This window comes from Parasteatoda tepidariorum, chromosome 3, assembly GCF_982258835.1.
Source record: "Parasteatoda tepidariorum strain Cologne lab strain chromosome 3, Ptep-v5.0, whole genome shotgun sequence".
NCBI classification, from domain to species: Eukaryota; Metazoa; Arthropoda; class Arachnida; order Araneae; family Theridiidae; genus Parasteatoda; species Parasteatoda tepidariorum.
This window is the reverse complement of record NC_141757.1, coordinates 16,975,746-17,183,689: the sequence shown is the minus strand read 5'-3', so window position 1 is coordinate 17,183,689 and position 207,944 is coordinate 16,975,746. Positions and strand designations below refer to the sequence as shown.

Genomic DNA, 207,944 nt, shown 5'->3' with positions numbered 1-207,944 from the left:
ATTTGTGTAAACCTAATTTATGAAGGATTTAGCTAAAATGAATGGCAATTGCACCGAAAATTCATAATTATTTTTTTTAGAAAAAATATATTCCAGGCGGTATCGAATATTGAACTTTATTAATATTTGATGGTAAGTTTTGTTTAAAAAAGTAGACATTCAAATAATAATGGGTATTCTGTAATTACTACTCTTTATATACATTTTTAGAATCCTGCCAAAACTGAAGGCAACAATGTGCATACATAAGGGGGTCGAAAATTAATATTAAAGCGAGGAAAAAACAAAAACGTCATCGAAATCTAACGAATCACTAATGAGAAGGATGGAGCTTGAAACATCAAAACCTATTTGCTTTCTGTAGGAAAGAGATGGGTTGAAAAGCGATTTTGAAACACGTCCAAGATTCATTCGGCAGTCAAACTGATTTTGAGAGTATACTGACACTCATACCCCAGATTTCTAAAGCAGTTTTGTTTTTATCATGCTCAAAACATCATTTTGAAATCCACTAATATTTGTTCTTTTCAGATTTCATTTTTTGAATTCTAAAAGTAAGGCCGGGGATCGCAGAATACCTTAAACATAATATATATATATATATATAATCCTTCCTCAGAAAGCGTGCAAGTTGGAAAGCATTCGTTGTGTTTTCAGCAAGACAAACTTCGTTTAGTCTTTGAAAAAAAATTAAAAAATTTAATTTCATTAATTTTGCACCTCTTTCGTTTTATAACTTTACACTTGAATCCATCTTGACGCTTAGAATTGAGAGGCTAAAAAATTTTTTTAGAATTTAAATATTTAAAACTTAAAATGTATTTAAATACTTAAATCTTTTTACTGGATGGTGGTGAAAAAAAAAGCGAAAGTACTGTGCTTAACTTAACTTTGAGAGGGTAAAAAAGAAAATTTTTCACACCTTATGCCTTTTTTTTGGTGGTCGGAGATAATAAAAAAAAGAAGAAAAAAATATAGGGTTCCCACTTTATTTCGGAAATAAAATTCACTGACTTCTCTTGGAAAATTTCAACAAAATTCAAAATTAAATTTTTGTTATATACGGCAATATTTTATAAGAAATTCATTCATTTTTTTAAACAGAAATATGCCAAAAAGCATAGAAGCTTCATTAGCATGGAAAATATGCCAAATATTTAATTTTGAGCCGAGGTGGCTCAGGCGATTCGTTCGCCTTCCAGGTGAACAGGCTTCGAATCCTAGCGATGGCTGGTCGATACGACTTCCGCACCTGGTTCACACCGACCACAGTGCTCAAGTAAAATATCCTCAGTGGTAGATGGATCTGGCCGTGGGAGGTTTTCCTCTCCAAGTAACGCAAATGTGGGTTAGTTCCATCAATCCAGATCATCTACTGAGGACATCTCATTATTCCTTCTGATAGTAAATGAAATCGCTCTTCACCCCAGGTCGTTCAACTCTTCTTTGATGAAATAATTTATCATGATTTTTTTTAATTCTCTTCATTCTACTTAGGTAAAGAAAAATTATAAATGTAGCAACATTTAAACTTGCTATAGCTCAGATATATCTCATGCTAAATAGCCTGAAAAGAATTGGGACTATACAGTGACAAATATATAAATTTTTTTCTCTTCAGTATTTCAAAAGTTGTAAGAAAAATTATTGGTCACGGTGTGTGCGTTACAGTGAATAACCGGAATTGTTGACAATCAGAGAGTCGCTTTGGTATATGTTCGAAATATACACCAGGTCTAGTTAAGTGCCACTGCCCGGTATGTCCTACATCAATGTTTTTTTTTTTTTTTTTTTAAGGCTCAGTTAAAAATAGAGAAAAAATATTTTTTAAAAAAGAAGAAAAAAGTTATTAAAAAAGTGTTTTGCAAAAATATTCGCAAACGAAATTTTTTTTTTAATTAAAAAAAAAAATAAGGAAAATATATAATCCTGTCATCAGCTCACACGATTACATCCGAAAAAAAACAGTGCTTCCTAATATTTTATTAATGTAACTAAAGAAAAACATGTTAATACAATGGTGTGAGGAGCACCAAAAAATAAATAAAACAGAACTTAATAAGGATAAAATGTAGTTATCGTAAATAGCTTTTCTTTTTGACTTTATATATACACAGTCCAGTCACATTAATGTGACCACCACCTACTTTCGACGTCAACGTGAAATAACCAATCACAGAGTGTAGGTGGCAGCACATTACAGTATAGTGTATATATTGGATGTCCTAGGGCATCGAAAAGCCTTTCAGTCGTTGGCGCAATGCAGAAATGTAGCGATTTATCCGACTTCCAAAAGGGCATGATTATTGGCTTTCGGGCCAAGGGTGGAGGCATTTCGGAAACGACTGATTTTGTGAACTGTTCGCGTGCCGCCGTGATAAAAGTATACCGTGCATGGCAAAATGGCACTATACAAAACAAGCGGCGTGGCACATGTGGTGCACCGCGGGCCAAAGATGGCAGAGGCGAACGAAGGCTACGGAAATGCGTTCAGACGAATAGACGTGCAACTGTTGAGCAACTGACCGTCCAGATGAACCAAGGGGCTACCAAGAGTGTATCCTCAACAACTGTTCAGCGAACGTTGCTGCACATGGGTCTCCGCAGCAGACGCCTGGTTAATGCACCTATGCTGACTGCTGTTCATCGGTGACGAAGGCTGGAATTTGCACGCCAGTACCGCAACTAGACGTCCACAGAGTTGCAACAGATGGCTTTTTCCGATGAATCACATTTTATGCTCCATGGGACAGATGGACGTTGGCGTATAAGGCGTAAAACGTCTGAAAGCAGACACCCTGCAATAATTGCGGGAAGACTGCAGGCTGGAAGAAGGAGCGTTATGGTTTTGGGAATGCTTTCCTGGCATTCACTGGGTGCACTCATCATTGTGGAAGGCACAATGTATCAATACAAGTACGTATCTGTCCTTGCGGACCATGTCCACCACTACATGCAAATGATTTTTCCTCAGAATGATGGCATCTACCAGCAGGACAATGCGAGGTGTCATACAGCTCGCAGTGCATATGCGTGGTTCGAAGAGCACCAGGATGAACTTACCGTACTCCCCTGGCCAGCAAACTCACTGGATTTAAACCCTATCGAGAATCTGTGGGACCACCTCGATCGGGTTGTTCGGGCCATGGATCCTCAACGGCGCAATCTAGCGCCGCTGGCCACGGCACTGGAGTTGGCATGGCTCAGCATCCCAGTGAACTTTTTCAGAAACCTAATTGATTTTCTTCCTGCACGTTTCGAAGCGGTCCGCTCTGCCAAAGGTGGTTATTCTGGCTTTTGACAGGTGGTCACATTAATGTGACTGGACTGTGTATATAAATAAAGTACAGAAATAATTTATATATTTAAATTATGACAATCAACTATCAATTTTTTATAGGTTTTTAATAGGATAATTGAAAGCCAAGTTTCAAAGCTGTTCAATCCAGGGCCAGACTACCCATTAGGCCATGGCCTGGGGCCCCCAATAATTAAGGGCCCCCTTTAAAAAAATTTTTGAAAATAAATTTTAAAAAATTAAGAAAAACAATTATTTAAAAAAAAATCTATTTCAAATATACGTTAATAAAATACGATAATATTTTTAGTTCTAATTTAACAAAATAAAGTAAAATTTAATTTATTTAAAATTTGCTTTCTTATATGAATACTTTTATATTTGAATAAGTAAAAAATATCCGAGAAAAAAATTTAATCTAAGGGCCCCAAAAATTTGAATGGCCTAGGGCCCCGCGTGCACTTAATGCGGCCCTGGTTCAATCATTTCGACGTAACATAGAGAGCGTGAACAATTGAATTGAATTATAAGAATTTATTTCTAAAAATGATAAGGCATTGAATGATTTCAAGTCAAATTTTATTGAGCAGTGAAAAGATATAACAATTGAATTGATTTAACAGCTAATGACATATTTTTTTTACAATAATTCAGTTCAAAAAATTAAACCATAACAATAGTAATAAAATGTACAATTTACAGGCAATAAATAACATATTTACATGAACTAAATTGGACATTCATTAAAATAAAAGAACATTTACTTTCACTTGGTTAGCATTACTTTGTTTTGGTCTCCATAGTTTTTCTGTACGCCTAGCTTCGATGCAAAGCGTTTTCCAAGGCACATATATCTTTGCTTTTGCCATAACCATTCAAAACCACTAGTTAAGCAGGCCATGAAAAATTACAATCACAAATAAATAATTAAATATTTTCACTTAATAACAAATTTCAAAAAGTTACACCAATTGCGAATACAAACTACGTAATAGGTTGTTGTTATTCAGACTCCCTTTAACTAAAGTCTGTAGTCCAGAAGGAAAAAAAAAATTACTTTTTCCCTGATTAAATAGATTTGGTGAGAGCCCTGACTGATAAAATTAAAAACACATATAACAAAATTTAAAAAAAAAAAAAAAGAATTTGTTGGGAATGAGAAACATTCAAATTTAACCCATTCATGCCGGAAAACAAAAGGAAGTAGCTTGATCTAGTTCGATTTTACTACAGATAAGAAAAAAAATTCTACTTTGATTGGCACTTTGCCAAGTTTTTATTTAGAGAGTTTTAGCGTCAAATGGTGAGAGTGGATACACATTTTGCAGATTTCAGTAAAATTCTACCTCTTTTAAAATTTTAGTCAAACAACACGTAGTGCATTCTAATTTCAAAAAAAAAAAAAAAAAAAAAAAAAAATACTTCAGCTCTCTAATGCTGAAAGAATAGTAGTGTATTGAGATTAAAATGGTTTTAAGTTTCTGGTGTTTAGTAATAGTTTTGAAGTAAGTGGTCCCAGATTAAGCATATGGTGTCAGAAAAGATTAAAACCTATATAATATGCTTTATTTTAGTTTATTTTTAATAATAAAATTCTTTAAAAAAAATTCATTTTTTTTTTTAACAAAAAAAAAATTCGTAAGAGAAGCAATTAGGAGGTTAAGCACAAATGGGCTAACATGAACACTTTCCCATAACGCCAGGTATTAAAAATTAACAAACTAATTCCATTTATCAAATTACAATTAGTGAAATTTAAGAAAAAGTCAAAGAAGTTTCTTTCCTTCACATCATAATCGCTCTTAAAATTTGGAAATAAAAGAAATTCACCTTAAAAAGTTAAAAGTAAATTTGGTGATTCAAGTGAATACATTACAGTAACTGTAAGAAAAAGTTAACCAGTATAAATTGCATAAACTGTAGTTATAACTTAAACAGCAGAATTGAAAAAAATAAGCTATGGTAAAATTTACAATAAAAAGCATATTTTTTATTAATTTGCCCAAGACTGTCTTAAAAAGTTCAGAACTCTTATACTCATAACTAGATTGTAATTTTACTTTAAACCATATTAAATGCTTGGGAAATTGACAAATAAATTATCACACAAAATTAATAACTTATTAGGTATTTAAACTATAAATGTGACACAATGTTTTTAAAGTAAATTTAATAAATAAAAAACAGCTGTTTTTCACCTCTTTACTTTTAACTGTTCTAAACTAGATATTGCAGTGTAGTTGCCCGTAAAAAAATTGCTAAATAGTTAATAAAATAGGAAAAAATTTTAAACATAGAAAGTCAAAAATTTAATAACTAAACAAAAATAAATAAATGAAATTATGACAGTGTTAACTCAAAACTTAAGCCTAAGTTCCTTTATGTCCTTATCACAGTAGAGTCCCTTATTAACAAATTAATTTATAAGGAGCTCTAGTGTGATTAGAGCAAAAAAGACTTAGTTGCAGCAGAAAAATATTTTTGGAAGCTAGTTAAAAATTTTAACAAAGGGTCTGCAAATTCTGAGGGTCCGGTGGCCACAGTGCCTAAATACCACATATTGCGAACAATATTCTTCTTCGATGTCGTTTTGGGCCGAAGATCTTCAGGTGGCCTGTCCATTTTAGTCTTTGATCTGATATTAATTTAATTACGTCTGTTTGAAGATCCTATAAGGTTCTGAATTTGTTCTTTTTCTCCAACCATCATTACACTTTACACCTCTCAAAATATTTCGCAGTATTTTTCTTTCAAAAACCGCTAAAACTTCCTTACCACATTCAATCATTGCCCACGTTTCAGCAGCGCGTGTAACTATGGGCCTGATCAAAACTTTGCAGAACAGTAATTCTGTTTTCCTGCTGATGAGACTAGATTTTTAAATATTTTTGTATTCTATAAAACCACCTGTTGTTCTGTTACGTCATTGATAGCGTTCAATTCAGAGACCAAATAGGTGAAAAGATTAACTACGTCAAAACTGTAGTCACCTATTTTGAGATGGGTGTTCATTAAAATTGTCATGTATTTGGCTTTGGTTGATTGAAAGATACATTTTCTATGCCTCTTTTTGGAAGGGAAGAAATTCCTGTTTGAGAGCCTCCGTTGTCATGGCAACCATAGCAACATTTGCACAGTTTCGTGGAAAATACTTTTAATTTGCGACCAATACTTTAATGAATTTTAGGTTGCTTTTTTTTTAATTTTAAAAATTCTGAAAACTTACAAACTTCTTTTTTCGAAAATTGGATCCTGCCTGCAAGAAACTGTAGACCCTTAGTTAAAGCCATGGTAGCAGAATTTATTGAGCCGATCTGCAGCACAATTTTCATAGATTCAAATTTGTCTGCGACTCTTAACTCAGCCAGAGAGAATAATTGGTTATCGGAGATGAAAAATAAACTGCAGTGCCTGATGCAAGGTACATACTGCCATGGCTGCAAAATGATAGGTTTTATTAGCTTTAATACAGTTTTGGACAGTGAATCCATAATATTTTAATCCAAAACTCCAACCTTGTTATGAAGATATGTTAGATAGATAGTTTTAAACAATACCCTTGTGAAACACAAATGTTGAAAAATTTATCAGTAAAGAAGTTAAAAATACATATTTGTAATAATTTTCATAGTTTGCTCTTAAGCTTGTCCTTATTTCTGGAGATTAAAAATGTTGTGCGTTTTAATGAAGTCTTTACAAAGTACAGTAATTCTTAATCATACCAAATAAAAGTAGATGGGAAAGAACAAAATTAAAAAGTATAATTTTCATCCAAACTTAATAAAGTACTAATTTATTTATTATTTTTTTTTTAAATTTTTAAAAACGCTATTACCTGATAGTTTTTATTATTATCTGCGTAGGTGACACAAAATACAAATGTATAGTGCATATTGCACTATTAATGTATATTTACGTGCATGTGTTTTGGAATTTTTAATCCACAAATTAAATTAGCAAAAAATTAATACTGCACTTTAATGTTTATTCTACAATAGCCTATCATTTCAGATCTAACTAAAAACTTATCATAATGCAATTGGTGCTCATTTAAAAAATAAAATTATGTATACTAGATACATACATATTTAAATTTATTAATAAATTTAACAACTACAATTTTTTAGTTATTCTTTTTAAAAATAATGATACTTTAAAATAGCTCATTAAATAAAATTACGATTTTTCATGTCGTAGAACATGATGAAACGTCATTAGTGTGTTTTTCCCTTAACATATTAAAGATGATTATTTAAATAATTCCATTCATTATATGTATTGCAAAAAAAAGTATTTTAATTGAAAATTGCATTTAAAATTATAGACTTTGTTCATAATGAATAATTTTAAAATCTGCATTGGTAAAGATAACCTTTAAGTTATTGCAATTGCATAATATTACATAGTTCTAACTATTTTATTAGAATTGTGCAAAATATCTAATCAGCAATATATTCTGAAATTTGTTCTGAGACCTACATACTTTTTTTTTAATGAAATTTAATCTAACTTTTTAAGAGAATTAAAAAGCTAAATCTACTTTATATCGTAAAGACTATATTTTTAGAAAAAATTTCTAAAATTAAATCTAATTTTTTTTTCTCAATTCAATTGGAAAAAAGTAGAAAAATTTCTCTACACTATTGTATGCATTAGAGTTTCAAAGTAATTGTTAAATTTTACAGCTAAGAGACTCAATTATTGTTCATTTGTTTGTAAGGTAAGCTATATAATTTACAAATGACATCTTTGTAAAAGTTGTATGGTACAATTTGTGAACAGAAACACACTTTTAAGACAAATGTCAAGCTTAAAATCGCTATGGCACCTTAAGCAGTAGTTGAATATTGAAAATAAATTTTAAAATATAACAGCTTGCAGTGATTTTGGACAATGATGAAAGAGGTAATATTTGCAAGACCAATACAGATGTGGATAAATGGACGATGCATTGTGGAAACAATGTTAAGTGCATTGGAGAAAAAGATGATAGTAATAAAAAACAACTACAACAGTGGTTCCCAAATTTAACATGATCCCTGACACATTATTTAATTGTCGGTTCACCCTATGTGCTGTATGATGATTTTTATTTAAAATGTTTTTTAAAATAGGCACAATTAACCGCTTCCCTTAACAATTTTTTTGAAACAAAAAGGCAAAAAATCAACATATTTTTTTTATTTTGTTAATAAATACAAGGAACTAAAACAAAACATAATACACAAGTTCTAAGTTAAAAATTTGATTTTTTTTTATGTGCAAAAAATATATAATTACCCAAATTATCTCGGGCAAATGAAAAAAGTTAAACATTAGTTTTCCAGGGTGCGTAGCCAAATAATTGAACGAAAAATAAGCACTTTTTAAGCACTTAAAAAAAATATCATAATTAGGCAGGGATGGAAAGTTTTGATAATTGACGCTTTTATCTTGTTTTAACCGTCATGTCAATAATTTTGAATCATGTAAAACGAATGGCGTTTTCATACGCTACGGTCTGACAACACGCCGAAATAGATTAGGGTTGAATTAATTACGAAAACGTTGAATAAAACAACGTGAACTGTGTCGTTTTGTCTACTTTGAAGTGAAATCAACAGTAAAAAAAATCTCATTTTGAAAAAGGGAAAATTAAGCACGTTTTAAAAACACCCAATGAAAGAAGCACCTTTAAGCACTTTTCAAAAGCACCCTGTTTTTGTATATGTTCTAAACTAAACTCAGTGGCACTACAGCCCATAGAGGGCCAAGGCCTACTGTGCCCATCAGTTTTCTTGACCTTGGGCTCTGGGGTGCAGGAGCAGACGTTCCAGTCAGGTGGTCAACCGAACGTGGAGCCCCCAGTGTTAAGTTCCCAGGCATGCTTGGTACTCATTTATCGACCCACTGAAGAGATGAAAGGGTGAGTCAACCTTGCCCGGCCCAAGGATCGCACCCAGGGTGGCACAGGAGCGCAAAGCGCTACCACTCATCCACCGGGCGTCTTGTATATGATCACATCTTCATAATCTGAAAAATCATCTTCATTACCTTCGCTCGCCATTTTTTTACTCTTTTTTTTTCTCTGTAAATTCATCAACCATCGTTTGTACAATTGTACAAAACACGTCTGCAGTCCCACAAATAGCAAAACTCCCAAACAAAAATTAGCCAACTTCCAATCACAGCAGATTATTATTTTTTGTTTTAGTTCCGGCCGAATAAAAATGTGATCAAACAAAACGTATTGACGAATTATGCTATGCCCTAGTTTACTTGGGATAATAAATATTTGCAATATATACATACCCGAGTTAACCCGGGATAAACAGGGAAGCGGTTAAAAGTGGAAATTTTAACCTGGTTAAAGTGGAAATTTGTAATACATATTTTAAAGCACTTTTGGAGTAAACCTTGAATTACAAGTATGCCATTTTGTACAATTTGGGAGCCACTCAACTAAATACTATTTCATACAAAATGCTTCTCTTATCTAATATGGGAAAACAAACATTTCATACTTAACATTCTGAAAATGATGACAGTTTTCTAGTTTAGAATGCTCAAATTTACCAGAAGAATATTTTTTCTGATCAATTAGTGAATTAAGTTGATGAAAGAATATTTATTATAGAGAAGTTTGTCCACTTTGTAAAGCAATGTAAAAATAATTAATATTTTTGTCAGCGCAAATCACTCAATTTTATACGTACAAACAACAAGTAAATATAGGAAGAAAAAAAAATACTTTTTTAAGTGCACTGTGCTTAACTATCATTGCATGAATTATTTTTGAAATAAATTTAAAAACCTGATATTATTTCAAATTTTAACTGTACATATACATTCAAAAAATATTTATAAAAAAATTAAGATTCACTTTAATAACAAAAGAATATTTTAAATAATGAACTAATTTTACATGCTTAAAAAAATAAATTCTGAAAAACAGCTAAACAGCTCAGTTTAATAACAAAAGAATATTTTAAATAATGAACTAATTTTACATGCTTAAAAAAATAAATTCTGAAAAACAGCTAAACATAAATTGGAGAAATAATATTAATATGTATGAATTCACTTTAAAGAAGAAAAAAAAAACATAAATCATACAACTAAAAAAGTTTTTTTTTCAATGAAAATTAAATTCAATATATAGATCATATCATATTAAGAAATTTAAACTCATTGCATAAAAACACAAGGAGTTTGATACATAACTAACGTCTTAATAATGATAATTAAATGTAATATTTCAAATTCTTCTCTTTTTTCTTATTTTTAAAACTTAATTGTGTCAGAAATCGGAAAAAATATTAGTGATCAAACTTCTTTCTATATTTAAGGCACACAAATATATTTCATCTTTTTTTCCTGTTTTTGCTCATTGCAAAGATATATTTATCAGGAACACTTATTTTAAGACCAATATGTCTGAAAACAGCATCAATATCGTTCACTTTCTAATGAAATTAACACATTAAAACATTTATCAGTAAAAATGCAATAAATGAAATTATCACAAAAAATATAAAACTTCAATAAATTTTTCTTTTTAGTTATCAGATATTACCAATTAAGAGTGTAGAGAAAGATCATTTTATGAATTTGAGAAAACCAGCTTTAGAAAATAAAGATGGTTATTAGGCTTACAAAATATTCTTTTCAATAGTCTACACAGGGATGCACAACCATTTTTTGGATAGCAGAATGCAAAAACTAAAATGAAAGTTACCACATTGGGAGACGTAATATTGCAATGTGAGTTTAGATTCAATTTGAAAGTAATATTACACATGTACAGCGAAACCTCTCCTTTACTACGGAACTCTCAGTTCCATAGTAAAATGGTCGTTAATGGAGGTAGGTCATTCTTAGGGGTCACCTCCATTGACTTCAAAATGTTATCAAAAGTGCATCATTTTTGCAAACGAATTTAAATTTAGTTCAGACCTGTTTAGACGATCCAATTTCTTGGACAGAGATTGATTGATATTGATGGAAACTTGTTTTGCTTTGAGCTTTGATCGTGTAAACAAACATCCAAGAACTTGGTCCAACTTCTTGGACGATAGTAGAGCATGTTCTACTTTCCATCCAAGATTTTTCTAAATCAACCAATCAGCGTCATAAATTTTGTGACGTCAACAATCAGGCAGCAAATTATGTCATCTTCTTGTCTGTTTTCATATATTTTAGTCCAAATAAATTGATCTGTTGCGGTTTATTTGTGTTATTATGATTTTAATTGAATTTATTTAGTAATTTTAAACTTATGTAAGTATTATTTTAAAATGTTGAATATGAACAATGCGCATGCGCAAGCTTTTCCTTCAACGAATCAGCGACATTCAAGAACTTGGATAGTGTCACCGAATCATCAAATTTCTTGGACAGAGAAATCCGTCCAATTTCTCGGATTCAAGAAATTGGACCGTGTAAACAGGCCTTTAGTGTCATCTTCTTGGTGCGGAAATGCCACATGTTAGCGTCGCGAAAACCGGATCAATGAATAAAACTTGGCGTCAATAAAATAATTAATTATTTATTTATTTTTTTAGAGATTTTGGATATTTTTGTTACACAAAAAAAAATTGCTTGACTAAGTTCTTTTACTAAGAACAAAACAGAGATTTTTTCAGAGCGTTAGCCTCCCAACGAGGTAACTCAAGTTTGAAATATGCATGGTTTACAATCCTCATGTCGCCAGGCTAATCATGGGAGAATTAAGTGGTTTTCCTCGCCATGTAATGCAAATGCAGGTTACATCCATCAAAAAGTCCTCCAAGATCCAGGAATAGCCCTTGTCTTTTGAGTTGGGTTAAAAATTACAAGACTAGGAAGTGGAACACTGACAAACGTAAACTCAGAATAGGGTCCGATATTCAACGGCAGGTATAAAATACAATATTATAAACAAAATTATTCTTACAATTATTATGAGAAAAATCAAAAAACTATTTATCATTAACTGTCAATAACACTACAGATTGAAATGATGATTTATGTCTTGAACAGTAAAATACAAAAACACTCATTATTTAATAATTAAAAAATAACTTAATTACTATTAGTTATAGCATTAATAGCTAGTTATTAGCAGATTAATAACTTAAATGGAGTAAAGAAGAAAAAAAAGGATATTTATAATAAAAAAAGATATTTGATCATATTTATACTCAAGGACGGAATGATGGACATTTTAACTATTGCACAACACATAAAATGTACAGAAAATTTCATAATTGATTTATATCTATAAATGAACTTAAATATTGAAACTTTAATTTCCATTAATTATTTTATTTTTTATAATAAAAAAAAATTATGCATGAAATATTTTTAATTTCATTTTTTAAACAGTTATTTTCAACTCAAACAAATAAAAAATAGATTGTTACTTGGGGGTAAAATTAAATAGTCTTTAAAGCAGTAACATAAAATAGGTCTTCAAAGCAGTTACATAAAATAGAAATCACAAAGAAAGTAAATACAATGAAAGCAAATGAGTTCAATACAATGCCTTTAGATATAAGTCAAAATGTATAACGATTTATTCATCATGCAGCTTTCAAATTACCATCATCAAATAAAAAATTTTGTACTAATAAAGCTTGTACTAATAAGCTGCAAAATAATAAAATAAATAAATAATTTACAATTTAGAAAATATTTTATCAACAAAACTTTGGTGCTTCAAAGTCATTTTTTCAATTATTCAAAACATTTATTCAAGCAAATATTAATTTAAGACATTTATTCTTTTGAAATATCAATTATATTGAAAAGATATGTCAATAACATATTCCATTAATTTAATAAATATCTCAAGTAGAAATCTAAGATAAAAAAGCAATGTTTTATGACATAAATTTACGGCAAAATTTGCATTAATTATTTTGCAAAACATCTGCAATAGATAAATAATAAACTAATTTGAATATATATTTAAAGATAGAAAATAAATAAAATTAAAAGATAGATAAATATATGATTCATAAAACATTAGAAGTAATTTTTTGGTGTAAAAAGTCATCAAATTAATAGGATATTATAAATAACTGCCGAGTGGCATCATTTATCTCTCATTATATACTGTAATATTAAGATCAAATTTAAAACCTTTCAATTATAGTTCCAATAATTTTTTTCCCTAAATCAGCACAAGGATTTAATTAAGCTAAAATACATTATTCGTAATATTTATTTGCACTCACACTTCAATTCAACTCTTTCAATTAATTTTGTTATTTTCAAAGATAATATGTAATTATAATTGAAAATAAAAGTAACACATTACCTTTATTATTTTTCTAAGATAATACGCTATTATCTTTGAAAACAATGGTAACGCATTATCACTGTTAATTTTAAAGATAATAAATATTAACTGCTTATAATTCATCACAAAGGATAATAGCTGTTTAACATAAACATTTATTTTAAAACAATCATAACTTCATTTAAATATTTTATATACATGCTTTTAACTCAAAAGTTTGCAAAACACTTCTAATACAGGCAACAATTATTCTTAACAAGATAATTGAAATGTTCCTGAAAAATATGAAACAATTTAATAAATTTATTAATATTTTTTCCCCTGTGGTCTCCCTTGAATTTATAAATATTAATGAAATTCATAGGTTCTACAAACTTCCCAAGAGAAAAAAAAAACATGGATACATTCAAGACAAACAGTTAAGATTGTCTGAAACAGCAAGACTGAAAAAACAACACATTCACATTTAAACACATATTTGAAAGACATGTAATCGGAAATGAATGCTTATCCACTACAAAGAATGTCATTCATTTATGGGAATTCACAATTAGTGATTGCACTTCTAGAGAAAAACACAAAAAATTAGACAATATTGACAATTTTCCAATAAAATTAATTCGAAAAGTGCAAATAATTTCTAACAGAATGTTTTCTTTTTTTCAAACTACACACATGAGATTCAAGAAAAAAATAAACAATTATTTTTAAATAAAAAATTATAAAAAAATTCAAAGTTTTAACTTTTAATTAATTTAATTTTATGTGATTATATTTTCTGATTTGTAAGACGATAGACATCATTCAATAACAAAATGAAACATGTAAGAAAAATTAACTGAAATACAAATAAAAATCTTGAATTTATTTTAAAAGAAAGTTTAATAATAATTTTTTAACATAATTTACTTGAAAAAATTGGTGCTCTGGGAAGATACTATAAGTAAATTGAGCAGGAAACTATTGCAAAATGGAATTAAAACATTCATAACATTTAATAAATCACAAATATAACAATTTACTGCACTTATTGCTAGAATACAAGACCTTACTGGAAACCATTCATAACATTTAGTGCAAATTTGCTGCACTTTTTGCTAGAACACAAGACCTTACTGGAAACCATTCATAACATTTAGTGCATATTTGCTGCACTTTTTGCTAGAACATAAGACCTTACTAGAAAATATAATTTTTAACCAAGTAAATCAGAGCAAAAACCATCACTTATTCCTAGTATCCCAAGCCAAAAAGTATTTCAGAAAGATATTAATTATTCTTGTATTGAAGCATAAAAAGCTCAAGCCCTATTAAATTTCATTAAATTTGGGTGAGAAATTTTCTTTTCTTTTTTTATTTAATGCCTTGCCCTACGCTGAAATTCGGAATAAGCCGTGCCTAACATATGCACCCGAATGTTCACGAAAAGAGCCTAAGACAAGAGAGATAGACAGAAGATAAGAGATTAGGAGACAAGATATAAAATGCCTATTCTTAAAAAGAGCTCGTTCAAACGTTCTTGTCCAGCCTGAGATTAAGACCACGATAAGTATTGAGATAAGACATTCTCGTGATGTTTATGTTTGGCTAAAAATGTCAATTACGAGCCAGACTAGTGATATTCATGTTTTGACATGAAATTAAGCAACAAGCCTAAATTTTCATCACGATTTAGACTCGTAAGAATAGTGCAAGGGGTTAATGTAAAGTTAAACTACTACAGAGTGTGTAGCCAAATCTTTCAACAAAAAAATAAGCACCTTTCAAGCACTAAAAATGTTTTTAAGCACTATATACATTAACAAAGTGAAACATAATTTTCAAAGACTTTACATGATCATGATAAAATAACAATTTCTGACAAACAGCCTTTTTCTTGATTATATTAGCTACCATAAAAAGATCAAGAGATTTTTCGGTTCAAAGAATGAGGGTGGAAAATGAAGCCTGAAATTGAGAATATCTAGCAAAATGCAGCAGACTTACACATGAGAGTGCTAGAATCTCAAAGAACTCAGCTCAGTAGACGCACATGCGGACTTGCAAGTAAACAAAATATGCAAATAATATGTAAATATGTAACATAAAATATGAAAAATAATTGCTGCTTTCATAGGTTATGGAACGACGATAGGCCGAAATGGATTGTGGTTGAATGAATTGTGAAAATGTTGAATGTGAAAAGCATGCTTTTGCATAATATGTGCAAAAAATCGACATGGTAAAGAAAAAATCTCTTTTTTGAGAAGGGAATATCAAGCACTTCTCAAAAACACCCAATGTAAAAAGCCCCTTTAAGGGCTTTAAAACCTTTAAGCACCTTTAAGCACTTTTTAAAAATGCTACGAACCATGTACTATATTCTTTTCAAAATTTTATATTTGATAGTTTAATTTATATAGGTAATTTAGGTCTCCAAGTTCAAACATTAAAAATCTTTAATTGTCGACTCTGAATTCAGTCTGAGGATAACAGTTTGCTTACCTGGCAAAAAAAACTTTTTTCCCACATGTCAAAAATAAAACTTTTTTACATATTGCAAATTATTTATAAGGTTAAGCACAAAAAGTAGAGAGCAGAATCCGGCATAACCAGTAAGTTGGTCTGGAATTGATTTGCAAGTCAAACAAAAACTTTCTCACACACGGACTCAAATCTTAAACAGCTTCACACAATATATACAACACTTTGAATTGATATGCACTATCATTTGCTTTGCTTTCTTTTTGGAAGTTGCAGATTAAGTTTATGAGCACCACTTTGAAGAAAAAAAACATGAATTCTATGCAGTAAATGAGCATTCATTTCAATCACAAAACATATCACAAAGTTTGTAATATTTAGAGTACAAAAATATACAAATGTGTTCGAGATGGAATGTAAAATAGTTTTGTTTCACAACTGCTAATCTGAAATATGAACAGCATAACAAACTTTATACCAGTGTTTAAATATATGAAGCTCAGCCTAGATGTTAAAAGAATTTTGTATACCAATGGGCAGCTCAGTCAAATGTAGTACACTCAAAATTAAATAATTTTACAATTTATTAAATAAGTTTATTTATCAATATTGTACACATAATAAAAAAAAACTAGAGAGCATATATACTACATAAATGATTTTGATACTTTTCTGCATAAAATCCATGATACGGAACAACTTTTTTTAAAAAACATGTAAACTTATTCTCATTATACCATATGTGTTTGATATAACTTAATAAAGATAGAAAAAAAGCAAAAGTTAATTAGAAGTTACTAAAAGCAGATTTGGTTACTTTTTTTTTAGTGTTTTAACCTATAATCAAGAAGAATAACACATCATTTGATTTACGTAAGCCTAAAAATAGAAAAGGATGGTTTTTGAAAATCATAATTGATTTTAAAACAAAACATTCTTTGACATCATAGGCATGCATTATTATCAATTAAACTATACTGAAGTTTCATCGATTTTGACAAATTAGTTATTTTTGTAACAAACTATAAGGCATCAATACTTTTAACAGCCAAACTGATTTTAGTCATGTGAATTTCATTCAAAATTTGCATTAAAATGTGTGAATCTAATTAATTTTTTTTTCTTCATAAAGCAGAATTAGGATTTTTTTTTTTAATTTTTAAAATTTTTTAAAATTTTATTCAAGGTTTCATCCCTTCCCTCTATTAGAAACAATTTTCTAAGAAATAAAAATTTCATTAAGGGAAAAACATGAACACACAAGCTTATGTAAAAAATAAGACTTGCATTAAGTGAAAATAATTAGATTATAAAGCAAATATTATTCAGAAAGTTATTGTGACATATTTATTGTACGTCTTATTCATTAGTCATAGTCTAATGCGAGAAAAAAATAGAAGGTGAAAGCACAGTGCATAAGATGACAAGAAAGACAACATCTATGGAGTTAGGAAAAGGACAGCTATGTAACAAGATCGCCAAATAGTTGATCAGCATTAGCAATTTGATGAATAGAATAAATTTCCTCAAACAAATTAAGAAATATTTATTTTTTTAAATAATTAATAAGGTCATGCCTAAAAGTCGTAACATCTTAAAATCGCGACATGTAAAATCTATGAACTGTCATACAGGTAAAAAGGTTTAAACGAAACTTTATTTTCCCACCCAAATGAAGTGAGAATGAATCACTACCGATAAAAATGTTAATCCAATATCTCGTCTATTAGCCATTTTTTTTTTTTTTTGTAATAAATGCCAAAATTCCTATTAACACCATGACTTAGCTTCGTACAATATAAACAAATAATGAACATAAAATTTTCTTTGGCCAAATGAGTCTTGTATTGCGCTTATCAAGACTTACTGAAGCAGAAAGCTGCAGCATCAGGATTTCAAGCGAGACGCTGTAGTAAAGAGTTCGAAAGGGAAAAAATGGCATCAGAGAACATGACTAATGGACTGAGAACATTTCGAGTTGCTTTTGCTTGGCTTTCAGCTCCTGAAGGCCTTCGTGGTATGGACCATAATGGATGGAAAAGATGAGATGGGATTTCTCCAGCACTTCTCTTGTCTCTTCCACTAGAATCCTGAAAATTAAAATGTGTAAACGGCCAAATAATTTTAACGAAACCATAACAAAGAATTTGTATTTAGATATAACAAGGTGTGTAGCCAAATCTTTCAACAAGCAACTTTTAAGTACTTTTTAAGCATTCAAAAATATTTTTAAGCACTATGGATGGGTGGCCTAATGTAAACAATAACAAGCGTCCTTAAACCGGAAGAAATTTAGAAAATTTCCGGTGTATCCCTCCACTTATGTTATGACTACGAGGCGATGTGTGAACAAGCCTAATATTCTATGCAGTTTTGTTATTGTAATTTGGGTTCAAATCTAAACATAATTGTACCATTCATAAGAGCTTTCAGAAATGTATTGATTCTCAGAGGTCGTAAGGCCAAAAAAAATTTTGGAAAGTTAATATCTCATTGTGAATAATTCTTAAGGTTTGCCATGTTTTGTATTTTATCCCTTATTTGGCTACATTTGAATAAAATGTAGCCAAAAATATCTTTTTAAGTTAGCCTAATTAGAAAATATTCTAATGATTATAATATTAATATGATAATGCTGAAGTTTAAAGGCTGAAAGAAAGAACTCGGTACATGTGAAATACTGCAAAAGATGTGATGCAATAATATGATGGCGCGTTTTTTCAATCTGCGGCGTAAAAATATATCGGAAGCAGTAACCCGGAAGTCTTGAAAGAGCAATTTTACCACTAGCGCCACTACCCTTAGCTTTACACGATCACCCATCCATATACATAACAAAATGCAAACTAATTTTCAAAGACTTTACACGTTAATGATAAAAATAACCAGTTTCTGACAAAGAACTCCTTTCTTAATTATATTAGCCATCATAAAAAGACAGAGAGATTTTTTGGTTCGATTTCAGAGGGTGGAAAATAAAAGTCTGAAATTGAGAATATCTTGCAAAATGCAGTAGAGTTACACATGAGAGTGCAATAATCCCACCGAACGCAGCTCAGTAGAGGCACATGCGGACTCACAAGTATTTCATCGAACATGTAACATGATTGGTGCTATCATACATTATGAACTGAAGGTATGCCGAAATGGATTGTGGTTGAATGAATAGTGAAATTGTTCAATAAACCAATGTGAAAATCACATTTTTGCATAATATGAAACAAAAATCGACATGGTAAAGAAAAAAAAATCTCATTTTCCAAAAGGGAAAATTAAGCACTTTTTAAAAACACCCAATGAAAAAAGCACGTTTAAGGGCTTTTAAAAAACAAAAAGCGAAAATAAGCATCTTTAAGCACTTTTTAAAAAAGCTGCGCACCATGTATTAAAAATCATCCAATCCACGAAGGCGTTGATTATGCCATTACCGGGTCATCAGTAAACAAATTTAAATTATACAATCCTCAGTCATTATATGTTCTTTACTCCGATTACAGTAAAACTATTAACTATTTTTGCTCAGATTAAAAATAGAAGGGAATTTAATTTTTTACAGTAAGAGACTCAAGTAGATGGTTTAAATGAAGCTCAACTCACCTGAAGTCTTGGTCACTGGCAGATCGCTCGTGATAGGATTGAGCAAGAGCATTAATAAGTAGATCAGAGTATTTCTGTAATTCATTACCATACTCTATACTGTATACCCCAAAGATGTGCTCAGTTATTGTGAGAGTTGGCCGCAAATACTCCACAGCAAGCATCATCTTGTCTATTGAAAATAAATAAATGCGAAGAAATTTTTTTTAATTAGTACAAAAATATTTAAAAAGTAAAATAAATTATTTTAAACATACTTTTTTTAAAAAATCCTCATAACACAAACTGCAATGACTTTACCAGCAATATGAAAGACAATTTAAGGGTTTTTCAAAATTTTACATTAAAGCTTGGTTTAAATTCTTCAAATTAAAGGAGGAGGGGAACCTGTATATACCTTTGCAATAAGAGTTTCAAAATTGGATGTGATTAATTTTATTTGCAAAATTGAGGGTTGGTAAGAAATAAATTTGTTTAAAAAAAAATGTGATAGAAAGTGAGATTGTTTTGTCTTTATAATATTACAAAATTTATGATTTTGAAGTTCATTTAAACAAGGGTAAATTGAGTTTTTTAAAAAAGGCAAACAACACGCTTCATACTTTTAAATTGGGATTAGGACAGTTATTAAGCAAAGCAAATAAAGCTATCTTTAAAATGGAGGAAATATTCTGATTATAAATCACTTAAAATTTTCTCCATAATACATTTTAAGGAAAAACAAATTATAAAGGACTATTATAAGAAAGAGGGAAAATAGATTTCATAATGAGGATAAAAATGAACCAAAAAAAAAATAAATGAAATTAAAAAAAATCCTAAGTAGGTAAAACAATAAAATAGTATATATTTTAGTAAAAAGAAGCATAAACACATATGAATATATAAATATCGGTATTTCCATAGTTTAAATTTATTTTTGGTTGATTTTTACATTATCTCCAGTTTGAAGAAAATAAACAAGTTTAAATTTCAATTTGTGAATAAAAACAAACTTTTAATGATATATATAAAAGAATAAATAAACATCTACCTAATGAAGCATAACAACATGCCAACTGATCTTGGACTTCAGAGAGCTGTCTGTTATACTTGTACATGACTTTTTCACGAATTTTGTAGCATTTCTTTAGTCTTTCAAGTGCATCTTCAGAAAAAAAGATAAGAATATTATAATCATCTTATTGAATTTCAAAGTTTCATAATGTCTTAAAATAAATAATTTTTGTTAAAAAAAATATAGCCTTTTAATCATAAAGCAAATTATGTAGCTTCATTGAATTTTTGCAAATTATTTAAAAACTTACCCTTTTTTCATTTATATGAATAAATTTATTAATACAAATTTCAAATTTTGTCTCTCAAAACTTTGCAAATTATAAGTAGGAAGATACAAAATACATTAAAATGAATTAGTTTTAAAATTTTAAGAGTAAAACAAAATATTGATTTGGCCAATTATTTAAAAATTGTGATAAATTTCTTTCATTAATTTTATAAATTGTACTAGCCAATTAAACACTTCCCAATTTCGACCAAACATCGTTTGGGTACTTTAAAGGGGGCCTTCCTTGTTTTGCCCGTGCGTTGCTTGTGCGACTGATTTTTTTACTCGATTGCAACGATTTGCCAGAATTTTTTCTTTCTTTATTTTACAATGCTTCTAACAGATGGCTCTGGTAGTCCAGTAGAGGTTTTGGCTTTTTTGGCTTTTTGCAAAAGGCTTTGGCGCTTTTCTTTTACTTGGGAAAAGGCGTGAATTTTGTTTTCACTAGCTTAGTAGAAAAGCCAACTTTAAATAAAAATGCAATTGTTTTTGAATTAAAAATTAAAATTATTTCATAAAATCAATAACTGTAATAGTTTTGACTCTTGATTTGAGTTTATATATTCGATTTTAACAGAAATTTGTTTATCAAAAATATGATTTTTTGACCCAATTTGCCAGAAAAAAGACGCTGTTAAGCGGTTCACAATGTTAATCCATTCGACCACTTCTTTCAACAATGTACAAAAACCCGAAATTAATTTTAAGAGAAAAAAAAGCTAAAGAGAAAATACACAAGTAAATATCTACACAAGTCAGTAATTCTGGAGATTTTCCTCACTAAAGCAGTGAAATTGAAAATGTAAAACTTTTTCTCTTTAGGAATATTTTTTTCCAAGATAGATTTTTCTTAAAATTTCCTAGATTAAAAAAATAAAACTTTTAATACATGGACCACAGCACACTATTCTTCTCCATTTTCAGTACAGATGACATGACTATTTCGGAAAATAAATGAAAAACAGAACTTAAATGTCACACCTTTGAAGCTACCCTTAGCAGCAAGTTGCAGGCCTTGCACATAAAGGTCATGAGCAGTGAAGACTTTCTAGAAAGAAAAAAAAACATCAAACTGAATTAAACATTGTCCACAGTTCAGGTTTTTTTTTTATCGCAATAAATGAAAATAAACTCACTCTTAATGAAGTGGTGCAGTCATTGGGTTTGTCACAATCTAAGCACGAAGCTTTATTTGTAGAATCTGGTGCTCGAAGTGGACCACTACATGACGGACATTTTAATGCCTAAAATCAATTAAAAAACATAGATAACTAAAACAAAATCAAAACTAGAATGACAAATTAAGGTTCATTTATTGGCATTAAACCAGGGTTGGCAAAAAACCAAAAAACTCGTTTTTTTGTGTGGCTTAAACCAGGTTTTTTCCGACATTCTTTTTCCAACTAATATACATACTAAAAAAATGAAAATTACTTCCAAGAACAATTAAAATAAATAACAAGCAATTATATCAAACAGCACTAAACCAAATGGTTTTTTTAAGGAAAAATCCATTTGGTTTAAACCATGCAATAAACAATAAAAACAATTAATAAAAAAATGCACTCTGTTAGATTCTTGACCATACAAAAAAATAGACAGTTGGAGCTAGGATGTGGAAGATTTGACAGGAGAGCTGAAACTACTTGCAGTTAACAAACTTTTTGCTGCTGGAACTGTCTTTGTCTAAAATCATAACTGTGCTAGATATTGTTTTAAAATTATTTCACAGGGTGCGTAGCCAAATTTTATAACAAAAAATAAGCACATTTTAAGTGCTTTTTAAGCACTATATACATCAACAAAATGCAAAATAATTTTTAAAGACTTTTCGTGATCATGATAAAATAACTAGTTTCTGCTGCACATGAGAGTGCAATACTCTCATCGAACTCAGCTCAGTAGACGCACATGCGAAATAAGTATTTCATCAAACATGTAATATGATTGGTGCTTTCATACGCAACGGACCAAAGGTAAGCTGAAAGGCATTGTGGTTGAATGAATGGTGAAAACTTTGAATAGAACAATGTGAAAATCACAAACGCTTTTGCATAGCACGAGGCAAAAATCGACATGGTAAAGAAAAAAAACTCAGTTTTGAAAAGGGAAAATTAAGTACTTTTTAAAAACACCCAATGAAAAAAGCACCTTTAAGGGCTTTTAAATTACGAAAGTTGAAAATAAGCACCTTTAAGCACTTTTTAAAATGCTACACACCCTGATTTCACCCATTTTTTTATGCTAAGCTCTTCCAATTGTGACTTGAGATTTCGTTGTTGTACCGAAATAATCTCTTGTACCTTCAGATAGTTTTTCTTTTTCAATGTGACAGGTCACAAATGTTGCATATGGACAGCTTTATATAGAAATTTCTTCTCATTACACAGAAAAACCAGGGAAGAAAACGACAAATGAATAACATTTGGACTTAAAAAATTCAACTAATAAGATGCCAGTTCACAGATATAAAATATTAAAAAAATATCTTTATTAACTAAGTGGCTTTCCAATATTTGTTAAACTGTGCTTCTAAAAATATTTACTTGAAATCTTTGCTCCCGTTCATCTTCATTTTCACAAGAATCGCATTCACATGTAAAAAAGTATTGTTCCAATAAGACCCTTTGCCTGTCTTCTCTGGGCATACGACGAAAGTGAGGACCTAAAAACATTATACATTGTCACAAAATTGACATAAATTTGTAAAATTTGACTTGAATAGTGAAATAGTAGATTTGCAAAAACATACCATAACAGTTAAAAATTTCTTGTCCTTGTTTTACATCATTGATTACACGAACTATAAGTACATTCCGAGAAAAACTAAAAAAAGAAATCAACAAACAAATATTAAAACAATTAGTATGATAATTTTAAGAAATGAATGAAAGGCTTTATCAAATATTTTAATGATGCTTAATATATTACATAGTGAGTATAGTGCAATGATAGTGAGCATTTATCAATTTAACTTAACATTGAATAATCTTAGCTTCATGTAAAATGGAGATATTTATCACTTATTTCCTTAGAGCATCTTGCAGTGACCAGCTGGTCTGCCTACACTAACTCACTGCTTGGTAGCCACACACATTCAGTGTGGGTAGAAAAATCTTTTAACAAAAAATAAGCATCTTTAAAGCACTTTTTAAGCACTCAAAAAATATTTTTAAGCACTATTTACATTAACAGAATGCAAAATAATTTTCAAAGAATTTATTTAATCATGATAAAATAACTAGTTTCTGACAAAGAACTCTTTTCCTGATTATATCAGCCACCATAAAAAGATAGAGAGATTTTTCTGTGCGATTTCAGAGTGTGGGAAATGAAGCCTGAAATTGAGAACATCTAGCAAAATGCAGCAGAGTTGCACACGAGAGTGCAAGAATCTCATCAAACCCATCTCAGTAGATGCAGATGTGGCCTCCCAAGTATTTCATCAAACGTGTAAAATGATTGGCGCTTTCATGCGATGTGGATTGACGGGATGCCAAAATAGGTTGTGGTTGAATAAATTGTGAAAACGTTGAATAGAACAATGTGAAAATCATGCTTTTGCGTAATACGTGGCAAATATCGACATAGTAAAGAAAACAAATCTCATTTTCGAAAAGAGATAATTATGCACTTTTTAAAAACTCCCGATGAAAAAACACCTTAAAGGGCTTTTAAAAAACGAAAATCGAAAATAAGCACCTTTAAGTACTTTTTTAAAAACGCTATGCACCATGGTTATTTAGCATTAATGTCTATAAGGATAATTATTACGATAATTACAAAATATCACAATAAAATTTTTTAGTTTCTTCAATTTAGCACAAAAAGATTACAAGTTCCATGTTTTGACAGCATGTATAAATTTAGCTTGAGATATCAGTAAAATATTTTAATTCATTATGAATGTGAGCAGTATCAGAATTAGTATCAGCAGACTTAGATAAAATGAAAAACTTTCTGTGAACACAAAATCTCAGTTAAAAAACTCTCTGCACACATTAATTAACTCTTGTAACTAGTTTAAACTTTTTTCTCGCAACCTCATTCTGACAAGATTTGTTTGAAAACCATGATTTTTTTAAAAATATTTAATTTTTAAAGAATTTTATATTGATTTATACTACAGAAAGGAGTTTGGTAAAAAAAAAAAAAAAAAAAAACACTGAAAATAGAAAGCCAAAAATGTTATGTGCAGAACCTTTTTTTTAAATAATTGAAAAAAATGCCTGAAATTTGAGCAAGAAAAAAGTATATGTAGTAAATATTAATCCACAGAATGTTATCATCCTTTAAATAAAAATGTCGAAGCGAAATTTTATTTACTTATTTAAATTGCGTAAATATGAATAATTTATTTTAAAATTGTATTAGTATGAATATCAACGTTTCATTTTAAAATCCTGTGAGCATGGATTCCAAAATATAATTTTTAAGTCACTTGAACACGAATCATAATAGTGGCTTTTGAATAGCATGAATATAAGATGCAATATTCGATACATTATAGTGAAAATACGAAACATGATCTGAAATTGCAATGTGATTTTAAATCATGTGAATGTATCAGCATCAATTACAAAAATAATCACCTGGATATAACAGAGGGATTGCACGAATGGTTCATGAGACTGACAGTGGGAAAAAGTCCAGTGGCGATTTTCACTTGTTTCTGGTTAAGAACAGAAGTACCACTTTGAGATGATGTTTGCAATTCTGTTATAGCATTGGCATTGCAGATCAATTGCAGGATATGACGCAGTATCAGTCCACTAATAAACATTTCCATAGCGGGTGGACCAGTCGGCATGTCGTTCTCTTCGATTGAATTTACAGAGAGACGAGAATGGACGGGGCTTCTAGATTTATGAGTTGGCGTGGATGGAGCAGACCCTACACGGCTGTTAAGATTGCAGCTGATGAGCCTTTCGCGTAATGTTTGGCTTTCTAAGGTGGCGAAATAGTTCATTCGATCCAATAGCATCAGCAAAAGGAGGGCTGTCTGAAAAGTAAAAAGACAACAACAAAATAATTTCTCATGTGCATAACAAGCAGGGGTGATTGTGGCAAATTGAAAAACCCTGCAAATTTTATGCGCGAAAAATCGATATCAATTTATATACCATACATCTTTCATACTTAACACAATTTCTTGAACTAACATTTATAATTAAATTACCTTCTAATGCAAAATATAACACACCTTTAGCAACTAATTCAAGAAAAAGCTTACTCTAACAATAATCTCGATATTAGATTTCATAATCGTGTGAATATTAATCGTGATATTGGATTTTAAAAACGAGAAAATACAACTTGCGATATTGAATTTTTGAATCCAATCAGAAAAAAATTAAGAATAAGAAAAATTAAGATAATTTACTCAAGAATATTTCAAAAAATACAACGAAATGAAAATTTTCATAACATACCATAAAGCTACTAATTTAAACTGCTGAGTCGCACAAAATTTTTAATTCATCTTTCCATCCAAAGAATTTAAAATTCTACACTTTTTAAAAGATTTTAAACATTTTAAATGACATTTGAAAGAAAATGTATCATATTGAAAGAGAGCAATGTGAAATATTTATAACTTGAGAAAACTTAGTAGACTTAATATTTTTCATGCTTTTTTAATTTTAGAAATTTTCATCTTTGGACAAACCAAAAATTTACAAATGGGCAATCAAAAACAGATGGTCGAATTATATTTTGGAATATACAGTATTTTCTTTGATAACTTTTCTCCAGTAAAAACAATGAAGTATTACCAATGCATATTGAAAAGTGTCGTCTGTAGGCATGTCATCATGGGCCACCAGATGATAAACTGCAAAGTAATCATTTCTGTATTTACCATCAGGGAAATCAAAGGGATATAATGAGGTTGAAGACTTCACTAGCTCTTCACGATTTTCTAAGATTGAGAATAAAAAATACATTAAATTATTCAACCGCTCCTTGTATCCAATAAAACATTTCAAAATTTCTATTAGCATTTACCTTGGAGAAAATCTAATCCAGTGACTAGAATTGTCCTGAAGCTTAAATGAGCGATACCCACCTAGAAAGAGAATAATAGAAAAACTTTAAGCGAAAGTAAGTTGTTTAAAACAATGTCTTTAAACTCTTATTAGGAATTGAAATAACCTTAAACAATGAGACACTTTTTTCTAATTGCTTTAATAAACTCATTTATTAGAAAATTAAGAAAAGTTTCCCCAAAATTACAAGTTATGCTAGCAGGAACAGGTTTACATAGGTGAAACCAAATATTTATTTAAGAATTTCTTTCTTATATTCAGGATTATTTTATAATTAACAATTATGACTGCAAAAAAATTTTAACCTTTTTTTGTAGTGGATACTGTTAAGTAGATTAATTTAAACAAATAGAAGTAGAGCTCGAAATTAACGGTGATTTTTTAGTGCAGGACCACTAAATTTTGACTCGGTCTAACAAAAAATAATTATTAAAGGTTTCCGGGAGAAGCAATCGATATTTAAAAAAAAAATTTCTATGCTATTTTGGTTTTATCAGTTTCATGTTTTGGTCTGTGTTATTGTTATTAAATAATTTATTACCTCTTCATAATTGTGGACATTTCACATTGTTTGTATTATAATTTTTTTATTATTTACATTTCCTTCATTAACTTTTTTAAAAAAAAGGTTAATTGACGTGCATAAATGAAGCAGCGAAAATGTGTACAGACAAGTTACTGGTGCTCTGTACTAAAGAAACTATAGTTAGAATAAGTCTGTACCAAAGAAACTATAGTTAGTATACATGTACTATAGTTAGAATAACATACTCACCGAATGCAATAGGTCTAAATTACCACATTCCCATTTGTGGTATTTCTCCCATGATAAATCAGCACATTTTTGGGAGCAGTAACGAACTTGTGAACACTGATGACACCTAAGGAAATTTAAATAATAAAGTCATATTGATGACAATTACATAAACAGAAATTATAGTTTTGTTAAAAATCATGATTTACAAGTGAATTATTAATAATTCAATTTTTGTTGCACATAAAATGAAAAAAATGAGATCCATCACATCCTGAAAAAAAAAGAGCAATTGGGAATTAAAGGAATTTTATCAGTGAAGTTACCTCTGACTTTTTCATTTTCAGATAGTAAAGTAATAATTTACTCTTGTAATTTTATCCAGCACAGAGTTTCAGTTGAAGCTTGAACACTTTAGATACTTTGTAATTTATCAAAATTATGATTGTGAGATTTGTTATTTACAAGCTAAGTAAATCACACAAGATTTTCAAAGACAAACAAATTGTTAGCAGAGTTAGAGGACGTCCAAAACTTTGATGGTTGGACTCCATCAGCACGGATCTTAAAACAATCAAAGTAATAAACTGGCAAAAATTTTCACAAAAGAGAACAAAATGGAGATATGTTTTAGAGAAGGCCAGGGCCCACCCTGGGATGTTATACTGATGATATTGGTCACAGACGATATATATACTTACCAATTCTAAAAAATTTATTATGAGAATGCGTAATAAAATTTTGTTTCGAAATTTATTTTAAATTATTCATCAAATATCACGTATATGCAGATAATAGATTCCCGATAACACGAGATGGACAGGATAAGTCTTACCTCATACTAATTGAAACTCGAATTATCAAAACCATTAAATAAAATGTAATGAGTAAAGCAGTTTTTAAATACTGGTATAGACGAAAATAAACAATGAACCAGACAATCAATACATAACGTCAGTAATTTTTCTCCTGACTCCCACACTTACCTTGCCTTGTAGAAGAGAATCTATGACAGTTTTTCAAAGCACCTTTTGATCCATAGGTTGAACAAAACTGCTTTTCTTCCTTTTCCAAAGTCAATGCTTAGTGACAAAAATATTGCACAGAACCCATCAATTTACCCTCATTTAAATGTGAACTCACATTGTCATTAAGATGGCTTTGAAAGTGTGAAATTTCTTTCACATGTTGCTCACTATTTGGGAGTTCTTGATATATAGGGGTTTTCATGAGTTATTTTTAACATATGCCATACACTAATGAAACTTTTTAGGCACCAATATTTAGCTAGTCACAAAAATATTCAATGGATAATATATCAAATAATATATACTAAAGTTATTAGTTGAGCATTAAGGAGGCTATTTTGATATTAAATAAAGTATTTTACACTCTAAACTTATTTAAAAGCCAATATAGGTCAAAATGTAAAATTTAATTGCTTTAGTGACGTGGTGATTTTCTTAGTGGATAGCAGTATTTTGAAGAGCTATGAAAATGACTGTAAAATTACATAAATAGAAAGCGGATGTGAGGAAATAAAAGTAACTTACGGAACTACAGCTAACGATTTGACATAACAGTGATGGCAGTGAGATGGATAATGAACAGGCAGCAATACAGATGAATAGGCTTCCTCCACAAACAGAGTATCACCAGGTGATAACTCTCTGTTAGCCTAAAACATTGAATATCACAATGATATATATATATATTTCTAATTTAAATAGTGAGTGAATAAACAATTTAAAAAATAATAAATAAAACTTAGATCATTTTAATTAGATCTTATAATTGTTAGATAATTGATTTCGTCTATAAATTAATCGTTTGAGAACATATGTAAGCATTAGAACTAAATGCAAGTCTGGTAAAAATTAATGAATAGTTTTTATGATTCCTGGTTGCTAAAAATTAAGCTACTAAATGGTGTGTAGCCAAATCTTTCAACAAAAAATAAGCACCTTTTAAATACTTTTTAAGCACTTAAAAATATACATAAGCACTAGATATATTAAAAAAATGCAAAATAATTTTCAGTGACTTTACATGATCATGATAAAATAAATAGTTTCTGACTAAGAACTCTTTTCTTAATTATATTAGCCAAAATAAAAAGATCGAGAGTTTTTCGGTTTAATTCTAGAGGATGGAAAATGAAGCCTGAAATTGAGAATATCTAGCAAAATGCAGCAGAGTTGCAGATGAGAGTGCAAGAATCTCACAGTACCCAGCTCAGTATACGCACATGCGGATCCGCAAGTATTTCATCAAACATGTAAAATGATTGGTGCTTTCCTACAGGCTAGGGACTGATAGTATGCCAAAATGCATTTTGTTTGAATGAATTGTGAAAATCACGTTTTAATATAATGCATGTCGAAAAGCAACATGGTAAAAAAAAAAAATTTTTTTTTGAAAAGGGAAAATTAAGCACTTTTTAAAAACACCCGTTAAAAAGCATGTTTAAGAGCATTTATAAAACGTAAATAAGTACCTTTCAGCACTTCTTAAAAGCGCTACTCACCATGTACTAAAGCTGGGGGGGGGGAGAAATTGCATTATAAAGCAACAAACATAAATATATTTCATGATCTTTATGGAAAAGGTATCAACAGTAAAAAACAAGGAGTAAAAAAAAAAACAATTTTTATTTTTTACCCAAAATTCCTTTATCCACCTTTCTAATTATTGCATGGATATTGAGCTTGAATGTTGTAAGGTTATGAAACTAATACTTAGATTATTTCCCCAACATAAGATTGTAAAAGAGAAAAAAGAAAAAAACATGAGAAATTGAAAAAAAAATTAAATATATGTTTGAAAAAAGTTAACAAGACTATTTTATATGAAACATATTTTTATTGCTTAATATTTTCAAGTACACTCGAACATGAACTTACCACAACAAACCGACCCTTTGTTTTATCATTCTTAATGTCTACTGCACATGAAGCATTGTCAATAGAATGATTGGAGCCATAGCTTAATGGAAGAATATGAGAACGTACTGCCTCTTTTTCCTCATCTGGCCTGAAAAGAAATCAACATTTATTATTTAGAATTTTATAACAGACTAGAATAGCAACACACTCATAACTCAAGAATAGAAAAAGGAAATGTTTTCATACAATAAATAAAAATAAATAAAATACAAATAAATAAAAACTTTATTTGCAATGATATAACATTATAGATAGATATTATACTGACAACAATACACAACTTAATCAGAATTTTTTTAATCTTAATGTAATGATCAATAAAATGCTTTTAAAAAAAAACACTCTTTTCGGGTTAAAAATTATTGTAGATTTGTCATAAAATTATGTAAAATTTAAAAGTGAATTGGAATGATCAATATGATAAATATGAAATTTGACAAAAAAATTTATGTTTAGTTCAGTTTTATTTTAATATCAGTTAAAAAATTAGGTGCATCACGAAAAAAATTTCTTCTAAATTTAAAGTCAATAAAAAGTTGTCACATAATTACCAAATCTTTTTTGAGACAAATTGAAAGATTTTTAAATCTCCCAGTCTATGCTAAAAGTTTATTTTTTTGGAAGGGGGATTAAAACATAAAATTTTAAACTAAAAATATAAAATAAAATTTAGTTTTCAACTTCAAAAATGTAACATGACAATAAAAAACTTAATATAATCATACACATCAAATTAAACAATTAAATCTCCTGCAATCTATATAAAAGCGTCAATTTAAGCCATAATCTACATAATAACCAAACCTAAAGATTGGGTTGAAAATTAAAAACATGCATATTTCGTAATGAACAATGAGATTTACCAAATATCAAATGCTAAAATAGGAGAATACTCACGGCTTCATTTCCTCAACAGCTTTTATTAAGGTTTCTACATCATTTTCTTGGCGAGCTGAAAAATGACTATACATTAATTAACGTGTTGAAATAAAATGTATTGTTAAATAAATTAATCATTTTGAAAAAAAAAATTTATATTTTAAATTTTCTAAATAAATATTTTAAAAAATTACAATACTTAATGATATGACAGCTTTAATTTTAGAAAATAATTAACTTCTATAACCATTTTTAAACAATGTTTATTTGGAACTAAAATAAAACCATTCATTAATGAAACAAATTATGTCAAAACACTTAAAAACAATTTTTTACTATAAAAAGAAATATTTCAAATGTTCTGTTAAATTTTTGTACATTAAGGGAAAATAAAAATAGCAAAAAAAATTTTTTTTTTTTTCACAAAGCCTCATTTTGCCAATTTATTTAAAAATTGGGAGGAAATGATTTAATATAACAATGATGATAATACTCCAATGGTCTTTTTTATTTATTTAATTACTGCTAATTAACAAATTTTAAAAATAAATTAATTCTAATTGTTTGAGTAAAAATTCATTTAACAATAGGCACTGAAAATGTATTTTATAGCAAAATTGCTGTTTTAACAGAACGAAGACAGAAGTGTCATCTTTCTAAACTAGCTATCAGGAACCACACAGTACAAGTACAGTAACATAGAAATATACAGTTAACATTTACAAAATATATTTATTGCATACTTTGTTATGCAATACATATATTAACACAATTTCAAGAAAACCCCGGTTTAAAACACTGGAATACTTTATTAGGATTATTAGGTTATGTTCAAATTACTCAAGATTATTTCCTAAAATTGTCAAATATTGAGGAATTAAATATTAATTGTTACTGTGACTCAGATTTCGCTGCAAACTAGGATGACAGAATATCAGTAGGTGGTACAATAATGTTTTTGGATATAACTCTGATATTCTGGAAAACTTTTAAACAAGAATGTGTGAGTCTATCTACAATGGAATCAGAGTGTGTGACTTAAACTGACGCTGCCAAAGAGGTAATGTGGATTAAGCGTATAATAAATGAGTGTGGAGAATTAAGTTTAAAAGACATAAATTTAAGTGATTGTATTATATTTAATGACAATCAATCGGCTATTGATTTTTCCCAGTCACCTTTTGAAAATAGTCGAACCAAGTACATCGACGTAAGAAAAAACAACACTGTTACAGAGATCATCTTAAAAAAGACGCAAAAAACATGAACATTAAAATAGTTAAATAATCATATATATTATTACCTAAGCGCTTTGGATCCAATGACGCTTCTTTTAAAAGTTCCACCGACATATTGAAAGCTGAAAGATAAGACAATCTTTAAATTCTCGGCATTCTGCACACAAATTACTAATAAATCTTTTTTTAAAAAGCAATATCAAAATATTGTACTGATATTAAAAAACAGTAAAAGGACACTTATTGAATATAGAAAATTTATTACCTTCCATAGCTGCATCGGGCTGATTTAGTTTCATGTAGCATTGCCCTTTTCGTTGAAATAGCTTAAATCTGAGATTGATGGGATAATTGTAATGAATCGCTCGATCAATATCTAATAGACATTCCTGCAAAAATTAAAAAGCATTGGTAGGAACTGACAATGAAAGCATCCAAAGTAACAATCTCCAAATAATTTGAATTTCCCTCAAATGGATTTTGAGAATAGAAATTAAGATGCGAAAAAAAATTGCATATCTCTTAGAAATACAGTCTAAGTTCCTTAATATACTAAGATCCACCTGCCATTCCAAACACACGTTATTTTAACGTCCATGTTATTCAAGCTATTATAATATAACAACCAAAATTTTTATTCATTTTCATTTAATTCCAAGGAAACCTCTTCAAAAATGTTTCCATTGAGAATGAATCACTGGAATGGATAGTAAAAAGTATGGAGAAAATGATTTAAACTCTAAACTCAGTGGTGCGACAGCCCATAGAGGGCCAAAGCCTACTGTGCCCATTTCAGTTTTCTTGACCTTGGGCTCTAAAGTGCAGGAGCAGATGTTCCGGTTTGGTGGTCAGCCAAACGCGAAACCCCCACTGTTTAGTTTTCAAGCATGCTTGGTACACATTTATCAACCCATTGAAGGGATTCAGCCACCGGGCGCAGAAAATGATTTAAATAACTATTTTTCTTTATGTTACTTTTCAATAAAATTATTTCTCTAGAAAAGAGAGAGATGGACCACCGATTCTTAACCTAGGTAATCATAACTATATTTTATGGTTAAAAAGATGGCAAAATACTGTTTAAATTCATTATTGAGAATTGAAAGAATACATTGTATTCTTATTCATGACCCTGGTTTTTTTTTTTTTTTTTTATTCATATTTTTCTTGTTTGAAAACTGTATTCACTTTTTTTGTGAAGTGTTGTGATAAATGGTTTAATTATAAAAAAGGTTAAAGGTTGCATTTAATTATAAAAAAATTAAATTATTTTTTATTATTCTCTAATTTGACAATAAAAAGTTTTAAATATTAGGACACGAAGATTTGTATTTCTATTGTCTGCAATGTAGGTGTAAATGATAAAATTTAAATTTAAAAAATATATATATTAAAGTGGCTCTAAGAAAAAAAATTAAAAATATGTCTTTTTAAAATATTTCACAGAAACTTTATGTGGTTTTTATTTTGATGAATTGATCATTATTTTTATCTCTTTAATATTTATTTATTCATATTTTAATATTTTTCTGTATATTTGATTGTATTTATAAATAATACTTTGCATAAAGTAAGCTTAAAAGTACTATAAAAGGTTACAAAAGCAGTACACTAATCAAGAAATGTAAATCTCTCTTAACCAAGTACCTCATTTTTGTGCAAGTGAAATAAAGCAGCCGATCGATTACCATATCCCAAAGCAAGTTCTTCAATGCGGTTGTCAGCAGAATCTTCAGATTTTGGAAACGGTGCAGCAAGAATGCTCTGAAATTAATTTCATAATTTACTCAACCAATTTTTTGACAGTTTTCCTAAATTTAAAACAAATAATAAAGACACAAGTGATTATAAAAAAAAGTTTTGGGTGTTGAAATCTTAAGACTCTAGCTGCACTTAGTCAAATATAACCTTATTTGGATAAATAAACGTCAGTGGCCTAGTTTTGGGGACAAAACCCCCTTTGAAATTACATATTAGTTGATTAATGAACTATTGTATGGTAAATAGGATGTAAATATAAGAAAGTTTTCAAGATTCTTTTTTTGTAATTTAAACGTTTAGAGTACATAGATAAATATTATAAGGAAATAACAGATAATCCCCTCGAACATTACATTAAAACTACACCACTGGAAAGCATGCATGATGATTGAAAAAATCTTGAGAAACTTTAAATGTCCAAATTCCTAACAATGATGTCATCATAAAAATAAAAAAAACATCGAAATGTTTACTCTGGCAAAATGTTAGCATTCATGCAAAGCAAGGCTTTATTTTTTCTAAAATCTGATTAGGTAAAACTTTCATTTTCCTTTTTAAAAATATGTTTAATCCTAGAATGAAGTTGTTTATTCAAAGATTATCGAAGCATATTTTTAACATTTTTGAGCATAGTTCGAATTTGAATTAGTTTGAACTTTGGTTCCCAGTTTAAAAACATTAAACTGAATATTTCTAATATTTCTGAATATTTCTATAGCTATCCTAAAACATGTATTTCATTAAAAAAAGTAAATAAAAAACCATCAATATGTAAACCATCATTGCTCATAATAAAATACAAAATATTTAATTTCATTCGGAAAAAAAAAACAACTTCATCTGGCTATGTAAAAAATAAAGATTTCATTTAGGAAGCATTAAAAAGGAGCTTTTAGAAATAAAGACTGGCTAGAGGGCAGCCATAATTCTGGGTAAGTTTTACTGAAATATAAAACTAAAATACTTTAATAATTAAAGAAGAATTTAAATACCTGTGTGTAAAATTCTACAGCCTTTGAGTATGATTTCTCTTGAAAACACTGATTTCCTTCGACTCTTAGTTCATTCGCTTTTTCCCAATATTTTTTATGTCGAGATGAACACATGATATTGAGCCACTGCTGAGCCTTATTTCTATAAAATAAAAGTTTATTACTGTTTGCTACTTGAACCAAAAAAGATATTTGCAGTGCACTGCCAACATGAAAATCTAGTAGATTTTATAAAACAATGCAACCTGTCAAGATGACCATTATCACCAAAAACTGAATTTATTTCAAAGAACAAAACATTCTTGTAAGAATTCATTAAACATGGAGAAAGGTTGAAAAAAACCTGGGTTATTATTTTAAAAAGGCCCAACCCAAGTGAGTTTTGTTGGGCTTAATTGGTCTTTTTTGAGTTTTAATTTTTCTTATATATAGTAATATACTATTACTAGTATACAAACAGTGTTAATAATAGTGGTAGATTAGATAAACTTCATGGAGATTAAGGCACAATGATGAACGACATGGTGGTGGCAATAGGGTTACCTACTGCCTTTGCTTTCCAGACAAGCTGGTACTTAATGATATGAAACTGTGAGATTTTCAATGAAAAACTTTAAACTGATTATATTACATAAGACTTACTTTAAACATTATTTAGTAGAAATACTTATTTAATGCTCGAGCAATCAACTAAGGAAGAAAAATATGTTTTTATAAGGATTTTGTTTAGGATTTTGTTCAGAATTTTGCAACATTTTTTTAAAAATACATGAAGGTTTCTCCTTACTTTCTTTACTCACCAACCACCACAATAGCTTACCTTTCATTATTTTCTGCAGTTGTATTTTTTAAATTTATTGCAATTTTATGCAAGCACATTTTGCTCATATGTTAAACGCAATGAAATGAATGATTACCTGGATTTCTTTCTAATATAATTAACTGTACCTGAAAAAAATTTAACTTAGGAAAATAAAATGTGTGGCAAAATAAGAAGAAATAAAATAGAAGAAATAAAATCATCTTTTAACAATGTATAATGATAATCTTATATCATTACAATAATTCAAATAGGTAATTGTTTTTATCTCTCTGAAACTCAAGAATTAGGTTCATTTTTAAAAATTTAAATATAAATGAAGCTACTTGGTATCAAATAATCCTCATTTTTACAGTATATTTTTTTTCTTCTCTTCTATATTATGAACAGTTTTGGATGTTTTTAATGGCATTTTTTGATTTTTGTTTTAATTGGTATTTTTTGAGATTTCCCTTTAAAATCTGGTCTCTAGTTAAATGTCTAAAAGCTACAATATCGTAAATGATTACTTTAGCAAGTTTTTCTAAGGGAAAACTAAATTTTTCCTAACGATTGAAATTGTTTCTTGGGTGTCACTGCCCGGAAATTGCTGAAGCTTGTTTATTGTTTTTGGTGCAGATTACAAATCTTTTTCCCAGAAGTAAGTCCTACAATTCTTTCCTTAACTGATAGGGGAATATTTCTGCATCATAAATAATAGCCAAGCAGCCTGTGAGAAACTATAAATAAACATTACAGAAGGGGACCAACTTAGAGGGCTTCATGAAATTATTCCTAGATGTTTAAAACAGTACCAAGTAACCAGTAAAGTTGGTCTGAACTGATATATCATAAACAGGAGAAATTGATATACATTTAATCAATATACCTTTTTTTTTTGTTCTTTGCATTAGGAAAAGTAAAAAATGAACAGTTTCATGCAAATTCCCTTATTATCTGAAAAACCTTCCAATTTTACAATAGTGAAAAATACAATATAAAACTTAATAACATAATTTAGCAGAAAAACTTTTGCTAATTTATAACTTACATACAGAACATGAAATACAAACATGAAAAACTCGTAATTTAATATTGAAATCAGGGAGGGGATTCTAATAAAGGGGAAAAAATTGTTATTCAAACTTGAAAGGAATAAAAAAAATTATAAATAAATTTGGAATAAGGGAAAACAATATTTATTTCAAATAAAACTGAATGATTCGACACAGGGTTTAAGCTGAGTCTAAAAATTCATTAGCAAAAAAGCTAAAATCTGAAAAAAAGTCTTAGCAAAATGCTAAAATGCCATTAGGCTTATAAAATTACTTTATATCAAACAAGTACTGTAAGTTATCTGACAAAGAATAGCTTAATGTACAAGAATATCAAAAAGAATACTTATAACAAAAAAAAACACATTTATTATTTATCAAAACATTTTGGTTTATAATTAACAATCTTCCTTTCTTTCATGTTTGCCCATTTTACAAATGCTTCTTGAAAGTTAAATGCACTTTCAGGGCCCTCAATATTAATCATTAACGAATTGTTTACATGGTTGATTAACAACCTGTTTCGAATATTAGTTTTAATCAAATTAAGGCAGCTAAAGCCCCTTTCACAGTCAACAGTGTGCATTGGTATTATTGCACAATACTCTATAACAGAAGTTATTAATGGGTACTGTTCAGACACATCATTGGTATATAAAAATAAAAGTAATTCATTAAATGACATGTTTTTACATCGTTGCATTAAGGTGTGTTTAAATAATCCCCATTCACAAAGTAATTCAGTTTCTGTAAACTGAAAATCTTTTCTGGGAGATTCCGAAAACAAATTAAAAATGCAACGGATTTCCTTTACACCATAATGCTGTAATTCTTCCGAACTATGGGGCATCCTGCTAGGTATAAATATATTGAACATTTCGATTTTATCCAAATTTCCCAATCTATCAGTAATATTTTCAATGATACAGTTTAATCCTTTAGCAAAAATGCGAAAATGCTTTGTTGAATTTTAGCATTTTTGAGGGGTCTTTTCGCATTTTGCGAAAAAAGCTACCGTAGCGGAAACCCTGATTCGACACCGAATGATTAACTAAACAGAAGATTGTTACCTAATGAAATCATCTCTAAGACAGAATTCCACTCTGTCTTCATTGTTCTTTAATTTAGCAAATCGTACTAAAGTCTTTGATTTCTTGCACCGTACAGTAATATCATCAAGTACATCTTGCCAGCATGTGTAAGCCGCCATTCGTGTTACCAAGAAACGTTCTGTTTATATTTTGAAAAGGAACATTTTCCATACTGCGAATTTCTAGATCAGACTTTTAAATGCTCTGAACGTTATTGATTGAAGTTTAGTTTCTTGTTCAGAGAGGGCACTATGTAAACTTCGCGTTTGTCACGTTTCGTTTATTTTTTAATCAATAATTTGAATTATTGCAAACGGCAAGTTTTTACACGCTTTATTTTTGAATAAAATTGAACTTCTTGTTTTTCTTTTAACATTTAGCGGTAGTAGGTCAGTAGGTGCTTTATTTATACCGCCATAAGCTGCACTATGGGTTATTGGCGACGGTATAGGAAACATCCCTGAGGATGATTGAAAGACATGCCATCGCAATTTTGATCCTCTGCTGACGGGATGGTTGTCCCTCCTGCTTTGTAGACCGGCGACCTGAGCTTGAAGTTGAGCACTTCAAGGTAGAATGGTTTAAAGAGGTTCAATACCGCGCACCCTTGGTCCCCACCCGCCTACTGACTGCACTCAGTGTCAGTAATGCTTGACTGCGGTGTTCTACAGGGAATCGTTTTTTTGCAATCAATCCATATTGGGACAACATTTGGTGGAAGGGTCATTAATTAACATTTATGAAGAAGTCATACATGCATGCGTCCGGAACTTGGTCATCTAGATTTCCTTTTACTTTAGGTCAGGGACTATTTAGGTCGTCTAAGGTTCATTGTTGAAAACACTTGTTCACATATATAAGATGAAGCAAACATAGCTCTGACTTTCTAGACATGAAATATTAAATTTGGGAAACTAGCTTTCTGTAATGATTTGCAAAACTCATGCGTTGGCATACTTAGAAACAACTGCTTCAGATGGCGCCAATCTACGGCTACTCTATAAAGAACTTCTGCTTACAACATTTTACCAATTTAAGCTGTTTGAGCTAACTATTTTCATCAATTTATGTTTTGTAGAACAAAAATAGAGGAAATAACAGGTCATCAGTACTTGGCTAAAAAAGAAATAACAAAAATAGCTTTAAACAAAGTAGACAAGAAAATGAATGCATATTGTTTATATTCGCCACGAATTGGCAAGTTAAAATTCTATCCGCGGGCCGAATAAAACCTTCTGGCAGGCCGTAGTTTTCCCATCCGTGATTTAGGTGCTCCAGATCTGTAATTTTGCTTGATAAACTACATTATAGTATTCTGTTTTAATTACATTACGGTACATTATCTCTCCACTGCTATGGTCTTATTTATCACATAGGTCACGCAAAAATATAGACTATTTGGATCAACGCATAAGTAATTTTTTTGTGAATCTTATTTATCAAATAAGTTTTGAAATAGTGTTTAAACATTTTTCAATGTTTGACTGGAGTTGTAAATATCCTCACTGATTAAAGAAGATAAAAAAAAAAGTACACAGTTATTAAAGAAGATAAAAATTTTCTTCTTTATTACGTAGAAGCCGAGCTTTCGAAAATTGTTGGAAATATTGTCGAAAATATCGCATGCATGAGTTCGGAGATGCTTTTTTCGTATCGAATCGAAAATTATTGTTAAGAAAATATATTCAAAGATGTTTTGAATGTACTTTACTTCTTATCGTAAAAATTTTAATTGATAGTTAAAAATTTAATGAAAAGTTTAGTTCCTGACCAAATAATAAGTAAAGGGTACCAACATTTTCACCAACTATAAGATTCGTATTACTTTCATTTTAATAAGAATTTCACAAGTTTTTATTAGTCTGCACAGAGCTGTTTGTTTTATACGCCCCACACATCTAGACTAAACAGTTTCTTGAATGCGTTGTAGCTACTGAAGCAAAAGTAATTATTGATTCATATGCAGAGTGTCATTGATTTTATTGGGCCATATGTGTAAAAATCGAACTACTATATAAGCTTCATGAATTAGCATGGCACAACCTTAAATAAAGTGCAAAATTAAAATTTTTTATTTATTGATTTATAGGGTCCATAAAATTTTGAGGGCCAATTGAATGACAGAAGATAATTAAGGCTGTGAGCCGTTTTTTCTCTATTCTGAACACATTAAAAAGTAAATTGGAACAATAAAAGACTCTCAAGTAATTTCTCCAATGTCCAATAGAAAAGTTTATTTTAGAGATTGATTTATTTGATTTCAGAAAATATACTTTTGGGAAAGGAAACCTTTTAAAAGTGACAACCATTTCAAGACCAACTGCAAGGTGGTGGTTGGTCACTATGTATCCAGCATTGCTTACTGGCAGCCTCTACTTCTAAGACAACCTGAAACTCATCAATTAGAAGCTGGGTAGGCTTCAAGCCACTTAGTAGCACCACAACTCTTTTTTCCCCCTTGGTATATCATAGAATTTTGATCGACTTCGGCAAGAATGGGTCAAATATTAAGGTTGATCGATTTTGTAAACTGAAAGTTTATTACATCAATAATTAAAACAAAACACAGCATTTTTAAAAATTTATATTTAACAGATTTAAAAAATACAACAATTTCTAATAAACACTGATAACTTTACAATAAAGTAAAATGAGATTATAATACTGGTAGGATATTATCCATCATAACTATTAAAACATAAATAGTTAGGACATGATCAGATATTAAAACCCTACAAATTACAGGTACTAATATAGTCTTAAAATATAAAACAGCAACACCAGAAGTTCTTTAGAATGCTTGTCCCTTTAAATTGCACAAGAAAATATAGGTAAAGTTACAAAACACTTTAAAAAATATAATAAAAGAAATTTACTACTCTTTCACAAAGAAACTACATACAATAACTGTACATAATAAAAAATATGGGATATTAAAGATAAGATAAAGATTGGTTTTGAGTCACAGTTACCCGGAGTAAAAAATAACGGGTACATATTTCAATATAGAAGTGGAATGTTCAATTAAACTTACAACAATGGCTCAACATTAGCAAAACTATTACCTTTCAGATAACATTATATAGAATAACATTATAAACTATTCCTTTTCAAACAACAGATATTTTGAAGGCCACCTAACAATCACTGTTTTCTTTACATTAATATCAGGCACTGTGAAATACGAGTGGCTGGAATCTTTGAAACACACAAGTCTGAGGTTTGAAAATGTTTTAGTTAAATAAAATTATTATAAATAGTGACATGCATAAGCTTATATTTATGTCTTTAATCCAGAATTTTATAACAGGAAACATATTTATAACAATAGAATTTATTATTATAAATTAATTTTATAGCTGTAAATACTGGATAATAGCTGGCTCAGTTTAGGGAAGTCAATGGAAAAAATGACAAGATTGATGCATCCAAAATGCTATAATTTTTTAAGGTATCTACCACATACTTTTTGAGACGAAAAAAAAAAATTCACAAAAAATTTGCAGACAAATTTTTAGTTGTACACATATATATCAATTAAAAATATAGAGAAAACATGGAAAATAATATAATGAAAATCAATGAAAAGATAAGAAAAAATATTAAAATAAAATATTTAAATTTCTTTTCCATTTAAAAAAATATTAAACAGCCGGAAAACAAAATAATGAAAAGATATAATCTAGTCATCAGCTCACACAATCATAACTGCAAAAAGGAGTGCTTCTAATATTGTATTAATATAGCCAAAGCAAAATATATCAATACAATAGTATGAGGCCATATTAATACAATATTAGAAAGCACTCCTTTTTGCGGATATAATCGTGTGAGCTGATGATAAGATTATAAATTTTCATTATTTTATTTTCTGGCTACTTAATATTTTTTTAATGTTTTTAAAAATATTTTCATTTTTCTTCTTCTCTTTTCATTAATCTTTATTATATTATTTTTCATTTTTTTCTCGATATTTTTAACTTATTTCATGAGTTCTATATACCTGCAGCTTATACACAGTTAATAAAACTTATTATTTTTCTTCATTTTTCCTTTTGTCCTTTTTGTCTTTATTGAGCTATATAAAACAACATAAAATCAATAACTTAAAAATACATAAAAGTATTTTTCTAAAACTTTAACAATGGAACAATTGGTATAATGCAATAGCTACCAAATTTCTGACACATAGAAAACATAATTTTATTTTCGATTTAAATTAAAATGTATAAAAATTAATTGCTCTTTTTTTTAAAAGTAACTCACATTAGCTACACTAAATATTTTTAAGTATATCATTATTTTAAATTATAGTCAAATTTAACTTGTAACATTTATTACATTTGCAGGAATATAAACTCATTTTAGATGCATCAGACAAATACATACTGACATACCACTAGGTATTAAACTCTTTGATTTAACAACAATCTAAAAAATTTTATAGGAACTTTTTTAAATTTGGTTCTATAATTATATATATTAATATAAGGAAGACTATAATTTTCTAATTCAATCTCAATGAACGGAAATAATTTAAATGCCATGAGAAAGAATTCAGGAATTATAAAATTTGAAAATTTTAATTAGCATTTTCTTTAGAATTTTTTATAACTTTTTTAGAAATTTTCTACACACACTAGCTTAATATTACTGTAGTCATTACAAAAATGAAACTATTAGAAAAAATGAGAGTTTTAGTTTGTAATTAGTTATTTTTTTATTATAATGAATATATTTAGAATTAATTTTGGAATTCTAAATGTGAAAAATTGCTAAAAATCCTCCTGAAAAATTCAATTTTTACAAGTTAGTTGTTAGAAAGAAATTCACAAATTGGCAGTAAGAAACTTAAAATATAATTTTTGTGAGTGGAAATTGATTGCGCAAAGAAAAAAAAAAATTAACACTTCCGAAATCATAAAATTTGAAGTTTTTGATTACTAATTCTTTCTACACTGGATGTAAATTTTACATACATTAAAGTAAACAATCACACGAGACACATTTTACATGATATAAAATTGTAAAATAGCAAAATTTTATCAATTTTCTACAAATATTAAATAAATAAATAAAACAAAAGATGTAAAAATGGCAAAAAAGCATTTTTGTTTCAAAAAATAAATATGAAAAAAGTTTTTTAACATCAAGCCTTTTCATATAATTTTTTCTTTGAAAACAATAAAGGACATTACCATACAACTGTACCAGTAAAGAAAAAAAATTTTTTTTCCTGTCCACCATTACGGACATATTTTGAGTTTCATCTTTTAATTATTAAGAAGAATTTCACTCATTTATCAAAAGTTCTTACAATAAAATATTTCAATTATGTAGAAGCCAAACTAAGCCATAAGGCACAAATAAGTTTTTGACAACACTTCAATAGATTAAAATTATTATATTCTCAAAAATAGTTATCCATTCACAACACTTTATAGAGCTCTTATAGTCAGCATTTAAAATAATATTTTTCTCCTTTGGTAAGCTTTACATACATACGTAAGCACTGAAAATGTTTCGCAAACTTTTTAAAAATATCTTAATTCAATGCAATTTTACAGACAAATAGGAAAATATTGTTTGGAGAAACGAAAATTAATCAAGGTAAATAGTTGTCTTTTATTCACATATTAAATAAATATTAAGTTTTAGAGTCAAATCTAAAAACAGAGAGTAGATATACGACTGCAAAAGGTTAAGAGTCAATACAATAATCTAACAGTGAAAAGAAATACATTTGCTATAAAAAGTTAAGTGTCTAAAAAGGATTGTCTAGACAGTACACAGCAGTTTTTAATGAATTATGCCATGTTTAAATCATACATTTACTAAAGTTATTTACTTAAAAGCAAATTTAAACAATTGAGTGTAGAAATCAAAAGCAAAGAAAGAAAACGAAAAAGAGAATACTAAAATTTCCTCTATCTCATTATCTAGTTTTACATTATTAACAGAACTTTTTTTTAATCTCGTTTAATTATGACAAATAGATGTCATAAAATGCCAAGTTTAAAAATCTGTTGCACAGTTAGAAGCCACTGTGATTACAGCTTTGATTACATAAGATAAATAGAAGATGGCTTTTGCCATCGAATAAGAATGCTCTGTGCAACTGACAAAGTTCATATAACTGCATTAATAGTCAAAATAATTACAGAATATTATGTCATGTTATCAATAGGTATAATATCTAACTTTTTTAACATAATTTATAACTGAATTTTATATTTAGTCCTTTAATTTTTTTGCTCATATATATATTCAATATATCTTTATCTCTGAAATAGACATAAAACAAAAATTGTTAATCATTAATAGTGAAATAGATTTTATTTATCTAATAGAATAATTAATATTTAATTACTTTCACTAGGAAATATGCAATGGTTATTATTTGCAATACCAATATGCAATACCAATAATCTATTATTTCATGCATACTGGATTCAATTTTATAAGATTTGAGATACATAGACATTACAGCAATAAGAGTTTCAATATAGTAAAGAAAAAGTGGTATCAAAATAGTACATGAAAGTTTAAATGTTCATTTTTCATCAGCTTTTTAGCACACATGTAAATTGATTTTATATAGTTAATCATAGGTATTTGACATATAGATGATCTGCCTTTCACTATTTTGCAGGAGATATTAGTGTAGCCTGCCCTTAATCTTTAACATCCGTCTAGATTGCAAACATTTTTCATCACTGTTCCATTAATATTTATTAACATTTTAATATTTTAACAATTATTAAAATATAACAATACTTCCCTAAAGTGACTTTTATATGTTCAAAATAACGAATAGTATAAAAATATACATATTTTAAAATTATTAATCGCAGAGAAGCATTGATTATCTAGCATTAAAATATAAAAAAATATTTAGATATTTTAAAAATAAAATACTTATTTCATTTGTCAAAGTATTATTATGCATTTCCTAACAAATTCTGAATATGAAACTTATAGGTTAGAGTTTTATTTAGACATAAGAGGGAAATTTAAATCTGCCAAAATAAATAGCCGGTCAGTTGCGGCTTGACTCTGTTTCCAAGCCTCAGAGTTATTATTTAAAAATGCTGTCAACTGATCATAATATCTGAACACATGCAGAAACCCATAACATGCCTCTGGGGGCTGGAGGATTGTTTTAAACAGTAAGTGAAAATGTTAAGTTTAATTAAAATTTCTAGTTTATATTTTTTTAACCTCTATTAAGAGTTTATTGTCACATTTTGATTATTTATAACCTCAATGATGCAGGTTCAAGCTCAACTTTTGAGACAAAAAATGAATTATATCTTAGAATTGTAGACATATTTAACATTATGGTGAGAGTAATACACAGCAATACAGAAGATTTTGCTACTAAGCTTGTATGAGGCCATTTTTATGGCAAAATACCGCATAAATATTAGAATTTATATTTTAAAAACAGAAATTGGTGAATTTGCCTATAATCGAGATTTTTTTTTTATTAGACTTGTAAGTTCAACTAACAAAAGAGAGATTAAATTATTTTTTAAATTACATTGCAGTTTTTTAGTTACTAATAAATAAAATGGAACTTTTCTGAAATTTTTTCATAGCTATGCTAGTAATACCATTAATGAAAAATATTTGTGAGCATATATATCATCCACACAAAACTGTCTTGTCGTGAGATAAATTTATAAACAATCAACAGCCCTATTCATCATTTTTATAAGCATTAACAATGCAAAACAAAACTTATGTATTTTTTTCATGCAATAAATATTTAATAACAACAATATGTTTAAACAAATAGTGAAAAAGAAATTAAGTTAACAATGGAGAAATTATATAGAGGATTGGAAGATTTTTCATTATTACAAATTTATGAATAAACTAAAAGATCATCTTCTAGTTCAAAAAGGAATTTAAGTTACCTTAACTAATTGATTAATTCGCTACTGAAATTGAGCATCTAAATATTTTTATTGTATGCCAAAAAATATAGGCATATCATAGACCACCATTTATATGGATGCTGATTAATTGTATAGTCTAATAGATCAGGTCGATCAAAAACCACACGTGTCAAAGTATCAGCTATTTAATAATCAGCAATAAAATAAAATAATTTCAAAGCTAGTTTTTTTATAAGCTCCAATATATTATTACACAATCAAGAATAAAAGCCTGGGTGCCAAGGGTATTACGAAATTCAACATGTAAAGCTGATTTTATTACTGCATTATGTAATAGCTCCTAAAAAATGGGTTTTTCATTTTAGAAATAGAAATTTTTCCAACCTGTGAATAAACATAACATTTTTCTTCCATTGTTACAAATGGAATTTTCTTTTGTATCATTAACAGAATTTAAAGAAAAAACACGTAGCAAAATTGAAAACTTGTTCTTAAAATAAGAAAAAATACATATAATACAAGTAAACAACTAACATGTGATAAGCACAAAAGTATAACAAGTAACAAGCTTTGTGTAATAACAATGTATAATATTTCTGTTAGCAATAAATTTTTACTGTACATCATATTTTATTGCCTTGTGAAAAATATAGGATGATTTGTTTTGATTTTAAAGTTCTTTACAAGAAAAAAAAATCAAACCTCAATGAAAATTATTTATAGAATCAAAATTTGGCATAGTACCAAACATATCTGATAAAGCTGCCAACATAAATACAACAAAATAGCACTGATATAAAAGTATATAAACAAAAGTAGTACAACTTACAATAATCAAAATAATAAAATTTATGTACTAAAAATTGTGATACAAAAAAAAAAGTATATTGCAATGCAATAGGCAGCCAATATTGCTGCAACAGAGAAAAATGTACATTTTAAATAACAATTTATTGCAGTAACAACATTTTTAGAGAAAAGGCTCTAAAATTACAAGAGAAATAAAATCACTGGGATTGATGGAGTATAAATGGCAAGACTAGGGGTGTCTGCCTCAGGCAGATGATGAACTGAGTATTTCAGGCGTAGAAGTTGTACCGTTGCTGGGTGATGGGCAATGGTGCCATAGGACTTATGTCTTCTTCAACTGGAGTGAGAGGCTTCTTCATCATGCGCTCCAAAGTGGCAAGCACTAAAATAAATAAATTAGAGCTACTTAAGAATCAAAGAAAAGCAAACATTCCAGCAGCTGATATTTTGTTTGCATTAGCCAATATGAAAAATGGAACAGCAGTGCAACCATTTTGGAACAGAAAAAATGTGTTCTGGAGCAATAATTTGATTTTAACAGCAGATTTGTGCAAATAATTTTTATATTTGGAGTCTCATATTGCGTGTAAAATTACATTTCTGAACAGATATGAGCATATAAATTTACAGTTTATATAACATTTAGTAAAGCTTGAAAGAAAAAATGCGTTACTAAATAAAAAGAATGTTAGAAACACAACAAAGAATTACAATGAAAAAATTTACTCTACAAGTTTCTTGCACAAAGAAAGTCTAAAAACTGATTAAACCACATTTAAATCGAAACACATTTTTAATAATTAAATAAAAGGAACATGCATAGGTTTGAAAAAATAAAAAATTTTGAGACTTAATTTGATTTCCTTGCTAAACCGCAAGATTTCAGGGTGCGTAGCCAAATCTTTGAATCAAAAATAAGCACTTTTTAAAAACTTTTCAAGCACTTAACAAAAATTTTCAAGCACTCAAAAAATTCATATTCAATCAATGATATTATTGAAAAACAAAAACTTTTTATAAACAGTTTTAGCGTTAAAAAAAAGAAAAAAAAGAAAGGGGCGTAAATCGAAACAATCAGTACTTTCCCACATCACAGAGTGAATTCAACTTGACCCTGAACTCAGAACTAAAGTACCCTTACCTCTTACGTCAAAAAAAGTGTTAAAAAGTAAAATAAAATAAACAAGAACAAAATTAAAATAAATTAAAAAGAAAAACATTTCATAAGGATCTGATATTCTCTATCCGAATTGGAGCACTCGGGTTTCGGTTTCAAAAGTGCGTGCATGCGCAAGTCATAACGTGGGTATGAAAAGAAGTCCGCGTGAATGATTACGTACCAAACTCCCCATTTTTCGTGAAATGCATGGGATCCATCAGATATCACTGAAGGGAAGAAAAAAAATTATTCGGAAAAAAAGCACCTTTAAAAGCTTTTAAAAACGAAATCCCCAAAAAAGCACCTTTAAGTACTTTTTACAAACGCTACGCACCCTGGATTTACCGAAAAAAATTTCCACTTTATTTATTGCTTTTTGGACATTTCCACATGGTTTTTCAACTTCTGATGTTTTTAATATGTCATTACGACACGCAAATTTAAAATTTGAGTAATTACTTCTGGAATCACTCTATTCCATCATAAATCAATATCATTTGATGATCGTTTTAAACAACAGTAAGTGATTTTTCTGTCCATTTCCATGCTGTTTTTCAAATTCCTTGTGTATTTTGTGTTTTTAATGTGACAGGAAGAAACACTCATTGCAATTTTTCGCCCTGAAAACAGCTGCACTTAAGAATTACTGCCTAGTTTACACTTTGCTATTCTTTTTTTGTAGCTCAACCATGATATAAAATCAATCCACAATTGCTAAAACTTATGCTTCGCAATTAGCTCACACAACATCACTGTTTTGAATTAACATTTCTTGAATGGGTATTATGAATTCAAAACAAAGAGATTAAAAGACAAAACTCAATGCACATAAATATTCGAGGTAAGACATTTCACTACTTTTTTTTACGAAAATATTCAAGTTTTGGGTTAAAGTATATTAAAACATTGGATGCTAGTTACTATTTTTTAGGTGCCGTACCAAGATGCAACAATAATTATAACAGAATCACCAGACATTCAAGTTTTGAGAATGGGTGCATATTTTTGAATGCTTGAAATCAGTAAGCTTTGTTCATCTTCATATTGTTTAAAAGAAATTAAGTTTTTTTTAATATTAAGTAGAATACCTCTCTGGTTTTTATATCAATAATATTAAGTGAAAAATTAACAATTCTATTAAGTTACCAAAATTATGAATTTCATGATGAATTTCCATTAGAATATTCAATTTTTTGTTATATGTTTTTTCATTTATACATCAATTTATATCCATCTCATGAAAGACAAATAAAAGGTGTTTCACTGTAGTTAAGTTTTAATTACAAGTCTGTTAGATCACATTTTATAAACTTTCTATAGTCAAAATTAAAAGACAGACAAACTTAGACTAAATTTACTGAATACAAATAAAGTCCTCAAAAGGTTTTATCACTTGATGAAGAATATGTTTTTCTTCCTTTATATAAAAAAAAAACACAGTTTATAAAAAAACTGCTTTAATTTATTTATTAAATTAACACTGAGTTTTAAATTTTGGAATTATAAAAAGGAAATAATTCCAATCAATAGTTATAACACGATTACAAAATTCATCAAAACAAGATCATGTAAGTAGACAATTATTTTTAAAACTTAAAATTACAGTTAGAGAAACTAAAATTCAGTAAAAAAATGTACATAACAAACCTTAAGATGTTATCTAATTTCCAGGGCTACATACATTTGCTGAAAAATAATTAAATAAAATTTTTAAATCATGCAAAAATAATAGAAACAAATTCTTTTCAGTCAGGAACAAAAACAAAAAGTAAATAATAAACAAATGATTACAAAAGGGTAAATTATTAAAAGCATAACTCTTAAATTTCAATAAAAAAATATAATATGCCATAATCAACAAATATATAAATTAGAATACAAGAAAACTTGTTTATATTTCAAATAAAATAGAATTAAATTAAAAACTTGGCAAACACAGTCCAAAATAACATGCAAAAACAGTTCTTCAGTATAATCCAAAGTATTTGGGACAGAACCTACTCCTGCTAATCAAAATATTCATATTTCTCAAGGAAACATATCTTTAATTTATTTCATTCAAAAAACTTTGAAATTTGATTTTTTTTTTAAAAAATACATTGCCATACAGCGTTTAAATTTAATTTTAATATGATCATTTAATAAATGTCTTTTCGTAAGAAAAACATTAATTTTTTCTTCTTCTTTTGTACTACTACATAGAGTACTAATAGGTAATAGTACTCCTTCACTTCCTTTTGGAAATAAACCAATGGAACAAAGCATCATTTAATTTAGAATTGTTAGCTGATTTAATTTAATTAATTTTTTTTGAAAATTTTAAAAGAATTTCTCCTAATTGCATTCACATAAAACTACAATGCTATATAATTTTTTGCATAGGTAACATAATATGCTATCTTTTAGAAGAAGTGCTGAAGAAGACAGTGTCTAAGACAGTCTAAACTTAATTATAGTATATTATTCATTATGAAAAGTCAGATAAAAAAGCAAATAGAAAAAAAGATTTCCTTAAAAAAATAAATAAATAAACAAAAAGCAACCCACTAACAAATTATCTATTTGTTACTTACATAAAATGATTAATTATAGGATGAAAAGCAGAAAAAAAGAGTTATTTTAAATACCTCATGTACATTTGAGAAAAGAAAATTAAGTGTTTGTGCTTAAAAAAAAAAAAAAAAAAAAAAAAAACTGGGTTAACTGAGACATTTAGATGATCAAGATTCTAAAGCATGTAAATAATTTCTAAATTTTCTAGAAGAAAATCCATCAAAATTCTACATAATTTCTTTAAAATCAAGAATTCAATTTAAGCTAAAAGAATTATACAGTAAAGGTACCCCAAATTGCCTATCAAATGTATCTATTTTTATGGGTCTTACTGCCTTTAGAAACATTGCTATGAGTACTTCGCACTCATATACTGAAAATTACTTTTCAAACATTATATCAGCTACCCTTTCTTAAACAATTTTCCGTTCATAAATTCGTAAAGTATAATTTAGAATGAATAAAAAAATGTTTTGAAGGAAATAGCAGTTTTAAATCCATGTTAATCAGGCCAAGACTTTCAAAGGGTCTCTTATGAAAAATCACGTCAGTTATGTACACTGTATTTTTAACTACAACAACTGCCAAATGTTAAACCAGTATAAATATTGGAAAATAAAAATAAATCTACATAAAAATTTTAATAAAAAATTAAGGTTTAAAGTGTATAGATTTGGGCCATCCTCTATCAATACTTATAACTGCTTGTTCCTAATATTCAAAAACTAATAAATCTCTATAAAAAATTTTAATAGAAAAACAGGCATGTAGGTGCATAAATTTGGATTGACATTTACAGGCTACCATTTGCATAAAAATTGGTGGCTAAAACAGAATTATCAGGGTTCTTCCTTTTTACTACTCAAATATATGATTGACTAAGAGTGACTAAGATTTTAATGGTTATAGGACAGGATAATTGGATGAAAAAAATTCATTAAATAGCTATGATTTGTATGTTAATTTTAATTTATTAATATGTTTGCTAATTATTTATTTTTGTACCATTTGCATTAAAATAATAGCTAATGCATTATAATTTTACAAGAAAAACTTTAATAAAAATTCAAACAGAACAGAAATTATGTAAATTTTATGAATGCATAACATCATTAATTTATAAAGATCAACCAACATTTTATCAGCAATTTTTGCTAACTTTTTAATGAAAGTAAATAGTGTTAAATATCAGCATACAGTTTTACACTCTTTTTTAGTCTATGCTTAAAGATAAGAGATTAATAGTTTAATAGATGAGAAAACAATGGAAATCAGATGTTCAATTCTGCAAAAAAAGAAAAGAAGAAAAAAAAAAGACATACCTGCAACAGCTTTACTTTTTTCAACTACCTCTCTTGCTATAGCTCGATTCAAGTTAAGTAAATGAGCTCTGTTCCTCTTTTCTTCACTCAGTTTTTTGTGAATAGCTTCAGGTGACTTACTTCTCTCTTCAACTACATTCTCATAAGTTGCTCTGTAAGTAAATATACAGGATGAAATCTATTTGTAAGTAAAGCAACAAGTTCATCTATTAAAGTAGCGAGCTAGAAGTAGTTTGTCACCGAGGGTTTTGCAAGGGACATTTTTGGTAGTTTGCATTAACACTCCAGTTCAGTAACTTCGATTCCTCTACTGAGCTGATAAACCAATTGTAAAATTTCTGGTTAAAAAAGTTGGCAGTTTTTTTTGTTAGATAACTCACAGTAAGATTTTAATTTTTTTTTCAATCACCTAAAAAACAGAAGCTTTGTAAGATTGTCCACCACTATATTAGAGTTATAAGTTATTTCAGAACATTTCATATGTCTTGATTGGTCTGAATTTCAGATTGTAAGGTACTTTTGAAATAAATATATATTAAATTAGTAGTCTAACAGTTCATGGAGGGCCAAGGCTTACTGTGCTCATGCCAGTTTTTTGACCATGGGTACTCGGGTGCAGGAGCAGATGCTCCCCTTGGGTGATCTCTGCCGAATGCAGAACATCCAGTGTTTAGTACTGACTCATAGAAAAATAAATATAGATGCAGAAATTCCCCCCCCCCCCACATTTGATTTAATGAGGATACTATACTTAGCATGGAAGTTATTCTTTTACAAAGTTTTCAAACTGCAAATCAATTGAAAAATTAAAGTCCTACTTATATTTATTTTTATTACGAGATTTTTTGTTTATTCTTAAAAAAATCTGCTAATTTAAAAGCATCTTTCCTTTGGTAGCATCCAGTTAAATACTTTTGAAATAAAGAAAGAAATTGATTGGAATTAGTTTAAACAATTTAAATAAAAATTACATATAAAATTACAACATAAGTTGTTTAAGTTTAATAAGTTTAAAATTTATAGAAAAAGAGCTATCATTTTTTTAAAATAAAAATTTGATATGTCTCAAATTAATATATTTCAGCAATGGGAACTTTTAAGAAATTTAGTTTCACTTTTTATTAATGGAGTTTTTACAGATACATTTTGAAAATTTTGTTAAAGAAAATTTTGGAAATGTAGCATGATATTTGAACTAAAAATGTCAATAATTTAGGGCATTCCAAAACATTTAACAGAGAAAAAAAAACATATCAATTGATCAAAAACCATATGAAGACAAAGAAAATAATTTTTAAAATTTAAATTCATATTTTTTCCTTAAAACAAGGTAGAAAGAAGAGAAAGTATTCAAGCAGCCAAAATGACGAATCCCAGATACACTTAAAATTCTACATTATTATAATTACAAATTAAAAGATGGAGACAATTACAAATTTTTTTATTATAAAAAAACAACCTTTTTCTTAATTAAAAATAAACTTACGTTGTGGTTTCTGATAGCATTTTGCAAATATTCTCTGCCTTTTGACTTCTGCGTAACTTTTCCATCGCTGATAGCTGCTCTGGTTCTACTTCAACATATCTTTCAGGGATTTCAATTTTCTGAGGCAACATCAACTAAAACGAGAATAAATTAAAAATGCTCAAAACAAACATGGAGCAATTTTAAATATATTTTAATGTATAAGACAAGGCACTTATTTTTGAAAAACTTTTAGGCCAAGACATACCTCACGCTCAATAATATTATCATCAAATACATCACTTTTCTTTATTGTACTTCGCACAATGTCTGGAGTGTTTGCAGTTCGAAGACATCTTTCCATATCAACATCATCTCTAGATCTAGGTCTATCCTAGTTTTTTTGGAAGAAAGAAAAACATATCAGCATGTGAATAATAGTGATTTTTAATTTAAACTCATGAGACAGTAATTAAAGGGCAGGAGTTTAAATATTTCTTCCCTAAACTTTTAACATATATATTATAATTCTTGAGAAATAGAATTTTAAAATTTAAGAAATTACTTAGTTGGTCAAGAATGTAGGAAATTTAAAGTTAAATTAGAGACAATTTTAATGCTCATTAATAATAAGCTTTGTATTTATGAGCTTACATTTGTTATTTAAAAGTTTGTGATACGTTTATTTTCAGCAGATTTCAACAAATTTAAGCATTTATTTATTTTTAAGCTCAGGAAGATATTCCTCCTCCATTTACATGAGATGAAAATTTATGAAAAGGGAAACAGAATGAATAATTTTGGAATATAACCACATTCGAAGCATGTTTAAGAAAACATTTGATTTTATTTTTAAGTTTGCAAACTTATAAAATATAAAATGCCTGATAATGGGCAAAAAATGCAATCTGCAAGGAAATGAGAAGTAATTACCCATTGCTTCATTAGGAAAGAAGGGTAAACAACTGATTAAATTCCTTAAATTCTTCTTTTTTTAAAAAAAGGGGACAAAAAAGGAGAGATATTTAAGAGTCAGCACTGGTTATATTGCACTAATCATATAAATATGAAATTGTATTACAAAATAATCTGGAAAAAAAAATACCAGCTGAGTTACGAGAATTCTGTTAATTTAAAAAAAATACTTATTTTAAAGAATTATTTTAAAAAGAATGAGTAATAATAGCATGGATTAATATAATCATAGCCTGCATAATCTTTTAGAACCTGTGCCTATGGTTTAAAAATTGTAGATGTTAATGCTCGATCTAAAAATACCCAGTAATTATTCTTTATTGATTTTTTTTCAAAAAAGTACTTAAACATATTTATTAAATGTATGTACTTTTTTAAAGTATTAAAACCAGGAATCATGTAATCAGGAATTAAAACCAGGAATTAACAGGAATCATGACCTAAAACTGCTTCCAACAAAAATGAGTGAACAAGTTATGGTTTGGGGGGAAAAAAGTCGGAAACTTACTTTGAAATATTGTGAAAACTGAGGATCAAGCATATACTGGTATCCGCTGACAGTGTAATGCCTTCTTTTGGAGCGCTTCACAGGATATGCACGATCCTGACTATTATTTGAGGTAGATCTATCTTTCACAGTTTTGGCTGAAGTTCCAAATAACCGCTCATGAGCTGACTGGGTACTCTGAAATTACAATATATTTTACATTAGTAACTCCGACAAAGAATAATTAGGATCAGTGCAGTAAGAAAAATTTATTTTTTCCTGTCATAAAGTTCTTAATTTAAAATATAAAATCAATAAAATATAGAAACATTTCAAAAACTCAACAATATCATGATAAAATAACTAGTTTCTGATAAATAATGCAAAGAAAATTGTGAAAATCACGCATTTTTTGTAATTTAGAGCAACAATCGATATGGCAAAGAAAAAAATCTCTCTTTAAAAGAATTAGGCACTTTTTACAATTCCTGAATAAAAAAAGCACCTTTAAAATAAAAGCACTTTTATAAATAAAAAATAAGCACCTTTAAGCACTTTCTTAAAATGCTATGCACCCTGTGTAACTAAACAAAATATTGTAATTATAGTAATCCAAATATTTTAAAATTTTTGCTGCCGATCCTGCGACAGAGCGTGATGAAATTCTTCTTAGTAGTTTGTATGAATAAAACAGATCAAGTAGTCACAAGATGTATATTATCATCTAACTACTTGGGCAGAAAATGTGATATTTTTGCCCAACAATAATGTACTGTTTATTGAAATAAACTTATTGCGAATTTTAAAAGCTAAAAGGGTTGCTAATCAAAGAAAAGTTAATTTTGAAATTATTTTTACTGATTACAACTTTTCAAAGATAGATACTGCATAACCACCTTTTCTCAGCTGGCAGTGAATGTGTTAATCTAAGCGTTAAAAAGTTATGTTTTTTCAGAGCAAGTATGTTTCTGCTCTTTTAAAAAATATTTAAAATACTGTCTTCTCAACAATAATTGAAATTAAAAATAAATAAGTTAAGTACTAAAGGGTGAATTCTTAAGAAAATTGCTTCATTGCCGTAATTTTAAGTGTTGATCATTTCAAGGCCAAATGATACTTGAATATAGTTAATCATTATTTCGCAAGTTGAACTTATATTCGAACTGCATTTCTGAACTTTTTAACAAGAAGTGCCCAAAAAGGGCTATAAATAAAAAGACAAATTTGAAATTAAAATGGGTATTCAGTCAATTATACATAGTTTGTTGTACTTTGAATATTAGTTCTTAAAACAATATGGTATTAATCTTTTTACAGTGCAGAATATTTAAGTTTATTATGAGTTAACATAAAATTCATTGTGGCCCCCAAATTTAAAAGCAGACTTACATTTTCCCATTATTCTACTCAGAAAAGTTCGTGCATTCCGAAATTTTAAGAACGAATATGCTGAAAGAGAGGAAAGTCAAACATATTGAAATAAGAGAAAGTTAAAACCTACCGACTGGCGACTGTTATTGGAGGTTAATAACTGGATAGATGAGGGCCTTACAGCAGATGGTATGGTGACTTTGACTATAAAAGTTAACTTTGGTTACTAACTACATAAATTACTTTAATACAATAATAAACATGAAAGATATAATAATACATTTCACAAGAGTATATATTGTTATTTAGTATAGATTGTTAAAGATAAATTCTTTTTAAGAAATGGCACAAATTCCTCTAAAACAGTAAATTCTTTTTTAAGAAATAGTAAAAATAAGAGAATCACAATATAGTTAATTTTTTTAATACAACATCAGAAAAAAAGGCAAATGCAATTTTTATTTCAATGAATTTAAAATGACTGATTTCTATTTATATTTGAACATCACATGCAGTATGTCCTGTAATCATTGTCCTTAATGTAATTTTTTAAAATTCCCATATGTCATGGTAGCCCAGATGTTAGAGAATCAGAATCTGGTCTGGAAAAACCAGGGTTCAATCCTTGACTTGCACCTTCCCGACTTAGAACTCGTCAAAAATGAAGCAAAGAATGTTAACATTAAGTGTCACCAAATTATATTTAAGAGAGAATACCTAAAACAATAACCCTCTCAAAATGTGATTAATCACTTGTAGAGAGGCCAGGACTGAAAACATCAAAATAAGTTGGACTGCTGGAAGAAACACTAAAAGGTGATTATTAGAAACTTCTTTTTGTTTCAACAAACAATCTTAATGGTTTAATTGTTTTTCATTCACTTTTCTTACTAATGATTCAACAGATTTTTAGTCATTTTTATTTCTTTTTCGTTTAATTATTAACTTTTTCAACTCTTGATGTATTTTTAACTACTTCAATTTTGACCACAGATTCTAAAAATATACATTAAGGGCAGTCGTAACAGAACACCTTAAATAGTAATGGCATTTATTTTGAGAAAATTAAAATATACCAATTAATTAACATCTTTTTACATCAACTAATTTGTTAATTGACCATACACAACAATAAGATAAACATAATTTTAATTAGTTAATTAAAACATTTATTTTGAAGCAATCAATCAAAGGAATAAAATGTTATTACAAGTGGAAATTTTATTGAAAATTAAAGTAGCTACTTTTTCCAAAATAAAGGTTTTTAGAGAACAAAAAAGTTAAAAATGTATTGAAATATATACAAACCATCATCAATATCTAAATGATCATCAGAGGAGAGATCAGGCTCTTCAACCACCCACACAGATGACTGATCATCATAAGTAACACGTTTTTTATCTCTCTCACGGTTTCGTCTTTCAGACTGCCTTTTCACAATCCGAACAGTTTTTATTTCAGAGGGTTTTTCTTTTGGAATTATGCCTTCAAAAAAAAAAAGAAAAAAAAAAGTTAACACGTATAAATCTATATTTAAAAATGTTATTTGATAAATATCTGTGAATGTATAAGAATTATCAGGAATGCATGTTTTCCATGGCCCATAAAAAGGAACAAAATACAATAACTGGAAAGATCTTTTTTTGTAAATGATGAAAAAACAATATTCGAGTTATTTCTCTGCATTATGAACTATTAGAATGATAATGCTTGTTATACTGTGGGATAAGTTTTTGAAGTCTAGTATCAAGTCTGAGTCTGCCACCTGGGAATGAAGCCAGCATATCTCAGTTGTCTACATACTTGTGGGAAAGTTAAAAGTAAACTAAACTGGTTTTCTTAAAAAGAAATTCAGTTACAGAGCTGGATTTGCAATTCATTACTAGACTAAATAAAGTTACAGGACCATGATTTTAACTGTAGGACATGAAATCTAATTTAAGATAATTAATGATAAAGCAATTAAAAATAAACATTCCTCTAATTAATGTTTTTAAAATAAAATAGTATTGTATTGGTTTATGCGTTCTCAATTATCTTCACTTACTTAATTTATTGAGTCAGGGTTTTGCAAAAAGAAGTTTGATTATTTAATAATAATCAAACTTCTCAATAGCCAAAAGAAAAATCAGAACTGCTGCCTTAGAGAATATAATTTTGGATCCCAAACAAAATTTAGGTGTTTCCCAAAAAATGAAAAAAATTGAACGAATGAATAACTCTTACCATAAAATCGTTTCATTCTTTCATCAGCATCGTTTATGTCTTGCATTGAACACTGGTCGGAGGAAGACACTTCCAGAACACAGTTTTCATACAAGTTCAAACTTTCAGAGCTCAGAACTTTGCTGGTTTCCTCAGATGCCTAGAAATTAGAAATAGTTGTGTCACTAAAATATAACAACTGCATGAGAATTGAATTTTTTTAAATCAGTGTATGTAAAATTTAAAACTTAGTAAATTAGTATTTTTTTTAAAAATCTTATAACATAAATAAATAAAAAAGAAAAGGAAACCATACACTATTAAATTCTTCAGCATTTGCATACACAGGGATATCATCAAAATCCTTCTCATGAAGATTGGCTAAGTCTCTAATGTGCATCGTGTCCAAGTCAGTTTCCAAATATGTGCTGTGTTGTTTTTTACGAACAGGAAGAGGGGCGGAGCCTAATCACAACATAAAGAGAAAGATATATTTCACAGCACAGTTACGAAATGTATAAATGGAGCCAATATCTTACGTATTGAACTATAAAGAAAAAGCCTCCTGAGTATTTTCTCTCATTATATTCAAAGTTTATATGACATATTTGTAAGTTTTCAGAGATGTTATTTTTGGGTGATAAAATTAATTATAATTTGAAGAAATGAAGTCTTTGTCCAGTTATTACTAATAAACAGTTTTAGTAGTTTCAATTCACTATTAATAATGTTATATATAATTATCTAGTGCAAGTTTTACAGTGACAAAATTAGCAATATGTTCTAACAAAATGCTATAACAGCTTCACAAAAATCTTTAAGTTCTGTTTGAAGTTTTGTTCTCGTTGAAGTTTTTAAATTTCTATTTGGAATTAAGCTTTGCAGCAAAATTAACTTATTTCAAATACAGAAACTGCTTTCTGAAAATTATTTCTGAAAAAAAAGTCATAGAGAGTTACAAACTTTAGTTTCCAGAGTTTAAACCAATATTCTATACAAAATATCAAATCTTTTGCTATAAAAAAAAAAAAAAAAAATTTCCCGATAAATTTGAAAGATTTGGAATCTTTGGAAACAAATATTGTTAAGGTATTTATTTAAAATGCACTGACAAAGCATTTTTTAAAAAGGATAATAGAATAATTTTTGTGAATATAAAAAATAATGAGCTAATAATTCACTTTGCTTATAGAAAAAAGTTAAAATTCAAACCTGCAACTCCAGTAGGACTAGCTCTAACTTCTACACCTTTCCTGGCTTTCCTTAGGTGAGAATCTTCTTTGTCATCTGAAACAAAGAGGGGAAGAATATATTGACAAACCAAAAATCATACACATAATAAAAGTCTCAATTTAGTATTACATATGTATAAAGCTAAACAATGTGAAAAAATGCCTTGTTTGAAATTTTTTATTGTATTTCTATGTTTTTTTATTTCATTGTTGTTGTTTCCAATGACACTTGGACAAGCTAAGCCTATCCAGCCATTGGCCTTATGAATTAAGCCAGGAGTGACAAAAGAGCAACGTTAGGGTGAAAGGACAATTTAGTTCAGCTCTTTTCAAAGTGTGAAAAATATTTTTACTAATAATCTAATGAAAATGTGTTTAATATATTGATCATATAATTAATCATGTGTATTTTTTGGACGTAATTCTAAGGTTCTACAAAGGCTCATGTCAAAATTAAAAATTTCAAAATTAATTTTTTTCAAACACAATTTTTTTTTTTATAAACTTGGATAAAAAAGACAATTATTTTGGATTCTGGTAACAAAAGATCAAATCGAACTAGAAGAGATCAAACTTTAATCATGACCGTATAATAATAATAAAAAATATATATATATATATAATTATCCAATTCATAATTACTTTATTGATATTGTGTGGTAATAAAAAAATATGATTTTTTAAAACTAAAAAGAAATTGTTTTTTTTTTTCTAAGAAAAAGTTTATAGCTGATATAGCTGAAAAGTTTATAGCTGAGTTTCAGCTATTATTTATAATTAAAGTTCAGGTATGAAAATATCCAGCTGTTCTCTAAAAATGAATTCTGCATTTAAATTTTGATTAAGATATTTTTAGTTATTTTACCATTTAGAAAAGACAGCCTAAATGACTACTACAAATTTTTCTTTAAGTTATAATTAACAATAAAAAAGCTTGGACATTAAATTTTTCATAAATAAGAAGAATACATACCTAAAACTGCAGTGGGACTAGCTCTGATATCTGTGCAACTCGAAACAGTGGGATGTGATTCGCTTTTAAGTTTTTCAACTGTATTATTTATTTCTTGTCTGTGGTTTGCAAGTTCATCCAGAACATTCTGTACCCTGCAAAGCTCAGCTTCTAAATCAGCTCGATTACGCTGTGATTTCTGAGGCAGGAAATATAGCATTTTAATTTTTTTCAAACAAAGAATATTTAAAAAATACTAAAATGTTTTAATGAGTACACCTTTACACACTGGATAAAATTGTAAACAAATTTTAATGCTACACACTATTTTCTCATTCAATAACATAGAGAAACTAGCTTTTTTGATACAGGAAAGCCAGCTTCTGAGACTAACGCTCAGAGAGTCAACAAACATAAATTAAATATCTTAGAAACATTTTTAAAACTATAAATTAAATTATATTTATTAATGATATGGTAGTGAAATTTTTTGAGCTAGACGTTAATGCTTTAGTTGAATATTATTAAGTAGCTATTTAAAAAGCAACAATATTAGACATTTTCAAAACTTTTATTTAATTTTAGCACTTTCAACACGGCAATGACACACCTTTGAGCTCCCCTGCAGCACTAAAATTGAAACAAAAAGCAAATTCCTAAAAACTTGTTCATTTAACTTTAAAAAATAATAATCAATTGCAATTAATAACCATATTCACTAATAAAACAGTAGAACATATATTCCTGGAAAACGAGCAATGTTGTTTGTAGCAATGAAAGAGTTAAGCAATAACACTGAGAATATGATACTTTAACTTAAGTTATTCTTTCTTAAATACAATTTGCATAACTTTTTTTAAATCGATTTTAAAAGTTAATTTTTCAATTTCAAGAGGATAATACTAAGATAAAACAAAATTGTTCAGGTACCTACTAAATTTTATTAAGAATTTTTAATATGTTTGACATAATTATTGGATTTCTGCTTTCTACAAAAATTTATTTTAGCAAATGAAATTTACATTGTTCCCTTTAAACAAACATTTTTGCAAAGAAATTACAATACCAATTACAATGTTTAACAAGAAAATAAAATTTAAAACAAATAATAACATTATTTTTTAAACATAGTAATGTAAAAATATGGATTGTAATAATGATAGTATAATGGAATACCATTTCTGAAGAGCCAGTTTTTAAGGCTTCCGTTAGTATTTGTCGAAGATGCAAGATATCTTTTTCCATTTGATCATTTTTAGTAGCAGCATCTTCAATTTTCTATGACACAAGAAAAAACTTTTAAATTATAGAAATCAGCATTTTTAAATGAGAATAAATGAGAAAATAATTTTAATTCTTACCTTGGCACTGGTGCTCAGTAGACGTTTCACACGCACCAATTCTTTCTCAATCATTTTCTGTTGCTTCTTCAATTTCTGCAATTCAGATGGCCTGTCTTGATGATCTAATATTTTGTTACGCATTCCTGATAGAGTACACTCTAGCATTTCCTAGATAAATAGAGATATAAAAAGAAATTTAAAAAATTGTATGGCAGTGAAATACAATTCATGATTGATATTTCACTCAGAAAATTTGTGTAAAACTTACATAGTTTCAGATAAACATGATAGTCAACCATATTTAGAATATTAAATGAATATTAATAAAAAAAATTATTTAATAATTCCTATCATTTTATGCTTTGTAACTTAACACCTCCGTTTCTAGACCTAGATTATAACTGAAGTATCTTTTCACTAACTGTGTAATAATAAAAACAAAATTTTTGTTAACTTAAAAATATATCCATGTCTTTCCCTTCTATAAAAATGTTTTATTTAAATTATAAAATATAATAAAGCATTAATTTCAAGTTAAATACAGAAAAAAATAATACAAATAAAATTTTAAAACAATACACTGTAATATATCACCAACGAAATTCTAAAATGTTATATCTATCACGTATTTTGGAATTGATATGCACATCAGTAACTAATTAAAGTATAAATGAGTCTAACTAATTGCAAAACACATTATCGTATGAAGTGGAAACATCAAACTTAAGGATAATAAAATTTGCACTAAATTTATAGCAAAGAAAACATATAAATATCAAACAGAGTTAAAAGACATATCAAACTTTATGAAATTAAATTGTCCTTTAGATTAAATAATCTGGGGGAAGATATTATGCATAAAATTACATTTTATGTAAAGCTCTGAAAATATTTGGAATTCATTGTCTAGAAAATGTACAATATTATAGTACTCTCTATTATTTATTTTTTGGTTGCCTCGAATTAGAAATTAAATATGTTTTCAAAATAATTTAAAGTTTTAGCACTACATTACAATTTTAAGTAATGTAGCATTTGAAAAAAGTTTAAAAAAAGATATACATTAATATAATTTTGATCTAATGGTCAGATTTTCCTTCTTTTAGGTCAAGGATTGCAACAACAACAAAGGAAAAAAAAAAAGATACAGATAAAAATAAAAAGTTTTTTTTTTCATGGGTTAGAAAAAATTAGGAAGAATATTTTTATAAGCAAACTTTTTAGTTCATGATGTTTATGTTTATAGGTTGCTTAATGGAAACTGCACTTGATGCACTTAAACTTTTCAGAAGAGATTCAACTTATTACTAATAGATAAACAGGTCAGAAAATATATAGCATTTTAAAATGTTAAATTTATCCCGAAATAAAAAAGTAAATATTAATACAAATATTCGTATAGAAATATCAGTTCAATCAACAAGACTTATAACTTAACAAAAATTAAATAGTGAATGCCTCGATAATAAACAACAGTGAAAACGCCATCTAACCTCATCTTTACCAATCTATGCACTTAAAATTGCTTTTGATGCAGTTTTAAATATTTTGAAAAGGACCAGAAAGAAAATTTTTAGCATTGGAGCCATTTTTCGACATCCTTGAAAATATAATTAAATTGGAAAATGTTAAAAAAAATATAAAAAAATGGAGAATTTGAATAGCGCCATGACAGTCCTCTATCTACACTGTAATCTCATAACTCAAGTAAATTAATTACATTTTCGGAAACAAGAAAATTGCATACCAATAAAATATAACTTTAAAAAAATATTAGATTATAGCTCACCTTATCCTGATGTAAAGATGATATACTATTTGTTTCATACCGAAGCCCTTTATCAAGACTATATATTTCACTAATACGCTTCTGAAATTAGAATTAAAAAATTTCCATTAATATACACAAAGTTAGCATATTTACACTACAAACATAAATAAAATTTAAATTTTACAAAATTATTATGGTAGCAATAAAAACATTAACAAATTATCATAGTTATTTCCAGTTTTACTAACCATTTATTCAGTGTTTGGATTTTTGTAGTTATTTACATCTACAATTGTTTAATTGCAAATGTAGTTAACTATAGCTACTTTTTTTTAAAAATGCATTGACTACAAACTACTTTTGAAATTTTGTCACTACTTCACTATTTTCAGGAGACAAACCTAATTTGCACCCATGTTCAAAATGGTTCTGAATAAAAAATTGCCTTATATAAACATGAGGAATTATTAAGAAATATTTATTCATGTTCATATGAGCCAGCTTGTTATTCTGTATTATTTTAAATTTGTTTATGAATTTGTTCTATCAGCCTTCAACATTTTGTGTCTTTCTCTATAGTGAATATTTCATTTCAGGAATACTAGGAAATAAAAGTTTGCAATTTTGTAAAAACTATGACCTTTTTATAATTTAAGAAATAAAGTACATTGACAAGCACAGGGAAAATATGTTCCCATCCATTGAAATAACATCTATGTTTACAAGTGTACATTAGCGTTTGAAGGTATGACCCCAATGATAAGCTTTTAATTGTAATGTCATAAAGGCTGTCTCATCAGATCCACTAACAGGCCCATGAAGATTTTTTCCAATCAGAATCAAAAAATTAATTGCATTTGAACCTTGTTTCTTAACTCAACTAACAGTAACAGTTAGCCAGAAATCGCTATAAGATACCGTTCTTTTTACTACGCATTACTCAGCACGACCTTACCTTTTTTAGAAAGTAGCACAATACACTACAAACTACGAAAAAAAGTAGCAATTACAGTAGTTTTACTACTTGCAGTGAGCTATATCGCACTACTGCTTTTACTTTATTCTTTTCTGCAATGACTAGTTAATTCACCAATAACATCATTAAATTCTTTAAGATAAATCCCATGCTATAATTGATTTAATTTAAATCATCACAAATTAAAAATATAGATAGTATTGTACGGACTTTGATACAAATCATGAGTAGTGTTGGGGGAGAGGAACAGTGGGTGTATGTCGCCCTAGAAGTCTCAAAAAATCGCCCTCACTATTTTAGATCTATTAATCATTATCAATTTAAATTCACCACAGTTGAAAAATAAGAAAGTGATAAAAATAACTGTTTTTTGCAGATATTTAGCAAATATAAGAAACATTTTTTCACATGTGTGAAATTTAGAGAATTGTTATGACTGAGTATTTCAATTCAACCTTCCCTGAAAACTGGACACCAGCGATACAAATCTTTTGACATAAAACAGAATAAATATTGATATATATATTTATTTATTATCATTATTTTTTGTTTTACATCTTTTATAAATTAGAATTTTGGAAAGCCTGGCACATGAATAATGAGAATTGATTTTTTAAAATTTTATTTAATAAAACTGTTATAACATATTTACCTGCAAATTACTTTCTTCTGCAAGGAGTTGGCTCAAAATATTTGACTCTGGCACATGATATGAACTGTTAGTTGTTTGAGAAGGTGGTGCTGTTTCTTCTTCTTGAGAAGTATCCTAAAATACAGAAATGAACAAAATAATTAAATACAGTCAAAATTCTATTACTTCAATGATAAAAACTTGATTCTTCAATAATTTGAAGTTATTTTAAATCCTGGTAAAAGAAATCTAACTTTAGCTTTAATTTTTTGCATTGCTCAAAGTTAAAAAAAAAAAATTTTTTTTTTGATAATTCTGAAACCTTTTTGGTTCCCTGAACATTAAAACTCATCAAGTAGGTTCAATTTTACTTATTTATTTTTCTTTTAAAAAAGCTTTGTTGAAAAATAAATCTCAGCCAACTAAGGTTTAAAAAAAATCACTAACTTTGATAGGAAAATTCCTCTAAATTTTATTATATTTTTATAGAAAGAAAAATCAATTACCACCAAATTTGACATCTCTTATATCCCTCTTTCAAAAATTTTGAAAGAAAAAGATAAAGGCAGGGGTACCAATTTTTCTAACCAGATATCAATAATCAGAAATACAATAAGACAAAAACATATACAGTTAGAGTTTAAAAATCCAAATTAGAGCAATTTTAAGCAACATATATTACTTAATTTCATATAGGCATATAATATTTATATAATTATGCAATAAATTACTATTCAATTAAAAAAGTAATATTTAAAGATATAAGTACTAAATTAAAAATTATACAACACTGAAATGCATAACTTTGTTATAAAATGATAAAATTAAATTAATTGCTTGAAATCTATGTTCTGCTTTTGATTAAATTAGAACAAGCCTTTATTGATTTTTATCACCTGGTATTTGAAGCACCAAAAATTTTTGCTCACACCATTGCAGATTTGAGTTTATTTTCCTTTGCTCTTCTCTAAAGAGAGAAGATTAAGTTTCAAAATTTCATAACTCTTAGAAGTCAAGAGAAGATAAAAAACTTATTTTAAACAGATTATTACGGAAACTTTAAAAAAAACATAATTTAATATCACTCAACAATAAGACAGATATCCTGACCTTGGAAATAGTAATAATTACGGATAAATCGCAATAGTTAGCAACACAGCAAAGATAAAAACTAATAGAGTTATTTTTGCCTGTTTTCATGCTAAAAAAGCTCATTTTAGTCAGTTTTAAAATTAGCTCAGCTTTTGGTTATTGGCAACATTTTAGGTTTCTGATGACAATTCAATTTTTGAAGTTTTCCTGTACATAAATGTAAAATTAGTGTTTGTTTTACACCAAGAAAGAAAGTTATCATTTAATCAACAATTTTAATTTCTTCTCTTTCATTTCTTTTATTTTAGAGCTATTATTCAATCTTTTACTTGACCATAATATTTTTATGGTCAATTAATTCAATTCGTAAATGTTATGGTTTAATTTCAATTCAATTCCTAAAAATTCAAAACATATACACAGTAAATTCCTTTGTTTAAATTTCTTAAAAGTGCACAATTACAATATTTAAGCAAACTTTAAAACAATAATTAAATGACTGTAAATGAGTTAATAAAAAAGTGTTTCAACTTGCCAACAAAGGAAGAGAAAAACTTCTTCTGTTGCTGCTGCCATATAAACTTCCAAGTTTCACCATATTATCAACCAATGAGACTAAAGGCTGAGTGACATCATACTGATTTTCTAACATTTGAATCTGCTTTTGAAGATCTTTACTGTTATGAAAAGTAGGTTGATATGAGCTAGAATTTAAAAAAATAAATAAATTATTTCATAAAATACAAAAGCCAAGGCACAGAAAAGTATTTTTAAATTTTATCAAGAGAATGAATGAAATTTTCAACAGCATTCTAATAATGTATTGATTGTGTCACATGCAAAGTGATTATGAATAATGTATCTATTATGTCTTATTATTTGGATTTAAGTGTAGATAGTTGTTTGTTTATACTATTATCTTTACAAAATAAAAATAAATAATGAATACACAGGCATACTTATAAACACATGCAGAAACAAAATATCAAATATGGTAAGTAAGGTAAAGCATTCGTGCAACAGCCATCAGTCAATCAAGAGGGTCAAGAATTTTAGGCTACAATTCGGGACCAACGACTAGATGTAGTCAACAATGAGCAATGTAGTAATCATTGTGCAGTTACTTCTTTACTTCACAGACAAGCTGATAACTATCAGTTTGAATTTGAGTAAGCTAAGATATTGCAAGGGATAGTCCAACAAAGCAATAGCTCTAATTAGTGCCTAACTCTAATGCTCCATCAAAAGCAATATTGTCAAAAATATACACATAGAAAAAAACCAACAAGATTTAAAGGCCTTCTATGACAGATAACTTTAAGATTTCAAATAATATGTTCATATTTTTTTTAAAATACAAACTTTCTTCATTACACAACTTCTTAATTATTTTCCTACACATTTTAAACTAAAAAACGCATTTCAGTTCCTTGTGGTCAGCATATCAATTGTTAAATAACATGAACATTTCTTTTTGATATTTCAAGAGGCAAACAAAAAGTAATAATATGAAATAAATACTTAGGCATTTCTTGAAAATGTTTGATTTGCTTCTCCAATTTCTCCTTTGCCCTGAGTATCTTAGTTTGATTTCTTCTCAGTTGAATCAGCAATAAAACTAATTCTTCATGCTAAGAAATAAATATTATAAATATATATATAAACTTATATTTTTATGTAAGATAATTACATAGTTTGTCTAAAAAAATAATGTCACTCAGTCAAATGTTGCTGTCGTTTGACAAGTGCTGAAAAGTACAAGTTAAATGGGACCAAAGGCATGGAGCACAGCTCTGGCCACTCATAGAGGGGTTTGCCATTGCCTCAAGAGTATTCAGTCAAATAAAAAGCATGAATTGATCCAATAAGTAGAGCACTTAAAATAGTTTCTTCCTGGATTTATAATTTTTTTTAATGAGATTACATGGCACCATAGTAGGCCTTTTCTAAAATGTTCTTTAGAACCTTGGTGCAAGCTTTTTGACTATACCAACTGTCCTAAAATGATGGGAGTTTTTAGAGACTGGAATACAAATTCTGGGGCTATATCAGTACTTTAGGGGTGTTAGGGATATATCAGCATAATTTAATCAGTCCATATAGAAGGTGGATTGGCATGATTGTTTTCATCCTGAAGTTTCCTATCATCTGCAATTATGCGGAATGTCTGTTGGTTTTGCCATTAAATAAAAGTTCAAATAATAGTCTGAGTTTAAAAAAGCAGCTGCGCATCTCAAATTTTCATTGCAGGTTTCATACCTGACCTTTTTATAGCCTCTAAGAAATGCTTTGTGCCATCAGTAGACTAGGCTTTTTGATAAAGAACCATCACAAAATGCCATTTTTATCATGGAAAAAGTTTACAATACAAAAATTGCCAAGTTTCACACAGATTAAATGGCCATCCATCAGGACATGACCACTAATAGGGGAGTTATGAGTGTCACAAAAATGTCTTTTCATGGACAGTTGGAGATAACTGAGAGACCACAATCATAAAAGGTGACCGCCCCATTAACCAATTACAACCAGTTTAGGGGTACAGGAAAAAGCATAACTTTTACAGTGACATTACTTTGTGGATACACTATGTAAAACAAATATTCTTCATAATTAAATTTAATTTTATTAATTAAAAAGGATATAACATTTAAGTGAATAACTACCGTTTTTCCAAGGAGATCTCCGGCTGAAACACTCAAACGTTTTCCCTTGCACATCAAACCCTCAGATTGCTGCACGAGCTTACGAACATGAGCTGGCTGAAAAAGTCAAACTTATATCAAGAAAAAAATTTAAATCATAAAAGAACTATGCTACGTTTGAATGAATGAAAAATAATATTTTTTATAAACAGGATAAATATTAAAAAAATAATTGTATTACCTCTTTTTTGTAGATTTCAGATGACACACTCTTAGACAATTCAGCAATTTTAGCTCTAGTATTGAGATTATACATTGGGTTGTCAGAATCCAAAGAAGCTATAAGCACAATAAACATTTTTTAAAAAAACGATATAGACTGATTAAAAAAATTTATAAAAATGTTGGATCAAAGAAAGCTTTATAAAAACCAAAAATTTCACAAGATTTTCACTGAATAGAACCGAAATATCTTCAATTCAATTAAATAAAAAAACTTCAGATAAGTTTAATACAGATAATTAAAACAAAAAGTACATAAATAAATCTTTGCACATAAAAAAGCAATCTAAAAACTTAATTTATGATTATTACATATAGATATTTTTAGGTAAGAATTTAATAATAATTTCTTTGTAATTTGTAGTACATGTGATGCTAATTCTATAATTTTCTAACACGGGGATAAAACTTTCTGTCACTTTAATTAATTTAATCTATAACAATTCTCTATTACTTAAATTTTTTATACATTTATATATAACTTAGTACGAGTAGCATAATAAAAGCAACATTAAATTTTTTAAATATTAAAAATTTGAGTTGTTAAAATACTTGAAAAAAAATCAACAAAAATTAATTAGCTCTTGATGACACAACAATTTCAAGTAGGGGAGAAAGGGCTATTTTGGACATGGACATTTTTTACAAATTTGTCATAACCCATATTCTAAAACTACCGTAATTTTAAAACTCATTACGTATAATTTTGAACAATAAGATGGAGGATAATAAGTTGGAAAAAAGTGGATAAACTTTGTTGAATAGACTGATTTGACACTTTCTTGTGTAGGCTACGATTTTAGTATTAAAATATTACATTCTCCAAATATCAGTTAATATATCATGGTAAATCCGAATGTCTTTTGAAAATGTTTCTCAAAAATATATTTAAAGAATGAAATTATTTAGTCACAGTCTGCATATTTTTACTAATCCTTCAAAGAAACGTTGGTAATCCTTAATGGATTAGGAAAGTATTCGAATGTTCTTAAATTTTTGAAAAGTATCTACACTTTTGTATTAAATTTATTTGTGGTAGAATGATCTTGTTCAAGGATTCTTAAGGAAATATAAAGAACAATATAAAAAGCACTTTACTATTATCAGAAAACAACAAGCGTGACTTTTTCAACATATTTTTTTGGTTGAGATACGCTTTAGATAGCTTATTTCTACTGCACTGACAAGCACAGAACAAGTTTTAAATTGAATCAATTTTAATCAATGAAATGGACTAGGACAAGGAGTATAAGGCATAGCACTATTTCTCTCATTAGAGCAATATAAACAACTCACAAAATGAAAGATGGTACCATTTGCTAATGTCCTTTTTTAGTTTAATGTATACATATGAAAACTTAATTTTCTATTTTAATTTTTCTACATTGAATTACATTCTTTTAACAAACCTGATAAAATAGCTCGTTTTAATTTGAAAGAAAAAAAACTTTAAAACGTGAATTAATATGAAAGTCTGATGCTTAATTTTTAACTTGAGAGTGAAACCAATATTTGTAAAGGCATATCATTTTAAAAAAAGTCATTCAGATTTAAAAAATAAATAACTTTATGCCCATTTCAATGTGTTACTTTATGCCCAATTCTGGTTAATTGAAACTATACTGAGCAAAAGTCAAAATCCAACTAGGTAAAAACCATATAATTAATAACATATTATCGTTTTTTGTTGTTGTTGAAATTCTGAAAATATGTTATTGAAATATAAAAAAAGAAATTTAAAAGTTGTAATTGCACCTTAAAAACCTTTTTCTTTCTTTCAAATTTCTACTAAAGTATTCACAGCATAATTACGCAACTGCACTAAAGTGTACATCAGTGTTGCTAATCTACCATATCTTATATAAGAAATTTGATAAGTAAGTAAAAAAAGTTAATCAAGATGTCTACTTTTAAGTCACAGCCAAAAATAACTTCCTTCTTTATTGTTTTTCTTAAAGTCTCATTTTGTTTGATCTTGCCTAATTAAGTTTTGAATTTCTGTAGCTGATTACATAACAATTCAAACATTGACAAAGTTGTTCTTGCACTAAGCCATAATCAAAATTAAAAAAAAAGAGATTATATAGAACAATAAAGATAAAGTCAACAAAAAGATGAATAATTGATGATATTTTTTGTAAGTTTGCTTTAAAATTATAAAACAAAGTTAAAGGCTTAGTATACATTTATTTATGTGTATTACTTTAATAGTTCAAAATTTGCAACAAAAATTTAATTTATTTAAGTTTTATAATCTGGTTGAGACAAATTAAATAAGTTCAATTAAATGAATAAAAATACAAATATTATTGTCAAAATGCACAATAATGAGGATAACAGATTTGTTGTCTTTTATAACAAATCAGAATGCTACACAGACAAAATATCTTTGAATAAATTAAAGAAAATAATAATGAATATCAATTATTTAAATAATTAAATACTATTCCTGATTTTCTCAATGTATTTATCATTTGATTTAGTAATTATTTTGATTATTAATCCCTCAAAACTAGTACTAGTGTATTTAAACCAATCAAAAGATAATGTACTGCAGTTATTTTTTTACAAACCACCAAAAGTAAAAATTTTAAATTATACACCGGAAATGTTTCCTGTATTTTTAATAATGAAATTATTATTCTATAATATGTGAGGAAATAAGAAAGATTTAACATTCTTTTGATAAAAAGAAACTCCATATAATTTAGATAAATTGTTTTAAATTACATTTAATACTTTTCAAAATATAAAAAGAAATTAAAAATTAAACAAAAAAATTCACTTAATTTTTTTTTATTATTATTAATAAAATTATTTGGAAAATCATTTGCAACGAAAAGTGAAGATTAAGGTAAGATAAAATTTTACATCAATTATTGTATTCTTTTGGTAACTAAACATTTGTCTAATGGATTACCAACACCAGAAAGTTTTGTAAATTCGAGATTTATAAAGTGAGTAATATGGGTGATATGTACAGCTGTATGTGTGTTACTTTTTGAAATTTGCTGTAATAGTCATCTAACAGTTGAATGTTTAGTTCAACAAAAATTAATATATTTTGAATATTGAAATATCCAGAGAAGACACAACTAAAAGTGTGGTGAACAAATGCAAAATTAGTACTTTCTGTCCACCTAAGAAAGGTGGAATGACAAAATACGTATGCAAGTACTGCAACACTGTTATTTATGGAGAACACACTTTTAACATCTGCTAAGAATGCCAACAATAATTTTTACCGTATTTTAATTTTTTAATTGAAATATTATAATACTTTTTTGTAAGTTATGCTAATTTGTTTGAAATAAATGAAGGAAATATAAAAAATATACTTGTTTTTAATTCATTGTCTATTAGTCGAATGATTAGCTACAGATTAATAAATTTAGAATATTTCTTTGTAAACCAAACTCCATTTTCCATTAAGACTTATACGATAAAAATAATAAAAAATAGAATACAAATAATGACATGTATTTTAGTAAATCTAAAATTCACTTCTCTAATAGTAAATTATTATTTTGGAATAAGATCTACTAAATCACATTGCTTTTTGCTTAAAAAAAAGGGTATTAAAAAAAAAAAAACATTCAAATATACAAGTCTTTTGGTGATGATAAAATTAAAATTTAAAAAAAATTAAACTATAAGTTAATTTAAAAAAAAAAATAAAGCCTGAAAATGAAGAATAAAATTAAAAACACAGGAACTGAGTCAGATCTGTTAAATTTCTTCTATCACAAGAGGAATAAGCAACAAATTAAATAATTAAATTGCTTTTTGTTAAAAAAAAAGAGGGTTTATTTTTAAAAAAAATACAATAAAATATACAAGTCTTTTGGTGATGATAAAATTAAAATTAAAAAAAAAATATAAAACTATAAGTTAATTTTAAAAAAAAATAATAAAACCTGAAAATGAAGAATAAAATTAAAAACACAGTAACTGAGTCAGATCTATTGAATTACCTTCATCACATGAGGAAGAAGCACCCGATGAACTATCTGAATATTTATCAATGTGTTTTCCATAATTTTCAATATTTGAAGTTTCTTGGGGAACTTTAATATTACAACCTTGTGTTTCTTTAATATCTGTGTGTCCAGATTTGTTAGAAGTGCTAAAAGGGCATTGGGACAACACATCCTGATCAGTGATCAGAGGATTTTTAATAATAGCAGTTTGTAATTTCTTACTTTTAGGAAATACTTTTTGTTCATTTCCTCCGCCCATAGCACACTGTCCTAAAAAATTAGCCTCACAGCAATTGGTTTCATTTTGATTTTGCACCAATGGCACACTTATCTCAGACACAGAATTGGTCATTTTGGTCACCGGAGTGCAAAATTGCCGTTGGGGAAAGGAAGAAGTGTCCTGAGAGCTGACCTGTATAACACGAGAAGACTCGTCATCTTGTGCCAAAACTGAAGATGATTGAGGATTTTCCTGAGATCTACGTGAAGATAAATTAAAGTATTCAATGTTCTCATAAACATGTTCTTCATTTTCTTGAGCAATGTCATGTGTTAATTCAGGGGCACTCGGTAATCCCTCGAGCGAGTGGGACAACCGCTTCTGAAGTTTTAATTTTGGTTGAAAAACCAGGTTTTCATAGACTGGTTCACCTGACTGAGAGGTACCAGCATTCAACTCAGGCGTAGAAGCCCTATGTTTGAAATAAGACATCGGATTGCTAGATCTAGTTTTCTCTAAAGTATGACCTGCTTCGTATTTATTTTTTTCAGCATCCAAGTATTTAGATTTTGAGCTTTGTAGAATGTCTAATGAGCATCTTAAATTACTTTTGGCTCCATCGCCTTTCCAGTACTTTATCTGAGCCTTGTTATTGAAAGAATCTCTACAGTCAGGAGCCAGGTGTAAATCGATTTTGTTTACTTTTTTACCTATGTCTCCTTTGCATGATGAGACGTTTGTGGCATACACGTTGTTTAAAACTGCAGCGTTCTTTTTCGGAGGACTAGCTTTATCATTTTGTGGCATGTCATTTTTCTTCAAAAATTGTAAATGACTAGGAAGGAAACCAATCCCATTGGCGAAGTACAAGTCAGAATAATAATAAGGAGCTGAATTTGGCGATTTAGTTGGGGACTCTTTATCGTTTGGCACTTTTTCCTGAACTTGAATTTCAGGAACAACATCAGGTCTATAGGACGGAACGGTTTGAGCTAAATTTATAGAACCAGATGGATTGACATCAAATCTAGAGACATAGGCAACATTCTCAGACAACGAGTCCCCATCGACAGGATAAGATTCTACAGAAATAGTATCGGCAGGTATGCTTACATTGACATCAAGCAGCTTTGGTGACTTAGTTGAATCTTTCCTTTCTAGAATTTTGCAAATTTCTGACTCTTCAAGATTGAATGGCACGGGAAATATTTTAGGTGCTTCAGGTTTTTTACCTTTTGTGTAAACACGCAATTTTTGAGTTTGATAAGTTTTTTCTAGATCACTAGAAATAATTTTATTGTCATATTCAGATGAAGACAAAATGGAAGCGTTATCTGAAGTTGAACAAATGGCTGATAGTAATGGTTTCACCTCACTCACTTTAGATCTTGATTGGTGAAAATAATCAGGAATTTCATAATGATGAGAAGAATGAGAGTCAGTTAATCTAGGAAGATCTTCAAGATTGGCGGCAATTATTTCAGAATCAAATGATGAATTGCAATCTAGTTTTGCAGGTTTATGTTCACTGTTAGAAAAGTGATCTAATATAGAGGACTGATACCGAGCTCCACAAACAGAATCAAAATCTCTACTCGCTTCATCATCAGCATCAGAAGCATCACTATCTTTCATTTCTTGAAGCTGGAGAAGATCAGGTACAGAAACACTCAAAGTAGGTTGTTCATAATGGTGAGGTACTGACAAGGAATTAACATCTCTCTCCAGCAAATTGCTATCCATTTTAGACACATTACTTCGACCTACTGAGGTAACATTTGAGCAAGACAAACTGCTCATCAGAACAGAGTTTGTTTCTTGGACGGATCTGTGGGAAAATTCATTTCTCAAGCTTCGTACAGATCCAGAAGGAAAACGGTGGAAAGGTTTTTCATAAATGTTTTCTGTTAATGAATCCTCTGAACTGCTAGATTTCATTTGATACTGCATCTGCCTCATTTTTTGTTTCTCATAAACATCGTGAAGAAAGCTTGAAGGGGGTGCAAAAGGTTCATTATATAGATGCTCTTCTTCATGTAAGCTTTTTTTGAATTTTTCATTTGATAATGATGGTGGATATTTAAAACCACTCATTGTTACATATTCAGGCTCATCATTAGCAACATTTTTGTTGAAAGATTTTAGACCATCCATGGGCAAATATTCAACCTCATCTGAGTTTCTGACATTTGAGTCGGTAGAAGACTTAAAGATAGGTAATTCAATGGATTCATAAGAATGTTTTCTTTTAGAATTATTTAATTCTTTGGGAGTTTTAGAATTATTTTTGTTCTGACATTCTGATTCATTCAAGGAATGAAAATATTCTTTCATTGCACTAGATATAGGAGCTGTCTCTTTTGATGGAGCTTTAAAATGTTCCTTACCGGCTTCAGCAGTTTTTCTTAAGTCAGCAAGTACAGACGATAGTGGGGAAAGAAGAATAGGTGCTGACTTCATAGTCAAGTCATCAGAACTTTCATCAGTGTCACCGCGTACCATAGCTTCTGAATCACTATAAAGGATACGCCGATTGGTTTTTTGGCGGCTCGTTTTGTGCCGATTTCTCTTACCGACGCTTCTACAAGAAATCTTCTCTTTACGAGAATCAGAAATGGGCAACGAATTCGTTTTCTGCCCAAGTATGACATTTTTTTTAGAATAGTCCACAGTTTCAAACTTTTTTATGCGATCTTGAACAATGTTTGGAGGTGGAGCTTCTCTTTTTCGTAAAAGTTGTCCTCTCATTTCTTCATAGCTCATTTTTTTATCTGCTTCTTTTTTCAGGCTGTTATTCTGTGCATCATCAGCACCCAAAATACTTGTCTCAGACATTTCATGAGGTTGTCTTCCTATATTAAAAGATTCACCCTCCATTGTTGCACTTATATGATTCATTTCTTTTTTAAAAGAATTGTCATATGAGATATATTTGTTGCTTTCAAGAATGTCTGGCTTTTTCTTTTGGGGAGATTTATTTGGAGTAACTTGAATAGGAATGCCGATATCTTTATCCAAATTCACAAAATTTGGCCCACTTTTATCCTCAATCGATACATTTGCATAAGCAGATTCTTTTTTAGATCTCTCAACACTAATTTTATTTGCCCTTGCTTTAAGTTTTGCACGTGTTGATGCATAAAATATTTGAGAAGCCCTATAATAATCTTCTCGCTTAATATCACACTCTAAATCACTGTCATATGTATCTTTGCTAGTTATGCTGGTTAAGGTTTGATTGTGAGCGCTGTCATCATCTATCCATTGCTCTTCAGAGGGATATCCTTTATAAAGATTTTCTGCAGCTTTAACTTTCCCAGATTCAATTTGATTTCCTTTAGATACATGTGGTGCATTTTTGCTAATTTTTGATGCTTGTTCTAATGGCTTTAATACGGCCCGATTGATTTCAAAAGATTCATTAAGAGGGACAGCTTCATGAACAAAGCTGGTATTTTGTTCATTATAAAACGGGCCAATATTAACATAATCTGGCGATGATGTTTGATATCTGTCAGTCAGGTTGTTTTCAGCAAAATTGTGAGATTCATTTTCAATAGTTTCAGTCCTCTCATCAGGATTCAAATGTCGTCCAACATCTTGGGATAAAATGAAAAAGGTATTTTAGATCGCAGAATTCAATTTAAAAGTTTTGTTTATATGTTTCATCCAACACCATATTTAATAAAATGACATGCCTTGGATAGAAATGTTGGAAAGAGCTTGAATTAATGAAGCTTTTTGTTAGTGAAACACAGTTAGTCAGCTGTTAAATCGACATGTTGCCTTTTATTTTTTAAATGACATTTTGTTTGCCATTTTAACATTTTGGCACAATATACCAGAGCTTGTACCAGCAGTTAGTAGGCATCACAACAATGGATTAAATAAAGTTTTATGATGAGGTTCTTTTAATATTATTTCAATTTCATGCACAGGGTATTAAATAATAAACTTTGAACTGTTAGAAATTATAGATTAAAAAATACACAGTTTTACAAAAAATTTATTGTTACTTGAAATAAAAATATCCATCACCAAAAAAAAAGGAAAGGTTGAAAAGGGAACAAAAAGCACACACATTATTTGAAATACACATCAAAACTATATATTAGGCTACTTAAATATATTTAAAATAATAAATCAGGAATGCCAGAGCATTAAATGCAATGGATCTCCATATGACTTTCAGAAAAGTCAATTATATACTATATATTTAAAAAAAATTTTTTTTTTAATCGTACAGCTTTTGGTATTCTAATATTATTTAATCATAAATTAGAAAAATAAACAAAAATATTGACATTTAACATAAAGTAACTAAGACAAGAAACAATTTTCTCCTAAAATCTAATACAATATTAATTTATTTTTATGTTAAAAACCTGTATATTACATGGTTTTTTTTTACAGTTGAATTTCGTTTTAACTCATAATTTCTACATGCCATTGTCATTTATTTTTGCTGTTGTTTTAATGGCATATAATAAGTAACATTGCTTTAAATTTTTAAAAAAAATATCATAAAAAATTATAACTGTAACATTATAAAACATTGGACAAATTAAGAAACTTGCAAATGTAATTTAGTAGTAATTTAAAAAGGAAATATTATTAAAAATTAGAGCAATAACTTTTGATGGATTTCTACTCTAGCAAACTAAATAAATTTAAGAGAACAAGTTGCATAATCTTTGCATGTTGTATCAAAACATCTTTTAAACAGATAAGTGCACAAAAGCATTCTTTTTTAATTAAATATAACTAATTTTAAAGAAAATGAAATAATGACTTAAAATTATAAAATTTTATTTTGGGAATAAAGAATGGGAATGTAATTTATTTACCTTCATCATCAGATGAATAAGTGGTTACTTTCTTTTTACAAATGGAAGGCTTAGATTCTAAAATAGATAAAATTAAATTTATTTACACAATGAATAAACATAAAGTTTTAAATCTGTCATTGTAAATTGTAAAGCTAAAACAAAGAAATATTGCTGACATCAGGGAAATTTTGAACACAGATTACTCTTAATTAAAAATCTTTTAAAGTCCTATATTTTTACAGAGATTAAAATAAGATTTATAAAATAATAAGAACAACTGAAACAGAAAATATTTAATTTGAAAATGCTATAAGAGTAAAAGAAATTTCATTTTCTGCAGGTATACCAGGGGTGATTGTGAGTCCAACTCCAAAATCTGGAAAATTGGAGTAAAATCTTTAAAGACGCATAATGTCTTTATAAATTTAATATTTTCAAAACATTGATATATAAATAAATTACATACAGCATAATTTAAATGAATAATTACGTATAAGTTTATTTTTATCTTTAATCATGTTTATTACTCTACCAGAAAAGATTATTTACAAATGAAAGATGCCAAGAGTTTTAATACATAAGTTTAGAAACAAGAAAAATTTAACAAGAATTTTTATACATAAATGTGATCGATGATTTCTTGAAACTTCTGGACATAAGATTTCTGGAAACTTCTGGAGAGCAGTAAGGGAAATATCCGGAATTTTTCCAGAGCATAATCACCTCTGGTATACTCAATAATGTCAAATATTTTTCCACCCTCATACTTAAAATTTGTGAAAGGGTGTTAATGTTCACCACATTAATTTAATATATTGATTATATTTTACTAATAAAATACCTAATAAACAATGAGCCATTATCTCTCTTACCCAAATGTCATATGCATGTCATTCTGAGTAAATATTTCAGCCAAAAATAGTTTTTTTTCTTTCCAAAAACTACCTCGTTTTTTTTTTTAAACAATGAAATAGTAACTCAAGAATTTTAATGAACATTAAAATTTTATACATGCTACAGCAATTCTATAAAAAAATGAACTTTTACAATTTAATGAACTATTACATTAGATTAAAAATAGCTTTTTTAAAAACACATTTAATAATTTCACCTTAACATTGTAACTCGTTTGTTGTTTCAAAATGTAATTCCTTATTAAATTCCCAAACGAAATCAAGAGCAAATCTAAAAATTTAAGATTCTCGTAAAATTTTAAACAGTTTAATTTTTCTTAATAAGAAGTCAATACAGTCAAATCGTGTTACATCGTTTTTGCATCTTTTGTTTTTCTGAATGTATTATCTTATTTTAACACCTCTGCCACAAAAACTATTATAAAGTTAATATAGTAATTTCACAGAAAAACGCTGCCCTGAAAGTTTGTCAAAAAAGGGAAAGTTTTTCATCGGAAAGGCCACACCAAAATTTTACTGTGAGATCGATGGCGGAGTAAATGCATCTGTTTCAAATAACAAGTTATATAGAAAATAAATTATTAAACATTAAAATAATTACTGAATATACAATAAATAAATGTATACAAACTTACTTAAAACCAGAAATTATGTATTTCAATAATTTTCTTCATAACTTTTCAAAATTGTATGGTGTACAATTGTGGGCAATTTAAATGCAACACAATGGTCAACACACTACATTATAAAAATATAAATTTAAAATACTCAACCTAAACCTAACCTAAACATAATAAAAATATCAAAATACATTAAAAATAATCTTACTAGAAGCATAATTGTACCATACAGAACAATTCCGATCGCATCTAGTCTTTTTTATCGTAATTTGATTTGAAATAATTGAATATAATAAAATCAAAAAAATAAACAGTTAAAAATTACTTTTCATATATTTTCAACTTGTTATTTAATATTTTGATTCCCAGATTCATTGTTTTCATATCTATTGTTCTCAACAGAGTACTATGAGAAAAAAATTACGTAGATTTAAGATTTTTTTCTTCAAAATAATAATAATTTGTGAACAACCTGTCAGTTTACAGTTAAAAAAATTTTGCAATCATTGAATCATTAATTGGATTTTAATCAATTTAAATAAACTGTACAAATCAAACGATTAAAATTTATCGATCCAATATACAAGATTTAATTTCATCTTCTAAAAATTTTAAAGAAGCATAAGAATCCACATCCACCCTTATAAATCATTATTTGGTTTAGAATCAATTAAAATAAACCATAGAAATAAATAAATTCACCATTCTCTCTTATAAAATTTTAACCAGATAAGAGAATTTAATTAAACTTTTCTTCTTTATAACATTATTCAAGAATTCTAAAAATTTTGAAATGGCAAATTTGATTTAATAAATAAGATATTTCAATCACTTTTGCACACTTTGTGGATGGTCAACCAATCCAACATATCATATTTTGCAATTCTTAATTAAGTCTTATAATGGTATTTAAGAAGAAAAAATTGCAATAAAGTAGCATGTTTGAATTAAAAACAATAGCTGTTAACAAACATCAATGAATTTAAAATATACATCAGGGATGCACAAGCTATAGCTCGCGGGCGAAACTTGATCCCCTTTGGTTTATAAGTAGCCCCCCCCCCCCGATCAGTTTTAAATATTAATAAAAATTTATAAAATCTTAATAATATAAAAAAAATATACAGATGTAAAAATAAAGAGAGAGGTCTTTTCCCAGATACCACTGTATTAAAAAGACTCATTGTTTTAATGCAAGCCTAAACTTGATTGTAAGTCTTTTGAATTTGAAATTTTATTTATGATCATGACTTCAGTGCTTGAAGGGAATTGCAATTTCTTAAAAATTTTGCACACATGTTCGTATATACATGTTATTTTCAATGAGAATGCAAATACTCCTGCAATTTTTATGATTAATACCTTGTGTTGACCCCTAACATGGCATTTTTTAGTTTTTGTGACCTTCTAAAAAAAAGTTTATGCATCCCTAATACACGTAAATAAAAAATAAACTAACCTTTTGATTCTGTTTTATATGATGCTTCAGAATATTTAATTTTTGAGGAATATTCATTGGAACATTGGAAATTGGACTCCTGACTTTCATTACCAATGCTGCTAACATTCGGAAGAGTACTAAAAGAATGCATTTGAGGTGGATAATGACAGGTTTGAAGGTTCTTAGAAATCTCATCATCATTAGGGGAATTATCATTGTAAGAAAACAGAATTTCATTGTTCTCAGAATCGACACAATAAAGAAGGTTTTCATTTCGCAGTTTCTGGGAAGACTCGGGGACACTTTGGGTCGGGGCCTGCTCGAAATGTTCAGAAAGTCTGGTATTGTTTTTGGCTGGATAGACGTCATTGTCATTATAGGGCTGCTGATATGAGTCGCCGTACTGTAACATATTCTGAGAATTGTATGAAGAATCAGGATTATGACTATAACTGTAATTAGGGGAATGGTGAACATGGGTTTCAGATTCAAGAACTACGGGATTTTGTAAGGGCTTTTTGACACTAGTTTCAACCTTGTATGTTTTCATGGGAGAAGACATCGGAGAGCTTGTTTCGGAAGAATTTGAATGCAAATAATTTCTTTTAGAGAGAGGAGATTGCAACATTCTCTGTTTCCATTCCATTAATCGTTGCATGGATTCTTGAGAATTTTTTGGCTTCTGTTCCTTTTCCATTGAATCAAAGTTTCCTTTTTGTGACATTGGTGCACTTTGATATTTGTCATATGAATTATTCTTTGACGTTGATGCATAACAAGGAGAAACAGAATCATTTGTTAAAAACCCAGAATTACTCACATAATGGATATTCAATTTTTGGTCATTGCCTTTTCTTTGCTTTGAGCCATAATGCTTGTTACTTTTGCTAAGATTTTTGTTCAGGTACAAATTATCAGCTTGCATTCTGACGGCCTCACGATAATCGTCGAAATTGCCCTCATCCGAATCCACATAATGATTATAGTACTCCAAGCTTGACTTAGGTCTTCGAGGTTGCGCATTCCCAGTGTATTGGGCAACATCTGGCATCATTTGGCATTCAGCCTCCCTCTCTAAGAAATCGGCCGATCGTGGCCTCGGTGGTTGGCTGTGATGAAGGTCTGATGTTTCAAGATGCATATTTTGGGGATGATTTTCAATGTATTGCATAGATTTCGGATCCTGCCTAGATGGATCATTTTCAATGTCGTGAAAGCTATTTTGGCTCGGAAAGTAGCCCATAGCCTGATGGTAATCGGAATGCACGCCACCAGGATAATACATTGTACTTGCAGGCATATAATTTTCATGGTCTCTTGAATCCGAATAATCATGAGGGTAAGGAGCAAAACTATCAGAATTAAGACGTCTAGGTTTAGGTGGAGCATTCGCGTACAGAGGTTGCCGCCTGGGAGGTTCGTCTTGTACGGAAGGTGTTTTGTATTGAACATTTTTATAAGTATCAGGATATTTATCATCGCTACTGAGATAAACTTCTCCCATTCGATCACCATAACTGTTGGATCTTTGTTTTAGTGGTTCAGAGTTAAAGTGTGAATCATGAGCTGTGGTTAATTTTTGGCTTGTGTATCTTCTAGAACGATGAGATTTGAAACCACAATCTTCATCATCATTACTTGCTGAACTAAATGTTGCATCATAATTTTCAGACCTGTAAATTTAAATTCAGAAACATTATTATTAAATAGAAGAATAGTTATAAGCAAATTAATAAAGTATAAGAATTTTATGAAATAAACATGAACGAACAAAAATTTTATCAGTAAAACTTAATTTAAACAAAAAATGAAAGATCTCTACTCTTCTAAATTGATGTAGAGCAGTGAAGTAGTTCATGTAGAGTTCATGTAGGAAGATAAACTATCACAGCATGCAGTAAAATATAATACAGTCAAACACCGCTATAGTGAACATGGTTTATAGTGAACTTCCGGTTATAATGAACGAAATGTTCGGTCCTGTGCCTTGCTATACACGGATAATGTTATTTTTAGTGGATATAGTGAACCAAAAAAGTGAGGAAGTTGGATATAATGAACTTTTTTCTGTCTTCGACTGATTTCTTTCAATTTTTTTAAAAATAATTTTGAAATGTCTACTTCAAAATAAATACATATACCGATTTTCAAAACCATCTAAAGGGGAATGTAGCGATAAGCATTTTTTCTTGTTTGCTTCTTTTCTCTCACTTTCCCATTCCTAAACAAACCAATAGATGTTTTCAACCCAGGCAGACGATGCACCTGTAAGGTGTCAGTGGGATCAATATGCATTTTCTGTCAGAGGGAATAAGTAATTATTCATTATTGGTCAAAGGGTTGGACACAAATATGTGTTGATAAGGCCCTCATCTCAACTCCTTTTTGCTCTCAGTTTAGTTTAAAAAAAATCCAGCAAACAAGTGTCTAAAATTTAACTATGGCGAGCAGCATACGTAAAACCTTCTTTATTGAAGATAAAATGGGCATAATCAGAAAAATTTGAAATGGATGCAATCAAGTTAATATTTGTAAGGAAATATAAACTATTCAAATCTGCACTTTGTAGCCTATGGAAAGATTACTATTTTTTTTTTTTGCACGTAAGATGTAGAGTCATGAAAAATAACAAATTTTTTGCTACGGCATAATATTTTCCAGTCATTTATTTGAATAATCTGTAATAAAAGGGAGGAGTTTGGGGACCATTAGTTAAATTGCCTGTGTAACGGATATAGTGAACCCCCGGTTATAGTGAACCGAAATTTTGGTCCCTTGAAGGTTCACTATAGCGGAGTTTGACTGTATATCTCTTTGAAATCCTAAAAGTAAGATATCAAAGAAGATAAAATACTAATAAGATGAATGACTCCTATGGAAGCTTAATTAACATCCGGGGTCTGTCCAGACATTTTCTGGAAGGTCCTGTTTTTGTAAAATAGTGAATAAACTACTCATAAGTTGTGAATCTAAAATTAGTGTTAAGTCATGTTCTTTCAACCAAGGTCCTACTTAGGTGAATTTGTACAAATAGGTCCTGTGATTGCGAAAATCGTAAAAATCACTTTCAAGGAGTTATTTGAATTGTAAATAGGTTCATGATTATACTTAACACTGCGAAATTATTATAATAATAATAAAATTAAAAAAACTAAAAAATAAATGCCAATTGCTGCTCTTAAATTAGAGATGCAATATACAAATATTCGGCATTCAGCCAATACTGCTGAAATGCCGAATATTCATTTTGGACGAATATTGAAAACAAAATCACTTACATTTTTAATAATTTAAATTTATACATTTTAAAAAACACAACTTAGAGACGGCTTTAAATGTGTTACATATTAAGTAAATTTGTAATAACATTTCATTTTAAAAACATTGATATAAAATAATATTCCATTAATTAATTTTATGAATAAATATAAATTATTAAATTATTTATCGAAAAGAAAACAAAAATGATTACTTATTTAATATTAAAAAGAATGCACAGAGTGAAAAAGAGAACCACTCTGAATATCTCTTGATGTAATGATCGGATATTTATATTCTATGACTCAATCTTAATGGCTCGAGGGGATGAATTCTAACATGCTAATTAATAAGAGCAGACAATATTTTAATTCAAGAAATCAGACAGAAAAATGTAAAATTAACATTAAGGGTTTTAATCTCCCCTGACCAAACTATTATTACCATATTTCAAGATTGTGGCTACCCCCTATTTTTTGGGGATCAGAAATCCAAATCCATCAAAAAGAAAAAAAAGAAAAAATGTTCATTAAGAGAAGGTATGATTTTGTGTCTGACTTGGTAACTTAAAATATCATCTGCACTTATTGATTAGTATATTTGAGGTTACCCCCCTTGAACCACTACGATTGAGTCCTAGAATGTAAAGATTCGATCACTAGATCAAAAGTTCTTCAGGGTGGTTCATTTTTTTTTTTTTTTTGTTGGCACACTGTCCACATATAATCTTGTAGAAATAGAAATAATTTCTAAGAATACTGCTTCTGGAATTTATAAATTTTATATTTGATTTTGAAAGGGTTAAGCTACAAAAAATAAATAAAATAATATCGAGATAGATAACTTTGCGAAATCAAGGGAATAAATAGAACACGACCAGTTTTTTCCTGTTTGCAGTGTATTCTATTTTCTTGCTACATGCAAAAGGAGGGCAAAGACTTCACAAAAACTTTTCAGTTCTTTTAGATTTGTTTTCCTTTTTTTTTTTCCTGGGAAAGGTTAATTGATTTACAAAACATTCATTATAAAGATAAACAAATTTTAGAACGGTCAAAATAAAAGATAAAATATTTTGTGAAAGCTCCGTTAATGGACCGGAATTTCCTCTAAACAGACCCATATCTAATCATATAATTCATTTATGTTGATGAAGAGTATTTTACTTTATGCTTTATGAAAATACATATTTAAATATAATATCACAACATCTCCTAATTAAGTTGTAAAGTACAGATAATTCTTATATTGCAATTAATAACAATCCTGATACTTTTTTTTAAAAAAAAATTGAGAGACAAAAATAAGCAAATCTAATACTCATTATGTAATTTTAAAAGTTCAAATATAATATTTTTTTAAATTATAAAATGCATAACTAATGTTAAAAAACAACATTAAAATAAAAGTTTTGTGTAATTTCAAGATACAAAAGACAACATAAAAAAACAAACATTAACATGTGTTCATTAACAAATTTCTTAGTTTTTATTAACTATATCAGATATAAAATCAAGAATTGTAGTTCTTAAGAATTTTGTAAAAATAACATAAAAAAATTATTAACATTTTATAATAGTTTATATTTGTAATATCAGTCATGTAAAAATTATAATTTTCACCATTTCCCACATTCTATATATATCATTTAATGTGTACCCCGTTATAACGGGGGCCCTTTCAGTGGCCCCCGTTATTTTGAAGTTTTTTATTTTTTATAAATTTTTAAAAAAATAATCCCAATATTGCTTATAGATGAGGTAGAATTTCAAAATAAAAATATGATGATATGATGAAAAATATGATGATAATCTCTTTTCTATGTAATATCAGTATCTTTTTATAGTTTTATTCTAAATAAAATATATATAATTTTTATTTCTTTTTCCTATCTGCATAATATTATTAGTCTATTAAAAAAATACCACATAATTTATAAAAAGAAAATTAAATATATGTCAATGAAAAAAAGTTTAAAAATAAGTAAATCTATCAAAATGTAATATCATTCACCATGGAATCTCCCTTTTGGTCATTCTAGTGTTGAAAACATTTATGTCTCAACTCAGCTATGAAGTCAAAAGAAAAAAGAATGATTAAATTTCAATAGAGTAAAAATGATAAAATATCTTGCCTGACAAATTTTTGCATAATTGAAGCAAGCGATATAGCATTCATCCACCTTTTCATACTATCCATTTCCTCAGCAGCAAAATAATAGGTTTTCATATTTTGATGTTCTGCCTAGAAACAAGAAAATTATTGGCACGCATGCTAAAAAACTATTATTTTACGTGTTTCGACAATTGTTTTATGTGTTATCTAATTATTTCTTTTAAAAAAATTTAATATTTTTTTTATAATGTCAAATCTGAACAAGGTCTGCAAAATCAATTTTGGATAAGGGGAAAAAAATTAAAAATATGTTAGGGTCTAACATTAACATAAACCTGTAATTTTAAAAAGACAGGATATGTTAAGATTTTATCTGAGACTAAAATGAAGAGTCTGTAACTGAACTTTTTACTTGAATATGGATAATAAAAATTCAAATGCATAAAACATTCCTTTCTATACAGAAAATTCATAAGGGTTGCATCGCCGCCACTATTTTAAGTGTTCAACTTAATGTTACATTTTATTTTGCTACTTAAAAACTATAGCACTTGTATTATTAAGGTGTGTAGAAAAATGTACAAGAATAAGACCAAACATCTATAATCATTTAGTAGAATCATCAATAGTTAAACTTAAAACCTTATGTTAAACTAATTAGAAAAATTCAGTTTTCACATGTCCCTTCTGAACAATTTAATTTAAATTTTTTAACCATTTTTAGAATCGGGGGCGGAGCCAAAATTCCTCCTTTTAAATATTTCAAAATTCTGGCAAATTAATTTCTTATTAAATTAGAGCTTGTTATAAGTGAGTACAACTGTATTTGTATTTAAAAAAAACTTAGAACTAAATTATTAGAATTGGATTTATTAGTCTATTTCAGGCATTTAATAATAATTTACATACATTCCACTTTCATTAATTTAATAGAATGAAATCAGACTTTAAAAAATAAAAAAAAAGCATTCTTGGGAGTAAATTTATACCTAATAATGAAAATTATTTCACTTAAATAAATGACTTTAAAAAAAAAAAAAAAAACTATGTCATTTCTTCAACATTATCTCAAGATGTTTTAAATCATGCCAAACTCAACACAAATTCTTCCTTTCATAATTATTGATGTGATTAATAAAAGTGCATAGCAATACAAGACAAGTAATTTCATTAAAAACAGAAGTTTAAAAACAATTAAAATATTGCTTAAAATAAAAAAAAGAAAACAAGCGGCTTTATAAAATGTTACCTTAAAAGCAAATTTTTTTGACACTTTATCATCACTTGTACAAGGACTTATTTTATAGCTTGGTAACAATATTGAGGATGTCAGCTTGTCTTCACTTGGACCTAATTAAAAAATAAATAAAATAAGTAAATAGAAAATGACATAATTGAAATTATTAATTATTCGTGTGACAGATACTTTTTATCAATTATAATTCCACATATACTATTTTTTCTTCACAAACAAGAGGTTGCTAGCAGAACTAATTATGTAATAGAAATGTTGAACATTTCTCCTGATTGCCGACACTAAAGCAAATATAAACACTGAAACTTAAACAGTTAAGAAACTCTTCTCACCATGCATTATCTATTTTAATTTGGATTAAAATTTTACCGACATACATAGAACCAAGACAGGACTTGAAATTAATACATGGTGCATAGCTAAATTTTTCAACAAAAAATAAGCACCTTTTAAGTACTTTTTAAGCACTCAAAAAATATTTTTAAGCACTATATGCATTAACAAAATACAAAAAAAATTTCATCGATTTTACGTGATCATGATAAAATAACTATACTTCCAGTTATAATTTCTGACAAAGAACTCTTTTCTTGATTATATTAGCCTTTATAAAATGATCAAGAGATTTTTCAGTTCGATAACAGAGGGTGGAAAATGAAGCCTGAAATTGACAATATCTTGCAAATTGCAGCAGAGTTGCATATGAGAGTGCAATAATCTTACCGAGCCCAGCTCAGTAGACGCACATGCGGACTCACAAATATTTCCTTAAATATTTAAAGTTATTGGAACTTTCATATGCTATGAGCCGACGGTAAGCCGAAATGAATTGTGAAAACATTGAATAGAACAATGTGAAAACCATGCTTTTGCATAATAGGTGGCGAAAATCAACAAGGTAACAAAAAAATATTTTCGAAAAGGGAAAATTAAACACTTTTTAAAAACACCCAATTAAAAAAACATGGTTACGGGCTTTTTTTTTAAAAAAAAAAGCACCTTTAAGTACTTTTTAAAAACGTTGTGCACTATGTAATAGGGGTCCATTGTTCAAGAGTTATTAAAACTTGACGTGAACCACTATGAAATGAATTATCTAGTCTCAAGGGCTAGCAAATGATGAAAACAAAGGTTAAACTGTTTTGGTCACAAAAAAAAACATTTTTCATCATAATGATAAACAGGACACAGTCTCTGTATTGTTATTTAATTCACTTTATTGACTTTTTAAAAATTGCAATTAAGACTTGTACATGGACCAGTAAAAATGTATATGACTAATATCTTTAAGTGACTGATCCTGTAGAGCAGTGACTAAATTTTCTTAATTTCTACCCTTGAGGGAGGTAAATTTAGTTATAAGAAAGATAAGCATAAGTACCTTTATAAAAGAAAAGACAAAAATCTGCCAGCACACACCATCTCTGCTTAAATTGCTTCAAAGCCCCACCTTCAAGCTTATACAGCCACCCTTTCATTACAACTTGAGACTGAATATTACGTTTAACATGAGGAGACCTGTACAGAATTAAAATTATAACATTACATAAACTCAAATGTAAGCAACAGAACATCAAATAAACTATAAAATAACATACCTAATGCTCCCATGACTTTTCTTTCTCATTGGCTAAAAAAGATTAAGAGCAAAACATTACTTGAAGAATTCATTTCAGATACATTTTGAATTAGAGAAATCGCAATTTTCCTTCCTTTATACAAATAAGTTTATTTCTAAAATTAATATTTAATCCAAATCAAACTGTCTTCTGAAACTCAGAAAAAGAAAGTATTTTCAAAATAATGAATAACTTGTGAAGGAACAAATGGTTTTGAATTAATATATGACAAAAAAGATGATTTATATTAATGTTTCTATGGGTCAAGGATTATTCCAAAAAAAAGTTTTTTAAGACTTTCTAAAGTAAGACTTAAACTTTCTTATTGGCCAAAAAGATGTAAAAGTAAAGCATTAGTTGAAAAATAAATTACAAATGCATTTTAAATTTGAAGAATTGTAAATTTTCCTTAATAAATGCAAATAATTAAACTCTTAAAGTAAATATTTATTCTAAATTAAGTTGACCAAGAAAATAATGTATTTTCCAAATTATGAATAGGTTGTGAAGGGTTGTAAGGCTTTGATCAAGAATAGATAAAAAACTGAAATTAAAATATGTGAAAAAGTTCGTTAACACTAGTGTTTCTTTCGGTCAATGATTTTCTCAAAAATATTTAAAGTTAAGATTAAAACAACACATTTTCAAAATGCAGAAGATCCATATAATGCAATTCTATAAAAATCACAATAGTTTTGTGGTACAAACAATGTAATTTGCAGCTAAGAAATATTTATAACTAAGCAAGAACTTTTTATACTACTTGTTTAATTATTTGCTAAAAGGTTTTTTTTTATTTTTAATTCCCTATGGCTAAGTAAAATGGCAAACTCTTATATGATTAACAAAGAACACAATAAGAGAAAAAAATCAATGTCCCATCAGCAGTTGTCAGGCGCTCCAATATCGCTTCACCCCACACAGCTGTGCATCGTGACAATTGGCTCCTGTCCATGATTTGCTAAAAGGTTGAAACTTAAAAAGCTAAGCAAAATAAAATCAATCTATTCTTTGTTACGATTTTGAATGATTCTTTAAATAATAAATACTTAAAAACATAGTTTGTGTTAAGCAATCGTATCTAAAAATTATTATATAGTCTGTTAGGATTGATCTATTTCCACAAGTTTGCAGCTATATATATATACATTCCAATGTTTAAATTACAAGACAAATGAATAATGAGAATTTTTTATGTCTACATCTTACTTACTGAACCGAGCAGTTCATTAGTCACTTAATGTATAATTTCGGAGGGGGTTTTGTCCCCCAAACCCTCCCCAAAACTATGCCACTGGACATATTTATTCACTTGCAAAGGGTAACTACGATGTAATCTCCTTTGAACTTGTTCTCCTGTATGTCTATTTAGTTTCTCAAAAACTATTGACAGGTTGTCACCCAAAGTTAGCATCCTTTTAGGGGCAGGTCTGGGAAAGATTTTAGCATTGGTATTTGCACCAAAAAAATAATACAGTGGAGCATCGTTTATACGACGATCACTTATACGACATTTACATTTATACGACGTTTTTAGTGTGGTCCCAAATCATTCCTATTCATTTTAATGTAAAAAATATCGTTTATATGACGCACAGAATCGGTTATACGTTGGTTTTCAGATTTTGTTCACGTTTATTTAATTTTTTATTTTTTCTTGTATATTTCAAAAAAGGGTGGAATTTGCCAACATGAATGATACAGAAAAGGATGCCAACTAGAATGCTTGGATGACGACCGTAATTTTTACTAGATGACTGAAAAAACTAGACAATGTTATGAAGAGGCAAAAACGAAACATTTTGCTATTCATCGACCAATGTCCAGCGCACCCATCGATACTAATTATTTTGGAAAATGTAAAAGCTCTCTTTTTTCCTGCAAATTGCACAAGTGCGCTTCAGCCATTAGATTTGGCCGTGATTAGAAATCTAAAATTGCATCATAGAAAGCAGTTCAACTTGCTATTCAAAACATTCTGGAAACTAATAGCAAGAAAATATAATTAAAGGAAACATACATTCAAATTGCTCACTGCAATTTTTCTTCTTCGGTTATTTGTTTGTTTTGCTTTGTCTAATTTAGAAATTTATGTAAATCAGCACGTTAAGCATTAAAATTAACTGAAAACAGAGTTAGTTTCAGTTTTAGAAGTAAAAATCGTTTATACAACGTTATCGTTTATACGACGTTTTTCGGTGGTCCCTGGCACATGAAAAATTTAAAAATAATAATTATAATAAAGTCTTAGAAAGGGACTAGTAATTAATTACTTGTTTTTAAAATTTTTACGTTAAACTACTTTTTTGGAACTTTTGCTACATACCTTCAGATATCATTACTAAAATCATCCAGGGATAGTTATTGGTACCTATTTACGCCAACTACTACAGCCAAGGGGCAAAATATATTCCAAACTTGCAATTTAAAAAAAAAATTTAGGCACTTGTCCAGGGGTGGCTTTAAATTACATTCTCCGAATTGGTCCCCTTCTATTATTTTTTTTTTCTTAGTTTCTCAAGTTTCGCTGCCCGGAAGTTGCCAAGGCTTGGTGATTAGTCTGCCACAGATCACATACGTAAATCTTAAAAAGAAAATAGATGAAAAATCTCCAAATTGTCTAAAAATTAGATTAATACTCAATTTAATTACAACTGCATGTGGCATCATCAAAATGAATTTTCTTTACTGAGGAGTCAGTTCAATCATATATGTCCCTTCATAAAAAAAATTATTCAAAATATTTAAAAAAAGGGGACGAATGACAAATACGCTTTATGACATGCAATAAAATTTTTTGGTTTTTGTTACTATATAATCCATTTCTGGAACAAAGTTAATAATTAAGGAATACTTCTGTTCACATAATTCATAATTAACGAGTAACATTATATTTAGACCATTTTTTAACGCAGCTAAACTGTAAATGATTTTTTGCATACAATTTATAGGTGTGTACCTTGGCTAAATTATTTCATGGAAGATTTTCTTTAAATATACTTACAGCCATATTCTGCGATTTCAAAGTTTTGATAGTAAAATCTAATAATAGAGTAAGTGAATATTTTTGCGAGGCATTTCATGCAAATAAACATAACTTCTGAAATTTGGGAAATACATATTTAAATAGCGTCCGGATTGACAACACAAGTTTATTAACAAAAACAATAACAAACACAAATAACTCTTGTAATTGGCTATCTTGTATTGCCACACGATCACATTTTTTTAAAGTTGTTTTGTTAAGGTCAACATTCCTGAGCTGCTATCCAATCACAAATTTAGTGCATACCTCATATGCAGAAACTAATTCTAATTGCTTTAGTAGAAGTTAGTCGGAAAAGTTGAAAGTTTCAATAGCGTGATCTAGAATAAATATCATAGAAAATTTAAACTAAACTCAAATATTGAAATTTATTTTATTTAAGTAACTTCAAAACCACCAAAACAAATCCTTAATCTAAAATATTATTTTGACCACCCAAATAATGTTATAACTTTAAAATTATTATTTTAGTGCTGAATATTATACTGCTGTGTCTCAACTCTATCTAAATATCAAATACTACTGTCAATTAGCAAGCCGTTTCTTTGCTTAAAAAATATTAAAGTAAGTCTTTAGTACAAATTTTTTATTTATATTTCTGTTTCAATGCAAAATTTTTATTTGGTTATTCATTTTAATAGTCTAGAAACACTTTTACTTCCATGCAAACAAAATACATTTATAAATTAATGGTATAAAGGACGTGATGATATACTCCATGATTCGGCCATTGGATTAATAATAGTTTTGTTTGTTGAGAAAAATTTATAAGTAATTGCATTGTAATATCGCATCAATATCGTTTTTATATCATTCATTAAGTTATATATTGTATTTAAATGAATTATTTTGTGTTTACTCGAGAGGTATTTCGTAACCGGCTTTTTTTAATCTGTATACAACGTACATATATTGATGTATGCTGATTGTTATCAGTGCGTATTTATTAAATATTGTTTTTCCATATATAAATCAATAATAATACTTTGTTTTTTAATAGTTGTCAAAATTTATAATAAATGCACAAATTTTAATTGTGTTGTGTAATTTAAGTGTTAGTGCATTTGGTTGCAGTGTGTTACTATTGTTTTGAAATGTGTGTTTAGCATGTGAACAGTATGTATGTCTTTGAGCTATTGTCAAACTTAACAGTTCAGACAAAATTTGTCTCAATTCTAATTGTTTAAATAATTTCAGAATCAATTATGAAGCTTGAACCAGATGATCTTGATGAAACTGTAGTAGCTTTAGATCCTTGTAAGTATTTTTTGGGAATAATGTTAAACAGAGCATTGAAACTGTTTATTTTTAACAAGAATAAAAGCGCTGTTAATACCCAAGATTTATTATTTTTTAACTGAATGTAGTAAATTAACAAATAGCATGTAGCAAATGTTGATGTTTTAACTCAGTAAATTTCTTTTTGCGTTAATACTTTGTGTTAAATTATTAAAAAATTTCACAATAAATTTCAATTGGCCAGGTGCAAGTAATACATAGCCAAATGATGTAGATCTCCGTCGACTTTTATATAAACCTTAGGGGAATCTTTTACTGCCATTTTTTGCATTCTTTCAAAACAATTTTATCATTGAGGAAATTTGGTTTTTGAAACAGTGGGACTTATCACAAAATATAGAAGTCTCTCTCTTTTTTTTGGAAAAAAAAAAGTTTTGACAACAATTCAAAATTATGAAATGATATTTGATTTTAATGACTAAGCTTGATGGCTGTGTAATGTTCTGACCTGCTGATCAAAAAAAAAAAAAAAAAAAAAAAATCACATGATTTAAAGCATTCAAATAGTTTTCTAACTTTAAAAAAAAATTATCTACGCTTGGAATAAAGAGATGACATCGATCAAATCTAGATTAATCCACCGACGATTGTAGATTGTAACAATAACTTACAAAAAGTTTTTGTATTAGCAAAATATAAGAAAAGAAATTCATAGTAGGGTGACCCGGGGTAATTCACGATCACTCTGTTTCTGGGGTAAATAATGATCACCTAAGTTATATTTTAAAAAAAAATTTTTTTTTTAAATTTGAGACATGGACAAGAATGCTTGTACACTTTACTAAAGTATAACTACATTTACTTAATAATAGCTTTTTGTTTTATCTAACAAAATAAGTATCTTTTAAACTGCTTTCTGTATTTTCAATTTCAAAGATGGGTTTCAAAATGTGCACATTTCTGCAAAGATCCCCCTCCTTCTCTTAATAATAAATATTTTGAGTTACTTTATATTTCTTTTATATAAAAATAGTGTAAGCTTTTGTTTAATTGTTTCACATCTACTGTAAACATTATAATTGATTATAGAAAACTGTATCAAATGTTGCCCCCTACAGATGGGGTAATTATTGATCACTGGGGTAATTCCTGATCACTGTCATTTCTTCTTATAAATAGTATATAAAATAGCTAATAAATAGCTAATTGTCTTTTCTTAAATAACAGTTAATATTTATTAAGTGGAACAACTATAAAATATATTTTAACTATCATCACAAAATTTGTTTTTAACGGTATACAAGACTGTATTCTGGTTTGTCATACCTTGCTTCTATCTTAATTTTATGTGTATACATTGTTAGAATAATTTTTAAGTTTACAAATTAGCTTAGTATAAATATGGTGAGAAATTATTAGCCTAAAAAGGATACTTAGCTTCTAGAATGCAAAATTAGTTAATTTCTTTTAATGATTGAAAATGAAAATTTCAATGTGAGAGCTGCTGCCAGAGCTGTTGAGTTGACATACCTTACTTTGCTTTACACTTTCACTTAATGAAGTTAAGAAATCCAGCAAAAGTAATCCATGAGAGAACTCTCTTATATTTCAGCAGAACATGAGAATGAGTTGGCTGATTGCCTAAAATGTATGGCATGATGCAAAAATTTTTTGCAATTTAAAGTGTTAATCTTTCTTCTTGCTTTTTAATAAGTAGTTTTATTAGCTGCTTAAACATATCTTTTTGGTTTATTTGTTTGATCTTGATGTCTTATTTGTTAATTACCATTATCAGGGTTGAGATTTTTCCGCTTTTTAGCGGATTTCCGTTTTTTTTTTTCACTTTTGTCTCTCGAATTTCTGCCTTTTTATCAAAAACTCCGATTCTCTTAAAATTTCACTCTTTTTAAAATAAATATTCCGCTTTTTCAGAAAATTCAGCCACTGAAATATAATAATTATTTTTATTTCCGATTTTCAAAGGTAAACAGGAAATTCAAACTACAAAGCTACTAACCCTTTCTGCATTTTGACTCATTTTAGCTATTTTCACCGCTTTTACGCACAGAAGATAAGATTTTTCGCATTTTTACCCGCCAGCCAGATATCTTGTATTTTCGTAATTCAAACGACGCTGCTTCAGACAAGTCTTTTAGAAGTCGCAAGCCTGGAATCTGCTAATATCTCGATTCTTATTCAACGCGATTTTAATATCAAGCATAGCTTTTCGTATTTACGTGATTTAAAAGTTGCGTGTTCCGATTCTTACTTACGAGATTTAAAATCCGATATCGTGATTTGTATTTGCGCCTTTTTAAAAACCTATGTAGCGATTCGTATTCACGAGAGTTTAAAATCCAATGCCTTGATTCGCTCATGCGGTTATAATATCAAACATCGATTTTCGTCTTATACGTGCTTTAAAAATAAGGCATTGGGATTTGCATTCAAAATTATGCCTCATAATTCTTATTTATGCAATTTAAAATTTACGCATCATGATTCGTATTTACGTGATCTAAAAATTATGAATCGTGATTTGTATTTACGCGATTTAAAAATTTTATATCGCAGTTTGTATTTTGTCATTTTCAAAATCGTATATCTAGTTTCATACTCACGTGATTTCAAAATCCATAATCATGATTCATATTCACGCTATTTTAAAATATAGGATTGCAATTTGCATTCGCGCAATTTTAAGATCAACTATTGCGATTATTGTAAGAAGTAAATTTTTTCTTGATTTAGTTACTCTAAAGGTGACTGTTTTTCTATCGATGATTATTAGTATATGTAGGTGTTACAACATCAGCGAAACTGGAATAGAATATATTCAAAACTTTTACTCTGGGCTTGCAAGGAAGAAAAAGTAGGATTTGTCACAAGATGTTTGAAGATGGACTAACGACTAAATATAGCAAACATAAAAAATATAGCACTTAAAAAGTTTTTTTTTTTTTTTTTTTTTTGGAAAAAGAGTTAATTAACTCAGAAACCAAAATGCAAAATTTAAAAAATAATAAATTTAAAAAATGTTGCTGTTATTTATGCTATAAAATGCAAAGTTCTTATCAAATGAAAAATAATTATCTAAACAGTTGCTGATTATCATGTAATTTTTCGAACTAAAATAGCAATTTTTTTATGTTAAGGAGTTACTACATATTTTTACTTCACAGCTATTGACATGTTTCACAGGGCTCTAGTTAGATCAGATTATAATATAAACATAGTGATTCTCCAATTGTAAAAGTTGATTTTCTTTCCAAAATAATTTAAAAAGTCATGTTAAGGATATATTTGCCTTAAATCATGTAACAGTATTTATTAACAGAAATGGAATGTTAATGTATGTTCTCAGTCATTTTAATTTGCTAAACCAGACAGTTTCTCAAGTAATAATTGTCTCTTATGTGAACTGAAGAAAAATATAATTTCTAGCTTTATTTTTTCAATTGGTAATTTTTCTTTTTATTAAATGTTAAGTATCGATGTAATCATTTATATAATAATAAATTAATACACAATTTTATGTCAACACATTGTTATTTATTATCTTAAACTGTCTGGAATTTATTGTTAACCGACTGCACGTACGTAAAATTTACTTTCTTGGAAATTCAGCTTTTTTGCCTTTTGGCTAATCTCATCCCTGCATTATATAATTATTTTTAAACAGCCCCTTTACAATAAAAACTGGTGATCAGTAATTACCCCAGAAGTGATCAGGAATTACCCCAGAAATGATCAAGACCAGGGGTAATTCCTGATCACTAAAAATTTAAAATTTTTTAAATTCTAATTAGATTTTCAAACAAAAGAAGGAGGCATAGGACTCATCTCATATAGCCTCAAACTTCCAGTAAATATTAAAATTCTGTCTTGAATAGTTTTTTCACAAAATAGATGTTTGCATTTTTTGATCAAGAATTACCCCGGGTCACCCTACTAAATTGATAATTGAATTTCTCGAAAGTTTATCAAACCAAAGAGCACTCTGGTTTAATTTTTTATTTCGTCGTATTTCTCACAAAACCAGTGAATGCTTTCTGTTAACGGTTCCAAACCATTTTCTACAAGTTCTATTAGATGTGGTTGAAAACAATATTGAAGTATGTGTCATCTATTATTCCGATTCCTAAAAGATTTTCTGCTCCTCTAAAATAAAGAGGGTTTGAAGTCAACAAGTTCAACTTTGTTAATCTGGAAGTCCGGAATCTGGTACAAACCAGGGTTGGCAAGTTTTTGACACATGACGGTTTATACCATGGTTTTTACCGTCATGTCAAAAAGCCCTCTGTCAAAAACCCATAGTTTGGGTAAAACCGTATTTTTAGAATTGAACTGCTTATAAATTAAAATTAAATCATTTCTGGGCAATAAAATTAGAAAAAAAGTTAAAAGATATTTAAGAACAGATTTTTCCATTTTCCCAACATGATTATATCAAAACATACTACTATTTGAAGTAAAATATTAGGATACTAAACAAAATTTTCAACATTTCCAAGCATCATTTTGTTTGGCATATTACATTACTGAAGAATGTCAAGTCATTCTTGACTTAGAGTTTGTAGTAGTTACAAGTTTTGAAAGTTTTGTTTAGATTATTTCTAATATTTAAGAAATGCAAAATCTTAAATTCTTCTTTTTAGTTCTTGAATTTATTAATAGTTCCAAGCTTTTTTTGTTCGTTTGTTTATTTCTAACAATTAAGAAGTGCAAAATTTTGAATCCTTTGCAAATCAAGCAAATAATTTGCTGTTAAATATATTTTTATTTTATTGACCTATTACCTTACTCATTCTGGCTTATTCTTTATATTTATTTCTTTTTTTCCAATAGTTATTTATCACTTTTTTAAATAAATTTAATGTTGAGCTCCAATGCTATTTAAGACTGAAACTACAAATTTCGAACTAAATATTGCTAATTTAGCCAAGAATTATCAAACACATTGTTTTAATTGATTTATTTAAAAATTTAATTTTGTAAAAATGAAATAAATAATTATAAAAAACTTTTAAGTTTTTTTTTATATAGAGAGGTTTGATAAAAGAATATAAAATTTTTGGGGGCTGATCAAAACAGTTTTAAGGGGTATGTTAAGGTGAAAAGTATTGTAACATTAATTACTCTATTTAAAATACTCTATTTTGTTCACAGACAATGAATGTTGACAATCAGACTATTTAAAAAAAAAAATAATCTATCCTTGTTTTATCAATAAACTACAACTTTTAATCTGCCATCTCTCTTTTATAAAATGTGCCACTTCTAGTTTTTTTTTTTTTAATCATGATTTTTGTGAACCCTGGTTTGGGGTTCTGAATTCATTCTTTCTTGACTTTCCTTCTCTTTTAAAAAAAAAATAAGTATTGCTAGGCTAAATGAATTTACAATGACAATAAATTATTGCACAAGACAAACTTTCATTTATGATTTTGATGTACAGTCGGAGTCGTACCTCTATTTAACGTTTTTTTTTATTTTTTATTATTTCCTCACCATTTATTAAATGCAAATTAGTTCCATTGCAAAGAAAAGAAAAAAAAGTTCTCCACGAAGGCAAATTTCTCTCAATACTTGATCCATGAGTTCCTTTGTCTTCTGGATTGGGTTCAAAATTACGAGGCTACAGAGTTGAACTATTAGTCGGCAGTTCAACGATGGTTATAAAATATAAAATATTTTGGTATAATTAATTGTTGGTTACCAGGGCCAGTGTAGATATAAGTAATCTTGTTCTTATAGATTAATGCCATATGGAATTCTCTATCGTAATATAAGTTTAAAAACAGCATTTTTAGCTTTGAAAAATCAAAAGAAAGTAAAATTTAAACTTTAAAAATTATGGAAATAAGCATATATTCTTCTTTTTTGGCAGATAACTCTGACTTGAATCTAGTTTTGAATGCTTCGCGTTCTGGCGCTCAACCACTCACAAATGAAGGTTTTGCATTTATGTGGGCTGGAGTTCGTGCTACTCATGGATTCTCCAAAGGAAAAGTTTGCTACGAAGTGAAGGTTGGTTTTCTATCTTTTTGTTTTGTACTATTACTTTTTTTAGTTTAGCCTGAATAGTTGTTAAAAATCAAGTTAAATAATTTAGTATTTTTAAATGGGAAAACTGCTACCTTTAAAGTTTTAGAACTTGCCAATGAAGTAAATTCAGCTATTTAAAATAATTATTAAAATTTTTTTATTTAAAATAATTATTTAAATTTTTTTTTATTTAGATTTGTTGTTGATGAATGTAGCACTTGAATTTATTTGTTCATTTTGACTTTACATTGGCAACTTTGTTGTCTGCACTAGTGAAATGGAAAAGTAAATAGGTTTATGTTTAAGTAAATTATATATTCTTACACAACGTTAAACATAAACCTATTTACATTGGCAACTTAGTCGCCTGCACTAGTGAAATGGAAAAGTAAATCGGCAACTTTGACTATACATTGGCAACTGTTGTCTGCACTAGTGAAATGGAAAAGTAAATAGGTTTATGTTTAACTAAATTATATATTCTTACACAACGTTAAACATAAACCTATTTACTTTTCCATTTCACTAGTGCAGGCGACTAAGTTGCCAATGTAAAGTCAAAAGGAGCAAATAAATTCAACTGCTATATTCTTGCACAAGTATATTAGATTTACAAATACATTTTACGTTTTTAAGACAGTATTTTTTTTTTCAATTATTACCAACCTGCATATGATATTTAAAATAAAATTGAAGATAATGATGAAGTATTTTCTAGATCTGTTACCTTTTTAGTTATTTTTTTATTGAAAGTGAATTCATTTATTTTTCTGTATATATATATTAGGAGGCTCCGCCCCCTGCTCGCTAACACTCGCCAACCCCCGAGAAATGCTACGCAATCCTATGTGGTTCACGCCGTGAACCATGGCTCGCTGCGCTCGCTCGCCAATGAACACAATGTTCTAGCACAAAGACATAGTATATTATCATCAAAGACATAGTATTTTATCATCAAAGACATAGTATTGTACTTATGTAGAAGAATTCTATCAATGTTCTTATTGGCTTTTAAAAAAGTAAATTAGCTATTTAGATTGTACATGGTGAAAAAATCAAAACATTAGCTTTAGCAAAGTAACTTATCAAATATTGCAGTTACTCACCTAAATTCAACTAAATGTGTATAATAAATTAGTTAATGCTAGAAATTCTGAAAGTTTTAGAAAAAAAATTTATTATTTAAAAATATGAACTTTAAACCCTAACTTTTCCTTGTGAGATAATAACCCTCAAAAAGTCTTTCATTTTCAAGAACACAAAAAAAATTTTTATCGCCAAATGAAATATTTTTTGGTAATCAGCAATATTGAAATCAATTTCTATATTAATTAACATTTGTGATAAAGTACATAACATTTTAGAACAAAATAAGGATGTTTTACATACAATAAATCAGGGTTGGAGTTTTTGCCGGCAAAAAGGGGTTTTTTCCAGGACAGTGGCAAAAACCTGGTAAAAACCGGCAAAAACTGGTAAAAACCGGCAAAAACCAAATTATCTAAATTGCTGATTAAATATTATTACAAAATACTTGAAACAAATTTAAATCAATCATAAGGAATAATAATTTTGATACATAACATGAAAAAATTATTTTTAACATATTAACAATTAATATAAGGGTAATAATTTTTAAAAGATTGAAAGTTTTTGATCTCTTTTCATTTCAGAATCCTAAAATAAAAGTTTTTTTACAAATAAATAAATATTATTATTTGTATAATATTATTATTTATTATAAAAAATTATTATTTGTACAATAATTAACTACACATGTTGATAGATATTTTATGCTTTAAATTATAGTTATATTAATTTAAAATAAGTTCATTTCACTGGAAAAAAGAGAATAATCACAAATTTTCCAATCAATAATGTTTTAAACTACTAAAATGATATATTATTACATTATCATTTAATTATGGAATAATAATTTTGTTAATTTTTTTGTAATTATTTATATTCATAGTATATATTTCAATTTTAGGAATAATTTTGTATCAAAAATGTGTTTTTGTCCTCTCATCTTGGAAAATATAGGTTTTTGCCACTTTTTGCCAATTTGCTTGGCAAAAACCTGTTTTTGCCAGGACGGTTTTTACCGGTATTTACCATGGTTTTTTCCACCTGCGGCAAAATCTTGCCAACCCTGCAATAAATTAAAATGCGTGGCTGTTAGCATTACCCGAGATACCACGTGGAGGTCGCCATGCTGCATTTCTAATCGGGGAGTTTTGATTTTGGCAGTTCCCCTTGCCTACTGCCAATAGAAGTTTCAATTAAATTTTTTCCAAAAAACATTTTTTTCTGCAAAGCTCTAAGAAATTAACACTAAGCATTTAGAGTTTCTTTGAAAACACAATTATAGATTTGGCATCTTGGAGCAATTACTGAAAGGCTGTCAAATGACTTAACTCTTGACAGGCCAACATAAAGTTGTCCATGACTAAAAACTTATTTAGTCAATACTAAACTGATTTTCTCAAAAGTCTGACCTTGAGACTTATTTATAGTCATGGAGAAGGCCAGCCTAATTAATTTCTAATTGAGTTTAAAATAAATATTATCATGTTTTTAGGGCATGAATCTGAATTGAACAACCTGATAATGCTCACTCTGGTTATTGTTTCCGTTTTTAAAAGCGCTATATGTTGAGCCATCTCATGTGACATATACCATGTGACATTTTTAGCAACAATCATTGGTCGGTTTTCTAACGTTGCCATTCGGGGAGTTGTAATGAGGCTTTTTTTTGGTGCCGTGTAAGAGAAATATATATATATATATATATATATATATCATAATTTGTTTTCTAGTATTAATAACTTCTTTTCATTAGATTGTAGAACATATGAATGTTTCACATCTCCCAGAAGATGAGCCAAATCCTCATGTTGTCAGAGTTGGTTTTTCAGTTGAAAGCTCCACATTACAATTAGGTAAGAATATACTTATTTAATTAATTATTACTTTTTTTTTATCTTACAAAATTTTATTTCATATTATCTACTTATTCTGTTAGCATTTTTTTTAGATTTTTACTATTTTCTTGTTTCTTGTCTTCTGTTTTAATCAAAAATTCTTTAATTATTTGTTTCAAAATAGTTCTTATAAATAAAAGTTTTTTTTTTCCATTCATTTCGGTTGTAGCTTAAATATAACTAAATGTGAAAATGGTTTAAAATTGAAATTGAATTTCTAAAATGTCTACATGAAATTCAGTAAACGTTTGTCAGAAAAGAATATATTTGCCTGATTAAGTGATATCTTTTGTAGTTATATTTTTTATATATTGTGGGTATAACTAACTAATAATGTAGGTCTAATTAATAAGAGAAGCAAATTTTTAAAATAGTGCTAAATATAAATGAGAAATGTTCATAGTTAATGCCAAAATGTATTTATCGCATGCTGGGTGAGAAATTTATATGTACTTTTTTTAATTATGCTTCAGACAATTATTAACTATTTGTTATTAAATTTTTTTTATCGCTCTCTTAAATTATAAATTTACATTCCTTCATGTACAGTGCTCAAAAAAAGGACCACTCTGAATAATTTTTGATTTAATGATCGGATCTTCTTATTCTAAGACTCGTTCTTAATGTTTTGAGGGAGTGGCCTCAAACACAAAAGTCTCGGACACAAAAATCTGAATAAACAAATCTTTTTTACAACAGATTCAGGTTTCTAACACCCCCAAAATATGAGGGGATCTCTGGGAAATGTGGTTCCATTAGTTTGGTCAAAAGAGGAATCCCAAGTTTGAACCCCTTAATGATAATTTTATTATTTGCGTATTTCCTCATAACTTGAAAACTTCTTAACTGAATTGAAAATTCTTTACACACAGTTGTCCAAATTATGGATCGCTCTTCTGAGCAAACTATGGGGACCATATTTCCTAGATTACGGCAACCCCTGTACTATAGGGGTCGGAAACTGAAATCCGCTATAAGAAATTGTTTATTTAGAGAAAGTATTTTTGATCTAATTTTATAACTTAAAGTATCATCTGCACTAATTAAATAATATGTTTAAGGTCACCCCCTTGAACTATTAAGAACATGAAGATCTGATCATTAGATCGCAAGTTATTCAGGGTGGTTTGTTTTTTATTTTGCTCACTGTAACCTTAGCATTAGCCTTTAAAACCCAAAGTTTTTGAAGATCAGTTTTATGGTTTACATCATTAAGTATTTTCTGACATCAGATTTGTTTCTGCTCTGTACCAAATTTGATTTTAAAAAAAATAGACCAGCATGCAGGGCTTCAAGTGCTGCGCACATTGCGCATTTAGCGCCAAATCGGTATATTTGCGCTTTACTGCGCAGAAACGGCATTTTATGTTAAATTTGCACGGAATCTGCGCCAAAAATTTTTCGGGGACCAACTAAACATTGCCAAATTTTAATAGCGTAAGAATTTTTTTTTCTCTTGTTGATTTCATCGTTATTGAAATGCCATCATCTTCGTCAATGGCAAGCTAATAGCCTTCTTGCGCTATTCTATTTATAGATTAGTACCATGATCTTTAAATTAACTAGGGGACCATCCACTAAGTACATATTTTCATGTTGATCCTCAAAACAGTCAAGAATCACAAAGCTTCATAACCTCAAACTTTCCATCTCCCTCATTTCATTTAATAAAGTTAAGAATCAATTGAGTTTCATAAAGTAAATTTTTTTATCTGAGGGACCATCCACTAATTGCATATTCTTTTTAAACAATTATTTTACTTTATTACTTTTTTTTACTAATATTTTTTTTTACTTATTACATTTTATTGTATTATTACCTTCAAAATTTTCGGTGCTTTTATTTTGTAATAGGAAATAACTTAATAATATTTAGAGGCAAGATTTTAAATAAGTATGAAGAGAGGGGGTTTCAATATTTTAAATGCAGCAAAAAATTTTATGTTTTTAAGATTTTTCATTCAAAAGTACTTCAATTCATCTTTTAATGATTTGATTTAAAACAATTGATATAAAAAATTTTAATTGTCACAGATTTGTTAAATATTATGAGTGTAGAGACAATATAATAATTTACTTCTGACACACTTTTTTTAGCTTCAATACTCATTGTATTTGCATTTAAAAATTATAAAATTTTTTTTAATCATTTCATTAATGAAATACTTTATAAGTAACCAATTTGAATTAAAATTCAGTAAAAAATTATTAGGGACCATTCACTAATTTACATTTGTAATATAAATTTATTAAAGTTTTCTTAATTTGCTTATTTCTTTACATATTTTTATAAATTTGGTATGATCAATATTAATCTTGTTAATGTTTTGTTGAATGTACTATTACAAATAACATTTATTTAAACTTTAAGAAAATTACACTCGATAACCTTAAATAATAGTTAAATTAATTACAGTTTTGACTTACCTTTTACAGAATTAAATAAAGCAATTATTAATTTAAAAAATAGCATGAGCCATTCAGTATTGAATTTATTTAAATTTCTTTTGCCAAAGGCTCTTTTTTTTTAAAGCAATATTTCGGCAATATTAAAAAATTTTTTATGTTTTTTAAAAACTGAAACACCATTGATTCACTTGCTGTGTGATGAAATGGTGTTCCTAGTTAAAGCATTGTTTGGGCGTTTTTTGAAGAGTTCTGCTTTTCATGTTTGTCAGGAAAGGACTTAAAATCATTGGATGTAGAAAATGCAGAAATTTGGCAAAATTAAAATTTAATAGATGTTGGACTAGATACCACAAAGGCGATGACATCCTTATCTTCTTCAGAAAAAATATTATGTATTTAGGTGCCAGGTCTTTTTACTTGGCATGTGCAAAAAATTTATTAAAAGTATTGCCTCTTAAAAATAGATTACTGTACCATCTTAAAGTGTTGCATCCTGTAATGAGTAAACTTCTATTAAGTCAATAAGATATCTGGCAACAGTAACCCCATCCATTATATAGCCTGGAGAGGCATCTTTGTTGCTAGATTATCAATTTGTTACTAGATATATCAACAAAATAGGGGTTTAAATAACTTTAAAGTTGACAAAGATATGATTAAAGTGGTTCGTGTAGCATTTAAAAATTATTCTGCTCGATAAGAGGTTGAGAAAAAAGAAAGCAAAAAGCGAAAAACACTGAGACTGAGGAAAGCAGATTGAAAGCTGCTGAAATTGATTTGTAAAAAAAATTGAAGGCTTCTCAGGATCTCTTAGCCACAGCTGAACAAAATATTAAAGATGGGTAAAATAATAGACATATTGATTATAGAAAGCGGACAGATCCTCTTATCTGAGGCTAAGTCGAGGATAGCAGAATATTTAACAGCATTGGAAGGTACCAAAAAGAAACTTAATTTGTTAATGCAGGGACCTTCAAAAAAGTGTAAAAAATAAGATATTTTATTAATGAACAAAATTAAAAATTCTTGTAATTAAATTCTTATTTTAATTCTATTTGTTAACTATGCTCCAAATCTTTGTTTTGCTGCTCCAAAATTGCTTTTTTGTTGCTCCAAAGATGCTCCAAAACCATGTTTTGCCACTTGAAGCCCTGCAACATGCCAAAAACTACATTATTAAATAGAGATTAAAGAAATAAAAAAAATAGTGAAATTAAAATCTCCCGAGCTCTAAAAATGACTCACCTAAAAAACATTTTTATCTTGAACAATATAAAGTGCAGATTTAAATCAAAACAACCCCTGCTTTTTAAGGATCCAAATTTTATGAGTAATCCAATACCTTACATTCAATAACTTAAAATAAGACACAATCGAACTTATTGCAACATATTATTAAATTGTAATATTTTTTATTTCTTTTTAAAAAAAAGGTGAGGACCCATTGTCCTATGGCTATGGAGGAACAGGAAAAATATCTACAAATTGTCAATTTAGGGATTTTGGAGGTCCTTTCATGGCTGATGATGTTATCTTGGCTGCTTTGGTATGACTGATTTTGCTCATATTTTATATAATAAGGCTCATATTTTATTTATATCAATTTTACATGTTTATAAGAATTCTCTATTTTTAATCGATAAGTAACGTTTAAATATTTTACAAATTAAATTTCAGTAGACACCAGAAATTATTATTTTCAGCTGCTCAATTGTGTTTAATTAAAAGTAACATAAATATGAAATCCAATGCTATATTTAGCTAATTTGTTATTATGCATTTGTAGTTAAAAGTTTTTTTCCCCATTATAACTCTAATTTTTATTTAACCCGCCAAGTAAAAATCATTTTAGAGAAAATCATGAAATTTTATTTGACTGATAGTTGTGTAACTGTGCATATAAAGAAAGTGTATTTGCTAATCTTCCTGTGATGTATTGATAAATAGTGCAAAGAAGCAACAAAACATTAAAGTAATGTATTAAATATTACTTTAATGGTTCATTGTAAAAGTAATGTATAATAAAATAAAAAATACATTAAGGTAATACATAATAAAGTCGATATTTTTGATCACCATATATTACTGAAAGTTGATAGCAATTTGTAACTTTAACAAGGGTATTAACGTATGACTAATATTTGTGGAAATTTATCCTCCATGACCTTAACAGACAGTTGGGGGAGAGCTTTTTAAATAAACGTTTTATAGTTGCAGATTGATTCAAACTATCAATAATACGAGATTGAATTTTCAAATTTTTTTTTTGCTGTTGCTTAAATGCACTTTTGATACTTCATTGAAAAATAGATATAAATGCATGTACATTCTGCAATAGTTTGCTTAAAAAGTAGTTTAAATGCATGTACATTCTGCAATAGTTTGCTTAAAAAGTAGTTAATTTTTGCAAAAACCTGTTTTTTAATCTGTTTCATGTAATATTAGTGGTTTATATATTTTTATTTTACTAGAACATGGACACTGATCCAGTACAGATTGGATATGCAAAGAATGGAAGGTTTTTAGGCTGGGCCTATAAAGTAAAAAAACAAGAACTTGATGGACAAGCTCTTTTTCCTCATATTTTAACGAAAAATACTTCATTTGAAGTAAATTTTGGACAAAAGGTATCTATTTTAGGATCAATTTTGCTTTATTTCTATATAATGAAGCTAATTTTCTTTCTGTTTATGTAAAACCATAGTTATAGAAATTTTTCAGAACAGTGCATATAAATTTTGTAATCAAATATAGATCTCTTCAATATGTTCTGACTTGTCTTGTATAACAACTCCAAATGATTAAGAAATTATATATCTTTTTATCTCGATTTTTATTTATTTATTTTTTTAAAAAATAAATTTTTTTTTCCTCCATTATTCTGTAATTTTTTCTTTCCATGTTTTCTCTACATTTTGAACTTTTATATATATATATATAGACACACAAACACCAAGGGTTTGTTTAGAAGAAATTTGGGTCTGTTAATGGACCCTTCACAAAATATCTTTTTATAGAAACGTACACTTTACAAAATAATATATCTTTTAATCGGACCCTTCACAAATTTGTTTATCTTCATTATTGTCTTGTTGATTGAATAGACCTTTCCCGAGGGGGGGGGGAAGGGATGGTTCGAGGCAAACTAAGTTTCCCTGAGTTTAAATTCCAAATGTAATATTCTAAGAAAATATTTCTACTTTTGTGCGCATTCTTATTAATCATATTTTTTTTAAATAAATAATTGGTCAATTTGTATTTATTCATAAAATTAATCAATTGAATATTATGTAAATAAAAATTAATTTCTGGCAATTTTTTAAATAAAATATTATAAATTTAAGAATTGTTTAAATTTACTACATGCGTAACACATTAAGTGATACATTACTAAGTTGTGTTATTTAAAATAGGTCAATTGAAATTATTAAAAATGTAAGTGATTTTGTTTCCATTATTCGTCCGAAATGAATATTCTGTGTTGAGCAGTATAGGCTAAGTATCAAATATTTGTATGTTGCATTTCTAATTTAGTAGCAGCAATTGTTGAGAAGAATCTTGTATCTATTTGCAATTTAAAAACTTCTTGAAAATGTTTTTAGCAATTTTTGCAATAACAAGACCCTATTTGCACAAATTCACAAAAGCAGGACCCTGGTTGAAAGAATGTGACTTCGCTTATCTTATATTCACAAATTGTGAATAGTTTTTTCTCAATTTTACAAAAACAGGACCTTTTACAAAATGTCTGGACAGACCCTCCCTGCACACACAGTCTGTGCTCTTTTGTAAGACCCTCCCATTCTTATGGTTGATCCATAAAAGTCCCTTTTGCTATTCCTTAGACGCAATGTTACTTTATTATCCATTGAAATGTCTGCACTGAACCATCCAATTCTAATATAGCAACCCAGATTTAGTCATTTGATTTAGAAAGAGTTTAAAGCATATTATATAAACAAACCATAATGTTAAATAGTTTAAATAAATGAAAAACACCTTGTGTCCCTTGAAATGAAAAAATAAAGAGTAACCTGATCCCTAAAATATTTGTTCTAGGTCTTAGGTGATCGTAAATTATGTTTATTTATATTCTGTGTGTTACTTTCTTTTTAAAGGATGCAATAATTTACTTTTCTTGTATGAAAATTTTATTCACTTATTTTGTGAAATGCCATTCTATTTTTTGGTTTGTTTTTTATTTAAAAGGTGTGGTTTTCATAGTTTACATTATTGAAAGTAATGGCCCCCAACCAGCCTATTATGTTTAATGAATTTTTCACTTATGAAGTATTTTTCTGAAAGATACGTGTATATAAATTTTTTTAAACAAGTTGCTTTATTACCAATTTTTCTGTTAGTTACTAAATTTTAATGAATCATTGTTTTGTTAAAATTTGTCAAGTATTTTTTTTTTTTTTAACTATAAAATAATATTTATGTTATTTTTGTGCACCCATAATGTAGCAACCTCATAATCCACAAGTGTTGTTATATAGAGTGTCGGCTGTATATAGTTCTATTTAATCTTCAATTTCTCTCTGTTTTTTAGGATAAGCCTTATTTTCCATTACCTGATAGTGTGAAAGATTTTACTTTTGTAAACTGTACACCCATAGATCAAAGAATCAATGGAGCAAGGGCACCAAAGAAACAAGATTGTGAAGTAAGTGATTTTTTTTACTTATGTTATATAACTGGAAAAATACATTGGCTTCAGAAAATTTCTATCCTTTAATTTAATAAAATGTCATAACTTCGACTGATTACCCAAAATCTGAGAGTATTGCATAAATTTTGACTCATTCTTGAATTGGGTAGATTCAGGGTATCTGGCACATTGATTTCTATTTAAAAAAAAAAGGGGGGAAAGTCGTGGATTTTGGTCATCGAAAAATCTAGTTTTTAAATGGAAACCCCCCCCCCCATTTCATGGTGTTCCGAATATCTGAATTTCTAACAAAATCCCCACTTACAGTCATATTTTATTAAAATTTAAAATGTTTTCATCATGTTCTTTAAGAATTATGGTTACCGTTGATTGTTTGTATATGATTTTATCAATTTTTAATTATATTTAGAAAAATAAGTATGCACTTCAATTTTGACATGTATAAACATATTGTTTGGCGCAGCATGTCCACATTTGGATTTTGTGCCATTAAACTCTACATTCAATCAATCAATTTAAGAATTATGGGGTTCTTTCAAAAAATGAAAGAAAAAACATCATTTCTAGAGCAAATTAACTTCCTTTCCGATGAAAAAGAAAAAATTCTTTGCTTTCGTATTTTTTCCAGCTACTTTATTGCTTCAACTCTTTTTTTACTCTGTTTTCTAAATTTAAAATCTATAAATATGAAGGTACAGAGTATAACAGTTTTTGTTATACCTGTCACTTCAATTAATGTTATTTTTAATTTATTGTTGTTTTTGTCGGAGAAAATAGTAATTTCATTAAGTCATGAAAAATTCTTGGAATTAGTCATGAAAAGTCACTGATTTGAAAATCTAAAATGTAGCAGATACCCTGCAGATTCTTCCAATTTTTTCTAGGAGGTGACTGTTTCAGAATGGTTTTTAAAACTTGTTTTATTTTCAAAAAACATTTTTTTTGCACCATTTTAATCGTTATGAAAGTAAAGTGCAATAAAAAATTCTATAAATTTTTTTCTAGATTTGTAATACTTTGAGAAATTCAAGTCTAAAGTTGTTTTTATTTTAATTTTTAAATAAACCTAAATTGTCATCATTTTTAAATACTGTAATTTCTGGTGGTTAGGCTTATTTATATTCAAAATTCTTTTTTACTCCTTATTTTTTTCATTATTACTTTTTTATTGATAATTAATATCAGTTTCATTCCTTTTAGATGATAATGATGTGTGGACTTCCTGGATCCGGTAAATCTGTTTGGGCTGCTGATTATTCTTCCAAAAATCCAGAAAAGAAATATAATATTTTAGGAACAAATAACATTATTGATAAAATGAAAGTAAGTCTATTTTAGTGTTTAAAAAGATAGCTCTGTGTTTGGTTAGTTCATAATTTTGTAAATGCTTAGTCTACATAGAAAATATTAGTTAAAATGTTAACGCGTCTTGCACTTCATAATTTACTAAGTTCATATTTAATTACATATCGATTGAGCAAATGCAAATTGTATTTGTGTTAAATATACAATCAACATAGGGCTTTTAACTTAATTTTTTAATTTGGAAAATTTTGTGAGTTTTCTTGTAAAAATCTTGGTATTTTTAGAAAAAGGTATATCACTTTATCAGTTATGTTAGCACTACTTTTAACCAAGAATATGGAATGAAATATGCATTAAAATTATGCTAAGAGGAAGTTTTTAATTTTAACTTAGTTTTTAATTTACCTTCTTAAGGGAGCATTTACCATTTTTGATTTTAATATTTTTATTCAAAGAAATTTTTTACTAAATATGTACTAAATAGACATTTTTTTTGCAAAATTTGCTGTCGTTTTTTAATCAATTTATACGAACAACAATCTATATTTATTTGGCCATTAGTCAATTTAACTTTTATTTAAATATAAAATTTTAATTTATTAAAAGCAGTTTTTTTTTTTTTTCAAAATTATTTAATCATCAACTTCATTGTATTTTGTTGAAATCTTAATGTGTTTCTAATAGGTAAAAAAATTAAACAAAATTCACACTTGCTTTTTTTCTTTTATAATTTAGTTTTATGTCAATCCATTTTTTTTTGTTTAAATTTTAATTTAAAAAAATTTAGCAATGCTATTGTTATGAAAGCATAGTTTACGATTGAAAATTTTTTATCATAGATTTTTCTTTATATATCTATTTTATTTTTATTTTTTTAGATTGATTTGAAATTTCTGATTGTGTAGTTTTGATTTAAAAGAAACTATAAACATTAACATTAATTAATGCAAATATGATAAGTGCCATAATGAGAGTGTTTTGATGTCAATGTTTGAAGCCCTACTTTAAACTAATGCAATATTTTAACATGATTGCAGATTTTAATTAAATATTTTTATGAGGTAATATTAATTAGTTGATAGTAGTTACTTTTTTTAAAGCAATAGTAGTATAAAAAAATTTATAAGTTGACTATTATGAGTTCAGTTCTTTATCAATAAAATTATGCTAGAGACTTAAGACTTTCTGTCTTAAATAAATTAATTCTGAGATTATAAAAGTTTATAATTAGTAGTATAGTTATTTTGCAATAAAATTTGCCTCTATTATAGTTAAGTAAATCAAATTTTTTTTATTTTTAAAAGTTGTCTGGTATATTTCTTTTTTTTTTCCCCTTCAAGTTTTTTTTTCTCCACATTTTTACCTTTTAACAATTTTAAGTCTTTCAAAATAAAAAATTTTAATATTGTATGAAAATGTTTATGTAACCTATTTTCTTTAGGTAATGGGCCTTCCCCGTAAAAGAAATTATCATGGACGATGGGATGTTTTGATAAAAATGGCCACAAACTGTTTGAACAAAATGTTCGAAATAGGATCCAAATTGAGAAGAAATTATATTTTAGATCAGGTGAGATATTAATATGAAAATTGTTTGGTTTTATATTGTTAATTATTTGTTTAGTTTTATAATTCTTCCTTCAAATACCTAACATTTTTTGTTTCAAATTTAAGCTTCTTTACTGCAGTGGGAGATCCCTTTTCTGGACATCTGCGCTTTTTAATCTTCTTCTGGTTACTTTAATGAATCTCTTTACTGAAAAATGTCCTATGTTTATTTTTGCTTGGAATCTGTTACAAAATCTTGTATATAAGGCCCTTTTGCTACCAACTTTCAGTTCAAATAATTTAGGATACATAATACACAGAGTGACACATTTTTAACGCAAAATTTTAATGTTTGAAATTTTTCTATGTGGATTGCTATTTGTGTTGGTTTTAAGAGACTGGGAATAAAGTCTCCTTTGAGGGTAAATAATCTTCCTCATTAAAAGTTTCTGAAACATAACAGTTAAAAGGGGGCCTAACTTTAGGTCTAGAACAGACGTATGATGCATGTAATTATTTTCTGCAACATATTTCTTTGAAAAAGTCTGATTTAATTCAAAGTTGTTCATGCAGAAATATAGTAAGTCCTCTAAAACAACCAACCATAAAGGCAGATCTCAGTTTCATAGCCACTTCGGCTAAATTGTTCACAAAGACATTCTTTAGTGAAGATAAAACTGCAATGACAGAAAAATATTTTAATGCAGTTGACCGTAAAAGATGCTTTGAAAGACTACTTAACTCTCCTTATCTTGTATTGATGACTTATAAATTAATTAAATATGAATTACAAGCTTAAAAAATATATCGCTTAAAATCATTACTTAAAAACAAAAATCATCAGACAATTTTTTCTAAAAAAAAAAAAAGGGACGGAAAATTTAAAAAAATAAATATTATAAAATTTGTCGCAAAAATAATTGCCTTAGTCTATTTAGGGCTGTAATTGATCATAACTGGCTTATTTTAGTTGGAAATGCCTAACAAAACATTAGTTTTTATTTTCTTTCTACATAAATTTCTAGCATTATAATTTGATGTTTTAGTTGTAGGAAACCTGAAAAAGTAATAAAAAAAAAAAAAGAAAAACTACCTATTGACACTTTTTTATTTGAAAAGTGGGTCACCTTTTTGGAAATTTTCTTGTGTTTTATACCCTGAATTAATATCATTTTTACATAAATCTGTCGATTCTTTCCTTTTTTTTCACCTTTCGAACAGTTTTATCATTTTCCAAGCCCCCATTTTGTAGGATATGCTATGTCAAAAAGGAGCACCCACAACTGATTTGTGCTTACAGATTAAAACAAATCTCACACCTTATTGACACTGAAGAAAGTTTCTATTGTTCTGTCCAAAAAAAAAAAAAAAAATTATAACTCTTGCATTTTGACTGACTAAACATTTAGGCAGCTTCAATGAGCACAGAATTCAAGAGACAAAAGGGTAAAAAAAAACTTGGAGTAATTAGTATTTGAAATAAACACCAGCAAGCAGGCTTTGTCTTGGTTTAAATTATAAAGATTTTAATTTCTGAATCATGTACCGTATATTCCGGCGCATAACGCGCCCCGGAGTATAATGCGCACCCGTAATTTCTAATTACTTTTTTTTTAAATTTTAAGATATACTCTTCGTATAATGCGCACGAAAATTTAGATTTTTAAGAGAAAAGCTTTTCCCAAATGTAAATTTCCAAAAGGTATTTTTGTTCATGTCCACGAAAAAGGCTGGGTGGACGAAAATGGTGTCAAATTGTGGGTAAAAAATGTCTGGCAAATCCGTCCTGGTTGCGTAAGAAAACCAGAAAGCCTTTTAGCGTGGGACATGTTTAGGTCCCACATTACAGATAATACAAAAAAATTGTTAAAAGAATGTAACACCGATATGGCAGTTATTCCGGGCGGATTGACACCATTAGTTCAGCCTTTGGATGTCTGCTTAAACAAACCATTTAAAGCCAATTTAAAGAAACAGTGGAACACTTGGATGTTGGAGGGCGATAAAACCTTAACGAAGGGAGGACATCATGCAAGTTTGGAAACAGTGTGCGAATGGATATTAAAAGCATGTGATGAAATTAAGGCTGAGATGGTTAGAAAATCATTAAAAAAATGCAGCATTTCAAATAATTTGAAATTTGATAATTTTGGTTTAAAAATTTGGAAAAATAACATGTCTTCAAAATAATAAAGAAGAGTCTCCTGCTAGGAGGCCTCGTGGCGACATTGTTGCAGAATGTTATAGAGTTCTGGCAGAATGATTTTTCCTTTACGAAGTAAAAAATTTTGGTTTTCTTTTCTTTAGAAATTTTTGTTCTATTTTTTTTATTTGGTTATTACCATTGATTTCCACATACTTTTTAAAGTCTTATATTTTTAATTTGATATTTATTACAACAACTGAATCTCGAAATAAAAACATGCATTTAGTGAGTCGGATCCATACGATTTCTCCTGCAATCTTTTTTTCAGTAGTTACTGCTACAGATTTCACGATTTTTATTATTATTATTTTTAATGTGATGAAGATTTACAAAATGCGAATATCGTCCATTATATTAGAATTTAAAAAAAATTACATATTTGATTAAATATGTTATATTTTATTTTAACCAAGAAGTTTTTTTGAATTAAATTTACATTTTTGTTACTATAAATTAATTAGTAACATGTATATTTGTTATTTTTAAAAAGTATCTTGCAGAAAGATACTAGTATTAGAGGGACATGTCGCTGAAGGCTTGAAAAAGTTCTGCCACAGGGCTGGGAGGAGAGAAATACTTTTAAAGGTTTGACATGAGGTAGTGTAATTAACAGCTATATCAGCCATTTATATTGAATGAGTTGTATGGGAACGTTAGTTTAAGCATTGAGTTGACATTGAAAAGGTGGCAGCCTGAAGTACAGCTCTGAAATTATTTAATATTGTGAATTATTTTCGTTAAAATATTTTGATTGATTCTATTCTCTTTTTTTTTCTCCAGTATTATAATGTGTAGTTTCATTGCAATGAATTGGTAATGATTTCCTTATTTTTAATGAATGATCTCCTTGTGCAATTGCAGACAAATGTTTATCCCACTGCACAGCGTAGAAAGATGAGAAATTTTGAAGGTTTCAGACGTATTGCTTATGTTGTTGTACCCACTGATGCAGAATGGAAAAGGAGATGTGATAAGAGAGACAGAGAAGAGGGAAAAGAAATTCCAGATTCTGCAGTCAATGAGATGAAAGGTAATTCAAGTGTTGCCTTGACTGATTTGCTACATTAAGTTTAAAACCTACAAAGAGACAATAGTATAGGGAGAAGTCCGGGAATTTTATGAATCTATATAGTTAAAATACTCTGACAATTTAATTAAAAATTTATAATTTGAGTTAGAAGTACCTAGAAAATTTTATTTTTTTTCTTACTGAGTTTAAGTGGCTACTTCATTTTAAAGCTTGTGAAATTTGTTGATTTTATTTCTAATTTTTATAAATTTTATGTCTGTTGCAGTTAGCTCGAAAAAAAAAAACAGTTATGGTAAAATGTTATTTTGTGACAATTATACAGACTAAAATTCAAAACCTAAAATCAAAAGACTAAAAATCCAACCCATTTTCATATCACTTGCTATATATATTTCATTTGTATTATGTAGTGATTATAAATATCCAAAATTTCTGTCAAATCCTAAGTATTGCTTTCTGCAGAAAAAAACTAATTGGGTTTCAATCACTAAAAAAAAAGAAGGAAAGGCTTAGCTATTTGTCGTTAAATTTAGTGTTAACGAAATTTCATTTTTAAACATTCCATTTTTTTTTTTTTTTTTTTTAATCTAATGCTTTTATGTGGCATTTTAAAAAACTTTTTTTTCTTCCCTTTGTTCTACTAGCTAACTTCAAGCTTCCCGAGAAAAGTGACATATTCGATGAAATTAATTTTACTGAGTGCCAAAGGGAAGAAGCTGAAAAATTGGTTAAAATGTATAATGACGAAGGCAGAGCTGTTACTGGACCTCCTCGTAAACAGTTCCGTTCAAATGAGCCCTCAGGATTTGGTATGTCTGACAATAACTAAAATTATGTGCTCAAATGTGATAACATTGTACTCTAATGTTTTGCTTCTTCAACTGCTTAGCTTCAAAATTTGTATTACGTTTCTAATCCCTTTTAACTGATATTTCTTGGATGATTTTGTTCATATATATGTCTTTTATATGGTTTTCATTACATTAAAACCTATTTATTGTTTCTCTTGTATCAATAAAATAATATTGATAATTTGATGAAAAAAAAGCTTAAAAATTAAGCTTTAAGGCACAGAGACATTGTCCTTTATAAACATAGAATCTGCTACCTTACTCTCCCCCTCCCCCTTCCAATTTTTTTTTTACTAATTTACTCCCCTGAAATTTTGTAAGTGTCCTTAACAAATAGTTTTTTTGTAAAAATAGACCTTTCGAAAAGTAGACGACTTCTTTAAATCGTAGTTTTAAATCATTGAAAAACGGGGTTTGTGTGTTTTTTCACGAAAAGAAAATAATAATTTTGTTTCGTCATAGGAAAAAATCTATTTCACTTCAATTTTAGTTTTTTGGAAATGAGTCAATTTTTCACACTTTCATGAAAACATGGTAGTTCATAAAATATCTGGAGTGATCTAGGGGGAATTTATAAAATTATCTCAAGAAATTGTGAAAATCATTTCTACTTCATTTCATCTTATTAATCATTTGAAATATCAGTTCACTAATTTGAAACATGTCTCTAAAAGAGCAAACCTCCTGGAAGTGGGGAGTGGAAAGAAGTTTCAATCCTGACCCGAGATCTTTTGCGGTCTATTTTGCTGATGCTGCTGTAGAAAAACAGTAAAAAAATTAACAGTAATTTGTGTAGATAAAAAAATTTACTGAAATATAACATTCTTGTACTGTGCTAAGAGCGCTACTGTTTATTGAACTGCTTTTGAAGTTTTGTGTGAAGTTGGTAAATTTCTATTGCTGATGGGTCAAGATTTCCAGTAATTATTACAAATTAGTAAGGACCTGATGATACTATAATAGTGTACTTATGATAACTATAAATTTTTAGGATTTAAAGAGTTAAGAAAATTTTTTTATGACAAATTCAAATAACTCTGTTCTGCATGAAAATGCCTTTTAGAGGAAAATATTTCCTTGTGTACTTATTTGTTCTTGATTGAAAGTGACGAATCCGTAATTATTATTTTTGTGCCACAGACCATTTTTCACAAATTTCAGCTTTGCGACTTTTCTAACAGTGCATTTTAACATGTAAAGGACCAACTTGGCCACAAGGACATCAATCAACCTTCCTGTAGTTTTGAGACTCTAGGTGCATTAGGAATCTAGATGTTCGAGAATTCACTAGAAGCTTGTACACTTTCCTCCTACGAAAATGTTGCGTTATGGACTGTTTTAGTTTTAACATACGAATCATGTACCTTTTGTGTTTGGAAACAAAGCGCAATTTCGTCTAAGGGACGGTTGTTTAAATTTAGCGTACAATGCAAGTACAATCATTGTGTATTACACGCTTACAATGATTTATAATAGATAGAAGACTAGGTTAGCAGAATCTTCCGCAGATCTGCCTTTTCCACTTTTTGTATGTTTCTACGTTTGAAAACATGGCCAATAATCTGGAATGAAAAGAATTATTTGAATCTCTTTTAAGTGATGCCACGGGAATTGATTCACTCTCTTGAAATTGTTACTTACATTACCTTTCTCTTTTATGAGGTTTATCAATTGTTTTATTTTACAATACCTTTATCTGCTTTTGCTATGAATTAAATTATATGTTCATTGTTGTTTATCTCCCTTAAAAATTGTTGCTACTTGCTTAAAAATTGAGCTTACTCTTCTGAATTTTCCTCTTATTTGTATTTCTTCTGCTTTCACCCTCCGAATCAGTAGCCACTGTTGTTCAGTTGTGAAATGTTGCAAGTCCAGTGAAATGTGAGCTTAGTCAGGAATTTTTTTTCGCAATTTCTGTTGCCACCCTGTATTTAATAGGAGGACATACATAGTGTTCTTTTTAAGGATTCCCAGTTGCTGCTGCTCAGGCATGTAATTACCAGCAGAGTACTACTGCCACTTCCCAGTGGTCTGAGCCACAAGCTGTTTCAACCAGTACTGCTACTGATCAGTCAGAAAGGTCTCAATACTCTCAACAGCAAGCTTCTCAACCCACCCAGTACTATAGTCACCATTATTGACAACTATCTTGGATACTGAACTGCAGATTACAGCTGAAACCGGACATTCTTCAATTTCATGAACAAATATTATCATTGACCTCTGTTGAAGCCTACAGAAAGAAAGAAAGAAAAAAAAAAAAATTACGGGATTTCTTGGATCACATTAGACCTACTATTTTGTAAATCAAAAATATGTTTGGAAATTCCCTTACAAAGCATATTTTTTATTTAAAAAACAGAAAGAAATTATTCAAACAGCTAATTGAAATGTCATTCAACAGTTATGCTTGGAAAATGTATCTCTTAATCATGGTTATCTGCATGACTTTAATAAATCTTATGCAGTTCCATTTCTTCTTGAGAAACTGTGTGTTTTTTTTAATTATTACAGTGCTGTTAATTATTTTATTGGGTCAAAAAAACATAGCGTTGTCAGAAAATTCAATTAAATAATAATGCTTTTTTTAACCTAAAAGTTAGTCGAATTTTGCTACTAACCTTAAAAAACAACAAATCTTACAATTTGTAGAGCAAAAGGTTCAAAGTAAATTAAACCACAGCTGGGATATACCACAGCTGGGTAAAAAATTTAACCACAGCTGGGATATGATCTCTGAACTTCTTTGGTTGAAGGCAGACAGCCAAACTGTTACACCATGAATACAAATAAATTGGGAAGATTTTGTAAGTTTAAAAGTAAATGAACTGGGACTTGAATGGGGCAAATTAGGCACCCTACTTTATCCAAGGTTTGCAAGCATACAATTTAAGCATAATTTTGTTTTCATAGGTATTTTCAAGATGCATAGATTAGTTTAAATCAACAAAAAACATGCAAATATCATGAAACAAATATCAAAAAACATGCAAATATAAAAACAAAAGTTTGAAAGATTTCTTTAAATTTAGAGAGAGAAAAAATGTCTCAATTCTAAAGCCAAATATCGTCACGCTCAACAGCGACCCTCTTGGAAATAGGTAGAGGAACTAAACTTCAATAATAACCTGAATCATTGATTCGATTAGATTAATTTTTGTTGTTTGCTGATGTTGTAGTGAGAGAATGACAAAGAAGTAAAGCATATAATTGTTTTATACATAAAATAAAAATTACATTAGCATGATATTCTGCCATTGTGCATTAAACTGCTTCAAAGTTTTATATAAATTTATTGATTATCTGTCAATGATTTATTTAGATTTTCTGTATATTTTGTTTTTAAGAGATTTAACATGCAATTTTTAATTAAAATTTTTTTTTGGATTTAAAAATTATAAAAACATTTATTGTTTTTTCATATCAAATAATTATCATAAGCATTTTAATAATGTATATTATATATATTTACAGTAATTCTGAATAAATAGAAAACTTGAAAACTAATATGATTACATACTTGCCAACTCTTCCAGTTTTCCTGGAAGATTTTATTTTTATATTTAATGTGGTGGCGAAATTTATAAAATCACATTAAATAAATACGGTTTAAAATTATTTTGACTACATTACATTTGAATAATTTAAAGGTATAATTAAATAGGCTTGCTCACTCTGATTGGTGGCTAAATTTTTACGAAACACCAACATACAATCTCAATTTTATTGACTTTACTCTACCTTTAGTAATTCTATTTTGTGAAAAGGGTATAGGTTGGGAGATATGTAATTATTAACAAATTATAAATCAGAAGTATGTTGTAAGTTAAGAGAGGTAATGTTTTTCCCAATTTCTGTTGCTGCAGTGTATTTGATGTAACAAGAGAAATACCACTAGGTAAAATATCTAATTAAAATAATCAAATTCTAATCAAGTTCAAATTTTGTCTTATTTCTTACATTTGTGAAACTTATTTTTACTTTTCCAGTGTTTTTATTTAATTTATTCTTACAGGAAATCGAGGATTTGATTCAAACAGAGGTGACTTCAACCCGAATAGCCCTGGACGTGGTGGATATGGAGGTCGTGGTGGTTATGGAAATAATTCTCCTGGACCAGATAGTCCAGGAAGATTCGGAGGAGGTCGTGGTGGTTACGGTGGTAACCGAAATGAATTCGATGGAAATCGTGGAGGCAATGACAGTCCAGGTGGTTATGGCGGAAGTAGGGGTTTCGGTCGAGGTGGATCTGATGGTGGTCGAGGAAACCGTGGGGGGTTTGGTGGTAATCGTGGTGGCTATGATGGCAACCGAGGTGGATTTGGAGGAAATAGAGGTGGTTATGATGGTGGTCGTGGGGGATATGATCGAGGAGGCTATGGTGGTGATCGTGGAGGATATGATGGTGGACGTAGTGGCTATAACGGTGGCCGTGGCGGATACGATGGAGGTCGAGGTGGTTATGATAGAAATCGTGGTGACTATGATAGGTATGATGGGGGGCGTGGCTATGATGATAATTATGGTGACTATAATGGACAAAGAGGATTTGATAACAATCGTGGAGGATTTCAATCTGGACGTGGTGGATACGATGAAGGTCGTGGCAGGAAAAGAGGTTATGATGATGGAAGATTCGATCACTCTCCCAGTGGAAGTGGTAGTCCTGGTGGCTATGGCAGTAACTCACAAGGTAGTTATGGTAGCTTTGGCGGTGATTCTTCTGGTTATGGTAGCAATAGAGGATTTGGTTCTTCCAGGGGTGGCAGAGGAGGTGGAGATTTTGGATCTCGATCATTTGGTGGTCAGGGAGGTAACAATTATCAAAGTAATACTTCATCTGACCAATATTCTGGCAGATACAATCAAGATGACAATTCCAGCTCTTATGATAAAGGAAATTCATATGGAGGTGGGCAGCGTGGCAGAGGAGGACAAAATCGTGGTGCCCCAAGAGGTGGTGGTCCATCACGAGGTGGGAACTCCACAAGAGGTGGGTATGGTGGTGGTGGTCGAGGCGGGTATGGCAACAGTGATTATGCTCAAGAGTCATCGAGCAGTTATAGTGGTGGTTATGGAGACTATCAAAATGAATATTCCAGTCAGCCACAAAGTGGGTATAGGTCGAGTTCTGACACGTATCCTAAAAGGGATGCAGGATATGGCAGTGCACCCCAAAGTGGCTTCAAAAAAGAGCCTGGCACAGAAAGTGGAGGTTACGACAGTGGGTCTAGACTTAATCAAGGCACTACTCGAGCAAGTGGCAGGACTAGTAGATGGTCTGCTGCAGAACCAGCACAAACTCCGAGCTATCCAACTCCACCTGCTCAAGACAGTGTAAGCTTTTTTCGTCATTTTACCATAAAATAAAAAATGTCCATGCTATTTCGTTCATGTTACCCAATTATCCTATTTTTTCTTTCAGTGTTTCCCAATTTAAACTTGTAAAAATCAATATATATAAAAAGTTAAGAATACCAAATGCTACTCTTATTTGTTATGTTAAGAGATTTCGTAGTCAAAGATTACAGTCCAGTAATGTGATAAAAGTGATGTTTTTGAGAATTTCTGTTATAATCTGTTTTAAGATAATTTTTCTCCCTTTAACTACCAAGAGTTACGAAGTTTTCTTGTTTGTGATTAACCCATAATAATTTTTTTTCTGCTCTTATAACAGTCCTAAAAACAATAAATAAACAAAAACTATTTAATAAAATTAGATGCTGAAACTCAATCTTTTGTCTATAGAAAATCAAAAACACAAATACAAATCTGAAATGCTCTAAGAAAAAATGTTAGTAGCTGAAGCACAGGATGATTAAAAAAAAAAAAAGTAATGAAGGATGTTAAGTTATTAATTTTGTGATTTAAACAGGAGTGTCTTATCTAGGATGCAGAAAATTCTCAGAGCCTAACATTTCTTCAGAACGCAGTTTCTTTCCTTAGAAATTTCCCCCTAACTTGCAGTCTATCAACTGCATCTGTACCATTAAAAATATCTATTTGCTGAAAATATTTATTCATTACAAATTATAATTCAGTATTTTATTTAAAAAATTTTCAAACTTAGAAAAAAATCAGAATCTTGCGTCTAACTTTTCTAATTCGCACAAATCTTAAGAATTTTTTTTTTTTTAGAAATTTAAAATCTTAAGGATTGTTTCTATTGAACAATCCTTAAGATGAATCTATTAATGAAGAACAAAAAAATGGTCAATTTTGTGTTATTAGAAATTATGTTAGAAAGAAAATAACTTGAGTGCAAATGAAAATGAAGCACCTATAAACTTATATAATAGTGTACAAAGTAATATTTGCGGCATTTTGCTAAAAAGAACCTTAGCTTGAATTTTGATGTGATCTTGTATAGTGTTTAGTTAATCTATGATTTCATTAATAATTAATGCTCATTGTTAATTAATGATTTCAGACACCATCATACCCCAAGTATGGAGGATCACAAGTGAAAACTGAGCCCACAAGTACTGCTGGATATGATAGTTATTCTGGTCAAGCTTCCAGTTATACAAGTTATGGACAAACTCCAACAGCTGCTACATCAGGTATGTCTCTTCAAAAGTATCTAGAAAATGTTTTCTTGTTATGTATATGCTTGTCTTTTCATGATAAATAAGAGGGGTGGTTTTGTTCCAGTATTATACTGGGATTCCTGCATTTATTTCTTTTCCAATACCTAAAATCCGGTAATTTCTGCTAGAATAATCTTGTTTTTTTTTTTTCATTTTTAATGAAATTTAAATTAGCTTTATTTGACAGCCAAAATAGTCCCAAAAATGTCAGTGTAACTAAATATTAACTTTCCTTGAAAAGGGAAGTTTACATGGTAAACTATTTATTCAGAGACTTATTAAACTAACAGACTGGGCACTTGGGCAAACCGAGAAGCAAAACAACAACGAAAAGTAAAAATATAAAATTTTTCAACTGTAACTTAAGTACTCTCACAGATAAGGGATGACGTCATTAGTCAACTGACAGCGAATGAAAAAAGACTGTTCGAACACTCTTAGACCGTGATGTCACCGACGTAAGTTGGTGTTGCCAAAAATGGGTTTCATGAAACTGAAGAAGATCTTCACTTTATTACAATCAATCAAACAAAGAAAAAAATCTGTATTGTATTTATTTATCTCTGACATTACTGGGAAAAAAGTAGCGCTTTTTCTTATCTTCAGTAACTTAATTTATTGGCTGATTGGGGGAATAAATAAAAAAGAAAGGCTATTTTTTCCTCTTAGAGTTTGCAAAATACCGACGGTCTCCGATTGAAATGTTTTCGTTAGTTGCACTGCTGACCTTCGCTGGCACAATTACTCTCAAATTACCAATCACAGATTTCATTTTTGCTCGATGTGTAATCATTTTTTTTGCATTTTAAATTCTTCTGTTGTTGGAAATTTGTACCCTTATGACTTAATTATTCGTTATTTTAATCATATAGATGGTTACCATTTTTTATAGTTTCTGTTTAATCTTCTTCATGATTATATCACTAATAGGCGATTGTGACTTACGAGACAAGATCATGCAATGTAGATAACTAATAATTTAGCTATCTACATTTCTATTAAACAAGTATTTCTTCATTAAATTTAAATATTTTGCAAAAATAACAATGTATTTATTAAATTGACATTTATTTAATATTGCTAATTATTTATTAATTTATTTAATATTGCTAATTATTTATTAATTTATTTAATATTTGTAAGAAAATTTCTAAATTTATACGATTTTCTAAAATCTCAGGGAATTGGGATTTGTCTGGAAATTTGCCATCTTGGAATACTTCTTTGTAAAACTTAATAGATTTTTGTATTTATTAATAAGGTATGTTTATTCCATTCATAAAATTTATTAATATACATAATATTCTTTTTAAGCATACCCAGCTGCTGCTCAGACTTATAATTATCAGCAGAGCACTGTAACTCCCCAGTGGTCAGCACCCCAAGCTGTCACACCCAGCACTCCAGCAGCACAAACCACCACTACTGATCAGTCACAGTGGTCTCAATACTACCAACAGCAGGCTTCTCAACCTAACCAGTACTATAGTCAGTACTATGGACAACCAGCTGCAGGAACCAATCCTGGTTACTGAATTAGCTGAAACCACAACTTACTGACATCTTTATGGCGGACATTATTTCATTCCTTGAACAGACGTTTATCATTACTTTTCATTGACCTCTGTACATTAAAATTTTACAGAAAAAAAAACAAACCTTTTTTGTTGCATTGTTTCATGTCGATCACATTAGAGCAAACATTTTGTAAGCCATTAGAATATGTTTGGAAAACCCCATGTCCCAAAAGAGGTATATTTTTTATAAAATAAATTATTCAAACAGGACGGCTAGCAAATTGAAATGTGTCATTCAACAATTGTGCTCGAAAAATGTATCTTTTAATCATAGTTATTCATGTGACTTTAATAAATCTTATGTTGTTATTTTTCAAGTTTACTTCTTTTCGCAAAATCGTCTTGTTTAATTCTTATTCCAGTGCTGCTTGCTACAAAACAGGTAATTATTGTATTTCTGTTGTGTACAGAAATTTTAAAGATTGCTATTACACTGCTTAAAATTGTATTTTATTATTAGTAGTAGCTTGTGTATTACCGAGCATAATATGAATTTATGGTAAAAAATCTTTTGATTACTTAATGAATGGAATTTTTCGACTGTTTCAATATTAAGATAGCTCTCACCAGGGGTGATTGTATTCTAGGGGTACCCTGAAATTCGGGGTTTTTTTTTGTATCATTCATCTGGGACTAAAAAACAGGGTATGTGAATTTTCTGTGAATATCGCAGAATTCTGCATATCTCAAGGCATTGCAGACTTTCGCAAAGGGAAAACTTATAATCGGACGAAATTTTGAAGTTTTTGTTGAATCCCGTTTACGAGATGTTTATATACATTCTTCCGCCAATTACGTGAAGAATTGTCTTAAACTTGATTCATTTGGACTGGCTGAATTTCGTCTGTTGCAATTGCTCCCAAATCTATCGAGACCGTATTTACCTGATTTAAAAGCTACGTGTTGCAATTTGTGTTCTTGCAATTTAAAAAGCGTGCATCGCAACTCCTATTCACATGATTTAAAAATCCAATATCGCGATTTGTATTTACTCATTTTTAAAGCCTAACATCCCGATACATGTATTCATGCAAGCTTAAAATCTGATGCCACGGTTCGTATTCACGCATTAGTAATATCAAACAAAGATTTTCGCATTTATATGTATTTGAAAACTGCGCATTGTGATTCGTATTCATACTATCTAAAAAATTATGCACAGTGATTCATATTTACACAATTTAAAAATTCAATATCTCAATTTGTATTCTCAAGTTTTTAAAATCCAATGTCACGATTCATATTTACATGATTTTAAAATCCCCTAACGTGATTCTTATGAGATGTAAGTTTTTTATAAAGGTGTGATGTTCTGCATTAGTTGATTATTTAAGTATAAATGTTAGCTCAAATAATTATGTTAAATATGAAACATGTATGGTCTATAAATTGATTTTGATTGCGTACACATAAACTTTCAGGGTTTTTAACTTGGTGCCACAATCACCCCTGTATCACAAATTCGATGCAATATTAATTTCTAGAAAATTACAATAACTGTCTTCCTTCTCGAACTCTGCACTCTTTGTTTTTTCTTTTCCCTAAATACTATAAAAATTTTCAAATAAGCATTAAAAAAAATATTTAGATATTAATATTTATTTTTACCTAGCATTTAAAGAATAACAAGCTTTTTCAAATATTAGTTTATTTTCAACTGTGATCAATAAGCTGTTTTTTTTTTCTTTTCAAATTTCTGTTTAATATATAAACTAAAGAAATATTCATGTTAAAAATATTTGTCCACAGATGAAATTATTTTTCCTAGTAAAAAAAAAAAAAACGTTAACATCAATAACATTTTGTTATTTTCTTTACTAAAACACTCTTATAAGCAGTTTTTATTTCAAAACAAAAGTCAAATTTAAAAATTAAATAACTAAAAGAATTCAAGATAATAAAAAAAATTATATAATTGATTTTTAAAATTATATCCATTATTTTAGGAATCTCAAGATTGAAAGCTTTTTCTTTTTGCGGAAAAACTGTTGAATTTTGAAATGTGCAACTTCCTTTGGGATGTGACCTTTTTTCTTGTTTCAATAATTTAATTAATCAACCTGGTTTTCCAAGCACTCTTTATAAAGATTCTATATGTATTACTGTAGGATTTGTAGCTGTCCTGGTATTCCTAAAAAAAAGATTTTGTCTTGATATTCCTGATTTTTGTGTGTTCAGAGCATCCCATTTTCTTAGAACACAAATGTGGTTTTTTAATAAATAGATTTGAAGAAGTGAAAAGTTTGTATTTTTGATCCATCTTTTTTTTTTTAAATAATATTATTATTAAAATTCGGAGTTTACAGTTTTTGTAGGGACAGTCTACTAATTATATACAGAAGAACCCAGATTTAACGACTTTTGTTAGACTGGGCAAAAATGTAAGAAACGGAATATTGGGTAGTGAAAGTTCCCATGAAAAAAATTAAAATGCATTCAAATGTAATAACATTTTGTTAAGTACCTAAATACTATCAGAAACTGTAATCTATTTAGTAAAGAAAAAAACTAGTAGTATTTTAATGAAAAGAAAATTTAAGATATTTGTTTCCTCTTTTTCTTTTATTGTTTTCAAATACACAATGAATTTTCAAATAATTCTCAAGCATCCATTTCTCTCTTCGTTCTTGATTTTTTTAAAAAAATTGTTGATTTAGGAGATGCAACAAGACCTAACTGAAATTACTTTAAAAGCTAAAAAAATCATTATTCACGGTTGACGTTAAATCCGAATTCTACTGTACATGATTCAGGCTCAGGAATAGAATTTGAGATAAAAACAATTGTTCTATTTATCTCCAATATTTCTAACTCACTTGATTACTTTACAATAAGGTAAGGTATATTGATTTTAAAGCTATATGAATAATAATAAAGGGGTATTATTTAAAATAAGTATGAAAGTGAAGTGACTGAAAATTTCTATGAGAAATACTTTTTTAATTTTGTTAGCAGTTATAATTACTAAATTATAGTTGTGCGAGAACTAAATTATTGCATTAGGAAAACAATAAACGTTAAATTTAAAATACTGTAAAAAGAATATTTTTATGATGCTATTTCAAACGCCATGTATTTAAGTACTTTTGATCATGGTAGAGTTAACTTTTTTTAGGTAGATACGATCGAGTCCTACGAACCCGAGTAACATTAGCTACTTTTTTTTTTTTTTTTTTTGCTTGATTTTTCTATTTTAACACTGAACTTACTTTTTAACTCCGTCTAATTTCTTTTCTTTGAGTATGTAATGAAAGTTGCGTTTAGAACAGTACAGACACTTTCACCTCTAGTGATATTCATTGACATTTAGCCAAAGCATGATTTTCGTAATCTAGATATCAGGGTACGAAAATTTTAGAGAGAATGAGTATATTGTGGGTTTCAGATCTGCATATTTCTCTCCTTATTTTATAATTAAAGATTTAATTTGTCCCAAAAAACATTATTTTTCAGAAAGAGTAATACTGATGAATAATTGAATTGTATGATGAATAATAAAATTAAAAAAAAACTTTTTTTTTGTTTAAGTTATAAGTTTTTAATATAAATTAAAAATCGATGTTTTATAAAAGGTGTTTATTTCGAACAATGTTTCTCAATTTCTTTTATCTCTGTTTTTTTTTTTTTTCCTTTTCTCTATTTTTCTTAATATGACTATCTTAGGCGTAAAATGTTTCATACATTTTATGTAAAAGTATTTAACTCGGAGCAGATTTTCAGTTGTCAATCTGCAACTTTGTTAAATTGTTGTATGTTTATATCGATCGAAACAAATTTGTTTCATTTTCTTAATCATATGTTTAAAGTTACTGCTTTTGCAAAATTTAAGAAACTTTTTTAATAATAGTTATTTTGTAATAAATGTGTATATAACGATTATAAAAACCAAAAAGAGAACTAATTTAAGAAATAAATAGGCATTTGAAATCCGATCAAATTTTAACCTTTACATGCACCACTTAATAAGTTAACCTTCAAATTAATAAAATTCTTTGAGGGTGTTTTTAAAATGATTAAAAAAACTCCATTTAAAAGAAATGGATTAATCACTTTCACATCTTAAGTGTCACCATTCAAATGTAGGTGTGGAAATTATTAATAAAAATTCAATAAAATGTTAATGAAAGGTAAATGTGATAATGTATGAAAAAAAAAAAAAGAAATATTCAACTAAATTGAATTTTTAAAAAATATATTATAAGTTCTGAAGGCAGCCAGGCCAGTCAGATTGAACAAAACTTGAGAATTTTAAGATTGCCTTTTTTTACTTTAAACTTTTTTTTTAATAAAAACTAAATGAAGCAGAAATTTTTTTTGAAAATAATATATATATATTTTTTTTTTAAATTAGTAATTTGCGAAAATATTAAAAATTGCTATTTACAGTGGGGGGGGGGGGGTATTTGAACCCCCTTAACCCCTCCCTTTACTTACGTCCTTGTCCTCTAATGATAATGATAATCAAGTGCATGCCGAAATTGATATTTTTTGGAGGTTGAAATCATTCATGAATGGTATAAACGCGTGAGCTTGGTAAACTTATTTTATTGGTTTTTAGATTTAACTACACCACTTGAAGTGTAACAGAACACATAAGTTGGTATTATTTGAAATAATATTTATCTCCAAAAATAAAAAAATCACATTTTCCCCATTAATGTTTTTTTTTTTTTACTTTCCGCGTAAATTATATCTAAAAGTTATTTTGAAATAATTGTAGTAAGAAAAAAATATTTATAACTGAATGAAAAATTAATAAAGATGAAACAGTGAAAAATAGGAAATTTTTGTTTTACCAAAGCAATTAAAAATAAAAGAAGATTATGAAAATAGAACTAGCAATACAGAATAAATGATCACAGTCATTGATAACTTTATTCATTGAGAGAGAAAGTAATCATTATCTTTAGAGACATAAAAATGTGACGTAATAATTCGAAAGTAAAACTAATTTGAAGTATAGTAGTGCCACATTTGGCGACTTTCAGGTGAGTTGAAAGACGAAAATGATTAAAAACATGGAACATTTTTTCTTAAAACTTTTATAAGTTTGCCTCCTGTTTCACAGCTATTTTAATTTGTCAATACTTTTGACACGTCTTTACTTTTACTAGATACTCTTAACCTTTTTCTATTTAGAGTAATGAAAACAGAAGTTTAAGCTTGGCGAGTTTTCTATTGCGTAACACGATTGTATTATTATTTTTTTTTTTTTCAAAATGCTCCAGAGCCTTCCACGTCTTTCTAGAAAAATAACGTCACATGAAATAATTTATAATAAACCTAGAGTAAATATCTAGGTAGTTTTAAAATTGAATCAGTAGAAAAAGTATTTCTAAAATGTAGTTCGTAAAGTATATACTTTTACCCTAAACTCAACTGAAAAGTTGAGTTTAGGGTGCAAACAAGATTTTAGTTTTTTACGTTTATTTTCTTGCAACCCTTTTAGTTTGACACCGGGATCTAAACAAAACAAATCTCCTCAGAAGGATGCTGGATGCTCTTCGAAACGTAAGAACAACGGAGAGCGGTAAGACAAAATAATTAGTTATTAAATTATTAATAATTTTCTTCAAATCCTGTTTTTATATTATAATCAAACGTATTTTTTTGCAATTGCTGTGATTTCAATGTTATTTGATTATGCTTGCAAGTTAACTTATCTGCAAAAAAATATTTAAGATCTAATCTCTCAGGTAAAATAACTAACAACCCAAAGTAATTAATAAAAAAGGCACATTTTAAGTTTGTAATTTATGTATTGTGTATTAAAATCTGGTTATTTAATTATGATTAATTTTTTTGCATTGAAACGGCCGGGAATTCCCCGTTTTTCGTTCATATAAGATTTAACCTGCACATTAAAATAATAAATGAAATAATCTAAACAATATATAGTTGGCCCAGAAAAAGAATGAATTAGAGTGTAGAATTGAGATATCCTCTTGAATGGGCACCATACTCGGGAGATTATAAGGTATATAAAATCTTCCTATTTTGTCTAGATTACTTATTATTAGAAAATCTCACTTTTAAGTCATTTTATCTGTTTTCTGTAAGAATATAAAAAATCACCAAAGTAAGAGCTGCACCCGAATGTAAACTTTTATTTGCGGAAAATTGTTTTTTGATGCAAAACAGGTTATTGTTTAGAATCGTTATGCACTGTAATTGCATCAATTGTATTTGGACAATGTATTTAGTTAAATTTTTCCACTGAAATCTAAAATTTAAGTTGCTTTCATCTTCTCAGATAATTTTTTTTATTTTTTTCCAGATTCTATTAATGTGCTTATTTTTTACTTTTTTCTTTAACAACACCTTAAACCATAGTCGTTTTTAAAGAATTTATTTTCAATTTTTAATTCAACATTTATACAAAATGCACTTGTGTGAAGTCAATCACCCCATGCCTAAAACATTTTTAAATAAAATAAAATAAATATGCTAATGATGCTATAAAATTGAACCAAAAACTCAAAAGTTTTCTAAATAACCTTCCTTTTATTTTTTCGAAGAATTTGGAAATTATGGTCCTTCAAATAAAGCAGCTGTCACTATCTGAAGCAAAATTTTCCTAATAGTTAAATTAGAACAGTTAAAAGTTAAGGCTCCTTTTCGTTTATTTTGCTATATCTAATAAGACAATGGTGTTCAAGTGTGTGTGATCCACTACATATAGGGGATGCACAACCTGCATCTGAACCTGAAACACAAAAAAAGTAATATATTTCTTTTGCAAAAAAATAAAATCTGAAATTTCGAATTTGCGCATTTATGTTTTTGAACTCACTAAATCTAAATCAATGTAGGCTTTTGCTCGCTTTTTTTATGTAGTTATCACTACGAATTTCCAAGGTTTAAAAAACCTAACACTTTTGACCTCTTGACAATCCAGAATGTTTCTTCATAGTTTTGTTATCTCATATTATAATTTATAAAATTTGTGTTAAGTCTATGAGAGGATGCATTTATAATTTTTTTAGGGGGCACACCTAAGTCTATGTATGCTACTGTAAGATTTTTTAGTGAACCGAAAGATTTTAATTATCAGTTTGGAAAGATTTTTATTAGAAAGCCTGCAATTATAAATTTTGTTTATCTAAAGATTGAGCTTGCGCAAATTTATTTTTAATAATTTTTTATTCAATTACTAATGGTCAAGAATTCTATTGTATTCAGTTGTATTGCATTCAAATTTTTATATAATTTTAAAGTAAAGAAAAATAAATTTAGAAAAAAGAAATTTAGAACACGAAATTCGAATGTAAAAAGTCGAATAGGTAGAGTATATTTTTTTTATAATTTTTGTTTTACAAGAATTACTCAAGCAGTTCTCTACAAATTTTAAAGACTATTAATAATTTAAATAATTAAAAATTGTTATAAAAATAACTTATAACCTCAAATAACCTATTGATATAAGTTTTATCAAAAGGTCATTGCATATAAAAAATTTAGATTAAGTTCTAGGAATATGCAGGGTTTTCACTACAGCGCGAGAACGCGAGAATCTCGCATATTTTTTTCTTTTCTCGCATTAAAAAATGATTACCGCGAGAAATTCGCGCATTCTATAAACCAATTTCAAAATTCGCGAATTTCTCGCATTTTGAAAAAAATTTCTCATTGCGCCAATTAGAATGAAATCCGTTTCACTTTTCTTCCTGGATCTTTCATTATTTTCAACATCTGGCCCATTATCTAGCTTCCCTGTTTACCAGTATTGTTCGGAGTCTTTAAGAACTACAGAACACCATCCCTCCGAACCTCTTTCAGAACGCATTTCTCTTCAACCACGTGTTTACTGTAGGTAAGGTTTCTTCATGTAAGACGTTCAAATTTTTTGCTCATTAATGCAAGATGGACAAATACCTTGTAAAGGCAATATCTTCTACTCCGAAACGGACAAATGAAAATGAAACAAATGTGGGTAGAAACGATCAAAACGAAACAAATACGCATTTGAGTTACCTAATTAGAATAGCTGATGAAAAAGTAGATATAGAACATTTTCCATATGATGATGCAGCAAAAATATTCAATGCTTTAAAAATTAGAAGATATTAAAAATGTATTATAATTAAAGAAATGATTTTTTTCATGTCTCTTTACGTTTTTGTTTTTTAATTTTTAGAAATCTCACTTAACTTTTTGAAATCTCACCCTGTTTTTGAGAAAGGGTGAGAAATTCTCACCCAATTTTTCTCTGCCATGAAAACACTGAATATGCCAAAATTTGCAAAAGGTGAAATTGACAGTTAGGAGCTCAAATTTTAGATAGCTTTTCTGCATAAACTATTATGGGGGAAATTTCCGTATCTTGATCTATGGCAGAATGATCGCAAAATCTTGGCAGCACCCCGTGAAAAACTAAAAAAAAAAGAACATCTTAGAAAAGTACCAACTTGAAAGGTAATAACTATTAACCATCCCAAGCAAACATCTAAATGTTTTTTTTTTTTAAATTTCAAGTCTAAAATAATTTATTTGGCATCTTGGCGATTGTAGCTGGCGCGCCAGATCACAATAGGGAAATATCCCCCCATTAAAATCATACTTTACAGATTGTGGGTCACTAATAAAAGGAATGTCTGTTTTTTCATTGAAAGTACCTTTTGTGTAACTTAAATAATCTGCACTTATTAATTACCGCATTCTACTATGGGAAAAATTTGATTTTTAAAACTAGCAATGTGGAGAGTGTATTTTGGTATTCAGTGTGTAAGTATTCATTGTAGTTGGCGTGCCAGATCACAATAGGGAAATATCCCCCCATTAAAATCATACTTTACAGATTGTGGGTCACTAATAAAAGGAATGTCTGTTTTTTCATTGAAAGTACCTTTTGTGTAACTTAAATAATCTGCACTTATTAATTACCGCATTCTACTATGGGAAAAATTTGATTTTTAAAACTAGCAATGTGGAGAGTGTATTTTGGTATTCAGTGTGTAAGTATTCATTGTAGTTGGCGTGCCAGATCACAATAGGGAAATATCCCCCCATTAAAATCATACTTTACAGATTGTGGGTCACTAATAAAAGGAATGTCTGTTTTTTCATTGAAAGTACCTTTTGTGTAACTTAAATAATCTGCACTTATTAATTACCACATTCTACTATGGGAAAAATTTGATTTTTAAAACTAGCAATGTGGAGAGTGTATTTTGGTATTCAGTGTGTAAGTATTCAGCAAGTTTTTTTTTTTTTTTTTACTTTAAAGTGTGTATATAACTTGTATTAAAGCTACGTACTTGATCAACTTGACTGAGAAAATCAAAACTTTGTTCCTGAGCAAAAAGGCCCACTTTCATCTAAAAATTGGTTTTGAACATGTTGAAAGGTCAAAAACAAGATAAATCCTACTTCGGTTTCCAGTTATTTAAAGTGTAAATGAAAAATTACGCTGATGACAAAACAGATGAAGAACCAATTATGAGTATCGTTTTAATTTTACTGTTTTATGAATGTTTTTCTTAACGATTTTTTTTAGTTCTTGTTTTTAAATGAATAATATGTGTCTAACAGATGTTGGCAAGACAAAAATAATATTAAAAAAAAAAAAAAAAAATTATGGAAGGACTTTTTTTTATCTCATGACTCTAAACTAATTTAGTTATAGGTCGGTAGGTATTTTATTTACTTCGCACTAGAGCTGCACAATGGGCTATTGACGACTGGGAATTATTCCTGAGGATGATCCGAAAGATTTTGTTACAATTCTCTATAGTTATGATTTCAAAGGTCTAAGAAATCAGCTTATTTAATAACAGTAGCAAATAATAATTTAAAAATAGGGATGTAACGAATATTCGGCCACTATTCGGTATTCGGCCCTTTCGCCGAATATTCAGCCTAGCCGAATACTGAAGTTATTCGGCCGAATAATAAAGTATATGTTATTATTAATTATGCTGCTATTATTAATTATTTAGATTTGTGAAAGCCTTATTGTTGGCATCAAGATATTTAAAATATTACAAAAAATACATCAAGTTGTTAATTTTTTTTTTAAAATATAGAAAGTTTAAAAAAGAAAATTTGTTAATATTTATTTCATTTTTAATTTAAAATTTGAAAATTATTTAATTACAAAATTAAAATTTCAAAAGTAAAACTTTTTAAGAAGTTCTTAATTTTCTGAGCTTTAATAATTTTTCTGACAAAAAAGAAAGTTAAGTACACATTTAACAGTAATAAGTAATGAGTTCTTATCTTAAATAAAATAGCATATAAATTACAAGTATAACAATAACTAAAATATGCTATTATTAATTATTTAGATTTATAAAAGCCATATTGCCTTGTTATTGGCATCAAGATATTTAAATTATTACAAAAAATTAATCAAGTTTATAATTTTTTTAAATATACGAAGATTAAAAAAGCAATTTTGTTAATATTTATTTCATTTTTAATTTAAAATTTGAAAATTACTTTAATTACAATCAAAAGAGAAATTTTTAAAAAGTAAGTATTCGGCCTAAAATTTAGCCGAATATCCGGCTATTCGTTACATCACTATTTGAAAATCACTCAATTAAATTAAAAGATAAAAATAAAAAAAGTAGAAAAATTTTTAAAATTTTAAAACATTTAAAACCTTAAAATTTTCAAAATTTTAACAAAAATATTTTGAAGGTTGTTGTGAATTTTTATGCATAAATTAATATCGTAAAACTAGATTTGTCAATAAAAGCATTTTCACAAAATTATAAAACTGATTTACCACAAAGTAAGTTTTATATTATATATTAATGATTAAACCTTCGGTGAAATTATGAGGAAAACTGAAATTTTCATTTTAATATTGTCTGTACGAAATTAAAATTTATTTATTTATTATTATTATTCAGTTATATTTTTTATTTGTTTTCTGGGTATGTTGCATTTTTATAAGTTTTTGATTTTCAATTTTTAAAAGCCCTTAAAGGTGCTTTTTTGATTGGGTATTTGTAATTGGTGCTTAATTTTCTTTTGACTTCTCACGAACAAAATTGCTACTATGTGAAGAACCCTAGATCTAGTTGGATTTTTTTAAAATTATAATTATATTACCTATAATTGTTTTAAAACAATAAATTTAGAGACATATAATTTTATACTATGCCAGATATTCTCCACCCCTCATATAATTTTTTCTCTCCAAGTCCTGATATGTTTTTTTCCATTAAGTATGTTTTTCAAAACCTCCATTGTCATATGAAATGCTTTTTTGCAAATAATTTGCAATTTTCATAACTTCTGTAAGTTTGCAACAGTTATTCATGGCAGTTAAGACAAGTTTAGCCTATCTATAGCCAGCATTCTCTATACTTATTCTGAAAATGGTGCAAAATGTCACTATGAAGAAAAGCCAGAGTTTTGTGTAAATGAAGAACATTTGTGGTCCAAATTGTTAATATTTAAAAACTTACTCTAATGCCATATTATCTGGAAAATTAGCAAAAACTGAGAATAAGGCAGTGGTTTTGATAAGGGGAAAAGTGTTGCCAAATTGGCAATTTTTTAAAAAAGTTTTAAAACTTTCAAAATATTTAAGATATTTTTTTCATTCTAAAACACTGATAATTCTTCATGGCAAGATAGTATATGTAGTTTGAAATGATAGCTTTGCTTCAAGTTTAAAGCACTTAAACTATAACTCTTTATTTTATTTTCTTTGGCGAAAGAGCTCTGAAAAACTATGTTAAACTAGGAGTGCACAATCTTTTTGGAAGGTTTGGAAATAAAATAATTGGAGGAAATTGAATATGATTTTCCAATTCGTCAATGAATTCAGTTTTTATGATAATCGACTATCAATTAATTTAGTTAATAAAATAACCTGTCTTAATAAATTTAAAAATAAACCCCTATGAATTGTAAATTTTCAAAAAATATTGCATTGTCACAAGTTTTCTTCTTCAATGAAATTAATTGCAATTTAATTTTTTTCCTCAGAAAAATATTTTTATATGGTGCATTAATTATTTACCTACATCATTAATTTTAAAGCTAACCCTTTAGCTATATTTAGTATAATTCTACATGTTTTGACTATGTATATGTATATTTTGTTTGGTAAACGTGAAGTTTCTTTTGTAAATCTCAAATTGACAAAATATATGACACCTCTATGCTCATCAATTCACTTTTCTCATCAATTCACTATGCTCATCAATTCACTATGTTCACAAGTTCACTATGCTCATCAATTCAATTTTCAAATAAGAAAATCAATATTTTTTAATGTTTGTTTAGTAATTTTAATTTTGGTTATTTTTTTAAATCAAAAATATGTAATATATTGCATTAAAAAAATGAAGTTCTTTTTTTTTTTCAAAAATTTTCTACTAAACAAATTACAAATGTTGCAGTTTTCATTGTACATGCAAACCACCACAACATGGGCTGTCGTGTTTATTATTGCCCGTATAAAAATATGTATTCGCTTACAAAAATCTTCTTTCTTACAGGGTCAATTTCGTGCAGATCCGAGATATCTGCAGTAAATATAGAGAATGATCATAAAGTACCGTGAGATGTTTAAATCGCTCTACTTTGAATTACCGAGTCGAGTACAACCAAACTTTGCTATTACAATTAGATTTAAGATGTAACCTTAACGTATTCTGGTCGCGCCAATTGTTATCACCAAGGTTCAATAAATTAAAAATAAATTAATAGATAATCCAATAAATTGAAAAGTATTTATTAAGTGTTTTTCTTAGTGGCGGCTAAGAATTTTAACAGTCGAGTTTGTCACCTTCTTTATATTTTTGAAGCAACTATTTAGGAGCAGGATCCGCCATGGATAACTTTTCGAAACTAAGTTGTAAAAGACACATGTGATTTAAACAAAACACTAAAAAGCAGTACAATGAAATGTAGTTGTAAAACGGAACAATTATAAATGCAGAAATCGTGGCCCACGTATAAGTTGCCTTCAACATAAGTTTAAGTCTAAAGTAAGAAGAAATAGCTGGAGTAAAAAAGGAAAAAGTCCTGTGTAATTAGATAAAAAAAATTTTAATTTGATATTTGAAGTTTGGTTGCTTGACTTGGTTGTTTTATAGTATGGGGCACAGAACACCTTGCAATATTTTATAATCAAGTTTTAGACAGAAATAGGTAAGATGTTTTGCATAGTAATATTATATATATATATTTTTTTTTCACATCCTAAAGTCTATTAAAATAATTTTTTTTGTTTTTTTGCTAAACAAGTATTTTCCAAAACTTTTAAATTTCTTCATATGATACATTTTAAAGTTTTTCTAAACCTTTCATTAACTGATATTTAAAATTTTTCCCCAAATCCTAGTATTTGTTCTTCTGAAGTCATGCTAATTTTTAGTTAGTGTTAGTTAATAAGTAAAAACAATTATGTATTCCACAGGGGAAAAAATATAAGGAGTTTTTAGATATATTCATGTACAGAAAAAAAAATCAACTAATTTATTATAATGATTTGGTAAGAGCTATTTTAAGGTATTAATATATATTTATATAATCTTTTTTTCGTATAATGCTGATACTTCATCTGAGAAATAGATAATCTTTCTGACAATGATAGTAAAATGCAAGGTAACAGCTCTATTAACGTTCAAAATTATGTGAATCTGAACAATATTTTTGTGGACATACTTAAGGACATACTAAAACCTATTTGCAAATACTCTAATGAACACTCTCAGACACAGCTAAGTACCTATAAGCAATCTGATTGAAGAATGCCATTGTTCATACTGACATCCCTTCTCATTTAAGTTTCACACCATTAGACCCAGACTGAACATTAGAATTACTTTGAAGTGCTATCTTGCAACGAATACAAACTAGGCTACCTGTCAAACTTCGGATAAATTTCAGTCTCCAGATTTGCACCACTGTTTGTGAGCATGTTGATTTTGATATGAATTAACAAGAAGGAAAAATAACTGTTTGCCTGATGATCAAGGCTCTGCAAATAATTTTTCTTCCTGAAGGAGACATCTGTTGTGACTTTTTATCTTCTGCAATGTGATTAGCTGTCAATCTAAACAATATTAGGTACTTGCGTATTAACGCCACCACAACTACAGATTTGACGGTTTTTATGTGCTGCCAATCTAAACCTAAAATTTTTGCGACAAATCATAAAATAAAACACTTTATTTAAAATCACAGTAGTCAATCGGATTTCGGTAGAAAATGGCACAATATAGAGTTTAACATAGACTTCCCGAATCGTTTAACATAGATCCCCCAATCCTGAATATTGGCAAATCCCTAAGACGCATTTTTGTCGCTCTAAAAAATGGCATCAAAACTCAGCAAACAACAAGGAATCCAAAAGATAACTGTGTGCAAACAACAGGGTTGCTCTTTATTGGCGCATTAGTGCAACTTCTGCGATGGCGTTAGTACCTAATGTTATATAATGGGTACATATTAAGCGTAAATATCGATATAATTTAGCTATATTTTTATTTAAGGTAGAGGATGGGTAAGAAAGTGTCTGAATTAAGATCTTTTATTATGGAGGCACTGAGAGATGGAAAATATCTGCAACATCTGGAATGGATTGATCCTGAAAAGATGATTTTTAAACTTGATTTACCTCATGTATCAAAATACTCCGACTTGAATCAACTAAAAATGTATAAGGTATGTAGATATAACAGCTAACTATATACCTGTTCTTTGTTCAAGGTAAAAATTTAAACATTTAAAGCTGCAGTAATCAGAGGGAAGAAGATTGCAGTTTATTGTGATGTCCCAGTGGTGCAATAGGAGAGTGTATGTATTTCTCTTCCTAAAGGTCATTGGTCATCATTATTTATTTGTAAATTTTTTTTGTCTGTAATTTTAAAATTATTTTTGCTTTCTATGTTATTTGCAAAGTTTTCTTAAAAATGTTTTTAATTACGTTTATAAGTTTAATTTTATCACAGCGGAGAAAAGTTTAGCATTTATATAAAAGGTGGCAATAGATTTCGTACATAAATAGAACATTTTGCGTTAAAATATTTGTCTGTATATTATTGTCTTTTAAAATACTTTTTTTAAATTTCTTAATTATAATTAATTTGAACTAAATTCCTTGTTTTTCAACCTTATATGTTTAAATCAAAATATTTAAATTAAGGTTTAGCAATAAAATTATTATATTTTTTCATTATTTATTCTTTATTTTTCTTTGAAATAGTTAACGTTTTTATTAATGATTATGGGGAAAAAATCTACATATTGCATGATATGTATTGAGTAATTTGCGACATTTATAAATCGTTTGTTAGAACATTTGTGACATTTATCAAACTGAAAGGAAATGTCTGAATGACCCTCATCACTTCTATTTTTTTTTCTTTTCTTTTTGAAGCATATCTAGTCATTATGTCTGAATATTGCTGATGAGTAACTGCTTAAATACAAACAAAATACTTGATAATTTTTTTTCTTCCTATCTATTGTCGTTGAATGACAGAAAACGATTTCTACAGTGATACACTTGAACCTCAATCTAAGGTTCCTGTATCTTTAAGTTTCCTGTATTCATTGTCACGGTTGTCAGCTCCTTCCAAAATGCTATCCTTGCAATGTTAATAGATGGATTATCTATTAACATTACAAGATCACATTTAGATCTATACTAAAACTTGCAGATTTGTGTATCGTCCAAAAATTCTGCGACATTTAAGAAGAATATTGAAAGTTTCTTTCTGAGAAGAAAAAGAGCAATACCTGACGCTTGTGATGGAGAAGGAAATGACAATTTCTTACAGTTTGGTGAAAATATTTAAAATATCATGCTTGATGTTTATGAATCTAGTTGATGAAATGTTGTGCAGTTTTCAATTCAAGAAATAGTTGTAGATGCTGAAGATGCAAAGTGTTGACCACAAAGTAGTGAAATGTACCACAACCAGTGTCAACATTTATGGACAGCCTCAAAGCTTTCTAAACAAAGAAGCACTTTCCATATTCACACAAATGTACAGAAAATGAAAACATATATCTCATACTAATGTCGGAAGTTTGAATGAAATGAAAAGATGTCTCATATTTGCTCTGAGAAGTATAGCGTGTTTAAACCAAAATTTCATAATATTTTTGAATACATATTTATATTTTTGCAATAAGTACATAATTATTAAAATTAACACTTATTATAATTTTATTAATATTAAATTCCATTACTTCGAATCTTTATTTGACATTTTGTGATGACCCAAATTTGCTGTTTTCCTGTATCTGCCGTTGCTATTGAATGGTCCAATCAGAAACAAGCAATCAAAATTCTACTGCATCATTAATTTTAGTGGCAGTTGTATCAGATTTGTAGTTCAATCTCTAATAATTTCAGTTTTTAATTCTTTACTTGCAAAATCATAGAGAATATTCTCCTTCTTATTTTGCATTTCTATTTATGTTTCATAAATTAAATAAGGTCACCACCCAAAATTGGATAAAAAGAAAAAAATATAATAATGTAAATAAAATTCTGGCTGATGGCAAGTATGTTCATAATATCTCACAAGAGAAAGATGCAAGTGCTTTCATTTTGCACCACTGGAACATCATAGGTAGTGCATTCTTTTTTCTTTTCTCTCTTGTGCATCATAAAAGCACATCAACATAAATGGCACTTTCAGCGCTTCAAAATCTACAAAATTTATATACAATATCAAAATTTTTTCTTACACTTGGTATCTTTTCTTTTAAGAGAAATGAAAAACATTGATTAAAATGGTGCTTAAGAAAATAAAAGATTACTACTACGTCTTTTTTTAAAATAGTTTGATGTAAAAAAAATTTACCATTTATGGTTAACTTATTTAAAATTTAACCAAAATAATGATAATATTGCTGCTTGTAAAAAATTAATATCTTTTTTTTTTTCCTTCAAAAATTTAGCAGGCAAGTGTTACATCTTACAACTTGATGTTACATTTGGTATATTCTCTGATTTGAAGTGCAGTATAACATGTATATTTATTTTTAAATTATTAATAATCTCTTTAATGCTATTTTCAGGACTGGCACTTTAGGAACAGTAAGGATAACAATATAGATTTAAAGAACTTCGATGATTACTCTCAAGTAAGACACTCTCTTCAGGTGTCTTTTAAAAAGTCAATTTACTTCAAAAAACAGGAAGAAAAAATATTTAGATTTTCAACTGATGATGAAATTAAAGGTAAGAAATGTAACGTTCATTAAAAATGTAGTTTAAATGTTATAATATGTTAGTTTCTTCAAATATTTTTTTGTACCATAGCACTAATATTTTGTATTGTGACTCTTTTTAATATTTTCTACAATTAAGGTTTCTTGATAGAGGCCCAACTGCCCAGCTTTTATAAAAAAAGAAAGATTTTTTTTTCCTGTTGTGCTTATAACAGGTCTATAATTACTTATTAGTTGTTTCTTATTTTATTTTTCGCGTGTAACTCCTATGCATGTAAATTTATTATACTAGTTGTTTTAATGAAAATGTCTTTAGAAATAGTTAATAAATATTTTAAATGATATACTATAAAGCTTTAAAAGTTAAGCAGCCAATATGATTAAAATCATCTATGCTAGAGGTTAAATCATGGGTGACCTACTTCACATGCCCAACTAATATAAATATTCTTTAACATACCACTTCGCCTTTGTGTATTTATGAAATTTCATGTTGAGAGGCCCTTCTTCTCCCGAATGAAGAGAATGGAATGAAACAGAAAATTCTAAATATGTGAAAAAATTCTGATCTGAATTTCTGAAAAAATAAAAAACTATAATTTTTTTAGTTGAACATGTAATAATTTTTTATTCTAATATTATGGGTGATATTCTTGCATGTTGTTTGGGGGGAGGGGTTTTACGCACGAAATATTTCCTTCTTCGCATTTTGTAAATAATCATCACAATAAAAAAAAGGGGGTTACTCAAATGCATAATAAGTAATTGTAATATCGAATAAAAAATGTAATTTTCATAGAATCATTGTCTTAAAAAGAAAATACTCAAATGCACAATTTGAATTTTCCATATTGTTTGAAATGTATCAAGATATTTAAAAACCACGTGAATATCAATAACTGCCCATAAATTACAATCGAAACATTACATCGATTTACAATACTATCGTTGTAAATTAAGCTTGTCTAAAAGTTATTATCTAAGTGTATGATTAAAATATCACTTGTATATTTCTGTGGAAAAGAAAGCTAAAATTTTTTACTTTTCAAAAGAAAAATCTTTCTATAAGAACTCTAACGTTCTGTGACAATGTCGCTGCGATTCTGCGATTCACGGGGCTTAAAAGTATGTAAAATACATATCCCTCTTCTAATCACAATTTAAGATATAGGGTGTGTAGTATTTTAGATTCTTTATTCATTTTTTTCAGATAAAATTATTCTCTGATATATTTTTGCAATCAGCATTTTTTGAAAGGTACTTTAGTATTATTTATTTGTTTTTAAAGGTTTGATATTCTCATATTGTTATGCTAACAACTATCAAATGTGCTTATTTTAATGTTCTATAAGTATTTTTTATTATTGATTTTATAGCATGTGTGCTTGTAAACTTGCAATCTAAAATTGATCTTCAATTACCTCAACCAAAATGAATTAAATAAGGTATATCTTGAAAACTTTAACCATTTCCCTTACTAACTATTTTGAAGAGAAAAAAAATGCAAAAAATCAAAAAATTTTTATTTTATTACTAAATACAAGGAACTAAAACAAAACATAATGTACAAGTCTTAAGTTGAAATTTGAATTTTTTTTTTATGCATAAGAAACATTTAATTTAAAATCAGTTTACTATCTCAAGTTGTCTCAGGCAAATGAAATAAGTTAAATATTAGGCTTTGTATGATTGTTCTTAAAACATGGGACAACACAAAATGATACTTTTCAAACGTCAGTAAAGGAATACCTCATTTTTTTTTAAAACTCTTGTTGCTATGTAAATTCAACAACTATTATATATAGAATCACATAAAACACTTGTGCAGCAAAACTCCCAAATAAAACTTGGCAAATTTCCCATCAACAGCAGATTACGTTTTTTGCTTCCTACCAAGTAAAAATGTGATCCCCTTGTCTAACCCGAACTCAATAATGTGTATAGACATTGTTTGTACCCAAACTGAGTTGATATGCAAAGAAAAATGAATTAAATACATATTTAGTTTTCAATAATCAAGTAAAGATAGCATTAAAAAAATTTGCTTACTTAGAATATATTGATAAACAGATCTGGTTAATCAAATCAGATAATCACAAGTAAAAAGAATGTTTTTTAAAAAATATGTTTGATAGTTGTGAACTTATACTAATAAATGATCTTTTGGATTAGAATTTAACCTTTTTTTCTTTTTCTTTTTTACTTATTTTTCTTTCTTTTTGTATTAGATAAGAGGAAAAAACCAAATAATAAAAGCGGAACAAAAAATTTTGAGATAGCAGATGACAGAAACAATTCTCCGTGTTCTGTGGCATCATCAGGTTATGGAAGTCTTGATGAAAATATAAGTGATGAATTTGATCAGTGTTTTTGGAATGTAAATTTGCCTAATCCTTTAGAATGGGAAAGTGTTGAAAATTTTCTTTACTCTTCCAATGAGAATGGTAACTCCATTTCAAATTTCTTATACATATATATATATATTTTCTAAAAAATTTCAACATTTTATACATCATGTAATTTTGACAATTGTCATTAACTTGTAATGCTCTTTTATGTTTTTAAAACATTTTGCTTTTTCTTTGAATTAAAATAACTATTTATATTAAATACTGTTTTTCTTTTTTTAATTTTGTTTAAGAAAATTATAGTTAAAATTAAATTTTAGTGAATTTTAATATTTTGAAAAGTTTGGTCAAGTGATTTAGAGGGCTGCACTTGTAAATTTTAGTAATTGCTTTGTTATTTTTTCTAATTGTTTTGCTATTATGCTGTACGATTGGATCTAATTGTAATATTGTCCTTCAAAAAGTGTCCCCCTTGAATTTCGCTAAATCTATACAGGTAACTCCACTAATCTCATTTAATGATGGGTATTATTTCATATCAAAGCTTGAAATATAGTTTTTTTGACAAACTGTGTTTTAAATTATTTTGGGTTCTAAGAATATGAAATCAACAGATTCTACTACACAAGATTTTTTATTAAATGTGTTTAATCGCTTCCTTTAAATTTGATAGCATAAACATGATGTGTTACATTACAGCTAATACAATGTATAACATTGAGTTTGTTTTTGTTTATAAGTACTAGATCTCAACTTTGACTTAGTTTTTTGTTCTTTCTTGGGGTTGACTTTTTTTAGGACTCATATTGAATGATGACTTCATAAAATAGGGAAATGCTTGTTGAATCTGGTCAATCCTCGAATCTGACTTCATTAGTTCACTGTTCAAATAAAAACGATCAGATATGTTAACAGTGATTCCATCTTTTTGAAAAACTCCATGCCTTATTTCTGGTAGTGAATGATTTTCAAATCACCTTAACTAAAGAATATACTTATCTCTTGTAGATTATTGTTATCATAAACTTCTGTTTCCTTTAATTTTTTGCTTATATCATTTAATACATGAAATTTGTCATCGGTATATTTTATGCCTTCATTAAAATGTTTAAGATTTTATTATGACTCCATGATTTGAGTTTCCAAGTCGCTAGGCAATCACTTGATCTTGACTTTATTCATTTATTTAATTTTTAAAAAAAAAAAGTTTTTCGTTATTTTTCAAATTAGTCTTAAGATTTTATTTCCCTTGTTACATTCTAGAAAAAGTGAACAAATTTCTTGCAAAAAAAATACACTCTGATGCATTCATGACATTCTACCAAAACATACATTTAATTTTCTTTGTTGAATCCAGAATCTTGTTAAGCAGACTAAGTGAGCTCTATTTTAGAAGGTATGAATTAAATAACTGTAACAAATAGGTAACTCAGTTGAAATGTAACGAAGTAACAGATTCACTAAGTAGACACTTTTGTTGACTGTTACACTATTAACTCTGATTAAGTGTTTGATTTCCTTGTGAATTACATACTTGTCTGAATTGATATAGCTTAGTCATTTAAATTATTGTTTTTCTATAGGGGTGATGCTTTATAAGTTTAAGTGGGAGCAGAATGTTGCTGGAACCGGTTCTGCAATCTGTTGGGAGCCTTCAGTATGTCATAAAGCATTGTTTTATAAAAAGTATTCAATGTATAAATTAGAGTTTGAAAAATATAAGCTCTCTCGGATTTTTCATCCAAATGTTTGACATTTTGATGAAAATTCAAGTTTTTTTTTTTTTTCGTTTTAAAAAGTTGACTTTTGTATTATATGAAACATTTATATAACTTTTGCTCTGAAGATGCAGGGTTGCCACTGGCGACTAAAATGCAACTATTTTTGGCATGAGGCGACTATGGCTACTTTTTTTGCCTGAAAAGGCTGAAAAAGCAACTATTTTCACAGGAAAAGGAGACTTTTCTGTACTCCCTTTGTTGCCGTAGCGTTGTTTTTTTTTTTTTTTTGTTTTTTTTTTAGCATGACTTAGGTTGAAAATCTACAGCCCGTAATAGTTTCCGAACACACTGAGCTTTTTTTTTTCTTAAAAATAAATTTTGAAAATTTTGAATTGCAAATTTGAGTCTTCACTTTTTAATTCGTTCAATCTGCACAGATTCCATTGTAAGTCTATTTCATTTCTCTATCACCTTTTCGATGGTTCTATTTCAGTGGCTACGAAATTCCGCATGATTTTTAAAAAAAATTTAAAAATGTATTATGATGCATGAATTTCGAATTGACTAATCACTTTTCACTATATATATATATATATATATATATATATATATACATATTTCCTAGATCTATTATTAATAAAAAGGAAACTAATGCTAGAACATTAACGTTTATATAAAAGTTAAAATTAACATATTTGCCACCAACTTGACTAAATGGATCATGGTATATGACAATTAAGTCATTAACAAAATTTTAGTCATATTTTTGATGAATTTTTGTTTTTATTCAGGCAACTATTTTCATAGTTTTTGGCTACTATTTTCATACTTTAGGCTACTAAAATCAACTATTTTGTTCGTTTTTTTTCTGTGGCAATCCTGAAGATGGGATTTTCACGCGAAATTAAATATTGTAGTTGCGTTTTTTTAGGTCAATTTTCGTAAAAAATCTATATGGGTTTAAAATACTTTTCTTTTGTTTAAGAAAACCTAATTTCTTCGTTTCTCTGAAATTTAACATACCAACGGTACAAAAATTTTTTATTTCTCATGTTTTGCAAAATATTCAAATACAAAAATAATCATGTATGTTGGTCATATTTATTTATTTATTTTTTATTTTTTTTTTTTTGTATTTTGTGAATAAAATTTAGCATGTGCATATCAGAAATTTTCCCGAAGCAGTTCTCCCATTTAACTTTTTGAAACCATTCATTTTGGACGAAATTATTTACAGTTATAAATTTTAAAACGCATAAAAGAGGGAATGAGTATCATGGCTTTATTTAAATTCCTTGAATTGAATATCGCATGAGCGGAAAAGAAAGAAAAAATTCAGATGGTCGAGAATTTTTTTTTGTTGCTATAATTTCTAATAAATCAAAAATTTTTTTTTAATTTATCACAGAATTAAATTCAAAGGAAAAAAAAATCTTGTCACTAAGCTTCTGATTAAAAGAAGATTCAAAATGATACATAACAAACAATATCTGTAATGCTTGTTATTTTGCTTAACTTTGATAAAAATCTGACAGTAATATATAATGTTCCTTCAAACATAAAAGAGTCCTATATGAAATTTTGATAAAGCTGCGACCTGCCATTTGGCTGGTGTTTTTAATTGCGGCCCTCGACCACATGTAAGTTGGAAACCCCTGATCTAGATGATAAAAAATCAATGCCTTAATATACAAAAAATATTCATTTAAAATATCTGTTATTCATTTAAAATAATATTCTGAACTCATTCTGAATCTTTTTTAATGTGATGCTGTATGTTTCTTTTTCCTGCGCTTTCATTTGATAATAATAATTATTAGAAAGCTTACTTAATAAGCTTACTTACTTAATTTGCGCCTACTTACTCACTTAAGCTTATGAAAGGTTATGGGGAGAGTCATATTTTATTCTAAGACAAAAGCTCAAAACTTTGGCATTTAAAAAGTACATTTCTGAATTTCATTCATTATTTTAAATTTCAATTTATTTTTTATAAATTTTCTGTTTATATGTTTTAATGTCTGTTTTCAAAGTGTTGCTATAATAATTATCAATTTATTGAAATACGATTTTGAATACAAAGTAAACGCTTTGACTTAGAGTGATTGGTTGAAAACTTAACTGATGTTCTTTCCTGTTCTAGGATATAAAACTCTCAGGAGAATTAAATGCAGGTAAATTTTTTACTCAACCATTCTTTTTTTTTCTTCTTTGAACTTCAATGTACACAATATTCATGAATATTTGTTACATCAAATCAGAGTTAAAGGACTGCTTAAAAATAAAACTCATTAGATTTAATTCTTTTTTAAGAATCTTTTAAATTTAGTTTTAATGTTTGTGATAATTTCAAAACTAGAATATTGAGTTGTTTAATTTTAGTCTGTAAACTAGATAACTAGAATCTTGTCTTTTACTCTATAGTGCTTTAGATAGAGCCTTTGACTATCAGTGCCTAGTGGCCCAATGTATAAAAAAAGTTGTCTGTTATTAAACATAGGTGTTCAACTTTTCAAAGTAACTGTCAGTAATCAGAACAATAACACAGAAATCTATTCGGTTAGCGTTTACAAAAGTCGAATTTAAACGCAATTTTAAGGTGCATATATTACTTAATTCTTTATACAGTATTAATAAAATTATGCTTGAATTTACTATTAAATAAAAGAAGTAGCATTTAGGTAATGGTACTAAATTAAAAATTATACAATGCTGAAACTTCTGACTTAATTATAAAATGATAAATTTAAATTGATTACTTGGAATATTTTTGGTTAAATATCTGAACCGTTAGTTATCAGAGGTTCTCTTTAGATTTTGCTAGCATTAAGGAATCCATTAAAATAAGCAACTTGTATTTTTCTTACCTTATAAATATTTTAAGAAGTATTATTTCAAGTAGTTTCTTTTATTGAATTAGGGTATCTAAGTGAAAATTAAACTTTGTAAATTTATGTTAATTTGCTTTAATCTTCCAAGCAAAGCATTTAGTTATGAGGGCTATAGTAACTTATGGTTAAACCTGAATTTAGACTTAAAAAAAGTAGATAAAAATTAAAGTAGATACTTAAAAAAAGTAGATAAAAATTAATTAATGTTTAAAAAAAAAACTCAAATAGGAATTTTTTGGCCAATTCAAATCAACAGTTCATAGTAAGGAATTAAAAGCAATAATGAACTGGACCATTTAATTAATGATTAAAAGCATTCAATGCATTAAATTAAGACACTGGACATTTCTGGGCCATATAGAAAAAATGAATAGAAATATTAGGCTGAGAAAGATATGAGATTTCTTTGGAAACTAATCAACTTTAAACAGGATAAATTTAATCTAGTGTTAGATAGTGAAAAGTTTATCACGCTCATTTTTCATTTATAAAAAAAAAAAACTATTTCCTTATTATTTATTTTAGTGTTATGCAGAATTTTTAAATATATTTTCTAAAAGTTAAGTCTGAGTATTCATACTTAACAATATTTGATTATGAAGATTAGTACGTCTTTTGTAAATATGAATTTAATATGTAATTTATCTTAGTGTATGTTTATGCATATTATGTTATTATAAGTTATTTAAGTGGCATTAATAAAATTTGATCATCACACTTGTTAAATTTTTTTATATAATTGTGAAATGTTTTTCTATACTTGTGTATGTAAAATATTAGCGAACTCAATTTATCTTAATTTCATAATAAATCCCTTTTTTTAAAAAATTTCTAATTGTTACTTTTTAATTGGTATTTAAAAATTTTGTATTAAATAGCTTGGAAATTAAATTATTACTTAAACTGTTTAATAATTGTACTTATAATAAATATTTGTTTATTAAAAGAGTTTTTTCAATTTTTTATTTAACTGTGAAAGAAACTTGCCATTCCTATAAAGAATTGTTAAAATTAATTTTTTTTGTTAACTTTAATTTTTAAGTGATAAATTTAAATTCAACCACACTTTTGATGTGTATTGGGGCTCTGCACGTATTCTTTACTTAGTTCAGCCTTGAAAATCTTGATTCTTGCACCCTGTTAGTGTATTTTCTCAATGACTCGCTTCATAATTAAAGTAATTTGTATTCGTTACAATATTTCGAAGTAACTTTGTTTCAACTCACTTTCATGTGCTTCTTTAAATAGAGTCAAAATTTTAGTTGCATTATTTGTGTATATATTTTGATTTCTATTCTTTCAGAAATTCCGATTCCTGGTATATTTGTTGAGAATAAAGATTTATTTGAGAAGTTACTTTCTAATAATGTTTGCATTAATGAATTAAGTGGCTGCCTTATTTTCCTCTTGGAAAATAGAGCTGAAAATGATCAATATGATGTTTATAAGATTGAATCGACGGGAGGTGATATTTATGTATTGCCCGGATATTTTATTTTCTACAGTCATAATGACTGTAGAATTTAAAATATACAATGTTTTGCAGCCAAAAATCCATTTCTCATTAAGACTTAGTCCCAGAAACTAATGGAAATAGATTTTTGGTTTAAAATATTTAACCATGTATCACAATTCTCTTATCAAGTAAGAAAAAAAGGAAATTATATATAAAAGTTTTAAAAAAAACTGAGTAAGGTGATGAGACAATTTGTGGAATGCATTAAATCAAGACACATGTGACAACAACAGCTTCACGGATAACGTTCTCAAGGAAAAATTGTTACAGAGTAATGTTGTGAGACAATTATAGGGAGATGTTACAAATGGCAATTGTTTGCTCTTATCATAGATAATGATGTAAATTGCTGTTATAATATTGTTTGTTGATGCTTTATTTGGAAAGCATTTAAAAAAAAGGTATTGTGTTGTGCATATGTTAATGACAGAGTTGATAGAGAATTGTGTCCAAACACTTTCAGTCTTAACGATGATTAACACTATGATAGCACAGCCACAACATTAGCATTTTGCTTAAAATATTTGCTGATAAAGTGGTAAGTACTGAGGAATTCCAGTTATCCTAATTTAAAAAAAGAAGAGCCGTCATCAGACTTCTAAGAATTTACATATAAATTTCTTAATGAAGAGTCTTTTACGAAAAGGGTTGACAACAGATTCATTGATCATGTTTGTCTTTATCCCAATTTATTTAATGAAACAAATAGGCGGCTATTGCTAGCGAAAAAGATATGGGTTTGATCTGTTTTCGTTATCCCAAATTTCTTTGTATGGGATAGATCAGTTTTCATTAACCCTAACTGCTTGTGAAAAGAATTTGATAGAAAAAAAGGCCACTGTAAGACTCATAAGAATGTTTTCTTATTAATGAAGAGTCTTCAAACAAAAATGTAGACAACACAACATTTGCTGATTGTGTTAGTCCATATCTGGATTTAAAAGTAGACAACACAACATTTGCTGATTGTGTTTGTCCATATCTGGATTTAAAAGTAGACAACACAACATTTGCTGATTGTGTTTGTCCATATCTGGATTTAAAAGTAGACAACACAACATTTGCTGATTGTGTTAGTCCATATCTGGATTTAAAAGTAGACAACACAACATTTGCTGATTGTGTTAGTCCATATCTGGATTTAAAAGTAGACAACACAACATTTGCTGATTGTGTTAGTCCATATCTGGATTTAAAAGTAGACAACACAACATTTGCTGATTGTGTTAGTCCATATCTGGATTTAAAAGTAGACAACACAACATTTGCTGATTGTGTTAGTCCATATCTGGATTTAAAAGTAGACAACACAACATTTGCTGATTGTGTTAGTCCATATCTGGATTTAAAAGTAGACAACACAACATTTGCTGATTGTGTTTGTCGATATCCGGATGTAAATAAGTGGCCATTGCTAGCAAAATATTTAGGTTAGATCCATTTTCATTAACCCTAATTTTTCTGTTTGGAATATAATTGTATGGGTTGGATCAATTTTCATTAATCCAAATAAAATAAAAAATAATTATAGATGTATTTTTAAAGAAACATAATTTTTAAAGGATAACTGATGTAAATGTAGAAAGTGGTTACTTCTCAATGGCATCTATGACATATATGTGCTTGAGAAAATTTTGAAACTCCTTGTCAGTAATACCCTCTTTACTGACAAAAATACCAAACACTGACAAAGTCTTAACAAATATTGATTCAAATAGATTTGTCTTTGTGACAATTTCTTTGATAACCACTTCTCCTTAGGGAGTAACTACAACTCTTGCGGGAGTAACTTCTCTTCGGAGTATTCGCAATTTACATGCATTTTTCTTTCATTATGCGTCAATTCGTCTGAGTAACATCTCCTTCGCTAATTCAATCTCCCTCTGGAGTAACTTACAACTCCGAGAAATAATTGCAATATCGATGCAATTCTTATTTCATTGTGCGTAGTTTCATTTCGGTATAAACTCCTTCGGTAACTCAATCTCCTTCCAGAAACTTGCATCTTCGGAAATAACTTGCATCTTTTCTAGAAGTAGTCGCTATTTAAATATCTGTTTTTTTGTTTTGTTATGATCTTAAAATCAATAAGTCTAATTATTGCAATCAGCATTTCAATCAAGATCAATTTGTATTTTAGAATTTCAGTTAGAATTTTTAAATTGTTACAAGGTAAGATTTTCTTTTTTAGAACGAAAAGAGGAATAAATCTGTTAAACAAACTTTAGTGAATGTGACACTGGCCATCTTTAGATTTATTGCTAATGCTAAGTGTATGGAAAAATGGGATTTTTAAATATTATTATCTGAAAAAAGTCATAAGTTTTAATGTAGTTTTTGTGTTTGATGAAAACAGAACAATTGTATAGTGTTGATTTAATATTTATTATAATTTTGACTTTCCAAACTTAGTTTGAAATATAGAAAATTGTTTTTTTTTTTTTAATGTCATTCAATACCTGGAACACATTAAAGTATATCACAACTATAAGAGATAGTTTTACCACAAAATTTAACTTATATCAAAAACTGAATTTTTTTTTTTCTAAGACCTTTTTTTTTATATGTAAGATGGACAATACTATAACTCCTTAAAATTCATAAGTGTACTCGGATTCATATGTCTTGCTACTTGAAAAAATTCATCACATTTTGTAAAAGTGCTTAACGCACATGAAAAAAAGGTTATTCAGTATTCTAAAACTAAATTGTCTGATCATCTTACTCAGTACATGCTTTGCACTAATTTTTCTTTTCTTTTAATGTCTTTGCTCTGTTATGTTTTATTATAAAAATTGTGTATTTTTTTTTTTTGAAAAATCCATTAATTTGTTCAAAAGATTTTCCTTGCAATTATCTTTTTCATTTCCTCAAAAGTTAATAAGAAAGTCAAATAGATCTATTGTATTGTTTTTCTTTATGATATTATAACCCAGTATAATTGAATTTTAAAAGCTTTTTTCTTATGCAGGGCTCTCGAATAGGTACCCTTTGACATAACTTTAGTTTGTTTTTGCCTATCGCTTGTTTCATACATATTTTTTACTTTATGGTTATGATCTTAAATTTTTTCACCATTTTTTTTAGACGAAACGATATAACAGAATGTATTTTTTTAGAAGCATAAATTCCAAAATTATATTCCCTCTGCCATTTTGAAATACTTAAGTTCACCGCAAAAATGGGGTTATACTCTTCTTTTTCTGGTATGTGTTTTTAATATTTAGCCAACTGTGTTTTAAAATAAAAATTCAATATTTTCACTGTAATTTTGCATACCCTAAAAATACACAACAATTAGGACACACTCAATTTTCAGATCATGGTCAAAAATTTTTTAAAAAATGCCATTAATATTTAGAAATAATTGAACTCAGTGAAGTTGGTCAGTAATTTATCACGTGAGAGTTCAGTTATACACTGCGTATCTTCACTCTGAAATTTTCATCAGAAATTTAACTGCATATAATTAGTTATTAATTAACTAATCTAACTAAATGTTCATTCACAAACTATTTAAATTAGTAGCAATAAAAACTCGTCATTCAGAATCCTAATTTTGAACAGATTACTTACTCTTGTTTTAATCATACAATTCTTACAGTATTCACTGTAACAGAATTTTTTGGAACTCAGTTATTTTATGGAGAGAAAATTTAAATTTACTAATTTTTAATGTTAATTTTTAGCGTAACGAATTTTGCTTTTATTCACTTATTTACAATTTTTCGCATAGTCAATAGTTAATTTTGTGGGAATAAAATTCGCATTTACAAAATTTTAATTTTTTTTCTTTTGTATTAAAATAAATTATTATTAGGAAAGCATTTGATCCCCTTTTTCACATTTTTAACTGTTTTGTTTCCTTTTCATCCTTTTTTGTTTTGGCTTAAAAACTATTGGGAGCCTTGCTTAAGTGTAAGTTGTGAATTTAATATGCTATATATTGAAGCACATATATTAATCAGAAATTATTCTTAAGTTCAAACTTCAATTAAATTAAGGGTTGTGAAGTATTTTTTATTTTTAATATTATGGATTTTTGGTGTGAATAATTTTATTAACTCCTTTTTTACTAAGAATTTAAACGTAATCGGAAACATTGTTAGGGATTAAACAAATTATATAGATCTTGTAAAATCTTCCTTAGTATACTGTTTTTCATCTTTCTTTTTCTTTTTTTTTTTTTTAACTGTTACCAATGTAACTGGAATTTTATTTTTTTTGTTGCTAAAAATTTAAGTAATGGATGTCAAAATGTGCCAAGTCTATTTTAAAGAAGCGCATGTTTTTTGAAAAATCTTTGATAGATTCACATTTTACGATGGCGTTTTAAGTCTTGTTTCTGAAAAACTACTAAACTATCAATGATACTAAAATTCCAAACATTATAAAAAGTTTCAAAAAATTTCTGTAACTATAGAAAAAGCTGTCTCATTGTTAAAATGTGTAAAAATTTTTTAAATATTTTGAAACCATTAGTTTTGCATTTATTTATTTATTTTACTTTTGTAAAATCTGTCTCTATAAAGTTGCATATTTTTTAAAAATTAAAAATGCCTGAATTCTAAAACATTTTCCCTTTGTTTTTGTATATGTGCCTTTTCTATATTCAATAGTTATGAAAACAAGATTTCAATCATCCGGTATTTTTTAATCTCCTGGTTCTTAGACAAAGGTTAAGCTTCTATAATTAAAAAAACTTTCATATTGTGTTATAAAAACTAAAACATTTAAGTGAATATTCCTAAGCATCTTAGCAAAATAAATTTTCAAACAAATTAGGCTAAATTTATTCTGACAATGAGTATTGAGTATAGTTAAGTACGGCGAGCTCTCTGCTTATAGCTCTGCGTTTTTCTGACATTTTGCTTAAATTTGTTAACTTTAAGATGGATTTGGCAGATTTGGTACCCAATACAACAATCAAAATACACATTTAATAACACTGCTTTTGTGAGCTTCGTGTTTTACTGAAATATTGTGGCCTGATGAACATTTTTGCTGTAATTCTTAGATGTTAATAAAGATCTTGGTGTAATTTAAGTCTTATTTTCTTTCTCTTTGTGTACATGTATACAGTTTATCTAAAAATTTATGATACGATGCCTTTAGTAAATAATAATTATTTTCATACTTATACAAAAATGACTGAAAAAGGTGTAAAAAAATTATGTCTTGCTGAATATTAAGTGTTATCAAAGTTTTACTAAAATTGTTTCTGCTAGCATTTTTTAATATAGTTGAAGCTTTTATTCAGTGAATAAATGGATATAGTTAGGGGAATAATACGAAGTGAGGCGACTCAAATGCTTCATGTGCTACTTCAGATTTTAATTACATTTATAGGGATATCACATGAGAAAAAAATAAGAGCAACCATAAACATAACCTCAACTCTAAAGGGTTGCCATTTTTTGTTACTTATCTTAACTTTTGGCTAATATTATTTATTCATGAGATGCTAATATTGTTATATCTCATATTTTATCAGCGATGTTTGTAAATGAAGGAAAATTAAATCAAAGATGCTCAAGAATTGATATTCGTTTAATTTTATGTATTAACTCAAAATTTCATTCTATCATCCTCTCGTCGCCAATAGCCCATTGTGCAGCTCTAGTGCGACGTAAATGAACAACAACAATCTATAATCCTCTTCATCAACGTTGCCGCCATTTATATTTGTAACCGTCATCACATAGAATTGAAACATCATAAAAAAACAAACGATCTGATTGTTGCAAGTGTGAGTTGCTCTTATTCATAGGCAATTTTTTTCTCAGTGGAGAGAAACAGTTGTTGATATTTCGGACAACTGTAATTTCTGTAACATACAAGGATTTTCGAGAATTTTTGGGAGAAAGTGGAGGATACGATTGCGCTTAAGGTTAACTTGGCCGGTTTCGTTGCCGGTAATTTTCGTGCAATATACCCATTTAGTGTGCCACTCAACCTGTTGCTTTTAATTGAGGCTCTAGGAAACCTAAAAAATAACAGGTTATTAGAGTGTGGCACACTAAAGATCATTAAAATCGAAACTAGCATATGGGGTATATGAGTTGACTCACTTCACATTATTCCTCTAACTATATTCATTTATTAAGGGAATAAAAGCTTTAAATATAATAATAATTTTTTGCGTTGGCAACAAAGGACTGAAATATCAAGTGAGTGAGCTGCCATATTCAAATTTAATAATTACCCATTTTCCATTTAGAAATGTCTTGTGTTATAAACTAATCTTGTGTAATAAACTGCTGCTATACTAGGAAAATTAACAAACGGCGCGATATCTTACACAATTATAGACAAATAAGGGATCACTCTCAAAATATGGCAAACCTTACACTTAGAGCCGCGATGGCAAAGGGGATAGAGCTTTCGCCTTCCAATGAGGTGAACCGGGGTTTGATCCCGGCGATGGCTGGTCGATACGAATTCCGCATCCAGCTTGCACAGACCACAGTGGCAGGCGGATCATGGGTTAGAGTCCCTTTCCCGTCAGGCTAACCGTGGGAGGCTCTCGTGGTCTTTCTCTCCATGTAACGCAAATGTGTGTTAGCTCCATCAAAAAGTCCTCCACGAAGGTAAATATCTCCCAACACTTGATCCTGGAGCTCCCTTGTCTTCTGGATTGGGTTCAAAGCTACGAAGTTGAACTTTGGTAGTCGTAAACCCAAAAATTAGGTCAGCTGTTCAACGACTTTTATAAAATAAAATAAAATAGTTTAGTGTCTTACTCACTAATCAATCGTGGTTCGTTTACTGGAATAGCTATGTATAAAATCGTTGAATCAGTTACATATTGGAAGAACATAAGTTGTAGTTCATTTACGTCGCACTAGAGCTGCACAATGGGCTATTGGCGACGGTCTGGGAAACATCCCTGAGGATGATCCGAAGACATGCCATCACAATTTTGATTCTCTGCAGAGGGTCAAAATTGAGAAAATCACCCCCGCTTCGGTAGACCTGCACGCGAAGTCGAGCACTTTACGGTAGCACATTTTAACGAGGACCAATACCGCACACCCTCGGTTCCTACGCAGACTGATCCAAGTGGTCACCCACCCGCACAGGGCCCGATTAACCTCTGAAAGTAGGGGAAGCATAATAGAATTTTGGGGCCCCCCTAACTTGAGCAAAAGAAATTTTTGATATTTTTCACCCATAAACAATACATTTTAAAGAGACAAGAACCATGAGAAAACTATTAGAACCTTAGAAAGGAATACAGAGATCTTATGCAATCATGTTGAGCCCTTCTTTACGTGCTTTATAGTAACAAAAACATGTTAACAAAATTTAAATATTCCAATAAATTAAATTATAAAATTACTTGTTGTTATACGAAATGTTCTTTGCAAGATTAGTCTCTTATTTTACGCCAATTCGTTTACTAGCGGCAGAACAACACAAAATTCTAATTCAGCATAAATTATTGTTACTGCACCAGAAAAATTATACCAGATAATTTTCAAACATGAAACAAAAATATTTTTCGTACTGATAGATATTTAAAAGTCTTGTGTGTTTAGTTCAACAATAAAAAGCAGAGTAAAATTAATTTGAGCACACATGATAGAGAAAAAAGATTTTAAAAAGAAATAAGAAAATTCATAGGTTTATTACCATTACATATGTTTTTTTCTCGCTGTTAAATTCGCAACATCTTCAATAATATCTGCAAATTGTAACCTATTTGTAATATCGCTCTCTTTTGCCCAAAAGGGCTAAACTACTTAATTTATTATTTGAAAGAGTTGATCTCCACCGATTTTTTATTCTTTTCAATACAGAAAATGAACGTTCACTAGTGCAGTTATAAGTCACTAGTGCATTTTCAAAAATAAGAATTTGGGCCCTTAATTTCAGTCGTTTGGGGGCCCCTCCTAGAATTTTACAGGGGAAGCACTTGCTTCCTATGCCTTTTCGGTAATCAGGCCCTGCACCCGCACATTGACCGCAGCCAGTGATGCTTGACTTCGGTCATCTGCTGGGAACCGTGTCTTAACGATCAGTCAACTGCGGGACGGAAGAACATAAGGTAAAAATATTACCTACAAAAAATTTTTTTATTGAAACAAATTAATTATTTATAATTCGTTCAAATAAGGAATTTCATTCGGTTAAATGATTATTTCCCCCACTCAAAAAATAAAAGTTATATATAAAATAAAAAGCGGGGCCCCATATCCTCAGTAGTTGACGGATCATGGGTTGGAGTCCCCTAGCCGCACAGTGGGACAAAATCAGAAAAATGCTGCCAAAATTAGAAAATTAACTTCGATGCTCTAAAAATTGATCACCTATACGTTTTTTGGGTCGCTGATTTCAAATATGAAGTCAAAATTTCAAAAAAAAAACAAAATGGCGGATGATTATTGAAAGAATTGTAAATAAATAAATAAAAATTATTTACTAGTAGTTTTTGAGATCTTTGATTACAAATTTGTGGTTAATAATTTTAATAAATAAAGTAATGGATGTAAAATCGCAAATATTTATCAAAAGAAATTTAAACTAAATAAATTGAATCAAGATATTTAAGATTGTTAATTACAAATTCGATTATCGAATTTTAAAAAAAATAATGAATCTATTTTACTAGATATAAAAAATTTTGATTTAAAAATTTCAATTTAAAAAAATGACAAGATTGTTCAGCCTTGTAGATATAAGAAAATCATTATTATAAAAATGACACGAACTATAAAAATCTATATATCAGCCAAATTCGCAAATATTCGCAGCTAATTTTTTTTTAGTTCTTGAGTATATATACCTAACAAATGTACACGTCTTTTTTTTTTTTACCTCGGCAACGTAAGGCTTTTTTTATAGAGCACCGTAAAGTTACAATTTCATTGTAAAGGTCAGGAATAGGGAAATGGCTGTGGTTTTATAATAGTAGGGGAGAGTGGGGTCAATTGTAACAACAGGGTACGATTGCAACAGAGCAAAAACTTCGAGTGTCGGGTTCTAGATTGCGCACAAGGTGTATTTAATAAATCTACATGTACACCCCTGCTGACAACCATTTTTATGTACTTTTGAAAGAGTTACATCACAAAAGATATTTTCACGCTACGTAAGTACTTTTTTTGGTATTAGAATATTATATTGTAACAAAGTAATTTTGTTTAAACAAATAAAAATTATTAACCGAATATGTAAGTGGACACCTTAATTAACATTTAAAAAAAATAGGAACATAGAAAATAAGTAACTAGCATTGTTTTTAACTAATGAAGCTGAAATGGCGTCTTGGGAACGATTGTAACATTAAGTAAAGGGACGATTGTAACAGCTGAAAAGAAATAATCTTATGTTTACAAACCATTACTTAACTCTTTAAGAACCACCAATAGTTTCCTATATCATTTATATTATGTTGCATGTGCATTATTTTATTTGTCACCTTTCACAGCATAAATTAAAATTTTTAACCCTTTAAAGTTCTGCTCATTATTATTTTTACCCCTAAAATATCACTACTATTTTGATTAATAAAAAAATATATCACAACTATGATAATATGTATAATTAACTATGTTTTATTTGAATTTATGAACTGTTACAATTGACCCCGTAAGTGGGGACAATTGTAACAAGTGCACGACTGTCAAAAATTGTTAATAACTAATAGAATAACATTTAAAATAAGGTATTTTTTTTTCTAGTAGAGGATAGTTTACTTTACTTGTCTGTCAATTAATACTAATAATATATTGGATTTTTTGTTAGTTGAAAATAGTTAAGTAAAAAATTTTACAATTGACCCCACTCTCCTCTATTTATATAAAATAATGAATTCATATATATCTTAGAAATATATTAGCTATAATTCCCAGCTATTGCTGGTCGATACGAATCCGCATCCGGCTTGCACCGACCACAATGACGCGAAATATCCTCAATGGTAGAAGGATCATGGGTCCCTTTTGCGTCAGGCTAATCGTGGGAGGTTCTCGTGATCTTCGTCTTCATGTAACGCAAATGCGGGTTAGTTCCATTAAAAAGTCCTCTACGAAGGCAAGTTTCTCCCAATACTTGATCCAGGAGTTCCCTTGTCTTCTGGATTGGGCTTAAAATTACAAGGCTATGGATTTGAACATTGGGTCGGCTGTTCAACAACGGTTATAAAATAAAACAAAATAGTTTGATGTCTTACTCACTGTTCCATCGTGGCTCGTTGACTAGAATAATTATGCATAAAATCCTTGAATCTGTAATATATTGGTGGGACATATCGTAAAAATATTAGCTACAAAATTTTTTTTTATTGAAACAAATGAATTATTTATAATTCGGTCAAATTAGGAATTTCATTCGGTGAAATGATTATATCCCCCACCCAAAAAATTAAAGTTAGCGGCGCCCCTGATTGAAAACTAATCAAATTCCATTTAAAAGTTAACTATGTATACATATATGTATATTTGTAATAAATTATTACGTAAAATGTATATGGAACTAAGTTTTACATTTAACGACTCTTAAAAGAATTGTTATGAAATGCATTTTAAATCAAATCTACTGTTAAATTTATAAATTTCATACTTTCTTTATTTTAAGAAATAATTTATAATTGACATACATCATTAATTTAAATGTTTATTTATTTTTTGAAAGAAATCAGTTTAATATTTTATTTATGTTACAAATGCTAGTTGTAATGCATTTAAGGGGACAGTACTGCTTTAAAATGGTCAAAAAATCGATTTTTTAATTTTGATGTATTATTAAACTCCATTTTGTTCTGAATAAAATGAAACCAACCGTTTTACTCTGCGAACTACCGTTCGTGAGGTATCTAGTTTTTTCCGGAAGCCACCGAGCAGAATTAGCTCCAAAAATTAAAGTGGGCGAAGTATGACTCAACCGAAACCAGGAAGTGAAACCAAAACTAGTTTTTAATTTAAATTTTAAAGAATAATACAGATTTTATATATTTAATATTTTTCTACCTGGTTAGCCTCATAGTTTATGATGTTATATTTTTATTGTGAATTTACTTCCACTTTAACTTTCTTTTCAATTGCTTGTTTACAATCTACAACTATCGTTTGCATCTGTTTTTCGTCAATTTCTTTTTACATTATTTCTTAACGTTAAAAAAAAACAGTTCTTTTCAGAACTATTCTAATTGCTTGTAATTTTCTTGAGAATTATGAGTTCTTCAAGCAATAAACCAGTGTCTGGAGTTCGACCTAAAAAACGAAAGTTTTATGTTAATCGTTTTACGAAAGTGCAGTCGGATTCTGCTAATACTTCTGCGTCATTCAAAAAATTGAAGAGTTCCTGCTTTGATAATAAATCTGTAGCTTCAGATTTCAATGGATATAGAGTTATTGATATTGCTCATTTATTTTCTGAATTAGCAAAATATGTTATGTGCAAGGTATGTGGCGGTAATATTAGCATTAATGAAATTCTGACATATGGATTATCTTCAAAATTCAGCATTCATTGTGATAACTGCACTGAGTTAACAGCTGTTAGAAATTGCAACATGCTGGGAGCACGGTGCAATATCAGTGAAGTGAACCTGAGATTCGTGTATGCCATGCGGTGCATTGGACAAGGTTTAGCAGGAATTAAAACTTTTTTGGGGATTATGGACTTGCCACCACTGGCTAGCAGATGTGCGTATGGCACCAATATAAACAAAATACGCCTTTCTTCTTCCGACGTAGCCAAAACTTCTATGAAAGAAGCTGGCAAAGATGAAGTGCGCTTGACTGGGGATGCAAAAATCACCGTCAGCGGAGATGGATCTTGGAAGACCAGGGGGCATTCATCGCAAATTGGTGTTGCAACACTAATTGGAGCCGAGACGGGAAAAGTCGTGGATGCTGAGGTAATGGCATCTTTTTGCAAGGGATGTGATCAGTGGAAGGAGCCAAAGTCCGGAAATGAATTTAAAAAGTGGAAAGAAGAACACGAAAAGTCTTGCGTGAAAAACCATGAAGGATCAGCTACAAAAATGGAAGTAGTTGGAATGCTTCGAATGTTCGAACGCTCTGAAGCCCATCATAATTGCCAATATGTCAATTATATTGGTGATGGGGATACTAAAACCTTTTTGGAAATTGAAAAGGCTGAAATATATGGCCCTAATGTCAAAATTACCAAGATTGAATGTGTGGGCCATGTCCAAAAAAGAATGGGAAGGCGTTTACGCGATTTAAAAAAGAACTTTAGTGGCAAAAAGTTAAGTGATGGAAAGCCACTTAGTGGCAAAGGGCGCTTAACAGACAAAATTATTGATAAATGGTCAATATATTATGGGAATGCCATCCGCAATAATAAAAATTCTTGGGTGGACATGCGGAAAGCCATATGGGCTATTTACTGCCACACTCGCTCGACAGATGATGAGCCTCTTCACGACTTCTGTCCTCTAGGCAATAACTCGTGGTGCGAGTTTCAACGCTGCAAAGAAAACAATGTGAATTATAAACACTCAAATGTGACACCACCTGCAGTTATGGACTGTGTCAAAAGAATTTTCAAAGATCTGTCTGATCCAAAGCTACTTCGCCGGTGTGTTGGTGGAAGGACACAAAATCCTAATGAGTCATTAAATGCTCTAATTTGGAAAATATGTCCAAAGCAAAGTGGATCAGGAAGAAAAATAGCAGAAATAGCTGTGAATGAAGCCATCATTTCTTTCAATGAAGGACAGTTGGGAAGAATTGAAGTTATGAGACAATTAGGTTTAAAGATTGGTAAATATTGCGTGGATACTGCTGAAAGTCTGAATAGTGCACGTATAGAACAAGCACAAAGACAAACGTTGGAGATGACATTGGAAAGTAGACGTGCAAAGCGCTTGTCTAAAATTGTAAAACAGGAAAAGTTAAAAAAAAAAGAAGGCTGTTTGTATGAAGCAGGAAAATTTTAATAATGTATGTTCTCGTTAAATATTTTACTAAATTCTTAGATAAATGTCTAATAATTTCCAAAATGTCTAATAATTTACAAAAAGTCTAAAATTTACTAAATACATTACTTTGTGTTACATGCTAATTAAGTTTGATGAATTTAAAAGTTATAATATTGCATTTTGTTTGTTTGTTTTGATCAATTATGTTGACTAATGAAAATAACGTCATACAAAAATCAAAATATTTATGCTTTTTTTAAACAAATTATAAACAATTATAATAAAATGTTGTTCAAATAAGCTATAATAATACATAAAATAGCTTTGTTATACATGTTGAAGTTCGACAGTTGTGGAAATAATATTCTGCAGTTAAATTTTAACTTTAAATGCATTTTTCTCAAAACATGGTTTTTTCAACTTCCGCGCAGGATATCTCTTGTTCTAATCGAGCAATTCTCTTGAAATTTTCAGCAAATGTGCATAACATCAATCTATTCAAAATAGACTATTATTATGAATCCAATGCAAAAATTAAAAATTTTACAAAAAAAAAATTACTCAAAATTTTATGAAAAATTGATTTCCTCCATTTAAGACCACCTAGAAAATTTTGTAATTGTTTCAAAATATATTCCTTAGTCTAAAATGTTAATTTGAATATTATCTTTAAATTAAAAAAAAAATTTGGAATTTGAGTGAAATTTACGTGAAATATCCTGCGCGATACATGATTAAACACAAAAACAAAAATTTATTTTTTTCAAAATATTTGTTTTTATAATTTTTTTTCTATAAACATGTGGATTAAACTTTTTATATTTATCAAAATTATGATTCTCTGTTATTTATTTCTGAAAATTTCATATAGTTATCTACATTAGATATTTTCTTACAGATTTTTAAAGTACCATCATTTTTTGATCATTTCGCTACATTTTAAAGGAGTACTGTCCCCTTAAGCTTATAAATCTTATTTCTTAAGAAATTAGGAGTATTTACTTATCATAAAGCATATAAAAAAATGGCATTTTTCTATATTTACTTAATTCAGAAGATGTATTTTAAATTTCAGAATAACATGATATAAAAAATGATAAAAATACAATAAAACCAAAGCAAAGCATTATTTAAACTTTCGGTCTACTTAGATAATATTATCATTGCATTATTTAGACTTTCGGAGGGGGGGGGGGACCGAGGGAATGATGCAGGTATTCTAGAGAAGCATCTTCCGGTGGATGTTGTTTTCCTTATGTATATATCATAGATATAAGGGCAGTAAAAAATCTTTATTAATAGTATCAGATAATTGTATTATAATAGAAGAGTGTTATATATTATGTATGCTGGTAGATAAACAAATAAAAGTTTTAAATTCAGTTTTTATTGCTTTAAAAAAAAAACCGTTATACATTAGTTTTAGGAATGACAATGCAAGGAAAACACCGTAAATTTTTGATGGTGTAGGGACTCACTCTGATTGCCAGAACTTGAATTAAATTACGATATTTCATTGTATCTATTTGGTTGTAAATGCTAAATATAGAAGAATTTTCAAAATATTCTGAATTAAAATAAGATTTTAACAATTGGAAACTTGTGGACTTAAAGTTTTATACACCTTGCTCTCCGTTTTACTTAAGATCTTACTGCAGATAAAATCGTTACCATATGTAAGTTGTTCGTACTGCAGAGTAAAGCATCGAAAGATTAAAGTAGGCGTTACTCTCTAATGTATGTTAACTTTGTATGTTAAAGATTAATTTTCAAGGAATTGACCGCAAATGCATAAAGGAGATCAACTGTGTTTGATTCCCAGCTATGGCTGGCCGATACGAATCCGCATCCGGCTTGCACCGTGTAAAACTATGCACCGCGTTAACTCAATAAAACTATGTTTAAATCGGAATTTAGACTCAACGAATTTAGTTTTAATTAAATATTTAAAAAAAAACAATACAAAGTAACGCCCATTCTCTATTGCTTGAAGCTTTCCTCGCAAGAATTATAATGATCAGCAATAAAAATTCACAAAGAAAAAATTTGCCAATATCTGCAAGGTTGTTAACATTTTAATAACTTTAACAATGTATTTTTACCATAGTTAGTGACTAACAAACTGCACCCGGAGTAAATTTATGACGCTGAATCAAGGAGAAGCACTGACAGATTGACATTATTGCTATCATTATGTTTGATGGAGCTATAGTACTTAAAAATTTGGATTCTAATAAAGGTTTTAGTCCACTTTCAGAATATCTACTTCGTAAAAAAAAATGAGGTAGTATTTTCACGGTAATTGGAAGTTAAATATGCGATAGAATTCATTAATGGCAAACCTATGTAAATTTATAAAATTTAATTTTAAATTTTTTTAATAAATATAAACGTTGAAGACAATGAAGTCTACCAGAAATTTTCGTTTAGTCTTTCGGTATATTTTAGCTCTTTGCCGGTTACAGGTTGCTATATATGTAATATAACTTTTTTTGGATAAAATCTTTGAATCTTTTAGAGGAAAAAAATCCCCCGAAAACAATGTCTGGCTATTACTTTTCCTTCTACAAGAAAATACTTTATAACCAGCTTTTGCTCCTAATGAAAATAAAAAGTAGGCTATACTGTTTTTTTTTCACTTATAAAAAGCTAAGTTAAAACAAATTTTAAAAATAGGCAACAAATTTTAAATTGATTATTTTGAACTTTTAAATAATGAAGAGTTTTTCGATTGCGCGTCGAGTTATTATTATTACGTATGGTTCGCAATTATAAGTAAATTTTGTGTAAAAAGTAGGCGTTACTCTTTAAAAAGTGCACCAATCAAAAAAAAAAATAAAAGAAAGAAAGAAATTTTAATGATACGATATAATGGTGAGATTCTTCGAACTTGATAAAAGCCCTTAAAATCAATAAATAATTTTCATAATATGACTTCAAATTATGCAGAAGAAAATTGATTTTTCAAACCTAAAAAATCTCGATTGACCTAAAAAATCTCAATTAATGCCCTTAAAAAGTGCAAAAAATGCCCTCACAAACTGCAAAAAATGCCCTTAAAAGTGCAAAAAATGCCCTTAAAATGCGAAAACTGCGCTAAAAAGGCCTTATGACATGACTTAAATAGAACTAAAAATATTGAACTAAAACAATGTTTTACTCTTTAAAATTATTATGAGTCGTTTCAAAAAATATAAAGCAATGCAATACTTGTTCTACGCTCATTAAAGTTTGAAAAATATGTTTTATATCCTAAAATAACAAAAAAAAAGGAAAATATATTTACTCCAAAACATTTTCATTTTGTATAGAAACTTAAATGAATATAACAACTTCCATCTCATAATATTACTAAATATCAGAATTACTGTGGACTATTAAATTTTTGTAATATTTTGAAATGTAAACGAGCGTCTCTTGTCTGAAAGCAAATTTTTATACCAGGAGAAGCTTCTTTCGACGTCTACTGATGTTATTGGTGCGTACTTGAAAAGGACGGTCACACTTACTGACAATTCTTATTCAATTTGAAAAGATGTTGCTTCACCTTTTAATATCCTGGAGATTTTCTTCATTGTTTGGAAGCCAGTGTAATAATAAAAAATTATAAAAAATAATAAAAAATTATAAAAAATAATAAAAATTAGAAAAAAATTAACAAAAAATTTAAAAAATGCTTTAAAATGCAAAATACGCCCCAAAATTTAAAGAAAATGCCCTATAAATCTCAAAAAATGCTCTAAAGGACAAAAAATGTCCAAAAATGCAAAAAATGCAAATGTCATCAAAATCCGGGCCTTACTCATAAGTAAGGAGAACTCCGAAGCGGAAGCAATAGACTTATTTAAACCTTTTCCCTCAAGCATTGGCACGAATATAGTTGGTGGGAGCTATCAGAATCAGTTTGGATTCTCTCCAGCTCGTAAAAAGTTTGATTTATATTAGAACTAGCCGCCTAAGGCGGCCAACTGTCCGCCACGCTAAAGGTTTCCACAAATAAAGTTTTTTAAAACATAGCAGGAAAGCGATTATCAGTATTGAGTATAGTTAAGTGCGGCGAGCTCTCTGCTTATCGCTTATAGCTCTGCGTTTCAATAGGTAAGGCTTAATTCAGGTTGAGGCTGAGTAGATAGCACAAGGTTGGAGCGAACTGCTAGAATCTGTTAGTTGCTTGGAAGAATTTTAAGAGGGATTGGATTTTGGTCCGGGAGTTGAGAGACAAGTTAACCAGATCAGTGAAAGCTGGGCTCTACAGGGATAAGGATTGATAGAGGTCTTTACGAGCATTTTGATAATAGGAGCAGTCCAGGAGGTAGTGTTCGTTCGTGGACTTTATACTACACTTGGCACTTTATACTAACTTGCACTTATGCAGAATCGCTTTAGTTGGAAGCGTTTTCGTCCGGAGTCTGGCTATTATCATTGAGAAATAAAGTGTATAGTGGGTATAATTCCGCGCTTGTGAGTAGGGGGTCTCAGGTTCGATGCCACGCGAACGAATGTGTTAATTTTAAATATTTATTTGCAGATTTATACCTATCATAATTTTGCGGCAAATATTTTTTATTAAATTTATTCAAGCTACATAATACAAGTCGTTATCAGTTGTATATATAAAATTCAAATTTCAATATTTTTTTTATAAATAATTTTATGAATTTTTAAAAATAAATTATAAAATGTCAGGTTTAAGAAACTCTTTATTGGGAAAAAAAGTTTGTTTAAAATTAAATATAACTTCCAAAATTCTGCCAATAGATGTGAAAAGTTAGTAAATTTCTAGGTAATTTTGATCCTAACATATTTTGTTTTCATTTAAATTATTGTAATTCAACTGGGAGAGAAAGACTGATGACATTTTCTTTTTATCTTAATTTTTGTTTAATTTAAGAACTGTAAAAAAATCGTGAAGCTATCAATAAATCAATAAATGTCAAATCAAGAAATAAAACTAACCTCTTTGAATACAACTAAGTAAATTTAAGGGCATTCCTCTATAATACTCTAGAGTTCAAATATTACTCGTTGATTCTTAATCACACATCTATGCATGCCTGACGAAAATACTGATTAAGTGTAATTTACTGAAAGAAATATGAATAATAATTGCATAAAGCAGATAAATTTTTTATATCCATTAAAAAAATTAAAACAAAGTGTTTTTTTCCCTTTCCAAACAGCAAAATTTAAAAGAAAATGTTTAGTGGCGCCATCTGTTGGCTCTTATAACAGATCCTGGTGTACGAAATTAATGCTACCAGCCAAGGATAAAATAAACGCAGAATTATGGAAATATCTAAATTCCTCATCATAACTATAAAACTAAATAAATTTTTGTTTTCATACCATGCATTCTTTTCTTTTATAAAGGAGAAAAAAATTTCATAAAATTTTGAAAAGCTATGAAGAATTTCATTAATACGGTGATATTTTTTGTTTGACAACATTACTAAAAATTTACTTGCGATTAAGTTTGCATTTTACTGTACATTTAATGAAGAAATCAGTATTCTATAGTATAAAATATTGTCATCATTCATCGTTTTCAAATGCCAATAACTCAACTACAAAAATTTTGAGATTAGATTTTCACTGTAATATCATAATATTAGTAACGAGAAGAATTATGAGTTTTTATTTAATATCTTATCTGAGATAAAAACTTTGATTTTGTTATTTTAACATTTTACAAAAATTAAATAAGGTCCCATATTAGTTATTAAAAATCATACTACTATATTGCGTAATACGATATACATTGTTTATTCAAAATCATCTCTTTCCATAAAAATGACTACTCAGTATAAAGATTAATTATTTTAATAGACTACATTAAAAATTGATGATATAGACCAATTTTACTAAAAACTAATTATATCGATTAATTTTACAGTAAAAATATTATATCGATTAAATTCATTCAAAATTAAATATATCGATTATTTATTAAAACATGTAATCGATTAATTTATATTAAGTTTTGATAAATTAAAACGATTAATCGATATAAAATATCGATTAGTTCTATATAGAAATAATAACAGTCACTGCTATTTGTCACTGTTACTTTTGGATCCCAGTAGCAGAAGTAACAGTGACTGAAAAGTAGCAGTTTTGCCCATCTCTTTGCTTAGTGCTTACACGTTCAAACATTCAAAAATGTGATCGTGAAGCTCTGTATTAAATGCTCTTTAGAACTTTATAAAACACCGAAGAGCTAAATTTCAATTTTATAAATACTTATAAATTTAATAATATCTACGTAGTGGTAGTTACTTAAATACGGTACCTTAATATTTAACAAGTTTATCTGAATACCAACTATTGTTTGTGTAATTCACCAATAATGCTCACAACAGTGGGGAACAATTTATTTTTCCAAATCTATACAAGTACCTCCTTTAAAAGCTAATTCGGGTGCGAATGTTTCAAAGCTTAAATTCGTTTCGTTCGAAAAGCTGTTATTATTTTTTTTTCTTCTTCAAAATCATGTGTATTTAATTTAGTTTATATTTTTTCTGAATGTACAAGTTTATAAAGAACGTATATAGTTTCTTATGGATTCATATTCACTTATCGGTCCTTTGAATATCGCACTTATAACAAAAATAAAAATTTTATTTTATTAAAAATAAAATTAAAGAAAATTAAATTTCATGAAAAGAAATCTAAAATTCTCTAAATATCTGTGTTGTTTAAACTAATTTTATTGAATTCGTTACATTTTAGAAAATTTAAATTTTATTGATATCGTGTTCCGGTTTTCCTAAAATTATCATACGCTTTACGCACCTGCTAGGGACGCTTTTAAGTAGAAAGTGGGCGTTACTCTACGCGGTAAATATCTGGACCGTCTTCCTGCACTTCGTGGGAGAGAGTTCTGAGAATTTAAAGAAACACAACAAATTATTTGTGTTATAACGGACACTATAAACCGGCTGTGATGTATGTCTGGCTGAAGTCGTATTCTTGGCCGTAGATGGCGTGACTGAAAAAAAAGAAACGCACCCACAAAAGTGGCTAGTTTAAGCAGGCTTGCTGGTACTGTCAAGTGACATTAGAAACAACACAAATCCGTAATTCTGAACCGTTTCGCAAGAAATTTATAGTACTTGTTAGTAAAAAAAATAAAGACAAATCGCATCTGTCACTTTTTAGCAGTTAGGCGGATAATTTTGTGAATTTTGATCGAGGTTCAGAAAAATACTCATTTTTCCCTTTTTAAATCAACTTATTTACACTGTTATTCACAAAAAAATGTATTTTTGAAACAATTTATATGAGTGGGAAAAAAAGTTCCGTATCTGCATCGCGGTCCATCATTCGCGGGGTATTTCTTTAGACGGAAGCTAATAAGAAACTAACAATATTTAACATTCATCAACTCATGAAATTTCAACTCACAATATTAAATCTTTATAAAAAACTAACAATATTCAACATATTTAACATTCTAACATCATATAACAATATTATTTATGACAATCTATTGCCAAAAGTAACGGAAAATCTAAAATTATCCTCTGAACATCAGTGTTCGCTTTAATTAATCTAATATCTTATAGAATTCCTTAGATTTTAGAAAAATGAAATTTTATTAACACCGCGCTCCACGTTTCAAAAAGTTACTATGAGCATTTTGCTTCTGCGAGTGAAGTTTTGAGTAGGAAGTGAGTGTTACAGTTCATTGTCAATAATTCGTTGCTCTTCCATAATAACACTAACACTTCATGGTCGGTAGATGTGAGAATTCAATTAAACTTGCGTCATGAATGTTTGCAATTGCATTGTTTCCTCTTCGTTGTTATTGTTTAATTAAACCGAATTTCTTACTTTATGTAACCAACCCAGAAGACAAGAAAATTCCTAGATCAGTCATTGGATCTAACTAACCTTTGTGTAGGACTTTTTGATGAGGTTAACCCGCATTTGCATAAAAGAGAGCCTCCCAAGGTTAGCCCGAAGGTTAAGGGATTCTTACCCATGATCTGTCAACCATGGAGGATATGTAACGTCAGCGCTGTGATTGATGATATCCGGGAGCAGAATTCGTATTAATAAGCCACCGCTGGAATGCGAACTTAGATCAGTCAATTCTGAGGAGAATGCTCAATTTTATTGAGCCACCTCAGTTTCTATGAAAATAACAGTTAAGACAAAAAAAAAAAAAAAAAAAAAAAAAAAAAAACATAAATCCTTGATAAATCATAGCATAAAAAAATGAAATGCATTGTCACTTTCTTCCAAAGACGCCCTACATAGCAGAAAAGTGGAGGCACTTAATACACTCGAGTTAATTTTCAGAAATTTTACCACAACAAACTATGCTTCTGAATTGCAAGAAAAATTTGGCTTCCACAAAAACCCTAATTGGGTATACTATAGCCTACGTCACAGGTCGTGTTATTCCTACTAAGACTCCTATAATTGCTACTAAATTTAACTAGTTAACTCGGGAAAGCAAGTGTCAATTTTTACATTTTTATTTATAGATTTATACCTATCAAAATTTTGCGGCTAATATTTTCTATTAAATTTATTCAAGCAACTAAATACAAGTCGATATCAGTTGCATACATAAAATTTTAATTTAAATATTTTTTTAATAAATTATTTTATGATTTTTTAAAAAATAAATGGTAAAATGTCAGGTTTAAGAAATCTTTTAAAATGTCTACTTTAATGGATGAAAAGTTTGTTTGAATATTATAAAAGAAAAAATAGATATCATTTCCAAAATTCTGCCAATAATTGTGCGTAGTTAGTTAATTTCTGTGAAATTTTGATCATAATTTTTTTTCCCATTTAAATTATTGTAATTCTACCACAACTGGGTGAGAAAGACTGATGACATTTACTTTTTATCTTAATTTTTGTTTAATTTAAGAACTGTACAAATCGTGAAGAGAATAAAGACTGCTATCAATAAATGTCAAATTAAAAAATTAATCAACCTCTTTGAAAACAACTAAGTGAATTTAAGTAAATTAAATTAAATTTATTTATTTCTATAATATTCGTTAAAAAGTTATTGAAATTTTAAGTAATTTTTTTAAATAATAAGATTTAAAAAAAGAAATTCCGTTCTCGCCCATTTTGTAGAGAGAAAGTCTAAGATCGATATTTATAGCGATTAGAGCCATGGCAACGAAAAAAGCCAAAATATAAATTCAGTTAAGTTTTGGAGTTTTTAACGCTTTGGTGATAATTCACTTTTGAACTATTTTATTTGATTTTCTTATCCTTTTTTCTAGGGTATTCGTCTATAATACTCTAGTAGAGTTCAATTATTACTCATAGATTCTTAATCACACATCTATGCATGCCTAGAAACATATTGATAAATTGTAATTTACTGAAATAAATATAAATAACAATTGCATAAAGCAGTTGAATTTTTTATATCTATTAGAAAAATTAAAGCATAGTGTTTATTTCTCCTTTCCAAACAGCAAACTTAAAAAAAAAATGCTTAGTGGCACCATCTGTTGGCTTTTATAACAGATCCTGGTGTACGAAATTAATGCTACCAGCCAAGGATAAAATAAACGCAAAATTATGAAAATATCTAAATTCATAACAATAATCATAACAAAAAAATTAAATAAATTTTTGTTTTCATACTACGCATTCTTTTCTTTTATAAAGGAGAAAAAATCTTCATAAAAGTTTGAAAAGCTATGAAGAATTTCATTAATACGGTGATATTTTTTGTTTGACAACATTACTAAAAATTTACTTGCGATTAAGTTTTCATTTTACTGTACATTTAATGAAGAAATCAGTATTCTATAATATAAAATATTGAATTAATCTCATCATTCATCGTTTTTAAATGCCAATAACTCAACTACAAAAATTTTGAGATCAGATTTTCACTGTAATATCATTATGAAAATATTAGTAACGAGAAGAATTATGAGTTTTAATTTAATATCTTATCTGAGATAAAAGCTTTGATTTTGTTATTTTAACATTTTACAAGAATTAAATAAGGTCCCATATTAGTTATTAAAAACCATACTACTAAATTGCGTACTGCGATATACATTATTAAAAATTATCTCTTTCCATAAGAATGACTCAGTATAAAGATTAATTTTTTTCAATTGACTACATTAAAAATTGATGATATAGATTAATTTTACTAAAAACTAATTACAGCGATTAATTTTACAATAAAAATATTATATCGATTAAATTAACTAAAAACTAATCATATCGATTATTAACTAAAGCACTTAATCGATTAATTTATACCAAGTTTTTATAAATAAAAACGATTAATCGATATAAAATATCGATTAAATCTATATCGAAATAATAACAGTCACTGCTATTTGTCACTGTTACTTTTGGGTCCCAGTAGCAGAAGTAACAGTGACTGAAAAGTAGCAGTTTTGCCCATCTCTACTTCTTATGCTCGCTCTCACAATCAAACATTCAAAAATGTGACAGTGAAGCTGTATTATATACATTTTTGCAATTAAATGATAACTTATTACTTGATTTTATAAATATTTATAAATTTAACAATATTTAAGTAGTGGTAGGTATTTAAAATACAGTTGTACTTTTATATTTAACAAGATTTTCAGAACACCAACTATTATTTCCGTAGTACAGAGAGTACACAAAGCCAGCTCACAACAATGAGGAACAATTTTCTTCTTCTTTTTTTTTTTTTTTTGCATTTATTCAAGTACTTCCTTTAAAAATTTATTCGGGTGTGAATATTTCAAAACTAAAATTCGTTTCGTTCTGAAAGCTATAATTTTTTTTTTCAAAATCATATCTATTTAATTTACTTTATATTTTGTCTGAATGTACAATTTTATAAAGAGCATATATTGTTTTTTATGGATTCATATTCACTTGTCGGTGCTTTGAATATCGCACTTATAACAAAAATAAAATTTTACTTTATTTAAAAAAAAAAATAATAATTTTTAAAACAATCTAATATTCTCTGAATACCCGTGTTGCTTAACATAATCTTATTGAATTCCTTACATTCTAGAAAAATTAAATTTTATTGACATCAAAAAATTATCATACGCTTTCCGCACCTGCTAGCGAAGCTTTTAAGTTGAAAGTAGGCGTTACTCTACATTGTAAATATATTTAAAACCGTCTTCAACTTTAACACCTACACTTCATGAGAAAGAGTTCTGAGAATTTAAATAAGCACCTATTTTTAAGGATTCATATTCTCTCGTCGGTCCTCCCATTTAAGACATAAAACAACTGACCTCAACATCATAATCTAAAATGTATTATCGCCTTCCGCGTAAAGTGGGAACTCTTAGTATTCAGTGGAGGGAATTTAAATATTTCTTGCTAGAAATATTTGAATTGTATATAAACTGTAGCGTGTGGAGTGAAACCGATTAAGCCGAAATGAACCATACGAAAATATTTAAGATCCATTCAAAAATCTGTTGCAGTGTAAAAAAAATTTGTTTCTAAGTGCAGTCCGCAAAGGAAAAGGAATGTATATGAATTCCATACACAAATCCGAAAGACGGTATAGCTTAGTGGATAGGGCATTGGACCCATGTCTAAGAGATCGTGAATTCGATCTCCGTTGACCTCCTAGCTTATAATCTAAACTCCTAAAAATCTAAGAGTTATGTTAGGAGACGAAATAACCCTAATATATCTTGTTGGGCCCGTTCTGTTTCACATGTTCCCTCCCGCACCTGAAGTTGGCTTTTAAGTAAAAAATGGGCGTTACTCTATTTCGTAACTTAACAAATCATTTTTGTTATGAATGTCTAAAACATGCATTGTTCCGTCTTCGTTACAATTGCTTTAAATTATAATTAACCTATATAAGAAATGATAAAAATAAACCTTTTCTGTTTTAGTAACCAAAATTATTGAAAGTCTGATATCAAATGCTTATAAATACTATGGAACGCTGGTTCCCATACTGTTTACTGCAACACTTTGGAGAACACAGTCTGAGTTTTTCTGGGGCAAAAAACTTTTAATTCAAGTATTCAACCATGAAAATCAGGTTCAGGTCTCATATAGTCCTTGAAAATTTCAAATAGTGGTGCCACAAATATGATAAAAACTACAATTTCTTTAATTAGATTTTTTGATTAGACTTTTTTTTTATTAGATTTTGTTCCCTTAAAATCAAAATATCCTTATTTCACAGCTGGATAATTTTATTTGAAAATAAAGCATGGTAATGAATACAATAATTAATTATCAAACTTAAATTTCTTACCACTTAACAAATTTTTTTATGGACAGTCCAAATTTTTTAATTGCACTCATCTCAAGCATAGCCACTATAAAGCACTCAGCTATATTTATACAGAAATCAAATATAAGAGTAGTTGAGGCAAAATCACGTTGTTTAAGAGATTAAATCTATTATAGTGGCTTATAATATTGAAGACATGCCAACTGGCAAAATATTTGACATTCTAACATCATATAACAATACTAACAATATTATTTATGACATCTTATTGATAAAAGTAACGGAAAATATTAAATTCTTCTCCTAAGATCAGTGTTGCTTTAATTAATGTAATATCTTATAGAAAATTCTTAGATTTTAGAAAAATGAAATTTTATTGACATCGTGCTCCGCATTTCATAAAATTATAATGGGCTTTTGGCATCTGCGAGTAAAGTTTAGAGTAGGAAGTGAGTGTTACAGTTCATTGTCAATGATTCGTTGGTCCTTTATAATAACACTAACACTTCATTGCAGGTAGATGTGAGAATTCAAATAAACTTGTATTATGAATGTTTGCAATTGCATTGTTTCCTCTACGTTAGTATTGTTTTAATTAAACCGATTTTTTTACTTTATGTATCCAACCCAGAAGACAAAATAATTCCTGGATCAGGCATTGAATCAAACTACCCTTTGTGTTGGTCTTTTTGATGGAAATAACCCGCGTTTGCATTAAAGTTAAAAGAGAGCCTCCCAAGGTTAGCCCGATGGTAAGGGGATTCTAACCCATGATCTTCAACCATGGCAGATATTTTACGTCAGCGCTGTGATTGGTGAGATCCGGAAGCGGAATTCGTATTATTAGCCTCCCCTGGAAAGCGAACTTAGATCACCTAATTCTGAGGAGAATGCACTATTTTACAGAGTCACCTATCTCTCCTATGAAAATAACAGTTAGGAAAAAAAACTTATGACCTTAATAAATCATAAACTGAAATGCATTGTCACTTTCTTCCTAGCAAGCTCTACATACCAGAGAAGTGAGGACACTTAAATTCACACGATTTAATTTTAAGAAATTGCAACACGAACTATGCTATTGAAGTGGGAAAAAAGTGTAGCTTGATGAGAGAAACAGAATTGCAGATTGAGAAAATATTTCAGACTTGTTTTTAAAAAAAATAATTCATTTTTTCCCCTGTGTAATGCACAATGTGAACCAGGTGCAGCCTTTCTATTGTTTCGGTTTAAATGTTTACTAGGGGTTCGGTTTAAATGTTTACTACCAACATATTTAACATTCTAACATCATATAGCAATACTAACAATATCAACAATGTTATTTATGACCTCCGATTGCCAAAAGTAACAGTAAATCTAAAATTCTTCTCTTAATATCAGTGTTGCTTTAATTCATCTTATATCTTATAGAATTCCTCAGAGTTTAGAAAAACGAGACGTTATTAACATGGCGCTCCGCATTTCATAAAGTTATAATGGGCAATTTTCATCAGCGAGTGAAGTTTTGAGTTGGAAGTGATTGTTGCAGTTCATAGTAAATAATTCGTTGATCTTCAATAATAACACTAACACTTTATGGCAGATAGATGTGAGAATTCATATAAACTTATATTATGAATGTTTACAATTGCATTGCTTCCTCTACGTTATTATTGTTTTAAATAAAACGGATGTTTGACTTTATGTAACCAACCCAGAAGACAAGAGAATTCCTGGATCAGGCATTGGATCAAACTACCCTTTATGTAGGACTTTTTGATGGACATATCCCCCCCCCCCATTTTCATTAAATCAGGAAGAGAGCCTCCCAAGGTTAGCCTGATGGTAAGGAGATTCTAACACAAGATCTTCAGCCATGGCGGATATTTTGCGTCAGTGCTGTGATTGGTGGGAACCGGAAGCAGAATTCGTATTAATTAGCCACCGTTGGAATGCGAACTTAGATCACCTAATTCTGAGGAGAATCGCTATTTTACTGAGTCATCTATCTCTCCTATGAAAATAATAGTTAAGAAAAAAAAACGTATGACCTTAATAAATCATAAGCTGAAATACATTGTCGCTTTCTTCCTACCACGCTCTACATACCAGAGAAGTGAGGACATTTAATTTTAAGAAATTGTAACCAAAACTATGCAATTGAATTGCAAATATAAAAAAGCTTAGCTTGTTGAGAGAAACAGAATTGTAGATAGCGAAAATATTTCAGACTTGTTTAAAAATAAATCAATTGTTCCCCTGTGTAATGCACAAAGCGAACCGGGTACAGCATTTCAATTGTTTTGGTTTCAAATGTCACATCATAAGTAAGGTGAACTCCGAAGCGAAAGCAATATACGAATGAAGTTGGTGGAGCTACCACAAACCAAAATTGGTTTGACGATAAATCATGCTCTTATAGATCAGACTTTATAATTTTAACACACTCACACAATCAAACATTCGAAAATGTGATGGTGAAGCTACATTTAAAATCGTTTTTAAATATAATTTGGTACTTATGCTAATGTGAAATGCTTATCTAAGTATCGGCCCCGATGGGGCCCTCACTCATTCATCTCAGTGGGTATGAACTGAAAAGTGCCAAGACACATTTGAGGTGGAAGTTGAAACAAAGCATGGGAAGCATAAAAAGTTCATCTTGGAGGCTTGTAGAGGCATGATGGGGAGGATCAGATGGTTAGGTCTTGAGGGCTGGGAGGAGAGAGGTAAGTAGTGATACTACTGCCTCGTCCTTGAGAACTCCTGATTTTCAGGAATCTTGCAGCGTTGGAATGGGAGTCCTTTGGTCTGCTCGAGGAAGCTCGTTGGTTTCTCTTCGGCCGGGCACCGCAGCCTGTGAAACAGTTCGGGTGGTCGACTTTGCAGTTGGCACAGGTAGCTGTGAGGGAGAGAGGCTTCTCGCAGAGATAGATCGCACTCCCGTGCACTTCATGCAAGCAGATTCGTTGGAGCAAGATTTCTGCGTATGATCAAATTTCTGGCACTTGTAGCATTGAATAGCAAATCGCCCTCCATGAAATTTCTCTATCTTCACAGGAATGTTCAGGAGTATCTTCGTGTTGATGAATTCCCGATGTTCTGGGGTGTCTGGGAGTATCACTAGGAAAAGGTGGAGGAGCTTATACTCACTGCCCCGCTTCTTTCTAAGCTGCTCAATTCTGATTGGACGTCGTCCATTTTCCTCGATTTCTTTACGAATATCGTCCGTTCGATGATCCACGTCAAGTCTCCTCACGAGAAACTTAATATTTCTCGGCGGTTAACAGGCAGGAGTCGGTGGAGATATGTCTCCGTCGGTTCTGGTACTATCTGAGTGGTCACTGGTGGATTTTCTGGAATCGGCTCGGAGTTTAGAAGAGAAGGCTCTCGGGATCCGTTGTCGTTTTTGCTTTTCTTCTTTTTCTTTCTCAGTCTTTAGGTGAGGGGAGATTTGGGATCAGGACGCACTTCTTCTTTGGTCTAAGTTGAGGGCTCTACAAGCGTAGATTCAGCAGGTGATTCGGTGATAGGAATTGATTCACTGGGATCCGTTGGCTGCTCGGGATGGTCTGGCTTTTTGGTTTCCATAGGCGTGATCTGTTCATCAGGCTCCTCGGGGAACTATTCTTTTCTTCTTTTTATAAAGGCTCGCAGTTGATATTCACAGATGTAAGGTGGTTCATGTCGTTGAGAAATCTGCCATTTGATCGCGTATTTGGCGCTTTCAATTTGTTTGTCGATTTCATGTTTTTTGTAACTTCTCGCAAATTCAGAGACATATTCGATCCTTTCATCGTCAGTATTCATCAGGGCGAATTCCTCCCGGGGAGTGAGTCGCTGCACGAGCCGCTTCCCACCTCGGGCGTAACGTTGGAAAGATATAATCGTAGAGCTCGGTCACAACACAACCTTACTCTGACGAGATCAGTGAGCGAAGAAGTGTGAATATAAGTTGCTATTAATAATAGTTTAATAAATTTAACAATATCTACGAAGTGGTAGTTGTTCGAAATTCTAGCACAAAATATGCTATTGAATTGCAAAAAAAGTGTAGCTCGATGAGAGAAACAGAATTTCGAAAGTATTTCTGATTTGATTTTTAAAAAATCATTTGTTCCCCTGTGTAATGCGCAATGGGAACCGGGTGCAGCCTTTCTATTGTTTCGGTTTGAATGTTTATACATGCCTCATAAGAAAGGTGAAAGCGGAAGCAATAGGCTTATTTAAACTTTTTTCCTTAAGCATAAACTAGGTGGAGCTACAACAAAACATAATCGGTAGTGATTTTCGTTTTCTCGTAGACGGTAAATCAAGTTCATTTTCATTACTGATAAGTAGAGCCCGGATTTTGATGACCTAAAAAATCTCAACTAATGCCCTTAAAAAATGCCCTTAAAAAGGGCCAAAAGTGCCCTTAAAAATGCAAAAATTGCGCAAAAAATGCCTTAAATAAAGTAAAAATATTGTATCAAAAAATATTTTGGTCTTTAAAATTATTATGAGTCATTTAAAAAATATAAAGCAATGCCATACTTGTTCATTAAAGTTTGAAAAATATGTTTTATATCCTAAAATAACAAAAAAAGGAGAATATATTGACACCAAAGTATTTTTATTTTGTATAGAAACTTTAATGGATATAACAACTTCCATCTCATAATATTACTAAATATCAGAATTACATTGGATTATGAAATTTTTTTTGATAATTTGAAATGTAAACGAGCGTCTCTTGTCTGAAAGTAAATTTTCATTCCTGCAGAAGCTTCTTTCAACGTCTACCGATGTTATAGGTGCGTACTTGAAAAAGACGGTCTCACTTACTTACAATTCTTCTTCAATTTGAAAAGATTTTGCTTCACCTGTTAATATTCTATAGATTTTCTTCATTGTTTGGAAGTCAGTGTAATAATAAAAAATTATAACAAAATAATAAAAATTGAAAAAAATTAACAAAAAACTTTAAAAAATGCAAAATACGCCCCAAAATTTAAGGAAAAATGCCCTATAAATCTAAAAAAATGTCCAAAAATGCAAATGTCATCAAAATCCGGGCCTTACTGATAAGACTTTAAAATTTAAACATGCTTCTACGATCAATCATTCGAAAATGTGATCGTGAAGCTCTGTAATGTATCATCGAGATATGAGTAGATTTTCACATAACAATATAATTTTATAAATATTTATAGATTTAATAATATCTACGTAGTGGTAGTTGTTTAAAATACAGTACCCTTATATTTAACAAGATTTTCTGAATACCAACTATTCTTTGTGCAGTTCAGAGAGAACACAAATAATACTCACAACAATGGAGGGAAGAAAAAAATTTCCACTCTTTACAAGTATACTTCGTTTAATCGCTAATTCGGTTGTGAAAATTTCGAAACTAAAATTCGTTTCTTTCGAAAAGCATTTATTTTTTTTTTTTCAAGATCATGTGCATTTAATTTAGTTTATATTTTGTCTGAAGTTCATAACGAAGGTATATAGTTTTTTTATGGATTCATATTCACTTATCTGTCCTCTGAATATAGCACCTATTACAAAATGTAAATTTTATTAAAAAAAATATAGATAAAATTCTCTGAATGTTCATGTTGTTTAAGCTAATCTTATTGATTTCATTAAATTTTAGAAAAATTAAATTTATTGCCATCGCGTTCCAGTTACCATAAAATTATCTCACGCTTTTCCGTACTCTTGGGGAGGCTTTCAAGTAGAAAGTGGGCGTTACTCTATATTGTAAATATTTCATCTGTCTTCAACATTAACGCCTACACTCCATGGGAGAGAGTTCTGAAAGTTGAAAAAAAAAACACGACAAATTATTTGCGTTATAACGGGCACTATAAACGGGCTGTCATGGATGTCTGGCTGAAGTTGTATTCTAGCCCGTAGATGGCGTTACTGACAAAAAAAGAAACGCTCCCTTCAAAGTCGCTTGGTTTAGGCAAACTTGCTGGTACTGTCAAGTGGCATTAGAAACAACACAAATCCGTAATTCTGAATCGTTTCGCACCAAATTTATTGACTGTTAGCAAAAGAAATAAAGACAAATCGGCGTTTTGAATTTTTAGCAATTGGGCAAATACTTTTGAAAATTTTTTAAAAGGTTCCAGAAAAACACTCATTTTTTCCCTTTTTAAAATAAGTTATTTACTCTGTCATGGACAAAAAAAAAAGTTTTAAAATACGTTGGTACCTTTACATTTAATAAGCTTTTAAGAACACCAACTATTAATTGTGTAGTGTAGAGAGAACGCAGCATATGCTCATAACAATGGAGAATTACATTTATAAAAGTACTTGCCTTAGCTATTATTTTTTCATTTCAAAATCTTGTGTATTTAATTTATTTTATACTAGTGGGCTGCGCCCCCTGCCCGCTAACGCTCGCCAACTACCGAAAATTGCTACGCAATCTTATATGATTTGCTTCGCAAACCAAGCTCGCTTCGCTCGCTACTATCTTGGGTACATTGCAAATGCACAAAATTCTAAGAATTCAAAACAATCATTCAAATCCATGTAAAAACTTTTAAAAAAAAAATTACATCTTTTTAGTAAATACTACGTCATTAAAATAAATTTTAATTCAAATAAGTGACATGTAATTCGTTAAACCTATTAGAAATGTGCTATAGTATAATTCGTAATCTAAATCAAAAATCGTCAAATAAATTCGTAATATATAAATAAATTCGTGAAAAAAAGCGCTTTCGACAAAATACTAAAATAGAGATCTATCGACAAAGACTACTCACTTCTGCCTAGCTTAATAGTATGAGATTGCCGCAGCTGATGCTCTCGGGTTATTTCAGTTTCCGTTTTTAAAAGCGCTATATGTTGAGTCACCTCAGCTAGATTTGGCATGTGGCATTTTTAGCGGCAATCATTGGTCGATTCACCATGTAAGAGAAATAGTAACGTAAACAAAACAAAGCAAACGTTGCCACCGGCGGAAAAGAAATACAGCCAAAATTTGGGAGCCGCGTAAGAGAATTATGTATATTAGATTTTGCCTGAATGTTCAAGTTTATAAATTTCGTATACAGTTTTTATGGATTCATATTCGTTTGAGGGTCCTTTAAGAATCCCTCTTAAGACATAAAATAGCTGACCTGAACATCATAAACTAAAATTTATTATTGGCTTCTGCCCACCATAAGTGAGTGTTACAGTTCATTGTAAATAATTCGTTGGCCTTCCATAATAGCACTAACACTTCATGTCCGGTAGATGTGAGAATTCAATTAAACTTGTGTTATGAGTTATGTAAGTTTCCTCTACGTCATTATTGTTTTAATTAAACCAAATTTTTTACTTTATGTAAGCAACCCAGAAGATAAGAAAATTCCTGCATCAGTCATTGGATCAAACTAGCCCTTGTCTAGGACTTTTTGATGGAAATAATCCGCATTTGCGTTAAAGAAAAAATAGAGCCTCCCAAGGTTAGCCCGATGGTAAGGGTATTCTAACCCAAGATCTTCAACCATGGGGGATATTTTACGTCAGAGCTGTGATTAGTGAGAACCGGGAGCAGAATTTGTATTAATTAGCCACAGCTGGAATGCGAACTTAGATCACCTAATTCTGGTGAGAATGCCCTATTTCCTGAGCCACCTCTGCCCCGTTTGCTCCCATGAAAATGACAGTTTTAAAAAAAAAGAACAAATGACCTTCATAAATCATAAACTGAAATGCATTGTTACTTTCTTCCTAGCACGCCCTACGTACCCGAGAAGTGAGGACGCTTTATATTCCCTCGATTTAATTTTAAGAAATCGTAACTAAAACTATGCTATTGAATTGCAAAAAAAGTCTAGCTTGTTGAGAGAAACGATATTACAGATTGCAAAAATATTTCAGATTTGATTTTTAAAAAATTTTTTGTTCCTTCGTGCAATGCACAACGCGAACCGGGTACAGCCTTTCAATTGTTTCGGTTTGAATGTTCATGCAAGCCTCAAAAGTAAGAAGAACTCTGAAGCTATATTCTTATTTAAACTTTTTTTCTTAAACAAAGGCACCAATGAAATTGGTGGAGCTACCACAATCCATAATTAGTTTGGATTTTCACTAACTATAAATCATGTTGTTCATATTTGCCCACCTCTAATCTCCAGCCCAAAGCAATTTTCTGAAGAAAGAGAAAAAGCCAAGCAGCTGTTTTTGTTTAACCAACTTAACAATCAATCACGCCTTCCGCGCTCAGTTACTGCGCAGAAAGCTTTAATAGAGAGTTAGGAGTGAGTAGTTAGATCTTAATTATACTTACTTACTTTATTTATAAAAAATTGGGCACCTGGGCCGCGCAGCGGCCCCTATCCCATACATCTGGAAATTTACATAAGTTTAAAGTAATAACATTTTGAATTTAGCAGTCGATGTGGTAGCTAATACAAAATTACAAGCACTTTGCTTGAGTAAATAAACATTTGAACATCGAAACTAAATTTACACATATAAATAAAAACATAATTTGAAGTATATATACATAGGCTGACATAGATAAATATAGTAGATATAACATTTGAATATCAAATCTAAATTGACACATATAAATATAAACATAATTTGAAAGGAACATATTTACATTGTGGTAGCCATAAAAAAATCAAGCAGTTTGCTTGTGAAATAATAAAACAATGAAATTTTCAATATGACAAATTGGCGTTTTTACATAACATTCGAAATGTTGATTCTAGACTTAAATTAAAAATAAAGATAAAACATGATTTGATATGTACAATAATTGATTTTTGAAAAATGAAAGACATAATTGATGAATATAGACAAATCATACCTTGATACATGATAAAATAACATATTTGGAGAAAATGCAGTAAATATATCGTATCAGAGAAATATTGCTCATTAAATGCAATAATAGAATTCGCAAAGAATTTAACGTGCATAAGTTGATAAATATATATGCAAAAATTGGCTATATTACCAGAAAATAAATTTTAATGTAATTTAATTTAACTTAACTAAAAGTCTGCTGTGAGAAGTTCAGTGAATTTAACTTGAGAGTCTTAAAAATAAAAATAGAACTCACTGGGATTGAGAAGTTTCCCCGATGATTCCCCGCAGAAGGCGGAGCACTTCTTCATTTTTGAGCAATTCTTGTAATTCGTTGATTAATGACACCAATCGATGAGCAGGTTTAAGCTTCAAATTTGATGTTGCTCGAGGGCTCCTTCTGCTGGGTCGGGTCTCGCACCCAGTAAAGTTGGCTGTGTGGTTTTTGTAACAATTACAGCATTTTGGAGTAGTTGTTCTGTCTTTGTTGCATTCATGAGACCTGTGGTTTTCAGCGCATTTTACACACCTTGCAGGTGCATTGCAGTGGCTTTGCGTATGTCCATAATTTTGGCAGTTGTAACATTGTATTGGTCCTCGACCTCCTCGAAATCGCTCGATTTTTATCGGGATCTGCTGTATGTTGTTGACTTCGAAAACTCTATGGTGATTCGCCGTTGATGTTAGGATTATGAGAAAAAGCGGGAGGAGTCGATAGGCCTCTCCCATTCTCTTCTTAAACTGCACTATTTTAAAGGTTTCAATATTGTTTTTCTGTAATTCTGTATTAATGGCATCTGTATCAAAGTCCACAGGCAGGATCTTAATTATACGATTAGATAATATTATATTAGAAAAGTATTATATATTATATATACTGGTAGATAAACAAATAAAATTTTTAAATTTACTTTTTTTTGTTTTTTTTTTGTTTAAAAAAAAGACCATTATACATTAGTTTTATGAATGACAATGCAAGGAAAACACGATAAATTGTTGATGGTGTGGGACTCACTCTGATTGCCAGAACTTGAATAATAGTTACGATATTTCATTGTATCTATTTGGTTGTAAGTGTTAAATACAGCAGAATTCTCAAAACATTCTGGATTAAAATAAGAGTGTAACAATTTTTAGTTTGTAGACTTATAAGTTTTATACACTCTCCGTTTTACTTAAGATCTTACTGCAGATAAGATCGTTACCATTGCAGAGTGAAGCATGCAAGATCAAAGTAGGCGTTACTGTCTAATGTAAATTAACTTTGTATGTTAAAAATTAACTTTCAAGGAAATGACCGCAAGTGCATAAAAGCGCACATAAATATTCCTCATAACACCCAATGGAAGTACTGAAACAAAAGGAATGGAAGTTCAAAAAAGTACTTCAACGTACTTCCATTGGGTGTTAAGTACTAGTATAGGTCATCTATCATTACACTTCATCTTCATCATCAACTTTGACTCCAGGGCCGGATTTAAGCTTGGTGGGGCCCTAAGCTACTGAAAATAATGGGGCCCTTATAAGTTCAATTCCATTTCTATGCACCTAAAGTAAACTGTCACTATTTTTTATTGTTGAGTATTAACATTATATTATTAAAAAATTTGATAATATTACTTTATTGTTAAATATATTAATTTTGATGAGACTATTATGTAGAACCTTTCTTTTATTGCACATACATCATTTGAACGAGGGGAAAAAGTTACAAAAGAAACACATTTTAAGCACAGAGTAAAAATTTGGCGTGCTGTGCCACTATATATTTGACAGAGTTTTTTTTTTTTTGGATTCATTCTGAATATATTTTATTTGCAATTTTTAATGTTTTTTTTTTTTTTTGCGAATTTTTTTCTCAATTGTTTATCTCTTTACGGTACAAAATCTATAAGACTTAGAAACATGAAATTTTGAATGTGTGTAGAAAATATGTAAAGAGTTAGAAAGAAGACAAGAAAATACTATTTGATTATTAGTTTTATTTTTTTTACAACCGCCGTTGAACAACCGACTCAATTTTGGGTTTACACCCTATCAACCATGCTATACCGGCCAAATTTATTAGTTTATTTTATAACAGTCATTGCACAAACGACATAATTTCGAGTTTACGACTAGTAATATTCAACTCCGTAACCTTGTAATTTTGAACCCAATCCAGAAGACAAGGGAACTGCTAGATTTGTACCCAGAGGTATTTCTTTGTTATGAGAACTTGTAGGACTTTGTGACCCCGACAGATTTAACATGCACCAGTCACCATTTTATACATGGGTATTCTTCTGTCGGCTGGATTCAAACTCCCATTCTCACGAACACGAGTCCAACGCCCTATCAACCAAGCTATCCCGGCCAAATTTATCAGTTTATTTTATAACAGTCATTGCACAGCCGACCCAAAGTCGAGTTTACGACTAATAATATTCAACTCCGTAGCCTTGTCATTTTGAACACAATCCAGCAATCCCTGGGGCAGGTGAGGGCCGTTATATTAATACTATATTAATATATTAATAATATTATGTGAAAATAAAAAGAACATTTCGTAAGCTGATATTATTTAATTGATGTTTACATTAAAAAATTTTCTTCACTATTTCTGCTTTTTTTAAAATTATTTTAAGTACATTTGTTAAATTTTAGTGCAAGAAATTTTTTTTTTCATTATTTATGTAAATTTTCTGGCTTATATTTTTAAGGATTTATTAAAGGGTCTATTAAATATCAGAGAAAATAAATGTCATACGGGTTTAAAATATCAGCTCTGCTCTTGATCGTGTATAGTGGCTAGGTTGTGAAAGAGCAACTGTCCCGGGCATCCAGCCAAAACGAGCATTCAACATATTAATGGAACACACTAAAGTTTTATATCAATTAGCAATTAGTTTTAGATAATTACATTTGCAGAATAAGTATCTTATTATAGAATGAAATGTTTTAAAAGACAAATATCTGTTAATGTTTAACATTTAATCAACGAGAAAACAGAACCTATATTGAAATCTAACGAATTTATTATTTTTAATTACTGATAAAGTTTGTGACAGAAAAAAAAATTGAAGCCTGATAGATTTCAGAATTTTAGAAACACCTTCTAGTTATACTATTCAATCAAATAGGTTTCAATGTCTTTCATCCCGGTCTCATTAGTGATTCAGCATATTTCGATATCATTTTTGCTTCGTTCTTACTTAATATTAATTTGTTTGCGACAGTTAGTTTGTAAACCTCTTTTACTACATTTTCGAGGAGTTTAAAAACATAATATTAATGATTTTAAATTAAATGAAATTTTTTTTTTTTTTGTATGCCTCTTTTAATACGTTATCATCACGCCCACACGCAACTGTCTACTATAGAATGAGATAGCAAAACAAACATATGTAGTTATTTAAATTCTTATTCAAAAGTATTAGTTATTATTATTATTATTATTATTTTTTTTTTGAACTGACAATTTCTGTCCTTTTTTGGATATTTTAAAGTGCTATTTAAAACTGCTGCATATCACATGAAAGCATTAAATATATCATTTGTACAATTTTAAAGTAAAATAAAAGAGAATTCTGATCCTTAGAAACAGATATTAAATAGTCTAATGATCAAATGATGGGGCAAAAAAAAACTTTTTTACCTTATAAACTAAAAAAAAAATTTTTTTAAATAATTTATTAATACTCAAATTGCTTGAAAGATGATATGTTCCCTACTAAAGACAACGAAGTTTTTTGTTTTATTCAGTCATCTATATTATATAAAACGCTAATACGTACGTATGCATCAATAAAACCGATGATATTTCTTTTCTCGCGTTGGCAACAGTTTTCATTTTTAATTGATATGCTTCTGCGCGCAAGAGCACGTAGTGAGCATCATATGGCTAATCTATATTATATAAAACGCTAATACGTTTTAATTGATAGGCTCCTTCGGCACGCAAGAGCACGTAGTGAGCATGATATGGCTAATCGGGTGAATTCTCACCGAATTATCAAAATTCTCACAAAATTATCTTCATCGAAGCCGATGCTTTACATCCGGCTTTCAGTACTATTTCATATTGTTTTACAACACATGGTCTTAGCCCTCTGGTGGGAAAGACTTTAAAGCAAAACTTACAACAGTTACTTTTCTCAGCAACTGAAATTTAGAATAGTGTGATTAAGAAAAATATGTGAACTGTTTGCAATTTCAAATTAGTATTGAAATGCACAGGTTTAGAATTTTCTACAGCGAAAAGTTTTCGGAACTTCAGTGTTCAAAAAAGTATACGAAAGCTAGACGTTAAGAGCGTATCCAATGAGCGAGCAAAGCGAGCATCGGATTGCGAAGCAATCCGAAATGAACTGCGAAAGCAGTTCCGGGGGTTGGTGAGCGCCAGCGAGCAGGGGGCGAAGCCTCCTAGTTTATTTGTATTTATTATGTACAGCAATGTAAAAAATAAAAAATAAAAATGCATTTTGGGCTTCTGACGGCCCCAGTTCCGAATAAAACTGTAAAAAAAGAGGAGGGAAAGTAGGATCAGGGGCCCTTGTCATCTTGGGGTCTTAAGCTACAGCTTGGGCCTTGGTTGACTCTGACCTAACGCGAAACTCCCAGTTCGGGAACCCCGGTTTGGAAACTTCGACCACGATTCGAAGAGCGTATTCTTCATTATTCTTTGACCTGCTGTTTAGATTTATAGCCTTATTAACAGTGTTTGTTTTCCATTTTTGTTGCTATTTTTTAAAACAATTTTTCTATTGAAAGAAGAAAAAAAAAAGATTGCATTGAATAATTAAATTTGAATCCCGCTTTCACTGAACAAATGAAAAAGATGTTTAGTTTCGTTTTCCTAACTGACTTGTATTGATAAGCAAAAGTATCCGAGCTGTATTATTTATTATGCATTTAGGTATTTTATTATTATGAATATCATGAAGCCGCTAGCAACCATAGAAATGTAACTGAAATTCAATTTACTTTTATTTCACACAATTATTTAATACTTTTTTTTTACACAATGATCAAGGGGAGTATACTAACATCATTCTCATCCTTATTCACATATATTTTTTTATCTTTTTTTTTTTCCTTCATAACATATTATCAATAACTTAAACCAGTGAGAAGAATTTTCTTTTTTTTTTTAAATTTTAAATGAAATTTTATAAAATAAACTTCTCAGCTCAGATAAGCATAAATCAACACATTCATATTATTCAGAAGTTATAAAGGACTATTATTGTGCTGCCATCTGCCGATGACAGAGAGAATCGCCGTCGGGGATAGGGTGAATCAGATAAAAAAAGTTTTTAAAGGAAAATGTCATAATCGGAACAAATACTCCAAAACTTTTAAAATTAAAAAAAAAAAAAAAAAAAAAAAAAAAAATATTAATTATTTAGATAATTGTAAGTGGAAATATATCAGTTGTATATGTGCCCCATATGTCATAAAGAAGTCAGGCTATAGATTAAAAATGACAACTAAACACGGGCATTTTAACTTCAAGTAGTTTTAAGCAATTAATCTCTTCTAAACGATTTTTTCCAAATATTCAGCAGATTATTTTATGGTTATAAAATTCTAATTTTCCTGATTTGAAAAGTTATTTGATGCAGTTTATTGTGTATTGTAGTTTAAATGTTACCTCATCTCACATAAAATTTGTATTGATTACATAATATTTATTGCAGCATAATTTTTAATATATATTTAAAATAATGTACATGTTTTTAATTTTATTTTATGGATTAGAAAAATTTAAAATTCTTTTCGTTATCTTCCTATATGAATATTGCTCATTATTTTGCCAGTTGATCTCCAAACTATTTTTATTTCAGGGAAAGATCTATCATCTCGATAGATATTATCAAAATCTATAATCATTTAATGAATTATATTCTTTTTTAAATTTTATATTTCTTTCAAGTATCGATTGTTTTTTTTTCTTTTAAAAAATTAAAATTGAAGTTAGTTAAATTATTTAGAATCTTCTTACTTACACTATTCATTTGAATTATTGTAGCTGCAATCTGTATTATCCACTATTTTCTTTTTTTCGAGAGAGAAATTATTTAAGTGCTGTAACGACTGCTAATTATAATTTGAAAAATATATAGCGTATCTTCTATACAAGATATTAACTCAGGAAAATTTAATTTTCATTTTATTAATAAGAATTTATTTGATATAAATTAATTATAGTTACATGTAGTAAAAAAATTGACGTTATTGAACATAAAAAAAGCAACCGAACATCAAAAGTGTTGTGCACGATTGTACACAGTGCGCTGGTTCATTAAATACTATAATTTCAACAAACAATACTTTATTTTAACAATTGTAAATAACCAAAATCATTGCACTATTACAATGGAAGCCACGACTGGCTCAAACAAGAGTTCAAGAGAAACTGAGCAGTTCACAACAATTGCTACAGATGGCGCTTCGCTTAAGACCGAACATGCCGGCCCCTTGAAATATTTAACATATTTCAACAATAACTAATATGCATTGAAACTATAAGAATCACAATAAATTATTAGAAATATTTGATTTCAATTAATAGAATAAAATTATGGACTGTAGAAAAATATTTGTTCCAATATTAAATGAATGCACAATTCCAAATTTAAAGGAAATTATTAAAATATAATGATTCAATACAAATATAAACTAAAATTAATTCAATGAAGTTACAATTAATACCAAACTATTTATTGTCCTCAATAGGCAAAATACTCAATTTATAAATTGGTCTTTTAAATAAACCTTTAGAAGTTCGCACTAAAACAACCCTAACCTTTTTATCTTTGCCAGCTATAGTTTCTTCAACTCTACCAATTATCCAATGACATAGTGGAAGATTATCTTCCCTAACTAGAACCATTGTACCAGGGGTAACATTATCCTTCGAAAATTGCCACTTAGTTCGTTCGTGTAAATTAGACTAGTAATCTCTTTGCCACCTTCTCCAAATATTTTGAGTCAATTTTGTAACTCTTTCCCATCTAGACAATCTGTTATCTGGAATTTGAGTGATTTCGGGTTCTATGGGGGCAGTTATTGGACGCCCTATTAAAAAATGACCTGGCGTCAGAGCGTTCATATCATTTGCATTTGTAGATAATGGGGTAATTGGTCTAGAGTTTAAAATTCCCTCTGTGAGACCTTTTGTCTCTTGGTTCGTTTTTAAAGACTACTCACTAAGGATGACCACGGATTATTTCAATTTTAGCTTATTTATTACTAAATTCTTGATTATAGAATTATTTACAAAATGATACATGAATTGGAGAATATAATATTCCGGAGCGCTGCTGCTCCCTTCTCTCTCATGCTTTCTGTAGCATAGTTCAACTCGAAACTCAACTCTTCTGCGTTCAAAGCTAATCTCTCCTGCGTTCAAAACTGATCTGATCTCTAAAAAATCCTCTTTCCCATCAGAAACAGTCCTTTGCTCCACCCCCAATGTAGGGGACGCTTCCAGTGTCCTTCACCCTCTGACCCTCAGGTCAAGGGGTCAATCAAATGCGTGGGAGAGGAATCAGGATCCTGACACCCTCTATGTGCGTAACAAGGGTCAAAAATTCCTCAAGGGTTAGTTTTGAAATTCCAACAGTCTTTTTAAAGTGGGTTTTAAAGGATTTCACTGCTGCTTCCCAAATACCCCCGAAATGGGAGGCCCGTTGTGGTATAAATTTCCAAGTAACCTCTTCTGTTAACAGATAATCAATTAATTCTTGTTCCGGAGATTGAGCCAAACTAAATAACCGTTTTAACTCGTTCCGAGCTCCACAAAAATTACTCGCATTATCACTCATTAACATAGAACATTTCCCCCTTCTTGCAAAAAACCTTTTTAATGTGGCAATCAAGGCCTCAGTTGTTAAGTCCGAGACAATTTCCAAATGTACTGCCCGAGTGCAAAGGCACACAAAAACTGCTACATATATTTTTTGAAGACTTACTTTTCTTTGATTTTTCTGCTTGACAAGAAACGGTTCGCAGAAATCTAAGCCTGATTTATTAAAGGTGAACTCAGGATTTAATCGATAAGATGGAAGGTTACCCATTAATTGACCAATAGCTACCGGTCTAAATTTAAAACAAGTAACACACTCGTGCACTATTTATTTTTATGGCAAGATTTCTTCCGTGAATTGGCCAAAACCTTTGGCGAACAGAATTAAGTAATGCCTGGGGACCAAGATGCAAATCTTTTAAAAGGAAATACAACATAATTAAATATGTAAGCTTATGACCCGCAGGCAAAATAATGGGAAACTTAGCATCGAAACTTACCTGCGAGTGGGCCAAACGACCACCCACCCTCAATATACCATCTGCATCTAAAAAAGCGTTAAGTGATTTAATCTTACTCTTAGAAGAAATTGCACCTTTCTGAATATCTGCAATATCAGAAGAAAATTCATCCCTCTGTACTTCTCTAATCAAAAACAATTCGGATAATTTTAACTGTTCCCTCGAAATCGGTCCCGTAGTTTTCTTTGCTGAGATTTTTGCATTTCTTACAAGCCTGAAAGTAAAACTTAAGATTCTGATTAGTTTCATATAACTATTGCTTTTGTTCAAAAAATCAATTATAAAAGTGTTTTTCTCAAAGACAGTAAAATTAAGGTCAGAATTTTTCTTGAGTTCAACCATATATTCATCGCTGGAGGAAGGAGAATGTTCGAATTGCTTATAGTCCTCAGTCTTTAGAAAGGAAGGGCCATGCCACCAAAGTTCAGAGTTTGAGATTTTGTCTGCAGTAACACCACGCGAAATAAGGTCAGCAGGGTTGCTTTCGGAAGGCACATGTCCCCATTTAAATAATCTAGTGATTTCTTGAAACTTGGACACTCTAATCGATACGAAAGTTTTCAACAAACATGGATCAGTTCGTATCCACGCCAAAGTTATGGTTGAATCCGACCACAAGTAGACACTTTGTATATCCATTTGAAGAGCTTTTAACAGTTTCTGTAGAAGTTTGGACATTAGTTCAGCCACCAATAATTCTAAACGAGGAATCGTCAACTTTTTTATCGGCGCTATGCGTGACTTGCTGCACAGTAAATTAATAGTCACTTTATTCAATTCATTCTTACATCGTAAATAAATCGCTGCACCGTATGCATCTTGCGAAGCATCGCAGAAGCCATGGATTTCAAAGGAGGAAACAGTTCCATTCGCTACACAGCGGTCTATTTTAATGTCTTTCACACAGAGAAGAGAGGAAGCATATTTCTCCCACTCCTTAACTTTGCAGTCTGGCAGTGCCTGGTCCCAGTCCAGTTTTTGTAGCCAGAGCTTTTGCATAAAACTTTTGGCCTTCACTATCACCGGCCCTACGAGGCCTAATGGATCAAACAGTCTTGAAATGCACGATAAAACTGTTCTTTTAGTACAGTTCGTCAGATTAGTGCTATCTGAAATTGAAAATTCAAACAAATCTGCATTTGGGTTCCATATCACACCGAGAGTCTTAACGTTGTTATTAATATCGAAATGGTACTCCTGGTCTTCATACGGTAAGTTTTCTAACAAAGACTGTTCATTAGATGACCATTTGTGTAAATCCATGCCACCCCGATGAAGAAGGTTTATTAACTGATTTTTTAACTCTAAGGCAGAAGAAATATCATTAGCCCCCGAGACTACATCGTCCATATAACAATCATTTTGGACGACACGAGCTGCAATGGGAAAATCCTTCCCTTCATCAATCGAAATTTGTCTTAAGACACGCGTTGCCAAAAATGGAACAGAGGTAGTACCATAACTAACAGTACAGAGCTTGAAAATTTTATCTTCTTCATCTTTATTCAATTTCCATAATATTCTTTGTAAGTCTCGTTGATTTTCATCAATTAAGACAGTGCGAAACATACCTCTAATATCAGCCGTAAAGGCTACAGGATGTTTCCTAAATCTACACATAATTGAAAATAAATCATCCTGAAGCACGCCCCCCTTCATTTGTATAGAGTTAAGTGATTCACCACTCGATGTTTGCGCACTAGCATCAAAAACGACACGCAATTTTGTGGTAGTTTTGTCAGGGCGATGTACGCCAAGATGGGGAATATAATAACTAGCGTTTACATTAATATCGGTGTCAACTAGTTGCATGTGTCCTGAATTTTGATATTCAAGCATAAAATCTTTATATAAGTTACAAAGTTCAGGATTAGAGTCTAACTTTCTATATATATTATTCAATCTCTTTAAAGCTAGTTTCTTTGAATCACCTAAACATTGGGGATCCTTTTTGAGTGGCATTTGAACCACATATCTACCACATTCGTTGCGATAATGAGTTTTTAAAAAATGATTTTCACAATATTCCTCCTCACCAGTAAGCATATCTGACGAAACACTTTCGATTTCCCAAAATTTCTGAAGAGAATCTTCAATATTTTCAGAGGTATGTGTTAAACCGCAAAAGGAATTTAAATTGTTCTCATGAACCTTACCCGTTGCTATCAAACCAAAAGCAGAATTTTGGATTAACAAATTAGGAGAAACTCTGGTTTTTCCTTCCTTTAAAACAGGGATGGGCAAACTACGGCCCGCGGGCCAACTGTGGCCCGCCGGAAGATTTTATCCGGCCCGCGGATTGAATTTTTATTTGCCGATCAGTGGCAAATATAAACAATATACATCCACTTTCTTGTCGACTATGTTTAAAATTATTTTTGCTTTTCCTCTTTTAATAAAGTACTGATGACATTTTTACTTTCTCTATTTTTGTTCTACAAAACATAAATTAATGGAAATAGTTAGCACAGACAGCTTCAATTGGTAAAATGTTGAAGGCAGAAGTTCTTTATAGAATAGCCGTAGATTGGCTCCAACTAGCATTTGTCTTTCTCGAGGAGCTGACTTATGGAATCTAATAAAGGTAAATTGTACTTCACATTTGGCAGACTGCTCATTTTACGCTCCAAAGGTCGTACAATCTAACAATCATCTGAAGCAGTTGTTTCTAAATATGCCAAAGTTTTACAAATCATTACCAAAAGCTAGTTTCCAAAATTTAATATTTCATGCCCAGAAAATCAGTAGGGGAGAGTGGGGTCAATTGTAACATTTTTTACTTAATTATTTTTAACTAACAAAAAATCAAATATATTATTAGTATTAATTGACAGACGAGTAAAGTAGACTATCCTCTACTAGAAAAAAAAGTAAATACCTTATTTTAAATGTTATTATATTAGTTATTTACAATTTTTGACAGTCGTGCACTTGTTACAATTGTCCCCACTTACGGGGTCAATAGTAACAGTTCATAAATTCAACTAAAACATAGTTAATTATACATATTATCATAGTTGTGATATTTTTTTTTTGGATCAAAATAGTAGCGATATTTTAGGAGTAAAAATAATAATAAGCAGAGACCTAAAGGGTTAAACTTTTAACTTTAAAGGGTTAAAAATTTTAATTCATGCTGTGAAAGGTGACAAATAAAATAATGCACATGCAACATAATATAAATGATATAGGAAACTATTGGTGGTTCTTAAGGAGTTAAGTAATGGTTTGTAAACAAAAGATTATTTATTTTCAGCTGTTACAATTGTCCCTTTACTTATTGTTACAATCGTCCCCAAGACGCCATTTCAACTTCATTTGTTAAAAACAATGCTAGTTAATTAACAAAACTAATCTTTTTTTTTTGAAATGTTAATTAAGGTGTCCACTTACATATTTGGTTAATAATTTTTATTTGTCTAAACAAAATTACTTTGTTACAATATAATATTCTAATACCAAAAAAAGTACTTACGTAGCGTGAAAACATCTTTTGTGATGTAACTCTTTCAAAAGTACATAAAAATGGTTGCCAGCAGGGGTGTACATGTAGATTTATTAAATACACCTTGTGTGCCACCTAGGAACCAAATCTAGAGCCCGACACTCGAAATTTTTGCTCTGTTACAATCGTACCCTGTTACAATTGACCCCACTCTCCCCTACTATGTTTGCTTAATCTTATATATGTGAACAAGAGTTTTCAACTATGAACCTTAGAAAAAATCATTTCAGAAGTAGACTAACAGAAAAGCCTTGTTCCTTAAAATAAGCACATCTCACTTCGAACCTTAATATAAGGAACTTTAAAAAATGAAATCGCAATTTCCGTCATCTCACTAAATATTTAAATTAAAACTTGTATATCGCTTTTTTTTTTTAAATTTTGAAGCTTTTACTTGGCCCACCAAGCATTTTTTCCCTTGATTTTTGGCCCTCGACAAAAAAAGTTTGCCCATCCCTGCTTTAAAATATCATAAAAGAGCTCAGCTCCTATAATCATGTTTATTTTACTCGGTATCTCAAAATTTGGATCAGCTAATAACGCACGATCAGGAATTAAATGCTCACTAATTTTAATGGGAGTCGATGGAATCAAGCCCGTAATTCTAGGAACTATTAAGAATTCAACTTGCGAAGAAAAGGATAAATCCTTATTACAAATCAAAGAAGTCGCCTTCCACGTAACATTCATTTTATTCTCTCCCAATCCACTAACAGAAATGTTTATTTTTTTTCGCTTCAACCCCAAATCAAAACAAGTATCAGAAATAAAATAATTCGACTGACTGCCATTGTCCAACAATGCTCTTATTAAAACATATTTATTTTTAAGCGGACTCCAGATGTTAATTAAGGCAGTAGTAGATAGAAGAACTAATTTATTACTATTTAGACTACGAGTTGAGAATGCGTGGAAAACGCTACTCTCTTTCGATTTCTCTGAGTCAGCAATTTCACCGGCTTCAGAAATATTACTCAATAGATTTGGCGCCAGGATGGGGGATTGTTTTGGCATATCTGAACTTGATTTAATAGTTTCAAGAGGGCGAGAATTATCTCTATGAAGTAAATCGTGATGTTTACAGTTACTAATTTTACAACAAACTTTCGAAAAACAATTGGAAAGTTTATGATTATTACCAAAACAATTAATGCAAAGCCTTAATTTTTTAACTTCTTCAAACCTTTTTAAAGGGGAAAGATCTAAAAATAATGGACAATTATGCAGTTCATGCGGTTTTTTACACAACAAACATTTCAAACTAGATTTTGGAATAAAAGATTTACTTTTATTTACGGGATGAAGTTTCGATTTATTTGGCTGCACACCTTGTAAATTCTCTAATAACTGAGCTCTTTTATGAAGAAAGTCCAAAACTTATCCCATTCTGGTAAATCAGAAGTTGTTAGAGACATTTCGAATTCCTTACGTGTATTTTTATCTACTTTGTGTAGAATAATATTCATTAGCAATTGATAACATAAATCGTTACTTTCTAATTTCAAAAGTTTTAAATCTCTTAAATTACGGTTTAACACATCAATAAGATTTCTTATGTCTTTAAAAGAATCATACGGTAACTTTTCTAAGTTTAAAATATTAGAAATATAACTATTTACCACAATACGCTTATTCTCATATCTATCAATTAAAACTTTCATTAAAGATTCAAATAAATCCTCACTAGTTTCTATATATTTAGCATCGCCCTTAAGCGATGATCTCAAATAAATCAACTTCTGTAAATCAGACAATGAAGAATTATTAGATATTAAACTATCGAATTGTTGTTTAAAGCTTGACCAATGCTCAACTTATCCATTAAATGTAGGCAAATTAATATCTGGTAACTTCAAATTCATTTTAGTTACAATAGAATCATTGCCTCTAACTTCACTATGTTGAAACTTAAATATGAAGGTTTGCAAGCTTACCTTTATATGTTCTATAGACTCTTCTAAATTGTCCATTTCAGCTTCAAAATTGGGCAAACCTTTTTCATCGAGGATGGCATAGTAATCCAATTTTAATTTCTCTAGTTTATCACAAGTATCCAAAACGTTTTCTAATTTGCATTGAAGCAATAATAGTCCAGCTGTTTCGGCTTTCTCACGAACAAATGTCTCTAATTTGGTTATTCGATCTTTCAAATAACCCTTTCTGCGACTAAGCACAGTCTTTTCTGATTTTTTGTCTTCTTCACTACTACTGCTCATTCTGAAGAAAACGAAATGAAACTACGCATTCCACATTCCACAACAAGCCGAAAGTTCGAAAATACGATTTCTCCGGTTGCACTAGGATCACTTTTTTTTCATTTTTTTTTCAACAAACAATACTTTATTTTAACAATTGTAAATAACCAAAATCATTGCACTATTACAATGGAAGCCACGACTGGCTCAAACAAGAGTTCAAGAGAAACTGAGCAGTTCACAACAATTGCTACAGATGGCGCTTCGCTTAAGACCGAACAAGTGTTATTTAATTTCATTTTATTAATAAGCACTCATTTGATAAAAACTAATTATAGTTACATGTAGTAAAAAAATTTACCTCATTGAACATCAAAAAAAAGCAACCGAACATTAAAAGTGTTACTTAATTTTCATTTTATTTATAAACTCTTATAAGATATAAATTAATTATAGTTGCAACAAGTAAAAAAATTGACCTCATCGAGCATAAGCAGCCGAACATCAAAAGGGTTATTTTTGAAAACATAAATAAATAAAAAATCTCCGTCTTCGCATCCACCGTCGCTCAAACCGGGGAAATCTTCAGGTTAAAAATACAAAACAAGAATCGAAATTCAAAACAATTAAAAATTAGAAACATAAAAGAACAAAAATTGTATAAGAAAATACCGACGAAGAAAACGAAGTAAATAAACAAACACTAGTTTACTGCGCATGCGCGGTTACTCTAACAGGGAATATCTTCAGGTTAAAGTTAGTTAACTCTGGGTTAGAGTAACTCGCATTTTACGTGCACGGTGAAATGAAATTTTGGAATCTCACCCGTAGTTGCTCCCATAAAACCTTTTTGAACTGTGACTGAGGGTTAGAGTCAATGGTGAATACGGACGTTACCTGGAGTTGCTCCCATAAAACCTGTTTTGAACTGTGACTGAGGGTTAGGGTAAATGGTGAATACGGGCGTTACCTGAAGTTACTCCCATAAAACCTGTTTTGAACTGTGACTGAGGGTTAGGGTCAATGGTGAATACGGCCGTTCTGGAGTTACTCCCATAAAACCTGATTTGAACTGTGACTGAGGGTTAGGGTCAATGGTGAATACGGGTGTATGCACTGTGGGCTAGAAGACCATGATCTTTGGCCAAAAGTCAAAATTAAATTTTCAACTAAAATATGTGAAGGCAGCTTTAATATAGCCCAAATTAAGTATTCATAATCATTCCAAACATTATAACTTACTTTTTGAACCAACAAAGGTACAATGTAGTGAAAAACATGCTAAAAATTTTTTTTAAATTTAACTTTTAAATTTATATTTCAGAAATATATATGGGAATTTCACCTTACTGTTACATTTTTATCAGAGTAATTAGTCTGAAATTATAGTACAATTTTTCAATTTGTGGGATTGATTAATACTCTTGACAAACTTATAGTTTTTATCTTATCTTTTGACATTTTGCAATGCTTGAATGACTTTCAAAACTTAGTTTCAAAAAGTTCCACGAGGTAATTAGCTAAATTTTTTTTTGTTGCCTTCTTTGATGTTTCTTCTTTCGAAGAAACCTGCCCCATTTAGCCCATATTGCAAAGGTGGACTAAATATACCGAAAAACAAACATTATGTTTTTTTTTCTTCATGTTTTCGCGTTATTTTGTAATATTACACCGGAAATATAATTTGCTTTTCATTTTTAATATAAAATTGCGAAAATTATTGTATGTTCATTGCTATATTTAATTATTTAAACGTATTATATATATATATTTTTTTTTTGCTCACCTTATTTCAGCCGGCATTTTTTTTTCTTTGGTATTTTTAGCGTATTTCAAAATTTCAACTATGAATTCAATCTACCTGCACATAAAAACTCCTGAATAAAAAACATCAAATTTTGAAACAAATTTCATCGAAATACTAATTTTGGTCACGATACCTTGGATGCTGGCCCACTGTGGTATGTATTGTTGGCTCCTTCCATGGGCTTGCACGTTGATTTTAATTCATGTGTAACTGCCCTTCGATAAGTTAAAATAAAATTTTAAGATGAAGTTGAACAATTTTTCTATAGATTGTTAGGCCCCAAATTCGATTATATATTTAATTTTAAGACTACTTGAATTTTTTTTCACACGACACGATTGTTTCTTCAGGCCAATGCCTCCCCCCTTCCTTACGTACCTCTTTTTTTCTGGCATATGACTGAGGAGGAAAAGATCGAATACTTTAGTTAGTAACTGCTTTAATTTAATTAAAAGAAAGCTATACGTAGAAGAAATTTTTTTTTATTGAAAATTATTATAGATTTTCTATAATATAGAATTTATTATTTTTTAGAATTTTTCTGATTGTAAAGCCCCGAATTCGATTATGTATGTAATTTTAAGAATGTTTCTAAGCTAGTCACACAACCTCGCCACTCCCCCCCCCCAAAAAAAAATTTCTTGTTGGTCAGTGTGTAGAAAGTTTACAATTCTCCTTTAGTCAGTAATTGCTTTAATTTAATAAGAAAAAACAATTCGTAGAAATTGTAATTTGTTCGATTTAAAAAATATTTAGATAATTTAGGAGTTGTAAAGAGAGGATGCAATCAAGTTGATGCTATTTCTTGAATTATGTCTTTTCCTTGAAAATGTTTTTCATTATTAGCATTTAATAAACACACGTTTCGAGCTGCGTTCATTTCTGTAAACACATCTCGAGCTGTGTCCCATTTCTTAAACACATATTTTGAGCAGCGTAGATTTTTGTAAACTTACAATTCGAGTTCTGTCCAGATTTTTTTTTTATATAAATAATAAAAAAAATAATAAAAAAACTCCCCTACAGAATGTCTCCAAAGTTAAGATTTTTCTTAATTTGCAATGAATAGCAACCGAAATAATTTTGGAAAGCAATTTTAGAACATAATTTGTAAACACCTGAGTAAGGGTAGATACAAGGTTCAATTCTTTTTTAAGAATATGACTAACTATTTGCAAATGTAAAAAATTATTTTTGCATGGCTGGCAGCACACAGGTTTTAAAATCATTTTTAAAACCTGTGACCTGACTAGTAAAGTGGTAATCCTTGTTACCGTGAAAAAATAATACTTTTTGCTCATTATAACATTTATAATATGAATACCTAAGTCTTAATTACTATGTTTCTTTCAAAATCTTATAGAGAGTTGTAAACAATTAAAAAGAAACGCTTTCAGAATTTTGGGTAATTTTACAAACATTTTTCACCCATTTCCTCCCAAGCTAACTTTTAAAAAGACGATTACCGATCTCAAGAAAGAAAAAAGTGGTACCACGAGTTATTCATTGGTAGGATTAACTTTGAAGAAACAAGGTAGTTCTGTCTACAAGAATATATTGACAGTATAAACGTTTATAATTGGATCTGAAAAACGGTAGATTACTTTAATAATGTGACAAGTGGCAGAAAGAAGTGTCCTCTTGGTATTGATAATAACACATAACTACTTTTTTGATATAATAGTTTCTCATACATAGGTTGCTTTTTTGTGTCTTAGCATAAATGCTACAGCTTATCACAAATTTATTGGTTTCTCATTCTATGTCAATTAAATTAGATGAAATGATTGTCGCATCATATTGGCACTTCGTGTAGCATACCATACATGGGTTAACATTTATTACCATGGAAGGCTGTATTTTTTTAGTGCATCAACTTTGTTATTAGTATGTGCCATGACAGAGACCGTCACCTATTATTATGTATTATGTGCAGTTGTCGACAATTTACAGCTAAAACTTTTTTGAATTTTAGGTAGTTTTTGCAACATTTAAGGAGCATCGCCGTGAGAAAAATAGGGAGAGAAATGCATTTTATATGAATTTTGAAGAGCATACATATAGGGACTTGGAAAATAAATTTGAATCAAATTTTTCACAAGATAGAATTTTCCAAAAAAGAGCAAAAATTTGAGAGCTTTAGTCATAGCGCTATCAAAAGCCTCAAAAATCGCTTTATATGTCAAAATGCATATTTATAAAAAGGTGAAATTATATAATATGCATTTGGTCTATTTTTTGCTATTCCTTCCCTTTGCTTATTGAACTAAACCAAATTTCGAATGCTTCATACATATAAAGTACTCGGAAGCAAGGGCGCCGGCAGCGGGGTGCAAGGGGGTGCACTTGCACCCCTCTGACTTTTTTTTAAAAACAATTAAAGAGATACAGAAAAATTTTGTTATACATTTTTTTACTAAACATATTTTTTTGGAAAAACAAATAATTAAGTAATTATTGATACATAACAATTAAAAAATTGTTTAATCAAACAAGAATTGTAATCGTTTTGCTTGATGTCCAAATCTGTTTTTAACTTTTTCAATGAATTCTGAGTCATCTTTGATTCTTTTCTTATGAACACTGAGCATTCACACACTTGGCAGATATCTAAGCTATATTTTTAAATTTCATTTAAAAAAATGTAAATAATATATTTTCTATTAGTTATTCAGTTTAACAAAGGTGTATAACACAAGCTGACTTCTCGCAACTGTAAAACTTCATCAACACAATGAATACCAATGTTAAGCGTGCACAAACACGTTAGTATACGAAACTACTGTTTGTAGTTATTTGTGCTTCAAAGTCAGTAGCTATGCCAGCGCGATCGCTTCTGGGCAAAATTTGTAAGTACAAGAAATTCGTAATTTTTTTTAAATATCTTGCTAACAATGAAGAAACGTATCTTGAAAAAATGAACAGATGAAAATATATGTAATAACAAAACAAAATGCAATAGCAGAATATTTTAATTTTTTTTCGGGGGGAGGGGAGGGTAGTTTGTTAGAGGGTTGCACCCCCTTTTATATTATTCTGCCGGCGCCCTTGCTCGGCTGACTAGCCGGAGTCACCTAATTCCTACTAAATGATATTATATATATTGACCTAAAAATTGCCTACTCTTTTGTTTTGGCTATTCTAATGTTTACTTTTTGTTTTGTTGTTATTAAAGAATATGAATCCTCACCTCTTTGACGCCTTTTTTTATAAATACATACTACACGATGAATAGGATAAAGGTCACTTCGCGGCACAGGGGCTCTGATCCAAAAGCAAGACAAGACACGTTTAAAATAGAATCTGTTTTCATGCGCACAACAGGTTCACTTTTTAAATAGTCTGCGCAGAGGTGTGTCGTTGTTGTTGTTGTTCATTTACGTCGCACTAGAGCTACACAATGGGCTATTGGCAACGGTCTGTGAAACATCCCTGAGGATGATCCGAAGACATTCCATCACAATTTTGATCCTCTGCAGAGGGGATGGCACCCCTGCTTCGGTAGCCCGACGACCTGCACGCGAAGTCGAGCACTTTACGGTAGAACAGTTTAACGAGGACCAATACCGCACACCCTCGGTCCCCAAGCACACTGCTCCAAGTGGTCACCCACCCGCACACTGACCGGAGCCAGTGATGCTTGACGCAGAGGTGTGTCAAAGGTATTGTGAAGAGCAATATAGGCATAGAAATGTCGTGTCTGAAACGTTACTTTTGTACTTATTTTGTTTAATTAAATTTGTTGTTTAACCCTTCTAATTATTATTTACATTAAAATCCTTATTTACATCAAATCCTTAGTATGCTCCTCAATCCTAGAAAAAAAAATCGGAAAAAAGATCAAAAGGAATTTTTTAAATCACAAAATCCTTATATACATCAAATACTTAGAATGCCCCTCAATCCTAGAAAAAAAATCGGAAAAAAGATCAAAAGCAATTTTTTTAAACAAATCCTGTATTTTTTAGTAGATTGTAGTAATTTCCTTTAAATACTTCGCATACTCAATTAGAATTATAGTAAGTCCAGATAATATAAGCATAAGCAACAAGAGAGCTTATGTCATTATGAGACAAACTATAGTAAAAAACTATAATAAAAAACTATAATAAAATACAAATTAATACGTTCGTTACCGGATCGCGCAATATCACGTGACAAAACTTCTTTTTTTTTAACAGTATTTTTCTCACTGAAACAGATTAAGTGGTAGCAAGATGCATATTATCATTTAACTGTTTTTGCAGAAAATATCTTTTCTCGTGACAATAGCATATTTACGTGACAACAACAAAATATTACTTTAGGTTTATCCTTACATTACTACCCTTCCTCCCCCCCCTCTAATCTCAGAAATAATCAGAAAATAATTCAAATTTAATTTAAAAAACTAACTAAAAATAAAATTAAAAATAAATTTCAAAAATTAACTAAAATTAAAATTAAATTTGCATTTCATAATAAAAATGCAATTCAAAAAATAATTCAAATTTAATTTAAAAAACTAACTAAAAATAAAATTAAAAATAAATTTCAAAAATTAACTAAAATTAAAATTAAATTTGCATTTTATAAAATAATTCAATTTATAGTAAATTTGTATTTTGATTTGAAGTTTCTTATAGGGAAAAAATCAATCATTAAAAAAAGAGCGAAACAATGGGGATTCATATATCAAGGGATCCTAGTTTCTAACACAAAAAAATTTATTGGAAACAAATGCCTATTTTAATAACTAGATGGCGCACTAGTGCTGCTGCAATGCTGCCATGAACATTTAGAAGTGGAGTAGCTGACGGACATAATGTTTAAGCACAAGAAAATATAACAAGTTTAGAAACAAAAATATCTACAAAATATATCTAAAAATACTAATTGCATAATTTTAACTGCATTAAATAGTCAAACTAAAGTAAATATATTGAGAAGGGAAAATAAAAAAAATAATAAAAAGTATGAATCAAATCTCTAAAAAACACCGAGCATTATTTTTCCTGTTTTTTAGATTCGAAGACATTTTTCTCTACATTTTAAAGATATAAGGGTAGAAAAAAAAGTACAGTAGAGTAGAACTTTCGAAGGGAAATTCTAAATATAATTTTAATTCTTATAATACTGAAAATACTGCGCTGCTATCCGATCAAAACTTGGCCTTGCAATATTTTAGATTCATTATTACTTTTTTTTTCTGTTGAAATTATACCACTATAATTTTATCTTCAACATTTTTCGACAAGTAATTTAGTATTATACATTTGTCGGTTTCTAGACGTAATTTACTTTTTTTCTAAATTACCTTCGGTTTTTATTTATTTAGACTGCAAAAAAAAATTTTTTTTTCGAAAAAAATGTGTAAGCAGACAAGGGGGTAGTTTTAAATTATTTACACAACGCATACTTTAATTGCTTTACAATTCTGAGGATGAAAAAAAATTTTCTTTAGAAATTCTGAAAATTAGCAAGCATTATTTCTCTTATTGTAATTATCTAATAAAATCCCTTTTTTTTTTCTTCAAAATTTTCAGAAATATATAGTTATGTTGAATTTTACTAGATGCTCAAAAACTTGCTCAATACAAAACAACTGCTCTTTTTAGAGTGATCTTGGGACTAAGCCTTGTATCTGAAGTTTGTTTTGTAACTGAAGTTTCTAAAGTTTGTTTTGTATTAAAAAACGAATAAAAATATTTTTAAACATGCTTCAGAGTTCAGTTTCTGTTTTCCTTCTTGAACTGCATAGTAACGAATGAAATATTAAGCCTGTATGAAGTAAAAACAGATGACAATATTTTATTTATGTAGGATAAAAATATGTTATCGCCATCTTTTTTTTTACGAATTTCGTAATAGGGAACTAAGCATACATGCTTTTGTATATAGAGTATGGAGTAAGAACGCATACAAATATTTTTATTTTATAGAACAAAAGTGCATTTTAACCGTCTTACTTTGTTTTAAGAATTACGTAGTAGAGAAATAAGTATTAACCCTAGCAGCCAAATTACTTGCGCCTTCATTTGACCAATATTCACGAAACCTGACTCAATAAGGGTACAAACTGCCATTATTTTTCCGATATTGGTCCTATATAAAATTTTTCGATTCACTCGATATTTTATATTCATTTTTCAGCCAATATAGATTCTATATTTGTCCCATAACCGCCGATATTGGACCTATATAGGACCAATATGAAAAAAAACTACACATTCCATTAGGTGCATGTTCAGATAAAGACGCCGATTGAGCCTATTTTGAACCAAGATAAAGTTGTGGCTAGGGTATGCTTTCGTATTTGAAGTAAGAACACATAAAAATAATTTTTGTTATATAGAATAAGAAATATATTTTAGCCCTCTTTTTTAAGCAATTACATAGGAAATTAAATATTTATGCTTTTGGATATGGAGTAAGAACACATGAAAATATTTTCTTACATAGAATTAAAATATATTTTAGGCCTCACTTTTAAGGAATTACATAGTAGGGAATTAAGTATTTATGCTTTCGTAAATGGAGTAACAACACATGAAAATATTTTCTTATATAGAATAAAAATATATTTTAGCCCTCTTTTTTTACAAATTACGTAGTAGGGAATTAAATATTTATGCTTTTAGATATGGAGTAGGAAGACATGAAAATATTCTCTTACATAGAATAAAAATATATTTTTGCCCTCTTTTTTCACGAATTACATAGTAGGGAATTAAGTATTTATGCTTTTGGATATGGAGTAAGAAGACATGAAAATATTCTCTTATATAGAATAAAAATATATTTTTGCCCTCTTTTTTCACGAATTACATAGTAGGGAATTAAGTATTTATGCTTTTGGATATGGAGTAAGAAGACATGAAAATATTCTCTTATATAGAATAAAAATATATTTTTGCCCTCTTTTTTCACGAATTACATAGTAGGGAATTAAGTATTTATGCTTTTGGATATGGAATAAGAAGACATGAAAATATTCTCTTATATAGAATAAAAATATATTTTTGCCCTCTTTTTTCACGAATTACATAGTAGGGAATTAAGTATTTATGCTTTTGGATATGGAATAAGAAGACATGAAAATATTCTCTTATATAGAATAAAAATATATTTTTGCCCTCTTTTTTCACGAATTACATAGTAGG

At 29.1% G+C, this 207,944-nt stretch overlaps 5 protein-coding genes across 10 annotated transcripts; 2 read left to right on the top strand and 3 right to left on the bottom strand.

Annotated features, from left to right (window-relative positions):
* Nucleotides 1–15,312: 15,312 nt before the first annotated feature.
* Nucleotides 15,313–39,057, bottom strand: LOC107436230 (protein-lysine N-methyltransferase SMYD4). Its single transcript, XM_087158873.1, has 19 exons — nucleotides 38,490–39,057; nucleotides 35,566–35,707; nucleotides 34,460–34,576; nucleotides 33,078–33,201; nucleotides 32,878–32,934; nucleotides 31,593–31,647; nucleotides 30,654–30,783; nucleotides 29,304–29,428; nucleotides 27,772–27,877; nucleotides 26,956–27,016; nucleotides 26,724–26,869; nucleotides 25,542–25,951; nucleotides 23,702–23,775; nucleotides 23,496–23,614; nucleotides 22,086–22,193; nucleotides 21,931–21,997; nucleotides 20,656–20,769; nucleotides 19,623–19,794; nucleotides 15,313–18,115 (listed from the first exon to the last, which is right to left on the bottom strand). The coding sequence occupies exons 1-19, from the start codon at nucleotides 38,627–38,629 to the stop codon at nucleotides 17,980–17,982; spliced, it is 2,403 nt and encodes an 800-aa protein (XP_087014999.1). The 5' UTR covers nucleotides 38,630–39,057; the 3' UTR covers nucleotides 15,313–17,979.
* A 7,203-nt stretch (nucleotides 39,058–46,260) lies between these two features.
* LOC107436237 (uncharacterized) lies at nucleotides 46,261–93,155 on the bottom strand. Its single transcript, XM_043051047.3, has 28 exons — nucleotides 92,938–93,155; nucleotides 89,913–89,944; nucleotides 89,696–89,832; nucleotides 88,309–88,409; nucleotides 87,079–87,188; nucleotides 81,708–83,362; nucleotides 78,733–78,789; nucleotides 73,660–77,484; nucleotides 69,645–69,742; nucleotides 69,425–69,520; nucleotides 68,280–68,389; nucleotides 67,294–67,462; nucleotides 65,688–65,801; nucleotides 64,078–64,158; nucleotides 62,307–62,456; nucleotides 62,122–62,223; nucleotides 60,967–61,144; nucleotides 59,974–60,048; nucleotides 59,078–59,226; nucleotides 58,783–58,921; nucleotides 57,865–58,041; nucleotides 56,687–56,760; nucleotides 55,207–55,383; nucleotides 53,992–54,117; nucleotides 53,745–53,878; nucleotides 52,259–52,410; nucleotides 50,031–50,069; nucleotides 46,261–47,606 (listed from the first exon to the last, which is right to left on the bottom strand). Exons 1-27 carry the CDS (start codon nucleotides 92,941–92,943, stop codon nucleotides 50,044–50,046), a joined length of 8,250 nt encoding a protein of 2,749 aa, XP_042906981.2. The 5' UTR covers nucleotides 92,944–93,155; the 3' UTR covers nucleotides 46,261–47,606; nucleotides 50,031–50,043.
* Nucleotides 93,156–93,169: 14 nt separating this feature from the next.
* On the top strand, nucleotides 93,170–125,750 carry LOC107436238 (uncharacterized). Of its 4 annotated transcripts, none has more exons than XM_087158870.1 (14): nucleotides 93,170–93,543; nucleotides 94,177–94,236; nucleotides 100,109–100,248; nucleotides 103,109–103,208; nucleotides 107,093–107,205; nucleotides 108,131–108,286; nucleotides 110,212–110,325; nucleotides 111,532–111,654; nucleotides 113,078–113,206; nucleotides 116,252–116,420; nucleotides 117,065–117,229; nucleotides 121,287–122,608; nucleotides 123,702–123,834; nucleotides 125,176–125,750. In XM_087158870.1, exons 2-14 carry the CDS (start codon nucleotides 94,185–94,187, stop codon nucleotides 125,394–125,396), a joined length of 2,937 nt encoding a protein of 978 aa, XP_087014996.1. In that variant the 5' UTR covers nucleotides 93,170–93,543; nucleotides 94,177–94,184; the 3' UTR covers nucleotides 125,397–125,750. The 4 variants fall into 4 exon arrangements, with proteins under 4 accessions (XP_087014996.1, XP_087014997.1, XP_087014995.1 ...); XM_087158871.1 differs by lacking the exon at nucleotides 93,170–93,543 and adding an exon at nucleotides 93,601–93,750; XM_087158869.1 differs by lacking the exon at nucleotides 93,170–93,543 and adding an exon at nucleotides 93,730–93,914.
* A 5,077-nt stretch (nucleotides 125,751–130,827) lies between these two features.
* LOC107436236 (uncharacterized) lies at nucleotides 130,828–151,889 on the top strand. Of its 3 annotated transcripts, XM_043051051.3 has the most exons (8): nucleotides 130,828–130,968; nucleotides 137,900–138,554; nucleotides 139,901–140,072; nucleotides 142,443–142,605; nucleotides 144,824–145,039; nucleotides 146,527–146,600; nucleotides 148,808–148,838; nucleotides 150,859–151,889. In XM_043051051.3, the coding sequence occupies exons 3-8, from the start codon at nucleotides 139,908–139,910 to the stop codon at nucleotides 151,080–151,082; spliced, it is 873 nt and encodes a 290-aa protein (XP_042906985.2). In that variant the 5' UTR covers nucleotides 130,828–130,968; nucleotides 137,900–138,554; nucleotides 139,901–139,907; the 3' UTR covers nucleotides 151,083–151,889. The 3 variants fall into 3 exon arrangements, with proteins under 3 accessions (XP_042906985.2, XP_042906984.2, XP_087014993.1); XM_043051050.3 differs by lacking the exon at nucleotides 137,900–138,554 and having other exon boundaries at nucleotides 130,841–130,968; XM_087158867.1 differs by lacking the exons at nucleotides 130,828–130,968; nucleotides 137,900–138,554 and having other exon boundaries at nucleotides 139,785–140,072.
* A 27,052-nt stretch (nucleotides 151,890–178,941) lies between these two features.
* On the bottom strand, nucleotides 178,942–199,016 carry LOC147813189 (uncharacterized). Its single transcript, XM_087158538.1, has 3 exons — nucleotides 198,735–199,016; nucleotides 193,275–195,374; nucleotides 178,942–179,433 (listed from the first exon to the last, which is right to left on the bottom strand). The coding sequence occupies exons 1-3, from the start codon at nucleotides 199,014–199,016 to the stop codon at nucleotides 178,942–178,944; spliced, it is 2,874 nt and encodes a 957-aa protein (XP_087014664.1).
* Nucleotides 199,017–207,944: the final 8,928 nt, after the last annotated feature.

What these genes read in the sequence shown, in the direction of transcription:
- LOC147813189 (XM_087158538.1), bottom strand. Translation starts at nt 199,016, where the DNA reads ATGAGCAGTAGTAGTGAAGAAGACAAAAAATCAGAAAAGACTGTGCTT. An exon ending in AGTCTATAGAACATATAAAG is followed by an intron (nt 195,375 to 198,734) that starts GTAAGCTTGCAA and finishes GATTCTCTTCAG; the next exon opens with AAATTTTGGGAAATCGAAAG. An exon ending in GTCGTTTGGCCCACTCGCAG is followed by an intron (nt 179,434 to 193,274) that starts GTAAGTTTCGAT and finishes AGAAATATTAAG; the next exon opens with TTTCTCGTGAGGAGACTTGA.
- LOC107436238 (XM_087158869.1), top strand. An exon ending in TGTAGTAGCTTTAGATCCTT is followed by an intron (nt 94,237 to 100,108) that starts GTAAGTATTTTT and finishes CTTTTTTGGCAG; the next exon opens with ATAACTCTGACTTGAATCTA. An exon ending in TGCAGTCAATGAGATGAAAG is followed by an intron (nt 116,421 to 117,064) that starts GTAATTCAAGTG and finishes TTGTTCTACTAG; the next exon opens with CTAACTTCAAGCTTCCCGAG.
- LOC107436230 (XM_087158873.1), bottom strand. Translation starts at nt 38,629, where the DNA reads ATGGCGGCTTACACATGCTGGCAAGATGTACTTGATGATATTACTGTA. An exon ending in AAATCGTTAGCTGTAGTTCC is followed by an intron (nt 27,878 to 29,303) that starts GTAAGTTACTTT and finishes AAATTTCCTTAG; the next exon opens with GTGTCATCAGTGTTCACAAG. An exon ending in TGGATTAGATTTTCTCCAAG is followed by an intron (nt 26,870 to 26,955) that starts GTAAATGCTAAT and finishes TCTCAATCTTAG; the next exon opens with AAAATCGTGAAGAGCTAGTG.
- LOC107436236 (XM_043051051.3), top strand. Translation starts at nt 139,908, where the DNA reads ATGGGTAAGAAAGTGTCTGAATTAAGATCTTTTATTATGGAGGCACTG. An exon ending in AACTGATGATGAAATTAAAG is followed by an intron (nt 142,606 to 144,823) that starts GTAAGAAATGTA and finishes TTTTTGTATTAG; the next exon opens with ATAAGAGGAAAAAACCAAAT. An exon ending in TTACTCTTCCAATGAGAATG is followed by an intron (nt 145,040 to 146,526) that starts GTAACTCCATTT and finishes GTTTTTCTATAG; the next exon opens with GGGTGATGCTTTATAAGTTT.
- LOC107436237 (XM_043051047.3), bottom strand. An exon ending in AAGAATGAAACGATTTTATG is followed by an intron (nt 58,042 to 58,782) that starts GTAAGAGTTATT and finishes TTTTTTTTGAAG; the next exon opens with GCATAATTCCAAAAGAAAAA. An exon ending in AAAAAGTAAAGCTGTTGCAG is followed by an intron (nt 50,070 to 52,258) that starts GTATGTCTTTTT and finishes ATTATTTTTCAG; the next exon opens with CAAATGTATGTAGCCCTGGA.